Below are 276,829 nucleotides of genomic sequence, written 5' to 3'. Positions count from 1 at the left end.
TTATTATAGATGACACTGATGTGGAGTATTATTATTATTATAGATGATGACACTGATGTGGAGTATTATTATTATAGATGACACTGATGTGGAGTATTATTATTATAGATGACACTGATGTGGAGTATTATTACTATAGATGACACTAATGTGGAGTATTATTACTATAGATGACACTGATGTGGAGTATTATTATTATTATAGATGACACTGATGTGGAGTATTATTATTATTATAGATGATGACACTGATGTGGAGTATTATTATTATAGATGACACTGATGTGGAGTATTATTATTATTATAGATGATGACACTGATGTGGAGTATTATTATTATTATAGATGATGACACTGATGTGGAGTATTATTATTATAGATGACACTGATGTGGAGTATTATTATTATAGATGACACTGATGTGGAGTATTATTACTATAGATGACACTAATGTGGAGTATTATTACTATAGATGACACTGATGTGGAGTATTATTATTATTATAGATGATGACACTGATGCGGAGTATTATTATTATTATAGATGACACTGATGTGGAGTATTATTATTATTATAGATGATGACACTGATGTGGAGTATTATTATTATTATAGATGATGACACTGATGTGGAGTATTATTATTATAGATGACACTGATGTGGAATATTATTATTATTACAGATGACACTGATGTGGAGTATTATTATTATAGATGACACTGATGTGGAGTATTATTATTACTATAGATGACACTGATGTGGAGTATTATTATTATTATAGATGATGACACTGATGTGGAGTATTATTATTATTATAGATGACACTGATGTGGAGTATTATTATTATTATAGATGACACTGATGTGGAGTATTATTATTATTATAGAGGTCACTGATGTGGAGTATTATTATTATTATTACAGATGACACTGATGCGGAGTATTATTATTATTATAGATGACACTGATGTTGAGTATTATTATTATTATAGATGATGACACTGATGTGGAGTATTATTATTATTATAGATGACACTGATGTGGAGTATTATTATTATTATAGAGGTCACTGATGTGGAGTATTATTATTATTATTACAGATGACACTGATGTGGAGTATTATTATTATTATAGATGACACTGATGTGGAGTATTATTATTATTATAGATGACACTGATGTGGAGTATTATTATTATTATAGATGACACTGATGTGGAGTATTATTATAGATGACACTGATGTGGAGTTTTATTATTATTATAGAGGTCACTGATGTGGAGTATTATTATTATTATTACAGATGACACTGATGCGGAGTATTATTATTATTATAGATGACACTGATGCGGAGTATTATTATTATTATAGATGACACTGATGTGGAGTATTATTATAGATGACACTGATGTGGAATATTATTATTATAGATGACACTGATGTGGAGTATTATTATTATTATAGATGACACTGATGTGGAGTATTATTATTATTATAGATGACACTGATGTGGAGTATTATTATTATTATTACAGATGACACTGATGCGGAATATTATTATTATAGATGACACTGATGCGGAGTATTATTATTATTATAGATGACACTGTGTGAGTGTCATTTACTCTTCCTAACATACACTCCTCCATCTCCATATAGCATGTACTGTGGTGCTGGTGATGAGCGGACCGCATCCTACACTCTGGGGGTCTCCACACCAACAAGGGTCTGCTCTGCGCGGCGTCTTCGTTCCCAGGGTGTCGCGGGTGTGCCAAGATGGCGGCTTCCGCGGTCACACGTGGTGCTGCCGGGCGCGCAGCGATGACGTCAGGGGCGGTCACGTGTTCTCTGGTAAGAATGAGCGCGGAGGATCAGCGGGCGGTGCTGCGGCGATCGGTGCGGGAGTTCCCGGACTTCCCCTCCCCCGGGATCTGCTTCAGGTCGGTGTCTCCTGTATCTTCTCCTCGATATCTGCGCCCCTGAGAAGTCTCCTGTGCAAAGTCCGGCCATTAGTCATGTCAAGGATCCGCTGCTGTCATTGTGATCCTAATTATCAGTTAATTTGCATAATACGCATACATTATATTTTAGTATGCAGATAATTGGGATTTATTTTTCTTTCACTGTTGGCTGTTACTGATCTAGGAGTCATTGCTGGTCCTGCAGTGATGATGTCACATCCATCAGTCACCTGACTGCTGCAGCCAATCGCTGGCTCCTGTGCTGATGATGTCATGTCCAGTGCCTGAACACATTGTTCTGTGATTGGCTGCAGCAGTCATGTGATCAGAGTATGTGATATCACTGTGACAACCACCAAAATAGCAGTAGTTACCACTTTTTGCTCACGGGTTACTTTCTTGATATTCCTGATGACACCTTTAACCACTCGCCCCGCACCCCCAAACATTGCCTTTAAGAGAGGGTCCAATTGCTATGAGTGTTTGTTCCGATTCTCACTTTCCAGGGACATCACTCCAGTTCTTAAAGATCCCGCCGCGTTCTCTGCCGCCATCGACCTGTTTGAGAGCTACCTCCGAGAAAACTTTCCAAAGATTGACCTGATCGCTGGTAAGGGAGCACGGGGCGGGTGGGGGATGGTAGGAGGGGCTCTATGACGTCTTTCTGCCGTCACCTTATCCGGAGGTTAAAGGGGTCTTCCAGGCTGTAGACGAATTTCTGCAGTCCAGCTCAGACTCCAGCACTGCGGACGGGGTCCGGCAGCTTCTTCTTGTGTGTAAAGGACATAACTATTATCAGGCGGCCCCTCTTCCAGGTCTGGACGCCCGCGGGTTTCTCTTCGGTCCGGCGCTGGCACAAAGATTTGGAATTGGGTTTGTGTTGATTCGGAAAAAGGGGAAGTTACCGGGTCCGACAGAGTCCGTGTCCTATTCTCTGGAGTACGGAAAGGTGCGTGCGTGGTGAATACGGCCGGCCTGGGGGGCATAAAGTCACTACTCGGACCACCCCTTCTGAATCCCTTTGTTCCCCCCAGTAGTATAAAAAGCTTTACTCTCCTCCAGTGCCAGCGCTGATCAAGTTGTATTGGCGCAGGGACAGCCAGTGCCGATCAGCGCTGCCTCAGTCTCCTCTCCTGAAAAGCAAGATGTCTGGAGGAAGGAAAAGCTGCTGCTGCCCTCAAATACTAATGTTAATTATGTCCATAGGAAGGGAGAGTGAAAGGTGCCCCAAGAGGTGGAAGGGAGCCCTGGGAGAGCGACGGGAGCCCCGGGAGGAGTAAGGGAGAGCAAAAGGAGCCCCGGGAGGTGGAAGGGAGCCCTGGGAGAGGGACGGGAGCCCCGGGAGGAGTAAGGGAGAGCAAAAGGAGCCCCGGGAGGTGGAAGGGAGCCCCAGGAGGAGGAAGGGAGAGCAAAAGGAGTCCCGGGAAGTGGAAGGGAGCCCTGGGAGAAGGAAGGGAGAGCAAAAGGAGCCCCGGGAGGGGGAAGGGAGCCACGGGAGAAGGAAGGGAGAGCAAAAGGAGTCCCGGGAAGTGGAAGGGAGCCCTGGGAGGGGAAGGAAGCCCTGGGAGAGGGAATGAGCCCAGGAAGGGAGAGTGAAAGGTGCCCCAAGAGGTGGAAGGGAGCCCTGGGAGAGCGACGGGAGCCCCGGGAGAAGGAAGTGAAAGCAAAAGGAGCCCTGGGAGGGGGAAGGGAGCCCCGGGAGAAGGAAGGGAGAGCAAAAGGAGCCCTGGGAGAGGGAGGGGAGAGCGAAAGGAGCCCCAAAAGGTGTAAGGGAGCCTTGGGAGGGTAAGGGAGAGCAAAGGGTGCCACGGGATGTGGAAGGGAACCTTGAGAGAGGGAAGGGAAAGTGAAAGGAGCTCTGGGAGGGGACGGGAGCGCGAAGGGAGCCCCGAAAGAAGGAAGAGCGAAAGCATCCCTGGGAGGTGGAAGGGAGCCTTGAGAGAGGAAAGGAAGCCCGAGAGAGGGATGGGAGCCTTGAGAGAGAAAAAGGAGCCCCGGGGAGAGCCAGTGTCGACACCGCTGGAATAGTTCTGGCACGTGAGGCGAGTATAGGGGTTATTATTTTACAAGTGAGAAACGGATTCAGAAGGGGTTCTCGGAATAGTGGGCAACCCCTTTAAAGGCCCACAGCAAAACTAAAAATTAATATATACAATTATTTCATATCCTGGTGGCTAATGGTGTGTTAATATATCTGTATTTTGTGGCTTCTTTAGGCTGAGATAGCAATCCAGACTGATGCGGTGGACCCTGGACAGAAGGTTGTGATAATCGATGATTTATTGGCCACAGGAGGTAAATATCGTATCTTGTGTATATCCCAATGCCTAATTTTTATGAAATTCTTCCAAAAACGGCGCCATACCTGTCTGTGTCCGGTATTGCAGCCAACTGCCATTAAAGGGGTTGCTCACTACTACGTTTTCATAACAGCTAAATTACATAATTAAAACTTTTTTTTTAAAGTACTCGCTCCCAAGATCAGTGCTGTGTGATTCTCAAGACACACAACTGCTGCAGCCTTTCAGTATTCCGTCAGAAAGGAACAGTAAAGGCTGCAGCCGATCAGCTCTGATTGGCTGCAGTGGTCAAGTGGCATTGTAATGTCATATGACCACTGGAAGACTTGGCACCCACCACGAATGTCCAGAAGAGAAGTTAAAAAATGGACAATTTAGTGGAGGTCGGGGTCCGTTATGAAATCAGTCACTTCTCAGTGATTTTGACCTTCGGACTTAAAGACTGACAATGAACATTTTCAGTTTGCTCTTGTTTCTATATCAGTTTTCCTATTACTGCTGCATATAATTAATGCATAAAAGTTTCAGTATTTTGAAACATTATTTGTGAATATACAGAATCAGAATATTTTGCTATGCGGATTTTTTGATATTTAGAGGAAAATTAGCAAAAGTTCAGATGACTAAAACCTATGTAAACACTACTGCGAATTATGAAGTTACATAAATTGCACTACAAAATGTGCTCCTCACTCAGTGACACCTTTTTTTGCTTGTCTCTTGTACATTGAATCATCTCTTAGTGAATGATACTGTTGGACAATTGTGACTCTTTTGCTTGTCTCTTGTGCTCCTGCATTGAATCGTTTCTTACAATTGTCCAACAGTAAGTAATCTGCAAGCATTGATGGATTCCACTTTCCTTTATATCTTAGTGAAATCTCTCACCGTGCTTGTCGCTCACTGGACAGCAGTTTAATGGGAAAAAAAAGTCTAAAAGTGAATGTAAGGAATTACAGCCAAGATCTTTATATGTTTTGAGATTTTCCACCAACTCTTATTAGTTATCTGCTCTCAAGTTTCCCAAAAAATTAGTCACCACTAATGCTGAATGCTACTCATGCAGCTCATTTCCCCAGTCCGCTAGCAGAAACCCCATGGACCAGGGATCGTGCTGCTGAACACCCTCGCTCCCTTTAATGTGGGCGTAACGCTACTCAGACAACACAGGGTGAGGGTAACACAGGGTAGCAATGCTTTATTGAAGCACAAAACAGGCAAATAACACATAGAGCAGTTCCAGCAAAATACCCAAGATGGTGCACATAAGAGACTCTCCCTTCCGCTGACTCGCAGGGATACTTTTTTTTTTTCTATTCTTTTTTGCTAGTAGTTGCACCCAACTTTTTGGATTCTACTTGATTGGTAATCAGCGGGAGCCTCCGACCTACTGGAATCCGCGGCTCTTCTTTTGATTAGCTGGCCTGGAGCAATGATGACATTGGTTACATCAGGCTGAACTCATGAAAAGGAAGAGTTGCCTTTATGATTCCCCAAACACCCTGACCGCAGTAACCCTATGTCTTATTTGCAGGGACGATGGCTGCAGCCTGCGAACTACTGACGAAAAGAAATGCCGACATCCTGATCTGTCTGGTCCTCATCGAGCTGATGGATCTGAAGGGGGCAGAGAAACTCCGGCCTCACCCGGTCCACGCACTGCTGCAGTACGACTGATCGCACAGGATCACTAATGTTTGGTCTACAGGGAACCAGGACTTAAAATAATAAGCACCTGTGCACACTAAGGAGTAAAAAATCCCACCGCCTAAAAAAGGAACCCAGGAATTATCTCTGGTAAGGTTGTGGAGCAGGCGGTGTTACCTGGGGGCCACATTGTCGTAGTGTCCTACCTCAAGGGGACACAAACTGAAGCGCAAATCATAAACTTTAGTAGCGCGATTTTACTTTTTTTGCCATGACAATTATATAATTTGAGTTGCCAGGGTTCAGACTTTATTATTCTTCACAGCTTATTAAATTCAATATGATTGTAATAGGATAAATATATATAAAAATAACTTATCAATGTTCAAAATTCTTGCAATTCATCCACCGGCCTCTAAGTCTGATATTAGGCTCATATGTCCTGTTCTGTACAGATCACTTTCCAGCAGCCAAGTGCACATAGGCTGCAACGGCTCAGATTCATTGACTTCTATCAGAACTGTCTGACTTTATGATCTCAGTTCGGCCTGATTCTCACATTTTGTTTTGCAATCTGTACCTGCAACCATGGACGGACAGCAGATCCATGCATACTGTTCAGCCTCATGAGACTAATGGTAGGAACATGCTGAATCCTGTGTTATCTACTGTATATAGAGGTGTTATCAGTCATTGTACAGGAGGAGGAGGTGAGCTGTGATATCACCTATTGTGAATGGTGGATCCTGTGTTATCTACTGTATATAGAGGTGTTATCAGTTATTATACAGGAGTAGGGGGAGCTGTGACATCACCTATTGTGGATCCTGTGTTACCAGTCTTTTTGTAGGAGGTGAGCCTTGATATAACCTGTTGTGGATCCTGTGATATCTGCTGTGTTAGCCTTCATTAAAATTACTATCTAATGATAGCAAGACTGCCGAGAAGTCTTCTGTACAGAACAGAAATGTGAATGTATTATAAGGTCTACTGGTCCGTGTGGAAGTGCTAAGATGTCATATACATTTGGGATGACATTTTCTTTAAAGGTTGTCAGCAGGAGTGGATACAGTAACCTACAGTATCAGGTCGGTGCCGTTATACTGATTACATCAGGGACACTCTTGCTTGTTTAATGGGAGAAAATCACGCTTCAATTCCCCGTGCACTGCATAGAAATATATGCAGCCGCACACTCAGGTCCCGAGTATTGATGAGAGTTTCTCGCACCACGCGCAAGTGTGACAAATGGCAATTTCTGCCAGGAGCCATTATTATCTGTATAACATTCCGGCAAAGCACTCCCAAACTTTATATCCCCTAAAGGGGGTCTAAACTCTACAGGCAACGCCAGAGAGCCACACTACCATTGTGCTGGAGAGCGGCAGAGACCGCCACCTATCCCGTGCCGGAGAGCCGCCTCCTATACATTGCGCCAGATAGCCCATCACCTCTGCAGAGAAATAACCTTTAGTACTGGCCAGCATGATACCCAGTTGATTGTTAAAAGCGCTGTTCAGTAGAAAATACTGCGTGCACATACTCTATGGGAGAGTTAAAAGGACGGCAGGTCAAGGACTACAACTTATCAGGAAGCTGCTTGAGGACCAGAACAAGTGACAACCACTTACGGCCCTCAAGAGGCCCCCACCCCTGCTCTATAAAACAATTTCTGCATTCAAGACTATGCATATCAAACAGTCAAAGAGTAACACAAGTTCTTTTAATCCAAATTGGGAAATACAGAAATTTGCAGTGTTAATCTAAAACGGATGAAGAGTCAGGTTCACATAGGACAGCGTGGAGCTAAAAGAGAAATTAAAAACCTCTATTAAAAAAAAATAAGTTGCATTAAAGTCAGGCCTGGTTCACACCTCTGAATTACATTCTGCACCATTCTTTGCAGGTTGCTGAAAGGCTCCATCGTGGTAGTCAGATTTACTAATCCATTGTGATGTAAAAACATGACGCAGATCCAGATGCAAAAAAAAAAAAAAAAAAAGGGGATGTGAACAGGGCCTCAAACATTGTAATAACTCCGTCCCATGGAATTATACAAGGGCAGCTCCCAGATGAACACAGAGATAAACGATTGCACCCCTGAAAAAAGTAAAAACCAGGTCCCAAAGTGAGAAAATCAAAAGCCATCTAAAAACAAAGGTTTGACAATTAGTGAGACGACTCTTCCTTCATTTTTTTGTCCAGTCTTTCCAAAATCAGATTCAAGTCCGTTGTCTTGTTGAGTTTGTAGTAAGTATCCTTCCTGATGGGATGAATGGTGAGCCAGCCTGGGAGCAGCTCCACCAGTAACGACAGATGTTTCTCCATTTCTCCTACGGGGGCAAAAAAAAAAAAAAACAAGGGTGACATCAGACCAAATCATCAATGCCATATGCAAGATCTCAGATTGCCATTAGTGAACAAAAACCATGACATATCCCAGAACCATCTGATATAAGGTGCACGATGCTGTATTCTGCACCTTTGTCAGATGGAAAGGGGTTTCCACCCTTTGGATGTTAATGTTCTGGCATCAGTAAGGTGTATCCCCCCCCCCCCCCCCCCCACTGATTTTATAGCCTAAGCCGAACACCATTGATGAATCTTTTCCATACCTGCTGACATTGAAGATCGGTAACTGGAGATTATACGGTCGCACACAACTTCTGCAGTCAGGGCTGGCTTCTTCTCTGCCACAAACACATTACGCAGGATGCGGGCAAGCTCCGGGAGCCTGGACATCATAAGGAGACGTTCTTCTTGCTGGGGTTTACGGGTCATAATGGCTTGAAGCTTCTGCGCCTCTTTAGCACGTATCTAAAAAGCAGAGAGCATTACAGACTGGACACTCCTAGGATAGAATTCTTCAAGACTATGCTGAGCAAAACCCTGGTCCAGCGGTCGTCAGGAGAGTCCCGAGTTCCCACCCATCTGCTGTTATCCGACGAGTAGGCCCGATATGATGTGTGTGCATTACACCGGTGGTAAATAAATTAGAAGAGGCACCAGAGATTCCAGCAGGTAGGAAGCTATTATACAGGACTTCTCTCCAACTGCCAACGTGACCGCTGGACCATTGTTAGGAAAATGCATTCTCTAAACTATACCTACCCTTTCCAGTAAGGACTGGGACACTCCTTTCAGGGCACTGGGTGCAGCAGCAGCAGGTTTAGGCTCTGCTGAAGGTGCAGGCTTTGTGTCTTCAGCATTGGTCTCTGCATTTCTTAAAGCTAAATCTGCCAGGGCCTTTTCCATCTGCAGATAAGAGGTAAAAGTTGTGCACATAATTAAATACAATAAAGAAATATGCACAGAACAAAGGAAATAAATTAGCTCAAGACTCACCTTCGGGGTCATCAATCCTCTAGCTTTAGTCAGCACCTCCTGTGCGGTGCTTAGCTTTTGCACTTGGGGCGGTTGTGGAAGTTCAGCTGCCACGACATCTGGGACTTCATCAACGTTAAATCGGGGGTGCCAGCGGGTCAGCTGATAGTCAGGCACCACCATGGGGGGATTCAATGTCTCCAAGAAAGACTATAGGATGGGACAGGAGAAGATTAGATTCTGGAAGTGTAGTAATATGGCGCAGGCATGTGCACAGCACCCAGCACTTACTCTGTGGTGCTGCTTCACGATATCAGTAAGGCTTCTATGGAAGAACTTCCTGCGCTCCAGGAGGCGACTCGCAGTGAGCTGAAGGCGACCGTCCAATTTATCCTCTACAAGATCAAGATATTAAGAAGTGTCAGAACAGGCAAGAACGAAAAGTCCACATTTTAAAGAGAGTTTGTCACCCCCCAAAATGCACTTTAGTGCCAGTCTATGGATGCCAATTTCTACTCCTGATGCTGCAGACATGAACCAGAGCTCCGGGGGCGACCTCCGCTCAGATTCCACACTACGGGGCACCTACAATGTTAGGGTGCACGTGCAGGACCAGAGATTTGAGTAAAGGCATCTTGCTGTGAGAAAGTGAGCGCTGTCAATCAAGATAAGGTAACGGAAGATGTAATGGTGAACTGAAGCTCCAACATTGGCATATAGATAAAAAAGTAAATGTTTCAGCAAATACAACACTAAAATGTATATTACTGGGGCTAAGTCCCCTATATAAATGTTTAAGTAGCTGAATTTTTCATTTTGGGGGGTAACAGACTCACTTTAAGAAATCGTCAAGTAATGTCAGAAGTCAGACATCCACATTATAAAATTAACAATTCACCTTCCGGAACAATCGGCTCCACAGTGAGATGATAATCCGACTTCTTCTCGCCATTCTTGAAGGTGGGAATATTCTTCTCCTGTCTAAACTTGTAGGCCGTCGGGTAAACGGTTTTAATCTGTCCAACGTTACGTTCCTCAAACTGTCTGCAAGATACAGAAAAAAAAATGGTATTTTTTTATTTTTAAATATGACAGGTCTATAGTTTATGGTTCTAATGTGTGAATAGAAATATAATACTCACTTGCGCATCATGTCCTGGACTCCCTGCTTCACTTTGGAGAAGGTGACGGTCTCAGATCGGTTGCAGAGCATCCCGACAATGGTGTCCATGCTGCGGAACATTTCTGCCAACACTTTGTACCTGAAAGGTAGCGACAGTCCAGGCGGAACATCCTGGGCGAGGGTGTGGAATCGCTCATAGGCCGGAGCCTTCTCACTGCAAGACAGGAGGAATGGTGACCTGCCTGGAAAGACCCTACTATAGGAGGCTGTTATTGAGAAAGATCCAACACTACAAGTCACAGAATCCACAAATCTTCCTGGAACGTCTCACCTTTCCCTGTTTGGCTCCTGTTGATGCTCGACTATCTGCTTCTCGGCTTTCCTCTCCCTGATCTTGGACTCGAGGGCTTGTGCTTGTTTGAGTCTTGTCTTTAAGTCTGTGATTGTAACTTTGCTCTCGAGTGGAGCAGCAGGAACTTTTAGTCTTTGACCGAGCTCCTGTATCTTCTGCAATCGAGATTTTAGATCCAGATTCTCCTTGGATGAAACCTGGATGCAAGAAATAGCATGAAAGGTGCATCAATAAAGCAAGAGAACACATTAAAGGGGTCATCAGGGGCTTAATTATGACCCATGACACTCCCCACTAATCAGGCAGCTGGGTGTACAGAGTGTATGGAGCCAGGACAGCACAGCCCTGCACACGGTGTAGTGACTGTTCTTTAATACTGTAGCTCAGGTCCCATTGAAGTGATAAGGAGCCGAGCTGCATTACCCCAAAACAGCCACTACACAGATACAGCACTTTGTAGGAGTTTCAACGTGCTCTGAGAGGGCCGGATGTTGAAGTCCATGCACTTACTGTTTTAGGAAGACCAATCTATATAGTAATGTGATAAACTATTTTTATTTTGGACATGTTCACATGTTGCAGCAGTGACAACGCAAATCCATTACAGAACTCTGCCAAAAAATACATTTATTGCAAAAAGAAGCGCAAGTCACCAAAAGCTTCAAAGGGGTTGTGCCGATACTCATTTGTCAAGTCTGCTTAACCCCTTTCTCGCTGTATAGATTTGGTCTATGTCCCATTCCTGCCACTTACCTTCGCCTCTGGCACTGCCAGACCGATCTGCAGTGTGCCACTTTGGGGAGACAGAGACACATTGACAAAGTCCTTTATTTTCTTCCCCAAAGATGAAGGTGTCTCATGTTGGACTTCTGTTTTGGAGCAAGGACTCAAACACTGGGGGTGAAGGGAGAGAAGAAAAAAAAAAATCGATTAGATTCTCCTTTTATTTAAAGGGATTTTTAAGACAGGATATACAGTACTAATATCCATCTATAGGATAGGAGCTGTTCCGCAGTATTTAGCAGTGGCCCCTACAGTGCTTGCAGCAGATGATCAGTGGGGCAGCCAAATGTTGCCACCCCCGACCAATCTGATATTAATGACCTATGGAAAAGTCATCAATGTATCCGGACCTGGGATATACTCATGTTTGTAAGTTATATCCTTTCTATATGATGGGAGATAACTTCCTGATCATTGGGGGTACGACCAATGAGACCCCCCACCAATCCTGAGGACTGAGGCTCTGAAGAGTCCCGTGTTAATGGAGAGGAGGTCGATCATGGGCTCCATACAGTAGTATAATAACACCCGATTGTCAGGGTCAATTAGACTCCCAGGTATGGCTTCCAAACTTAACACTACACCTTTAAATATGGCGACTAACTGCTCATGCTGTGCGTCCAGAACTTACTAGGATTTTAATATGGATGGCAGATACATAGGGTGGGCAATCATTACTAGATAAGCAGGGGTCCGACCCACAGAGACCCCCTCACCCCACAGATCAGATGTCTGCAGGGCACTCAGTGAGCGCTGCCACCTCTAACACTGCTCTGTACACTTCTAGAGGCTGTAACTGGGACCCAAAAATTGCAGACCCTCCATTATGATTAGACCCCTAGACATCATATGGCTATTTATTTTTTGAGACAAATAACTTTATTTTTCCTCTGCACCCAATTTTAATCCTAGGCAGAGGTCCCTTAGTTTTCTATGGGGCACGGGGAGGGGTCTGCCCCTATGTGACCACCTGGTGCCCTCACAGGAAGTACACTCAGGCCTTGTGCTGCAAAAAAAAAAAAAACAGGAAGTGCAGAGAACAGCCAATCAGAATGCAGCTTTCATGTGACAAAATGAAAGCTGGAATCTGATTGGCTGCACCGGTGCCCACATTAAACATGGCGGCGTACCTGGGGCTCCTCTTCGGGGAGCTTCAGCTTCTTCCGCGCGGACCTCTTGCCCGTCACCTCCGGGTCTGAGTGCTGCCGGCCCCGCTTCTTGCTGCTGGGAAGGAGGGAGAAGGGAACAGGCGGCTCGGGCTGCTCCGGAGTGCTGGGCGGCCGCAGCAAGTCTTCTAACTTCACCGCCTCCTGCACCTTCCTCCGTTTAGTCCCCGGGTTCCCTCGTGCTGCTGGCCGCTTCCGCTGCCCGAAGTAATCGGTAACTCTCATCTGCTCCATGTCGCCCCCTCACACAGCGAACACCCGCGAAACACTACAGCCTCAGCGCTGAGTGCAGAGAGCCCCGGGGCGTGACGTCACCGACTGCGAGCTCTGCGATTGGTCCACGGTCCTGAATAGAACGCAGCGTGGAAGTCGGATTTCGCGGGAAAATTAGATCATGTGACCGGAATAGTCCAAAGGGAAGGGGGGGGGGTTCTACAAACATACTTGGTATGTCCCACTCCCAATACGTTACGAATACGTGCTGTAGTTGAGGTAACCGATAGTAATGGCGGCGGTGTACAGTGTGCACTGTGCACAGCGCTCTATAGTAGTAACGTTATAAAGAGGCAGGAAGGTTAGTCCTCATAATTACTGGGTTTTGTGAGGTAAAACTGGCAAGTATTGGGCGTAAACACTACGTAGATGGTACTACAGATCCCAGCATCTGTATATGTGGTACTACAAGTTCCAGTTTATGTTATATGGTACAACAGGTCCCAGCTTATGTTATACTAGATGGTGGCCCGATTCTAACGCATCCGGTATTCTAGAATATGCATGTCCACGTAGTATATTGCCCAGCCACGTAGTATATTGCCCAGTCACGTAGTATATTGTCCAGTCACGTAGTATATTGCCCAGTCACGTACTATATTGCCCAGTCACGTAGTATATTGCCCAGCCACGTAGTATATTGCCCAGCCACGTAGTATATTGCCCAGTCACGTAGTATATTGCCCAGTCACGTAGTATATTGCCCAGCCACGTAGTATATTGCCTAGTGACGTAGTATATTGCCCAGTCACGTAGAATATTGCCCAGTCACGTAGTATATTGCCCAGCCACGTAGTATATTGCCCAGTCACGTACTATATTGCCCAGTCACGTAGTATATTGCCCAGCCACGTAGTATATTGCCCAGCCACGTAGTATATTGCCCAGCCACGTAGTATATTGCCCAGTCACGTAGTATATTGCCCAGCCACGTAGTATATTGCCCAGCCACGTAGTATATTGCCTAGTGACGTAGTATATTGCCCAGTCACGTAGTATATTGCCCAGCCACGTAGTATATTGCCCAGCCACGTAGTATATTGCCCAGTCACGTACTATATTGCCCAGTCACGTAGTATATTGCCCAGCCACGTAGTATATTGCCCAGCCACGTAGTATATTGCCCAGCCACGTAGTATATTGCCCAGTCACGTAGTATATTGCCCAGTCACGTAGTATATTGCCCAGTCACGTAGTATATTGCCCAGCCACGTAGTATATTGCCCAGTCACGTAGTATATTGCCCAGTCACGTACTATATTGCCCAGTCACGTAGTATATTGCCTAGCCACGTAGTATATTGCCCAGCCACGTAGTATATTGCCCAGTCACGTAGTATATTGCCCAGCCACGTAGTATATTGCCCAGCCACGTAGTATATTGCCCAGTCACGTAGTATATTGCCCAGTCACGTACTATATTGCCCAGTCACGTAGTATATTGCCCAGCCACGTAGTATATTGCCCAGCCACGTAGTATATTGCCCAGCCACGTAGTATATTGCCCAGCCACGTAGTATATTGCCCAGTCACGTAGTATATTGCCCAGTCACGTAGTATATTGCCCAGTCACGTAGTATATTGCCCAGTCACGTAGTATATTGCCCAGCCACGTAGTATATTGCCCAGTCACGTAGTGTATTGCCCAGTCACGTAGTATATTGCCCAGCCACGTAGTATATTGCCCAGTCACGTAGTATATTGCCCAGCCACGTAGTATATTGCCCAGCCACGTAGTATATTGCCCAGCTATGTAGTATATTGCCCAGTCACGTAGTATATTGCCCAGTCACGTAGTATATTGCCCAGCCACGTAGTATATTGCCCAGTCACGTAGTATATTGCCCAGTCACGTAGTATATTGCCCAGTCACGTAGTATATTGCCCAGCCACGTAGTATATTGCCCAGTCACGTAGTATATTGCCCAGTTACGTAGTATATTGTCCAGTCACGTAGTATATTGCCCAGCCACGTACTATATTGCCCAGTCACGTAGTATATTGCCCAGCCACGTAGTATATTGCCCAGCCACGTAGTATATTGTCCAGTCACGTAGTATACTGCCCAGACACGTAGTATATTGCCCAGCCACGTAGTATATTGCCCAGTCACGTAGTATATTGCCCAGCCACGTAGTATATTGTCCAGTCACGTAGTATATTGCCCAGTCACGTAGTATATTGCCCAGCCACGTAGTATATTGCCCAGCCACGTAGTATATTGCCCAGCTATGTAGTATATTGCCCAGTCACGTAGTATATTGCCCAGTCACGTAGTATATTGCCCAGCCACGTAGTATATTGCCCAGTCACGTAGTTTATTGCCCAGTCACGTAGTATATTGCCCAGCCACGTAGTATATTGTCCAGTCACGTAGTATATTGCCCAGCCACGTACTATATTGCCCAGTCACGTAGTATATTGCCCAGCCACGTAGTATATTGCCCAGCCACGTAGTATATTGTCCAGTCACGTAGTATACTGCCCAGACACGTAGTATATTGCCCAGCCACGTAGTATATTGCCCAGTCACGTAGTATATTGCCCAGCCACGTAGTATATTGCCCAGCCACGTAGTATATTGTCCAGTCACGTAGTATATTGCCCAGTCACGTAGTATATTGCCCAGCCACGTAGTATATTGCCCAACCACGTAGTATATTGCCCAGCCACGTAGTATATTGCCCAGCCACGTAGTATATTGCCCAGCCACGTAGTATATTGCCCAGTCACGTAGTATATTGCCCAGTCACGTACTATATTGCCCAGTCACGTAGTATATTGCCCAGTCACGTAGTATATTGCCCAGCCACGTAGTATATTGCCCAGTCACGTAGTATATTGCCCAGCCACGTAGTATATTGCCCAGTCACGTAGTATATTGCCCAGCCACGTAGTATATTGCCCAGTCACGTAGTATATTGCCCAGTCACGTAGTATATTGCCCAGCCACGTAGTATATTGTCCAGGCACGTAGTATATTGCCCAGCCACGTACTATATTGCCCAGTCACGTAGTATATTGCCCAGCCACGTAGTATATTGCCCAGCCACGTAGTATATTGTCCAGTCACGTAGTATACTGCCCAGACACGTAGTATATTGCCCAGCCACGTAGTATATTGCCCAGTCACGTAGTATATTGCCCAGCCACGTAGTATATTGCCCAGCCACGTAGTATATTGTCCAGTCACGTAGTATATTGCCCAGTCACGTAGTATATTGCCCAGCCACGTAGTATATTGCCCAGCCATGTAGTATATTGCCCAGCTATGTAGTATATTGCCCAGTCACGTAGTATATTGCCCAGTCACGTAGTATATTGCCCAGCCACGTAGTATATTGCCCAGTCACGTAGTATATTGCCCAGTCACGTAGTATATTGCCCAGCCACGTAGTATATTGTCCAGTCACGTAGTATATTGCCCAGCCACGTACTATATTGCCCAGTCACGTAGTATATTGCCCAGCCACGTAGTATATTGCCCAGCCACGTAGTATATTGTCCAGTCACGTAGTATACTGCCCAGACACGTAGTATATTGCCCAGCCACGTAGTATATTGCCCAGTCACGTAGTATATTGCCCAGCCACGTAGTATATTGCCCAGCCACGTAGTATATTGTCCAGTCACGTAGTATATTGCCCAGTCACGTAGTATATTGCCCAGCCACGTAGTATATTGCCCAACCACGTAGTATATTGCCCAGCCACGTAGTATATTGCCCAGCCACGTAGTATATTGCCCAGCCACGTAGTATATTGCCCAGTCACGTACTATATTGCCCAGTCACGTAGTATATTGCCCAGCCACGTAGTATATTGTCCAGTCACGTAGTATATTGTCCAGTCACGTAGTATATTGCCCAGCCACGTACTATATTGCCCAGTCACGTAGTATATTGCCCAACCACGTAGTATATTGCCCAGTCACGTAGTATATTGCCCAGCCACGTAGTATATTGCCCAGCCACGTAGTATATTGCCCAGTCACGTAGTATATTGCCCAGTCACGTACTATATTGCCCAGTCACGTAGTATATTGCCCAGCCACGTAGTATATTGCCCAGCCACGTAGTATATTGCCCAGCCACGTAGTATATTGCCCAGTCACGTAGTATATTGCCCAGTCACGTAGTATATTGCCCAGTCACGTAGTATATTGCCCAGCCACGTAGTATATTGCCCAGTCACGTAGTATATTGCCCAGTCACGTACTATATTGCCCAGTCACGTAGTATATTGCCTAGCCACGTAGTATATTGCCCAGCCACGTAGTATATTGCCCAGTCACGTAGTATATTGCCCAGCCACGTAGTATATTGCCCAGCCACGTAGTATATTGCCCAGTCACGTAGTATATTGCCCAGTCACGTACTATATTGCCCAGTCACGTAGTATATTGCCCAGCCACGTAGTATATTGCCCAGCCACGTAGTATATTGCCCAGCCACGTAGTATATTGCCCAGCCACGTAGTATATTGCCCAGTCACGTAGTATATTGCCCAGTCACGTAGTATATTGCCCAGTCACGTAGTATATTGCCCAGTCACGTAGTATATTGCCCAGCCACGTAGTATATTGCCCAGTCACGTAGTGTATTGCCCAGTCACGTAGTATATTGCCCAGCCACGTAGTATATTGCCCAGTCACGTAGTATATTGCCCAGCCACGTAGTATATTGCCCAGCCACGTAGTATATTGCCCAGCTATGTAGTATATTGCCCAGTCACGTAGTATATTGCCCAGTCACGTAGTATATTGCCCAGCCACGTAGTATATTGCCCAGTCACGTAGTATATTGCCCAGTCACGTAGTATATTGCCCAGTCACGTAGTATATTGCCCAGCCACGTAGTATATTGCCCAGTCACGTAGTATATTGCCCAGTTACGTAGTATATTGTCCAGTCACGTAGTATATTGCCCAGCCACGTACTATATTGCCCAGTCACGTAGTATATTGCCCAGCCACGTAGTATATTGCCCAGCCACGTAGTATATTGTCCAGTCACGTAGTATACTGCCCAGACACGTAGTATATTGCCCAGCCACGTAGTATATTGCCCAGTCACGTAGTATATTGCCCAGCCACGTAGTATATTGTCCAGTCACGTAGTATATTGCCCAGTCACGTAGTATATTGCCCAGCCACGTAGTATATTGCCCAGCCACGTAGTATATTGCCCAGCTATGTAGTATATTGCCCAGTCACGTAGTATATTGCCCAGTCACGTAGTATATTGCCCAGCCACGTAGTATATTGCCCAGTCACGTAGTTTATTGCCCAGTCACGTAGTATATTGCCCAGCCACGTAGTATATTGTCCAGTCACGTAGTATATTGCCCAGCCACGTACTATATTGCCCAGTCACGTAGTATATTGCCCAGCCACGTAGTATATTGCCCAGCCACGTAGTATATTGTCCAGTCACGTAGTATACTGCCCAGACACGTAGTATATTGCCCAGCCACGTAGTATATTGCCCAGTCACGTAGTATATTGCCCAGCCACGTAGTATATTGCCCAGCCACGTAGTATATTGTCCAGTCACGTAGTATATTGCCCAGTCACGTAGTATATTGCCCAGCCACGTAGTATATTGCCCAACCACGTAGTATATTGCCCAGCCACGTAGTATATTGCCCAGCCACGTAGTATATTGCCCAGCCACGTAGTATATTGCCCAGTCACGTAGTATATTGCCCAGTCACGTACTATATTGCCCAGTCACGTAGTATATTGCCCAGTCACGTAGTATATTGCCCAGCCACGTAGTATATTGCCCAGTCACGTAGTATATTGCCCAGCCACGTAGTATATTGCCCAGTCACGTAGTATATTGCCCAGCCACGTAGTATATTGCCCAGTCACGTAGTATATTGCCCAGTCACGTAGTATATTGCCCAGCCACGTAGTATATTGTCCAGGCACGTAGTATATTGCCCAGCCACGTACTATATTGCCCAGTCACGTAGTATATTGCCCAGCCACGTAGTATATTGCCCAGCCACGTAGTATATTGTCCAGTCACGTAGTATACTGCCCAGACACGTAGTATATTGCCCAGCCACGTAGTATATTGCCCAGTCACGTAGTATATTGCCCAGCCACGTAGTATATTGCCCAGCCACGTAGTATATTGTCCAGTCACGTAGTATATTGCCCAGTCACGTAGTATATTGCCCAGCCACGTAGTATATTGCCCAGCCATGTAGTATATTGCCCAGCTATGTAGTATATTGCCCAGTCACGTAGTATATTGCCCAGTCACGTAGTATATTGCCCAGCCACGTAGTATATTGCCCAGTCACGTAGTATATTGCCCAGTCACGTAGTATATTGCCCAGCCACGTAGTATATTGTCCAGTCACGTAGTATATTGCCCAGCCACGTACTATATTGCCCAGTCACGTAGTATATTGCCCAGCCACGTAGTATATTGCCCAGCCACGTAGTATATTGTCCAGTCACGTAGTATACTGCCCAGACACGTAGTATATTGCCCAGCCACGTAGTATATTGCCCAGTCACGTAGTATATTGCCCAGCCACGTAGTATATTGCCCAGCCACGTAGTATATTGTCCAGTCACGTAGTATATTGCCCAGTCACGTAGTATATTGCCCAGCCACGTAGTATATTGCCCAACCACGTAGTATATTGCCCAGCCACGTAGTATATTGCCCAGCCACGTAGTATATTGCCCAGCCACGTAGTATATTGCCCAGTCACGTAGTATATTGCCCAGTCACGTATTATATTGCCCAGTCACGTAGTATATTGCCCAGCCACGTAGTATACTGCCCAGCCACGTAGTATACTGCCCAGTCACGTACTATATCGCCCAGTCACGTAGTATATTGCCCAGCCACGTAGTATATTGCCCAGTCACGTAGTATACTGCCCAGCCACGTAGTATATTGCCCAGTCACGTACTATATTGCCCAGTCACGTAGTATATTGCCCAGCCACGTAGTATATTGCCCAGCCACGTAGTATATTGCCCAGCCACGTAGTATATTGCCCAGTCACGTACTATATTGCCCAGCCACGTAGTATATTGCCCAGTCACGTACTATATTGCCCAGCCACGTAGTATATTGCCCAGTCATGTAGTATATTGCCCAGTCACGTAGTATATTGCCCAGTCACGTTGTATATTGCCCAGTCACGTAGTATATTGCCCAGCCACGTAGTATATTGCCCAGCCACGATATTGCCCAGTCACGTACTATATTGCCCAGTCACGTAGTATATTGCCCAGTCACGTAGTATATTGCCCAGCCACGTAGTATATTGCCCAGTCACGTAGTATATTGCCCAGTCACGTAGTATATTGCCCAGTCACGTAGTATATTGCCCAGTCACGTAGTATATTGCCCAGCCACATAGTATATTGCCCAGTCACGTAGTATATTGCCCAGCCACGTAGTATATTGCCCAGTCACGTAGTATATTGCCCAGTCACGTACTATATTGCCCAGTCACGTAGTATATTGCCCAGCCACGTAGTATACTGCCCAGCCACGTAGTATATTGCCCAGTCACGTACTATATTGCCCAGCCACGTAGTATATTGCCCAGCCACGTAGTATATTGCCCAGTCACGTAGTATATTGCCCAGTCACGTAGTATATTGCCCAGCGACGTAGTATATTGCCCAGCCACGTAGTATATTGCCCAGTCACGTAGTATATTGCCCAGCCACGTAGTATATTGCCCAGTCACGTAGTATATTGCCCAGCCACGTAGTATATTGCCCAGTCACGTAGTATATTGCCCAGTCACGTAGTATATTGCCCAGTCACGTAGTATATTGCCCAGCCACGTAGTATATTGCCCAGCCACGTAGTATACTGCCCAGACACGTAGTATATTGCTCAGTCACGTAGTATACTGCCCAGACACGTAGTATATTGCCCAGCCACGTAGTATACTGCCCAGACACGTAGTATACTGCCCAGTCACGTAGTATACTGCCCAGACACGTAGTATATTGCCCAGTCACGTAGTAACATAGTAACATAGTAAGGCCGAAAAAAGACATTTGTCCATCCAGTTCAGCCTATATTCCATCATAATAAATACCCAGATCTACGTCCTTCTACAGAACCTAATAATTGTATGATACAATATTGTTCTGCTCCAGGAAGACATCCAGGCCTCTCTTGAACCCCTCGACTGAGTTCGCCATCACCACCTCCTCAGGCAAGCAATTCCAGATTCTCACTGCCCTAACAGTAAAGAATCCTCTTCTATGTTGGTGGAAAAACCTTCTCTCCTCCAGACGCAAAGAATGCCCCCTTGTGCCCGTCACCTTCCTTGGTATAAACAGATCCTCAGCGAGATATTTGTATTGTCCCCTTATATACTTATACATGGTTATTAGATCGCCCCTCAGTCGTCTTTTTTCTAGACTAAATAATCCTAATTTCGCTAATCTATCTGGGTATTGTAGTTCTCCCATCCCCTTTATTAATTTTGTTGCCCTCCTTTGTACTCTCTCTAGTTCCATTATATCCTTCCTGAGCACCGGTGCCCAAAACTGGACACAGTACTCCATGTGCGGTCTAACTAGGGATTTGTACAGAGGCAGTATAATGCTCTCATCATGTGTATCCAGACCTCTTTTAATGCACCCCATGATCCTGTTTGCCTTGGCAGCTGCTGCCTGGCACTGGCTGCTCCAGGTAAGTTTATCATTAACTAGGATCCCCAAGTCCTTCTCCCTGTCAGATTTACCCAGTGGTTTCCCGTTCAGTGTGTAATGGTGATATTGATTCCTTCTTCCCATGTGTATAACCTTATTTTTATCATTGTTAAACCTCATCTGCCACCTTTCAGCCCAAGTTTCCAACTTATCCAGATCCATCTGTAGCAGAATACTATCTTCTCTTGTATTAACTGCTTTACATAGTTTTGTATCATCTGCAAATATCGATATTTTACTGTGTAAACCTTCTACCAGATCATTAATGAATATGTTGAAGAGAACAGGTCCCAATACTGACCCCTGCGGTACCCCACTGGTCACAGCGACCCAGTTAGAGACTCTACCATTTATAACCACCCTCTGCTTTCTATCACTAAGCCAGTTACTAACCCATTTACACACATTTTCCCCCAGACCAAGCATTCTCATTTTGTGTACCAACCTCTTGTGCGGCACGGTATCAAACGCTTTGGAAAAATCGAGATATACCACGTCCAATGACTCACCGTGGTCCAGTCTATAGCTTACCTCTTCATAAAAACTGATTAGATTGGTTTGACAGGAGCGATTTCTCTTAAACCCATGCTGATATGGAGTTAAACAGTTATTCTCATTGAGATAATCCAGAATAACATCCCTCAGAAACCCTTCAAATATTTTACCAACAATAGAGGTTAGACTTACTGGCCTATAATTTCCAGGTTCACTTTTAGAGCCCTTTTTGAATATTGGCACCACATTTGCTATGCGCCAATCCTGCGGAACAGACCCTGTCGCTATAGAGTCCCTAAAAATAAGAAAAAATGGTTTATCTATTACATTACTTAGTTCTCTTAGTACTCGTGGGTGTATGCCATCCGGACCCGGAGATTTATCTATTTTAATCTTATTTAGCCGATTTCGCACCTCTTCTTGGGTTAGATTGGTGACCCTTAATATAGGGTTTTCATTGTTTCTTGGGATTTCACCTAGCATTTCATTTTCCACCGTGAATACCGTGGAGAAGAAGGTGTTTAATATGTTAGCTTTTTCCTCGTCATCTACAACCATTCTTTCCTCACTATTTTTTAAGGGGCCTACATTTTCAGTTTTTATTCTTTTACTATTGATATAGTTGAAGAACAGTTTGGGATTAGTTTTACTCTCCTTAGCAATGTGCTTCTCTGTTTCCTTTTTGGCAGCTTTAATTAGTTTTTTAGATAAAGTATTTTTCTCCCTATAGTTTTTTAGAGCTTCAATGGTGCCATCCTGCTTTAGTAGTGCAAATGCTTTCTTTTTACTGTTAATTGCCTGTCTTACTTCTTTGTTTAGCCACATTGGGTTTTTCCTATTTCTAGTCCTTTTATTCCCACAAGGTATAAACCGCTTACACTGCCTATTTAGGATGTTCTTAAACATTTCCCATTTATTATCTGTATTCTTATTTCTGAGGATATTGTCCCAGTCTACCAGATTAAGGGCATCTCTAAGCTGGTCAAACTTTGCCTTCCTAAAGTTCAGTGTTTTTGTGACTCCCTGACAAGTCCCCCTAGTGAAAGACAGGTGAAACTGTACAATATTGTGGTCGCTATTTCCTAGATGCCCAACCACCTGCAGATTTGTTATTCTGTCAGGTCTATTAGATAGTATTAGGTCTAAAAGTGCTGCTCCTCTGGTTGGATTCTGCACCAATTGTGAAAGATAATTTTTCTTGGTTATTAGCAGAAACCTGTTGCCTTTATGGGTTTCACAGGTTTCTGTTTCCCAGTTAATATCCGGGTAGTATATTGCCCAGTCACGTAGTATATTGCCCAGCCACGTAGTATATTGCCCAGTCACGTAGTATATTGCCCAGTCACGTAGTATATTGCCCAGTCACGTAGTATATTGCCCAGCCACGTAGTATATTGCCCAGCCACGTAGTATACTGCCCAGTCACGTAGTATACTGCCCAGACACGTAGTATACTGCCCAGTCACGTAGCATACTGCCCAGCCACGTAGTATATTGCCCAGCCACATAGTATATTGCCCAGTCACGTAGTATACTGCCCAGACACGTAGTATATTGCCCAGCCACGTAGTATATTGCCCAGTCACGTAGTATATTGCCCAGCCACGTAGTATATTACCCAGCCACGTAGTATATTGCCCAGTCACGTAGTATATTGCCCAGCCACGTAGTATATTGCCCAGTCACGTAGTATATTGCCCAGTCACGTAGTATATTGCCCAGCTACGTAGCATATTGCCCAGTCACGTAGTATATTGCCCAGCCACGTAGTATATTGCCCAGTCACGTAGTATATTGCCCAGTCACGTAGTATATTGCCCAGTCACGTAGTATATTGCCCAGTCACGTAGTATATTGCCCAGTCACGTAGTATATTGCCCAGCCACGTAGTATATTGCCCAGCCACGTAGTATATTGCCCAGTAGTATATTGCCCAGTTACGTAGTATACAGCACAGAGCCACGTAGTATATTGCCCAGCCACGTGAGTATATTGCCCAGCCACGTAGTATATTGCCCAGCCACGTAGTATATTGCCCAGCCACGTAGTATATTGCTCAGCCACATAGTATATAGCAGAGCCACATAGTATATAGCAGAGCCACATAGTGTATTGCCCAGCCACGTAGTATATTGCCCAGCCACGTAGTATATTGCCCAGTCACGTAGTATATTGCCCAGCCACGTAGTATATTGCCCAGTTACATAGTATACAGCACAGAGCCACGTAGTATATTGCGCAGCCACGTAGTATATTGGCCAGCCACGTAGTTTATTGCCCAGTAACGTAGTATATTGCCCAGTAACGTAGTATATTGCCCAGTGACGTAGTATACAGCACAGAGCCACGTAGTATATTGGCCAGTCACATATTATATTGCCCAACTACGTAGCATATTGCCCAGCCACGTAGTATATTGCCCAGCTACGTAGTATATTGCTCAGCTACGTAGTATATTGCCCAGCCAGGTTTGTCACAGTTTAAAAAATAAACATATTCTCTCCTTTCCGAGGGCCCTCTGTAGTCCACGGCAGCTTCCGGTTCCAGGGTTGGTATGAGCGCAGGACCTGTGATGACTTCTCGGTCACATGACCGTGACGTCATGGCAGGTCCTTCTCACATACCACTGTTCCTGTTCGCTGCTATTTCATAATTATAATTCACAGTGCGGAAAGGGCAACTTGAAAACACTTTGATATCTTTTTATCTGCTTTGTAGACCTCCACCATTTTCATTTTCAGAGTGCTAGGCAGCTGCTTAGAAGAACACATGGCTTCTGTGGTCCAATAGACTCTGCTGTGCTCCACGTCAGGCTATGCAGATTTCCCGATGTGATCCCATGCGAGCATCCGCCCGTGTTTAAATAAGGGTCACCGAGACTCACCCTTCTGTTTTGATATTGCATTAAGACTTCTGTGTTCCTAAACCTTGGTTTGCTACACACCTTTTTCTGCACGCCACCTGCCTGCGGTCTCCTAATGTCTACTGCCTGTCTGCGGTTTCCTGCACTTCGCACACCTGCCTGCGGTCTCCTGACATCCTCCGCCTGTTTGCGGTATTCTGCACTACATGTGCCTGCCTGCGGTTTCTTGACGTCTTTCTGCCTGAAGTTTCCTGATGTTCCCTGCCTGCCTGTGGTTTCCTGATATCCTCTGCCTGCCTGCAGGCTCCTGTCCCTTGGCGATCCATGTCCCTTGTGTGCCTCTTATCTGCTGTGCTGACACTCGTGAGCGCACCCAGACCTTGTGCTCGGAGGATCCACCTTACCTGGTGTGTCTAACAAAAATATTAAGAGAATCCATGTGCACAAGGTAAAAGGAGGAGTCCAAAGAAGAGTTTGATCGTCCCCTATAGACTCAAAATGGTTCCAGTGAGTCCTCTGGGCACCCTTTAGTTTGCCCACAGGGGATATTGATGGGGGCAGCTCTGTATATTCACGTAGGCAGACTCCTCTTACTGAAGTGAACGGGACTCATGTGTTTGATGTCATCTCACGTCGATAAGAATGCTTAGTTTATTGTAAAGTCAGCGAGACGTCTCTTACACTTCCCTCCACAGCAGGCTGGTGGCGACGATACTGTGTCGTCCAGTTGCACTTAGTAAGAATATCAAACACAACTGTATATACATGGAAATGCGTATAAACCCCATGTGGAAAGAATCTGACATCTGATTGGAAACAAATGTATTTCTCAGTTCCAGATGGCAGACACAAGACACAGCGTCCTTATATGAAGATCCTCTAGTTCTGGAGTTATTATATGACAGCTTCAGCACATACACGGTGTACGTCATACATTAAATCTGCACGTCTACAATGAATCATACCAGCAAGGGAAATGATTTCATCCTTTTTTAGAAAAAAAAAATGCCGTTTTCATCGTCCATGTTCTGCAGCGTTTGTCCTTGTTTTTATTCTACAGTGACAACCCTATAGGCTTTACCTTTTGCAAATATGGGAAGAGTTGTTAAAGTCGTCACCTTCTTAACACAAAGTCGTGTCTTACGGACTGCATGGTCCTGCTTTATTATAGCAAAGAGTGGCAACTATCTATGGTGGTCATATGTGTATTCGATAAAACCTAGGGATTCAGCCGTAATCAATAAACGTACACGACGATTAGCTATGGCAATGCCACCCCTTATTTCACAGCCCTGGAGGAGGGTGACCTAAACCGGCTATCTACCGGGTGACTGTCCAGGTTCCAAATACCCTCGGTTCCTCTTGGTGGTAAGCTATCGAGGTCCACCACCGAACTACTCTTTCCAAGAGAGATCTGTCCTCACTACAGAGGAACCTGACCTCAATCGCGTGCCAAAGCTGTCTACCCTGTCACTATCCAAGAGCCCAACATTTTGGAGACCTACCAATTAACAACTGTACCCACCAGATATCCAAGTTCACCCTGCTTCATAGCTTGTGATAATCTCCCATGGTCCACCGCTAAACCAATCTTATCCATCCAAACACAGTCATTTTCCCATTGACAGGAAAGGCTGAGTAGCTCTTTGCTTTCCAAATTTGTGCTGCCCCCTAAGAATTGCTCTACACTACCCTCATTATTGATCCCAACAATCGTTGCTCTATCCTTTTTCCACCATATGGTCATTGTTTTTTTTTTTTTTTCACAAAAGCTCATCTCTCCCTCCCCCCAGGATCCTCCAACACTTATGGCCACGTACCCCTATGTAAAATTGGGAAAGGATAGTGAAATCCAGCATCGGAACTATAAAAAAAAAAATCAATTCTTTATTGGATCAACATTAAAAACAAGAATAAAATAAGCCAAATAGGACACGTAACACCTTAAGCGTTTAACACAATGATGTCCATACTCATAGGTACCCATACCGAAACGCGTAAGGTGTTTCATGTCCCATTTGGCTTATTTTATTCTTGTTTTTAATGTTGATCCAATAAAGAATTGATTTTTTTTAATAGTTCTGATGCTGGATTCCACTATCCCTTCCCAATTTTGTCAGCTCGGGAATACCGGTCCCGAAGATCTTTGCATTAGAACTATTATGGTTGGTGAGCTGATGGCTTTTCTTCTTTTCGACTACCCTGATATAAAACTTCAAATAGTTTCCCTAACAAACCAGGGTTTCCCCTTCTTCCTCGGGTATAGTTTCCTTCTCGTAACTAATAGTCCATGTTTGGCCAGATCCACACATTTACAGTGCTGTCCACTGAGCACTGCCCCAGGGTTTCCATCAGAATACCCAAAAAATAGGTTTTCCCAAATAAAAACCTTGATGGAGACCAATGGTGTCACTTTGGACACTGTCTGGCCTCCATCCCGGGAATGTATGTTTGGACTGCTAAGTTTTTGGTCATGTCTAAAAAAGACCGATACTGACGGGACGGAGGCCATACTGTGTCCGCAGCAACTCCGTAAATGGCTAAGTTAACAAAAAAGGTGCCGGGAAAGTGCCGAAAAGAGACACAAAAGGTGGCAGGACGGTGTCGAAAAGAGACACAAAGGGTGGCAGGACGGTGCCGAAAAGAGACACAAAAAGTGGCAGGACGATGCCGAAAAGAGACACAAAAAGTGGCAGGACGGTGTCGAAAAGAGAATACGACCCTTGAGGACTGCACGAAAATCCACTCGATGTGTGAACTTGTCCTAAAGAGTATAGGACTATGACGCTATGTGCACACAGGACTTGTCCACTGTGGATTTTCCGCAGTGAGAAATCGTGCAGATTGAGCTGCCAATTTCATCCTCCAGGACTGGTCAATTTTTCACTTTAGATCCTTCTTCGCAGCGCGGGGATGAGATTTTGTAAAACCGCCGGTCCTGTAATAGCAATTAGTTCATAGACATCTGGTAAATCTGTGCAGGACGCTCTTTCACCAGTGCGTGATCTTGTTCTCTCTCCACTCACTGTCATTCATTGTTCTCACGGTTTGATCGAGTGCCAACCTCCCGACAGTCCGAATTCCTCTCATCTGGTTTTTCAGCGCGGAGGGACTGGAAGGGGGCACAGGCACCGGGGGACAAGTATTGTCATTGTGGCATTATGAAGCCTTTTATGCTCTGCGCCCTGAAAACTTGAGCACGCTCTTGTAATAGATACCATGTGCCACTAATAAGATGCCAAGGGTATGATGCAAACGACCATTGTTCTCCCAGAAATGTATTCAGAACATCCTGGACTGTGCCAACAAGGCTTTATTATACAGTCGCTGGATCTTATACCATCTATAATATAACGCTGGGAGCGTCACTCTGACCGAAGCCTCTATAGACTGCGCAAGCGCAAGCGCCGGCGCAGTCTGGGCCTCACAGAGCGACGCTCCCGGGAGATCGCGGTATGCGTAAGCACTGAACGCACACCGCGATCTCCACCGGAGAGTCAGGGACCGCCAGGAGGGAGGGTAAGTATACTCACCTTTCCCGGTTCCAGCGCTGCTTGCGGCTCCGTCTCCCGGCTCCTCTGCTCCCGGCTCCGGAGGGCGTGGACTGCGCAGGCACCGATTCCTGCTGCCGGAATCGGCGCCTGCGCAGTCCGCGCTTTCCGGCGCCATTTTCTTGAAGACACACTCCGGCTCCACTGCAGGTGTGTCTTCAAGAAAATGGCGCCGGAAAGCGCGGACTGCGCAGGCGCCGATTCCTGCTGCCGGAATCGGCGCCTGCGCAGTCCCCGCTTTCCGGCGCCATTTTCTTGAAGACATACCTGCAGTGGAGCCGGACGATAGGTGAGTATGGTATTTTTTTTTTTTTTATATGGCAGCAGCATTCGGGGGCATACACACTGGAGCGGGGGGCATATAATACAATGGTGGCGCAGGATGGGAGCAGCACATGACAGAACGGGCGCAGGATGGCAGCAGCACATGACAGAACGGGCTCAGGATGGCCGCAGCACATGACAGAACGGCCGCAGGATGGCCGCAGCACATGACAGAACGGGCGCAGGATGGCCGCAGCACATGACAGAACGGGCGCAGGATGGCCGCAGCACAAGACAGAACGGGCGCAGGATGGCCGCAGCACATGACAGAACGGGCGCAGGATGGCAGCAGCACATGACAGAACGGGCGCAGGATGGCAGCAGCACATGACAGAACGGGCTCAGGATGGCCGCAGCACATGACAGAACGGCCGCAGGATGGCCGCAGCACATGACAGAACGGGCGCAGGATGGCCGCAGCACATGACAGAACGGGCGCAGGATGGCCGCAGCACAAGACAGAACGGGCGCAGGATGGCCGCAGCACATGACAGAACGGGCGCAGGATGGCAGCAGCACATGACAGAACGGGCGCAGGATGGCAGCAGCACATGACAGAACGGGCGCAGGATGGCCGCAGCACATGACAGAACGGGCGCAGGATGGCCGCAGCACAAGACAGAACGGGCGCAGGATGGCCGCAGCACATGACAGAACGGGCGCAGGATGGCAGCAGCACATGACAGAACGGGCGCAGGATGGCAGCAGCACATGACAGAACGGGCGCAGGATGGCCGCAGCACATGACAGAACGGGCGCAGGATGGCAGCAGCACATGACAGAACGGGCGCAGGATGGCAGCAGCACATGTCAGAACGGGCGCAGGATGGCCGCAGCACATGACAGAACGGGCGCAGGATGGCAGCAGCACATGACAGAACGGGCGCAGGATGGCAGCAGCACATGTCAGAACGGGCGCAGGATGGCCGCAGCACATGACAGAACGGGCGCAGGATGGCAGCAGCACATGACAGAACGGGCGCAGGATGGCCGCAACACATGACAGAACGGGCGCAGGATGGCAGCAGCACATGTCAGAACGGGCGCAGGATGGCCGCAGCACATGACAGAACGGGCGCAGGATGGCAGCAGCACATGACAGAACGGGCGCAGGATGGCCGCAGCACATGACAGAACGGGCGCAGGATGGCCGCAGCACATGACAGAACGGGCGAAGGATGGTAGCAGCACATGACAGAACGGGCGAAGGATGGCAGCAGCACATGACAGAACGGGCGCAGGATGGCAGCAGCACATGACAGAACGGGCGCAGGATGGCAGCAGCACATGACAGAACGGGCGCAGGATGGGAGCAGCACATGACAGAACGGGCGCAGGATGGCAGCAGCACATGACAGAACGGGCGCAGGATGGCAGCAGCACATGACAGAACGGGCGCAGGATGGCAGCAGCACATGACAGAACGGGCGCAGGATGGCAGCAGCACATGACAGAACGGGCGCAGGATGGCAGCAGCACATGACAGAACGGGCGCAGGATGGCAGCAGCACATGACAGAACGGGCGCAGGATGGCAGCAGCACATGACAGAACGGGCGCAGGATGGCAGCAGCAAATGACAGAACGGGGACGCAGGATGGGAGCAGCAAATGACAGAACGGGCGCAGGATGGGAGCAGCAAATGACAGGATGGGAGCAGCAAATGACAGAATGGAGGCGCAGGATGGGAGCAGCACATGACAGAACGGGGGCGCAGGATGGGAGCAGCACATGACAGGATGGGGGCGCAGGATGGAGCAGCACATACCAGGATGGAGACCATATACCAATATAAATGCTCGCCACCCAGGCGTAGAACGGGTTCAATAGCTAGTTTCTTATATCCACCACAGCTTTATCCAGGGAATCAGTAAGGGGCTCATTCTAGTGATTTCTTGGTGGGGGTCCCAACAATCAGATACTTGTCACTTATCCTATGAATAGGTGATAGATGTCTATCTTTGGAGAAACCCTTTACTAGAAATATACACTGCAGCAGATTTAATAACCCAATTGAACCATTTACGTGGTCCAAACTTGGATTTAAAGGGAATATGTCATTGAGATCAGTATTGGGACCTGTTCTCTTCAACATATTCATTAATGATCTGGTAGAAGGTTTACACAGTAAAATATCGATATTTGCAGATGATACAAAACTATGTAAAGCAGTTAATACAAGAGAAGATAGTATTCTGCTACAGATGGATCTGGATAAGTTGGAAACTTGGGCTGAAAGGTGGCAGATGAGGTTTAACAATGATAAATGTAAGGTTATACACATGGGAAGAGGGAATCAATATCACCATTACACACTGAACGGGAAACCACTGGGTAAATCTGACAGGGAGAAGGACTTGGGGATCCTAGTTAATGATAAACTTACCTGGAGCAGCCAGTGCCAGGCAGCAGCTGCCAAGGCAAACAGGATCATGGGGTGCATTAAAAGAGGTCTGGATACACATGATGAGAGCATTATACTGCCTCTGTACAAATCCCTAGTTAGACCGCACATGGAGTACTGTGTCCAGTTTTGGGCACCGGTGCTCAGGAAGGATATAATGGAACTAGAGAGAGTACAAAGGAGGGCAACAAAATTAATAAAGGGGATGGGAGAACTACAATACCCAGATAGATTAGCGAAATTAGGATTATTTAGTCTAGAAAAAAGACGACTGAGGGGCGATCTAATAACCATGTATAAGTATATAAGGGGACAATACAAATATCTCGCTGAGGATCTGTTTATACCAAGGAAGGTGACGGGCACAAGAGGGCATTCTTTGCGTCTGGAGGAGAGAAGGTTTTTCCACCAACATAGAAGAGGATTCTTTACTGTTAGGGCAGTGAGAATCTGGAATTGCTTGCCTGAGGAGGTGGTGATGGCGAACTCAGTCGAGGGGTTCAAGAGAGGCCTGGATGTCTTCCTGGAGCAGAACAATATTGTATCATACAATTATTAGGTTCTGTAGAAGGACGTAGATCTGGGTATTTATTATTATTATTATTATTATTATTTATTATTATAGCGCCATTTATTCCATGGCGCTTTACATGTGAGGAGGGGTATACATAATAAAACAAGTACAATAATCTTGAAAAATACAAGTCACAACTGGTACAGGAGGAGAGAGGACCCTGCCCGCGAGGGCTCACAATCTACAAGGGATGGGTGAGGATACAGTAGGTGAGGGTAGAGCTGGCCGTGCAGCGGTTTGGTCAATCGGTGGTTACTGCAGGTTGTAGGCTTGTCGGAAGAGGTGGGTCTTCAGGTTCTTTTTGAAGGTTTCGATGGTAGGCGAGAGTCTGATATGTTGTGGTAGAGCATTCCAGAGTAGGGGGGATGCACGAGAGAAATCTTGTATGCGATTGTGGGAAGAGGAGATAATAGGGGAGTAGAGAAGGAGATCTTGTGAGGATCGGAGGTTGCGTGCAGGAAAGTACCGGGAGACGAGGTCACAGATGTATGGAGGAGACAGGTTGTGGATGGCTTTATATGTCATGGTTAGGCTTTTGTACTGGAGTCTCTGGGTGATGGGGAGCCAGTGCAGGGATTGACAGAGGGGAGAGGCCGGGGAATAGCGGGGGGACAGGTGGATTAGTCGGGCAGCAGAGTTTAGAATAGATTGGAGGGGTGCAAGAGTGTTAGAGGGGAGGCCACAGAGCAGGAGGTTACAGTAGTCAAGGCGGGAGATGATGAGGGCATGGACTAGGGTTTTTGCAGATTCTTGGTTTAGGAATGTGCGGATCCGTGAAATATTTTTGAGTTGGAGGCGGCAGGAAGTGGAAAGGGTTTGGATATGTGGTTTAAAGGAGAGATCAGTGTCAAGGATTACCCCAAGACAGCGGGCTTGTGGGACTGGGGAGAGTGGGCAGCCGTTTACTGTAATGGATAGGTTCGTTGGGGAGATCGCGTGAGATGGGGGAAAGATGATGAATTCTGTTTTGTCCATGTTAAGTTTTAGAAATCTAGTGGAGAAGAAGGATGAAATAGCAGACAGACATTGAGGGATTCTGGTTAGTAGGGAGGTGATATCTGGTCCAGAGATGTAGATCTGTGTGTCGTCAGCATAGAGATGATACTGAAAGCCGTGAGATTCTATGAGCTGTCCCAGGCCAAAGGTGTAAATGGAGAAGAGCAGGGGCCCTAGCACTGAACCTTGTGGGACTCCGACAGATAGGGGGCGAGGTGAGGAGGTGGTGTGTGAGTGGGAGACACTGAATGTTCGGTCAGTTAGGTATGATGAGATCCAGGATAGGGCCAAGTCTGTGATGCCAAGGGATGAGAGGGTTTGTAGTAATAGGGAATGGTCCACTGTGTCAAAGGCAGAGGACAGGTCCAGGAGGAGGAGGACAGAGTAGTGTCGCTTGCTCTTGGCGGTTAATAGGTTATTATAGGTTAGTAGGTTATTATAATGGAATATAGGCTGAACTGGATGGACAAATGTCTTTTTTCGGCCTTACTAACTATGTTACTATGTTACTATGAGATCAACCCTCCTAAGCTCTTTACATGGTCATTCAGGTCTTTAAAAATTAAATAAAATGATACCTTGATATCTGAAATCCGTTGTCGTCTTCAAGAGAAATCCACGTTTTTCCTAATATGTAAATGAGATGTTAGGATCTCTGGGCCGGACATAGATCTCCCTGAGAATCTGTATCCAGAGCTTATTTTATATGAAAGGGGTCGTTACCAGGGTGAGACAAGTCATGACTGACAGTCTCCTCTTCTGATCTACATATCTGACGCTGGTAATGTCTCCTTTCTTATAAAACAAACTCGGGAGACAGATTCTTGGGAAGATCTATGTCCTGCCCAGAGATCTTAACAGCTCATACATATTAAGAAAAACACAAATTTCTCTGGAATAAAAGATCGGATTTCAGATATCAGGGTATCATTTTATTCAGCTTCATATGACCTACATGACCATATAGACGGCTTAGGATGGCAGATTCCCTTTAACGGTCACAAAATATATCACCTTGTCTTATATTTGATGGGCAATTTGTTGCATTCACTTCGGCCTAACTTTACACCACCTCTTGGTCGGTTTACCTTGTGCCACTCTCTTGATCTTACATTGAGGCCGGGTTCACACGGCTTTACTAAAATTCCGGTATGGAGGACTGGCTGTGGGTGCAGCTCATGGTCCTTAAAACGGGGCGATTTCTTTATTGTCACACAAACCACCAGTTAGTATTAGGTCACTGTGCTGTCCGCTGGCCTATATACTCGTCTGAACAAGCCCTTATTGGGTTTCCACACATTTCTGACCTCTGGGGGTGAACAAACAAGTTACCATTTACTGACTGATAACAGGGAGGTTGTGAAATAGTGAAGACCTTAAGCACAAAGCAAATTAGAAAGTTGCAAAAGTTTCAATTTTGTAATTCTGAATCGTTGACGTGTCTTAAGAGTTAAATACATTACGTATGGACTAGATATTGTTATCACAGCTGAACACCCTGCACAGCACAGCTCTGTGCTATTGCAGCAGGCGTGACATACAAATAGGTGGACACTAGGGGGCGCTGCTTGCAAACTTTTTTTTTATGCTTTTTTGGGGGGCATGAAATGATAGAAAAAAACAAAGTGAAAGAAAAAAAAAAAAACAAGCACAAAACTGCCTAGCTGAAGCCAAGAAGTGCACACAGCCGGTGACGCATGGGGAAAGACTCAGACAGCAGCAGCAGCTGGTAGCAAGGTATCCTGGTGACACTGCATGCCTGGGCATCTGTAGCAGAGTCAGAAAGGAGGAAGACTGGCAAAGCAATGAAGACTGGACTTGGGGAGGCAGAGATGGCTCAGCAGGTGGCACCGAGTGGGGGATGCCATCTGATTGCAGTAGAGCACATGCTGGCAGCACTCTGGTAATTCCATACTGTGTGTGATGACAGCAGCAGAGGGTGGGGAGTGGGGCAGAGCCTGGCACTGGTGGGGGATCCTGCTCACAGGGCAGTGCCCCCCTACACCCCTCACCCTGCAGGGCTGGGACTGTTATTTGGGTGTTGCCAGAGGCTTTATTTGGAAGGAAGTAGGTAGGAAATGCTAAGGGAGGAGACTGGTCCTGTATAAAGGCTGTGAGTGAGTTAGTGAGACCTGTAGAGGGGGAGCCCCCATGCTGAATAACTCAGGGGGAGTGACTAGGACAAGACTCAGAAGTTGCACAACTACTTGGAGGATCCTCATCAGATCTGAAGAAAAGGAGGAGGTGCTGCTGCTGCCCTGGAGGTGTGCTGCTGTGCTGACCTGTCCTCCATGTGCCACACAGGCTGCACTGGGCACCAGCACTTGGATGGGGACTTGGTCCTGAATGACACATGGCCTGACAGGGCCCCCACACCTTCCTGTGCTGATCCTCCACGTGGGACTGGACGTTATTTACTTGCTGAAGTGTGACCATGGAGCTGCAGGTCCTGTGTGGGGCTTTATTCTGGGTCCTACTGCCCCTGGCTCTCCTGGCAGGTAAGGACCACCAAAGCCTCCATTGCTGCTGGCACACTGACAACATACAGTGACCCTGCCATTATAGGATCTCCTGTACTCAGGGGTTGTTTTACTATTTACTGTACAACTCAAAAGTTACTATTTATTGTTTATGTTTAGTATTTGTTACATCCATGCAGTGTCCCCCATAGTCAGGTCCTCCTGTAGGTCTGTACAATGGTCACTGAGGTCTATTGCCCAAGTCAGTGTCCGCTGTCTTCTTCTAGGAATGGCTGATATCATCCAGTATGTGAATGCTTGTCCAAGTATTTGTTGATGGGAGATGCTGGGATATGTAGTTCCACATTAGCTGGAGAGAAAAAAATATGCAGACCCTTTGCAAAATTGTTTACTGGGACTTGTACTTCTAGACTGTCAAAGGGGGAATGGATGCTGGGGGTTGTAGTTTAAGGCTATGTGCACATGTTGCGGATTCTCTGCGGATCCGCAGCATTTTTTGAGGTGCAGAAACTCTGCAGATCCGCAATTGATTTACAGTACAATGTAAATCAATGAGAAAAAAAAATGTGCACACTTTGGGGAAAATCCGCTGCGGAAACGCTGCGGTTTAAAAGAAGTAGCATGTCACTTCTTTTTTGTGAATCTGCAGCGTTTTTGTACCCATTCCATTATAGAAAACCGCATGGGTAAAAACCGCAGCAAAAACGCACAAAAAACTATGCGGAACCGCACAAAAAGCGCTACGGAACTGCAGGTGCGTTTTCTGCCAGGAGAGGCAGAATCCGCACCAGAAATTCTTAATCTGCAACGTGTGCACATAGCCTAACACTGGAAATTTTAACCTGAATTGTGCCTATGTTTACTTGACTGTATTTAGGGGTGGAGGGGGGGAATATGTGATGGAACAACATTGGCCCAAATATTTTTTTTTCACATGTCAGGACTGTTCAGATATTATTATTGTGTTTTAATATTTTTTTGTTCTTGTGAAAAAAAAAAAATCACAGCTTGCACTAGTCGTTCAAATTAGACTTGTCTTTTCTGGGGAAAAAAATCAAATCCTATATGGATCAGTCGTACAGCATCCCATTTTTACAGATACATTGCCATTCTTAACATGGAAACTGTGTTTCGGCTTGTAAATGTATTCATTTTTACACATCAACAAATAATAAATCTGTGGATGAAAAATTATAAATTTTTCCAGATTAATATATATAATATAATATTGCCACGCCACGTAGTATATTGCCCAGTGACGTAATATATTGGCCAGCCACGTAGTATATTGTCCAGTGACGTAATATATTGGCCAGCCACGTAGTATATTGCCCAGTCACGCCATGTAGTATATTGCCCAGTGACGTAATATATTGGCCAGACACGTAGTATATTGCCTAGTGACGTAGTATATTGCCCAGCCACATAGTATATTGCCTAGTGACGTAGTATATTGCCTAGTGACGTAGTATATTGCCCAGCCACATAGTATATTGCCTAGTGACGTAGTATATTGCCTAGTGACGTAGTATATTGCCCAGCCACGTAGTATGTTGCCCAGCCACGTAGTATATTGCCCAGCCACGTAGTATATTGCCCAGCGACGTAGTATATTGCCCAGCCATGTAGTATATTGCCCAGCCACGTAGTATATTGCCCAGCCACGTAGTATATTGCCCAGCCACGTAGTATATTGTCCAGTGACGTAATATATTGGCCAGCCACGTAGTATATTGCCCAGTCACGCCATGTAGTATATTGCCCAGTAACGTAATATATTGGCCAGACACGTAGTATATTGCGCAGCCACGTGGTATATTGCCCAGCCACGTAGTATATTGCACAGCCACGTTGTATATTGCACAGCGAAGTAGTATACAGCACAGAGCCACGTAGTATATTGCACAGAGCCACGTAGTATATTGCCCAGTGACGTAGTATATTGCCCAGTGACGTAGTATACAGCACAGAGCCACGTAGTATATTGGCCAGTCACGTAGTATATTGCCCAGCTACGTAGTATATTGCCCAGCCAGGTTTGTCACAGGTGAAAAAATAAACATATACTGACCTTTCCGAGGGCCCTCTGTAGTCCACAGCAGGTTCCGGTCCCAGGTTTGGTATGAGCGCAGGACCTGTGATGACGTCGCGGTCACATGACCGTGACGTCATGGCAGGTCCTTCTGCCACCGGAACCTGCAACGGAAGATGGCGGCCGGCGCGAGCTGCAACGGAGGGTGAGCATAGCAGGTTTTTTTTATTATTATTATTTTAAACATTACATTTTTTACTATTGATGCCGCATAGGCAGCATCAATAGTAAAAAGTTGGGGACACACAGGGTTAATAGCGGCAGTAACGGAGTGCGTTACCCGCGGCATAACGCAGTCCGTTACCGCCAGCATTAACCCTGTATTAGCGGTGACCGGAGGGGAGCATGCGGGTGACAGGCACTGACTGCGGGGAGTAAGGAGCGGCCATTTTCTTCCAGACTGTGCCCGTCGCTGATTGGTCGCGGCAGCCATGACAGGCAGCTGGCGAGACCAATCAGCGAATGAATAACTGTGACAGACAGAAGGACAGACGGAAGTGACCCTTAGACAATTATATAGTAGATATACACACACACACACACACACACACACACACACACACACACACACACACACACACACACACACACACACACACACACACACACTTACATATATTATTTATTACAGCTCTGGCCTGGCAAGAAATAAGAGACCACTGCAAAATTTTCAGTTTGTTTAATCTTTCTCTCTATAGGTATATTTTTGAGTAAAATATAAATTGTTCTTTTATTTTATAAACTACTGCCAACATGTTTCCGAAGTTCCAAGCAATACATTTTGTATTTATTTTTTGAAAATGAGAAATGGTCAAAATAACAACCGCAAAAAAATACATTGCTTGCAGACCTCAAGTAATGCAAAAAAAAAAGATCATCATCATTTAGAAACAACAATAATGTTTTAACTCAGGAAAAGTTTAGAAATCAATATTTTGCGGAATAACCATGATTTTTAGTCACAGCTTTCATACGTCTTCGCATGCTTTCCACCAGTCTTTCACACTGCGTTTGGGTGACTTTATGTCACTCCTGGTACTAACATTTAAGCAGTTCTTCTTTGTTTGATGGCTTGATTACATTCGAGAGGTTTAGAGTGGGGTCCAGGTCTGGAGACAGGGCCATGACAGGGATTGGATGTGGTGGTCCTTCATCCACACCTTGATTGACCTAGTTATGTGGCATGGTGCATTGTCCTGCTGGAACAACCAGTCCTCAGGTGTTGATCTGGGGATGCTTCAGCAAGGCTGGAATTGGGCAGGTTAATCTTTGCGAAGGACGTATGAATCAAGCCGCATGCAAGGTTATCCTGTATAAACAGTTGATTCTGAGGACTAGTTTTTTCCAGCAGGACAATGCGCCATGCCACACAGCGAGGTCAATCAAGGTGTGGATGAAGGACCAGCACATCAAATCCCTGTCATGGCCCAATCTCCAGACCTGAACCCCACTGAAAACCTCTGGAATGTAATCAAGAGGACGATGGATAGTCACAAGCTATCAAACAAAGAAGAACTGCTTATATGTGTGTACCAGGAGTGGCATAAGGTCACCCAAAAGCAGTGTGAAAGACTGGTGGAAAGCATGCCAAGACGCATGAAAGCTGAGATTAAAAATCATGGTTATTCCACAAAATATTGATTTCTGAACTCTTCCTGAGTTAAAACTTTAGTATTGTTGTTTCTAAATGATTATGAACTTGTTTTTTTGTTTTGTGCATTATTTGAGGTATGCAAGCGATGCATTTTTTTTTTTTTGCTATTTTGACCATTTCTCATTTTCAGAAAATAAATACAAAATGTATTGCTTGGAACTTCAGAGACATGTTGTCAGAAGTGTATAGACTAAGGCTGCCGTCACACTAGCAGTATCCGGTCAGTATTTTACATCAGTATTTGTAAGCCCAAACCAGGAGTGGGTGATAAATGACTCGGCCGTATCTCGCGTATGTGTGATCCCGGCCTAAGGAGCACCGTGGTGGATAATTAATTGGATTCTTACAGTATGCCATTGCTCTCCGGGAAGATTCGGCAGCGTGATGCCAGATAATCGCAATAGTCCTTAAGATTTTCCCAATGGGAGAATACATTTGCATGAGATAATAGATATCCGCAGTGGATGAGGACAGGCAGGGTGCAGGGCATGTCCGCTGTATTTTCGGTGCTGAGGTTTCGGCCTCATACATAGACTGGTGTGTAGGCTCACTACTCAGGAATGTCTGTCCCAGCTGATGCATCACTCTGCAGGCAAAGGCTTGAATTCAACCAGTAATCCATAAAATAACAATAATTGGCCTGGGGGTAATTGAGCTGCTTGTGAAACTGAGCTTCATTATCATGAGGATCATCTGAGAGCTTGACATCACCATTGTCTCACACCTCCACTTTAACTCTTTTTCTTCCTTCGAATAAATTTTGGTGAATTCACACGTGACGGATCTATTGTGAAAAAAAAAAAAAACTTCCTATTCAGCTAAATGGGGATTTGCAAAATTCAAGTTCTCTCTGCAAGAGGGGGAAAAAATTATCCTGAATGAACGGGACTGATTATATCGGTCTACAGTTTGGACTTACCTTAGGCCGAGTTCACACTTGGCGTAATACTAGCAAAGTGGATGGCGAGACATGCAGCCGCGGGGACTAGAACATATTTTTCGAGCACGCCGAAGACACTCGAGCATGCTCGGATAACACTTTTATTTTTCTGTAAGTGGAAATCACAGATGGTAAAGAAAATTGACCCCCAAATAACCCATGCACACTCAGCCCATTTTCTTTGCATAAGTGAAAAACGATGTCTACAGGAATCCTTTTTATGGGATTTGCTGTGGATTTGCAAAAGATGAAATCCAAGATCATGTCTGTAGGAAAAGTTGCCATGCGCCTGGTACATCTGCAGTTCTGGTCAATTTACCCTGCAGATTCTTCTCCCGCACAGTGTCAATGAAATTTTACCAACTGGCCCAAGTTATAGTATGCCTCTCCCAACCCGGCCTAATACAAAGCGTATTTTCCCGCAGATTTCGCCCCGTGTATTTCAAAGGGTAAAATTTTGCAAAAAAAAAAAATTCTGCGGCATTAAACAACTTTCTATAAATGTAAATTCTGCAGCACAAGTTTCTTTTTCAGTATAATGTGGATAACGTTTCTTTAATATTCGGTGGACGCCAGGATTTTTCGGCCCCAAAATCTGTACCGAGAATCCATTGTATCAGTCTCTCGGCCACGTTCACATGTAGCGTAAATACCGCGCTCTTTGTGCAGAAAATCTGGTGCATTTAAGTAACGTGGATGAAACTTTATGAAAATGTTTATATATATATTTGATTGAACTCCAATTATTATTTTATTTTTTTTTGTCTTTAGCTAGTTGCACTTTTAAGTGCAAAATCAAATGTTTTCTGTACTAAAAAAAAAAGTAAAAAATGCACCAAAAAAATTAAATCCGATTATTTTTTACGTATTTTGCGAACAAAAAAAGCAACACATACGGGACAAGTGATTGGGGTCTTCAAAACCCAATCCCACTTGTATCTGATTTTCTTGCAGCCTTTTTTATTATTATTATTATATTAGCGCCATTTATCCCATGGCGTTTTACATGTGAGGCTTCCTATAGAGGCCTCTTGGGGCCATTGTCGCGTGTGTTTGGCCATGTGTAGCTATGCGGCACAGGCTCCTTTGTTAATGCACCTGCAAAAGCTCATGATGTCCCAGATGATTGTGTCATTTATGTTCCTGTGCACGGATCACTGCCACTTCATCACTACAAAGCCGGAGCGCATTCATTGTGGATCAGCCGGAATCTGCACAGAATACAGCAATGAAGCTGGGAATTCACTGCGATTTGAGCTTTGGCTCATTATACAACTCTGGCTCCATTTAGACGTCCGTGTTTCGCCTACTTGTTCTGGGCCCTTCACGGATAGGACACGCACTCGCTATAGTCTAGGGAGCTGTTCACATATTGCAGAAGAACCTAAAGGTGTCCAACTTTAATCCAAGGCTATGGGCCCCTTTAAAATAAATAAATAAATCACATTCCCAGTCCATATTTCATGAACCGTTCAAGAAATTTCCATAAAATATAAATATAATATATATAATTTTTTTTTTTTTTTGCACCAAACGTTAATGGAAAAAAAGTGGACATCTGGATGAGCCCTTACCATTACTCTCTAGATAGTATTTAATCTGATAGATCAGTCAGTAACTTTTAAAGGGAATCTGCTATATATTCAGAGCAGCATAGTATAGGGTACCCGTGTCTGATTCCAGGGATGTTTCACTTATAAGGCTGTGTATTGTGGTTGCAATACTACAATTAGTCTTTTATCAGCAGGAGATTAACAGTAAAGGACTTCATCTCACGTGCAGACTAGTCTGTGTAACTCCGCCCCCACCACTGATTGGCAGTTCACAGTATACGCTGCCAATCAGCAGTGTGGGCGGGGTTATACACAGCCTGGAAGTCATAGCTCTGCCTCTGCTACATCTACATCAGACAAAACAGGGATTCTATCAAAAGTACACCAAGCAGCTCAGTAAGTGACACATCACCAGAATCGGGGTCTCTTGCCCTATATTATGCTGCTCTCAGATTATATAGAAAAATACTGCTCCACAACCCACCTGAAAAAGCTCTGAGAGTGGATCTATGCATTTCTATCTAAAAAAAAAAAATGTGTATTTTTCCTCTGTAGAAAATAATATACCAACAAATGTGGAACAATTGCTGGTCTGCTAGCATTGACATTCATCATCCTACTTCATCCCTGCAGCAGACTTGTACCTTCCATTGATATTATAGGCACAGTCCTGCCCTGCGGTAATTATGTATACACTGCTTTTGTCACGGGTTTGCCATGGGAACGTTTATTTGTCATTGCTTTTTTTTTTTTTGCCCATTGACACCCTCGACACTTTGTATGATCTGCCAAGTTTAGGCAAGAAGGAAAGTGACAAAAGGTCAAAATGTGTTTATGGCTTAGAAATAAGTTGTCAGTTTTCATTTTGGGTATCCTCTGATACTGCCCCCTCCCCACCCGTCATTTTGTTAGCGATCTCAAGTCATATGTGACGGCAGCTCATATGCAACGTGTATGTTTTACTGCCTGTTTAGTGTCACAAATCCTAAATTGTATGTGACATGCAAAAAAAATTGTAGCATGAAAGACCTGCCGCCCCCCACAAAAAAATGGAACTGAATTTTATGCTGCTGTGAAATTCCTTAAAGGGAATCTGTCAGCAGGTTTTTGCTGTGAAATCTAAAAGCAGCATGATGTAGGGACAAAGAGTCTGATTCCAGCGATGTATCACTTATTGGGCTGCTTGCTGTAGTTTTGATAGAATCCCTGTTTTTCTTTGCTGTGGGTGTCACCGTGATCTGATTGCTGAGCTGTGTATAACCACACCCACACCACTGATTGGCTGACTGCACAGAAAGCAGCCAGTCGATGGTGGAGGGCGGGATTACGCAGATTAGCTGGACTGCCTGGCACATGTCACCTAGTCCTCTAGTGATCTCCTACTGATGAAACACTGATTGTATTGAAACTACATCAAGCCGCTGAGCAAGTGACATATCCCTGGAATCAGTGTCTCTTCCCCTACATTATGCTGCTCTCAGATTAAAAGACAAAACCTGCTGACAGTTTCCCTTTAACAGACCCATTTTAGACAAGTTCCATTAACAGTAACTTCCGAACATCGGTCACAATAGTGCTGCTTTGATCTACAGCCTGCACTTTATAAGTAAAACTTTCCAAGAAGTGAAAAGTTAAAGAAATTGCAGTTATGAGCTGAACTTTCTATTAGTGATGTAGTAATTGTTCTCTTCAATCAAACCACAAGAGTTTTTTTTTTTTTTTTACCATGACTCAAAGAATTAATACTGTGTGATCCCAATGCACCAGATGGAGTGGGAAACGACATCCAAAATGCTTCATTGTGAACAGGACATGTACAGTTTTTTGGTTTTTTTGGGTGGGGGGGTTTCGTATGACATGTAGAGTGCGCTCCTGGGTGTTTTTCATTTCTCATGCCAGTTTGGCCACTTTTTGCTCTGGGGAATAAAGCCATGCAGTGCCATATATCACAGTTTACTGCTGCTTTTATGGGATGAAGCTGGCATTACACCTGACTACCGTCAGCCCTAGGAGCGCTTGGTTGTTCCATCCCATCAGCTCCTTACCATGCATGTTGATTTCAGTGGGAAGAGATAATATAAGCCTAACCTCTTTTGGAATAAAGGATGGGTCATATCAAAATCCAACATGCCCAATCCTCCTTCTTTTCCTCCTCCCCAACCTCGATAGCTGCCATTGGGGAGAAATTAGGATCCTATACCAGGCCATAGCCAAGCTTGAAATACACTGCTCAAAAAACAAAGGGAACACTAAAATCCCACATCCTAGATATCACTGAATGAAATATTCTAGTTGTAAATCTTTATTCATTACACTAGATGGTGGCCTGATTCTAACGCATCGGGTATTCTAGAGTATGTATGTAGTTTATTTACGAAGATTTTAGAATATTACAATTTATACAAAGAATTCGGCTGGCCGGGCGCGACCAATTAGCGAAGCGTGGTTTAAATCCCGCGCCTGTCGCTGATTGTTCGCGGCCGGCCACGTAGTGTATAGCACTGCCCACGTAGTATATAGCACTGCCCACGTAGTATATAGCACTGCCCACGCAGTATATAGCAATGTGGGCACCATATCCCTGTTAAAAAAAGAAAAGAATTAAAATAAAAGTTATATACTCACCCTCCGACGGTCCCCGGATCCAGCCCAGGCCTTTCCTGCTCTTCGCACGCCGCTCCGATCCCAAGCGGCAATAACACGTGATGATGTAGCAGTCTCGCAAGACCGCTACGTCATCTCCGGTCATTGCCGCAATGCATTCCGGGGACCGGAGCGGTGTGCGAGGAGCGGGAAAGGCCTGGGCTGGATCCAGGGGCCGTCGGAGTGTGAGTATATAATTTTTTTTATTTTTTTTAACATAATACCATATGTTTTTACTATTGATGCTGCATAGGCAGCATCAATAGTAAAAAGTTGGTCACACAGAGGGTTAATGGTAGCGTTAACGGAGTGCCCTACACCGCGTTATGCCGCAGTGTAAGACAGTCTTTTTAACGCTATGTGGGCACTGACGACAGGGAAGGGAGGGGCCAATTCGCGGCCGGACTGTGCCCGACGCGGGATTTGGGATTTCCGTGACAGGCAGACGGAAGTGACCCTTAGGGTACCGTCACACATAACGATATCGTTGCTTTATGTGACGTAGCAACGATATCGTTAACTAAATCGTTATGTGTGACAGCGACCAACGATCAGGCCCCTGCTGGGAGATTGTTGGTCGCTGGGGAAAGTCCAGCACTTTATTTTTTCGCTGAATTGGCGTGTGTGACGCCGATTCAGCGATGTCGTCACTGGTAACCAGGGTAAACATCGGGTTACTAAGCACAGGGCCGCGCTTACTAACCCGATGTTTACCCTGGTTACGGTTGTAAATGTAAAAAAACAAACACTACATACTTACATTCCCGGTGTCTGGTCATGTCCCTTGCCGTCAGCTTCCCGCACTGACTGGTGAGCGCCGGCCAGCCGTAAATCAAAGCACAGCGGTGACGTCACCGCTGTACTTTACGGCCGGCGCTCAGTCAGTGCTGGAAGCTGAAGGCGAGGGACCTGACCTGACACCGGTAATGTAAGTATGTAGTGTTTGTTTTTTTTATATTTACAACGGTAACCAGGGTAAACATCGGGTTACTAAGCGCGGCCCTGCGCTTAGTAACCCGATGGTTACCCGGGGACTTCGGGATCGTTGGTCGCTGGAGAGCGGTCTGTGTGACAGCTCTCCAGCGACCACACAACGACGCTGCAGCGATCGACATCGTTGTCGGTATCGCTGCAGCGTCGCTTAGTGTGACGGTACCTTTAGACAATGGAATTAGTTGAGAACAATAAAACCTAAAAATTATCAATGTAAATCACAACTAATATCCCATGGAGGTCTGGAGTTGGAATGATGCTCAAAATCAAAGTGGAAAATTAAGTTACAGGCTGATCCAACTTCTGTGGAAATGCCTCAAGAAAAGGAAATGATGCTCAGTAGTGTGTGTGGCCTCCATGTGCCTGTATGACCTCCCTACAACGCCTGGGCATGCTCCTGATGAGGCGGCGGATGGTCTCCTTAGGGTTCTCCTCTCAGACCTGGACTAAAGCATCCGCCAACTCCTGGACAGTCTGTGGTGCAATGTGACGTTGGTGGATGGAGCAAGACATGATGTCCCAGATGTGCTCAATCAGATTCAGGTCTGGGGAATGGACGGGCCAGTCCATAGCTTCAATGCCTTCATCTTGCAGGAACTGCTGACACTCCAGCCACATGAGGTCTGGCATTGTCCTGCATTAGGAGGAACCCAGGGCCAACCGCACCAGCATATGGTCTCACAAGGGGTCTGAGAATCTCATCTCGGTACCTAATGGCAGTCAGGCTACCTCTGGCGAGCACATGGAGGGCTGTGCGGCCCTCCAAAGAAATGCCACCCCACACCATTACTGACCCACTGACAAACCGGTCATACTGAAGGATGTTGCAGGCAGCAGATCGCTCTCCACGGCGTCTACAGACTCTGTCACATGTGCTCAGTGTGAACCTGCTCTCATCTGTGAAGAGCACAGGGTGCCAGTGGTGAATTTGCCTATCCTGGTGTTGTGTGGCAAATGCTGAGCGTCCTGCACAGTGTTGGGCTGTGAGCACAACCCCCATCTGTGGACGTCGGGCACTTAGACCTTCCTCATGGAGTCGGTTTCTAACCGTTTGTGCAGACACATGCACATTTGTGACCTGCTGGAGGTCATCTTGCAGGGCTCTGGCAGTGCTCCTCCTTGCACGAAGGCAGAGGTAGCGATCCTGCTGTTTGGTTGTTGCCCTCCTACGGCCCCCTCCACGTCTCCTGGTGTACTGTCTTGTCTCCTGGTAGCGCCTCTGGACGCTATGCTAACAAACAGCGAACCTTCTTGCCACAGCTCGCATTGATGTGCGATCCTGGATGAGCTGCACTACCTGAGCCACTTGTGTGGGTTGTAGAGTCCGTCTCATGCTACCATGAGTGTGAAAGCACAACCAACATTCAAAAGTGACCAAAACATCAGCCAGAAAGCATTAGTACTGAGATGTGGTCTGTGGTCCCCACCTGCAGAACCAATCCTTTATTGAGGATGTCTTGACAATTGCCAATAATTTCCATCTGTTGTCTATTCCATTTGCGCAACAGCATGTGAAATTGATTGTCAAGCAGTGTTGCTTCCTGAGTGGACAGTTTGATTTTCACAGAAATTTCATTTACTTGGAGTTAGATTCTGTGAAATGTTCCCTTTATAATTTTTTTGAACAGTGTATATCAGGCCATAGCCAAGCTTTTACAAACTTTTCACATGCCAGAAGTTTTGACCAGGATGCTGAAACCCCCCTACTGATCTTTAAAACAGGCGAGCAGAGCTACTCTACAGAAATCTTCTTCATCCTCCAACACATGGCTGCACTTCTTCTGCCCCTTTATTTTAGCAATCAGTGGACCCGGACCCCCAACAGAATCAAAATATCTGACATGTCAGGGTGCAGTTAATGTCTTCAGAAGCTGTGACTATATCCCACGGTTGGTGACAATAACTTTATTTCTTCTGACTCCTTCCCGCCCAGAGCAGCGATGAATCTCGTTCCTTTTGCATTTTGTTTGTTTTATTAATTCGCCTTTTGTGCTTTTACACCAATCTCCTCTTATCCCTGAGCAAACATTATGTGGCTTCTATGTAAAGTGTTTCCAAAATCGCTGCACACAGCCCTGCGGTGCACATTAACGCCAATACATCTCATCTGAATCGCTATACAGATAGACCTTGGGGAATTGCTCGTGTTGCCATTCCCTAACATTTTTCTATTATCGCTCTCTCGAATGTGAGTGATCCTATAGTAGGGAAAGGGGAAAATGGCTTGTAAGCTGCACCCTGTGTTCCACTGACAACCAGTACAGGTATCAGGTAATTGTAATGCGCGGGGAAAAAAAAAATAAATAAATAAATTATATATATATATATATATATATAATTTTCTACATGTAAAGGAATGATTTGAATAATTAAGCCGGTCACAGTCATTACATAGAAGGGGTCTAACTTGGCTCTTGAAATGAGCAGTCGGGCAGCCCCCTTTACTCACAGAATTGGTGACGTGCCCACTCGGGGGAACTCTGTTCTGGGTTGAGCACAAGCTGGTATCAGTGACGACCCCCCCCCCATTGGAGCAAATCTTTTGCAATCTGTTAAAATAGTACATTTCAGGTTTAATGAGATGTACCGGTATGTGTATATAACTTTTGGGAGAGAGGGTATCCCTTTATTCTAAATTCCCACGGTGCAGGTTTTCCATTCAGCTGCGTTTTTACAGTGCTGGTGTTCTTCTAAGAAATCTCATGCACCTGTTGCTTATTTCCTTGCAGACTTGACATTTCAGTGATTTTACAGCATGTTTCACAAGTTTTCAAATAAAATGGGGGGTGGGGAGAAATATGCAAAAAAAAACGCACGTGCTTTGCGGATTGTTTTTTTGCTGTAGAAAAATGCAATTTTTTTTTCTTCACATACCTATAGGCTCCTTTCCCTCTCAGCTAGTTTTCTTTCCAGCAAATCTGCTATGGATTTTTTCCCAAAAATTCCAAGTCCCACGTATTACATTTTGCTGCAGCTTTCATCCACATCACTGCTGCATTACTCTGTGAATTTGCCTCTGGTGTATTCCATGCAGCAGTCCCACGGCCAAAGCTCAGCGTGTCCATGTAATGTTACACAGGACCTGCAGCTATTTTGCCAAATTAATGATATGGGGGAAATATGTATTCTAAAATAATATATTTAGAAGTTATATAATACGGTATATACAAAATATATTATCTATCTGTATGTGTCCTCAATGATGACAGCTAGGAGATCGTATTGTATAAGGGTGATGTGTGAGGACCCCCGGTAGTAGATATCTGACGTATTCTCCCTGACGTGGAGGCGTTACTGAACATGACTTTTCAAGAGTGGCTTATCTCTTCTCACTTGTGCAGTAACCACTGCAACCTTCAAGATGGACACCGAGGTTATCACCAAATTGAAGTGTTGACGTGACTGTGAAAAATGGGTTGATGCCTTGGTTTGGCAAGGAGTCAACTGGGATTATACAGAAAGGTCCATAAATATTATTGTAGGCACTTCATCAACTAGATATAATGAGATTCAAACTAAATAACAGGTCGAATAGAGAAGAGATCCATGATGAAAATATATACTTTTATTTAAACAATTAAAATCCCAGAAGAAGCTGGCGTCGAAACGCGCGTCGGGATGAGGGGGTGCCGAGGTGACCTCCATCAGCAGAGCTTCTATTTGCCTCTACACATTCAGGTAACAAAACGGCACAAAGCACTTTACCACTGATATTAACCTGCCTCCTCCTTCATGAAGGAGTGAAGGTCACTTGTACAGGGAAAAATATCACTTGATCCCCATTGGACCTCATAGCTTGTTAGAAGAAGACAGCAGAACCATCCAACAGGATAAAATCAGGCAGCTTTTCTACATTTCCACCCCCTTCAAAAAAAATAAATAAATAAAACCATGCAAGAGATTTTGGGTGATGCAATGTATTATGGCCACCATAAACAAGAGGGAAAGTGTGTCCTGGTAGTTGTTGGGAAAGAATTTTCGGGCATGTTGAATTTTGATGCCTGATCGTTCAGGGCTTCTGCCGGTATCTGTTTGCTGCAGTGAAAACGCATGTATGCTCAGTCAACGTGAGCGTGTGTATATGGTGGAGAGCAGAGAAGTGGCTGGACAAGTATTCGGTTGATGGTCACCTAAGGTGTATGAGCACCTTAATTTGCAAGTAGTATTGGGTATGGGCACCCTCTTATATAACTTCCGCATTAATACATCTGCTAGATGGTCTGTGGTGACCAGGATGCAGGTGTCTGGAAACTGTTTCTCCTCCATGTAAAATAAGAGGAAATGATACCGCTGGAGAAGTAAGTTTTGTATCAGATTGCGGGAAGATCGAAATCCTTCAGTAAAACACCCCACGAGATGTCGTCTGAGTCAGACCAAGTGAGTCAGAGGGCGCCATGCAGAGAGGAAACCGGGTTATGTTACTCTTCTTAAAGGGAAGCTACACTAGACAATGCGGCGAGGACAGGACTGCTCTGATTTCTGAGTTCTATGGTCATACTTTCTCAATTTCATCCCTGTGTCGTAAACCATTGGGCAGATTCGTCTTCTAAATGAAAATCTAGATCGGATGGAGCAGGGAATATTTATCATGTATTCATGGACCTGCATTGGTGAGTGATCCAACACTCGGATCAATATCGGACAAGTCTCCGTGCTTTTGTGTAGACCACTTGGTGCATGAAGCTAATCGCACATGTGGACTACCCGTAGACTATGAAAGGTACGATTACCTAAAATATGGATAGCACTTGCATGAGAAACTAATACCCAGTTCAGATTATGGGTTGAACAGTGGGCAAATTCCTGTAAAGTGGACAGCTAAAGGGCGAGGTGGAGCAGCATTGGAAGGACTCCACCCAACAGCACCTCATGAGTCCACTTGGAGAGGGTTGTTTTGTTTAGTTAAATAATTTGCATTGAGAAACTCCAAATACAGAATTTCCATTTTTCAAATAACCTAGATAAAGTATCTCAACTTCAATTCCCTAAACCCAACATCCCAGAGGACCATTTTCATTTTCAAAGCAGTTCTAGAATAACTGAGTATACAATTTGTAGAATGGGGGAGAAGAATGGAAACAGAGGCCTAACAATTAAGGGATAGCATGGTAAATATTCTCTCAGTAGAAGATTTGTGGGCAGCCTTGGCGTATCCTACCAAGGACTCCATGTCTTATGACATTTGACGAAAACGTTCTGTTTATGATGGATTCCTCTTTCCAACCAGATTATATTATTTACCCCTCGTTGTAGTTCTCCTATAGATGGAGGTTGTGTGTCTCGCCAATGAAATGCAAGAAGTCTACGTGCCGGGAATAAGATCTGAGAGATACCTATGAATAGGGGCAAGTCGGGATCCACTCCATCTTCATATAATCCAAATATACATATACGGGGATGTGTTAACAATTAAACTTTTAAGGACAGAATTTGTAAATAATTGTTCTATCGACCAATCAGAAAAAAACCCTTTAACTTTGATCCTTCACCCAAATTAGGATTATGCTATAGTGGTGTGAATTTGGCAAATGTGTTTCTCCACGAGGAATCCACGCGAGAAAGCGCCCCATAGAATGAACGTAATGCACAACAATGTCAGAACGCCATTGCTACGTACATGTTCCGTCTTCTGTCTCTTCAGGGTTCGGAAGCCGTCTGCTTTTTATTCTTGACATGATAGAGTAAGCCGCTTCAGGAAAACGACCGGCGGTGTTTTAATGGTGCAGTTCGCCTGGGAAAACTCTGCAGCTGCATCGGCGTCTAAAAGCCGCTGTCTGCACATTGCCTTAGGCTGGGAGTGGAGTTGGGCTACATCTACCATAAAGAGTTCATTGTGTTGTCCATGTGTCACCTTCCAGGAATTTCGACACCATCCTAGTGCATGATCCGAGCTGGTGCCGCACTGCAGCCGGAGATGCCTTCACCCTTTTTTAGAAGTTGTGAAATGCTCATTAGTACATTGATCTCTGGCTGTGTAAAGCTCGGTACATGGCTCTATACCTTTACGCTATCTGTCGGAGGTGTCTTTTTGGCCCTACTGCAGTCACAACCTTCGCTGTGGGTTTCCTCCGGGTACTCCGCTTTCCTCCCCCACTGAATAGACATATTAGTAGGGAATAGGAACACATGGGCTACTTGCACAGTGAACAAGTCTGTATGATCATGTTCACACACCACCAAGAAACCTGAAGACACAAAAGAGAATAGTGAAACCAAAAACACTCAGTTTGAAAAAATGTTGCAGTAATCCGCAAGTGCTAGTAAAAGATGTAAAAAACAGGGTATTTGGTTGATACGTTTTTTGCAAAAAATGTATACTAAGCTGCTCTACCAATCTTCACGGTATACCCTTATCAGAGCAGTCCTAACTAATGTATGCAATCCCTATCTGATGTATTTAAAAACCTGATCATCTGTATATAACCTGCTCTGATAAGGGTATACCGTGAAGATTGGTAGAGCAGCTTAGTATACATTTTTTGCAAAAAACGTATCAACCAAATACCCTGTTTTTTACATCTTTTACTAGCACTTGCGGATTACTGCAACATTTTTTCAAACTGAGTGTTTTTGGTTTCACTATTCTCTTTTGTGTCTTCATATTAGTAGGGAATGTAGATTGAGTACCAATGGGGACAGTGATGATGTCTATAAAGCACTGAGGAATTAATGGTGGTATATAAGAGAATAAAATAAATAAGGCATGCAGACCCTCAAAGGAGTCGGATAACCCCGGATTGCGGTCCATCTTATGCGTATGGCACGGATATATAGAAACCCAGCCTGGGCAGGATGGTTGCTGAGAAGTTGGTCTATAGTGGCCAGTGTGCAGCTGTGTTTCTCTTTTTTTTTCTTTTTTTTTTTTTTTTTTTATCTGAAAATCAGATGCTTTATTAAGATCGGAATATTAGGGCTCATGCACATGGCCATTACTTAGCCTCCAAATTCATACCAGCTTGAACTAGAAGTCCGATCTTGTTCCTTATCTGCAGAGAAACTCTTATCAGAAAGAAAGTTCCAGCAGTTTCCAGCCTGCTGATGTTTATTAATGTGTTAGAAGAATGAGTTCCTGGAGAACTGGATTTCCTGGATTCCAGCTTGTTGATGAATACATTAGGATCCCGGGTTACGTACGGCAGGTCATGGCTGTATACATGACTGTGGAGCTGACGTATAGGTCTGATTGCATGCAATTAACCTTATTCGCGTTGCCGAACATCTAAAACCTAATCTTCTCAAACTGCATTCTCCATTTAAAAAAAAAATTATATATATATATATATATATATATATATATATATATATATATATATATATATATATATATATATATATATATATATAAATATTATTTTTTTTTTTTTTCCTTGAAATTTTTGGTAAGAGCTTGCACTAATCTTAAGACACGGATCGGCAAGCGGATCTGGACTGCCACCATTTAACTTGCACTTACCACCTTAAACATGGGTGCAGCTCTCGATGATTATTCTTCTTCCTTAAGGCCCTCATACACCCTAGACTAAAGTTGGTGGGTTCAATTGACAGTCTAGTGTGTATGGGGGTCCCAGAGAGATGGTCGTAGGGGACATAGGAATTCAGCAAATTCCAAAGACTTCCAAATTCCAAAGAATTCAGCAAAGACCAAAAGTTTCGACACACCTTCTCATTTAAAGATTTTTCTGTATTTTCATGACTGTGAAAATTGTACATTCGCACTGAAGGCATCAAAACTATGAATTAACACATGTGGAATTATATACTTAACAAAAAAGTGTGAAACAACTGAAAATATGTCTTATATTCTAGGTTCTTCAAAGTAGCCGCCTTTTGCTTTGACTGCTTTGCACACTTTTGGCATACTTTTGATGAGGTTCAAGAGGTAGTTACCAGGAATGGTTTTCACTTCACAGGTGTGCCCTGTCAGGTTTAATAAGTGGGATTTCTTGCCTTATAAATGGGGTTAGGACCATCAGTTGTGTTGTGCAGAAGTTTGGTCGATACGATACACTTTATTGATCCCGTGGGAAATTATAGTATCACAGCAGCACAACTTAAATCATAAAAATCATAAAAGAATTACATAGTTGACATGACAGTGGAGTTGACAGAAGAACATTATACATTAGAATAGGACATACACAACGAGTGAACTGAAATGTGGAGAAATACACAGCTGATAGTCCTACTGAATAGACTGTTAGCTGCTTTTTTCTTGCCATAATACAAATTCTAAGTACAGAAAAACGAGTGGCCATGATTACTTTAAGAAATTAAGGTCAGTCAGTCTGAAAAATTGGGAAAACTTTGAAAGTGTCCCCAAGTGCAGAGGCAAACACCATCAAGCACTACAAAGAAACTGGCTCACATGTGGACCGCCCCAGGAAAGGAAGACCAAGAGTCACCTCTGCTTCTGAGGATAAGTTTATCCGAGACACCAGCCTCAGAAATCGCAGGTTAACAGCAGCTCAGAGTAGAGACCAGGTCAATGCCACACAGAGTTCTAGCAGCAGACACATCTCTACAACAACTGTTAAGAGGAGACTTTGTGCAGCAGGCCTTCATTGGTAAAATATCTGCTAGAAAAGCACTGCTAAGGACAGGCAACAAGCAGAAGAGACTTGTTTGGGCTAAAGAACACAAGGAATGAACATTAGACCAGTGGAAACCTGTGCTTTGGTCTGAGGAGTCCAAATTTGAGATCTTTGGTTCCAACCACCGTGTCCTTGTGCGACGTAGAAAAGGTGAACGGATGGACTCTACATGCCTGGTTCCCACCGTGAAGCATGGAGGAGGAGGTGTGATGGTGTGGGGGTGCTTTGCTGGTGACACTGTTGGGTATTTATTCAAAACTGAAGGCATACTGAATCAGCATGGCTACCACAGCATCTTGCAGTGGCATGCTATTCCATCCGGTTTGCGTTTAGTTGCACCATTATTAATTTTTCAACAGGACAATGACCCCAAACACACCTCCAGGCTGTGTAAGGGCTATTTGTCCAAGAAGGAGAGTGATGGGGTGCTACGCCAGATGACCTGGCCTCCACAGTTACCAGACCTGAACCCAATCGAGATGGTTTGGGGTGAGCTGGACCGCAGAGCGAAGGCAAAAGGGCCAACAAGTGCTAAGCATCTCTGGGAACTCCTTCAAGATTGTTGTAAGACCATTCCCGGTGACTACCTCTTGATGCTCATCAAGAGAATGCCAAGAGTGTGCAAAGCAGTCATCAAAGCAAACTTTATTGTTAAGTATATAATTCCACATGTCTTAATTCATAGTTTTGATGCCTTCAGTGTGAATGCACAATTTTCATAGTCCTGAAAATACAGAAAAACTTTTAAATGAGAAGGTGTGTCCAAACTAATATATATATATATATATATATATATATATATATATATATATATATATATATATATAATATATATTATAATTTTTTAATTTTTTTTTTTTTTAGTAAAGTGTATTTGATGGCCAACACTGGAGTATTCAACCGAGAGAACATCCCTAACTATGGGAGACTCTGGTGAGATGGCTGCCATCATCACAGAAAGTGTTATGGGGGGACTCGAAGACTGGGACATAATTACCAATAGTGTGAAATTTGAGGGACAACTCGCTCACACCCAAAAAGCGCACATGTATTTCTACCCTTCATGACGCTTTACCCAAGCCTTAAATACTTTTTAGGTTAGGCATTTCTTATTGTATTGCGTTGTGTAGAATGAAGAAAAGATGGCTGATGCTCTCTTCACATTCGCATCATTTAGTTGATGGACATAAAAATTGTGATCACCCTAGACTTGTCGTTTGTACTCAGGTATGAATTGTATACATTGGCCAGGATGCAGGCCTCAGTTATAAATGGAGTGTAGATGTTGCTAATGGCAACCAATCAGCTTGCTCCTTTCATTTTATAAACTACACTGGAAAAATGAGAGCTTAGATCTTATTGGTTGCTACGGGCACTACTTCTAGTCAGGCTTGGTTTCCACAGACAAGGCCTACTGATGTTGTTGAGGTAAATGTTAGCACATCACAGTGTTACTGTGGGGAAGGGGTAGACCTGTATTTAACAAACTGGGAGGAGAAAATTCTGAGGTAAATTATTGAATTTTATCTCTTATACAGTGAAACAATTGTAATCAATTCCTCTCTAAGCATTGTTGTCTAATGCTACCCTTTTTTTATTTATTTAAAGTCCCGCATACTATGGTGAGGATTTACTTAGGCTGGAGCAGTCTGTGAGGTGGGTTAGATTTGCTCTTTAAAGGGATATTCCAATCTCATACTATTTTTTTTTTTTTTTTTTTTTCAATGACCTTTTCATGGGATATGTTATTTTATGCACATATCCCGCAGGGGCTCTGCTGCCCTATGCTGTGCTCAACGTCAGGTTTCACAAGTTTCCTGGCATGAGTGTTTGACATCATCACCCAAGGCCTTTTTAAGGTCTGTTTTGACACGCAGGTGGTGTAGGAGCATTGAGTCATTGATGTGTTTGACTTCCGTCTCTATAGGAGATTTGTCATCTCCGAACGCTCCTGTAGTTTCTACCACTTTCTTGCACTGCTGCCCAGCCGAGTAACCCATCACTTGCTGTAAGCATCACAAACTGCTTCCTACAGACTATTCACATCAGCTGTGGTTTCTACTACCTTCATCTATTGCTTCACAGACTTGGGGTATGTGCAAACAATCCGGAAATGGCAGCACCTTGGATTCAGAGCGTGTTGGCAGTGCTCTGGGTGCAGCGGTCTATCAAACGCTGGTGAATCCTCATGTGTTCACTGAACCATGCGGATTCACTGCGTCAAATACATTCTATGGGTGAAACTTCTCTTGCGGAGACTAGAAGATGCACAGCATATCCAACCCTGCAGGTGTCTGTGGATGCATAGTGGACATGGGAATTCTGTAAGCCGATTTTTGCTACCAATCTGAGAGCGGCATGAGGTAGGGGCAAATACCCTGATTCCAGTGATGTCACTTACTGAGCTGCTTGCTGTCCTTTTGATTGGCTGCTTTCTGTGTGCATGGACAGAAATGTATCAATCAGTGGTGGGAGTGAAGTTGGACTACATGGCAGCAGGTTTAGTAGTCCTGTATTGATAATCTCCTGCTGATTAAAAGGATTTTATCAAAACTACTGGAAGCAGCCCAGTAAGTGACATATTTTTGGAATCAGGGCCTCTGTATCTACATTGATACACTCAGCTTAGGTAGCAAAAACTTGGGTCAGATATCCTTTTAAGAGGGCCTATGGAAAGAGGTTGCCCAGAATGGAGCTAATTTACATTGGCTAGGATTTCTCCTGGTATTCTTATTTGGCTTTTCCCGCTATTGTGCAGTGTAGCGTTTCTAATCTTTTATTACGGCTGCAGATAATATTTCTTGCCCTTTTTGGGATATTCTTATAATGGGGGAATGTGAGAAATCCAACCTATTTGACATCATTGGAATGCAGATGCTCAATCCTTCCACTAACCGTACTCCCACCTCTGCAATCCCAGCACGTTACCAGATATGCCAGACTACAAGCTAGGAAGCTAACTGTATAGTTGGAGCAAATTTTGGCTGTGATTTTAAGCTGCTCCTTAAAAAATATGTGAGACTGGTGAGCCAAGTGCAGTAATAAGCTCTGCTCCATCTGTTTACTGTCTTTGTAATATAACAAGGATGTTGCCTCTGACACAATATAGAAGAACTTGGCAGCCACGCTGTGTAATATAGGAGCCGGCCGATGGATGCATTATTCCATATTCACCTTTCATTCACTGTATTTCTGCCAATATACAGTGCTGTGCAACAGTTTTAAGCAGCTGTGAGGAGAAAAGTTGCAAGGTAAGAATTCTTTAAAAATAGTTTAAAATATATATATATATATATATATATATATATATATATATATATATATATATAATTATTATTTATTTTTTTTTTAATCAATTAATGAAATGCAGAGTGAATGAAAAAAAAAAAAAAATCAAATCCAGTCAACCGCTTTTTGCATTCATTGGTTCTTCTAGGTACTTGTCACTTGCACATAGTTTTTAAGGAACTTTGCAGTGAGGTTGTTCCAAACATCATGGAGAACTAACCCCAGATCCTCTGTGTATGAGGCTTGTGTAGATCCTTCTGTCACGTGATGTAATCCCAACAGACTTGACAATGTTGAGATCAGAGATCTGTTGGGGCCGGATCATCACTTCCAGGACTCCTTGTTCTTCTTGGTGACATTGGCTGGATGTTTGCGGCCACTGTCCTGTTGCAGAATAAATTTGGAGCCAATCGGATACCCCCTGGATGATATTGCATGTCGGAAGTGTGACACTCGCCTAAAGGAAAGTGCAGCCAGCACAGGTATAGGCATATTACATTTAGAGTAAGTGCGTGGTATATACCATGAAAGCCTTCAACTGAAGGTGCACATTGTGAAGCCTTCGTATACCTCCGATGAGGATCAAACACAATGTATGTAGCACATAATTTTACCAGAAAGCTTTCTATATGCTGACATTAGTTTTGTATAGGCCTTTTAACCTCTTGACTCCAGAGACATAGGCTGCAACTTGCCGTGAATTACAGGACGTGATGCATGTGTGCATCAACCCATAGCTGTGGTATTCCTGATGGGGACATGTTAGGTTTCTCTCACAATGAGCCATTGGTTCATATTGTGCAACAATAATTTTATTGAATCGAAAGGCACTTTTAGGGATTCCTGGCAAGACTCATCTTTCCGGTTTGGACAGTAAAGACGTATTACAATTAGCCAATTAGTATTGCCAAAGACTGATTTATTCAACCCTTTAGTCATTCATTTTATTTATATAGATTAATTTTTTTCCCCGTCTCTTTTCTTATTTTATCAGTGAAGGATGCGCCTATTGCAAACTAAAAAGAAAGCTGGAACTGAAAGTGGTTTCCAGGGCTGGGGACTCCTAAAATATATAATAAATTGGGTACAGAAGTTTAGTGCATGATGTGCTGTAAAGTTTTTCATAAGAATTTGGGAAAGTTATGAAATGTTCTATTCCTGATCTCAGGATTTGGGCTTTTAATTGAGATAAATCTGTTCTGCACTTTATTTACCTGCCCTGTAGTGACCAGGGCTGCGGAGTCAGTCAGGGAAATTGAGGAGTCGGAGGTTTGGCTTACTGACTCCAAAGCCCTGATGGTTTCACAGCCAACGTGTTTTTTTTTTTTTTTTTTTTTTTATTTTGCCGTTAGAGCCAGAAGTGGATTCAAAAAGAATGGCAAATATGAAGATTGCATAATCTTCATTCTTGATGGATCCACTTATGACTTTGGCTCAGAAAACAACCTACACTGTTCCAAGAAAAAAAAAAAATGAAGTGAACACTAACAAGGTCTTCAGAAGCTGTGACTATATCCCACGGTTAGTGAAAATAACTTTATTTCTTCTGACTCCTTCCCGCCCAGAGCAGCGATGAATCTCGTTCCTTTTGCATTTTGTTTGTTTTATTAATTCACCTTTTGTGCTTTTACATCGATCTTGTCTTATCCCCGAGCTTCTATGTAAAGTGTTTCCAAAATCGCTGCACACAGTCCTGTGGAGCACATTAATGTCAATACATCTCATCTGAATCGCAAGAGACTGTTTTCTATACAGATAGACTTTGGGGAATTGCTTGAGTATGCTGTTCAGATAGATATATATATATATATATATATATATATATATATATATATATATATATATATATATATATATATATATATATATATATATATATATATATATATTTTACATTTACAACTGCTTGAGAAAGGTCCATATCTTGGACTGAAACGTCGCACATGGGCCAATAAACTACATTTTACTTTTTCTATTGGAGTGCTGCCTTCATTTTTCTGGCTGGATAATAGCATGAGGTTTGGTACATACCTGGAAGGATTTTTTGCTCCCTTTGTTTTCTTCTGGTGCTGCTTTTGGTTCTCTCTCTCTCTCTCATTGGGGCCCTGTGCTCTTCACAGATAAGAGCAGATTCACACTGAGCACATGTGACAGCCGTGACAGAGTCTGGAGACGCCGTGGAGAGCGATCTGCTGCCTGCAACATGCTCCAGCATAACCGGTTTAGCAGTGGGTCAGTAATGGTGTAGGGAGGCATTTCTTTGGAGGGCCACACAGACCTCCATGCACTAGCAAGAGGTACCCTGACTGCCATTAGATATCAGAATGAGATCCTTGGACCCATTTTGAGACCATATGCTGGTGCAGTGGGCTCTTAGTTCCTTCTGATACATGACAATGCCAAGCCTCATGTGGCTGGAGTGTGTCAGCAGTTCCTGCATGATGAAGCCATTGAATCTATGGACTATAGTCCATAAATAGATAAAAAAAGAAGTGCACTTACCTGTGTAAAGTAGTCACAATTTTATTCGGACATATTACAAAAGGTGCAGGGAGGGATGTGAAAAATCGCGGACAGCGGCCGTTTCGTGCCTGAGCACTTCAACGGGTCCTAACCCGCTCAGGCACGAAACGGCCGTTGTCCGCGATTTTTCACATCCCTCCCTGCACATTTTGTAATATGTCCGAATAAAATTGTGACTACTTTATACGGGTAAGTGCACTTCTTTTTTTATCTATTCATGGACTATAGTGTGATACTATGGAAGCTGCACCCCGTTGATTGCAAAAAGGAATTTGTTGTCGGCTTTCTCTGTCATTAGGGTGTTTGAAAAACAGAGTCTAACTTAAACAGCTGTGCGGAGGTTTTTTGTTTTTTTTTCTCTTTCCTGCATTGAATCTATGGACTGGCCCGCCTGTTCCCCAGACCTGAATCCATTTGAGCACATCTGGTGCATCATCTTTCTTTCCATCCACTAACGCAACGTTACACCACAGACTGTCCAGGAGTTGGCGGATGCTTTAATCCAGATCTGGAAGGAGATCCATCAGGAGACCATCCACCGCCTCATCAGGAGCATGCCCAGATGTTGTAGGGAGGTAATACAGGCACGTGGAGGCCACACACACTACTGAGCATCATTTCCTTGTCTTGAGGCATTTCCACTGAAGTTGGATCAGCCTGTAGTATGATTTTCCACTTATTATTTTATTTGAGCAGTGTATTTTATAAAGGTGCCACTGCAGTTTTTAGTGCAATGTGTGTGCGATACTATTTCTGGCCTTGTGTTCTCTACTGGAAGCGCTGAGTTAGGCTATGTGCACACGTTGCGGAATTGCCTCTGGAATTTTTTGTACGGATTCTGCATCTCTTGGCAGAAAACGCAGGTGCGGATTTGATGTGTTTTTTTGTGCGGATTTGCTGCGAATTTCATGCGTTTTTACCCCTGCGGATTTCTATAATGGAATGGGTACAAAAACGCTGCAGATCCGCACAAAAGAAGTGACGTGCTACTTCTTTTAATCAGCAGCTTTTCCGTGCGGAATTTTCCTCACCATTAGCACAGCATTTTTTTTTTGTTCCATTGATTTAACATTGTACTGTAAATCATTTGCGGATCTGCAGTGTTTCTGCACGGAGAAAAGCGCTGCGGATCTGCAGTAAATCCGCAAGGTGTGCACATAGCCTTAAGGTTTGCTGATCGGCAGTTGTTTAAGATCCTGTTTACATGGGTAGATCGCGTTTGATATGCACACTGAACGATTAAAATAATTAAGTACTCATAGGCTTTTTTTTTTTCTCAGCAGCACAAATCGTGTTTACACTGGATGATGAGCTGCCGAGAACAATTATCTTTTGTGCACTGCAAAATATCATTTAATCTGCTTAGCTCTTTCTTGAGATGATCTACATTTTGTTTAATTTTTTAAGATTATTCTGAAACACTGATTTATGATCTTGTAATGCAAATGGACCTTAACCCCTTCCCGACCTTTGACGCATACGCTGCGTCATGAAAGTCGGTGCCATTCCGACCCATGACGCAGCATATGCGTCATGGAAAGATCGCGTCCCTGCAGGCCGGGTGAAAGGGTTAACTCCCATTTCACCCGATCTGCAGGGACAGGGGGAGTGGTAGTTTAGCCCAGGGGGGGTGGCTTCACCCCCTCGTGGCTACGATCGCTCTGATTGGCTGTTGAAAGTGAAACTGCCAATCAGAGCGATTTGTAATATTTCACCTAAAAAACTGGTGAAATATTACAATCCAGCCATGGCCGATGCTGCAATATCATCGGCCATGGCTGGAAACACTTATGTGCACCCACCCCACCCCTCCGATCGCCCCCCCAGCCCCCCGATCTGTGGTCCGCTCCCCTCCGTCCTGTGCTCCGCTCCCCCGTCCTCCTGTCCGCTTCCCCGTGCACCAATCACACCCCCTGTGCTGCAATCAAACCCCCCCGCACTCCGATCCCCCCCCCCGCACACAGCGACCCCCCCCCCCCGTGCTCCGATCCACCCCCCCCGCACAGCGATCCCTCACCCCGTGCTCCAATCCTTCCCCGTGCTCCAATCCTCCCTCCCGTGTTCCGATCCACCCCCCCCCATGATCCGATCCACCCCCCCGTGCTCCGATGCCCCCCCCGTGCCCTGATCTCCCCCCCCTTATACTTACCTGGCCGCCCGAGGTCCGTCCGTCTTCTTTCCTGGGCGCCGCCATCTTCCAAAATGGCGGGCGCATGTGCAGTGCGCCCGCCGAATCTGCCGGCCGGCAGATTCGTTCCAGAGTGAATTTTGATCACTGAGATATATCCTATCTCAGTGATCAAAATAAAAAAAATAGTAAATGACCCCCCCCTTTGTCACCCCCATAGATAGGGACAATAAAAAAAATAAAGAATTTTTTTTTTTTCCACTAAGGTTGGGGTAAGAACTAGGGTTAGGGTTAGGGGTAGGGTTAGGGGTAGGGTTAGGGGTAGGGTTAGGGGTAGGGGTAGGGTTAGGGGTAGGGGTAGGGTTAGGGCTAGGGTTAGGGTTAGGGGTAGGGCTAGGGTTAGGGTTTCGGTATGTGCACACGTATTCTGGTCCTATGCGGATTTTTCCGCAGCGGATTTGAAAAATCCACAGTGCTAAACCGCTGCCGATTTATCGTGGATTTACCGCGGTTTTTCTGCGCATTTCACTGCGGTTTTACAACTGCGATTTTCTATTGGAGCAGTTCTAAAACCGCTGCGGAATCCGCAGAAAGAAGTGACATGCTGCGGAATGTAAACCGCTGCGTTTCCGTGCAGTTTTTCCGCAGCATGTGCACAGCGATTTTTGGTTCCCATAGGTTCACATTGAACTGTAAACTCATGGGAAACTGCTGCGGATCCGCAGCGTTTTCCGCAGCGTGTGCACGTACCTTTAGAATTAGGCTATGTGCACACGGTGCGGATTGGCCGCTGCGGATCCGCAGCAGTGTTCCATCGGGTTTACAGTACCATGTAAACATATGGAAAACCAAATCCGCTGTGCCCATGGTGCAGAAAATACCGCGCGGGAACGCTGCGTTGTATTTTCCGCAGCATGCCAATTCTTTGTGCGGATTCCGCAGCGTTTTACACCTTTTCCTCAATAGGAATCCACAGGTGAAATCCGCACAAAAAACACTGGAAATCCACGGTAAATCCACAGGTAAAACACAGTGCCTTTTACCCGCGGATTTTTCAAAAATGATGCTGAAAAATCTCATACGAATCCGCAACGTTGGCACATAGCCTTAGAGTTGGGTTGGAATTAGGGTTGTGGTTAGGGTTAGGGGTGTGTTGGGGTTAGGGTTGTGGTTAGGGGTGTGTTGCGGTTAGGGTTGTGATTAGGGTTACGGCTACAGTTGGGATAAGGGTTAGGGGTGTGTTGGAGGTAGAATTGAGGGGTTTCCACTGTTTAGGCACTTCAGGGGGTCTCCAAACGCAACATGGCGCCACCATTGATTCCAGCCAATCTTGTATTCAAAAATTCAAATGGTGCTCCCTCACTTCCGAACCCCGACGTGTGCCCAAACAGTGGTTTACCCCCACATATGGGGTACCAGCATACTCAGGACAAACTGCGCAACAATTACTGGGGTCCAATTTCTCCTGTTACCCTTGAGAAAATAAAAAATTGCTTGCTAAAACATCATTTTTGAGGAAAGAAAAATGATTTTTTATTTTCACGGCTCTGCGTTGTAAACGTCTGTGAAGCACTTGGGGGTTCAAAGTGCTCACCACATATCTAGATAAGTTCCTTGGGGGGGTCTAGTTTCCAAAATGGGGTCACTTGTGGGGGGTTTCTACTGTTTAGGCACACCAGGGGCTCTGCAAACGCAACGTGACGCCCGCAGACCATTCCATCAAAGTCTGCATTTCAAAAGTCACTACTTCCCTTCTGAGCCCCCACGTGTGCCCAAACAGTGGTTTACCCCCACACATGGGGCATCAGCGTACTCAGGAGAAACTGGACAACAACTTTTGTGGTCCAATTTCTCCTGTAACCCTTGGGAAAATAAAAAATTCTGGGCTAAAAAATTATTTTTGAGGAAAGAAAACGTATTTATTATTTTCACGGCTCTGCGTTATAAACTTCTGTAAAGCACTTGGGGTTTGAAAGTGCTCACCACACATCTAGATAAGTTCCTTTGGGGGTCTAGTTTCCAAAATGGGGTCACTTGTGGGGGGTTTCTACTGTTTAGGCACACCAGGGGCTCTGCAAACGCAATGTGACGCCCGCAGACCATTCCATCAAAGTCTGCATTTCAAAAGTCACTACTTCCCTTCTGAGCCCCCACGTGTGCCCAAACAGTGGTTTACCCCCACACATGGGGTATCAGCGTACTCAGGAGAAACTGGACAACAACTTTTGTGGTCCAATTTCTCCTGTAACCCTTGGGAAAATAAAAAATTCTGGGCTAAAAAATTATTTTTGAGGAAAGAAAACGTATTTATTATTTTCACTGCTCTGTGTTATGAACTTCTGTGAAGCACTTGGGGGTTCAAAGTGCTCACCTCACATCTAGATAAGTTCCTTTCGGGGTCTAGTTTTCAAAATGGGGTCACTTGTGGGGGGTTTCTACTGTTTAGCCACATCAGGGGCTCTGCAAACGCAACGTGACGCCCGCAGAGCATTCCATCAAAGTCTGCATTTCAAAACGTCACTACTTCACTTCCGAGCCCCAGCATGTGCCTAAACAGTGGTTTACCCCCACATATGGGGTATCAGCGTACTCAGGAGAAACTGGACAACAACTTTTGGGGTCAAATTTCTCCTGTTACCCTTGGGAAAATAAAAAATTGCGGGCTAAAATTCATTTTTGAGAAAATAAATTTTTTTTTTTATTTTCATGGCTCTGCGTTATAAACTTCTGTGAAGCACTTGAGGGTTCAAAGTGCTCACTACACATCTAGATTAGTTCCTTTGGGGGTCTAGTTTCCAAAATGGGGTAATTTGTGGGGGATCTCCAATGTTTAGGCACACAGGGGCTCTCCAAACGTGACATGGTGTCCGCTAATGATTGGAGATAATTTTCCATTTAAAAAGCCAAATGGCGTGCCTTCCCTTCTGAGCCCTGCCGTGCGCCCAAACAGTGGTTTACCCCCACATATGGGGTATCTGCATACTCAGGACAAACTGGACAACAACATTTGTGGTCCAATTTCTCCTATTACCATTGGCAAAATAGGAAATTCCAGGCTAAAAAATCATTTTTGAGAAAAGAAAAATTATTTTTTATTTTCATGGCTCTGCATTATAAACTTCTGTGAAGCACCTGGGGGTTTAAAGTGCTCAGTATGCATCTAGATAAGTTCCTTGGGGGGTCTAGTTTCCAAAATGGGGTCACTTGTGGGGGAGCTCCATTGCATAGGCACACAGGGGCTCTCCAAATGCGACATGGTGTCCGCTAACAATTGGAGCTAATTTTCCATTCAAAAAGTTAAAAGGCGCGCCTTCCCTTCCGAGCCCTGCCGTGTGCCCAAACAGTGGTTTACCCCCACATATGAGGTATCGGCGTACTCGGGAGAAATTGCTCAACAAATTTTAGGATCCATTTTATCCTATTGCCCATGTGAAAATGAAAAAATTGAGGCGAAAATATATTTTTTGTGAAAAAAAAGTACTTTTTCATTTTTACGGATCAATTTGTGAAGCACCTGAGGGTTTAAAGTGCTCACTAGGCATCTAGATAAGTTCCTTGGGGGGTCCAGTTTCCAAAATGGGGTCACTTGTGGGGGAGCTCCAATGTTTAAGCACACAGGGTCTCTCCAAACGCGACATGGTGTCCGCTATCGATGGAGATAATTTTTCATTCAAAAAGTCAAATGGCGCTCCTTCCCTTCCGAGCCTTACCATGTGCCCAAACAGTGGTTTACCCCCACATGTGAAGTATCAGTGTACTCAGGAGAAATTGCCAAACAAATTTTAGGATCCATTTTATCCTGTTGTCCATGTGAAAATGAAAAAATTGAGGCTAAAAGAATTTTTTTGTGAAAAAAAAGTACTTTTTCATTTTTACGGATCAATTTGTGAAGCACCTGGGGGTTTAAAGGGCTCACTATGCATCTAGATAAGTTCCTTGGGGCGTCTAGTTTCCAAAATGGGGTCACTTGTGGGGGAGCTCCAATTTTTAGGCACACGGGGGCTCTCCAAATGTGACATGGTGTCCGCTAAAGAGTGCAGCCAATTTTTCATTCAAAAAGTCAAATGGCGCTCCTTCCCTTCCAAGCCCTGCCGTGCGCCCAAACAGTGGTTTACCCCCACATATGAGGTATCGGCGTACTCAGGACAAATTGGACAACAACGTACGTGGTTCAGTTTCTCCTTTTACCATTGGGAAAATAAAAAAATTGTTGCTGAAAAATCATTTTTGTGACTAAAAAGTTAAATGTTCATTTTTTCCTTCCATGTTGCTTCTGCTGCTGTGAAGCACCTGAAGGGTTAATAAACTTCTTGAATGTGGTTTTGTGCACCTTGAGGGGTGCAGTTTTTAGAATGGTGTCACTTTTGGGTATTTTCAGCCATATAGACCCCTCAAACTGACTTCAAATGTGAGGTGGTCCCTAAAAAAAATGGTTTTGTAAATTTCGTTGTAAAAATGAGAAATCGCTGGTCAAATTTTAACCCTTATAACTTCCTAGCAAAAAAAAATTTTGTTTCCAAAATTGTGCTGATGTAAAGTAGACGTGTGGGAAATGTTATTTATTAACTATTTTGTGTCACATAACTCTCTGGTTTAACAGAATAAAAATTCAAAATGTGAAAATTGCGAAATTTTCAAAATTTTCGCCAAATTTCCGTTTTTATCACAAATAAACACAGAATTTATTGACCTAAATTTACCACTAACATGAAGCCCAATATGTCACGAAAAAACAATCTCAGAACCGCTAGGATCCATTGAAGCGTTCCTGAGTTATTACCTCATGAAGGGACACTGGTCAGAATTGCAAAAAACGGCAAGGTCTTTAAGGTCAAAATAGGCTGGGTCATGAAGGGGTTAAAGGGGTTGTCCAGGTTTGGACTGAAAGTCTGCAGTTGCTCTATAATACTGCAGGCTTGTGAATCCTCACAGCATACGCTGTCTCCGGTGCCAGCCGAGAGAGCAAGTGGTCATGTGACCGCAAGTATTCACTATGCACACTTGCTTCATTCCAACCAGATGTGTGCGGCCTTGCTTAATTCACTTGCATTGCGTGAGACCACATCTAGTAGGAATGTGTCCTTGAGTAACAATATTGGGTATTTGCAGTCATAAGACCGCCGCTCCCACAACCAGTACTGGAGAATCCTAACATTGTGCGCTGTCACATAGTGACAGGAGCCTTTTAAACTAAACCTGGACAATCCCTTTAAGCCACAGCTAGACTCATCCGGCAGCAGCTTATCTTTCCCAACATAAATTGTCGTGGGCCCCATATACAATTGATAACCAACTGATCATGCCAAAAATGGTTGGTTTGGCTGAACTTTTATCTATTATGTATGGGGGCTTTTAAGGATAGGCTATTAATGTTGGTGCGGTACACCTGTTACCCCCACCGATCTGTTATGACCTCATACAGTATATCACAAAAGTGAATACACCCCTCACATTTTTATATCTTTTCGTGGGATATCACTGAAGATATGGCACTTTGATACAATGTAATGTAAATTTGATGTGCCCTCTAACTCGCTACACTGCCATTTATGTCTAAACCGCTGGCAACAAAAGTGAGTACGCCTCTAAATGAAAACAGCCAAATTGTTCCCAAAGTGAATGTTTTGTGTAGCCACCATTATTTTGAAGCACTGCCTTAACTCTTTTGGGCATGGAGTTCACGAGAGCTTCACGGGAAGACACTGGAATCCTCTTCCACTCCTCCCTAACGTCATCATGGAGCTGGTAGATGTTAGAGACCTCACACTTCTCCACCTTCCGTTTTAGGATGCTCCATAGGGTTTAGGTTCTGGAGACATGCTTGGCCAGTCTAGCGCATTTACCTTCAGTTTCTTTAGAAAGGCAGTGGTCATCTTGGATGTGTGTTTGGGGTTGTTATCATGTTGGAATATTGCATTACGGCCCAGTTTCCAAAGGGAGGGGATCATGTTCCGCTTCAGTATGTCACAGTATGTGTTGGCATTCGTGGTTCCTTCAATGAACGCTCCCCACAGCTGGTAGCCCCAAGCCATAACAGTCCCACCACCATGCTTGACTGTAGGCAAGACACACTTGTATTTATAGTCCTCACCTGGTTGCTGCCACACACGCTTTTCAAAATTTGAACCACATAAGTTTATTTTGGATTACTATAACTATGTCCTGTGGTCTGATGAGACCATGTCCTTGGTGTGCTTGTCTTCAGCAAAGTGTTTGAGGGCTTTCTTGTGCATCTTCTTTAGAAGAGGCTTCCTTCTGGGACGACAGCCATGCAAACCAATTTGATGCAGTGTGTGGCGTATGGTGTGAGTACTGACAGGTGGATTCCCACCACCCCCTGTAACTTCTGCAGCAATGCTGGCAGCACTCATATGTCTATTTTGAAAAGACAACCTCTGGATATGACACTGAACACGTTCACTCAACTTCTTTGGTCAACCATGGCGAGGCCAGTTCTGAGTGGAACCTGTCTTGTCAAACTACTGCATGAGTTGACAATGCAGGAGAACATGTCTGAAAAACACATGATGCAAGGAAATAATGAACAAATGCCCAGCAAATGTAGACAATATAAGGAGACTAGCTGATATGCCATGAAGTCAGACCTCAAATGGATAAAGATTTGTTGTATTACCTGTGTAGAGTGCAGCTCACACCCCGACGCGCATTTCGGAACAAGGGGGTAATCAAGCTTAGGCCATCTTTATCTACAGCAATAATTTTTTTTTTTTCAGATGCTCACTTTGCCATGAGGTGCCATGTTGAACTTCTAGTGACCAGTTTGAGAGAGTGAGAGTGATCACACCAAATTTAACATCCCTGATCCTCATTCACACCAGAGACCTTGTAATACTTATGAGTCACATGCCACTGGGGGTGGAAGGGGGATGGGGGGAGGACTAAAAAAGAGCTAATTGGGCACAATTTGTCCATCTTCACTTTTTGGGTGTACTCTCTTTTTTTGTTTAGACCTTAATGGCTGTGTGTTTGAGTTATTTAGAGGGCAAACCAAATTTACACTGTTATACAAGCTGTACACTGACTACTGTACATTGTATCATAATGGCATATCTTCAGTGTTGTCCCATGAAAAGCTATAATTAAATATTTAGAAAAATTTGAAGGGGTGTATTAACTTTTCTGATATATTATGTAGTGGTATTTATTGGGTACTTCAGCTTGGACCTGATTAATTTCAATGAATTAAGCTTGGAAAGCCTTTGTAATCTGGTTGGATTTTCAAGTACGGTACTCAGTCAGGCATTTGATGTCAAGATTTTGCCCTTACAGGGCCCTTATCAGTCACAATAAAGTGCAGCTATGAAGAGTCTGTTCGCTGCTTGCTCCCTTTCTCTTGCTCACTGCTTGCTCCCTTTTTCTGGCTCCCTGCTGGCTTCCTCTCTCTGGCTCGATACTGGCTTCCTCTCTCTGGCTCGGTACTGGCTCCTTCTCTCTCTGGCTCGGTACTGGCTCCCTCTCTCTCTCTGGCTCGGTACTGGCTCCCTCTCTCTCTGGCTCGGTACTGGCTCCCTCTCTCTCTGGCTCGGTACTGGCTCCCTCTCTCTCTCTGGCTCGGTACTGGCTCCCTCTCTCTCTCTGGCTCGGTACTGGCTCCCTCTCTCTCTGGCTCGGTACTGGCTCCCTCTCTCTCTGGCTCGTCGCTGGCTGTCTCTTTGGCTCGCCGCTGACTCCCTCTCTCTGGCTTGCCGTAGCCTCCCTCTCTCTGGCTCTGTACTGGCTCCCTCTCTTTGGCTCTGTACTGGCTCCCTCTCTCTAGCTTGCCGTAGCCTCCCTCTCTCTGGCTCTGTACTGGCTTCCTCTCTCTGGCTCGCTGCTGGCTTCCTCTCTCTGGCTCGGTACTGGCTCCTTCTCTCTGGCTCGCTGCTGGCTTCCTCTCTCTGGCTCGGTACTGGCTCCTTCTCTCTGGCTCGGTACTGGCTCCCTCTCTCTGGCTCGCTGCTGGCTTCCTCTCTCTGGCTCGGTACTGTCTCCTTCTCTCTGGCTCGGTACTGGCTCCTTCTCTCTGGCTCGGTGCTGGCTCCCTCTCTCTGGCTCGGTGCTGGCTCCCTCTCTCTGGCTCACTGCTGGCTTCCTCTCTGGCTCGCTGCTGGCTTCCTCTCTCTGGCTCGGTACTGGCTCCTTCTCTCTGGCTCGGTACTGGCTCCTTCTCTCTGGCTCGGTGCTGGCTTCCTCTCTGGCTCGCTGCTGGCTTCCTCTCTGGCTCGGTACTGGCTCCTTCTCTCTTGCTCCGTACTGGCTCTCTCTCTCTGGCTCGGTACTGGCTCCCCCTCTCTGGCTCGGTACTGGCTCCCTCTCTCTGGGTCGCCACTCACTCCTTTACATTTATAGAAAATTATCTGTGGCGGTCTGTCATACCCTTTAAATAAATGGCTGATTTAAATACTGACATTTTTTAGTCTCTTGAGCCATTTGCACGTTCGTGTATGACATGGAAAGGTTTGTGGATTGTGATCTTTTGCAATAGTCGGTTCTTCTTCACTGTCTTTTCTTTTCCTGACATTCTCGCATTCGCTGTGTCCACTTGGAACGTTTAGTAAACTCCAAAGGAAGATTCTAGTTCCACCCGTTTCGGAAGCCGATTATCACATCATTGGGATATTGGGCATGTGTGTGCATCTCGAGCAGCTGTTAGTATTTACACACAGTCCGAGCCTGGTGATTTATAAAAGAAAAGCTCTGGACCAATGTACAGTTTTGTGTGCGGATTCACTATTTACATGAGATAAATCTGTCACTACGAGAAGCGGCAATGGATACAGAGAACTAATCACAATACAAGGGTAAGGGCGGCTTTCATCGGTTTGCCGTGCTGCACTGATAAATGCCAGGTGATCGGTGAACTTGAAAACGACCGTCCCGATATTGGTCCATAACACGATCTAAGGAATACTAGTTTGCAAAGAACCTGTCAAGAGTTTTTTTTACAGAAACCAATAATATGGATGAGTCCCAGTACAATAAAAATTTCACGTGTGTTTTTTTGTTTTTTTTATTAGTAATCTTATGTTCATGATCTGAGAAATCAAGCCGAATTCAAAATACCTTAGAAGTACATTGAGGGTGTATAGCCTCGTCCCCAACATACTTCTTTCCTTTCTCCACATCAACACTTCAGTGCTTAGCTTGGAGCAGATTCCGACATAAAGGGCTTTATGGAAAAAAACATATACGGTAAATCATGTTGGATCCTACACAAAATACCCCCAAAAATGTTTTGAAAAATATTTAGGTTTTGGCTTTAGTATTTCATATTCACACATCGATCAACATGGTGTAAAAATGAGTTTGCCGTCTTCCTTCCATTCGGCAGAAGGACTTTTTTTCTTTAGATTTTTGAGAGTGGACCTATGTTGCTGTCTGCTGCTATTTGGTGGAGTACAGGTTAATCCCTATTGTTTAACCTGGTTTGTTTGTTTTTACTAGTGTTATTTGACAGAATAGTTTACAAACCATTCCATTAAGTGAGAGCATTCTTATGTCAACCACAAGTATTTATCTTCATTATGTTAGCAGATTACCTTTCATGGCTGAAGGTGGCCATACACTGTAAATAGCTCGTTCAGCCATACAAGTTCTCAGTAGGAAAAGGGGGGGGGGGGGGGGGGGGGAAGCCAAAACCAGACACTGTTGGCTCCTCTCCCTGGAGAACTAGGGTGAAGCATCTTGAAATCGGCTCTCTGTCCAGTCCTTCTACTCCCATCAGATCTGCCATTGGGGGTAAGTTATCTAATAAATGGGATGGGTCTGAAGTATCAGGTCATGACCACTTTAGTTTTGACGGAGTTGCTGTGTACCTGCATCATCTGAGAACTTCCAGCTGGTGTTGGGTGTTGCACCTCCATCGATCAGATATTGATGGCCAAGTTTGAGAATAGGCCATCCATAAAAAAAAAGTAGTGGCTAGTGTTGAGCGAACATGCTCGGATAAGGTTCTGACCACGCTCAGGTCCTAACAGAGAAGCTTTGGTGTGCTCGAATACTATACTTGAGTCGCCGCGGCAGCCATTTAGTTCGTGAAGGTTTATAGCCGTTCTAGACTCACCCGTTGAAAGTATTTCACACCCTTTAGCCGGTGACTATATGGAAAATGGCCGGGGTCAGTGGAAACTTTTCTTGACCACTGGATTAGTAAATGTTTATTAACTTCCCTTCTACAGAACTTTTATATCCTGATGATGAAATAACCTAATTCTTACTCACTCTTCCTTTCTTGCTGAAACATAGCCCGATCTCTATAATCTTTACTTTTTAGTTAATATCCGCCATGGTATTTTGGTTGTGTTCCAGGCTTTTCATTTCTCTTCTAACCCCCTCCACAATCCATTTTCTTCAGCTTGGTTATCAGGAGGCCGCTCAGAATGTGTTTTGTGATGGTTCCTTTTATATTGTTCCCATTTCCTTTTTAATCAACAATGTGCAGTAATTAATCTTCCACCCTCCTTCCTGTTCGCTTATCTGACCGCACCTATTGGTCTTTTCTTTATCCTTTTACCTGTTTCCCATCCCAAAAATTAGGTGCAGGGTCCATGTGTGCAGTCCGTCATTAGAACCGGGCCAGCGCAATGTCTTATTGCTGCAGATCCACAACTGGCATCCTCCACTTGGCAAGGGAAGCCCTGAGCTGTTAATCCCATTACTGATGCGCGGAGCTGCCAAGAAAATACTTAACACGTTCAGCACTGCGTTTCTCCACATCTGCATAAATGATGAGGTTGTACGAGAGAATAAAAGAAAACATGGCTGCTTTTGTCAAACGATTCCATCCTTGTCCATATGCTGTGTCTAGTATTGTGGTGTGGTCTTACCGACGTGAGTACAGCAACATATAAGAAAAGTATGGTCACTTGGAGATTCGCTTTAATGTTAGACCTGTTAACAAGCCATAATCTCATTCAGCCAGCCAAACTTTTTTTTCTGCATCAGTCTATGTAGTACTACCCCTCATCAGTCTAGAGATGTGGCATATTTGGATCATATCGCTTATGATGCTAGAAACCCAGTAAGCGATACATTGCTGGAATCAGGGTCTCAATCTCTACGTTATGTTTCCCTTAGGTTATGCAGAAAAAACCTGGTGACTAATTCCCTTTAACAGAAGCACTAAAGGAACTGTCTCTACTTAGATGGCATGATCCAACTACTGCAGGCTGATCATGGAGCGAATGTAATAAGATGACAGTGATTCTGGTACTTTGTGACCTTTTGGGTCAACTTCTGTGTGTTGAGATTTGGGATGACCTATAGGAATGTTGCAGACATTTTTTAGTTAAAATGTTCTAGCTTGTTGATCACGTTGTACGTGTAATAACCTTCAGTATCGGTATCGCAAAGTCCGTGAGTTATCCTAAAACCAAGGAACTACCTGTGGCATGTGCTTTCTGCTCCCCACCTGGCATTGTGTATGCGGCCCCATACTATGGTGCAGTGCCATTACCATTGCAGCTCCTGTAAATGTCCACGTTCTGCAGACCTGAGGAACGTTATGTCTCTATATAAAGCTGGATAACCTGCAGTTTCACCACCTTTTAAAGGCAATTGAACAGGATACTCCGAATTTTGTTGTGAATCTGTGTAACACTAGGTCCTTTTTCGTTCTCCAAATCACGCAGCGTGTTATAATGTCTCACTTCACTATGAAGTATGTATAGCTCAGGGCTTGGTATTTATAATGAGCATGTTTTCTAAAGGTATGCTTCTTATACAAAGTAGTCCGCAAATAATCAGGAAGACAAGAATTTCCTTGCAGCGATTATCTGTGAAATACATTTTTTTTTTTATGGTTATTAAAGTTTATAGACCTAAAATATATACCTGGTTACGCAAAGGCGTAGCATAAGGGTAAGACGTTGTCGTAGAAAATCTAGGGCAAATTCTCCACTAATATCGTGGATTTCAATGCAGAAATAGAGTGGACAAGTGGTCTGCAGAGGGTGAAATCCATGGTGAAAATCCACAGCATAAATTGAGATGGTGTGGAGGATACAGCCAAGTCCATATATATTTGGACAGAGACAACATTTTTCTAATTTTGGTTATAGACATTACCACAATGAATTGTAAACAAAACAATTCAGATGCAGTTGAAGTTCAGACTTTCAGCTTTCATTTGAGGGTATCCACATTAAAATTGGGTGAAGGGTTTAGGAGCTTCAGCTCGTTAACATGTGCCACCCTGTTTTTAAAGGGACCAAAATTAATTGGACAGATTAAATAATTTTAAATAAAATGTTAATTTTTAGTACTTGGTTGAAAACCCTTTGTTGGCAATGACTGCCTGAAGTCTTGAACTCATGGACATCACCAGACGCTGTGTTTACTCCTTTTTGATGCTCTGCTAGGCCTTCACTGCAGTGGTTTTCAGTCGCTGTTTGTTTGTGGGCATTTCTGTCTGAAGTTTAGTCTTTAACAAGTGAAATGCTGCTCAATTGGGTTTAGATCAGGTGACTGACTTGGCCATTCAAGAATATTCCACATCTTTGCTTTAATAAACTCCTGGGTTGCTTTGGCTTTATGTTTTGGGTCATTGTACATCTGTAGTATGAAACGACGACCAATCAGTTTGGCTGCATTTGGCTGGATCTGAGCATACAGTATGGCGGCTCTGAAGACCTCAGAATTCATTCGGCTGCTTCTTTCCTGTGTCACATCATCAATAAACACAAGTGACCCAGTGCCAGTGGCAGCCATGCATGCCCAAGCCATCACACTGCCTTCGCCGGGTGTTACAGATGATGTGGTATGCTTTGGATCAAGAGCTGTACCAAGCCTTCGCCATACTCTTCTCTGTCCATCATTCTGGTAGAGGTTGATCTTGGTTTCATCTGTCCATAGAATGTTCTTCCAGAACTGTGCTGGCTTTTTTAGATGTGTTTGAGCCTTTTTCTTGATGCTTATGAGTGGCTTGCACCGTGCAGTGAACCCTCTGTAGTTACTTTCATGCAGTCTTCTCTTTATGGTAGATTTGGATATTGATACGCCGACCTCCTGGACAGTGTTGTTCACTTGGTTGGTTGTTGTGAAGGGGTTTCTCTTCACCATGGAGATTATTCTGCGATCATCCACCACTGTTGTCTTCCGTGGGCACCCAGATCTTTTTGCATTGATGAGTTCACCAGTGCCTTCTTTCTTTCTCAGGATGTACCAAATTGTACATTTTGTCACTCCTAATATTGTAGCAATTTCTCGGATGGGTTTTTTCTGTTTTCGCAGCTTAAGGTTGGCTTGTTTCACCTGCATGGAGAGCTCCTTTGACCGCATGTTTACTTCACAGCAAAACCTTCCAAATGCAAGCACCACACCTCATTAACTCCAGGCCTTTTATCTGCTTAATTGAGAATGGCATAACGAAGGGCTTGCCCACACCTGTCCATGAAATAGCCTTGGAGTCAATTGTCCAATTACTTTTGGTCCCTTTAGAAACAGGGTGGCACATGTTAAGGAGCTGAAACTCCTAAACCCTTCATCCAATTTTAATGTGGATACTCTCAAATGAAAACTGAAAGTCTGATCTTCAACTGCATCTGAATTGTTTTGTTTAAAATTCATTGTGGTAATGTCTATAACCAAAATTAGAAAAATCCTGTCTGTCTAAATATATATGGACTTAACTGTATATGTGACTGTGCAAACGTTGTAGGCATATGTGAAAAAAATGCTGCAAAAGTAAAAGATTTTTATTAACTAAATACAATTATTAAAATTGAGTGAACAAAGAGAAACCTAAATCAAATCCCTATGTGATGTCAAATTTCCGAAAATGAACTATTTGTTTAATTCAGGTTTTGGAACTTTTTTTTCTTTTATGATTGTTTGTTTTTATAATAACAATCTTGCGATATTCCTGGGGCTTTTTATGCTCCTCCTGTATGCTGAACCGCAGCAGATACTTTTTCTCTCAGTGTTTAGCTTGTTATTCTTGCTTTAATCTTTTTAGGGTTTCAGTTGTTTTCATTTACTCATTTGTCTGCCCTATCGCCTTTCCGGTGTGACGTTATACACTTTCCCCCTGCTGATATTTCCTGCAGGTGATGGTCTCATTTGGATATCCAGCCATATTTCTGTTGTGTAGGTCAATCAGTGAAAGACCAGCTAGGGTTTATCTCTCTGCTGTTCATGTTCTTTACCTTGTACCTATCTTCTGTTTATTTTTAGGAAATAGGTGGAATATTCCCTAACAGTGCATGCTTAATCCTTTGTTTTGTGGTTTGTTTTACTCACTCTGGGATCTCTTTCTATCTCGGCACACTTTCACTTCTGTAGGTAATTTGCACTCTGCTCTGCCCTCCACTTCTTTAGGGGGAGTGTGAAGTGCTTGATGGCCTTTCAGGTAGCATAGGTCAAAGTTACTATCATCTAGTTTGTGGTTACGGCTATCTCGGCTCACGCAGGAACCACTAGGGACTGGGACTGCGGGGTCAAGATCTCTAGTCTGTACAGAAACCGGCAGGGTCAGTTGCAGTTTATGGTGTATTATCTATTTTCCTGAGTGAGTTGCTATACTATCATAAAGCCTACTTCTTCTCCTTTCAGGAACAGTTTCTAGCAGGCTCCTTCTCAGTAGAGGCAGGATTACAGTGGCAACTGAAACCTCTATGTACACAGCTGATAACACATTGCCCACCAATCACAAAAGGTGATGTCACATCTACCCCATATGTTTACAGTGACCTTTGCACACGCTCATTAGATGCTTCAGTACAAAATATAGTGTCAATTTGTTCATTGCTGCTAATGTACATGTTCATTTCCTGAAACAGGAAGTTTAGGGTCTTAAAAACCCAAATAGCCAGTGTGATAATTCCAAAGAAAAATACATATATTTTTTAATACAGATTGTGCCACATTGCTTCTGATCTCCTCTGGTGTGGCGTCACTTTGCAGAGCTGGTAGCAAGTCACATCGGTGAGACGAGCTGCAATACCGTAGACAGTCATTCCCAGGAGTGAAGTTGTAGACTTCTATAAATTCATCACCTTTTAACCCTGTAATATATGTTGGATTAATATTTTGTGGCCATTTATGATTAGACAAAGCAGCCTTCAAACCCCACTGTTATTGCCATGGGGCTGACTCTGACCACGTGGCGCAGCATGTGGTTACGCGTCAGAGAGGTTTCGCTCAGCGTCTGCATTTCATGACCACATTGTAACACTACAGTATTATGTGTCAGTCGCCGAAGTGCTGTAATCTGTTCAACATGGTGATCACTGGGCCAGAGTTACATTGTGCATCAGCGTCCAGGGTGTTTGTTTGTTGGGTGGGGTTTACTAATGGCGCGCTGCCCCCCTGACACATAGGACATAGGAATTTTCCATCTTCCTGTCGAACACCAGGAAAATATTCTATAGAACAGAGCGGCCTCTGTGGGGAGGGGGATACTAAATGTTGTGCCGCGTTTCCGCGTGTGAACTGCAGAATATATACTGATGATTATAGATTTGCTTACCTGCAAAGTGTGACAGGTAAGGCATGATTCTTTGCTGGGGTGGGGATGACCTCCTTGATGACCCCTGCAATTGCGGCAGCAGCGAATTAAGCATCCTCCATTACTTTTGCAGCACCAGAAAAAAACAAAATCTAACTTCATTTGGCGTAACGCCTATTCATGAAAGTTCCAAAAAAATGAAATGTTTTGATGATCTAGGGAAATTCCATGGCATCTAAATATCCTGTGCTAATATTCTTTTGGAAACTGCTAGTGGCTGCACAAACATTTTACAGTTGTCCTAGTCAGTGCCTTCCACTGCAGCATCGTGCAAGCCTTTTCAAGGGGTGTTCCATTATTAAAATAATATCAATAAAGCTAAGTTTATTTCTCAGTGGAATCCATTGACTGCTGGTAGTGTCTGCAGAAAAAGGGAGGATATTTTATTCATTTATAAGCAGCAGGATAAATCTGATGCCATTCACATTTTCTGAGTTTTTTTTTTTTATCGGCATTATAGGTGGCGGGTTCTTCCTTTCTCCTTATTTTCCGTTTGCATTGCTCATACCATTGTCCAATGGCTTATCTGCAATAAACTGAAGACCAACTTATCTGCTATGCTTGCAGACAAGAGAACAGGAACAGAGGGGCAAGAAGTTGCCCCCACTTCCTGTAGAGGGAAAAAGCCCCGCCCCCACTTCCTGTAGCATGATGAAGCCCCGCCCCCACTTCCTGTAGCGTGATGAAGCCCCACCCCCCACTTCCTGTGATCCATTGCAATGTTTTCTGCTGCAAATGGATTAGACTTGACAACAGGCAGTGGACCTGGTGGGCTGCTATGTGTTTTGTCTTTTTTTGGCGGGGTGGGGCAGGTGTGAGGGGTATAAGGATGGGTTTGCACATCATTTAAAGGGAACCTGTCACCTGAATTTGGCGGGACAGGTTTTGGGTCATATGGGCGGAGTTTTCGGGTGTTTGATTCACCCTTTCCTTACCCGCTGTCTGCATGCTGGCTGCAATATTGGATTGAAGTTCATTCTCTGTCCTCCGTAGTACATGCCTGCACAAGGCAAGATTGCTTTGCGCAGGCGTGTACTATGGAGGACAGAGAATGAACTTCAATCCAATATTGCAGCCAGCATGCAGCCAGCGGGTAAGGAAAGGGTGAATCAAACACCCGAAAACTCCGCCCATATGACCCAAAACCAGTCCCGCCAAATTCAGGTGACAGAGTCCCTTTAATTCCCACCTTTCTGGCACTTGGTTGATGATTAGCGGTCATTAAATAACCTGTTTAGAGAGAAAGCAAAGAACGATCAGTAATAGATAATTCTGTACATATAGACTGATGACTTTCCCGTCAGCAATTCTCCTGTGTACACATGATGTGCTGAGAACAATTACTTTTAAGCCTGCCGAAAAATAATTTCACCCGACAAACTAGCACTTTGTTCCTTCATTGGGTGATCTGCACGATTGAGAAAAAAGCGTTCCCATTCTCCTGGAAGCGCATCACATGCTGAATAAACCAAAAATAATTCTATATCTTAAAAACGCTCAAACACCCTATGTTTCGGCAGCAAACCTCCCGCACCCCTCCCCCATCTTCCCCTCCAGCCCACGCATATTGTGATTTTAATATATATTTTTTTTAGCTGTCTATATCATTTCCTGGCAGGATGGTCCCAAAATCACTTGGGATTTGTGTTTTGCTGTTTTTTTTTTTTTTTTTTTTTTGTATTTATTTTTTTTTTTTGTATTTATTTAGTCATCCTATCATTGTGCGGCCCCCATGCTGTTACTCCATCTCTTGCCCAGATTGTTGCCGCTGCATCGTGGGTACGAGCAGCAAGCACTAAACTAAACAAAGCATTTACGTCTCTATTTTTTGGGGAAGTTCCGAACGTTATCTGGCAGTATTCACAGCTGTTTTTTACATTTTTTGTTCTCATTTGTAAGGTTTATTTCTTCAGTATATTTAATAATTATAATAAAAAAAAATCTACCTAGGACATAATCCAACGTCTTTTTTTCTACGCTTGCACTCAAGGCTATCATCAACTGGACCCACCATAATGTGTATGGGGCCTCCCAGCTCTTCCCCCAACAGACAATTTGAGAGAAATAAGGATCTGACCAGTCCAATTTTAGAACTGTTTATCCTTTTGTTTTCTGCAAGATAAGCTGTTGGCAAATGATTCTGGCAGAGGCTCTCTCATAGTGAAGCCAGCAGTGCTCTGCAGAACGCGTGCTCCTGTGTATGGAGGAATCAGTAGATTTCTTCCAGCAGACTGATATATCTCCTTTGGGGACTTATTTGATTCCAGAATACAGATTACAAAAAAAACTTTGTATAGTTAGATCCTGCAGTCATACTCTTTTTCTCTGCCCCTATTTCTGCCTAACCTACAAGAAGTAGAAGGAGAAGATGGTAGTGGGAAACCCTGCAGTAATACGCATTCTCTGCCCCCTACTTCTGCCTAACCTACAAGAAGCACCTACAAGAAGAACCTACAAGAACCTACAATATTTCCCGGATCCGTGCTTTCCTTGACCGCAACACTGCAAAAACGCTAGTGCGTGCCCTTATCATCTCCCGCCTCGACTACTGCAACCTCCTACTCTCTGGACTCCCCTCTAGCACTCTGGCACCACTCCAATCCATCCTACACTCTGCTGCCCGACTAATCCACCTGTCCCCCCGCTATTCCCCAGCCTCTCCCCTGTGTCAAGCCCTTCACTGGCTTCCTATCGCCCAGAGACTCCAGTTCAAAACCCTCACACTGACATACAAAGCCATCCACAACCTGTCTCCTCCATACATCTGTGACATGGTCTCCCGATACCTACCTACACGCGACCTCCGATCCTCCCAAGACCTCCTTCTCTACTCCCCTCTCATCTCTTCTTCCCATAACCGCATCCAAGACTTCTCCCGTGCTTCCCCCCATACTCTGGAACTCTCTACCCCAACACATCAGACTTGCGCCTACCATAGAAACCTTCAAAAAGAACCTGAAGACTCATCTCTTCCGACAAGCCTACAGCCTGCAGTGATCCTCAACCTACTGAACAACCGCACAGCCAGCTCTTCCCTCTCCTAGTGTATCCTCACCCACCCCCTGCAGACTGTGAGCCCTCGCGGGCAGGGTCCTCCCTCCTTATGTACTCGTGTGCCTTGTTATCTGCTCATGTTTAATGTAATTGTCTATATTTGCCCCGTATTCACATGTAAAGCGCCATGGAATAAATGGCGCTATAAAAATGTATAATAATAATAATAATAATAAAAAGTAGAAGGAGAAGATGGTAGTGGGACATCCTGCAGTCATACGCATTCTCTGCCCCCTACTTCTGCCTAACCTACAAGAAGCACAAAGCACCAGCCCATTTCCCCTAAAACCAGGATGGGCAACACTCCAAAGATACTAAATACATACTACTAATAGAATAATTAAACTCCACCTAGTCAAGAAGCGTTTTAAATTTAGACAAATAGCTTTATTAACATGTAAAAACCACATACACTTAAAAAATGCCTCACAATCAAAATTAGTGAAAACAAGACAGAGATCAGCTCACGAATCGGCAAAACACATACATCTTATGGTATCTTACATATGTCATATATTGCCTCAAAATTGGTAAGGCCACACAATGTAAATAGATTTAAAATAGCGGTACAGATTACATATATAGGGCACCGTCTGAGAGTGTCAAAAAATGTCAAAGCACACTGTATACTCCTGTCCCCTTACCACAAATGGAGAGATAAAATTACTCCCCCATTTCAAGGGCAATTGCCCAGTGTTAAATATGGCATGGATAGACCTTATATCCGTATTGAAACGCTAATCCAATCACCAGGGATAGCCCATATTACCTTCATGTATCGCCAGTATCAGTATAAGGAAAGTACAGAGCTGCCAAGAAAATTCCCAGACAAACCCCTATTGCACCTCCCGTACGGCCCACACATGAACACAATCGAGATCAGAATCTGATCTCATACATATTACCTCTCGGTGTTTGCCGCAGTCCTAGCCTCGTGGCACGCTGAACCTCCGTCAACCCTGACACGCGTTTCACATCTGCTTCCTCTTGGGGGCGTGTCACAGGTAAGGCGTCACAGAATCTTAAGCGCTAGGGCAGCCAATCAGATTAGCAGAAACCGGGCTTGCCCTAAATGAGTCCCTCCTCACAGAGCCCTCCACCAATCAAATGCTTTGTGTACGGCGTCTCCCGAAATACACCCAGTGCAGCCTAGACATAACGGGGACTTAGACTCACTGCGGTGGGTATAAATAACGCAGGCTTGTCACTCCTCCCCGAACCATGGGGAGCTGTCATGATCCCAATGGCAGGGGATCACTAAAGGACAAGCACAGATACAAACAAGCTCTAGGGCGATGGAACCTGAGCTGACCGCGACCCTGAACCTAACACACAAAAGTAGCCGGGGAACGTGCCTACGATGATCCTAGACGTCTCGCTCCAGCCGAAGATCTAACTTCCCCTATTAGAAGAAACACAGACCTCTCTTGCCTCCAGAGAAATCCCCCACAGAAATAGCAGCCCCCCACATATAATGACGGTGAAATGAGAGGAAAGCACATACGCAGTATGAAAACAGTTTCAGCAAAATGAGGCCCGCTAAAGTTAGATAGCAGAGGATACAAAAGTGAACTGCGCGGTCAGCGAAAAACCCTTCAAAAAACCATCCTGAAATTACTTGAACTCATGTGCCAACTCATGGTACATGAGGAGCAATTTCAGCCCACTAGAGCAACCAGCAGCAAGAATCACATATCTGCAGGCTGGACTAAAAACCAAATAAAGCAAAACACCAAAACAGGAAAATCCAAACTTAGCTTGACCAGAAGGTTCTAGGAGCAGGGAGCAGAGGTAACAAGACACACTGGATACATTGATAACCGGCGAGGAAATGCCAGCAAAGCCAGGTTAAATAGGAAACTCCCATATCCTGATGGAACAGGTGGAACCCAGAGACCCAGGAAAGACAAGTCACCCAGTACCATCAGTAACCACCAGAGGGAGCCCAAAAACAGAACTCACAACAGTACCCCCCCTTGAGGAGGGGTCACCGAACCCTCACGAGAACCACCAGGGCGACCAGGATGAGCCCTATGAAAAGCGCGAACCAAATCATCAGCATGAACATCCGAGGCAACCACCCAAGAATTATCCTCCTGACCATAACCCTTCCACTTGACCAAATACTGGAGTTTCCGTCTGGAAACACGAGAATCCAAGATCTTCTCCACAACATACTCCAATTCTCCCTCCACCAGCACTGGAGCAGGAGGCTCAAGCGAAGGAACAACAGGTACCTCATACTTCCGCAACAACGACCGATGGAACACATTATGAATAGCAAACGATGCCGGGAGATCCAAACGAAACGACACAGGGTTAAGAATTTCCAAGATCCTATAGGGACCGATGAACCGAGGCTTGAACTTAGGAGAAGAGACCTTCATAGGAACAAAACGAGAAGACAACCACACCAAGTCACCAACAAGAAGTCGAGGACCCACGCGGCGACGGCGACTAGCAAACTGCTGAGCCTTCTCCTGGGACAACTTCAAATTGTCCACCACATGACTCCAAATCCGATGCAACCTATCCACCACCATGTCCACTCCAGGACAATCAGAAGGTTCCACCTGACCAGAGGAAAAACGAGGATGAAACCCCGAATTACAAAAGAAAGGAGAAACCAAGGTAGCAGAACTAGCCCGATTATTAAGGGCAAACTCGGCCAGCGGCAAAAAGGTAACCCAGTCATCCTGATCAGCAGAAACAAAACACCTTAAATAAGTTTCCAAGGTCTGATTAGTTCGTTCAGTCTGGCCATTCGTCTGAGGATGGAATGCAGACGAAAAGGACAAATCAATGCCCATCTTAGCACAGAACGTCCGCCAAAATCTAGACACAAACTGGGATCCCCTGTCAGAAACGATGTTCTCAGGAATCCCATGCAAACGAACCACATTCTGAAAAAACAGAGGGACCAACTCAGAGGAGGAAGGCAACTTAGGCAAGGGTACCAGATGAACCATTTTAGAAAAGCGATCACACACAACCCAGATGACGGACATTTTTTGAGAGACAGGGAGATCCGAAATAAAGTCCATGGAAATGTGCGTCCAAGGCCTCTTCGGGATAGGCAAAGGTGACAACAATCCACTGGCCCGAGAACAGCAAGGCTTAGCCCGAGCACAAACCTCACAAGACTGCACAAAAGAACGCACATCCCTCGACAAGGAAGGCCACCAAAAAGACCTGGCCACCAAGTCTCTAGTACCAAATATTCCAGGATGACCTGCCAACGCAGAAGCATGGATCTCGGAGATGACTCTACTGGTCCAATTATCCGGAACAAACAGTCTCTCAGGCGGACAACGATCAGGTTTACCCGCCTGAAACTCCTGCAAAGCACGTCGCAAGTCTGGGGAGACAGCAGACAAAATCACCCCATCCCTAAGGATACCAGAGGGCTCAGAATTTCCAAGGGAGTCAGGCACAAAACTCCTAGAAAGAGCATCCGCCTTCACATTCTTTGAACCTGGCAGGTATGAAACCACAAAATTGAAACGAGAGAAAAACAGTGACCAACGAGCCTGTCTAGGATTCAGACGCCTGGCAGACTCAAGGTAAATCAAATTTTTGTGATCAGTCAAGACCACCACACGATGTCTAGCACCCTCTAGCCAATGACGCCACTCCTCAAATGCCCACTACATGGCCAAAAGTTCCCGATTACCAACATCATAATTCCGCTCAGCCGGCGAAAACTTTCTAGAAAAAAACGCGCATGGCTTCATCACTGAGCCATCGGAGCTTCTCTGTGACAAAACCGCCCCCGCTCCAATCTCGGAAGCATCAACCTCAACCTGAAAAGGGAGCGAAACATCTGGCTGACGCAACACAGGAGCAGAAGAAAACCGGCGCTTAAGTTCCTGAAAGGCCTCCACAGCCGCAGGAGACCAATTAGCAACATCAGCACCCTTCTTAGTCAAATCCGTCAAAGACTTAACAACACTAGAAAAATTAGTTATAAAACGACGATAGAAATTAGCAAAGCCCAAGAACTTCTGTAGACTCTTAAGAGGTGTAGGCTGCGTCCAGTCACAAATAGCCTGAACCTTGACGGGATCCATCTCAATAGTAGAAGGGGAAAAAATATACCCCAAGAAAGAAATCTTCTGGACTCCAAAGAGACACTTTGAGCCTTTTACAAACAAGGAATTGGCCCGCAGGACCTGAAACACCTTCCTGACCTGCTGAACATGAGACTCCCAGTCATCAGAAAAAACCAAAATATCATCCAAATACACAATCATAAATTTATCCAGATATTCACGGAAAATATCGTGCATAAAGGACTGGAAGACTGAAGGAGCATTAGAAAGTCCAAAAGGCATTACCAAATACTCAAAATGGCCCTCAGGCGTATTAAATGCGGTTTTCCACTCATCACCTTGCTTTATTCGTATAAGATTATACGCACCCCGAAGATCAATCTTAGTGAACCATTTAGCCCCCTTAATGCGAGCAAACAAATCAGTCAACAATGGCAAAGGATACTGATATTTTACGGTAATCTTATTCAAAAGACGATAATCTATACAAGGCCTCAAGGAACCATCTTTTTTGGCCACGAAAAAAAAACCTGCTCCCAAAGGGGACAAAGATGGACGGATATGTCCCTTTTCCAAGGACTCCTTAACATAATCCCGCATAGCAGTATGCTCTGGCACTGACAGATTGAACAAACGACCTTTAGGAAATTTACTGCCTGGAATTAAATTTATAGCACAATCGCAATCCCTGTGAGGAGGAAGCGAACTGAGCTTAGGCTCCTCAAAAACATCCCGATAGTCAGACAAAAACACAGGAATCTCAGAAGGAGTAGATGAAGCGATAGAAATCGGAGGTGCATCATCATGAACCCCCTGACAACCCCAGCTTAACACAGACATTGATTTCCAGTCAAGGACTGGATTATGAGTTTGTAACCATGGCAGACCAAGTACTAGAACATCATGCAAATTATTCAGTACCAGGAAGCGAATCACCTCCTGATGAACGGGAGTCATACGCATGGTCACTTGTGTCCAGTACTGAGGTTTATTCATAGCCAAAGGTGTAGAGTCAATTCCTTTCAAAGGAATAGGGACTTCCAGAGGCTCCAGACTAAACCCACAGCGATTGGCAAATGACCAATCCATAAGACTCAGGGCAGCGCCTGAATCCACATAGGCATCGACGGAAATGGATGATAATGAACAAATCAGAGTCACAGACAGAATGAACTTAGACTGTAAAGTACTAATGGCAACAGACTTATCAACCTTTTTTGTGCGTTTAGAGCATGCTGATATAACATGAGCTGAATCACCACAATAAAAGCACAACCCTTTTTTCCGCCTATACTTTTGCCGTTCACTTCTGGACTGAATTCTATCACATTGCATTATCTCAGGTGACGGTTCAGACGACACCGCCAAATGATGCACAGGTTTGCGCTCCCGTAAACGCCGATCAATCTGAACAGCCATAGTCATAGACTCATTCAGACCAGCAGGCGCAGGGAACCCCACCATAACATCTTTAATGGCCTCAGAAAGGCCATCTCTGAACTTTGCAGCCAGAGCGCACTCATTCCACTGAGTAAGCACCGACCACTTCCGAAATTTTTGACAATTTCTGCTTCATCTTGCCCCTGAGAGAGGGCCGACAAAGCTTTTTCAGCCTGAATCTCTTGGTTAGGTTCCTCATAGAGCAAACCCAATGCCAGAAAAAACGCATCCGCATTAAGCAACGCAGGGTCCCCTGGTGCCAATGCAAATGCCCAATCCTGAGGGTCACCCCGCAGGAAAGATATAATTATCTTGACTTGCTGAGCAGGGTCTCCAGAGGAGCGAGATTTCAAAGAAAGAAACAACTTGCAATTGTTCCTAAAATTCAGAAAACGAGATCTATCTCCAGAAAAAAACTCTGGGACAGGAATTCTAGGTTCAGACATAGGAGCATGTACAACAAAATCCTGTATATTTTGAACCTTAGTGGCAAGATTATTCAGGCTGGAAGCCAAACTCTGGACGTCCATGATAAACAGCTGGGATCAGAGCCATTCAAAGATTAAGAGGAGGAGGAAGTAGCCAGGCTGCAATAAGGCTAGGCAGCAAACTCTGAGGGAAAGAGAGAGAAGAAAAAAAAAAAAAAAACTTCCTCAGACTACTTACCCTCCTACTTCAGCCAATACAATTAACACTTTGTGGGCCGGTTATACTGTCATGATCCCAATGGCAGGGGATCACTAAAGGACAAGCACAGATACAAACAAGCTCTAGGGCGATGGAACCTGAGCTGACCGCGACCCTGAACCTAACACACAAATAAAAGTAGCCGGGGAACGTGCCTACGATGATCCTAGACGTCTCGCTCCAGCCGAAGATCTAACTTCCCCTATTAGAAGAAACACAGACCTCTCTTGCCTCCAGAGAAATCCCCCACAGAAATAGCAGCCCCCCACATATGACGGTGAAATGAGAGGAAAGCACATACGCAGTATGAAAACAGTTTCAGCAAAATGAGGCCCGCTAAAGCTAGATAGCAGAGGATACAAAAGTGAACTGCGCGGTCAGCGAAAAACCCTTCAAAAAATCATCCTGAAATTACTTGAACTCATGTGCCAACTCATGGTTTGGGAAAACAAAATAACTCTTCAAACTTGAGGTCCATACCGCCTAACATTGGATACCATATTTTACATGTGCTGGGAATCTGCTTCACGTATCGTTAATTTCCTATGTCTTTTTTCCATGTACAGCTCCAGTTTTGGATTTCACCAATTTAATAATTAATGCATTCTGGTTTTAATTTCGGCTTTCCTGTCAGTTTAATATTTAGTCTAAATTTATTCTACTAACGTTACTGAATTAATTTTTGGCAATGATTCACATATGCATAGATCCAGCTTCAGTGGGAGCCAAAGATTTAAAATTGAATTAAGAAAAGGTTTTTGTTTTTTTTAATGTTGGACAAAACTTCTATCAGAGACATATATATATATATATATATATATATATATATATATATATATATATATATATATATATATATTGACCACTGATCGGGAATGTGCATTGTGCTTAGTTCTCAGCTCGTCTGGAAAAAGCCTTTACACATGGCATCCAGTCCTATAATTTTACCAGTCTTACAACACAGATCTTTTCTCTAAAAATCCATATATTCCCGCTCCTAACGTATAGGATCTTTCCTTCTTATGATTATAGGCGGCTCACAGGATAGGAATGTGCTGTCGTTAATTGCCGGAACGATGTCCAATCTGTAAAGCTTCTTTTTGAACTGATTATTTTAACCATTGTTGGCAAACTAACCATGAGGTGTATGAAAATGTCACCCTTCCTAATAAACCCCCATTGTCTATTAGGCTACATTATATAGCATAGCTGCGCTTGTAACACTGTATGGAAGCTCTAAGCAAAGCATGAATACTCCCCGTACATAATTTCCCACAATGGTCGCGTATGTTAAATTCTAATTCTCAGAATTCCCATCATTTGGAATGTTCTCATTATCGAACAGTGTGGGATTTCTTTATGTGTGTCGTGTACAGAATACAATACGTACCTTATTTATTTATTTTTTTCTACGGAATTTTAAGTTATTACTTAAACTATATCTCTATAAAGATTACCCCCAAGGGGTAGTAATGTGCCGGGGTCCGTCATGATTGGACCAGACGTATTATTTGCACTGGGTATGCATGACATTATTGGAACATTTTTGGAACTGATGAATCCCATACAGTTCTGGGATGCCATGTAGTTCTTCACAGCTCTTTGTGAGTCTAAAAAATCTTGACAGCGGCACATGACGTTGTCCATAGCATTCCATCATGTATACAGTCATGAGAAAAACTAAGTTTACCCCTCTTTGAAGTCTGTGGTTAAGTATCGGGACCTATAAAAAAAAAAAAAAAAAAATCTGGCCCTTTAGAGGGTCCTAAAATTGGGTAAATGCAACCACATAACAAATTACACCATGACTTTATTTAGGAATAACAAGGACAAAAAGGAAGAAACGGTGTGTGAAAAATGATTTATGGTATATCTCTACTGCTTCCATAGGAATAAACATGGTAATCAAAAGCCATTGATTAATTGTTCATCAGCAAATGTGAACATCTCCTATAAAAGCAGAAGTTCGTCTGGTCTTGAGCATTCAATCATGTGCTAAGAATATGCCAAGGAGGAAAGATATCAGTAATTATTTTAGAGAATTGTTTTGTGTTAGTCCTAATGCCCCAAGCTAAAGGGCATCACTGTCACTACCGGGCCCGTCATAATCATCACTCTAGGTGACACAATACCTCACACAGGTTCTAACGGGGGTCCACGATTCTATCTGCAAGGCCGCAAGTCCCAGGTTAACGAGTTACTCATCACACTGTCCGTCTGCGTTCCCTGAAGCGCAGCCCCAGTCACTGAATTGTACCATATGTCTGCACTGGAAGCAAAGATTCACATGTTGTTCCCTCCTCTGCAGCCTAGTCGTCTCTCTTGGTCTTGACTCTGGTCACTTGGCTTGGCTCTCTCTGGTCTTCACTCTGGTCTGGTGTCTCTTGGATCTGATCTCTCGACTCCTCCTCCTCCTTTTACGTATCTGGTGTCTCATTATGGTGGCTATAAGAATCATAGAATCCTAGAATGTCAGTTGGAAGGGACCTCCAGGCTCATAGTGTCCAACCTTCTGCTTAATGCAGGATTCACTAAACCATCGCAGACAGCCAGCTTCTGTTTGAAGATTCCATTGAAGGAGAACTTACCACCGCTCATTAAAGATGAATGAAACTTGGCACTCAATTTTTGAGAAGAAAAGCTTCTTAGTTTATTGATGCATCCAGACAAACAAAACCGCTAAACGTTTTTGGTCCACACCGGACCTTCGTCAGAGCGTTTCTTAGACATTGACTGGATGAGGAAGCTAATGAGCCTGAATGAGCGTCAGCCAGAGCACGGGATATAGGAGCTGCAGTCTGCTGCAGGATCACAAAGGAAGGTGAAGCGCCAGAGGAGAGGCACAAAGCCTGGAGGGAGTAACGGCGCTGGATCCTGAGCGCTAGTAGTGCAGAGCAGAGGAGGGCGACGCAGCAGACTGCAGCTCCTATATCCCGTGCTCTGGCTGACGCTCATTCAGGCTCATTAGCTTCCTCATCCAGTCAATGTCTAAGAAACGCTCTGACGAAGGTCCGGTGTGGACCGAAAACGTTTAGCGGTTTTGTTTGTCTGGTTGCATCAATAAACTAAGAAGCTTTTCTTCTCAAAAATTGAGTGCCAAGTTTCATTCATCTTTAATATACGGGGTGGACACCCTACTTGAGCACCGCCAACCCTCATATCTACTGAGTGCCGTGTTTCCTTACCGTTACCACCGCTCATGGCAGCCTGTTCCACTCATTGATCACCTTCAATGTCAATTTTTTTTTTCTAATATCTAATCTGTATCCTCTCCTTTTCAGTTTCACTCCATTGCTTCTTGTGTTTCCATGTGCAAATGAGAATAAAGATGATCCCACTACACTGTGACAGCCCTTCAGATATTTGTGGACAACTATTAAATCTCCTCTTAGCTTGCTGTAGCACATGTCCATCCTGCTACGGGTTCAAGCACCAAATCCACTTATTCTTAGCCCTACCTGGCCTTTTTATAATTACTAACTGCAATGCAGGTATCACGTGACCTGGTGTCTCCTACAATCTCTTCCCTGAGTAAACATTCACTTCACTCTTGAGTTCCTACTAATGCAATTCTTTCTGCTTTCACTTTCTCTATCGCCTTTGACCAGCAGGTGGCGGTTTTCACTTGTAGCCACTCTGTTACGCATTAACTGTGTGCATCTTCTGACTTGCCTACCTCTTTACATGTTGTTGCCCATCAATCTGAAAAAGTATTTTAAAGCCCTTTCCAAACAAGTTGGAGGCCATAATTCCGTAGTGAGAAAGATTATTTACAACTGGAAATCATTCAAGATGGTTGACAATCTTCCCAGAAATGGAAGTCACCAAAAATTCATCCCCAGACCAGATTGTGTAACACTTTGATAAAACTAAAAAGGAACCTAAGACCTAAAGCTCAGACTTTAAAGGCCTCAGTTAACAAGGTAAACGTGCAAATTTATAACAGTAAAAATTAAAAACAGTCTGAGCGAGTATGGCTTCTTTTGAAGGATGTCAAGGAGAAAGATTCTTCTTTCTAAAAATAACATGGCAGTACGGTTAAAGTTTTCAAAATTGCATCTGCACAAAACCATAAGACTTTTGGAGCAGTGTCCTTTGGTCTCATTTGTTCAATGAGGACCAAAAAGATGTGCAGAAACAAATGCTCACAAACGTCTTACGCTTGAGCGCGCAGTTACAGAATTAAGCTCTTGGGTCTGGCATTGACCTAAATTGGCCTTTGCGTGTGGTCAGAATTATATTGCACCAACCTTCAAACTTCTCGCTAAAGTTGAATGAGAACTTTAATTAGGTGCACGTCCGCCTCGTCTAAAATTAGCTGTAGAATAACAATATATTGTAAACAGCCGGCCTGCCAGCTTCACGGCTTCCCAAAATTTCATCTATTTCATTCGGAATGTGACTGTTTTGTGGTTGCAGACAGTGGTTGATTAAACCATCCTGTATTCTCATCCTTCTTCTGTGTTGGAAAACCACAGAGTAAAGCATCTATCATGCACAGGATACAGCAAATGCTTTTCTATTCATGAGTTTAAGGGTTATTGCCATTTTGCAAAGTGATGATATATAATCTATGATCAGTGGTGGTCCAACCGTTAAAACCCCCTCCGATTCTGAGGCTGAAGGGGCAGCAGCACTTGACTGTTTCCTTACTTGCACTGTTGGGGATCGATATGCTATCACTTTATGGCTTCTGTAGTTTTTAGAAAATATTTCAAGGTGAATATATTTGAGATTGGGCCCCAATATCCATTATTGACGGTGTTTTTTTTTTTTTTTTTTAAATCATTGACTCTTAGCAATGGATTAGTTAAGAACTATTGAAATGTGAATGGAAGAATAAAGTAAAAAGTATGTCTTAATTTTTTTGATTAGTTTTTAACAGATCCCCATAGTCTTTAATGGCTGTGTCTAATGTAAAAAATGTATAAGGATAGGACAAGCTCCAAGTCATATGGACTGGGCACTCTGATCCTTTATTAAAACAGAAGTGCATGTGGATCAATTAAACTATATGGGTCTGTGTGCTGTCCGAGGAAAAATAAAAGGTCACACACATGTGTCATAAGTTCTCTTATGTAATTTGACAGCAGCATGATATATGGACATTAAACCCTGATTCCAGCGATGTAACACTTAAAAACAACTATCGCAATGTCCTCTTTGAAATTTTTTTTTTTTTTTTTTTACTATGATATACTGAAATTGACTTTTTTTTTCCCTCTTTTACCTCCACAGCCTGTCTATTTCGTTACAACGTATTGTCCCTGATCTACCTGCTGTTCCTGCTCCTATTACCATGGTTCTGTGGTCCGACTGCGCACAGCATGAGAGGTATCAATGCTTTATATCAGGGGTCCCCAACTCCAGTCCTCAAGGCCCACCAACAGGTCATGTTTTCAGGATTTCCTTAGTATTGCCCAGGTGATAATTGCATTACCTGTGCAAAACAAAGGAAAACCTGAAAACATGATCTGTTGGTGGGCCTTGAGGACTGGAGTTGGGGAACACTGCTTTATATGACCCGATATTATCACTTTTATTCCAGTTTCAGAAAGTAAACAACATTGTGGTGAAATGAATTGGTATCATCTTTTCCAAAAGACTTTCTAGATTGATTCTTTATGGTGTGTAAAATCTTCTTACTGTCAGTAACTTTGTTTTCTTCTAGTGGGGGGAGATGTCATGTTCATATAATGATCACAGGGGTGGCTCTGGTTGTTCTCTGCCTCTGCTTGCTACAAGACACTGCTCTGACATCCTGTAAAGAGATACATGCCTATGTGTCCATCAAATTTTGGAAAGTCAAGTCCAAGAGAAAGCTTAAAGTCATTATATGTTACACACGTGCAATGTCAGATTTGATGTTGGTTTATTTAACTCTTGCAGTTTGGTCTTGATCTCTCCCCGTTGCCTCTTTGAACAGTAGTAAAACATTTCCAGATAGCGATTGCTCATAATAAACAAATGTGCATTAATAACATCTGTCGGTATAAGACTGCCAAAAGAGGGGAAAAAAAACTTTTAAGCATTTTAACAAATTAACTGTGCGACATAAGATAAAATAAAACACGCTCTCCTATTGAACAGCATCATTCCTCTAGTACCAGTGTTATGTCTTCTGGTGGCTACGAGACCGCTGCAGCCAATCCGCGAAAGACTGCAGCCGATTGGGGGCCGTATATTAATTGCAACAGTTAGATGTCCTAACAATGTCCCCCGATTCTTCCTTATTTTTGTTGTTAAAATTGCCACAGCTTTATTTAAATCACAGTATTAAAACCATCACAGTAGGAGTCGGGTGAAGTGCTAGTACATTTGGGTTCGCAAGTCCTGTGATATCCCCAGCTGTCTGACCTACAGCACCAGGACAGACAGCCATAAAGGGGCGGCACGCACTGGGGGCCATTCAAGCAGAGCCAGTAAACGTTCAAGGCACCAGTGACCCCATGACCCTCACTCCTGTGCTTATCCACCATGCCCTCCTCCGATTGACGTTACCATTGCAGCATCCTTGAAGCTGGCCACCAAAGCCGAGCCTGCTCCCCACCATGAGGTTTTACATCCTCTATTAGTTAAAATGAGTCCACCTTAACTTGTCTGCAGCTTCCATCTGACTCCTAAAACACAAATCTGTGACGGGTTATAAGTTAAAGGTCCACCCTTCCCAAAGTGATGTCCCCTTCTGCTTAGTGCTCCAGGGGTTTCTGATCTTTGGGTGATGTTCCACTTCTAGGTTCCCTATCAGTCACAAAAATGGGCTCTGAAGTACCCCATGTGCATGCCATCATGGCCACCCGTTTGGTTTCACGGGATATGATCTGCACCGATGACAACTGATGGCATATTTTGCCATTGTCATCACTTTGAGGTGGGAATAACGTTTGAGACCACTTAAGGCTAAGTTCACATTTGCGTTGTGCGGTGCAGCGTCGGCGACGCAACGCACAACGCAAATGTGAACGCATGCACAACGCAGCATTTTGTGACGCATGCGTTCATGTTTTTATGATTTTTGGCGCAGAAAAAAATGCATCATGCAGCGTCCTCTGCGCCCTGACACTTGCGCCAAAGTGACGCATGCGTCACAAAACGCAAGAGTAATGCATGTTCATGCGCCCCCCATGTTAAATATAGGGGCGCATGACGCATGCGTCGCTGCGGCTGCCCCCGACGCAACGCTAATGTGAACGTAGCCTAACATGTATGTTCATAGAGTTTTCACGTCTTAATTTTTTTTATGATCTATTTGTGGGTTAAGTAGGGATCTCCCTTCTCGGACTGTTTTCCTTTTTTGAGAACACGAGACAGCGCCAGAAACTGGGAAGAACCTGAATGGAAAGGTGGCTAGATTTGCAATCCGAATACAATGGAATAAATGGTCCCAGTACCTCCTCTCCTCTCGCCGGTGGTCAGATGACTGGATTGGGGACCCAATTCTGGACATAGGTGTGGGCACTCCACTATCAGACATTGTCATATACCCTCGATATACCATAAATGGGTCAGGGCTCCTTCATTCCAAAATAGATGGAGGTTTCAACTCTTGGTCTTCTTGGACCTCAATCTATGATCTATTTATGTCATATCTTATGCTAAGAGCCGCACAAATATAAAATAGTTTTTGTAGTTGCCTCACATGATGGTCAGCCAATTATATCACAAGACTTCTATGTGAAGGCAGAAATACATTACAGCATAAAAGTCTGAAGACAGAAATCCTAGGAGCCCAAAGGTCTTTGGAAACGGTTCCAAGTTCTGAATAAGAAATACAAGCAAGCTCTTGAGGTTTTTTTTTTCTTTTTTGTTCATGGGATTTGCAAAACACTCTCACCACTATATGTGTGAATAATTCTTATAAGAAGAAAAAAAGTTTTTGATACCGTGTTAGCCAGCTGAAAAAAAAAAATGTACTGTAATTGTTCTCAGTGGGAGAAACAAAATATTAATCCACTAGTTATCATAAGTGATGTTAGAAAGCGGGCTTTGGTGACTACTTGGGTCTCCTCATCAGGCATGTTATAACAAAGTATCTAAAAAAAAAAACCTATATATATATATATATATTGTGAGTCCTAAGTGGTTGATACCTTTCAGTGGCCAACCAAAAAGATGGCAACAAAAGGTTTCATAATTAGAAGATTATTTGTTTTGTTTTGCTCACTGAGAACAATCAATCCTATTTATTATCTGACGGCAGGCAAGTCATATGGCATCTGAGGTCACAATCTCATTCTGTAAGGAAGGAGCTGACAAATTGCCTATGTGAAAAACATCTTCTCACTACACTTTATTTTTTTATTTTACTATTTAGTCATTTTTTATTGCCTTTTTTACTTTTTTCATTCTCTTTCAGGGTTCTAAATCACTTTTGTCTGCAATAACTCTATTCCACCTATGTAAATTTTTTTTAACTTTTCTGTTTTCTTTTACTTTGTTTGTTGCGCTCTCTTTCTTTCTCTGTGGCGCTGGCTCTTTCTCTGTGGCGCTGGCTCTTTCTCTGTGGCGCTGGCTCTTTCTCTGTGGCGCTGGCTCTTTCTCTGTGGCGCTTACTTTCTCTGTGGCGCTTACTTTCTCTGTGGCGCTTACTTTCTCTGTGGCGCTTACTTTCTCTGTGGCGCTGGCTCTTTCTCTGTGGCGCTGGCTCTTTCTCTGTGGCGCTGGCTCTTTCTCTGTGGTGCTGGCTCTTTCTCTGTGGTGCTGGCTCTTTCTCTGTGGTGCTGGCTCTTTCTCTGTGGTGCTGGCTCTTTCTCTGTGGTGCTGGCTCTTTCTCTGTGGTGCTGGCTCTTTCTCTGTGGTGCTGGTTCTTTCTCTGTGGTGCTGGCTCTTTCTCTGTGGTGCTTTTTCTTTCTCTGTAGCACTTGCTCTTTCTCTGTGGCACTTGCTCTTTCTCTGTGGCGCTCTTTCTCTGTGACTCTTTCTTTCTCTGTAGCGGTAGCTCTTTCTCTGTGGTGCTGGCTCTTTCTCTGTGGTGCTTGCTCTTTCTCTGTGGTGCCCTTTCTTTCTCTGTAGCACTTGCTCTTTCTCTGTGGCACATGCTCTTTCTCTGTAGCACTTGCTTTCTCTGTGACGCTCTTTCTCTGTGGTGCTTGCTCTTTCTCTGTGGTGCCCTTTCTTTCTCTGTAGCACTTGCTCTTTCTCTGTGGCACTTGCTCTTTCTCTGTAGCACTTGCTCTTTCTCTGTGACGCTCTTTCTCTGTGGTGCTTGCTCTTTCTCTGTGGCTCTCTTTCTTTCTCTGTAGCACTTGCTCTTTCTCTGTGGCACTTGCTCTTTCTCTGTAGCACTTGCTTTCTCTGTGACGCTCTTTCTCTGTGGTGCTTGCTCTTTCTCTGTGGCTCTCTTTCTTTCTCTGTAGCAGTAGCTCTTTCTCTGTGGCGCTCCCCTTCTCTTTTCTACGGGTGGCAGCAGCGTGTACTTAGCATTTTGTTTTCTTAGTTCTCAGTGATGTTTTTATCCTTTCTGGTTTTATCTGACATTCTTTAGTTATTCGCCCCCTGCCATTGTGCCTATTCCCTGTACTGTATCGCAGATCTCTCTCACTCCTCCTCTTCTTCTTCTTCTTTCCGGTCTGCCAAGCTGTTTCTCCTTATAAACCTTCCTTGTTTGAATTCTTCTCGGTTTCCTTCTCCCCTGTCCCGCAGCTTTTATAGTTTATCTTGAGTAAATAGGGGCTGTTTTTCTTTTTCTTTCTTTATTTTGTAGCTATGACCCTGTATGATCTCTCTGCTTCCAGGAGACGCTTCTTTGCTTGGCTCCATACTTGCACTTGGCCTGCTGCTATCCCCCAGAGATCTAACCCAACCTGATGAATAAAGTTGACTCTTTCATTTCTTATGCAGCCATGATTTACATCCCAAATTCATGTTTGTAGATCTGCGGTGAAATTCGAGATCATCTTACTCAGGTTATAATTATATATGGTAATTTTTTTTTTCTTTTTGCCCTTCTATGCTCACTGTATCTGCAATCATACAATCTAGACTGTTGCTTTCAGCCTTTTTTTTATTTAGAATTTATTTTTTAATTTCCCACATTTTTTATTTTTAGAATTTTTCTGCTTTTTCTGAGCAGAAGTTTTTCTGCCATTCTGGATTACTGGGAGAGTAAAGATTTAGACAAAACACTACTCAAAGTGCGTAATGATTAGGTAGTTGCACACCCTACTATCTTACAACTACTACTCCCATCATCACACAATGTTGATATAATTCTTTTTCTTCTTTTTATAAATTTTTATGTAATTTTTAAAGCTGTTGGACAGTTTATATATTGCCATATTGGTTTCTGGAATAAGGTTTTAGTTAGCGCTAGTGTCCATTTGGTTCTTATCGGATGTGCTTCGCGACCGCTCCAAAATCCTTCTCTATTTTTAAGACATCTGCGTGTTCCTGAACATTTATGGGCTGAAAGGGTACATGTCTAAAGACCCCCATATCCATTAGATAGCTGTCGTAAACCATGGCACAGATGTGAACAGAGACTATAGTTTTTATCTCTACTTCTCCCTTTCACCATCCACTTCCAATTTTTGTGCATCGAAAAGCAAAATGTGAACTTGCTCTGTTAAAAGGTTGGGACACAAATTTGTATGGATTCCATCTGAAAGCGTCATACTTTTTTTTGCCATAGGCAAACTTTTGAACTTTTTTTCCCCCCTTGTTTTGTACCAGTTTTGATACCTCTTTTCCCATTGTGTTCAGACCTGACCATTATTTTTCAGCTAAACTGCTGTGACAGTCACTGGTAAAGTGCTGGAGGGGAGAAATGTGTCACTATGCTTAATGGCGTCAGTGATATAGAACCCTAGTTTTATCCTCCAGCACACTAAGTGCCGTGAGGGGATAAACCAATTTACATAATGGGCTGGCTTTTATGTGGACATCCATAGAGCAGGTAGGAGGATGTCCACCTAATCTCCATCCCAGGGTGTGGTCTGGGCTCCAGAGGAAGTCTTTGTTCAGCAGGACTGGAGAGAGGATCTCCAGTGGTTTGTGTCCTGAGGAGGAAAGACTGAACCTGTTGTGCTCCAGAGCGGGCAGCTCCCCTCAAATATATGGACTGTATACAGCATTTTTGCTTTCTTTTGTTGTTTTCATGTTTTTGCCTAAAGAGCTGTGTTTTTTACTTTCCCTTGTCGATTTATGCTGCCATATAATAAACCATCGGAAGATTTAAAGAGACAGTATTCCTGTTTTCTACCTCTGTGTCCCGCTGAGTAAGTTGAACTGCCACGGACATTACCTACATTGATACATTGTAGCAAACTATCAGAACGTTAAAGAAACTTGTGCCTGCTTGCTGAAATGTTTCACTAAGGCTACTTTCACACTAGCGTCGGAATCTTCCCGTCGCAATGCATCGGGCAGAGATTCCGACGCTAGCGTTTAACGCACTGCACAACGGGTGCAGCGGTTGCATTTCTCTGGCGCATCCGCTGCCCCATTGTGAGGTGGAGGCGGAGTTCCGGCCGCGCATGCGCGGTCGGAAAAAGCGGTCCGTCAGGAGCAAAAAACGTTACATGTAGCGTTTTTTGCTCCCGACGGTCCGCCAAAGCACGACGCATCCGTCGCAAGACGGATGCGACGTGTGGCAATCTGTCGCAGTGCGTCGTCAATACAAGTCTATGGGGAAAAAACGCATCCTGCAAGCACTTTTGCAGGATGCGTTTTTTCTGCAAAACGACGCATTGTGACGGATTGCAGTTAATGCTAGTGTGAAAGTAGCCTAAGACGACTTTTGGTTGCGTGCTTTGTGTTGGGGAAGGGGGTGCGTTATTTTTTGTTGTTGTTTCAAGGGGAATGATTTGAGGATGCATAACGGCTGCGGTCGCCATGAAGCTGTAGCCTAAATTATACAAAGAATACACTTCATGAATAGAAGACCCTTTTTAGATGTATCAGATTTATTAACAATATGACCTTATTCATTAGTGATAACTAGTGGCAGCAAATATTAGAGCCTGACATTCTGCGTAAATCCTGTCTGCCTCTGCATAGCAAGTCTAACATAACTGTTTAATAACAACAATTGGTGACAAATGTATATTTATTACATTTTTCTTCGATGTGGTACAATGAGGTCATTCTGACCCTTCCACCATGCCTGATTTTAGGTCGTTTTTTGTAGTCATTGTTTGCTTCATTTCCGGGAATTAGCGGCTTGATGGTTACGCTAATCCTCTGTCTAGGAGAAGTTATTCATGTTCCTCATGCACTTTTTGATGCCATTATTTATATATATTTTTTAATAAAATAAGCTGCAGAGGTTTTCAGAAAGCAACTTTTTGTTATATACAGTTAGCTGGGCACCATTGCCTATCACAGGAATCTTTAAAAAAAAATTCTTCTTGTTTAACCCCTTAGCGACCGCCGATACGCCTTTTAACGGCGGCCGCTAAGGGTACTTAAACCACAGCGCCGTTAATTAACGGCGCTGTGGAAAAAGTGTATAGCGCCCCCCACAGGCCGATTTTCTCCGGGGTCTCGGCTGCCGAGGGTAGCTGAGACCCCAGAGAACATGATTCGGGGGGTTTTTAACCCTCCCCGCATTTGCGATCGCCGGTAATTAACCGTTTACCGGCGATCGCAAAAAAAAAAAAAAAAAAAAAAAAAGCGATCTCTTTTTAATTTCTCTGTCCTCCGATGTGATCGCACATCGGAGGACAGAGAAAAGGGGTCCCAGGTGGCCCCCCAATACTCACCTAGCTCCCCCGATGCTCCTCGTGTCTCCCGGTGGGCGCCGCCATCTTCAAAATGGCGGGCGCATGCGCAGTGCGCCCGCCGGCCGGCACCGGGAGAATCTTTGGGGTCTCGGCTGCCTGGGGTAGCCGAGACCCCAAAGAGCATGATCGGGGGTCGGTTTTAGCGACCCCTGTTTTGCGATCGCCGGTAATTAACTGTTTACCGGCGACCGCAAAAAAAAAAAAAAAAAAAGTAAAGTGTAATTCTCTGTCCTCTGATGTGATCGCACATCAGAGGACAGAGAAATAGGGGGATTCGGGGACCCTAGCATACTCACCTAGGTCCCTGGATCCTCTTGCTGCTCCTCCTGGCCGCCGGCAGAAGAACATGGCGGACGCATGCCCAGTGCGCCCGCCATCTGTCTCCATCTGCCGGCCGGCAGGAGAACAGCAGTTAGGGCTAAAATTAGGGTTAGGGTTAGGGGTAGGGTTAGGGTTAGGGTTAGGGGTAGGGTTAGGGTTAGGTTAGGGGTAGGGTTAGGGGTAGGGTTAGGGGTAGGGTTAGGGGTAGGGTTAGGGTTAGGGGTAGGGTTAGGGTTAGGGTTAGGTTAGGGGTAGGGTTAGGGGTAGGGTTAGGGTTAGGTTAGGGGTAGGGTTAGGGGTAGGGTTAGGGGTAGGGTTAGGGTTAGGGTTAGGTTAGGGGTAGGGTTAGGTTAGGGTTAGGGTTAGGTTAGGGGTAGGGTTAGGGGTAGGGGTAGGGTTAGGGTAGGGTTAGGGCTAGGGTTAGGTTAGGGGTAGGGTTACGGCTAGGGTTAGGTTAGGGGTAGGGTTAGGTTAGGGGTAGGGTTACGGCTAGGGTTAGGTTAGGGGTAGGGGTAGGGTTAGGGGTAGGGTTGGGGCTAAATTTAGGGTTAGGGTTGGGGCTAAATTTAGGGTTAGGGTTGGGGCTAAATTTAGGGTTATGCTTCTTTCACACTTACGTCGGTACGGGGCCGTCGCAATGCGTCGGCCCGACATACCGACGCACGTTGTGAAAATTGTGCACAACGTGGGCAGCAGCTGTAGTTTTTCAACGCATCCGCTGCCCAATCTATGTCCTGGGGAGGAGGGGGCGGAGTTACGGCCACGCATGTGCGGTCAGAAATGGCGGATGCGACGTACAAAAAAACGTTTCATTGAACTTTTTTTGTGCCGACGCTCCGCCAAAACACAACTGATCCAGTGCACGACGGACGCGACGTGTGGCCATCCGTCACGATCCGTCGGCAATACTATGGGCAAAAAACGCATCCTGCGGGCACATTTGCAGGATCCGTTTCTTGTCCAAAACGACGGATTGCGACGGAATGCCAAACAACGCAAGTGTGAAAGTAGCCTTAGGGCTAGGGTTAGGGTTGGGGCTAAAGTTAGGGCTAGGGTTGGGGCTAAAGTTAGGGTTAGAGCTGGGATTAGGTTTAGGGTTTGGATTAGGGTTGGTATTAGGGTTAGGGTTGGCATTAGGGTTACGCTTGGGATTAGGGTTAGGTTTGGGATTAGGGTTAAGGTTAGGGTTGTGATTAGGGGTGTATTGGGATTAGGGTTAGGGTTGAGATTAGGATTAGGGGTGTGTTGGATTTAGGGTTTTGATTAGGGTTATGGTTAGGGTTGACATTAGGGTTGTTTTGGGGTAAGGGTTGTGATTATGGTTAGGGTTAGTGATTAGGATTATGGATCAGGTTGGGATTAGGGTTAGGGGTTGGAGCTAGAATTGGGGGGTTTCCACTGTTTAGGTACATCAGGGGGTCTCCAAACACGACAGCCAATTTTGCGCTCAAAAAGTCAAATGGTGCTCCCTCCCTTCTGAGCTCTGCCGTGCGCCCAAACAGTGGGTTACCCCCACATATGGGGCATCAGCGTACTCGGGATAAATTGGACAACAACTTCTGGGGTCCAATTTCTCTTGTTACCCTTGTGAAAATAAAAACTTGGGGGCTACAAAATCTTTTTTGTGAAAAAAAAAAATATTTTTTATTTTCACGACTCTGCATTCTAAACTTCTGTGAAGCACTTGGGCATTCAAAGTTCTCACCACACATCTAGATAAGTTCCTTGGGGGGTCTAGTTTCCAAAATGGGGTCACTTGTGGGGGGTTACTACAGTTTAGGTATATCAGGGGCTCTGCAATCGCAACATAATGCCCACAGACCATTCTATCAAAGTCTGCATTCCAAAAAGGCGCTCCTTCCCTTCCGAGCTCTGCCGTGCGCCCAAACAGTGGTTTACCCCCACATATGGCACATCAGCGTACTCGGGATAAATTGGACAACAACTATTGCAGTCCAATTTCTCCTGTTACCCTTGTGAAAATAAAAACTTGGGGGCTACAAAATCTTTTTTGTGAAAAAAAAAAATATTTTTTATTTTCACGACTCTGCATTCTAAACTTCTGTGAAGCACTTGGGCATTCAAAGTTCTCACCACACATCTAGATAAGTTCCTTGGGGGGTCTAGTTTCCAAAATGGGGTCACTTGTGGAGGGTTTCTACTGGTTAGGTACATCAGGGGCTCTGCAAATGCAACGTGACGCCCGCAGACCATTCTATCAAAGTCTGCATTCCAAAACGGCGCTCCTTCCTTCCGAGCTCTGCCGTGCGCCCAAACAGTGGTTTACCCCCACATATGGGGTACCAGCATACTCAAGACAAATTGGACAACAACTTTTGGGGTCCAATTTCTCTTGTTACCCTTGTAAAAATAAAAACTTGGGGGCTACAATATCTTTTTTGTGGAAAAAAAAAATATTTTTTATTTTCACGGCTCTGCATTATAAACTTCTGTGAAGCACTTGGGCATTCAAGGTTCTCATCACACATCTAGATAAGTTCCATGGGGGGTCTAGTTTCCAAAATGGGGTCACTTGTGGGGGATTTCTACTGTTTAGGCACATCAGGGGCTCTCCAAACGCGACATGGCGTCCGATCTCAATTCCAGCCAATTCTACATTGAAAAAGTAAAACGGCACTCCTTCTCTTCCAAGCTCTGCGGTGCGCCCTAGCAGTGGTTTACCCCCACATATTGGGTATCAGCGTACTCAGGAGAAATTGCACAACAACTTTTGTGGTCTAATTTCTCCTGTTACCCTTGTGAAAATAAAAATTTGTGGGCAAAAAGATCATTTTTGTAGAAAAAATGCGATTTTTTTTTTTTTTTTTCACGGCTCTACGTTATAAACTTCTGTGAAGCACATGGGGGTTCAAAGTGCTCGCCACACATCTAGATAAGTTCCTTAAGGGGTCTAGTTTCCAAAATGGTGTCACTTGTGGGGGGTTTCCACTGTTTAGGCACATCAGGGGCTCTCCAAACGCGACATGGCGTCCAATCTCAATTCCAGCCAATTCTACATTGAAAAAGTAAAACGGCGCTCCTTCACTTCCAAGCTCTGCGGTGCGCCCAAACAGTGGTTTACCCCCACATATGGGGTATCGACGTATTCAGGAGAAATCGCACAACAACTTTTGTGGTCTAATTTCTCCTGTTACCCTTGTGAAAATAAGAATTTGTGGGCAAAAAGATCATTTTTGTGTAAACAAAAGCGATTTTTTTATTTTCACGGCTCTACGTTATAAACTTCTGTGAAGCACTTGGGGGTTCAAAGTGCTCGCCACACATCTAGATAAGTTCCTTAAGGGGTCTAGTTTCCAAAATGGTGTCACTTGTGGGGGGTTTCCACTGTTTAGGCACATCAGGGGCTCTCTAAACGTGACATGGCGTCCGATCTCAATTCCAGCCAATTCTGCATTGAAAAAGTCAAACGGCGCTCCTTCACTTCTAAGTTCTGCGGTGCGCCCTAACAGTGGTTTACCCCCACATATGGGGTATTGGCGTATTCAGGAGAAATTGCATAACAAAATTTATGGTTACATTTCTGATTTTACACTTGTGAAAATAAAAAAAATGGTTCTGAATTAAGATGTTTGCAAAAAAAAGTTAAATGTTCATTTTTTCCTTCCACATTGTTTCAGTTCCTGTGAAGCACGTAAAGGGTTAATAAACTTCTTGAATGTGGTTTTGAGAACCTTGAGGGGTGTAGTTTTTAGAATGGTGTCACACTTCATTATTTTCTATCATATAGACCCCTCAAAATGACTTCAAATGTGATGTGGTCCCTAAAAAAAAATGGTGTTGTAAAAATGAGAAATTGCTGGTCAACTTTTAACCCTTATAACTCCCTAACAAAAAAAAATTTTGTTTCCAAAATTGTGCTGATGTAAAGTAGACATGTGGGAAATGTTATTTATTAACTATTTTTCGTGACATATCTCTCTGATTTAAGGGCATAAAAATACAAAGTTTGAAAATTGCAAAATTTTAAAAATTTTCGCCATATTTCCGTTTTTTTCATAAATAATCGCAAGTAATATCGAAGAAATGTTACCACTAACATGAAGTACAATATGTCACGAAAAAACAATCTCAGAATCAGCGGGATCCGTTGAAGCGTTCCAGAGTTATAACCTCATAAAGTGACAGTGGTCAGAATTGCAAAAATTGGCTCGGTCATTAAGTACCAAATTGGCTCTGTCACTAAGGGGTTAAATTCATGTATTTTTGGCTTGAAATCATTTGGTTTTGTAATCTGGTTCTATTTACAAACATTGTGTTACATTGTCTACTGCCGGCTGAAGAATGAGTTAACTGAGCGTCCATCAGTGGTCCCATTCTGACAGTCCAGCGAGAGCGTTTCTATTCTTTTTATTTATTTTGTAATTAAAGCTCCTTTCTGGTGATTTATGACCACATCAAAGTTACATGTGCGGGTAAATAAAGAAACTGAAAAAGTCGAACGAGGCAACATTTTTAATAAAACAGATCTTTTTAGCCCCAAGTACATTCATTTTAGGTTACAAAACAACAACTCCTTTTAAAGGTAAGCACCGCCATGGCATATTAGTATTTTTATTACCGTATACAGTACAGACCAAAAGTTTGGACACCTTCTCATTTAAAGATTTTTCTGTATTTTCATGACTATGAAAATTGTACATTCACACTGAAGGCATCAAAACTATGAATTATCACATGTGGAATTATATACTTAACAAAAAAGTGTGAAACAACTGAAATTATGTCTTATATTCTAGGTTCTTCAAAGTAGCCACCTTTTACTTTGACTGCTTTGCACACTCTTGGCATTCTCTTGATGTGCTTCAAGAGGTAGTCACTGGGAATGGTCTTCCAACAATCTTGAAGGAGTTCCCAGAGATGCTTAGCACTTGTTGCCCCTTTTGCCTTCACTCTGCGGTCCAGCCAGGGCCGGCGTCAGCACCTGGGCAAATGCCGGGGCCCTGGGGAGAGAGGGGGGCCCACTCACGCTGTCATAGATACAGCTGGGAGAGCAGAGCAGGAGAACATGCTCTCTCCGCCCACAAAGTCACTGCTGGCTACGTTCTCTTAACCCCAATGTGCCAGCTCTGACACAAGCATCTTCTCACTCAGTCAGTGCAGCCAGGCAGGCACACATAGGGGTTAAGAGAAGGCAGCCAGTGTGACATTGTTTGTGGGCCTAGAGAGCACATTCTCCTGCTCTGATCTCCGCCCCTGGCTTGCTGCTGAAGTTATGAGGCAGATTCAGGAGGAGCTCCTAGTCCTACCAGTGCCTGAGTGAGTGGCGCTGCTATATACTACGTGGGCTGCGCTGCTATATACTACGTGGGCTGCGCTGCTATATACTACGTGGGCTGCGCTGCTATATACTACGTGGGCTGCGCTGCTATATACTATGTGGGCTGCGCTGCTATATACTACGTGGGCTGCTATATACTACGTGGGCTGCGCTGCTATATACTACGTGGGCTGTGCTATGTACTACATGGGCTGCTATATGCTACGTGGGCAGTGTTATATACTACATGGCTGTGTTTATGCGATCATGAATCGGGGTATGTGTTAAAGGGGGGCCCACTGAGACTCTTTCGCCCGGGGCCCTCAAAAACCTGGAGCCGGCCCTGGGTCCAGCTCACCCCAAACCATCTCGATTGGGTTCAGGTCTGGTGACTGTGGAGGCCAGGTCATCTGGTGTAGCACCCCATCACTCTCCTTCTTGGTCAAATAGCTCTTACACAGCCTGGAGGTGTGTTTAGGGTCATTGTCCTGTTGAAAAATAAATGATGGTCCAACTAAGCGCAAACCAGATGGAATAGCATGCTGCTGCAAGATGCTGTGGTAGCCATGCTGGTTCAGTATGCCTTCAATTTTGAATAAATCCCCAACAGTGTCACCAGCAAAGCACCCCCACACCATCACACCTCCTCCTCCATGCTTCACGGTGGGAACCATGCATGTAGAGTCCATCCATTCACCTTTTCTGCGTCGCACAAAGACACGGTGGTTGGAACCAAAGATCTCAAATTTGGACTCATCAGACCAAAGCACAGATTTCCACTGGTCTAATGTCCATTCCTTGTGTTCTTTAGCCCAAACAAGTCTCTTCTGCTTGTTGCCTGTCCTTAGCAGTGGTTTCCTAGCAGCTATTTTACCATGAAGACCTGCTGCACAAAGTCTCCTCTTAGGCTATGTGCACACGTTCAGGATTTCTTGCAGAAATTTCCTAAGCAAAACTGGACTGGATTTTCTGCAAGAAATCCGCATGCGTTTTTTTCGCGTTTTTGTTGCGTTTTTTTTTTTTTGCGGATTTTTCCGGAGGTTCTCAATGCAATAATATAGTGGGAAATCCGCAAAAAATCCACAAAATTAATGAACATGCTGCGTCTTTTACCACGATGCGTTTTTTTTTTTTTCGCAGAGAAAAGCGCATCATGTGCACAAAAATTGCGGAATGCATTCTAAATGATGGGATGCATAATGTATACTTTTTTTCGTGGTTTTATGGTGAAAAAAATAACACAAAACGCGAAAAATCTGCAAAGTGTACACACAGCCTTAACAGTTGTTGTAGAGATGTGTCTGCTGCTAGAACTCTGTGTGACATTGACTTGGTCTCTAATCTGAGCTGCTATTAACCTGCGATTTCTGAGGCTGGTGACTCGGATAAACTTATCCTCAGAAGCAGAGGTGACTCTTGGTCTTCCTTTCCTGGGGCGGTCCTCATGTGAGCCAGTTTCTTTGTAGCGCTTGATGGTTTTTGCCACTGCACTTGGGGACACTTCCAAAGTTTTCCCAATTTTTCGGACTGACTGACCTTCATTTCTTAAAGTAATGATGGCCACTCGTTTTTCTTTACTTAGCTGCTTTTTTCTTGCCATAATACAAATTCTAACAGTCTATTCAGTGGGACTATCAGCTGTGTATCCACCAGACTTCTGCACAACATAACTGATGGCCCCAACCCCATTTGTAAGGCAAGAAATCCCACTTATTAAACCTGACAGGGCACACCTGTGAAGTGAAAACCATTCCCGGTGACTACCTCTTGAGGTTCATCAAGAGAATGCCAAGAGTGTGCAAAGCAGTCATCAAAGCAAAAGGTGGCTACTTTGAAGAACCTAGAATATAAGACATAATTTCAGTTGTTTCACACTTTTTTGTTAAAGGGAACCTGTCACCCCCGTTTTTTGAGATTGAGATATAAATACTGTTAAATAGGGCCTGTGCTGTGCGTTACTATGGTGTATGTAGTGTACCCTGATTCCCCATGTATGCCGAGAAATACATTACCAAAGTCGGCGTTTTCGCCTGTCAATCAGGCTGGTCTGGTCAGGTGGGCGTGTTCACAGCGTTCTTTTCTTCCCCAGGTTTCCGTTGGTGGCGTAGTGGTGTGCGCATGTCCAAGGTCCGGATTCCCTGTGCCCACGTGAAGACACAGCGCGCGATCTGCGCTGTCATTCCTTTCATCGGTGCGGGCGGCCATCTTCCTGGGGCCGCGCGTGCGCAGATGTAGTGCTCTGCTGCACGGGGCTTCAGGAAAATGGCCGCGGGATGCCGCGCGTGCGCAGAAGAGATCGCGGCGGCCATTTTCCCAAAGCCGAGATGCAAACTCGGCTTTGGGAAAATGGCCGCCGCGATCTCTTCTGCGCACGCGCGGCATCCCGCGGCCATTTTCCTGAAGCCCCGTGCAGCAGAGCACTCCATCTGCGCACGCGCGGCCCCAGGAAGATGGCCGCCCGCACCGATGAAAGGAATGACAGCGCAGATCGCGCGCTGTGTCTTCACGTGGGCACAGGGAATCCGGACCTTAGACATGCGCACACCACTACGCCACCAACGGAAACCTGGGGAAGAAAAGAACGCTGTGAACACGCCCACCTGACCAGACCAGCCTGATTGACAGGCGAAAACGCCGACTTTGGTAATGTATTTCTCGGCATACATGGGGAATCAGGGTACACTACATACACCATAGTAACGCACAGCACAGGCCCTATTTAACAGTATTTATATCTCAATCTCAAAAAACGGGGTGACAGGTTCCCTTTAAGTATATAATTCCACATGTGTTAATTCATAGTTTTGATGCCTTCATTGTGAATGTACAATTTTCATAGTCAGGAAAATACAGAAAAATATTTAAATGAGAAAGTGTGTCCAAACTTTTGGTCTGTACTGTATACTCGAGTATAAGTATAATTTTGCCACAAAATACTGGGAAAACTTAATGACTCGAGTATAAGCCTAGGGTGGGAAATGCAGCAGCTACCGGTAAATGTCAAAAGTAAAAATAGATACCAATAAAAGTAAAATTGAGACATCAGTAGGTGAAGTGTTTTTGAATATCCATATTGAATCAGGAGCCCCATATAATGCTCCATAAAGTTTATGATGGCCCCATAAGGTGCTCCATATTAAAATATGCCCCTTATAATCCTGCATAAAGGTTAATAATGGCCCCATAAGATGCTCCATACACACATTTGCCCCATATAGTGCTGCACAAATGTTGATTATGGCCCCATACAGACACTTGCCCCTTATAGTGCTGAATAAACGTTATTGCCCCATAAGGTGCCCCATACAGACACTTGCCCCATTTGCTGTTGCTGCTTTAAAAAAAAAAAAATCACATACTCTCCTCTCCGTCGCTCAGGCCCCCGGCACTTTCAATATTCACCTGCTCCTCGTTCCGGCGCCCCTCCATCTTCAGCGTCTTCTGCACTGACGTGCAGGCAGAGGGCACGCACTAACCACGTCACCGCGCCCTCTGACCTCAGCGTCACTGCTGAAGACGGAGCAGCGCCGTAACGGGGAGCAGGTGCATATCGTGCAGTGCTCCCCTCCCCATTATACTCACCTGCTCCTGGCGCGGTGCACTCCCTGCTTCCCCGGAGCCACAGCTTCCTGTAGTGAGCGGTCACCGTTACCGCTCACTACAGTAATGAATATGCGGCTCTACCCCTATGGGAGGTGGAGCCGCATATTCATTACTCTGAGTGGTACCATGTGACTGCTCAGTACAGGAAGAAGCTGGGGAGGCAGGGAGTGCACCAGGAGCAGGTGAGTATTATTAGACAGCCCCCGCTCTCCCTCCCCTGCTGACCCCTGGGTATGACTCGAGTATAAGCCGAGAGAGGGACTTTCAGCCCCAAAAAATGGGCTGAAAATCTCAGCTTATACTAGACTATATACGGTATTTTTTTTTTCTTTGCTTTCTGAAATGTACGTTGGGTATGTGCAGCAGCAGTAAGTGATTTCTAGTGATCGACCAATGATCGGTGAGAATATAAATTTTTTTTTTATAGATCTATTTATCGGTATCTGATGCCTTGTGGATTTACTTAATTTATCAGACGCATTTTTAAGGAGACGCTTTGTAGGAACTAATCCCATCTCGCCAAGCCCCTCAGGGCATCATCTTGTCTGTTTTCTGGCGTTTGGCATTTTATGTGGTACACTTTGCTCTTTTCAGATCATGGTTTCCTTTTTATTGGGGTGTGGAGGTTGTGTCTGTGAGTGACAGTCCGTGACTCTTTGTAAATTGATTTACATTCAATGTTTGTTTTTTTTTGTGATTTGGTTTCGTTCAGCCTCTGTAGTTTCGCACTCTGCAGAATATAAATGAGGTTATTACAGATGTCCCATTCTTCCGAATATCTTATATTATCAGAACCGCTTTGGAAAGCGAGCTGGATTTAATTGATTCTGCAATATGGGACAGCTTTGATCTGTAGCATCGGGGCACTCTAGATCCAGCGATCCCGCCATCACTGCTAGCAAACTTTATAGCATTGAGCTTGCAAGCACTGCCCTCCTTGCTTAGGAAAACGGCCACTGCTGATAAACTTGCAGAGGTGGCCGGTAACACAAGCAGAGAGCAGTAAACTGTATCCATTAAAAATCCCTACATTTTTGAGACTAGAGAAGAAGGTCACCAGACGCTTCTTTAAAGCATATTTCCTCTGAAATGCCGGACTGTTTCAGGAAAAAGTGCAGTCGTGCAGCCAGGTTCTTATTCATGCCGCCTACGGTTTGGGCACCATTAATAAGGTGACAGGTTCCCCTGTAATCTAGGGCAGGACATTTTTCATAAAGCCATTCTGACACTCCTTTATTAGACCCGATGAGACTGGTGTACTTACTTTGAAAAAATCCATACATATGCAGTTAATAATGTGAAATCTGGTGTCGATTCCAGCCCTTTATTAACGTATGCCCCCTCTAGTGTTAATATGGGTTTCTTCTGAGGCCGTGAAGGCAGCGCTAATCTTATAGTGGTTCTTGTTACTACGTTTTGCAACCCATTGACATGCTAAATGCTTAAGAGGTGTGACATTTGGACGGGTGCTTGAGATCTCCTTCATTTTAATTCCACTTATTCTATCTTGGGTAGCTATGTGATAGGAGTTGCATCACTCCGGTGGGGGTCGGCAGCTGTAATATTCATTATGGAAGCCGCCAGCGCAGTCCTGCCATGGGCCGGAGCATCAATCCTTAAACTCCTAATAAACCTATTGGACGGGGCAGCCGGCGGCCTCGCACACGTGCTGCCATGTGCTATTAGACCTGACATTCACTTGCTTCCTCCCTGCTGGGATTTTGGCCGCAGTCATGTGTAACTTGATGAGCAGTCGGATCAGATCTCCAGGGGCTTTAACTCAGGACCCTTTTCTGCCTCTGCTAAAATAAGGAGGATTTGTGTGTGATGACCGTAGCCGTCCAGCAGTTGCCCAGTGACGCCGATCCCTCCCTTCCGGGCACTTGTACACGCGATCAGGTCTTAATATTATGCTCATGAAATCTGAGGCTGAAAAATATAATTGCCCAAACGCCACTGACATCTGTCAATAACATTAGGAGAATTTGGAAAGGAAAAAAAAAGAAAGGGAGAAATTGCATTTGTGTTTTCTTAGATAAACCTTTATTGAACGTGGCCAAACCCGTAATTTCTTAACACAAAAAGTGTGTGTTTACCTTTAAAAATGGCTCCTGGTCCCATCCAAGGGATGCAAGTTTAGTTCCCCGCACATGCATCTTTACTATTAAGATCTATGGAAAATGCTGAAAATAGGCAAGTAAACCCCCGTCTTGCATTAACTATAGTATCGTATGACTCTTCAGGTCTTCGTATGGCTGAAGATACCAGTACCTCACACCCTCTCCTTCTCAAGTAGGCAGTGTAAAGGGTTATTCCCACCTACATAGATGGATATTGTTGGAGAGCATAATCACTGTTTATTAAAAGTTGCATCCGTTCTTGAGATATTAGCATTAACACTTGTTTTTTCTTCTTTTATTTACAGCTCGTTGCCTAGGAGACCAACCACTGCGGCCATCTAGCTTGTAAGCGCTGCACTGAAGCTGGCCGGGATTAGGAGATGACCTCTCTCCAGCGATCCTGTTCAGCTTCAAAACCTCTTACAAGCTCAATAGAAAAGCTCTTGTGAGCACTGGGCATGTTCTGATGGTCGTGGTCGGTCTCTAAGGCAACGAGCGATAAACAACTCCAAAATAAAAGTGTTAATATCTCAAGAATGGCTGGCTGAGCATGTAAAAATAAATAACTACTGTGTAAGTGTGGATTGTGATATTCTGCACCAGAAATTGACATCCTCAAAAGCATCATTGAGACTGTTGAGTTTGGGTCCGAAGATCCACTTCCAGTCGAGACCTCACTGTCTACATGTAGACCAAATTCAGAAATTTGTGAAACATTGTCTAAGAGGTTTCTGGGCAAGTGAGGGAAGCTTAATCTGGCACGAGTGAACACTGAGGAGGACCCCACACATTGTGGCAACAGTGGGAGCAGTGTAATGCCTCATTTCTCCTGGGGGTGTGCTGTGATGGAATGGAGCACTTGCAAGATTTCCTCATCTGATCTCTTGGGGTTAAAGCATTCAGGCGCCTAGTGATCCTCTTATTTTTGAGGAACACTTTTCACAAAAAGAGGATTAAAGAGAAAGCCCATTTAACTAGTTATACTGGTTATAGTGCCTATCCTTCTGCCAAGAGGCTATGATGTGTGACGGCCCCAGACGTCCTGCATGCTAATACCTGGAATTAAAGTTCAGCGATGAAACCCTATCATCCTGAATTTGCAGTGACGCCTATCTAGGTCGCCTTTCCCTGGCGGAGAGACTTGCTTTTACCCTGAGATAGTAAATACCTTGCTGCCTCCGTGTTTACTGTGACACCGTCCTGCTGTCATCACCCTTTTCCGGAGTATCCCTAAGTACTGACTGGGGTTTTCTGCTTTACGTAAAATATAGATTTATGTGGGCTCAGAAACCCAGCTTTCAATTCCAGCTGACCCCAGGACTCCGCACCTCTGTTGAGGTACATAAGCAGGAGCAACACAGGGGGTCAATCGGGTGTTGTATTCATAGTGTACAGCCATAATTCTAGTAGGACTGGTCATTAATGCTAATAGTTGGTGGCTCTGATGACAAAAATAGTATTTAAAGGGAATGTGTGAGAAAATGCTAAAAACTACATTTTAATAAAAAAACATTTTTTTTTCAATTTTCCAAATCACCATTTACATAAAAAAGAAAAGGCAAAACAGAAATTTTGCAATTTTCACACATGCCTATATGCCTTATATTAGAATCATGACTCCTGTCACATAGAGATCACTTTCCTGCGTTTCATCAGACAGGATTAGTCACCGATGAAAGCGCTATATACAGTAGATAACGGTATCGACCATTCACAGCTCACCTCCTCCTCCTGTACAATGACTGATAACACCTTTATATACAGTAGATAACACAGGAGCCACCATTCACAATAGGTGATATCACAGCTCACCTCCTCCTGTACAATGACTGATAACACCTTTATATACAGTAGATAACACATGATCCACCATTCACAATAGGTGATGTCACAGCTCACCTCCTCCTCCTGTACAATGACTGATATCACCTCTATATACAGTAGATATCACATGATCCACCATTCACAATAGGTGACGTCACAGCTCACCTCCTCCTGTACAATGACTGATAACACCTTTATATACAGTAGATAACACATGATCCACCATTCACAATAGGTGATGTCACAGCTCACCTCCTCCTCCTGTACAATGACTGATATCACCTCTATATACAGTAGATATCACATGATCCACCATTCACAATAGGTGATGTCACAGCTCATCTCCTCCTGTACAATGACTGATAACACCTTTTATATACAGTAGATAACACATGATCCACCATTCACAATAGGTGATGTCACAGCTCACCTCCTCCTCCTGTACAATAACTGATATCACCTCTATATACAGTAGATATCACATGATCCACCATTCACAATAGGTGATGTCACAGCTCATCTCCTCCTGTACAATGACTGATAACACCTTTTATATACAGTAGATAACACATGATCCACCATTCACAATAGGTGATGTCACAGCTCACCTCCTCCTCCTGTACAATGACTGATAACACCTCTATATACAGTAGATAACACAGGATCCACCATTCACAATAGGTGATGTCACAGCTCACCTCCTCCTCCTGTACAATGACTGATATCACCTCTATATACAGTAGATAACACATGATCCACCATCACTGCCTCGGTTTCTGTTACTTGGCTGCAGCGCTGTCAACATGACATCACCATTGCAGCAGCTAATCACTGAGCTGCAATTAACAGTCCCACTATTGTTAGGCCCGTGCATTTATTTATTTTTAAAGCGATTTTCCATTACACATCACTTGATAATATTGCAAACATGCAATTAATGTGCACTACAGTTGTTCTCATTGGGATGTGAACCAGTCTCCCCAATCTCCAGATTGTCTGTCTATATATTTGCATCCTGTGGTTAAATCCCAAGTGCTTGTGTCAATTTCTCACACATTTAGTTGTAAATGTTGCGTTCTGTGAAATGTTTTATGTTTTCACATTAGAGAACTGTTTGTACTGTATAATGAACGCGTTAATGCCTTTCCCTCTGAGTGAATGCACAAGTATGTCTTTGGTATATGTATGCATGTACAGTGTGTGTAAATGTAATGTGTGTGTATAATATATATATATACCGTATGTATGCCTTGAAAAAGTATTCATACCCCATGATCTTTTCCACGTTTTACATTTAGTACATTGCGTCCACCTGGATGTGATTTTCTTCTTCACAGAACATCTGTAGTTATACGGAGGTGTCAGAGGTTTGAGAACTTTAGGGATCAAACAGCATCATGGAAACCAAAGAACACACCAGACAGGTCAGGGATAAAGTTGTGAAGTTATATATAAAGCCCAAGGTCTTAACATCTCATGGAGAACTGTTCAATCCATCATCCAAAAAAAGTATGGCACCTACCAAGACATGGAGGTCCACCTAAATTGACATTGTAAGCAATGAGCGCACTAGTCAGAGAAGCAGCTAAGAGGCCCATGGTCACTCTGGAGGAGCTGCAGAGATCCACAGCGCAAGTGGAAGAATCTGTCCACAGGACAACTATCAGTCGTATACTCTACAAATCTGGCCTTGATGGAAGAATGGCAAGAAGAAAGTTATTATTGAAAGCAAGCCATTAGTCCCATTTGCAAAAAGCCAAGTAAGAGTTACAATGATTATGTGGAAGAAAGTGCTCTGCTCAGACTAGACCAAAGTAGAATGTTTTGTGCTTAATGAAAAATAACATGTGTGGCGCAAAAAGGACACTGTACCTCAGAGCCCTGAAAACACCATCCTCACTGTTGCACATGGTGGAGGCAGCATCATGCTGTGGGGAGGCTTTTCTTCATCAGGAAGGGAAGCTGGTCAGAGTTGATGGGAAGAGTTGGATGAAGCTAAATACAAGGCAATCCTGGAGGAAAACTTGTTAAAAGCTGTAAGACTTGAGACTGGAGCACTGACTCAGGGACGGTGAACACAAATGCACATCACAATTTTCAGATGTATAGTTTTAAAATATTTAGAAAATCCAGTATTAATACCTTTACTTCACATATACCCCTTTCCCATTAAGACATGCCTAACAAATGTGCCGCAAGACATTTTAAATGCATTTTTTTAAGCACTTTCTTGCTGCAGAAAGCTGCTTTGTGTATTGTTTCTACCCCTGATCCATTTTTTTTTTTTAAAAAGCAATGAATAATATTGCTAAACAAAATTGCCAAAGCATCGATTATTGAATTTAATAATATTCCGATCTTCATAGATGGACATTGTAAAGATAGATCTCGAAAATACAAGCAATGTACTGCTTATTAAAATTTTCGGCCGCTCTTAACAAAAGAAAAAAAAAGTGTTAATATCTTAACAGCTCGTTGCTTTTGAGACCGACAACCGCTGCTAGACAGCAAAACATTTTCAGCGCTTACAAATACTTCTCTATTGAGCTTGTAAGTCCTGTTTTTGAAGCTGACCATAATCAACGTAGAGCACCATAACCTCGTAATCCCGGCCAGCTTCAGCGCAGCGTTTACAAGCAGCGGTGGTCGGTTTCCAGGGCAGCCATCTGCAAACTCAGGAAAAGTTTCAATATGTCAATGGCTGGAAAAGAAATTTCAATAGGCAGTAAATTGCAAAATTGCTTGTACTTACAAACACTGTCCGACAACATCCATCTATAAAGATAGGAATAATTTTACATAAATATAAAAAATACATTAAATAAAATAATAAAAAATTATATATATATATATATATGTATGTATATGTGTGTGTATATGTATGTATGTATATATATATATGTGTGTATGTGTATGTGTATATATATATATATATATATATATATATATATATATATATATATATATATATATATATATATATATATATATATATATATATATATATATATATATATATATATATATATATATATATTATATAAATTGTCTAAGGGTTTTTCCGTCTGTCTGTCCTGGAAATCCCACCTCTCTGATTGGTCGAGGCCGCCAGGCCTCGATCAATCAGCGACGGGCACAGCATCGACGTAGAAATCCCGCGTCTCTGATTGGTCGAGGCCGCCAGGCCTTGACCAATCAGCAACGGGCACAACGACGATGATGTCATAAAGGACGTAGAAATCCCACGTTTCTGATTCAGCGACGGGCACAGTATCGACGTAGATGTCATAATGGTTGCCATGGCGGCGATGATGTCATAAAGGTTACCTCGACCAATCAGCGACGGGCACAGTCTGCCGCGTATTCTGGAATCATCATTGTCCATATACTACGGGGACATGCATATTCTAGAATACCCGATGCGTTAGAATCGGGCCACAATCTAGTGTATGTGTATATGTATATATATATATATATATATATCTACATAATTTGGCACTTTTTTGCCTTTTTTTTGAAAACTCTGCATAGCAATACAGATGACCCAGCATTGGTTGTATTTCAGGCTTTGTTACCCGTTTCTTTTCACCTCCAGGTCATACGGGCCGTCTACTGAAATTTCTGCTGTCCATCAGTATCATCTTCCTTTGTTCACACTTCATATTCCTACTCTGCCTCCATACAGTGCCGGGACTGGATGACCTGCTGGGACACAACTGTAAGTACTGCAAAGACTGTGGACAAGGGTGAGAAAGTCATGGGATATAATATATATATATATATATATATATATATATATATATATATATATATATATATATATATATATATATATATATATATATATATATATATATATATATATATACTAGCTGAAGAGCCCGGCGTTGCCTGGGCATAGTAAATATCTGTGGTTAGTTATAGCACCTCACTTCTCTTATTTTCCCATCACGCCTCTCATTTTCCCAATCACATCTTTCATTTTCCCCCTCATATCTCTCATTTTCTCCCTTACACCTCTCATTTTCTCCCTCACTCCTCTCATTCCCCCTAACACTTGTCATTTCGACCTCACATCTGTCATTTTCCGATCACTCCACTATTTTCCCTCACTCCTCTCATTTTGCACTCACCTTTTTCATTTTCACCTCAGTATATACATGTTTGTCATCTCCCTTATATATAGTATACACCTGTATGTCATCTCCTGTATATAGTATATACCTGTATGTCATCTCCCCTGTATATATAATATACCTGCTGTGTCATCTCCCCTGTATATAGTATATACCTGTATGTCATCTCCTCCTATATATAGTATATACCTGTATGTCATCTCCTTCTATATATAGTAAATACCTGTATGTCATCTCCTCCTGTATATAGTATATACCTGTGTCATCTCCCCTGTATATAGTATATATCTGTGTGTCATCTCCTCCTGTATATAGTATATGCCTGTATGTCATCTTCTATATATAGCATATACCTGTATGTCATCTCCTCTTGTATATAGTATATACCTGTAGGTCATCTGCTCCTGTATATAGTATATACCTGTGTGTCATCTCCTCCTGTATATAGTATGTACCTGTATGTCATCTCCTCTATATAGTATATACCTGTGTGTCATCTCTCATGTATATAGTATATATCTGTGTGTCATCTCCCCTGTATATAGTATATACCTGTGTGTCATCTCCTCCTGTATTAGACCTCATTCACACATTATTTGCTCAGTATTTTTACCTCAGTATTTGTAAGCTAAATTGGCAGCCTGATAAATCCCCAGCCAAGAGGAAGCCCTCCCCCTGGCAGTATATATTAGCTCACACATACACATAATAGACAGGTCATGTGACTGACAGCTGCCGTATTTCCTATATGGTACATTTGTTGCTCTTGTAGTTTGTCTGCTTATTAATCTAATTTTTATTTTTGAAGGCTAATACCAGACTTGTGTGTGTTTTAGGGCGAGTTTCGTTTGTCAAGTTGTGTGTGTTGAGTTGCGTGTGGCGACATGCATGTAGCGACTTTTGTGAGATGAGTTTTGTGTGGCAACATGCATGTAGCAACTTTTTGTGTGTCGAGTTGCATGTGACAGGTTAGTGTAGCAAGTTGTGTGCAGCAAGTTTTGCGCATGGCGAGTTTTATGTGTGGTGCCTTTTGAGTATGTGCAAGTTGTGTGTGAGGCAACTTTTGCATGTGCTGCAACTTTTGTACATGTGGCAATTTTTCCGCGTGTGCAAGTTTTGCGTGTGGCGAGTTTTCCATGAGGTGAGTTTTGCACTTGTGACGAGTTTTGCGTGAGCCTAGTTTTTGCATGTGGCGAGTTTTGCGCATGGCGAGTTTTGAGCGGCGACTTTTGTGTTTCGACTTTTATGTGGCGAGGTTGGTGTATGTGTGGTGAAATGTGTGCTGAGGGTGGTATATGTGTTCAAGCACGTGGTAGTGTGTGGCGCATTTTGTGTGTGTCCATATCCCCGTGTGTGGTGAGTATCCCATGTCGGGGCCCCACCTTAGCAACTGTACGGTATATACTCTTTGGCACCATCGCTCTCATTCTTTAAGTTCTTTAAGTCCCCCTTGTTCACATCTGGCAGCTGTCAATTTGCCTCCAACACTTTTCCTTTCACTTTTTCCCCATTATGTAGATAGGGGCAAAATTGTTTGGTGAATTGGAAAGCGCGGGTTTAAAATTTCACCTCACAACATAGCCTATGAGGCTCTCAGGGTCCAGACATGTGACTGTGCAAAATTTTGTGGCTGTAGCTGCGACGCCTCCAACACTTTTCCTTTCACTTTTTCCCCATTATGTAGATGGGGGCAAAATTGTTTGGTGAATTGGAAAGCGCAGGGTTAAAATTTCACCTCACAACATAGCCTATGAGGCTCTCAGGGTACAGACGTGTGACTGTGCAAAATTTTGTGGCTGTAGCTACGACGCCTCCAACACTTTTCCTTTCACTTTTTTCCCCATTATGTAGATAGGGGCAAAATTGTTTGGTGAATTGGAACGCGCGGGGTTAAAATTTCACCTCACAACATAGCCTATGATGCTCTCAGGGTCCAGACGTGTGACTGTGCAAAATTTTGTGGCTGTAGCTGCGACGGTGCAGATGCCAATCCCGGACATACATACATACATACACACACGCACACGCGCGCGCGCACACACACACACACACACACATTCAGCTTTATATAGTAGATAATATATAAATATATTATTTAACCAATTAAGTCATCTATTTAATGAAAAAAATAAAATAAAACACACACACAAAATATATATATATATATATATATATTTATTGTGTGTGTGTTTTATTTTATTTTTTTCATTAAATAGATGACTTAATTGGTTAAATAATATATTTATATATTATCTACTATATAAAGCTGAATGTGTGTGTGTGTGCGCGCGCGCGTGTGCGTGTGTGTATGTATGTATGTATGTCCGGGATTGGCATCTGCACCGTCGCAGCTACAGCCACAAAATTTTGCACAGTCACACGTCTGGACCCTGAGAGCATCATAGGCTATGTTGTGAGGTGAAATTTTAACCCCGCGCGTTCCAATTCACCAAACAATTTTGCACACATGTGTGCCAATTAAGTCATCTATTTAATGAAAAAAATAAAATAAAACACACACACAATAAATATATATATATATATATATATATATATATATATATATATATATATATATATATATATATATATATATATATATATATATATATTGTGTGTGTGTTTTATTTTATTTTTTTCATTAAATAGATGACTTAATTGGTTAAATAATTGGCCTGTGAATGGCATTGCAAGATTTTGAAAAAATGTCTTTGCTGTGAACAATTTCAATACTCCAGAGCATAATGGGGGGAGGCACGGTAATATCACCTTAAGTCCTGACAGCTCTACAAATGCAATATATTATAAGGACTGCGCTAGCACTTCTAAGTGCGAGCGCAGTCTTTAAGAGCGAGTGCAGTCTTTACTGGCTAAACCTTATTTTTGTGTCGACCTTTTTCAGGCAGTGACTGGGAAGTTCTTGCTCGCCATATTGGTGTTACCAGGTACGTGCATCCACAAAACAAAATGCGGGGGTTATCCACTACTTTGATGTTTATGACCTTTCGTTAGGATAGGCCGGCAATAACAGATCGATATGTATCTAATATCTGACAAAACCACATCTTTTGTCCATTATTTTTAAGCTTGTCTAAAATTCTCCGTTTTTGGCAGATATGTACCGCTGACAACATTCTGTTCTATCCGTACAGAACGATCATGTTCATGATTGTTCTGTGCCGCACAGAAGAAGTGTGGTTGGTCTATGGCCGCGGGTTAGCAAGTCTTGTTCTCTCTCAAAGTAGGCAATGAGGTTATCAAGTTCTGGAGTAGGAGCCCTAAAAATTTCCAGCTCTTTGATATATAGAGAAGTCCAATTTTCAGGTCCGGATCTGGTGGAATTTTGTAATCCTGAAGACCTCCATGCACAATGCTTGTCTGTCGTTAAAGGAGTTTCACCAATATATATAGAGAATTGGGGCTTTGAAGAGCTTTGTATGAATGGAGTGGTGGTCAATCACTGACGGCACCACTCCACCCATTCTCTATGGAGCAGAGATATGAATGATCAACCAGAGTCCTGGTTGAGAGTGGTGGTACCAGCAATCAGGAAATTGACCCCTTTCCTGTGGATAGGCGATACATTTTAATCTTGGTTCCGTGTCTCTCACAATCTTTCTTGCTTCCCTCTAGGTTGGATATCTACGACATTCCTAATACAGTGCGGATGGTGGCCCCAGATTTCGGCATGTTCCTAGTGTCTGCGATTTGCCTCGGCTTGTGCAATCGTTTGACCCGACGACCGAAATGTCCGACGCCGCGTGAGAGACTGAGCAGGTCATCAGAGCTTCTAGAGCAGGTGGGATCGGTGGCCAGAATAAGAGCTGGCGGGGCTGTGGCGTTGCTGTGTGTCTATTACGCCCGCGCACTTCCCGTAACCTCACTTCTCCAGGGGTTTTTATACCAGCCTTTTCCATACCATATAATTTTCTACACCCCCATGTCCTGATTTATTAACCGTCCTCTGTTCTCGGCAGCTACAGCTTGTCTACACCAGGATCGGGTTATACGTGGGAGAATGTTGACTTAACTCGTCCCTTTGCTGTTATATTTATTTTCATGTCATATTTCATTTTTCGACTGTTCACTTCTCTCCTATCTAACCCCCTTCTCTGTTTCCTTTCCCCTGCATTTTTCCACTACACCCTCCCTCCGTGCATGTGCCGAGATGTCCGGCACAACTCCCAGCCAGTTTTCTTTTTTCTGTTTGCCCGTTGTGTTTATTTACGTTGATGTTGGCACAACCAGCTGTGCCGACCACGTGACCTCCCCTACTGTCAGTAACCCGTCACCCAGGCTGTTCTGTATGAGCAGATGTTGTAATGGTTTAACTCTACGCTATCTGTAATATACATACGCTCCGTCAATGCTTGCTTTTCCGCCCGAGGGTACAATCTTATGGGGATCCGGTGATTTGGCTCCTTTCACGCTGGGTCAGGACTCGAAGTTCTAAGGAGATGCCAGAGTGGAATTAGACCCGTGACCGGCAGATGTGTATTGTGTGACTAAAGGGTGCTGGAAATTCACTTAGTCCCAGACTATGCCAAGAACTGAGCAGATCGCTCTCCCCGAGACGTTCTCGTCGTCCTTCACTGTGAGAGAAGAATGGAAGCTTCTGTGGTTCAGACTTGTTTCATCCTGACAATGTCATAATGTTGGCGTAGAGCGGCGTGCAGGAATCTGTACGTTTGTGCTGTGATACTGACTTTTCCGCCTATGTATTATTTAATAATTTATTACATAACTTAACCCTATTCCCAATTTTTTTCCCCTTTTTGGGTTCACCATCTTGAGATTTTATTATCCAGGTCACTGAAGAACACTTTTGATCTCTCTGCAAATACTTCAATAGACCGTTCTCCAAGCACAAACACTTTTGTTTTTTAAGGGTATTCTACAAGTTTAGTTTCGATCTATTAGGTTCCCATCTGCAGGAAAATCGACGATCCGCTTATCTACAAGAGTTCGTTCTAACAAAAACCAAAGAGGACAAGCAAAATAGTGACCCGACTAACTCTTTATCCACTTCTTTCCAGGCGATGATGGACTGTCGTTGATCGGCTATCACAATCATTCAAGTGTTACATGTCACCCAACGTTTGATCGTTGTCTGTTTCCATCAATTTTGCAATTGTTGATTATCATTCGTTCCAAGTCTGAAAGAAAAATAAGGCCGTACGTGTCTCATCCCTTTTTTTTTTTTTTCTATTTAGCAGGAGGAAGAGGAACACCAAGCAGTAGTGACTGAAGATGAAGTTCCAGAGGGTAAAAAAGATAATGAGGAAATTCAGATGTCTCTGCAGGATGGCGTGCTGGCCTCACGGCTCAGAGAAGCTGCACACAAACTATTGGAAGCCGTGTGGAAATCGCTGGCTCTTTTGCTGCTGGCTCTGGCAGGTAATGAGGCTACGCTGCTTGTCGTGCTAGGCACAGTATGGTAGTGCCAAGGGAACCTGACCAAAGGTTAATGCTGCTTGAACCACGGGTGTACATATTCATGTATCTGCAGCGTTTAGGAGTAAAACATACACGGCTGCAGAAGTATATAGCCAGTGGTTCAGGCAGCCTTTAATACATAGATCTGACTCAATGTAAAGCATCCATATAGTTAGTATCTGTATACAAGATTAAAGACGCAAACAATATGTATTGAAATGAAGTTGAGCAGGTTACTCTGAAAAATTGGTTGGCCAACTTATTCCTGATGCTAAAATATCCCTTAATTCGGCTGCAAACGCAGCACGTCCTTTATTCTTCTGCATTTTGTTGGTCACCTAAAGGGATATTTATTTCATGCATACATGGCTTATAAGTCTCCTCACTCTGAACTGCCAGGCCTGGCTTGTCACCCTCCACAAGGAGAAACGTTACCCCTTAGACCGCATTTATAAAGCTACATTTTTGTCGTTTTTCCATAATCGTCGTTTATCACCTGTCCACTCTGGTCATGCGGTGAAAAGCAACGGGGTCTTTGGGTTCCCAATTCTAAGGATTAGTGGGGAGCCCCAGCGATCAGACACTTATTACCGATTATGTGGATAGATGATAAATCTCTATTAGGGAAAACCGCTGTAATGGTATCTGCACATGGGGTATTTTTGCTGAGTTTTTGGAGCAGTTATTGAGTACGATTCAGGGTTTCCACTCCGAAAAACTGCTTGAAAAACTCTGTGTGTGATATAGCCTAAGAATGGTGTGAATATGCATCCTGTTTTTCTTGCAGGCATCACCGTGCCTTCTGGTTTTTCGGCAGTCTATTACTTAGCCTTTGTTGGCCTGTGCACCTGGTGGGCTTGCCACCTCCCCATCAGCCACGTGGGATTAAACACCCTCAGTGTCATGGTTGGCTTTTTCACCGGTGGTCACATCATCTGTCTGTACGGTTACCAGTCTCCATTCATTCAGAATTTCTTCCCTCCGCCGGAGCTGTGGGCAAGGTATGTGCCACTTTGTCATATTGTCATATAGCTATAGACAATCGCCTAAGCTCGTTTACACTGGCCGACCAGCCCCGTAAACGACCGTCAATTGTCCATGTAAATGCGGATTGATAGTCACTATTTAGACCGGCTGATCGTTCTTCTGATGTGCACAGAACAATCGCTAATAGATCGTTCTGTGCAAACAGCCAGCATTTTTCTCAGCAGCACAAGTCATATCTGCACAAAGCAAACCTAAAAATCATTTCACCCGACAAACAAGTGTTCTTCTTGTTCGTATGGTGATCGGCTGCCCGTTTACTGTGCTTTGTATTCTGCGTAATCTGTAAATGCGTCCTGATCGGCCGTCGTTCTTCATCTGTAGGGATCGTTTTTTCTCGATCGGTAACAACGAATTATAAATGAGCCCTTCTCCATCATATGCCACGTCTTGGGTCTTGCCTTTTTAAAAAACTTAAACAAAAAGCAGTAACTTTATAATTTTATTGCTTAACTGTGAAGTACGGTGTCCGGCACAGTGTCTCTTTACTTGGCTTTTTTTTACAAGGCTTTTAATGGTTTCCTTTACTAGATATTGTTTATTGTAACTTTGTCCAAGATTGTAAATGCGTATGAATGAAGCTATATGGATACACACCGTGGGAACATTTCTCATTTAGCATGCTTTTACTCCTTTTTATGCAATGCCTTTGGTAGGGGATAGGTAGGCATCCGCATCTAAACTTGAGGGGAAAATAAGACCCCGAGAGGAAACCAATATTTTGCAGCACATCCACCTTTTATATGAACAGGGCTTTGATGTCAATGTCAGTGCAAACTGTATGGGGATAAACGATTCTAGTATATGGGTTTTCTAGACCCTTTTAGGCCCGGCACCTTTCCAGCTTTTATATCCCACTTTGATCGCGGAAATTGGAGGCAGAAGACTGCTACAATGTAATCCTGGTATATACTATAATGTAATTCTATACAATTCATTCCCAGTTCTGATAAATGGCCTTTAATGTCTTCATACTATGGATTACCGCTCTCCCCCAGGGTTTATGTAGGGTCTTCGTGTGTCCTTCACTACATTATGACTAGGAGTCTGTTGACCCATCGTAAAAAGAGGCGATTACGTTGTTGACTCGTTATCAGACGCCTCTTTCCATTAGAAGGCTTTTTCTATACTTTTTGAATAGAAGACCTTCGCAATGTTGACTTTCTGTTGACACTTTGGGCAGCTCATAGTCTGCGAACGACAAGGTCGGCAAACCTGTAGGAGGATATTGTGCTACCAGAAGATGGTGAAGATAGCCGTATTGTCCTACTAAGGGCTTGTTTCATCATTCGTTGGTTTATTATTAATTTATTTGGATCATAAGATGTTCTCTAGTCCAGGGGTCCCCAACTCCAGTCCTCAAGGCCCACCAACATGTCATGTTTTCAGGATTTCCTTAGTCTTGCCCAGGTAATAATTGCATCACCTGTGCAATGCAAAGGAAATCCTGAAAACATGACCTGTTGGTGGGCCTTGAGGACTGGAGTTGGGGACCCCTGCTCTAGTCTGTATATGCCGATCATATGGACTGGACTAAGACCAGGGGCGGGCTATTCCTTACCACATTTACCAGCTCGGCTGATTCAGTTTTAATCCTATATGTTGTCGGACCATTTCCCCATTGTCAGCCCTCATGGGTTTATTGACCGACTAGCAGTGAAGACAAGGGACATTGTACTAAAGAAAGTTCTTAGATATTGTACAGCATACATACGGTCTATATACCGTGCACGATTGAAGCTTCTAGCTTTGGCGAAGGCTTTTATTTCTCATTCCCATTACTGTGCCCAGTGCACAAGGTCCATAAACATGTGATTGGTGGAAGAACCTGGCCGGACCTCAATGTACCTTTTGGATAAACTAGACGTTAAATTGGGACAGGCCGGGCTCACAATCGAGGTCCGACCTCACAAATGCACTAATGAATGAAGGTGCAAAAATTCCCATAGACGCGCTAAAATCTTGCTAATACACATTTATATATAATAATCGGTCCGAGAAACATTCTCAGAATAATCTACTATATAATTGTCTAAGGGTCACTTCCGTCTGTCTGTCTGTCCGTCTGTCTTTCTGTCACGGATATTCATTGGTCGCGGCCTCTGTCTGTCATGGAAATCCAAGTCGCTGATTGGTCGCAGCAAAACAGCCACGACCAATCAGCGACGGGCACAGTCCGGGAGAAAATGGCCGCTCCTTCCTCCCCACAGTCAGTGCCCAGCGCCCGCATACTCCCCTCCAGCCACCGCTCACACAGGGTTAATGCCGTCGGTAACGGAACGCGTTATGCCGTGGTTACCGTTACCGCCGCTATTAACCCTGTGTGTCCCCAACTTTTTACTATTGATGCTGCCTATAAAGCATCAATAGAAAAAAATGTAATGTTAAAAATAATGAAAAACCAAAAATCTGCTATACTCACCCTCCGTAGTCCGCTGAGCCGCTCGCGCCGGCCGCCATCTTCCGTTCCCGTCGATGCATTGCGAAATTACCCAGAAGACTTAGCGGTCTCGCGAGACGGCTAAGTTATCTGGGTAATTTCGCAATGCATCCTGGGAACGGAAGATGGCGGCGGCCGCGCGCGTATCGCCGGAGCTTCGCTGGATCCCAGGGGTGAGTATATAACTATTTTTTATTTTAATTATTTTTTTTTAACAGGGATATGGTACCCACACTGCTGTATACTACGTGGGCTGTGTTATATACCGCGTGGCTGCTATATACTACATAGGCAGTGTTATCTACTATGTGGGCTGTGTTATATACTCCGTGGGCTGTGTGATATACTCCGTGGGCTGTGCTATATACTACATAGGCAGTGTTATATACAGCATGGCTGCAATATACTGCGTGGGCAGTAGTATACGTAATAGTCACGTAGTATATTGCCCAGTGACGTAGTATATTGCCCAGCCACGTAGTATATTGCTCAGCCACGTAGTATATTGCTCAGCCACGTAGTATATTGCACCAGCCACATAGTATATTGCCCAGCCATGTAGTATATTGCCCAATGACGTAGTATATTGCCCAGCCACGTATGTAACAGGTTAAAAAAGACTTAAAATAAACATATACTCCCCTTCCGAGGGCCCTTTGTAGTGCTGTCGCCTGTGTGCGGTGCACGTGGCAGCTTCCGGTCCCAGGGTTCGTATGAGCGCAGGACCTGTGATGACGTCACGGTCACATGACCGTGATGTCATGGCAGGTCCTTCTCGCATAGCATCCTTAGCACCGGAACCTGCCGCTTGCACTGCCGAGGACAGTGCGCCACGTCCGAGGGTGAGAATAACCTTTTTTTTTTTTTTTTTTTGGAACATTAGATCTTTTCACTATTGATGCTGCATATGCAGCATCAATGGTAAAATCTTGGTCACACAGGGTTAATCGCAGCGGTTACGGAGTGCGGTACCCGCGGCCCCCGTTACCGCTGGCATTAACCCTATGTGAGTGGAGGTGAGTATGCGGGCGCCGGGCACTGACTGCAGGGGAGTAGGGAGGGACTAATTGGACTGTGCCCGTCGCAGATTGGTTGCGGCAGCCATGACCGGCAGCTGGCGAGACCAATCAGCGACGCGGGATTTCCGTTACGGAAGTTGCAGACAAAAAGACAGACAGACAGATGGAAGTACCCCTTAGACATATATACAGTTAGGTCCATATATATTTGGACAGAGACAACATTTTTCTAATTTTGGTTATAGACATTACCACAATGAATTTTAAACAAAACAATTCAGATGCAGTTGAAGTTCAGACTTTCAGCTTTCATTTGAGGGTATCCACAGTAAAATTGGATGAAGGGTTTAGGAGTTTCAGCTCCTTAACACGTGCCACCCTGTTTTTAAAGGGACCAAAAGTAATTGGACAATTGACTCCAAGGCTATTTCATTGACAGGTGTGGGCAATCCCTTCATTATGTCACTCTCAATTAAGCAGATAAAAGGCCTGGAGTTGATTTGAGGTGTGGTGCTTGCATTTGGAAGGTTTTGCTGTGAAGTAAACATGCGGTCAACGGAGCTCTCCATGCAGGTGAAACAAGCCATCCTTAAGCTGCGAAAACAGAAAAAACCCATCCGAGAAATTGCTACAATATTAGGAGTGGCAAAATCTACAGTTTGGTACATCCTGAGAAAGAAAGAAAGCACTGGTGAACTCATCAATGTAAAAAGACCTGGGCGCCCACGGAAGACAACAGTGGTGGATGATCGCAGAATAATCTCCATGGTCAAGAGAAACCCCTTCACAACAGCCGACCAAGTGACCAACACTCTCCAGGAGGTCGGCGTATCAATATCCAAATCTACCATAAAGAGAAGACTGCATGAAAGTAACTACAGAGGGTTCACAGCACGGTGCAGCCACTCATAAGCATCAAGAATAAAAAGGCTAGACTGGACTTTGCTAAAAAACATCTAAAAAAGCCAGCACCGTTCTGGAAGAACATTCTTTGGACAGATGAAACCAACATCAACCTCTACCAGAATGATGGAAAGAGAAAAGTATGGCGAAGGTGTGGTACAGCTCATGATCCAAAGCATTCCACATAATCTGTAAAACCCGGCGGAGGCAGTGTGATGGCTTGGGCATGCATGGCTGCCAGTGGCACTGGGTCACTAGTGTTTATTGATGATGTGACACAGGACAGAAGCAGCCGAATGAATTCTGAGGTCTTCAGAGCCGCCATACTGTGTGCTCAGATCCAGCCAAATGCAGCCAAACTGATTGGTCGTCGTTTCATACTACAGATGGACAATGACCCAAAACATAAAGCCAAAGCAACCCAGGAGTTTATTAAAGCAAAGAAGTGGAATATTCTTGAATGGCCAAGTCAGTCACCTGATCTCAACCCAATTGAGCAGCATTTCACTTGTTAAAGACTAAACTTCAGACAGAAAGGCCCACAAACAAACAGCAACTGAAAACCACCGCAGTGAAGGCCTGGCCGAGCATCAAAAAGGAGGAAACACAGCGTCTGGTGATGTTCATGAGTTCAAGACTTCAGGCAGTCATTGCCAACAAATCGTTTTCAACCCAAGTACTAAAAATGAACATTTAATTTAACCCCTTTACCCCCAAGGGTGGTTTGCACGTCAATGACCAGGCCAATTTTTACAATTCTGACCACTGTCCCTTTATGAGGTTATAACTCCGAAACGCTTCAACGGATCCTGGTGATTCTGACATTGTTTTCTCGTGACATATTGTACTTCATGATAGTGGTAAAATTTCTTTGATAGTACCTGCGTTTATTTGTGAAAAAAACGGAAATTTGGCGAAAGTTTTGAAAATTTCGCAATTTTCAAACTTTGAATTTTTATGCAATTAAATCACAGAGATATGTCACACAAAATACTTAATAAGTAACATTTCCCACATGTCTCCTTTACATCAGCATAATTTTGGAACCAATTTTTTTTTTTGTTAGGGAGTTATAAGGGTTAAAAGTTGACCAGCAATTTCTCATTTTTACAACACCATTTTTTTTTAGGGACCACGTCTCATTTGAAGTCATTTTGAGGGGTCTATATGATAGAAAATGCCCAAGTGTGACACCATTCTAAAAACTGCACCCCTCAAGGTGCTCAAAACCACATTCAAGAAGTTTATTAACCCTTCAGGTGTTTAATAGGAATTTTTGGAATGTTTAAATAAAAATGAACATTTAACTTTTTTACACAAAAAATTTACTTCAGCTCCAATTTGTTTTATTTTACCAAGGGTAACAGGAGAAATTGGACCCAAAAAGTTGTTGTCCAATTTGTCCTGAGTACGCTGATACCCCATATGTGGCAGTAAACCACTGTTTGGGCGCATGGGAGAGCTCGGAAGGGAAGGAGCGCTATCTGACTTTTCAATGCAAAATTGACAGGAATTGAGATGGGACGCCATGTTGCGTTTGGAGAGCCACTGATGTGCCTAAACATTGAAACCCCCCACAAGTGACACCATTTTGGAAAGTAGACCCCCTAAGGAACTTATCTGGATGTGTGGTGAGCACTTTGACCCACCAAGTGCTTCACAGAAGTTTATAATGCAGAGCCATAAAAATAAAACAATTTTTTCCCACAAAAATTATTTTTTAGCCCCCAGTTTTGTATTTTCCCTAGGGTAACAGGAGAAATTGGACCCCAAAAGTTGTTGTCCAATTTGTCCTGAGTACGCTGATACCCCATATGTGGGGGGGAACCACCGTTTGGGCGCATGGGAGGGTTCGGAAGGGAAGGAGCGCCATTTGGAATGCAGACTTAGATGGAATGGTCTGCAGGCGTCACATTGCGTTTGCAGAGCCCCTAATGTACCTAAACAGTAGAAACCCCCCACAAGTGACACCATTTTGGAAAGTAGACCCCCTAAGGAACTCATCTTGATGTGTTGTGAGAGCTTTGAACCCCCAAGTATTTCACTACAGTTTATAACGCAGAGCCATGCAAATAAAAAATATTTTTTTTTCCACAAAAATTATATTTTAGCCCCCAGTTTTGTATTTTTCCAAGGTTAGCAGGAGAAATTGGACCCTAAATGTTGTTGTCCAATTTGTCCTGAGTACGCTGATACCCGATATGTGGGGGGGAACCACCGTTTGGGCGCATGGGAGGGCTCGGAAGGGAAGGAGCATCATTTGGAATGCAGACTTAGATGGATTGGTCTGCAGGCGTCACATTGCGTTTGCAGAGCCCCTAATGTACCTAAACAGTAGAAACCCCCCACAAGTGACCCCATATTGGAAACTAGACCCCTCAATGAACTTATCTAGATGTGTTGTGAGAACTTTGAACCCCCAAGTGTTTCACTACAGTTTATAACGCAGAGCGGTGAAAATAAAAAATCTTTTTGTTTTCCCACAAAAATTATTTTTTAGCCCCCAGTTTTGTATTTTCCCAAGGGTAACAGGAGAAATTGGTCCACAAAAGTTGTTGTCCAATTTGTCCTAAGTACGCTGATACCCCATATGTTGGGGTAAACCCCTGTTTGGGCACACAGGAGAGCTCGGAAGGGAAGGAGCACTGTTTTACTTTTTCAACGCAGAATTGGCTGGAATTGAGATCGGACGCCATGTCGTGTTTGGAGAGCCCCTGATGTGCCGAAACAGTGGAAACCCCCCAATTATAACTGAAACCCTAATCTAAACACACCCCTAACCCTAATTCCAATGGTAACCCTAACCACACCTCTAACCCTGACACACCCCTAACCCTAATCCCAACCCTATTCCCAACTGTAAATGTAATCTTAACCCTAACTTTAGCCCCAACCCTAACTGTAGCCCCAACCCTAACCCTAACCCTAGCCCTAACCCTAGCCCTAACCCTAGCCCTAGCCCTAACCCTAGCCCTAACCCTAACCCTAGCCCTAGCCCTAACCCTAGCCCTAACCCTAGCCCTAATGGGAAAATGGAAATAAATACATTTTTTTTTATTTTTCCCTAACTAAGGGGGTGATGAAGGGGGGTTTGATTTACTTTTATAGCGAGTTTTTTAGCGGATTTTTATGATTGGCAGCCGTCACACACTGAAAGACCCTTTTTATTGCAAAAAATATTTTTTGCAATACCACATTTTGAGAGCTATAATTTTTCCATATTTTGGTCCACAGAGTCATGTGAGGTCTTGTTTTTTGCGGGACGAGTTGACGTTTTTATTGAAAACATTTTTGGGCACGTGACATTTTTTGATCGCTTTTTATTCCGATTTTTGTGAGGAAGAATGACCAAAAGCCAGCTATTCATGAATTTCTATTGGGGGAGGCGTTTATACCGTTCCGCGTTTGGTAAAATTGATAAATCAGTTTTATTCTTCGGGTCAGTACGATTACAGCGATACCTCATTTATATCATTTTTTTATGGTTTGGCGCTTTTATACGATAAAAACTATTTTACAGAAAAAATAATTATTTTTGCATCGCTTTATTCTCAGGACTATAACTTTTTTATTTTTTTGCTGATGATGCTGTATGGCGGCTCTTTTTTTGCGGGACAATATGACGCTTTCAGCGGTACTATGGTTATTTATATCTGTCCTTTTGATCGCGTGTTATTCCACTTTTTGTTCGGCGGTATGATAATAAAGCGTTGTTTTTTGCCTCGTTTTTTTTTTTTTTTTCTTACGGTGTTTACTGAAGGGGTTAACTAGTGGGACAGTTTTATAGGTCGGGTCGTTACGGACGCGGCGATACTAAATATGTGTACTTTTATTGGTTTTTTTTTTTTTTATTTAGATGAAGAAATGTATTTATGGGAATAATATTTTTTTTTTTTTTCATTATTTTGGAATATTTTTTTTTATTTTTTTTACACATTTGGAAAATTTTTTTTTTTACTTTTTTACTTTGTCCCAGGGGGGGACATCACAGATCAGTGATCTGACAGTTTGCACAGCACTCTGTCAGATCACTGATCTGACATGCAGCGCTGCAGCCTTCACAGTGCCTGCTCTGAGCAGGCTCTGTGAAGCCACCTCCCTCCCTGCAGGACCCGGATCCGCGGTCATCTTGGATCCGGGGCTGGAGGGAGCAGGGAGGGAGGTGAGACCCTCGCAGCAACGCGATCACATCGCGTTGCTCCGGGGGTCTCAGGGAAGCCCGAAGGGAGCCCCCTCCCTGCGCGGTGCTTCCCTGCACCGCCGGCACATCGCGATCATCTTTGATCGCGGTGTGCCAGGGGTTAATGTGCCGGGGGTGGTCCGTGACCGCTCCTGGCACATAGTGCCGGATGTCAGCTGCGATAAGCAGCTGACACTCGGCCGCGCTCCCCCCGTGAGCGCGGCCGATCGGCTATGACGTACTATCCCGTCCAGGGTCAGATAAGCCCAGGGCACCTCGACGGGATAGTACGTCTAAGGTCACAGAGGGGTTAAAATTATTTAATCTGTCCAATTACTTTTGGTCCCTTTAAAAACAGGGTGGCACATGATAAGGAGCTGAAACTCCTAAACCCTTCATCCAATTTTAATGTGGATACCCTCAAATGAAAGCTGAAAGTCTGAACTTCAACTGCATCTGAATTGTTTTGTTTAAAACTCATTGTGGTAATGGCTATAACCAAAATTAGAAAAATGTTGTCTCTGTCCAAGTATATATGGACCTAACTATATATATATACAGTGGGGCAAAAAAGTATTTAGTCAGTCAGCAATAGTGCAAGTTCCACCACTTAAAAAGATGAGAGGCGTCTGTAATTTACATCATAGGTAGACCTCAACTATGGGAGACAAACTGAGAAAAAAAAATCCAGAAAATCACATTGTCTGTTTTTTTAACATTTTATTTGCATATTATGGTGGAAAATAAGTATTTGGTCAGAAACAAACAATCAAGATTTCTGGCTCTCACAGACCTGTAACTTCTTCTTTAAGAGTCTCCTCTTTCCTCCACTCATTACCTGTAGTAATGGCACCTGTTTAAACTTGTTATCAGTATAAAAAGACACCTGTGCACACCCTCAAACAGTCTGACTCCAAACTCCACTATGGTGAAGACCAAAGAGCTGTCAAAGGACACCAGAAACAAAATTGTAGCCCTGCACCAGGCTGGGAAGACTGAATCTGCAATAGCCAACCAGCTTAGAGTGAAGAAATCAACAGTGGGAGCAATAATTAGAAAATGGAAGACATACAAGACCACTGATAATCTCCCTCGATCTGGGGCTCCACGCAAAATCCCACCCCGTGGGGTCAGAATGATCACAAGAACGGTGAGCAAAAATCCCAGAACCACGCGGGGGACCTAGTGAATGAACTGCAGAGAGCTGGGACCAATGTAACAAGGCCTGCCATAAGTAACACACTACGCCACCATGGACTCAGATCCTGCAGTGCCAGACGTGTCCCACTGATAAAGCCAGTACATGTCCGGGCCCGTCTGAAGTTTGCTAGAGAGCATTTGGATGATCCAGAGGAGTTTTGGGAGAATGTCCTATGGTCTGATGAAACCAAACTGGAACTGTTTGGTAGAAACACAACTTGTCGTGTTTGGAGGAAAAAGAATACTGAGTTGCATCCATCAAACACCATACCTACTGTAAAGCATGGTGGTGGAAACATCATGCTTTGGGGCTGTTTCTCTGCAAAGGGGCCAGGACGACTGATCCGGGTACATGAAAGAATGAATGGGGCCATGTATCGTGAGATTTTGAGTGCAAACCTCCTACCATCAGCAAGGGCATTGAAGAAGAAACGTGGCTGGGTCTTTCAACATGACAATGATCCAAAGCACACCGCCAGGGCAACGAAGGAGTGGCTTCGTAAGAAGCATTTCAAGGTCCTGGAGTGGCCTAGCCAGTCTCCAGATCTCAACCCTATAGAAAACCTTTGGAGGGAGTTGAAAGTCCGTGTTGCCAAGCGAAAAGCCAAAAACATCACTGCTCTAGAGGAGATCTGCATGGAGGAATGGGCCAACATACCAACAACAGTGTGTGGCAACCTTGTGAAGACTTACAGAAAACGTTTGACCCCTGTCATTGCCAACAAAGGATATATTACAAAGTATTGAGATGAAATTTTGTTTCTGACCAAATACTTATTTTCCACCATAATATGCAAATAAAATGTTAAAAAAACAGACAATGTGATTTTCTGGATTTTTTTTTCTCAGTTTGTCTCCCATAGTTGAGGTCTACCTATGATGTAAATTACAGACGCCTCTCATCTTTTTAAGTGGTGGAACTTGCACTATTGCTGACTGACTAAATACTTTTTTGCCCCACTGTGTATATATATATATATATATATATATATATATATATATATATATATATATATATATATATATATATATATATATATATATATATATTCACACAAATCTCCTTCCTTTTCCTGGAACGTAAATAAAATCTAAAAAAAAATCCACGTGATAGGTGAATATGCTGGTAACCACCACAAGGGGGCGACTTGGTACTTTACTGTTTTGCACTGTCTTCATTTAGCTCCCCTTGGTGGTGACCGCAAGCATCTACAATTTCATTAATCTAATTCTGTCTTTGCGAAGAGCAGCAGCCGATTTTTAGAGGTTTGCATGAAAAAGTAAATAGCTCGGGGAAAAGAATCGGCGCAGTCATGTGAAGAGGACGTTGGCCGTTGGCTGAAATATAAATCTTGACTTGTATCAACACTGAGCAATGCAGCCATTAATCTGGTCTCATTCAGCCGCTGATTAAAGGAACCTCATTGCGTATTTTGTAGCTTTGAGGATATCATTTCAGGAAGTTTAATTTTCATGGAACAGAAATGTTAATTTTTACCGCCACCCAAAAAGTAATTCATCAAGTTTTGGTGGTCGAGGATGGAATATCTGATTATTTAATAAGAGAATTTCAGACGTGACGGTTCGTGTATCCGTCCTGTAAGAATTTAGAGTGGAAAAACGGGACTTGTCACACATCGGTGTAATGTCAGCAGGCTGACATAACTCGCTCCTCTTAGCCACCTCGCACTTACGTGCCCGCCATCCACGCCGCGGCCTGCCAACTTCATGTAAACGAGTAATAAAATACAGACCGGCGTATACAATCCCCAGAAATGTGTGGACATGTTTCCATAAAATGATTGAAGCGATTGCTTACAGTATGTCGGGGGGGTTTCATGCAAAGTAATGGCAGCACAGGCCAGAATTCAACATCGATGTATGTAAATGTGTCCGGAGGTTCCCGGCACTGGATATGTATTACAAAAAGTGGCGGCTTCTTACTGGTAATCCCATAAAAAACCGTACAAGATGGCTGAGAACCAGGACCACACACGATTGCATTCAACAGAAAAAAAATGGAAATTATAGGCCAGTACCTAAGGCGGCAATCTCATTACCCGAACCCCTATGCCCTCGGTATACTGTACCAATATCCAGACTGACCAGGAGTCTATGCTGTGATGGACTGTTCAGGCACCACATTGTGTATATTCCTATATTTCCAATAATGCCGATTTCCGGAGGGGTTTAATTACACGACATGTTGTGTAATTGGCGACTATATAGGAGCAAAAGAGTTCCTTACAAAGAAGAAAGTGAGGCTAATGCGAGCCACTATATCTATTAGCCGGGAATGTTTGCTAATTAAAAAAGTTTTATTTTCAGCAGATTATCAGTACAACATGTCTGTGAATATTTCTGCACCGTATAAAGAACAGTCTTTCCTTTTGTGTTCCTTGTGTGTGTTGCGGCCAGCGGAAGTCTCCAGTGCTTTGCTCGGACCTGGGTGCCGTTCTCTGGGTTCATTACTTGGCGTTTGATGGTGAAATTAAGGGAAAACCTGAAAAAACAATAAGCACAGTAGGGTTTTATCCGAGTGACCATGGAGAGGTCAAAGGCTATGGTGTTCACCTGGTATGGTGGTGTGACCACTACCGCTAATAGGCTTAGACTGCTGCAGACCTACAGATCGATATAAGCAAAAAAAAAAAGGGTTAATTCAGTGTCACTAGTGGATCAAGGATGAGAAATAATTAGTATCTGGAAATGTGATTTATTTATTTATTTTATTTTTTTAACGCGTTTCCAAGTTCAACACCTCTTCACGAAGACAAACGATACAAAACTATAAAATGCTAAAATAATGCAGAAAAAATAAAACTGATGGAAGCCATCCATTATATTTTTGTATTTTTATTTTTCCTACATGGTTACTCATATATACATTGCAAACTATTTTTAATGTTTATTGCAACAAAACAAGTCTTTGCTTTCTTTATTATTGCTTTTTCTGAAAAAAAACATTTTTCCGATCATATGACATTTCAAGTCTGGTGACCTAAGCGCCTTTTTTAATGTTCGGTCTATTTATACCTGCATTGTGCCTCTCTCCTGCACATTGGGGTTTGTCCTAATGAAGAAGTTTTAGATTTCGACATTCCACGTTTCTGGAGGCCAAGTACCACCTCATCCTTGATCCACTGGCAGCACAAAATTCACTTTATTGCCATTTTTTTTGTCTATATCAATTTTCACATCGTGTCAGATGGTGTATTTTATTTTTTTTTTGTCCTGATGAAGAAGCGGGTATGCTTTGAAAGCATTCGCATAATAATCCACAAAACCTCTTTGCGTGGACCTGGATCTACTATTTTAACTACCAGCAGCGCAGAACAACCACAACTCTCCTTTCCTGTGTTTTTTTTTTTTTCTATGGTCTGAGGACCGGTGGACCTTTAGCAGCTGGGTCCTTTATCATAAAAAATAGACGTGCAGATCTCTTTTTTGTTTTATAGCTTCATAAAAGCCCTGCGTCGCTGAAAATGAGTTTGTCGTGTGCGGAGGACACATTTCAGCAGCAGCAGCTTTCCTGGACTGTAAACAGGGCTGCGAATGTGTCCGCACAAGTGTATATAGAGCAGTTACATTATATTATTAGCTGGCCTATAGATCACTAGAAGGATAACCCCAATACAGATAAGTGCTGCATTTAAGCTGCCAGAAGACTTAATAAATATGTATAACGTGACGTAACGCTGAAGCCGATGCATAATCCGACTGATGGAGACACGGGAACTCTCAGTAGCTGCTTGTATCTGACATGATAAGATCTGGTACGTTACTTATTGGATATCTTTTTTAGGATGCCAGGAAAGTGACATGGCAAGCGAAACGTTTGGGTTCGGAGTTGACGTCTTTAGTGCTCTCTCCCGGGGGTTCGTCTCGTTGGCTGCCAAATTGTAAACTTTGCACGGAATAGTGCGGGCGAGTGTGCCAACGGATGAAGATACAGCGCAAGATTTATTTTATGGGTAGATCCGGAGGCTCTGGGCTCAGAGATAGTCACTCCTCCAGATAAAAGCCATATACTTAGTGCCAAGGACCGAGATGTCGCTGACCTTCCAGGATGGGATGGATGCAGTCTATGGAGCCTCGGAGCAAGGGAGACGCAACCTGGCGGGTTCATGCAACTCGTACCATCAATGCGTCTCTCACTTGCATGAATATTTATGGAAATTTGTTATGGTTTGTTTTTTTTATACTATGGCGAGGTATTTTTTGTATGTTGCACTACTGATGTGTTGTTTCATGTGTTTCATTGCAGGCTTTTTGGTCTAAAAGACATAATTATCCACACCAATTGCACGGGCAGTGTCGATGAACTCCTCCTCAACCAGAATCATGACTGGCCGGTTTATGTCAATCCTGGGATACTGCTTCTTCTGTACTATGCAGTGATCTCTGTACTGAAGCTGAAGACCCCCAGCACCGAAAGGGTAGGGAACAAAGATTGTATTAATATTGTGTTGATGTATACGGTCACGGATGAGCCACGGGATTGGAAAATCTGCACCAAATCTGCCTAGTATAAAAGTGACCTATTATTGACAATGCCTTGTAATCCATCAGAAGGGGGATGGAGTGGAGACGAAGGCCGCGGACCCCCAGAAATCTGCACAAGAGGACCTGGAAATGGCAGAAGTGGAGTCGTGGAGAAAGGAAAGATACAGTGTGGGCGAGGAGACAAAGGTGAGACGTGGCCTAAAAAATTATACATGCAAATAAAATATTTTGATGCCAATGAGATTTTGCACCCGGAGAACGAAGTTGAATGAATAAGCAGACCCCAAAAATAATTTAAAATGGTTCGTTTACTTTCATCAGCCCATGTTACCGCCGCAGACGAGCGAAGCCGCAGAGATCGATCCGCAGGACTGCACAGTTCACGTCATCCAGCCCGAGTCCAGACACAACCCAGGTACGGATTCTTTACTGCTAAACCCTACGGATCACGGAGAATCTGTCCGCACGGTGTTATGTGAGATTGATAGGTTCTTGTACCCTAAGAAAAATGACACCTTTTCTGTAGAGCATGGATGTGCCAGTCATGAGAAATCTAGGGGAGAAGCACTGAGCAAATTTGAGACAGAATGCACCAGGATGGGCCTACAAGGCACCTAAAGGGAGGTGAATAGGCACCTACAATTAATAATCAAGTCAGGTTTATTGAAAATCCGGCAAAGGTTTTTAGGGCAGTCGCTCCCTGGACATTGATGCCATGAGAAGTCGCAGATTATAGGGCACGTACTACCTGTTATTTAGGATGCTTGTAATGCGCAGGTTTGCCTACTATGTAATCACCAGGTCCCAGAAATGGTGGTCTGACCTTGGGCTTCACAATGACACCTATACTTGTCGTCGTTCACATTGTGCCATTACGGTCCGCTCTGGTATCCTAGTCCGACTGGTTTAGCAAGTTTTATATTGGTCCAATGAGGATATGTGGAATTGTGTTCACAGCAAATATTACACAAAGATCTGCAAACAAAAGTTTTGCTTTGTAGTTTTTTCTTCTTCCCTGCATGTACCTGATTCTTATCTCATGTACATCAACAATTGAAAAATTCAAGGGGTCTTTCTATCTCATTATGTTGTAGGTGTAATAATATTAGGAAATACCTGCAATTAGAAATGATTTATAGTTCTTCTGATTAGCGATGTCGCTATCCCCATGCTGTAGCTAAGGTATCCATAGTTACAGCCACTCATATAGTGACAGCTAATGGCTGTAACCATGGATCCCTTAGCCCTGCACATGGGGTAAGCAACATAGCGAATCAGAAGAACTATACTACATTTCTAATTGGAGGTATTTGTTAATATTATTACACCTATTATTATATAACGGGATAGCATCTTGGAGATGGGAATACCCCTCTAAGTCGTTTTTAAGCTGCATCTACCCCAAAATATGATCATAATTCTCTTTCAGCCCTGGTGTTGGTGGCCATTGTTGCTGTCGTGTTGTGTCTATGGGGAGATGTGTCAGTCGTGGGGGCTTTCGTGGTTCAGGACCCCTTTTTGACCTCCTGTTGTCCTAGATTTACAGGTTTTATTACTGAGCGAATCTTCCTATGGCCGTTGTTTCCTCGCAGTCTGTTTCTTAATGGCATTTTCCACTTTCTAACTCTCTGCACATTGCTGCGACTGCCAGTGCATTTCTGAAGCAGCGAGCATTTGTCACGCTTCAGCTGGCAGAGCTGGCGGCAAATCTTGTTTTATATGGAAGAAACATCTAGTACATGATTAATATGAGTTTTCCTTCCCTACAAAGGACGCCTTTAGTTAGATGTTTCTGGTGATGTAAAGTGCTGCAGAATTTCCACCATGTAGAATGGATGAATAAAGAAAAAATAGAAATCCCATCAATATTCGGTGTGAACTCCCTTTGCCTTCAAAGCCGCATCGATTCTTCTAGGTACACTTGTCCAGGTCTTGAAGGAATTCGGTAAGCAGGTTAAGGTACCGTCACACATAACTATATCGTTAACGATATCGTTGCTTTTTGTGACGTAGCAACGATATCGTTAACGAAATCGTTGTGACAGCGACCAATGATCAGGCCCCTGCTGGGAGATCGTTGGTCGCTGGGGAAAGTCCAGCACTTTATTTTGTCTCTGGATCACCCGCTTCACTGGTAACCAGGGTAAATATCGGGTTACTAAGCGCAGGGCTGCGCTTGGTAACCCGATGTTTACCCTGGTTACCGTTGTAAATGTGAAAAAACAAACACTACATACTTACATTCCCGGTGTCTGGTCAGGTCCCTTGCCGTCAGCTTCCCGCACTGACTGGTGAGCCCGGCCAGCCGTAAAGCACGCTGTGCAGCGGTGACGTCACCGCTGTACTTTACGGCCGGCGCTCAGTCAGTGCGGGAAGCTGAAGGCGAGGGACATGACCAGACACCGGAATGTAAGTATGTAGTGTTTTTTTTTTTTACATTTACAACGGTAACCAGGGTAAAAATCGGGTTACTAAGCGCGGCCCTGCGCTTAGTAACCCGATGTTTACCCTGGTTACCAGGGGACCGGCATCGTTGGTCGCTGGAGAGCTGTCTGTGTGACAGCTCTCCAGCGACCAAACAGCGACGCTGCAGCGATCGACATCGTTGTCGGTATCGCTGTAGCGTCGCTTAGTGTGACGGTACCTTTATTCCGCTGAAGATCTGTGGTTAGTTCTCCAAGATGTTTGGATGTAGGCTTGTTGAGAGACAGCTTTTTTTTTTTTCAATCCAGCAAAGCATTTCGAGTCTAGCTGACTCTTAATCTTTGATATGATTATCTGAAAACCAGACTTCTCCAAACAGTAGATAAGTTGTGTCCCACTGGTTGCTGCCAGTTCTGAACTGATGGCACTGCTGGACAGCTTCAGATTTCAAATGGAAGTAATCATGATGTGTGTTTCATCTTGTACACGAAGTTTCCATGGCAAACTACTGTGTTTACGATACTCAACTTTGCCAATTTCTTGGTGCTCCTTCAAAAGACCTTGAACAACACATCTTGAAATCGCAGTCAGCTTTAAAAATCTTTGCCTGGGAGACACCTTGCTGATGCAGTATAACTACCTTGTATGTTGTTGCTGTACTCAGTCCTGCAATCGTCTATAACCTGTGACATAAAACTGTCTTCCACAACCTTTCTCACCTTTTGGAGTAGAGTTTGGCTGTTCCTCACCCAGTTTTGAACCTGTTACACATCTGTTTCCATGACCTTCAACCTACATCCGGAAATGATGATCATTATCACATATTTAGTTGATCATACACCTGACGGCAGTCTCACATTATACCTGACTTTGTGTAAGAATTGATTCTTTGATGCTGTTAAAAAAGCAAAGGGCGGTCACATTAAATATTTATGAGATTTAGATTTCTCTTTTCTTCATTTACTTTTCTAATTGTTAATAGTTTACTTGTATAATTTTGTCATCATCTTTACATTGTATCTTCTATGTCGGCATGTCATATACTTATGAATGAATATAATGATCTATAAGAAAGAGGAAACCAGTTTGATGTATTGTATTTTTTTTTCCCTCTCACTTTAAGCCGATCGTAAACCAGATGCCTCCAAAGAGCAGTCACCGCTTCTTTTTCTGGGGAACGTCATCCTCAACCAGAGCTATATATGTGCGTTGATTGCCATGATGGTAAGTGATGGTTATAGAAGATTCATATAGCTCAGTCACTACTATCAATCATTCTGTAAGTGCGCAAATAATAAAAGCTGTGGGAAAATGACTTTTACTTGTTAGTGGTTAGCTTTAGTTAATACAATTTCAGTCTGCAATCTTCATTCCATCCATCATTCATTTTTAAGACCCCTGATTTGCACATTGATTCAAGTTTCTGATGTTTAGCTTATGGGAGAGTGTCTCTACCAGTAATATAGGCTGAATGTGAGATCAGTGTGTCTCTCCCAGTAATATAGGCTGGATGTGAGGTCTGTGTGTCTCTCCCTGTAATATAGGCTGGATGTGAGGTCTGTGTGTCTCTCCCAGTTATATAGGCTGGATGTGAGATGTGTTTCTCTCCCAGTAATATAGGCTGGATGTGAGGTCTCTGTGTCTCTACCAGTAATATAGGCTGGATGTGAGATGTGTGTCTCTCCCAGTAATATAGGCTGGATGTGAGGTCTGTGTGTCTCTCCCTGTAATATAGGCTGGATGTGAGGTCTCTGTGTCTCTACCAGTAATATAGGCTGGATGTGAGATCTGTGTGTCTCTACCAGTAATATAGGCTGGATGTGAGGTCTGTGTCTCTCCCAGTAATATAGGCTGGATGTGAGGTCTGTGTGTCTCTACCAGTAGTATAGGCTGGATGTGAGGTCTGTGTCTCTCCCAGTAATATAGGCTGGATGTGAGGTCTGTGTGTCTCTACCAGTAGTATAGGCTGGATGTGAGGTCTGTGTCTCTCCCTGTAATATAGGCTGGATGTGAGATCTGTGTGTCTCTCCCAGTAATATAGGCTGGATGTGAGGTCTGTGTATCTCTCCCAGTAATATAGGCTGGATGTGAGCTCTGTGTGTCTCCCAGTAATATAGGCTGGATGTGACGTCTGTGTGTCTCCCAGTAATATAGGCTGGATGTAAAGTCTGTGTGTCTCTCCCAATAATATAGGCTGGATGTGAGGTCTGTGTCTCTCCCAGTAATATAGGCTGGATGTGAGATCTGTGTTTATCCAGGTGCTGCTGTCTCCATTAGCTCCTATATCAGCACAGCTCGTAACCGGTAGCCTGTTTCTCTGCCTTTACTAACACAATAGATAACTTTTGGGAGTGCAAATCCTTACCCTTCTGTCCTGCTAACTCTAATACTGAGAAAAGGGAGTGTAGAGCTGAAAGTCAGGTTTTTTTGCCTTATAGAGTACATGGTCTGTGTACTCTCAATTGCAGTTGAGCCCCATTTACCTGACACATGGACAGGACAGATGCTGTTTCTTGAAGAAAAATATACGTACCCCTTTGTAATCCTGGACAAGCACCCGTCACCGGGTTTTCCCAATGTAAACCTTTAAGCCATACCAGTAATTTTCATAATTGTCTGACGGGTCATAAGCAGAAGTTGTGATCTCTTGGATCGGGGGCTGAGCGCTATGGTGCCTCAGCTTCGATTGGATCTTCTTGGAAAGCGGAGTAAGTGATGTACATAATTCACAGAAAATCTATGAATCTTTACACTTAGTTCTCCGAGGATTACTTGGCAGAGACGAAAAGAAACAGAGGGGTACAGCTGGGCATTCCCGATCCTTCTTATTTAGCAATTGATCGGAGTTCCAACTCCAGGACTCCGTTGATTAAAACTATTGACACATTACCATAACATATCAAAGGTTTTCTCACTTTTTTGACAATTTTGGCTTAAAGGGACACTGTCACCTGAATTTGGAGGGAACAATCTTCAGCCATGGAGGCGGGGTTTTTGGGTGTTTGATTCACCCTTTCCTTACCCGCTGGCTGCATGCTGTCTGCAATATTGGATTGAAGTTCATTCTCTGTCCTCCGTAGTACATGCCTGCACAAGATAATCTTGCATTGCGCAGGCGTGTACTATGGAAGACCGAGAATGAACTTCAATCCAATATTGCAGCCAGCATGCAGCCAGCGGGTAAGGAAAGGGTGAATCAAACACCTAAAAACCCCGCCTCCATGGCTGAAGATTGTTCCCTCCAAATTCAGGTGACCGTGTCCCTTTAATCCTCTACACCCAAAGCTGCTCTACTAATGCTTGAACTAATGGAATTTCTCTTTTATCTCATAACCTCACTTATAATAATTTTTAAAAATATCTTGCCGCTTTTGTAATCCGGGAAAATGCATGAAATTGTTTTGTTTTTATACCTGGAGGCTTTGGTAATTTTAAGACACATGAGAAATTCAGAAGGGATTTATTGGAGCAGGGAAAGAATTGCTGCAAATACCTTTATGGTGTAACTCTTGCTCCATAAACCGCACACATGGGGCTGCGTACAGTTTACGGGCCAGCAGGGCTGCTTCCCCCACTGTAAAAAGGGCTTTTGCCACATGTATACAGCAGACCTATGACATCTCATACAGCTAGTCATGTGACCAAATTGCCCTTCCGGGTACAAAAATATAATTTTCATTTAAAATTTGTTCTCAGGTAATTGAAGGTGTTAATATTATCCAGTATCATGGGGCAAAATTTGGGATGTCGGCACCAGTTTAGCTTCTTTCCCCCATTGGGTACACTTTTTACAATCACTATGTTGCTCATGAGCTTGTTTTATTATTAACTAGCTGAAGAGCCCGGCGTTGCCTGGGCATAGTAAATATCTGTGGTTAGTTATAGCACCTCACTTCTCTTATTTTCCCATCACGCCTCTCATTTTCCCCATCACATCTTTCATTTTCCCCATCACATCTTTCATTTTCCCCCTCACATCTCTCATTTTCTCCCTCACACCTCTCATTCCCCCTAACACTTGTCATTTCGACCTCACATCTGTCATTTTCCGATCACTCCACTATTTTCCCTCAGCCCTCTCATTTTGCACTCACACCTTTTCATTTTCACCTCACACCTCTCATTTTCACCTCAGTATATACATGTTTGTCATCTCCCTTATATATAGTATACACCTGTATGTCATCTCCTGTATATAGTATATACCTGTATGTCATCTCCCCTGTATATAGTATATACCTGCTGTGTGTTGTCTCCCCTGTATATAGTATATACCTTCTGTGTGTTGTCTCCCCTGTATATAGTATATACCTGTATGTCATCTCCTCCTGTATATAGTATATACCTGTAGGTCATCTGCTCCTGTATATAGTATATACCTGTGTCATCTCCTCTTGTATATAGTATATACCTGTATGTCATCTCCTCCTGTATATAGTATGTACCTGTATGTCATCTCCTCCTCTATATAGTATATACCTGTGTGTTATCTCTCCTGTATATAGTATATACCTGTGTTTTATCTCCACTGTACATAGTATATATCTGTATGTCATCTCCTCCTGTATTAGACCTCGTTCACACGTTATTTCCTCAGTATTTTTACATCAGTATTTGTAAGCTAAATTGGCAGCCTGATAAATCCCCAGCCAACAGGAAGCCCTCCCCCTGGCAGTATATATTAGCTCACACATACACATAATAGACAGGTCATGTGACTGACAGCTGCCGTATTTCCTATATGGTACATTTGTTGCTCTTGTAGTTTGTCTGCTTATTAATCAGATTTTTATTTTTGAAGGATAATACCAGACTTGTGTGTGTTTTAGGGCGAGTTTCGTTTGTCAAGTTGTGTGTGTTGAGTTGCGTGTGGCGACATGCGTGTAGCAACTTTTTGTGTGTCGAGTTGCATGTGACAGGTTAGTGTAGCAAGTTGTGTGCAGCAAGTTTTGTGCATAGCGAGTTTTGCGCATGGCGAGTTTTATGTGTTGTGCCTTTTGAGTATGTGCAAGTTTTGTTTGAGGCAACTTTTGCATGTGTTGCAACTTTTGTGCATGTGGCAATTTTTCCGCGGGTGCAAGTTTTGCGTGAGCCTAGTTTTGCATGTGGCGAGTTTTGCGCGTGGCGAGTTTTGAGCGGCGACTTTTGTGTTTCGACTTTTATGTGGCGAGGTTGGTGTATGTGTGGTGAAATGTGTGCTGAGGGTGGTATATGTGTTCAAGCATGTGGTAGTGTGTGGCGCATTTTGTGTGTGTGTTCTAATCCCTGTGTGTGGTGAGTATCCCATGTCGGGGCCCCACCTTAGCAACTGTACGGTATATACTCTTTGGCACCATCGCTCTCATTCTTTAAGTTCTTTAAGTCCCCCTTGTTCACATCTGGCAGCTGTCAATTTGCCTCCAACACTTTTCCTTTCACTTTTTCCCCATTATGTAGATAGGGGCAAAATTATTTGGTGAATTGGAAAGCGCGGGGTTAAAATTTCACCTCACAACATAGCCTATGACGCTCTCGGGGTCCAGACGTGTGACTGTGCAAAATTTTGTGGCTGTAGCTACGACGGTTCAGATGCCAATCCCGGACATACACACACACATACACACACACATTCAGCTTTATATATTAGATGTCCCCTTCTCATACACATTTGCATACATCAGTCCCCTTAAAGGGTACATGTCGGCATGTTTTTACATATGGAAGTAGTGGTATAGCTGCATAGGTGTGCATCTCCTATTAAAAATGATACCTTTTTAGTAGAGATCCGATGTGCCAGTCATGAGAAACTCGGCCTAGAAGTTTTATGCAGATCAGGCTGGAAGTGCTCTGGGGGTGTGGATGAAGCTGTCTAGGAGGGGCACTCCTTTACACCAATTTGCATAAAGCTTTTATATTAGATTTCTGAAGACTGGCACATCGGATTTCTACAAGTAAGATATCATTTTTATTGGCTGCCAAGCGCCTATACAGCCATACCATTACTTCATGTAAAAAAAAAAATAACATAAATAATGTAAACTTTAAAATGGAGTAAAAAAAAATCTACATAGTCTTAAGTACATAAGAGAATGTGGTGCTGGATTAGAGTTTTTTTTTTTCGGAAAAGACAAGGAGCGGCTTTACGACTTTAGTGTCTCAGAAGCATTTCACTTCTAGGTATTTCTTATAGAGTGATGCCAAATTTCACAGGCAGTAGCCATGGGGTGCCAGGGCTGCGAAGAAAGAGCAGAAGAGCTCTTGACATGGCGTGGTAATGGAAATTATAGTGTAATGTTGGGAGAGGAATATTCTTTGGCTTCCTGGAGCTGGCACCTGGCACAGCGGCTGATGCTTTGTTGATACCTGCTTCTGGGCAAACAAGCGTTGCCATGTAAAGTTCATTATATTCTGCCCCGTGAGGCATCTTCATCTCTCTTCTCTGAGCTATTCCACAATTTGGTGAAGGAACTTTTTTTCTGCTGATTTATGTACATTTCATTAATTAGGTTTTAAATCTTTTTTTCTGCAAAAAGTCCTTACCATGACGGAGCTGCTGTATCATGTATCATGGTTTTTAATAGAATGCTACAAGGGCCCATACATTTCCAGGAGGATTATCGGAGGAACGGTATGAAGCGGAATTCTAAGTCCGATCAGAACATCCAACTTGTCCCCTCTACCCCATTAGGTAGTAATGTCCCCAATCTTTGGCTCCTTCCTGGGCCCATCCTAATATATATATATATATATATATATATATATGTCCCCTGCATCCTGGTATATATGTCTCCTCCATCCTGGTATATATGTCCCCTCCATCCAGGTATATATGTCCCCTCCATCCAGGTATATATGTCCCCTCCATCCTGGTATATATGTCTCCTCCATCCTGGTATATATGTCCCCTCCATCCTGGTATATATGTCCCCTCCATCCTGGTATATATGTCCCCTCCATCCAGGTATATATGTCCCCTCCTTCCTGGTATATATGTCCCCTCTATCCTGGTATATATGTCCCCTCCATCCAGGTATATATGTCCCCTCCTTCCTGGTATATATGTCCCCTCTATCCTGGTATATATGTCCCCTCCATCCTGGTATATATGTCCCCTCCATCCTGGTATATATGTCTCCTCCATCCTGGTATATATGTCTCCTCCATCCTGGTATATATGTCCCCCCACATCCTGGTATATATGTCCCCTCCATCCTGGTATATATGTCCCCTCCATCCTGGTATATATGTCTCCTCCATCCTGGTATATATGTCTCCTCCATCCTGGTATATATGTCCCCTCCATCCTGGTATATATGTCCCCTCCATCCTGGTATATATGTCCCCCCACATCCTGGTATATATGTCCCCTCCATCCTGGTATATATGTCCCCTCCATCCTGGTATATATGTCTCCTCCATCCTGGTATATATGTCCCCTCCATCCTGGTATATATGTCCCCTCCATCCTGGTATATATGTCCCCTCCATCCTGGTATATATGTCCCCTCCATCCTGGTATATATGTCCCCCCACATCCTGGTATATATGTCCTCCATCCTGGTATATATGTCCCCTCCATCCTGGTATATATGTCTCCTCCTTCCTGGTATATATGTCCCCCCACATCCTGGTATATATGTCCCCTCCATCCTGGTATATGTCTCCTCCATCCTGGTATATATGTCTCCTCCATCCTGGTATATATGTCCCCTCCATCCTGGTATATATGTCCCCTCCATCCTGGTATATATGTCCCCTCCATCCTGGTATATATGTCCCCCTCCATCCTGGTATATATGTCCCCCTCCATCCTGGTATATATGTCCCCCTCCATCCTGGTATATATGTCTCCTCCATCCTGGTATATATGTCCCCTCCATCCTGGTATATATGTCCCCTCCATCCTGGTATATATGTCTCCTCTATCCTGGTATATATGTCTCCTCCATCCTGGTGTATATGTCTCCTCCCTCCTGGTATATATGTCCCCTCCATCCTGGTATATATGTCTCCTCCATCCTGGTATATATGTCCCCTCCATCCTGGTATATATGTCTCCTCCATCCTGGTATACCCCCCGGTGGGTCCCTGCACCACAATACACTCCATAATGTTGCATCCTAGGAGAGTGTGCAGTTTTGGGCTTGACGATGCTGTTTGTCCAAACTGTCAATCAAGCAGCCGCCCCGCCCCCTGGAGGCAGAGAGGCAGAGGAGCGGTGCGCTCCTGCAGAACAACCCTTAAAATATGAAAATCGTGAGTCTATGAACTTTTTGCTTACGTGAGAAAACAATTATTTGGGCTGTATGATCTCTGGTAGAGTTTTCCTCCCGGCATCAGTCCTAAAAATAATTTTATTTTACTTTGACCCCATAGATCGTATTTTCTATGTCCCGTCATCTTCTCCTCACTCTCACCACATTTCATGTATTAATAACTTTTATAAGACAAGTCCCATCCATATAAAATGGAATCCAAACCCTCTGATGTTTATCGTAAAGTTTTTACGTGTTCTGTGGATTCTCGGCACCGTATATATATATATATATATATATATATATATATATATATATATATATATATATATATATATATATATATAATTTTTTTTTTTTTTTTTTTTATCAGACCACTTAATTTTTTTTATTTTTTTTTAGGATGGTAAATTAACCTTTAACATGCTATAAATACATTTTGTTTCTGTGGACACCAGTCACCGGAGGGAAGATTTAAAGGCACGACGTTAAATAATGTGCCACACAATAGCAGCTGGCAGATGTGACGCTGGCATTTATTTATTTTTAATAAAATTTGGCAGCAGCCCCAGAAAATTAGTGTCAGCGGAGGACTTTGCACTTGTAGAATTGCCTCTGAGAAACCCCCTGTATAAACTTCAAAGAGGGGTGAAAACCAAACAATCTGCTGACCAATGGGAAGCAGCCGTTGGTGTGACATCACTCGGCGCCTTGGAATGTTGGTGGTGTAGGCGGCGGAGTGTGCGCGGCCCCGACTGCTCTGCACAAGGGCTGCTCTGTCACATCGGCAATGACTGGTGTCTTTTTGGAAAGGTCTGCAGTGTAACTGCTCCCCCCGGCGTTAGAACCTCGTGAACCGGTCGCCTTCAGTTCTCCATTGCTTTGTACTTCCAGCTGACTAATATATTATTTATTTCACATTTTTAATGTTTGTTCCAAATATTAATTGTTTATTCCCATTGTGCCTAATTACAAGCAGACTGATGGCGTGCATATTTTCTGTATAATATACAATTACATATATACCATATATGACTTGGCTTTCTGGAGTGTGACCAGCTTCTTCTCTAGTGCCCTCTCAGTCAGTACATGTAAAGTAGCTATGTACGGTAATTTTATTCTTTTTTTATTTTGTGATTTCTTTGTAACCCCTCCAGGTATGGAGCATCACTTATCACAGCTGGCTGACGTTCGTTCTGCTGCTTTGGGCCTGTCTCATCTGGATGGTGCGCAGCCGGCGGCAGTTTGCCATGTTGTGTTCTCCCTTCATCCTCCTCTACGCGTTGACTCTCTGCAGTTTGCAGTACGTCTGGAGCATGGACCTAGAAAAGGAGCTACCCAAGCAGCTGGGGTTCATGAGACTTTCACAGCTTGGACTTGCTCGGGCTCCTTACCCCTGCCTCAACCTGGGAGCTTTGGTCAGTACCTTTGTTGCAGCGTACAGACTCTTTTATTATCACACGCAGCTTTAACAGAAAAGTATAGCTGGCCAAAACCTTCATGGTTTAACCCCCCCCCCCACCCCATACACTTGCACACTTAACCTGATGGAGCGTTCATGTGTTCTGAATGAGGATAGCATAAACCTTTTCCAGACATCTATTGTGAAAGCAAAGAACTGGGCATGTCGAAAAGCAATATGCCTAATCCTTCTTAAGCTGGACATACACATCAGCCAAATATGAGCTGTCTCTCAATATGAACACTTGGCTCTCCAGTTTTTAACAGAGTGTGGACTGCCAATGGTTTATCAATCCTGAAAACACAAGATCGGGTGTTGAAAATCCCACAGCAGTGAGTTGGGAGACCCCCATAAACATCAGATTCCGTGGCTTTTATCTAATGTGTATGGAGATCTCTACCCCCACATTTGTTGTGAGTGGAGAGCACATATAGATGGTTATCTGACGCCTTAAGAAAAGTGGTAATTGTATGTATAATGAGTGAGCCAGGCAGGTATCACCATTCCATGATGTCCTCCATACTTTTCCCTGCAGCTTCTTTTTACTTTGACTTTCTGGCTCCTACTCCATCAATTTGTCACTGAGCAACTCCTTAAACGAAGGAGGGTGACAGCTGCTCTGGTGGAGGTGACCGTTCCGGAATCCGGTGAGTCGTACGCAGTCCGCTTCCTTCCTTGTATTCCGTCTATCTTTTTTAGCGGAAATTTGGAGCATAATGTCTCTATTCTCACAGGTCAACCCACGGAGAGGAACCTGCTGAAATGTTTTGGGGCGCAGGTGATGAGCTTCTACGCCAAGTACTGGATCTATGTCTGCGGAGGGATGTTCATCATGGTCAGCTTCGCTGGGCGCCTTGTGGTTTATAAAATTGTCTACATGTTCCTCTTCCTTCTCTGCCTGATCATCTTCCAGGTGAGAGCAGAAATGAAGAAACGTGGTCCTGATTATCTGATTTATTGGAGAATTTATTCTCTGGCGCCATCATATCTGCACAAAGTGACTTTGTACATCGGGGCTGGACTGGCCATCTGGCAAATGCCAGTAGGGCCTGTCTGGTCACAGGCTGCCTTGTCTGCTACATTGTTAACAGAATCCGTGTTCTCAAGATACCCATACTGTTAAGAGTTGTGATGGAGCACAAAGTTGCTGACTCCGTCACATACCCCAGCAGGCCACGGGTATCATTAGAAATATTGGTCTTGTAGAAAATCTTCCTTTCCTCCATCCAGGGTAATATCAGTAATACAGTACAGACCAAAAGTTTGGACACACCTTCTCATTTAAAGATTTTTCTGTATTTTCATGACTATGAAAATTGTACATTCACACTGAAGGCATTAAAACTGTGAATTAACACATGTGGAATTATATACTTAACTTCACAGGTGTGCCCTGTCAGATTTAATAAGTGGGATTTCTTGCCTTATTGATGGTGTTGGGACCATCAGTTGTGGTGGATACACAGCTGATAGTCCTACTGAATAGACTGTTAGAATTTGTATTATGGCAAGAAAAAAGCAGCTAAGTAAAGAAAAACGAGTGGCCATCATTACTTGAAGGTCAGTCAGTCCGAAAAATTGGGAAAACTTTGAAAGTGTCCCCAAGTGCAGTTGCAAAAACCATCAAGAGCTACAAAGAAACTGGCTCACATGAGGACCGCCCCAGGAAAGGAAGACCAAGAGTCACCTCTGCTTCTGAGGATAAGTTTATCCGAGTCACCAGCCTCAGAAATCGCAGGTTAACAGCAGCTCAGATTAGAGACCAGGTCAATGCCACACAGAGTTCTAGCAGCAGACACATCTCTACAGCAACTGTTAAGAGGAGACTTTGTGCAGCAGGCCTTCATGGTAAAATAGCTGCTAGGAAACCACTGCTAAGGACAGGCAACAAGCAGGAGAGACTTGTTTGGGCTAAAGAACACAAGGAATGGACATTAGACCAGTGGAAATCTGTGCTTTGGTCGGATGAGTCCAAATTTGAGATCTTTGGTTCCAACCACCGTGTCTTTGTGCGACGCAGAAAAGGTGGACGGATGGACTCTACATGCCTGGTTCCCACCGTGAAGCATGGAGGAGGAGGTGTGATGGTGCTTTGCTGGTGACACTGTTGGGGATTTATTCAAAATTGAAGGCATACTGAACCAGCATGGCTACCACAGCATCTTGCAGCGGCATGCTATTCCATCCGGTTTGCGTTTAGTTGGACCATCATTTAGTTTTCAACAGGACAATGACCCCAAACACACCTCCAGGCTGTGTAAGGGCTATTTGACCAAGAAGGAGAGTGATGGGGTGCTACGCCAGATGACCTGGCCTCCACAGTCACCAGACCTGGACCCAATTAAGATGGTTTGGGGTGAGCTGGACCGAGAGTGAAGGCAAAAGGGCCAACAAGTGCTAAGCATCTCTGGGAACTCCTTCAAGATTGTTGGAAGACCATTCCCGGTGACTACCTCTTGAGGTTCATCAAGAGAATGCAAAGAGTGTACAAAGCAGTCATCAAAGCAAAAGGTGGCTACTTTGAAGAACCTAGAATATAAGACATAATTTCCGTTGTTTCACACTTTTTTGTTAAGTATATAATTCCACATGTGTTAATTCATAGTTTTGATGCCTTCAGTGTGAATGTACAATTTTCATAGTCATGAAAATACAGAAAAATCTTTAAATGAGAAGGTGTGTCCAAACATTTGGTCTGTACTGTATATCCCATCTGGTTCATGGGGATGGGGACAACATGAACCAATAACCCGAGCAATGGAAACCTACAATGCCAACCTGTAGGAATAATGTTTATTATTGCATATATTACAACTACTATGTAATACTGTTTATTGGTGCATAAGTCTCTGTCTCCAACAATAGTGTTATATTGCCAATAACACATTGTCTAAAGAAGAGTACCAGGACGTTCCTGCTCACTGTTCACACTGTGTGTAGCTGGAGCACATTCTGCTTTCACTTTACAAGCTGGCAGACGAGATGCTAAGACCCCGAGCTGTAAGAAATGCCTTTTGTAAGCTGCGTTATCTTTGTTCATGAATAAATCTATCTTCACTGTTGAACAGCTGGACTGTACACAGATTAATCCACTGCCAACATAACCACCCAGCCACCGTGCTGTCCAAGAGCTGTTTACTGGCTAAAGGTACCGTCACACTAAGCGACGCTGCAGCGATACCAACAACAATGACGATTGCTGCAGCGTCGCTGTTTGGTCGCTGGAGAGCTGTCACTCAGACAGCTCTCCAGCGACCAACGATCCCGAAGTCCCCGGGTAACCAGGGCAAACATCGGGTTACTAAGCGCAGGGCCGCGCTTAGTAACCCGATGTTTACCCTGGTTACCATTGTAAATGTAAAAAAACAAACACTACATACTTACATTCCCGATGTCTGGTCATGTCCCCCGCCTTCAGCTTCCCTCACTGACTGAGCGCCGGCCGGAAAGCACAGCGGTGACGTCACCGCTGCACAGCGTGCTTTACGGCCGGCCGGTGCTCAGTCAGTGCGGGAAGCTGACGGCGGGGGACATGACCAGACACCGGGAAGGTAAGTATGTAGTGTTTGTTTTTTTACATTTACACTGGTAACCAGGGTAAATATCGGGTTACTAAGCGCGGCCCTGCGCTTAGTAACCCGATATTTACCCTGGTTACCAGTGAAGACATCGCTGGATTGGTGTCACACACGCCGATTCAGCGATGTCAGCGGGTGATCAGCGACAAAATAAAGTTCTGATCTTTCCCCAGCGAACAACGATCTCCCAGCAGGGGCCTGATCGTTGGTCGCTGTCACACATAACGATTTCTTTAACGATATCGTTGCTACGTCACAAAAAGCAACGATATCGTTAACGATATCGTTATGTGTGACGGTACCTTAAGTCATGAAAATGACTTCCAACACCTATGAGCAGGTTGTGAAAAGAGAAACTAGTTCCCCTTGCAGCCACTCGCTTCAATTTTTAAAGTGTACCTGAGAGGTGGACTCTCAGCGTGCTCTGTCCGAGTTGAACCCATGACTTCCACAACATTACTAACCACTGAGCCACCATGCTGCCCAGGAGATTATTTATAGGTAGGTTATTAATATCACTGACAACAGCAATGGCAAGATTATGAAAGAGAAAGCTAGATGCCCAAGGCATCAAATCAGTTAATTGCTTTTAATTTCTGAAGTGTGCCTGAGAGGTGGAATCTCATTATTGTTGGTCAGACTTGAACCAATCACTCCAGTGCTAACCACTGAGCCACTGTACTAGCTGGCAATAGCCACTGCATTACCCGGCAACTGCCACTGTGCTACACTATAAGCATCACCAAGCCACCATGCATCACTGTAGAAATCAATAACCTCCCACTTTGCTTGACTGTAGACATCCCCGAGCTCGCCATCATGCTTCACTTTAGGCAGGGTGTTCTTTCAGTGTATGCTCCCTCCTCCAAACAGTACATAATGAGACTGACACTTGGGTTATAGTATAATGACACTAACACTTTGGGTACAGGGTAATGACATTGATACCTTGAATAGGGAGTAATGATGCTGACAATTATGGAACAGAATAATTACACACCGATTCTTGGGATATATAATAACTAGCTATTGAACCCGTTCTGTGCCCGGGTGGCGAGCATTTATATTGGTATATGGTCTCCATCCTGGTATGTGTTGCTTCCATCCTGCGCCCTAATCTTGTCATGTGCTGCTACCATCTTGCATCCCCATCCTGTCATGTGCAGCCCCATCCTGTGCCCCCATGCTGTCATGCGCTGCTCCCATCTTGAGCCCCCATTCTGTCATGTACCGCTCCCCTCCTACGCCCCAGTTCTGTCATGTGCTACTCCCATCCTGCGCCCCAATTCTGACATGTGCTGCTCCATTCTGCGCCTCCATTCTGTCATTTGCTGCTCCCATCCTGCGCCCCCATCCTGTCATGTGCTGCTGCCATCCTGCGCCCCCGTTCTGTCATGTGCTGCTGCCATCCTGCACCCCCGTTCTGTCATGTGCTGCTCCCATCCTGCGCCACCGTTCTGTAATTTGCTGCTCCCATCCATATGCCCTATACGCTGCTCCATAAAGGTTGATTGCCCCCATAAGATGCTCCATAGCATATGCCTCATATGCTGCTCCATTATTGTTGATGGCCCCCATAAGAGGCTCCATAGTATATGCCTCATATGCTGCTCCATTATGGTTGATGGCCCCCATAAGGTGCTCCATAGTATTATATGCCCCATATGCTGCTGCGATATATATATATATATATATATATATATATATATATATATATATATATATATATATATATATATATATATATATATATATATATATATATATATATATATATATATATATAAAATAACATACTCGCCTATCGTCGCTGGGGGGCCTGAGCAGGCGGGGACACCGGCGCGATGTGGGGGTCAGATGCTGGAGTCGCCGCTAGCTCAGGCCCCCGACACTTGCTATATTCACCTGTCCCGTTCCAGTGCTGCGTGCCGCTCCGTCTTCCGTGTCCTCTGGCTGTGACTGTTCAGAGGGCGGCGCGCATTAAGCACGTCATCGCGCCCTCTGAACTGAACGTCACAGGCAGAGGACCCGGAAGACGGTGCGGCACGCAGCACTGGAACGGGACAGGTGAATATAGCTTATACTCACCCTCCTGGCGCGTCCCTGCTTCTCCGTTGGAGATCGCGGTGTGCGTTCAGTGCTTACGCATACCGCTATCTCCTGGGAGCGTCACTCTGTGGGGTCTAGACTGTGCCGGCGCTTGCGCAGTCTATAAAGGCTTCGGACAGTGACGCTCCCAGCGTTATATTATAGATGACACTGAAACTTGGGGTTCTCCTAATTCTGGCTGGATGTTCATCTAGTTCTCATCATCCATTAGTGACAATAACCCTGAGTGAAGAATGAAGCTACATTGTATCTCGTTGTTTGTACCTCCTCATAACTGGTTTATGGTGAATCTTCTGATTTTTCTTCTCTGTAGTCTATGATAATCCTGGAGCCGGTCATGCAGATGATGTGATCATCTCCTCTTTGCACAATGATAACAATTATCAACAATCTAAATGTAAACAATTTTTTTTTGAGATGTGATATTTATACGAGGTTGAGATCTATACTGTCCTGGAGTCCAGAAAATTGTCTACTATAACAATATGTAGTATATAACTGCAGCTCACATGTAAAACCTGCACTGGAGAATAAAGATATGGGACCGTCCGGACACAGTGGTGAACCGTCCACTGACCCAGTGCAAGGATAAGGCGGTGTCACGATCCATTTTTGGATTCGTGGCAGTTCTGGTTCCACTTTGATCTAAATGGAGCTTGCTTCCTTTCAGGACCAGTGGGGGTTAATGTCAGCTTCACTTGCTGGAACCCTGCTGCAACTGCAGAGTGGCTAGGTCAGCTGATCTGGGTGGTGACCACTCCCACCATCCTTTAAAGGGAACCTGTCACCCCCAAAATCGAAGGTGAGCTAAGCCCACCAGCATCAGGGGCTTATCTACAGCATTCTGTAATGCTGTAGATAAGCCCCCGATGTATCCTAAAAGATGAGAAAAAAAGGTTACATTCTACTCTCCCAGGGGCGGTCCTGCTGCGGTCCGGTCCGATAGGCGTCGTGGACCGGGGCCTCCCATCTTCTTACGATGACGTCCTCTTCTTGTCTTCACACTCCAGCGCAGGCGTACTTTGTCTGCCCTGTTGAGGGCAGAGCAAAGTACTGTAGTGCGCAGGCACCGGGAAAGGTCAGAGAGGCCCGGCTCCTGCGCACAGCAGTACTTTGCTCTGCCCTCAGCAGAGTAGACAAAGTACGCCTGCGCCGGAGCCGCAGCGTGAGGACGTCATCGTAAGAAGATGGGAGGCCCCGGTCCGGATCGCAACGCCCATCATACCGGGACCTCCCCTGGATGAGTATAATCTAACCTCTTTTTCTCATCTTTTAGGATACATCGGGGTTTATCTACAGCTTAACAGAATGCTGTAGATAAGCCCCTGATGCTGGTGGGCTTAGCTCACCTTTGATTTTGGGGGTGACAGGTTCCCTTTAAATATTCACCTGATGCATCAGCTGACTCTCGGTGATAGAGCATTCTATATTAACCAAGCCTGGAGGAAGGAGCTCTCTGGCTTCTGTGGGGTTTCAGCTGGTTTCATGGTCTGGGAGCTTTTCACCTGCTGTGCAGTGCTTTGCAGCAGAGAAGGCTATTAAGCTAAGTTTGGTGTTTTTGTACTTGTATGTCTTGTGTTTGTCACTGTCCCCTGTGTTCATCTATCTGCAGTGATGAGGCTAGCGGCCTTGCTGGCCATTGCACTAGCCAGGGCAGTGGTGGGTGACAGTGAGGGATGAGGTTCCTGATGGCGGTTGGGGAAGGACCCACTTAGGGCGTTAGGGGAGTGCAGGGTCAGTTTCAGGTTTGAGCAGGAGGTGTCCATCCCTCATTTCCCTACCAGTAGGGCCTTCCTTTACCCATTTCCATCCCAGTGTGTGTGTGTATTTGTGTGTCGTGCCGTCCACTGAGCTACCCCCTGTGGGGTCGCTACATATTGTGACAGGCGGCCGCAGGGCACAGCACTTTGTAAATGGCATCATACATATGTATTTGCAGGACTGGATTGCTTGACATAAATATGGCAAAAATGGTAAACTGGGAAGGAATACCCAATTTAGCATTTAATTATTGTGATATCAAAAGTTCTGTAGCTTTCTCATATAATCTCTACTTCAATCCTATCTATCCATAATGCTTCCATCACCCATCTACATCATCTATCAGTCATCCATTTTCCGGAGCACATTGCGGCTGTAGAGGACCTGACTGTCATCTCTCGGGGCCCGTTTCATCCCTCTTTCTCCCTCATACATTTATACCAGTTTCTCCTTGCTTCTCTTGGCACCGTTGGGCATGAACACGACTAATGGAGATGATCATGTTGAAGCTGCTTCATACCTCTTTCCTATTCATCACATTCGCTGTGTTGTGCACACACTGTAGCTGGCAATAAGAGGGACATGCTGGGACTCTGATTAGCAAAGTGAGGAAATTGGCTATTGCTGCCAAAACCCCTAAAATTGATTCCATCTTGAAGAGACATGCTGGAAAAGGGGCAATTGTAGATCAAGCCTCTCGGTGGGGCAGCACCTATTTAATAATTGAGCAATTGCTTGAGCTGAAACTCTTCCTTGTAGATACTCCCGAACCTCAGTTAACACTACATGAAGGTCAATGGGCACAGGTGGCTGAATTGAAGGAATTGCTTCATCGACCATTTACTGTGACTAAAAAGATACAAGCTGAGGATTTAACTCCTGGCATTTTTATAAAGGAGTGGAAGAACTTGTTGTTTTGCCTGTCCCAAAGAGGTTTAATCGCAGAAGGCATTGCTGCTTCAATGAAACGGAGAGAAACACTGCTATTAGAAAATAAAATTCTTCTGGCAGCTGTTTATGTGGACCCGAGTCATGGTATATTGCTGGATGATCAACAGCTACTAAAGGAAAAGAAGCTCTGATTGAGGTAGCAGTTAGGATGAGTTGGCTACAGGACGGCCAAGAGCAAGAGGGCTCGGGTCCTGCCAGTGATGCTGCTGTTTCTTCATCCAGATGAGGAGTTTGATTTTGACAAGTATTTGGACGACATGAACCAGGCAAAGCGTTGCCGCTGGGAAAAAGATTCCACTCCGATAGAAAACAGATTGATCATATTTCAGCAAAATTTTTCACTTTCTCTCAAAGAAGTATCGTCCATCAAAACTGACTGTGCACGAGGCAATTCCTTTACACCCTGAAATTGTTAGAGATGTCGCCCATGTGGTTACTGCTTTGCCACCAACCCAAGTTAGTGTAGAGAGGTTGTTCTCTAGGCTTAAAATAATTAGGTCAGATGTGAGGTCATCTATGAAGGAGGATCTGATGGAGGCGATGCTATTTCTCAGAACAAATTCATAGACTGCACAAATGTCATTCAGTGCGTCTTTGTTTTTTCCACTTACTGCATAGTGTATAATAAATTGTAAATATGCAAAAGTTTTTTTGTTCTAAAGTTGAATTCCAAAAAATAGAACATAAAATATATCTAAATGGCTTGATTATTGTATCATAATAATGATTAAAAGCCTGATGTTACCATTTTACTACAGTAAATTTGTCACTTAAACATGAGCCATGTATGAGGGAGTCAGAGTCATGGAAATGTTGGAGTCGGAGTTTGGCTTACGGACTGCACAGCCCTGATTTTGTGTGACTGTGTGGGTTTCCTCCCATGTTCTGAAGACTGACCTGTAGAACGATCTCACTTTGCAGACATTATTGACCTGTCAGGAGTCACATCCTATCAGTATGTCGTTAGAAGTTGAGCTGCTCATACTCTGCTCTATTCATTGTTTATGAGACCGTCTGAGAACGCAGGGCTCCATTATTTCCAGACAGTCCCATAAACAATGAATGCAGTGGAGGATAAGCCCGCGCACCTCTGCTCCATTCAAAAATGGGATGGATCTAGGACACTTGTGCACCGAGCTCTGGAGACCGTGTCGTGGAGATTATTACGTGATGTTTTCTAGTACGTGGACGTGTCAGAAATGTCCCACAGTGAACGGCCGCCCACACCGGTCTCTTCTCGGACAACACAGAGACTACAAGCCTTTTGTTCCCATCTCATAGATCGGTGCACAGCCTGCTGTTGCTGGTGGTTAAGCAGCCATGGGGCAGCATGGTAACACTGTTACTCTTTTGTTGTTGCTGTTTTCATTGGTTCAGCTCTGACCAAGAACAATGAGATTCCTCCTCAGACACATCTCAGAAAATGAAATCAGTGACCACAAGGGACCTGCTCTTCCGTTTCATGATCTGTCAGTGGGTACTGATAGGCATATTGATGACCTAGCCATCATGTAATGCTCAGGCAGCACAGTAGCTCAGTGGTTAGCTCTGTTACCTTTCAATGATTGGGTCCTTAGTTCAATTCTACCACTCAGTTGTACTTTAGAAATTGCAAATGGACGTTATCTAGTTTTTCCTGATCTTCCCATTGGTGCTGGTAGTAATATCAATGACTTTCCAAAGGTTATCCTCCAAGGAACATGGTGGTGCAGTGTAGAGAACCGGTGCTTTATAGCATGTAAGTCCTGGGTTCAAATCCCACCATGGGGAATTGCAAATGGACCTGCTTTAGTTTTTCCTGATCTTCCTATATGTGCCGGTAGTAATATCAATGACTTTGCCAAAGGTTGTATTCTGAGTAGCACGGTAGCCCAGTGGAAAGGACTGGTGCTTTGCAGCGTGTGAGTTGAGGGTTCAAGTCCCACCATTGTAAATTACAAATTGATGTGCTTTTTCCTGATCTTCCTGGTGCTGGTAGTAATATCAATGACTTTAGCAAAGGTTAACTTCCAAGCAGCACGGTAGCCCAGTGGAAAGGACTGGTGCTCTGCAGCATGGGAGTCCAGGGTTCTGATCCCCCCATGGACGACATCTGCAAGGAGTTTGTATGTTCTCCCCGTGCTCAGATTGTCGGCCTCCCATTCTTGAAAAACATACATGTAAGGGCGAGTGATGGACGTGCTGTGGCTAATGATGTGTCTCCTGAGCAACATCCAGGAGGGCTGCTTGTTTGTCCCCCCCCTTTTGGGCAAGTATCCTGATTGGATCAATGTTCTGACATAATGAGAAACTAATTGATTTGTTTATAATCAGCTCAGAGCAAACTGAGCTGTGAAAAGGAATTTTTGGACTTAGGTTACATTTTTTTTTTCCTAAGTCCAAAAATTCCTGTTCACAGCTCACCTTGCGCTGAGCTGCTTATATACAGATCAATTTGTTGCTAATTGTGTCAGAACATTGATTCAATCAGGATACTTGCCGTTCACACAGGCCGTTCACACAGGCCGTTCACACAGCTCGTTCACACAGGCCGTTCACACAGCTCGTTCACACAGGCCGTTCACACAGCTCGTTCACACAGGCCGTTCACACAGCTCGTTCACACAGGCCGTTCACACAGGCCGTTCACACAGGCCGTTCACACAGCTCGTTCACACAGCTCGTTCACACAGGCCGTTCACACAGCTCGTTCACACAGGCCGTTCACACAGCTCGTTCACACAGCTCGTTCACACAGCTCGTTCACACAGGCCGTTCACACAGGCCGTTCACACAGCTCGTTCACACAGCTCGTTCACACAGGCCGTTCACACAGCTCGTTCACACAGCTCGTTCACACAGGCCGTTCACACAGCTCGTTCACACAGCTCGTTCACACAGGCCGTTCACACAGGCCGTCCACACAGCTCGTTCACACAGCTCGTTCACACAGGCCGTTCACACAGGCCGTTCACACAGGCCGTTCACACAGCTCGTTCACACAGGCCGTTCACACAGCTCGTTCACACAGGCCGTTCACACAGCTCGTTCACACAGGCCGTTCACACAGCTCGTTCACACAGCTCGTTCACACAGGCCGTTCACACAGGCCGTTCACACAGGCCGTTCACACAGGCCGTTCACACAGCTCGTTCACACAGGCCGTTCACACAGCTCGTTCACACAGCTCGTTCACACAGCTCGTTCACACAGGCCGTTCACACAGCTCGTTCACACAGCTCGTTCACACAGGCCGTTCACACAGGCCGTTCACACAGCTCGTTCACACAGCTCGTTCACACAGGCCGTTCACACAGGCCGTTCACACAGGCCGTTCACACAGCTCGTTCACACAGGCCGTTCACACAGCTCGTTCACACAGCTCGTTCACACAGCTCGTTCACACAGGCCGTTCACACAGGCCGTTCACACAGCTCGTTCACACAGCTCGTTCACACAGGCCGTTCACACAGCTCGTTCACACAGCTCGTTCACACAGGCCGTTCACACAGCTCGTTCACACAGCTCGTTCACACAGGCCGTTCACACAGGCCGTCCACACAGCTCGTTCACACAGCTCGTTCACACAGGCCGTTCACACAGGCCGTTCACACAGGCCGTTCACACAGCTCGTTCACACAGGCCGTTCACACAGCTCGTTCACACAGGCCGTTCACACAGCTCGTTCACACAGGCCGTTCACACAGCTCGTTCACACAGCTCGTTCACACAGGCCGTTCACACAGGCCGTTCACACAGCTCGTTCACACAGCTCGTTCACACAGGCCGTTCACACAGCTCGTTCACACAGGCCGTTCACACAGGCCGTTCACACAGGCCGTTCACACAGCTCGTTCACACAGGCCGTTCACACAGGCCGTTCACACAGCTCGTTCACACAGCTCGTTCACACAGGCCGTTCACACAGGCCGTTCACACAGGCCGTTCACACAGCTCGTTCACACAGCTCGTTCACACAGGCCGTTCACACAGCTCGTTCACACAGGCCGTTCACACAGGCCGTTCACACAGCTCGTTCACACAGGCCGTTCACACAGCTCGTTCACACAGGCCGTTCACACAGCTCGTTCACACAGGCCGTTCACACAGCTCGTTCACACAGGCCGTTCACACAGCTCGTTCACACAGCTCGTTCACACAGGCCGTTCACACAGCTCGTTCACACAGCTCGTTCACACAGCTCGTCCACACAGCTCGTCCACACAGGCCGTTCACACAGCTCGTTCACACAGGCCGTTCACACAGCTCGTCCACACAGCTCGTCCACACAGCTCGTCCACACAGGCCGTTCACACAGGCCGTTCACACAGGCCGTTCACACAGGCCGTTCACACAGCTCGTTCACACAGCTCGTTCACACAGCTCGTTCACACAGGCCGTTCACACAGCTCGTTCACACAGGCCGTTCACACAGCTCGTTCACACAGGCTGTCCACACAGCTCGTTCACACAGGCCGTTCACACAGCTCGTTCACACAGGCCGTTCACACAGCTCGTTCACACAGCTCGTTCACACAGCTCGTTCACACAGGCCGTCCACACAGCTCGTTCACACAGGCCGTTCACACAGCTCGTTCACACAGCTCGTTCACACAGCTCGTTCACACAGCTCGTTCACACAGGCCGTTCACACAGGCCGTTCACACAGCTCGTTCACACAGCTCGTTCACACAGCTCGTTCACACAGCTCGTTCACACAGGCCGTTCACACAGCTCGTTCACACAGGCCGTTCACACAGCTCGTTCACACAGGCCGTTCACACAGCTCGTTCACACAGGCCGTTCACACAGCTCGTTCACACAGCTCGTTCACACAGCTCGTTCACACAGGCCGTTCACACAGGCCGTTCACACAGCTCGTTCACACAGCTCGTTCACACAGGCCGTTCACACAGCTCGTTCACACAGCTCGTTCACACAGGCCGTTCACACAGCTCGTTCACACAGCTCGTTCACACAGGCCGTTCACACAGGCCGTCCACACAGCTCGTTCACACAGCTCGTTCACACAGGCCGTTCACACAGGCCGTTCACACAGGCCGTTCACACAGCTCGTTCACACAGGCCGTTCACACAGCTCGTTCACACAGGCCGTTCACACAGCTCGTTCACACAGGCCGTTCACACAGCTCGTTCACACAGCTCGTTCACACAGCTCGTTCACACAGGCCGTTCACACAGGCCGTTCACACAGCTCGTTCACACAGCTCGTTCACACAGGCCGTTCACACAGCTCGTTCACACAGGCCGTTCACACAGGCCGTTCACACAGGCCGTTCACACAGGCCGTTCACACAGCTCGTTCACACAGGCCGTTCACACAGCTCGTTCACACAGCTCGTTCACACAGGCCGTTCACACAGGCCGTTCACACAGCTCGTTCACACAGCTCGTTCACACAGGCCGTTCACACAGCTCGTTCACACAGCTCGTTCACACAGCTCGTTCACACAGGCCGTTCACACAGGCCGTCCACACAGCTCGTTCACACAGCTCGTTCACACAGGCCGTTCACACAGGCCGTTCACACAGGCCGTTCACACAGCTCGTTCACACAGGCCGTTCACACAGCTCGTTCACACAGCTCGTTCACACAGGCCGTTCACACAGCTCGTTCACACAGCTCGTTCACACAGCTCGTCCACACAGCTCGTCCACACAGGCCGTTCACACAGCTCGTTCACACAGGCCGTTCACACAGCTCGTCCACACAGCTCGTCCACACAGCTCGTCCACACAGGCCGTTCACACAGGCCGTTCACACAGGCCGTTCACACAGCTCGTTCACACAGCTCGTTCACACAGCTCGTTCACACAGGCCGTTCACACAGCTCGTTCACACAGGCCGTTCACACAGCTCGTTCACACAGGCCGTCCACACAGCTCGTTCACACAGGCCGTTCACACAGCTCGTTCACACAGGCCGTTCACACAGCTCGTTCACACAGCTCGTTCACACAGCTCGTTCACACAGGCCGTCCACACAGCTCGTTCACACAGGCCGTTCACACAGCTCGTTCACACAGCTCGTTCACACAGCTCGTTCACACAGGCCGTTCACACAGCTCGTTCACACAGGCCGTTCACACAGGCCGTTCACACAGCTCGTTCACACAGGCCGTTCACACAGCTCGTTCACACAGGCCGTTCACACAGCTCGTTCACACAGGCCGTTCACACAGCTCGTTCACACAGGCCGTTCACACAGCTCGTTCACACAGCTCGTTCACACAGGCCGTTCACACAGCTCGTTCACACAGCTCGTTCACACAGCTCGTCCACACAGCTCGTCCACACAGGCCGTTCACACAGCTCGTTCACACAGGCCGTTCACACAGCTCGTCCACACAGCTCGTCCACACAGCTCGTCCACACAGGCCGTTCACACAGGCCGTTCACACAGGCCGTTCACACAGGCCGTTCACACAGCTCGTTCACACAGCTCGTTCACACAGCTCGTTCACACAGGCCGTTCACACAGCTCGTTCACACAGGCCGTTCACACAGCTCGTTCACACAGGCTGTCCACACAGCTCGTTCACACAGGCCGTTCACACAGCTCGTTCACACAGGCCGTTCACACAGCTCGTTCACACAGCTCGTTCACACAGCTCGTTCACACAGGCCGTCCACACAGCTCGTTCACACAGGCCGTTCACACAGCTCGTTCACACAGCTCGTTCACACAGCTCGTTCACACAGGCCGTTCACACAGGCCGTTCACACAGCTCGTTCACACAGCTCGTTCACACAGGCCGTTCACACAGCTCGTTCACACAGCTCGTTCACACAGGCCGTTCACACAGCTCGTTCACACAGGCCGTTCACACAGCTCGTTCACACAGGCCGTTCACACAGCTCGTTCACACAGGCCGTTCACACAGCTCGTTCACACAGCTCGTTCACACAGCTCGTTCACACAGGCCGTTCACACAGGCCGTTCACACAGCTCGTTCACACAGCTCGTTCACACAGGCCGTTCACACAGCTCGTTCACACAGCTCGTTCACACAGGCCGTTCACACAGCTCGTTCACACAGCTCGTTCACACAGGCCGTTCACACAGGCCGTCCACACAGCTCGTTCACACAGCTCGTTCACACAGCTCGTTCACACAGGCCGTTCACACAGGCCGTTCACACAGGCCGTTCACACAGGCCGTTCACACAGCTCGTTCACACAGGCCGTTCACACAGCTCGTTCACACAGGCCGTTCACACAGCTCGTTCACACAGCTCGTTCACACAGGCCGTTCACACAGGCCGTTCACACAGCTCGTTCACACAGCTCGTTCACACAGGCCGTTCACACAGCTCGTTCACACAGGCCGTTCACACAGGCCGTTCACACAGGCCGTTCACACAGGCCGTTCACACAGCTCGTTCACACAGGCCGTTCACACAGCTCGTTCACACAGCTCGTTCACACAGGCCGTTCACACAGGCCGTTCACACAGCTCGTTCACACAGGCCGTTCACACAGCTCGTTCACACAGCTCGTCCACACAGGCCGTTCACACAGGCCGTTCACACAGGCCGTTCACACAGCTCGTTCACACAGCTCGTTCACACAGCTCGTTCACACAGCTCGTTCACACAGGCCGTTCACACAGCTCGTTCACACAGGCCGTTCACACAGCTCGTTCACACAGGCCGTCCACACAGCTCGTTCACACAGGCCGTTCACACAGCTCGTTCACACAGGCCGTTCACACAGCTCGTTCACACAGCTCGTTCACACAGCTCGTTCACACAGGCCGTCCACACAGCTCGTTCACACAGGCCGTTCACACAGCTCGTTCACACAGCTCGTTCACACAGCTCGTTCACACAGGCCGTTCACACAGCTCGTTCACACAGGCCGTTCACACAGGCCGTTCACACAGCTCGTTCACACAGGCCGTTCACACAGCTCGTTCACACAGGCCGTTCACACAGCTCGTTCACACAGGCCGTTCACACAGCTCGTTCACACAGGCCGTTCACACAGCTCGTTCACACAGCTCGTTCACACAGGCCGTTCACACAGCTCGTTCACACAGCTCGTTCACACAGCTCGTCCACACAGCTCGTCCACACAGGCCGTTCACACAGCTCGTTCACACAGGCCGTTCACACAGCTCGTCCACACAGCTCGTCCACACAGCTCGTCCACACAGGCCGTTCACACAGGCCGTTCACACAGGCCGTTCACACAGGCCGTTCACACAGCTCGTTCACACAGCTCGTTCACACAGCTCGTTCACACAGGCCGTTCACACAGCTCGTTCACACAGGCCGTTCACACAGCTCGTTCACACAGGCTGTCCACACAGCTCGTTCACACAGGCCGTTCACACAGCTCGTTCACACAGGCCGTTCACACAGCTCGTTCACACAGCTCGTTCACACAGCTCGTTCACACAGGCCGTCCACACAGCTCGTTCACACAGGCCGTTCACACAGCTCGTTCACACAGCTCGTTCACACAGCTCGTTCACACAGCCCGTTCACACAGGCCGTTCACACAGCTCGTTCACACAGCTCGTTCACACAGGCCGTTCACACAGCTCGTTCACACAGCTCGTTCACACAGGCCGTTCACACAGCTCGTTCACACAGGCCGTTCACACAGCTCGTTCACACAGGCCGTTCACACAGCTCGTTCACACAGGCCGTTCACACAGCTCGTTCACACAGCTCGTTCACACAGCTCGTTCACACAGGCCGTTCACACAGGCCGTTCACACAGCTCGTTCACACAGCTCGTTCACACAGGCCGTTCACACAGCTCGTTCACACAGCTCGTTCACACAGGCCGTTCACACAGCTCGTTCACACAGCTCGTTCACACAGGCCGTTCACACAGGCCGTCCACACAGCTCGTTCACACAGCTCGTTCACACAGGCCGTTCACACAGGCCGTTCACACAGGCCGTTCACACAGCTCGTTCACACAGGCCGTTCACACAGCTCGTTCACACAGGCCGTTCACACAGCTCGTTCACACAGGCCGTTCACACAGCTCGTTCACACAGCTCGTTCACACAGGCCGTTCACACAGGCCGTTCACACAGCTCGTTCACACAGCTCGTTCACACAGGCCGTTCACACAGCTCGTTCACACAGGCCGTTCACACAGGCCGTTCACACAGGCCGTTCACACAGGCCGTTCACACAGCTCGTTCACACAGGCCGTTCACACAGCTCGTTCACACAGCTCGTTCACACAGGCCGTTCACACAGGCCGTTCACACAGCTCGTTCACACAGCTCGTTCACACAGGCCGTTCACACAGCTCGTTCACACAGCTCGTTCACACAGCTCGTTCACACAGGCCGTTCACACAGGCCGTCCACACAGCTCGTTCACACAGCTCGTTCACACAGGCCGTTCACACAGGCCGTTCACACAGGCCGTTCACACAGGCCGTTCACACAGCTCGTTCACACAGGCCGTTCACACAGCTCGTTCACACAGGCCGTTCACACAGCTCGTTCACACAGGCCGTTCACACAGCTCGTTCACACAGCTCGTTCACACAGGCCGTTCACACAGGCCGTTCACACAGCTCGTTCACACAGCTCGTTCACACAGGCCGTTCACACAGCTCGTTCACACAGGCCGTTCACACAGGCCGTTCACACAGGCCGTTCACACAGGCCGTTCACACAGCTCGTTCACACAGGCCGTTCACACAGCTCGTTCACACAGCTCGTTCACACAGGCCGTTCACACAGGCCGTTCACACAGCTCGTTCACACAGCTCGTTCACACAGGCCGTTCACACAGCTCGTTCACACAGGCCGTTCACACAGGCCGTTCACACAGCTCGTTCACACAGGCCGTTCACACAGCTCGTTCACACAGGCCGTTCACACAGCTCGTTCACACAGGCCGTTCACACAGCTCGTTCACACAGCTCGTTCACACAGGCCGTTCACACAGCTCGTTCACACAGCTCGTTCACACAGCTCGTCCACACAGCTCGTCCACACAGGCCGTTCACACAGCTCGTTCACACAGGCCGTTCACACAGCTCGTCCACACAGCTCGTCCACACAGCTCGTCCACACAGGCCGTTCACACAGGCCGTTCACACAGGCCGTTCACACAGCTCGTTCACACAGCTCGTTCACACAGCTCGTTCACACAGGCCGTTCACACAGCTCGTTCACACAGGCCGTTCACACAGCTCGTTCACACAGGCCGTCCACACAGCTCGTTCACACAGGCCGTTCACACAGCTCGTTCACACAGGCCGTTCACACAGCTCGTTCACACAGCTCGTTCACACAGCTCGTTCACACAGGCCGTCCACACAGCTCGTTCACACAGGCCGTTCACACAGCTCGTTCACACAGCTCGTTCACACAGCTCGTTCACACAGGCCGTTCACACAGGCCGTTCACACAGCTCGTTCACACAGCTCGTTCACACAGGCCGTTCACACAGCTCGTTCACACAGCTCGTTCACACAGGCCGTTCACACAGCTCGTTCACACAGCTCGTTCACCCAGGCCGTTCACACAGGCCGTCCACACAGCTCGTTCACACAGCTCGTTCACACAGCTCGTTCACACAGGCCGTTCACACAGGCCGTTCACACAGGCCGTTCACACAGCTCGTTCACACAGGCCGTTCACACAGCTCGTTCACACAGGCCGTTCACACAGCTCGTTCACACAGGCCGTTCACACAGCTCGTCCACACAGCTCGTCCACACAGCTCGTCCACACAGGCCGTTCACACAGGCCGTTCACACAGGCCGTTCACACAGCTCGTCCACACAGCTCGTCCACACAGCTCGTCCACACAGGCCGTTCACACAGGCCGTTCACACAGGCCGTTCACACAGCTCGTTCACACAGCTCGTTCACACAGCTCGTTCACACAGGCCGTTCACACAGCTCGTTCACACAGGCCGTTCACACAGCTCGTTCACACAGGCCGTCCACACAGCTCGTTCACACAGGCCGTTCACACAGCTCGTTCACACAGGCCGTTCACACAGCTCGTTCACACAGCTCGTTCACACAGCTCGTTCACACAGGCCGTCCACACAGCTCGTTCACACAGGCCGTTCACACAGCTCGTTCACACAGCTCGTTCACACAGCTCGTTCACACAGGCCGTTCACACAGGCCGTTCACACAGCTCGTTCACACAGCTCGTTCACACAGGCCGTTCACACAGCTCGTTCACACAGCTCGTTCACACAGGCCGTTCACACAGCTCGTTCACACAGGCCGTTCACACAGCTCGTTCACACAGGCCGTTCACACAGGCCGTCCACACAGCTCGTTCACACAGCTCGTTCACACAGGCCGTTCACACAGGCCGTTCACACAGCTCGTTCACACAGGCCGTTCACACAGCTCGTTCACACAGGCCGTTCACACAGCTCGTTCACACAGGCCGTTCACACAGCTCGTTCACACAGCTCGTTCACACAGGCCGTTCACACAGGCCGTTCACACAGCTCGTTCACACAGCTCGTTCACACAGGCCGTTCACACAGCTCGTTCACACAGGCCGTTCACACAGGCCGTTCACACAGGCCGTTCACACAGGCCGTTCACACAGCTCGTTCACACAGGCCGTTCACACAGCTCGTTCACACAGCTCGTTCACACAGGCCGTTCACACAGGCCGTTCACACAGCTCGTTCACACAGCTCGTTCACACAGCTCGTTCACACAGGCCGTTCACACAGCTCGTTCACACAGGCCGTTCACACAGGCCGTTCACACAGCTCGTTCACACAGGCCGTTCACACAGCTCGTTCACACAGGCCGTTCACACAGCTCGTTCACACAGGCCGTTCACACAGCTCGTTCACACAGGCCGTTCACACAGCTCGTTCACACAGCTCGTTCACACAGCTCGTCCACACAGCTCGTCCACACAGGCCGTTCACACAGCTCGTTCACACAGGCCGTTCACACAGCTCGTCCACACAGCTCGTCCACACAGCTCGTCCACACAGGCCGTTCACACAGGCCGTTCACACAGGCCGTTCACACAGCTCGTTCACACAGCTCGTTCACACAGCTCGTTCACACAGGCCGTTCACACAGCTCGTTCACACAGGCCGTTCACACAGCTCGTTCACACAGGCCGTCCACACAGCTCGTTCACACAGGCCGTTCACACAGCTCGTTCACACAGGCCGTTCACACAGCTCGTTCACACAGCTCGTTCACACAGCTCGTTCACACAGGCCGTCCACACAGCTCGTTCACACAGGCCGTTCACACAGCTCGTTCACACAGCTCGTTCACACAGCTCGTTCACACAGGCCGTTCACACAGGCCGTTCACACAGCTCGTTCACACAGCTCGTTCACACAGGCCGTTCACACAGCTCGTTCACACAGCTCGTTCACACAGGCCGTTCACACAGCTCGTTCACACAGCTCGTTCACCCAGGCCGTTCACACAGCTCGTTCACACAGGCCGTTCACACAGCTCGTTCACACAGCTCGTTCACACAGGCCGTTCACACAGCTCGTCCACACAGCTCGTCCACACAGGCCGTTCACACAGGCCGTTCACACAGGCCGTTCACACAGCTCGTTCACACAGCTCGTTCACACAGCTCGTTCACACAGCTCGTCCACACAGCTCGTTCACACAGGCCGTTCACACAGCTCGTTCACACAGGCCGTTCACACAGCTCGTTCACACAGCTCGTCCACACAGCTCGTTCACACAGGCCGTTCACACAGCTCGTCCACACAGCTCGTCCACACAGCTCGTCCACACAGGCCGTCCACACAGGCCGTTCACACAGCTCGTTCACACAGGCCGTTCACACAGCTCGTTCACACAGGCCGTTCACACAGCTCGTTCACACAGGCCGTTCACACAGCTCGTTCACACAGGCCGTTCACACAGCTCGTTCACACAGCTCGTTCACACAGGCCGTTCACACAGCTCGTTCACACAGGCCGTTCACACAGCTCGTTCACACAGGCCGTTCACACAGCTCGTTCACACAGGCCGTTCACACAGCTCGTTCACACAGGCCGTTCACACAGCTCGTTCACACAGCTCGTTCACACAGCTCGTTCACACAGCTCGTTCACACAGGCTCGTTCACACAGGCCGTTCACACAGGCCGTTCACACAGCTCGTTCACACAGCTCGTTCACACAGGCCGTTCACACAGCTCGTTCACACAGGCCGTTCACACAGCTCGTTCACACAGGCCGTCCACACAGCTCGTTCACACAGGCCGTTCACACAGCTCGTTCACACAGGCCGTTCACACAGCTCGTTCACACAGCTCGTTCACACAGCTCGTTCACACAGGCCGTCCACACAGCTCGTTCACACAGCTCGTTCACACAGCTCGTTCACACAGCTCGTTCACACAGCTCGTTCACACAGGCCGTTCACACAGGCCGTTCACACAGCTCGTTCACACAGGCCGTTCACACAGCTCGTTCACACAGGCCGTTCACACAGGCCGTTCCAAATTAGAAACAAATTGATTTGTATATAAGCAACTCAGCGCGAGCTGAGCTGTGAATTGGACTTAGGTTTAAAAATAAATTGTCTAAGTCCAATTCACAGATCTGCTCACGCTGAGCTGCTTATATACAAATCAATTTACTAATTGTGTCAGAACATTGATCCAATTAGGACACTTGCCAAAATGGGTGTTTTTACTGATGTTCCTGTTGCTGGTAGTAATATCAATGACTTTTCCAAAAGTTACTTCCTGAGCAGCACGGTAGCCCAGTGGGAAGCGCTGGTGCTTTGCAGCATGGGAATCCAGGGTTCTAATCCCATCCTGAGAGCTTGCAAATGGACCAGCTTTAGTTTTTCCTGTTCTTCCCATTGGTGCTGGTAGTAATATCAATGACTTCCGAAAAGGCTATCTTCTGAGCAGCACAGTAGCCCAGTGGAAAGCACTGGTGCTTTGAAGTGTGGGAGTCCAGGGCTCTAATCCCACCATGGGAAGTTGCAAATGGACCTCTTTTAGCTTTTGCTTATTTTCCAATTGGTGCTGGTAGTAATATCAATGACTTTGCAAACAGTAAACTGAGCAGCATGGTGGCTCAGTGGGAAACACTGATGCTTTGCAGTACTGGAGTCCAGGGTTCAAGTCCTACTATGGGAAGTTGCAGATGGACTTTGGTTTTTCCTGTTCTTCCTATTGGTGCTGGTAGTAATATCAATGACTTCCGAAAAGGTTATCTTCTGAGCAGCACGGTAGCCCAGTGGTAAGCACTGGTGCTTTGCAGTCTGGGATTCCAGGGTTCTAATCCCGGATGACACTGCAAGGAGTTTGTATGTTCTCCCCGTGCTCAGGTGGTCTGCCACCCATGCTCTAAAGACATACAGGTAGGGTCCAGTGATGATGGTGTCACCTGTGCAGCATTCAGGGCTGCTTGCCCCCTTTCCTTGGGCAAGTATCCTGATTGGATGAATGTTCTGGTACAAATAACAAGATATTCACTTGTTAAATTGAGCAGCTCAGTCCTGGCCCGGCTGAGCTGCGCACTCTAATAGAAAAAATATTATTGTTTTAAAGAGTGCAGCTCAGCCGGGCCAGGACTGAGCTGCTCATTTTAACAAGTGAATATCTTGTTATTTGTACCAGAACATTCATCCAATCAGGATACTTGCCCAAGGAAAGGGGGCAAGCAGCCCTGAATGCTGCACAGGTGACACCATCATCACTGGACCCTACCTGTATGTCTTTAGAGCATGGGTGGCCAACCACCTGAGCACGGGGAGAACATACAAACTCCTTGCAGTGTCATCCGGGATTAGAACCCTGGAATCCCAGACTGCAAAGCACCAGTGCTTACCACTGGGCTACCGTGCTGCTCAGAAGATAGCCTTTTCGGAAGTCATTGATATTACTACCAGCACCAATGGGAAGAACAGGAAAAACCAAAGCAGGTCCATTTGCAAGTTCTCAGGATGAGATTAGAACTCTGGAACCCCATGCTGCAAAGCACCAGCACTTCCCACTGGGCTACCGTGCTGCTCAGAAGACATCCTTTGCGGAAGTCATTAATATTACTACCAGCACTAATGGGAAGAACAGGAAAAACTAAAGCAGGTCCATTTGCAAGTTCTCAGGATGGGATTAGAACCCTGGAACCCCATACTGCAAAGCACCAGTGCTTACCACTGGGCTACCATCCTGCTCAGAAAACAACCTTTGGCAAGGTCATTGATATTGCTTCCAGCACCAACGGGAAGATCTAGAAAAACCAGACAAAGTCCATTTGCAACTTCCCATAGTGGGACTTGAACCCTGGACTCCCGTACTGCAAAGTATCAGTGTTTTCCACTGAGCCACCATGCTGCTCAGAAGTTGACTGTTTAGAAAGTCATTGATATTACTACCAGCACCAATTGGAAAATAAGCAAAAGCTAAAAGAGGTCCATTTGCAACTTCCCATGGTGGGATTAGAGCCCTGGACTCCCACACTGCAAAGCACCAGTGCTTTCCACTGGGCTACTGTGCTGCTCAGAAGACATTCTTTGCCAAAGTCATTGATATTAGTACCAGCACCAATGGGAAAAATCAGGAAAAAACCCAGAGATGATCAATTTGCTACTTCCCATGGTGGGAGTTGAACCCTAGACTACAATGCTGTAAAGCATCAGAGCTTTCCACTGAGCTACCGTCCTGCTCAGAAAATAACCTTTGGCAAAGTCATTAATATTACTACCAGCACAAATGCTGCAGAGCACCAGTCCTTTCCACTGGGCTACCGTGCTGCTCGGAAGTTAAACTTTGCCAAAGTCATTGATATTACTATCAGCACCAATTGGAAGATCAAGTCAAGAAAAAGCAAGTCCACTTGCAATTTCACATGGTGGGATTCGAACACTGGACTCCCACGTTACACAAAGGTGTACTTTAGAAATTGCAAATGGACCTGATCTAGTCTTTCCTGATCTTCCCATTTTGCAACGACTAATATCAATGATAATTCCAAACACTATCTTCCGAGTACCACGGTAGCCCAGTGGAAAGGACTGGTGCTCTGCAGCATGGGAGTCCAGGGTTCTGATCCCACCATGGACGACATCTGCAAGGAGTTTGTATGTTTTCCCTGTGCTCAGGTGGTGGCCACCCACACTCTAAAGACATACAGGTAGGGACCAGTGACTGTGGCTAATGATTTGTCACCTGTGCAGCATCCAGGAGGGCTGCTTGCCTGTCCCCTTTTGGGCAAGTATCCTGATTGGATCAGTGTTCTGACACTATTAGAAACTAATTGATTTGTTTATAATCAGCTCAGAGCAAACTGAGCTGTGAAAAGGAATTTTTGGACTTAGGAAAAAAAAAATGTAACCTAAGTCCAAAAATTCCTGTTCACAGCTCACCTTGCGCTGAGCTGCTTATATACAGATCAATTTGTTGCTAATTGTGTCAGAACATTGATCCAATCAGGATACAGGCCGTCCACACAGGCCGTCCACACAGGCCGTTCACACAGCTCGTTCACACAGCTCGTTCACACAGGCCGTTCACACAGGCCGTTCACACAGCTCGTTCACACAGGCCGTTCACACAGGCCGTTCACACAGCTCGTTCACACAGCTCGTTCACACAGGCCGTTCACACAGCTCGTTCACACAGCTCGTTCACACAGCTCGTTCACACAGGCCGTTCACACAGCTCGTTCACACAGGCCGTTCACACAGCTCGTTCACACAGCTCGTTCACACAGGCCGTTCACACAGGCCGTTCACACAGCTCGTTCACACAGGCCGTTCACACAGGCCGTTCACACAGGCCGTTCACACAGCTCGTTCACACAGGCCGTTCACACAGCTCGTTCACACAGGCCGTTCACACAGGCCGTTCACACAGGCCGTTCCAAATTAGAAACAAATTGATTTGTATATAAGCAACTCAGCGCGAGCTGAGCTGTAAATTGGACTTAGACAATTTATTTTTAAACCTAAGTCCAATTCACAGATCTGCTCACGCTGAGCTGCTTATATACAAATCAATTTACTAATTGTGTCAGAACATTGATCCAATTAGGACACTTGCCAAAATGGGTGTTTTTACTGATGTTCCTGTTGCTGGTAGTAATATCAATGACTTTTCCAAAAGTTACTTTCCAAGCAGCACGGTAGCCCAGTGGAAAGGACTGGTGCTCTGCAGCATGGGAGTCCAGGGTTCTGATCCCACCATGGGAATTTGCAAATGGACCTTCTCTACTTTTTCTTGACTTGACCTTCCCATAGGTGCTGGTAGTAATATCAATGACTTTGACAACTATTATCTTCCGAGCAGCATGGTGGCCCAGTGAAAACCTCTGGTGCTATGCAGCATGGGAGTTTGGTGTTCAAATCCCACAAAGGGGAATTGCTTCAGCTTTTCCTGATCTTCCCATTGGTGCTGGTAGTAATATTAATGACTTTGACAAAGATTATCTTTCGAGCAGCACGGTAGCCCAGTGGAAAGGACTGGTGCTCTGCAGCATGGGAGTCCAGGGTTCTGATCCCACCATGGACGACATCTGCAAGGAGTTTGTATGTTCTCCCCGTGCTCAGATTGTCGGCCTCCCATTCTTGAAAGACATACATGTAAGGGCGAGTGATGGACGTACTGTGGCTAATGATGTGTCACCTGTGCAGCATCCAGGAGGGCTGCTTGCCTGCCTCCCCCCTTTGGGCAAGTATCCTGATTGGATTAATGTTCTGACACAATTAGCAATAAATTGATTTGTATATAAGCAGCTCAGCACAAGCTGAGCTGTGAAAAAGTCTTTTTGGGACTTAGGAAAAATCTTCCCCCTTCTATCCATATCATTTCAATAAATTCTTATGTTCCTCCAATCCCCAGAAACACAGGACAGGAGCTGCTTACCCAATAGACACAGGGAACACCACAGCACCTCCATTGTATGTCTTTAGAGCATGGGTGGCCGACAATCTGAGCACGGGGAGAACATACAAACTCCTTGCAGATGTCGTCCATGGTGGGATCAGAACCCTGGACTCCCATGCTGCAGAGCACCAGTTCTTTCCACTGGGCTACCGTGCTGCTCAGAAGGCAATCCTTTGGCAAACTAGTTGACATTGGACAGGTGAGCCAATCGCTCCTTTTTAACATTTTTGATTTGCTAACTTTACACATAATCAGTGTCACAATTGTACAATGAAGCTTTTATTTTGTCCAATGACTTTAATAATAATAATAATAATAATGGTGGTTCACCTCCTTGTCTTCCTGCTCGTAGGTGTATTACATACTATGGAGGAAGCTGCTGAACTGTTTCTGGTGGCTGGTCGTGGCGTACACCATGCTGGTCCTCATCGCCATCTACACTTACCAGTTTGAAGATTTCCCCGTGTACTGGAGGAACCTGACTTCTCTCACAGATGAGCAGTATGTGGTTTGTTTTTTTTCTTGCTTATTCACTTTCTACATTGTCTGTTGGCTTTGTATGGTATTAGAAAACAGCTCTATTTAAGTGACTAGTGTCTAGCTGCAATACCTCATCCCGCCCATGAACAGGAGTGGCGCCGTTTATTTCTTTTCTGATATTCCTGTTCTCTAGGTTGAGTGCTATGGGGCTGGAGCAGTTCAGCGTGTCGGAGCTCTTCACCAGTATCCTTATTCCTGGCTTCTTCCTCCTGGCCTGTATTCTTCAGCTCCACTACTTCCACCGGCGGTTCATGCAGATCACAGATCTCACTGGAGCTTCGTCTCTGGTGAACGCCTCATCTGAGAACAGGTGAGGACGGAGTTTCTATTCTCTGCACAGCGCAGTCCTGCTACTATTAAGATCTCTGCTTGTAGTCATTGACTACAAACCTTCCCGGTTTAACGCCACAAAAATGAAAAACCTGTCCTTGGTCATTTAATGATCACATGTGGTCAACTTGCCCATTGGTTCCTGAGCAATCAGAGGTTTATATACTGAACCATAATGGCTATTAACCCATTGACAGCCTGTAACGCTGATCACGTCATATTTTTTTCAAAGGTCCAAGGAAAACAAATTGACGCGCACTCAACTTTGATCTAATATTCAGACCGCACTCGCTCATGCAAGTCAGCGAGTCTGTGGAAGCAATCGGACTGCACAAATGGAGAAGACGGAGACATTTTTTTCTCCATCTTCTCATTCAAGAGAATTCATCACACTATGATCAGAGTGTGATTAACATATTCTCTACACAGTCATCTGCAACAAGCCATATACACTACCTCTATCCTGCTCTAATGACCAAGATCAGAGGAATCTCTCATCTCTGTAGCTTACCTGCTTGCATGCTGCAATCAAGGCAGATCACGGGGAAATAAATGATTTATACCCAAACCCAAAAAAAGGGCTTGTCTATACTTCTACTGGAGTATCCCTAATAACCGGCGTCCTGAATACAGGATGATGCACTTTCTTGTGTGCAGGAAGGCAAGTGCATATGTAAAATCTGAATGAACCCCATCGCACACACATTCACCATCCCAGCTCTATAACCTGATGATCGCTTACTGGTCTATACCACAATAATAATTCGTATTCTTTCTTTTTCTTTATTCGTTGTATTATCTTGCATGTGTATATACTGTAAATACATATATATTTCCATATTAGACCATGTCCATTACAATGTATTAACATCATAAACCACATTTGTTTCTTCATTCTCAGTCTCGCCCGCTTTGTCCTCGTGGCTCGGGTCTTTGCTAAATATTAAGATGAAATGCTTTGAGATATACTCGATAAGGAAATATTTTTGAGCCATCTCATTACCACGGATCCTGTGATAGTCTACCACTGACAGCAGTTTAAACGGTTGAAAGCAGCCGATGGTATCGGTGCGGTCACCAAAAAGTGCACGTTTTATAGCCAAACGTATGTCGATCGCGGTATTATCAAAAATACAGAAATGCCACTTATCATCGTGGTTTTCCCATTGGACTTCTTTCTATTGGACTCTTTAGCTATTGGGAAACTACTACTCTCAGCAGGCACCATTCATGAGATCCACTACAATGCCAGACACTGCCCATTGGCACGAGGGGCACTGGGGGAAAAAAAACAATATATTTTTTTTTTTTCTAACTCTGTAGAATCATGTTGTATATTGTCAATGAAGTTTAAGTCATCCGTTTTTTTTTTTGATAGTGAAGCAAACCTAGAAGAGGATGGTGCAACCTCGGCCAGTGGAGGTGAAGAGGATGAGTGTCCAGAAGATGACACTAAACCTGAAGGTGAAAAAAGCCAGTATAAGCATCGTACCACCCCATCCCAGTCAATATATTATCAGGGGTTTAGAGACAAAACACAATGCACATATTTATGGCACTACAGTATATCGTGTGGTCTACAAATGCACTAGCACAACGTTGGCCAATGCCGCTGACCTAGACTGATTCTGCTGCCAGTCTAATGCGTATGGGAGGCACCGACCATTTTCTAAGAGATAAGCTGGCACCAGTAGCGCTCGATCGAGAGAACGCTAGGTCCGAGAAGGTAGATATTGCAGTCTTGTTTCTTTTATCGCAATTTTACCTGTCTATAGAGATGAAACATGGCATGGATATCATAATCCATCTGACCATTATTAATTTAAAGAGGTTCTGCAGGCCTTATGGTGATGTGAGTGAATGCATTATGTTCGTCTGTTCGCTATGATGCTGAAAATATACCTCCCATAAATATCGGATCCATGCAAACCCCAGCATTTATCACTGGCTCCAAAAGGTCTGGAAGCCATACTTTGATCAGAGGAAGCTTTATGCCTGGGAAGTGTACTTACCTGCCCATGCGTAAACAAATCTGTCTTGGTGTCTTTTTACCAGAGCCGTGCCTGCTGTAATTACCTGGTCACTGCAGGAAGACCCTCCTTCAATGGAGGTTGAAGTGTTAGCTCCCTCTACTTCCCCAGTTATAATTAGTTTGTCTGTTCCCCAGCTAATATTAATCCCATATGTTTAATGTGATGGTGATATGTCTCCTTTCCAGAGGTTTCTTTATGCATTTTAATTGTCAGATACTGCAATTTGGGTGTTCGTCTGAATTGTGCCATGGACTCAAAATGTCGTCATCAATACGGACTGAAAATACTCTCGTCTAAATAACAGCCTTGGGTATACTGTACCCATCATTGATCAGATGTATCAGCGAGACAATGACTGACCTGTGTGTATGGTTGGCGCAGTGCCCCATAGACTGGGTGTATAATGCCAGTGCTGAATTACCCTCTGTACTATGGAAATAAGTTGACATCAATGTGACAAGGCTAACTGCTCAGTTTTGGCATCTAGATTAAGTCACTTCTGTTGGTTTGGCTAGAATAAAGATTACACAGTATATTTAAAGGGGCTGTCCGTGAGTAACATATACCTACCCATGGGATAGGTCATCAATAACAGATTGGTGGGGGTCAAACACCCAGCACAGCACCTATACTGATCAACTGTCTCCCATGTACAGAGCCAAAATAACGCCCATCTCTGTACATGTTTAATGCTGCTGTTACGCATTTAAATAGTTATTTCCATCTCCAATATCCTATCCCCAATATATAGTAGGTGTAATAATATTAGCAAATACCTCCAATTAGAAATGTAGTATAGTTCTTCTGATTCGCTTTATCACCTACCTCATGTGCAGGGCATTACAGTAGATAAGGTATCCATGGTAACAGCTGTCACATGAGTGGTTGTAACCATGGATACCTAAGCTACTGCAATGCCCTGCAGATGAGGTAAGCGACATAGCGAATCAGAAGAACTATACTACATTTCTAACTGGATGTATTTGCTATTATTATTATTACTACACCTACTACATATTGAGATAGGATCAGTGAGATGGGAGCACCCCTTTTAACGATCCCCTCCTTATTTGTCAGTGACCTTCAGCAAGTGGGATTTGGTCGCCCAGCGTCTCACGGTGCTTTTCTACAAGTTTTCGAAGCTTCTACACCAGGTCCAAGTTTTCCTGTGGCGGCTACTTGAGCTCCATGTGATGAAGCTTGTGGCCCTGTACAGCGTTTGGGTGGCCCTGCAGGAGGTGAGCAGAATTTAATAAGAAAGAATTGTACATCTTTTAATCACTGGTGCTACCGTACAAGTAAACGTCGTCTTTTCACCAGGTAACAGTAATGAATTTCCTCTTTGTGATCCTGTGGGCATTCGCGGTTCCGTTTTCTCGCTTCCATCACATGGCTTCTTGCCTCTGTACCATCTGGACGTCCATAATCATTGTCTGTAAGATGCTGTATCAGCTCACTATAGTGAGCCCCGAGGACTACTCTGTGAACTGCACCCGGGTGAGTGCCGGCTGCTGTACTCCGCTTCTATCTACAGGGGACGATGGCGGCACAGTGGCCCGAAATTCAGCTCAATAGATCGACCAGATCCGTTCCTAGGTCCCCCGTGATTTGAGGTTTAACTCCTCATGCCTGTGGCGATTTGCTTATTGAAGGGAATGCTGAACTGTGCCGGCTAAAAAAAAATGTAGGAGGCATGGTACTCGTCATGGCATGGGAGCCCCTTCAATCATCTGTTCACCAAGATTAGGAGTAAAGACCACAAATCTATATATCGTATGCATCTGTTTAACAAGTATTCTGCACCCCAGAGGTGGAGATGATGTAAAAGTTAATATTTCCATCTCGGAAGTACCAAGACTATGGTGGAATTTTCCTTCAGAAAAAATTAAAGCGGAAAGAGAAGTTTCCTCACTTGTATCGTGTTGGTTTTCCATATTGAAAAGCTGTATATTAATGTTTCTGTAATAAATAAATCCAACATAATTGATTCAGCTCATTTTTAATTTTTTATCTTTTAGCCACTTCCCAACGGCACCAATCTCCTGGAGGAAGAGATCCAAAAGTCCGTATTATACCGTGGACCGGTTGATCCCGCTAATTGGTGTGGGATTCGCAAAGGTTCTCCCAGTTTAGGATACATCCAGGTACCCATCCGTAGTATAACTTAGAATAGAACTTTTTATTTCTCTTAAAATAACATTTTACATAAATATATATCCTAAAGTAGACATTACTTTCCCAATATACTTCCATGACAAAAAATGATCACCTATCCATTATCACGTTTTAACTAGGAGGGCCAGAGGTACAGAAGTGCCCCATTCTGGCGATTCTGCAATATCAGTCTAAAAATTATACCCTAATCAGTGGATAGGTGATAATTTTTGGACACTGAAATAACCCTCCATTACACAGATTGAGGAGCATCTCCGGAGAACCATGCTGAAACATCTGGTCCATATTTCTGTATAACTTTAACTTCTTTATTTTTATAACATATTTTTGTGTTCACAGAATCACTTGCAGGTCCTTGGGTTGCTGACGTTTGAGGCAATCGTGTACCGCCATCAAACCTTTTATCGTAAGCGATATCAGCTGGAGGTGCCGCGCAACCAGACTGTGTTCCCGGACGTGTGGCGAGAACATCTCGATCAGAGTCTACTCAACTGCATCAAATATTTTATTAACTATTTCTTCTATAAATTTGGCCTGGAGGTATGGCTGTGCCTTATCGCAGCTCAGTCTCATGACTACTTTTTTTTCTGTACTTATATCTTTTTTTTTTTTTTTTGCAATCTCAGATCTGTTTCCTCTTAACCGTGAACGTAATCGGTCAGCGTATGAACTTAATGGTTATCTTCCATGGTTGCTGGCTGATTGTAATCTTGACCCGGCGACAGAGAGCGAAGATAGCAAAAGTGTGGCCGAAGTACTGCTTGTTTCTCGTCTTCTTCCTCCTCTGGCAGTACTTGATGTGTCTGGGTATGCCGCCTGTGCTCTGCATAGGTAAGTACGGTTCTGCCATCAGAACGGTTCTGCCATCTGCCAGTACGGCATCATAAAACATCCTGTGGAATACATCAACGTGTCCTTTTTTATTAATTCACTGACAGAATATCCCTGGAGGTGGCATAAATTTGTTCCTGTGAACTCTGCTTTGATAAAATGGATGTATCTTCCGGACTTCTACATTGCTCCCAACGCCACCAACCTGATCAGTAAGTTGTCTCTGAAAGTGTAACCAAAAATGTACTTGTTACTGTCAATGTCCACATCCCACCCGGCTCTGCAAGTGTCGGTAAAGTGTAGACCCACGAGAACACTTATGGTTTGATTCCGGGTCTATCATGTTCTGCGTTGGACCGTGCAGAAGTGGCATTGATATCTTGGACAACTTCACTTCTGCGCTATGACCTATCCAAAAGATGTACCATAAATGGTGGACGTTTTGCTTATTTTCAGAGCAGAGTTGCCACCTAATCTCACATGTCAACATTTTTTGAGGGCACTGGACATATATGTGAAGCACGCTCCATTTACATGTATGCGTGTTCCAAAAACAAAAGTCACTCATGGCACCATCGGAGCAGGGTATCTGAGACCCCTTTTCTATTAGACCACCCTTTCTATCTACTTATACTGATTTTGCTTAAATCCCTTGTCCCTTTCCTCGCATGTTTCATCCGCAATGGAGACATCCTTTACTTAATAAAGAAGCATGTTTCAGTTCTGTTTAAACCACGAGCCGTTGCGGCTTCCACTTTGTTCATTCAGTAGTTCCTTCATCCTTCTCAAATACAGAACATGTCCAGCCTATGTTTATTTAGGAAATCAGCAGGACTCCCCCGCCCCTCTCTTGGTAACCAGTGAGTTTTGACTATTCAGTGTCCAAGCCAATAAAACAGGAGGAGGCCATGGTTCCTTGAAGTTCTGCCAATTTCTGTTGTTCCTTTTATCCTCCAGGCTGTCTTCTCCAACTTTCTTTGTTTTTACATTGTTGACCCATTCTTCTATTTCAGGTGACTTTCTCCTGCTGCTGTGTGTGTCCCAACAGTGGAAAGTATTTGTTAACGAAAAGAAGGAGGAGTGGTACACCGTGGCCGGGGAGAACACCGAGCAGATAGAATTTCCCGGGGACAGACCCAACTTGGCCCCAAACTTCATCAACTGTCGGTGAGATCCTTAACCTGTCATCCAGTAAAGCAAAACTCCCAGTAAATGGGTATTTGGAAATTTTGGCCTGACCGAACAGCATCAGGTCTGTATATAATGCTGTTTGTTCGGGTCAGCTGAGACTTGCGGTAATAATACAGATGACAAAATGCTGCATGTGGATTAGTATTAAAGGACACGTGATTGCGCAAAGTCTGCTCCTTCTCCTATAACACCATCGGTCAAGTGAACCCTAATATTTCTAATTACAGGTCCTATCTGGACATGCTGAAGGTGGTGGTTTTCCGTTACCTCTTCTGGTTTGTCTTGGTGATTGTGTTCATCACCGGAGCCACTCGGATCAGCGTTTTTGGACTTGGTTACCTGATGTCTTGCTTCTACCTCCTCCTCTTCGGCATGGCACTCCTCCAGAAGCCTGTGAAAGCCAGGCTGGTCCCATGGGACTGTCTGATCATCTATAACATTACCGTCATACTGTCCAAGAATCTGTTGTCGGTAAGAATAACCCTTTAGCCAGAAACTTCTAGGTGTGCGGCTTTGTTTTAATAAGCTTGTTAAAAACAATCAGCAAATGTTCAAAAATTATCAAGTTTGGAAAAAAAAAAAACCCTTTCATTTTTACCCAAATTCTAGAAAAACTGTGCAACACCGATGGTAAAAGTGGATGGAAATTGTATATATGCACTGATTAGCTGGCTGTTTGAGTTGCTATTTTGCCTTTTTTTTTTAGTTAATCTCGCTGTTATTCTTTTATCTCATCCACCTCTTCTTTTTTTTCCCAGCTCTTGTCTTGTGTCTTCGTCCAGCAAATGCAGAACAACTTTTGCTGGGTAATACAGCTGTTCAGCCTGGTGTGCACCGTCAAGGACTACTACAATCGTGAGTACTGCCGATTAAGCCTGGAGCGTAGAATTAATCACAGGCCTAAACCGATTGCAATCATAAAGTCAAATTATTAGCCAACTACGTTCTTGAATTAACAACTATTACTGAATTTGGTGCCAGAGAAATGTCTGAATGATAAAATTAACTACAGAACAAAAATGCAACATGAGACATCTCACTTCCATGTCTGCATTCATTGGAGTCTCTAAACCTTTTCCCACATATCATGCTTCAAACATAAAGATACCAAATGTAAATTTCTGGCGAAGAATCAACAAGTGGAACACAATTGTGAAGTTGAACGAAATTTATTGGTTATTTAAAATTTTTGTGAAAAATCAAAAACTGAAAAGTGGGGCGTGCGATATTATTTGGCCCCTTTACTTTCAGTGCAGCAAACTCAGTCCAGAAGTTCATTGTGGATCTCTGAATGATCCAATGTTGTCCTAAATGCCTAATGATGATAAGTATAATGCACCTGTGTGTAATCAAGTCTCCGTATAAATGCCCCTGCTCTGTGATAGTCTCAGGGTTCTGTGTGAAGCACAGAGAGCATCGTGAAGACCAAGGAACACAACAGGCAGGTACGTGATACTGTTGTGGAAAAGTTTAAAGCCGGATTTGGATACAAAATTATTTCCTAAACTTTAAAGATCACAAGGAGCATTGTGCAAGCAATCATATTGAAATGGAAGGAGTATCATACCACTGCAAATCTACCAAGACTCGGCCGTCCCTCTAAACTTTCATCTCAAACAAGGTGAACACTGATCAGAGATGCAGCCAAGAGGCCCATGATCACTCTGGATGAAGTGCAGAGATCTACAGCTGAGGTGGGATAGTCTGTCCATAGGACAACAGTCAGTCGTACACTGCACAAATCTGGCCTTTATGGAAGAGTGGCAAGAAGAAAGCCATTTCTCAAAGATATCCATAAAAAGTGTCGTTTAACGTTTGCAACAAGCCACCTGGGAGAAACACCAAACATGAGCAAGAAGGTGTTCTGGTCAGATGAAACCAAAATCAAACATTTTGACAACAATGCCAAACGATATGTTTGGCGTAAAGGCAACACAGCTCATCACCCTGAACACACCATCCCCACTGTCAAACATGGTGGTGGCAGCATCATTGTTTGGGCCTGCTTTTCTTCAGCAGGGACAGGGAAGATGGTTAAAATTGATAGGAAGATGGATGGAGCCAAATACAGGACCATTCCTGAAGAAAACCTGTTGGAGTCTGCAAAAGACCTGAGACTGGGACGGAGATTTGTCTTCCAACAAGACAATGATCCCAAACATAAAGCAAAATCTACAATGGAATGGTTCACAATTAAACGTATCCAGGTGTTAGAATGGCCAAGTCACAGTCCAGACCTCAATCCAATCGAGAATCTGTGGAAAGAGCTGAAAACTGCTGTTCACAAACGATCTCCATCAAACCTCACTGAGCTCGAGCTGTTTGCCAAGGAAGAATGCGCAAGAATGTCAGTCTCTCGTTGTACAAAACTGATAGAGACAGACCCCAAGCGACTTGCAGCTGTAATCGCAGCAAAAGGTGGCGCAACAAAGTATTAAGTTAAAGGGGCCGAATAATATTGCACGCCCCACTTTTCAGTTTTTGTATTTCCACAAAAATGTAAAATAACCAATAAATATCGTTCAACTTCACAATTGTGTTCCACTTGTTGTTGTTTCTTCACCAAAAATTTACATTTGGTAAATTTTATGTTTGAAGTATGATATGTGGGAAAAGGTTGAAAAGTTCCAGGGAGCCAAATACTTTCACAAGGCACTGTATATATATTTTTTTCACTATATTTTTGGTATCACAGTTGATAATATTTCTTGGAATTAATTAGGAATTAGGTTAATTCGAAGAGGTCAGAGGTAGAGACCAAATCAGAAGGAACATTCTACGGCCATGTATTTGTCAAAATAATGTCTGACTTGTCATTTACTACCTCCCCCATTTCTGTCTCTAGCCCGGGAGATCGACAAAGATCATGACTGCCCACTGCCTGTGGAAGAAGCTGGGATCATATGGGACAGCATTTGCTTTTTCTTTCTTCTTCTGCAGAGAAGAGTCTTCCTCAGCTCCTACTTCTTGCACGTGGTCTCTGACCTCCGCGCTTCCTCCCTGCAGGCCTCCAGGTCCGATATTTTTTTCTCTCCCCTGCATACTATGTAAAACAGATTTAAATCGATTTCCTGATACGAAGTGTATAAAAATATTGCAGAAAGATTGATATTTTACATCTTTTTTATGTAAAAAAAAAAATCTTTTCTTTGTAGAGGATTTGAGCTTTTTATGGCCAGAATAAGGAAAAATATGGATTTCCGCCGAGACACAGAGAAACGATCACTTGGTCAGCTCAAAAAACAGTAAGTGGCCACAATATCGGCACAGATACTGACAATGCAATGGACAACATACATCCTTATTTACCATCTATAGGGTGAGAGCTGTAAAGTTGTCTTTGTCACCCACAGCGTCCAATCATTATTCATGATCACTACACGGATAAAAACTGCTCTGCAATTGATTGCAATGGGCAAAGAAAAAGTGTTTTTTCCTTTTTGCCCATTTATATCCATCTGCCCCAAGGCGTCACTGGATTTTAATGCTTTTCAATAACCACGTGCCCCACTGTCACATTACCCATCCGTGGATTACATCATCAGTCAGTGGCAAATTCTGATAGTGACTACAGCTCATCGTTGGCTGCCATTATAAACTTTTTTTTTTAAGCCCCTCCATGTATTCATTATACGGAGGGGATTAAAAAACAAAACAAAATGAGGTGATTCATTATGGATTCCTTTCTCATTTGGACCAGCGTGACTAATGGACGTCAATTGTTCTCTGCAGAATGGAAAGAATTCGAGCCAAACAGGAGCGTTATCATCAAGGAAGGAAGCAAAGTGAAAAGGAGCAGGAAAAATCAGGTACAGTCCCTAAGGTGGCATTGGATCGACAGGTGAATACGTTTTTGAAATGTTACGCTCCTGCTTGGAGGGAAATTTAGTGTTTTTATATCAAGATGTCCACATCTGGTGACCTGAGGAAACAGACTGATTAAAGTTTCTTTTGTTCATTTCCAGGTGGAGAGGAAGGTGGTAAAAAGGTCTCTTCTAAAAAGAAGATTCACTGGAGCCGTCCATGGTTAGATCATGCTTCAGGTAGTTATAGGGACAACACAAGGTGATACACTAAGAAACTTGCTTTCCTACTAATAGATGAGAATAATAAGAACATATATCATAAATTGCTTGTAAAAGTATACTATGAAGAAAAACATTGCAAAACTGATTTCATATCAATATTTAGTGTGATTGCCCTTTTTCTTTTAAATCCGCAACAAAGATTCAACTCCTCTAGACACACTTGCACAAAGTTTGGGATTTTATAGAATTATAGTCAAGTGTATCAGTAACTAATTATAGCAAACAGGCGATAATGAATGTCGTTTTCATATGTAGGTTGAAACAGTCATTAACTGACAGAGCAACCGCTATGTAGGAGGCTTAAAAGTGGGTGAGGTTATGGAAGAGTCTCACGTCACACCATGCTTACCTCTCTTCCAAATCTGAAGATGTCCAGCAGTGCCATCAGCTCAGAACTGGGACCCAGCTACATCCATCCACTGTTCAGAGAGATCTTGTCAGAAGTAGTAGTCATGGAAGAATTGCCATAGCTTTGACATGGAAACAAGGCCAAACGACTCACCTATGTACAAAAACATAGGAAATGGGGTGCAGAAAAATTTGGCTGTAACAGTAGTTTGTTTGCTGACAGGGGCTGCCCTGCAGTTTCAGGCTCTGTACACACCACTACTAGGTTGCGCTCAGTTGACATTTCTGTGGCTTTAACAGCAAAAATAGTGCAGTGTGTCACACTATTCCCTTTTAAAATGTACAGGTCAGTGAGATATATTAGGATATATTCGGCTTAATTTTATATTGGAAATGTCTCAATTGAAATGGAAGCCAATACAGTGTGCAGAGACTCGGAGGCATAAATAATTTTTTCCCCCCAGTACTTATTGCCTATATACGTTTTCTTTGTGTCCCTGACAGTTCTGCACTCAGGAGATTATTACTTGTTTGAGTCGGACAGTGAGGAAGATGAGGAGTCGGCACTGGAGGAGCAGAGACCACCCAAGCAGAGCGCTTTCCAGGTAAGACCAGGTTCAGAGACAATCCCTGTATATTTGGGTATGTTTCTCATCTGGTGGGCTCTCTGACCTGTATACTCCTCCATCACTTGGATATCGTAGTTGGCATATCAGGCCTGGTTCACCAGCGCTAAGACAGCACTGAAAGAAAGAAAAAGGCACTACAGGCAAAGGATGGAAACAGAGAAGATGAGACAACTGATGACGAAAGGAGCTTCAGTAGAGGAGAAAGGTACCTATTTCATTTGATTTTGCCCTATTTATTTATCTAAAATGGTAGTCACTGACTCCTGGGACCCCACTTAAGGGGCTCGGTGATTAAAGAAGTTATCCTGATGTCCCAATCCTTAGGAAATACATCAATATTACATCAGTGAGAGCTTGACTCACCCTATTCCAAGGCTTTCCAAGCAAAGATCCTTAAAGATTTGTCCTCCTATTACTTTTCTTTCTTTTATTTGCTGGATGCCAGTATATAGAATAGTGCAGCTATAAAACTACAGACACATAGCACCGAACCGAGGGCAAATTGAACTCTGTCAATGAATTTGTTCATCACTTGTGCCAAGTTTCTAAACTCATGAAATAACCCTAAAATGTGTGGACTAAGAGGTTAAACAAACTTGAGTAAAAACATTGACATTACAAGATTGTGTTGAACTGGTAACATGACGAATTGTATTACTAAAAGGGGCTGTAGCAATTTGTGAAGTTTTTCCCAATCCATAGGACAGAAGATAAGTTCCCAAACATTAGGGTTCTGACAACTGGGACCCCCACCAACCCTGAGAACTGGGCTCTGAAGAGCAGAGGTCGGGCATGCGCACCGATACTTCATTATGAATGGGAGCTCTGGAGGGAGCCCGGCGTTTCGCTCTCTGGTCTTCAGGACTCCCATTTAGAATAGAGATGAGTGGAGAGAATCTTGAGAAACTTCCATCAGGTTTTTTTTTTGTATATGAGAAACTGATGAAATTCTGATGGTAGAAATAGACACACTGATTAAAATCTGATCCAGGACACCGATAGAAATCGGTCCATTAATTTTTAATATAGGGGGGGGGGAATAGATGCCTGAATGAGGCCGAAATCTGGCGTTTGGGGCCCATAATGTGCCCTCTATTTACTGTTCTGGTTGTGAACAGTTTTAATAGCGCAACGTTTACAATTCTCTATGAGATCTGTCTCGTTTATGGCTACTTGAGGTCTCATTAGTAACTTTGCTGTTTCGGATCTAAGCAGGAGAATCCACAAGCGAGAACCAGGAGGAACCACTAAGTGCGATGGAAGAGGAAGAGGTTCTGGATGAGGAGCAGGGTGAGCAGGACGTTATATGAGGGCGGTGATGTCTCCGGTATCATATCTCTCAGAACTGGGTTTTAGGACTACATAACCTTAACCAGTCGGTTTCAGAACTGGAGCATTGTGCTCCGGCTAAGCCGCCATTTGCAGGATTTCTGCTTCCGTCTTCCCTTTCCAACTCATTGTATAGCATAAAATTTCCTCAGTCAGTCTATATTCCAAGGAGGTCGGCTGTAGCAGGTATTTAGAAGCCTATAAGGAGTAATCTTCAAATCCACATGTCCTCCTTGCATCTTACAAGTTTCAGTACATAGCCCACCAAATAATACGAGGTAAAGATTCTACTTAGACTTTGCCAAAAACAAAAATTTTTTACCCAAAAGGAATTTACTCCGTCCGATTCGGTCATAAATAACTCGCCCACCACCATGTCAGCTCGTTCTCTACATTGCATGATCCGAAGCCACGAATAACACGTGACCACGACTGCTTAATACCATCTTGAGCCCGTTACTGTTGTCTTTGTCTCTGCACCAAATTCTTAATTTTTAAGACCTGTTCTCCTACCGCGTCTTTGGAGAGAGAGAAGAAATGAGGTCACCGAGCGAGAAGCTTCCATTAACACTTTTTACTGAAATATCACTGAGATTAAACCTGAATTAAGGCCGGATTATAAGGGGGTGAGAGATTTGGTGGGATTAGTTCTTCCCAAACTCTTATTACAGGAATTGCCGGCTTTGTGCCTGAAATGTCGGTTTTACGACTGTTCTAGAAGGTCGTGTTGATTTATTAGGCTTTGTTGTGTTTTGCTCCATATTTTGTGTTTTCTTCTGATTTTGTTTCATCTCTTCCAGGTGGAAGGAACGTGGTACAACGTATACTCGACATATTGAAGTTCCTCTGGGTCCTCTTTCTCGCCATGTTGGATGGTCTCATAGACTGGCTGGGTACTCTGACCAAGCAGTATGTGGACATGTCCACTGTACTGTGGGTAGAGAGATACATTTTAACCCAAAACTTGTCCAAGGTAAAAACATATTTTGTGGTGACATAATTAATAGAATTGTAATCGTTCTATCACCACATCCCTTTACTATATTGCCATAAAAGCAGTGTCTTGAGAATTTATTTGACTCAACGCAGCCACTTTCATCAGCTTAAAGGGTAAGAATGCATCTAAAATGAAGCAAGTACGGTAATAAGAAATCTCTTGCTCAGCTCCCATAAAGAACTAGGTGTCTCCATGGTAACAGACTACAAGCAAACCTTGTGTAGTCATTCCCTGTCCACTCCTTTTTGTTTTCTAACTTAAAAAATGGTTACGATCATGTACAAATCCATTAAAGCGTAAAATGGACTTTCATAGGAGGGTGTTCAGATGCTGAGACCCCCAGTGATCTGTCCTCAAAGACTCAAGACTTTTAGTCTGTAGTCTTTGGCTAACTCGGTCTATCTGAGTAGAGACGATCACAGCTGAAGGTACTCTCTGCACATCTTCCCCTTTGTTTCAGCTATTAGTGGGGGTCTCAGGAGCCGGACCCCCGTGTATCAAAGCTTCTGACATGGCTATGGCATATTAGTATAGTTACTCTTTACTCCATGGAGTGATTATCAATCACGTTGCCTTTTCAGGGTGAGGATGTCACTAGAAAGGATCTCTCCTCCCTTCATGAAAAGGACAAGAAAGGACCTGGCACCTCCTCTCTACCCGCTGGGACTACTTTTGATAAGGGTGTGGATTCACAGACTAGCATGGCTTCAAGGTAAGCGTAGAGTTAGACATTGGGTATAAATGGAAGATATAGGCCTTGTGCTCATAATGACTTCTTCTCCCTAGCGGATGTGAGGAAGAGGAGGGCCTCAGCAGCATGGCCGACTGCACAGACATCATCACTCCGCTCAGTACCGGCTACAACACCCGCACTAACAGTATGGAGCAGATGTCTGCCGCCGCCGGCTGGGAGGAGAGTCAATCAGATAAAGGCTCCCTGGAAATCCATCCAGTAAGACGCACCCGTACTGCCAGCGAACTGCTGGCCTGCAGGTAACCACCGCTATATAATGCAGCCATTCCTGTCACATTCGCAGTGTTGTTCTCTTCCAGTTTTTTTCTAATCTTATGTTCTCAATATTACACGTCTCCACACGACAGGCCGCTCACGTTCCCTGAACTCTCCGACTCGCAGCGTTTCTTCAGGACACAGAGTCGACCATTAAGGTTTTTGTTTGCCCTCTATCACTTGGTGGCGGCTCACTCTGAATTACTCTGCTACTTCATCATCATCCTAAACAACATGGTGAGCGCTTCGCTCATCTCGCTCTTCCTCCCCATCCTGGTCTTCTTGTGGGCCATGCTGGCCATACACCGGCCAAGCAAGCGATTTTGGATGACTGCTATAATTTATACAGAGGTACGCCGGACATCAGTTTGGTATTAATGTATCACTGGCGTTATCCCATCAAATACCTTGAACCTTTGCCTTGCTCTTCATCCTGCAGATTATGGTGGTGATTAAATACCTTGGTCAGTTTGGTTTCTTCCCATGGAATAGTGATACCGTTCTCGTTCGCTACGATGGGAAACCATTTTTCCCTCCTCGCATCCTCGGCCTGGAGAAGAGCGACTCCTACATCAAATACGATCTGATCCAACTTCTGACACTTTTCTTCCATCGATCGCTGCTCATGGTAAGGAGGTTGTCACAAGTGTTTCATAAACTCCTCACATACATCAGTATGTCATTACTTATTTTTTTTATACCCAGAGTTATGGATTATGGGATCGTAAGGATTTGGAATCTGTAGAGAAACCTCAGAAGGAAAAACAAAGTGAGACAGAAATCCAGTTGTCTGAAGAGTCAGATCCCAAGGGAAGCACCAGCTCTTTGCGTCGACGGAAAAGAGAGTCACAGACAAGCGAGCTGGACAAAGGTGGGTATGGGTGGGACGCTCTCCGTGCCAATGAGATCAGGGTTTTGTGCTAGTTACTTATGGGTGGGCTGTTAAGTGTTGGTTCCTATGGGTTTGTGAAGGACCAGTTTGTATATACACTGCTCAAAAAATAAAGGGAACACTAAAATACCACACCCTAGATATCACTCTTGATAACAATAAAACATGCTGCACCACTTGAGCAACTTCTGTTGGTTGTAGACACTGCCTCATGCTAAGTACCTCTTTTGGGGTGAGAGCAATGACAAAATGCAAAAGTGACCAAAACAGCCAAAAAGGATGAGAACAGAGAAATGGTCTGTGGTCACCCCCTGCAGAACCGCTCCTTTATAGGGGTTGTCTTGCTAATTGCCGATCATTTCTACCTGTTGTCTGTTCCATTTGCACAACAGCAGGATAAATTGATTCACTATCAGCGCTGCTTCATAACTGGACAGGTTGATTTCACATAAGTGTGATTGACTTGGAGTTACATTGTGTTGATTTTAAATGTTCCCTTTATTTTTTGAGCAGTGTATTTTATGTTCTAATGCTCAGACCCTTCAGACCATGGCTTTCCATGGCTGTTTCTGCTCCCATGGTCATACACGTAGAGCTATAAATTATTATTTTTTTCCATAATATCTAATCAAGTCGAATGTAATGTATCAGTTCTGGTAATAATTATGTAGGGTTCTGAAGCAATATTCAATTTTCTCCTAGACACAACAAAGGGAAAGCCGCAAGATTCAGGAAAGAAGAAAAAGAAGCCAGCGGCCGTGAGAATGAAGATGGTCGGAATGAAGGTTGAGAATTTTTTCATCCGGCTGTAAGTGGTTTGCGGGTACTTGGCTGAATATCCCACTTACACCTGAATGTTCACGATAGAAATTAATGAACCGAGAATCTAGCAATAGCCTTATTTAAAATTGCTTTGGCATGTTCACATGTAGCAGATTTTTTGTTGAGGATTTGATGCAGATTTACCCTCTGCATTGCAGCATGTGAAATGCACAAAGAATTGATATGCTATAAAGTTTGGGATTTTTTTTTAGAAGTTTTCGGCAACGTGTTAATGGTATTTGATGGAGTCTCGTCTGCTGAGCTGGTGCTGTTACTGTATCAATCTGAAGATTTTCTGCATGCGAGTTCCTGCAGGAAAATCCAGAGCAGCTATACAATGTGTGAACATACAGCATAGTCATCTATGTGCGCCATACCGTTACAGTAAGGTCTTGGGATGCTGGCAGAGGAGAGGCATCTATTTAAAATGTTATTATTCACTTGACCCGTTCCATAGTCTATGATGGTGGTCTGTGACCATGTGAAATGCCTCTTAAATCCCGGTATCCACAGCTCTGCTCTTTGATGTCACATGTGCGCCAAGTAAGGGTTAAGTCTCATGGCTCCCATCCAGGTGTGGTAGACCACCGTCCTGGGCGTCAGACCAGGTCCTGCTTATCGATTCTACAATGTGACGTTGGCTCATAACCCCATTTCCTGTTGTAGGGTGCAGGGAGTGTACAAACCAGTGAAGGCTTTCTTCCACGACATCCTTCACACACAGTATCGAGCGGCCACCGATGTCTATGCTCTTATGTTCCTCGCTGACGTGGTGGACTTTGTCATCATCGTGTTTGGCTTCTGGGCATTTGGGGTAAGTGGCTGCGAAGTTAAAGTTACCAAATCGCCATTTGCGACCACATTACCATTACATTGAGCTGAATCTCTTCTTCCTTCCAGAAACACTCGGCCGCTGCTGATATAACCTCGTCGCTGTCAGACGACCAGGTCCCTGAGGCTTTCCTCGTGATGCTTCTGATCCAGTTCTCAACTATGGTGATCGATCGCGCTCTGTACCTTCGGAAGACCGTTCTTGGGAAGCTGATCTTCCAGGTGATACTGGTCATTGGCATCCATGTCTGGATGTTCTTCATCCTACCAGCAGTTACTGAAAGGTAAGAACTCCAGCGTAAAGCCCAAGTCGTGAGGGGTCTATACACCTTGGTCTTGCTGTAACCTGATGACATTATTATTTCTCTATTCTCCAGGATGTTCAGCCAGAACACGGTGGCGCAGTTGTGGTATTTTGTAAAGTGCATCTACTTTGCCCTGTCTGCCTATCAAATCCGCTGTGGATACCCAACCCGCATTCTAGGCAATTTCCTGACCAAGAAGTACAACCACGTTAACCTTTTCCTCTTCCAGGGGTAAGCCATCCTTAAAGTGTAAGATCTTCTAACTACTGATATACAAGTTGGTTCCTAGGACTCTGGTCATTACGCCATAGGCGCTAGTCTGGATCCCTGTGAATCTCCTCCAACCTGCCGACATCCCCTTTGATTAGCCGGCAGACACGACACGAAGCCGGCTAATCAAGAGGAACCGGAGACGTTGGAAGGTAGGAGGAGGGTCGCTGAATACTGACCAGGGTCCTGCACATTCATTTGCTCCTCTCTATCTGCCGCCTATAACATCCCGCCCTCTTGCAGCTTCCGTCTGGTCCCCTTCTTGGTGGAGCTGCGGGCCGTCATGGACTGGGTCTGGACCGACACTACCCTCTCTTTGTCCAACTGGATGTGCGTGGAGGACATTTATGCCAATATCTTTATAATCAAGTGCAGTCGTGAAACTGAAAAGGTAAGAATGAAAATTCATGTCAACGAACGATTTCATCACAGAAGGGATCCCCCTAAACCCTGATCCCTAACAAACATGGCTTCTAGGTGTCCTCCTTTTTATAATTCAGCCTTGGTTATATCACAGCTCATCATTATCTGTGCAGGGAATATTAATACTACGCACTGATCAGACAATCCTCATTTTTTCCTCTACTTTAGCTGAACACCTTACTAAGAAAAAAGTATATATATATTCTGGGCCGGCATCCATTGCATTACTCAGAAGGGCTGAAATTATTTCCTAAATTCCTGTAACGCGGCTCCAGAACGCAGACTGAGGTGTGACCCCGCTGCCGACAATCACTGAATATTTATGGCGCTGGCTCACAGAATAATGTCACCGTATCTAGAGGAATTTGGAACGACGGCCAGGGCTGCCGGCTTTCTGTCATAGCAAGAATTTTTTTTTTTTCTCATGAGGAAGAGAAGAAAAAAAAAAAAAAAAAAGAAATTCGGAAAATGGCTTTTCTTTTTACAGACACACCCTTCTTTATAGCAGCAGAAAATCCATTTAATTGTTACAGTGACGTCTGAATCATGATTTTCCGTTTTACAAGAAACCTGCCAGCTGGTATCTGATCTTCACTGCACTGGAATATACAAATGCTTCTCGGAAAATTAGAATATCATCAAACAGTTCATTTAAGTTCTTCAATAGAAAAAGTGAAACTCATATATTATATAGAGTCATTACAGACAGTGATCTATTTCTTGTGTTTATTTCTGTTCATGTTGATGATTATGGCTTACAGCCAATGAAAACCCAAAAGTCATTATCTCAGTAAATTAGAATAATTAACAAAAAACACCTGCAAAGGCTTCCTAAGCATTTACAAAGGTCCCTTAGTCTGTTTTAGTAGGCTCCACAATCATGGGGAAGACTGCTGACTTGACAGATGTCCAGAAGGCAGTCATTGATACACTCCACAAGGAGGGTATGCCACAAAAGGTCATTGCTAAAGAAGCGGCTGTTCACAGAATGCTGTATCCAAGCATATTAATGGCAAGATAGGTGGAAGGAAAACGTGTGGTAGAACAAGGTGCACAAGCAAGCGGGGTAACCGCAGCCTTGAAAGGATTGTTAAGAAAAGGGCGTGCAAACATTTTGGGGAGATTCACAAGGAGTGGGCTGCTGCTGGAGTTATTGCTTCAAGAGCCACCACACACAGATGTATCCAGGACATGGGCTACAAGTGTCACATTCCTTGTGTCAGCCACTCATAACCAATAGACAACGCCAGAAGCATCTTACCTGGGCTAAGGAGATAAAGAACTAATCTGTCGCACAGTGGTCCGAGGTGTTGTTTTCAGATGAAAGTAAATGTTGCATTTCATTTGGAAATCCAGGTCCCAGAGTCTGAAGAGGCCACAATCCGAGCTGCTTGAGGTCTAGTGTGAGGTCTCCACAATCAGTGATGGTTTGGGGAGCCATGTCATCTGCTGGTGTAGGTCCACTTTGTTTTATCGAGACCAAAGTCAGCGCAGCCGTCTACCAGGACATTTTAGAGCGCTTCATGCTTCCCTCTGCCGACAAGCTTTTTGGAGATGGAAATGTCATTCTCCAGCAGGACAATGGCCCCTGTCCACAAAGCCAAAAGTACCAATACCTGGCTTACAAACAACAGTATCACTGTGCTTGATTGACAGCAAACTCGCCTGACCTAAACCCCATAGAGAATTTATGGGGTATTGTCAAGAGGTAGATGAGACACCAGACCCAACAATGCAGACGAGCTGAAGGCTGCTATCAAAGCAACCTGGGCTTCCATAACCCCTCAGCAGTGCCACAGGCTGATCACCCCCATGTCACGCCGCATTGATGCAAAAGGAGCCCAGACCAAGTATTAAGTGCATTTACTAAACATACATTTCAGCAGGCCAACATTTCAGATTTTAAAATCATTTTTCAAGCTGGTGTTATAAAGTATTCTAATTTACTGAGATAATGACTTTTGGGTTTTCATTGGCTGTAAGCTGTAATCATCAACATTAGCAGAAATAAACACGTGAAATAGATCAGTCTGTAATGACTCTATATAATGAGTTTCACTTTTTGAAGAACTGAAATAAATTAACTTTTTGATGATATTCTAGCTTTGTGAGGCGCCCCTGTATATTACATTATACATTAAATCCGTGACAAATGAAAACTTGACACCCCAAATTTCTCTAACTGTCCTAACGGAAAAGCAAAATGAAGAAATTAGAATTGTTTTGACTGTTTTTCTTTAATCGATTCTATTTGCACATTTGCTTAATTTTGTTTTTCCTTTTCGTCCCTTTGAGAAATTCTCATTACATTGTGAGTGTTCAGTAAACTTTTGCAATCGATTTCTAGTTACTGTAAAGTTTATCATCTTCAGAAATACCCGCAGCCTAAAGGACAGAAGAAAAAGAAGATGGTGAAGTACGGCATGGGCGGTCTCATCATCGTGTTCCTCATCTGTATCATTTGGTTTCCTCTGCTCTTTATGTCTCTGGTGCGCTCAGTTGTGGGAGTCGTCAACCATCCGATTGATGTAACTCTGACCTTCAAATTGGGAGGATATGAGGTATGCAAACCGGGCAAAAAAAACATCATGGGGTTTGGGTGTCTGTGCAGGGACAGGACTATAAGGGTATGTTCACATGTTGCGGGTCAGCCTACAAGAATGTCACCATTTGAATAAGTGAAAAATGTAGAAAAAATTGACACGATGCGGTTTTGTGTGCAAGGAAAAAATACGAGATTTCTGAAGTCTCGTTCACTTTGCAAAAAACGCAGCATGTGAACAAGTCCTAAGGGTAACGGAACTAGAGACAGATTACGGTGTATTTTTTCCCCACACTTTTCTCTTCCATTCTCTGCCTTCTTCCCTAGTACACGTGAATGTATTTTTTTATTTTTTTTTATTACTAATGCGTTTTTTTTTTCCACTTTCTCCGTCCAGCCGCTGTTCACGATGAGCGCTCAGCAACAATCCATCCAGCCCTTCACTCCCCAGGAATACGAGAAGCTCACCAGTGAATTTGCTCGGCAGCCGGTGAGCGCTCACGGTTTGGTCAGAATATATTCCAGGTCTTTATGCCGCGGAACAATGTACAAGTCGCCTTCTATCTTGTTTCAGACGGCCATGCAGTTCATCACACTGTACAGCTACGAGGACATAGTGACCGCACAAATCGAGGGGAACTCCGGCTCCGTATGGGGGATCAGTCCTCCGAGCAGAGAGCAGATGAGGAAGGAGCTTAAGAACGGATCTTCGGCCATTACACTTAGATTTACATGGGACTTCCAGAGGTAAGACCTTCCATGGACTCAGTACAGTAATGACAGCCACATTGCATCATTTTCTGTATAAAATCCTGCAAAGGGGAATATACATCAAACCTGGGAAATTGGTTCTATATTGAAGAATTACAAATTAATTGTGCAACGCCTCCAGTAGGCATGTATGGCTGAAAACAGATGGGCTCCGTCTGCATCGTTAGGCAATGCACCCCATCGGCAAATATGGCCAAATCCTGCTTTGTGGGGGATCAAATGCAAACCCCGACGGTGACATTGAACGTAGGGTAAACCTCAATATGAACTTTGCCTCAGAGGCGTACCCCTCTCAATGAATCGGACCCCTCATCAAGACCAACATGAACAAACCCAGGTTTCATGAATTGGGACCACTGGATTACTAATCAATGATAAATAAAAAAATGGCAAAATCTGTCCCTTGCTGTAATTAAAAGCCTGATAAATGTATGGCAAATTCTGGCTATTCCAGGGATCTGGCTAAAGGGGGCACTGTGGAGCACACATCAGAGAAGCACACGAAGGACCTGGAGCCGGGGAGTGAGGTGCGCATGCAGCTGGCCGACCTCTTAGAAGGCACCCGAGACACCCCCGTGTAAGTGCTCAGATACTCGGAGCTTTGTGCACCCGACTACTGATCGAAAGGGAATGAAAAATGTTCAATTATTCACCTAACCCCTCTCTCCACAGATGTGTCCCTTACTTGTTTCCACAGTATATCCGAGCCCCTAATGGACCAGAGGCAAATCCTGTGAAACAGCTGCAGCCCGGTAAGAGAATTCAGTCTACACACACCTCTTCATTATTTTGTCGCATAAAAAAGGAGATTCCAACAGCTAAGTGCCATATTTTTCAGTACAGAAGACACATTTTTTTTATCAAGAAAAACTCTTATTAAAAACTGTGTGCTTCTTATAGTCCAGAGGCAGATTCCTGTGATGGAGGAGAAAGCTGACACCGCTTCCTTCCCGATCACAGAGAGCTGCTGCCATACACTGATCTATGTGATCAGAGCAGGAGCGGAAGCTGCTGGGACTGAACGGAGGCTGCAGGACCTTCTGCAACAGTAATTCCAGGACCTTTCAGGTCATGTGACTGATCACATGACTTGAAAGCTGCTTAAGTTAATCAAGTGGAAGGCCTTACAAATGCTCTGCTGCTGCAGCCTCCACACATATCCCGATAAAGAACTGCAGGATGTAGTAATGTATAGGGCAGGTGTGTGTGTGTAGCAGAGCTGCCTGTGCGCATGAGTGAGTGTATTAGCTGCTTGTTCCTATACATGGAGCAGAGCTGTCCAAACATGTAGCAGAGCTACGTATGCCTGTAGCAGTTGTGTGTGCATGTAGCAGAGTTGTGCGTCTGTATGTGTGCGTGTAGCAGACCTGTGTCTATATATGTGCAGGTAGCAGAGCTGTGTGCATGTAGCAGAGCTGTGTGTCTGTATGTTTGTGTGTAGCAGAGCTGTGAGTGTAGCAGAGCTGTGTCTGTGTGCGTGTAGCAGAGTTGTCTGTGTGCATGGAGCAGAGCTGTGTCTGTATGTGTGCGTGTAGCAGAGCTACATGTGTTTGTATGTGTGCATGTAGCAGAGTTGTTTGCATGTAGCAGAGCTGTCTGTGTGCATGTAGCAAAGCTGTCTGTATGTGTGTATATAGCAGAGCTGTGTGTTTGTACGTGTAGCAGAGCTGTGTCTGTATATATGTGTGTGGCAGAGCTGTGTGTCTGTATATGTGCGTGTAGCAGAGCTATCTATGTGGGCGTGTAGCAGAGTTGTCTGTGCAGCAGAGCTGTGTGTGCATGTAGCAGAGCTGCGCGTGTCTGTATGTGTGCATGTAGCAGAACTGTGTCTGTACATGTGCGTGTAGCAGAGCTGTGTCACTATGCGTGCGTGTAGCAGAACTGTCTGTAGGTGTGCATATAGCAGATCTGTCTGTGTGCATGTAGCAGAGCTGTCTGTGCGTGTAGCAGAGCCGTGTGTACATGTGCGTGTAGCAGAGCAGTGTCTGTATTTTTGCATGTAGCAGAACTCTGTGTGTATATATGCGTGCAGAGCTACGTGTGTCTGTATGTGTGCGTGTAGCTGTGTGTGCATGTAACAGCTATGCCTGTGTGTGCATGTAGCAGAGTTGTGCGTCTGTGTACGTGTAGCAACTGTATGTCTGCACATGTGCGTGTAGCAGAACTGTGTGTACATGTGCATGTAGCAGAGCTGTGTGTTTATGTGAGGGTAGCAGAGCTGTGTGTTTGCATGTAGCAGAGCTGTCTCTGTATGTGTAGCAGTTGTGTGTGTGTGTGTGTGTGTGTGTGTGTGTGTAGCAGAGCTGCATGTGTTTGTATGTGTGCATGTAGCAGTTGTTTGCATGCAGCAGAGCTGTGTCTGTATGTGTGTGTAGCAGAGCTGTTTGCGTGTAGCCGAGCTGGGTCTGTGTGTGTAGCAGAGCTGTGTGTCTGTACGTGTGCGTGTAGCAGAGCAGTCTGTATATATGTGTGTAGCAGAGCTGTGTCTACATGTGCGTGTAGCAGAGCTGTCAGTATGTGTGCGTATAGCAGCGTTCTGTGTGTGTAGCAGAGCTGTTTGCATGTAGCAGAACTTTGTGTATGTGTGCGTGTAGCAGTGCTGTGTCTGTATGTGTGCGTGTAGCAGAGCTGTGTGTGTAGCAGTGCTGTGTGTACGTTTGCGTGTAGCAGAGCTGTGTGCATGTAGCAGAATTCTGCGTCTGTGTACGTGTGGCAACTGTGTCTGTACATGTGCGCGTAGCAGAGCTGTGTGTGTGTATAGCAGAGCTATCTGTATATGTGTGCATGTAGCAGAGCTGTGTCTGTGTTTGCATGTAGAATAGCTGTCTGTACCTGTGCGTCTAGCAGAGCTGTGTGTCTGTGTGTGCATGTAGCAGAGCTGTGTGTCTGTATATGTGCGTGTAGCAGAGCTGTGTCTGTACCTGTGCATCTAGCAGAGCTGTGTCTGTGTGTGCATGCAGCAGAGCTGTGTCTGTATATGTGAATGTCTGTATATGTGCATGTAGCAGATCTGTGTGTCTGTATATGTGCATGTAGCAGAGCTGTGCATCTGTATATATATATATTTTGCTGTGTAAACCTGGGGTGCGTCACATGGGCCATACGATATGGTAGATGACTTGGAGGCCGCCCTGATGATACCCCCCGCAGCGTGTAACCAGCTGCATTTATTCCAAGGTAATTTTCAACAAGGAAAGGTGACTATTTCTTCTAAAAGTGGATGAAATGTTGTTGCCGTTTTATGTCTCTGCCAGCTCCACAATATCGTGGTGCCCGGCCGCTGACGGCCATCTCCTCCGTGCTGGTGTACGGCCTCCAACACTCCAGTCAATGCCGTTCTCCTCTTTTGCGCAGATGAGGAGGGAAGTTACCTGAATGTCACCGTGCACCTGAACCGGCAGAGGATCAGCGAGGGCAACGCCAGCAGCAGCTTCGTGGAGTGGTGGGTGATCAACCTGGAAGACTGCAAGCGAGACTGCAACATCCTCCCAATGGTGATCTTCAACGACAAGGTCAGCCCCCCGAGCCTGGGCTTCCTGGCTGGATACGGGTAAGAGCGGCCTCGTTCACACACACGCTCTTCCCTCATGGTTAGGATGACGGTTGCTACAGACTTCCACCAAATCCTGCAGCTTTAGATTGCTGGAAGCTCTCAGATTTGTCCACACTGTTTACCATTTTGCCTTTTTTGTCTTCCGCAGAATTATGGGTCTGTACGTTTCGATCGTCCTGGTCATCGGCAAGTTTGTGCGCGGATTCTTCAGCGAGATCTCGCACTCCATCATGTTTGAGGAGCTGCCTTGTGTGGATAAGATCCTGAAACTTTGTCAGGACATCTACGTGGTGCGGGAGCGCGGAGAGCTGGAGCTGGAAGAAGAGTTGTACGCCAAGCTTATCTTCCTATACCGCTCGCCGGAGACCATGATCAAGTGGACGGTAGACAAGGACTAAGTATGGCGACGCTGAGCCGCGAAAGATGTGACATGAAGTAGGAGGAGCGCCATCCGCTCTCCGGAAGGAAAACTATTTGTGACTGAGCGCAGAAAGTCGACACTACCTGTCCAGAGCGAGACGCCAAGGTCAACATTTCTTCTAAAACCCAGAACCTCAGACACTGCTGCAGTCTCTTCCTGCCACCACAGGAGGGCAGCAACGCTCCGCCATGAAGATCTCCGACCAGCCCTAGAGTCATCACTAGGCCCATACTGCTGCTTAATGTTCGGAGATCCGCTGCCGCACACGGAGGATCGTGCTGGGGGAGAAGTTTTTTCTTAAGACTTCTGTGTAATGTTTATCAATTGGGACTTCTGACCAAAGTTCTGGAATGACTTGTGATAAAGAGCTATTTATATACTGTAAAAAGTTATTTTATTTACTGGGTGCAACGCCGCACACTACCTGACCGCCTGGAGGGGACCGGCCTGTGCCTCGCATCAATACTGTACACCAAAGAGGACCCTCCGATGTGCAATATCGCAGGGCAGGACCCCACCCGGGACCCCGGGTAGTGCTCTGCCCTCGGAACAAAACCAAAAATCAAGTAAAGTTTTCAGAGTTACTTGTGTTTTTCTACTATTAAACATGGCATCTGTGAAATAAACTGGATTGTGTTCTCAATCAGCCCAACAGGGACGAAGCCGTGAGCCGTCACTCAGAATGAATGGTCAGATTACAATTCTTAATTTATGGCTTTTGCCTTTTTTATGTAAATTATTTGAGCTTTTTTTCTGGTACATAAAAATATTTATCTGCCCAGAAGTTAACACCGTGCAATCTTATCTTTCGTGAGAAATAAGAGTCTTAACTTTTCTCTAATACTGAGATTCCCCACACGTTTAAATCTGCACTTCCTGCTTCTTCCACTAGGTGGCGATATCATAGAAGGCTATAGTGTAGTTCTATAATAGAGCTCTGGGGCAATCAGATCAGCGCCACCTAGTGGTGATAAATGTAAAGGCTCCCAGGTCCCTTAGGTCCACACTGGACGGCCAAATGCAACTCCGATGCACTCCCCTCTTCAGCATACGAGATTATTAGACTGTCTGAGTCCATACAACCTTCTGTGCAGCACTCTGAGTGACTGGTGGGGGTCTCACAAACTGGAGCCCCCACAGATCTGCAACACATTTAATCACTGAGCAATTCAGTAACTAACACTTTGCAAGCAGAGATCTTACACGTAATGTGGAATTAAAACAGTCAGCGGCTGTGTTAAACCTTCTTGCTACATTGAGAGTCTGAGAAATCGCTGCAGCTGCGCGAGCTCACCACAATGCTCTGCGAGCTCTCCACAATGCTCTGCGAGCTCTCCACAATGCTCTGCGAGCTCTCCCCAATGCTCTGCGAGCTCTCTCCACAATGCGAGCTCTCCCCAATGCTCTGCGAGCTCTCCACAATGCGAGCTCTCCCCAATGCTCTGCGAGCTCTCCACAATGCGAGCTCTCCCCAATGCTCTGCGAGCTCTCCACAATGCGAGCTCTCCCCAATGCTCTGCGAGCTCTCCACAATGCGAGCTCTTCCCAATGCTCTGCGAGCTCTCCACAATGCTCCGTGAGCTCTCTCCACAATGTGAGCTCTCCCCAATGCTCTGCGAGCTCTCCACAATGCGAGCTCTACCCAATGCTCTGCGAGCTCTCTCCACAATGCGAGCTCTACCCAATGCTCTGCGAGCTCTCCACAATGCGAGCTCTCCCCAATGCTCTGCGAGCTCTCCACAATGAGAGCTCTCCCCAATGCTGTGCGAGCTCTCCCCAATGCGAGCTCTCCACAATGTGCGAGCTCTCCCCAATGCTCTGCGAGCTCTCCACAATATGCGAGCTCTCCCCAATGCTCTGTGAGCTCTCTCCACAATGATGGCTCTCTACAATACTCTGCGAGCTCTCCACAATGCTCTGCGAGCTCACCACAATGCGAGCTCTCCACAATGCGAGCTCTCCCCAATGCTCTTCGAGCTCTCTCCACAATGCTAGCTCTCCACAATGCGAGCTCTCCCTAATGCTCTACGAGCTCTCTCCACAATGCGAGCTCTCCCCATTGCTCTGCGAGCTCGCCCCACAATGCGAGCTCTCCCCAATGCGAGCTCTCCACAATGCTCCGTGAGCTCTCTCCACAATGCGAGCTCTCCCCAATGCTCTGCGAGCTCTCTCCACAATGCTAGCTCTCCCCAATGCTCTGCGAGCTCTCCACAATGCTAGCTCTCCCCAATGCTCTGCGAGCTCTCCACAATGCAAGCTCTCCACAATGCAAGCTCTCCCCATTGCTCTGCGAGCTCGCCCCACAATGTGAGCTCTCCCCAATGCTCCGCGAGCTCTCCAGAATGCTCCGCGAGCTCTCCACAATGCGCCGTGAGCAAGGAGAGATCTCACAGATCTGTCAGCATCCTTCAGCACATGCCTTGTAGGGGATATAGTCCCCATAAAAATTACACCTTCAATCTCTGCAGAACAGAGGCAGTGATCAGAACACTAAGAGCTCGTAGCCCCCATAAAAATAGCGCTAAGTTTTAGTTTGTGATGACAGAATCGCCTTTATGTGTGAGAATTGTGCAGATTTTCAACCTCCTGGATTTGTTAAAAACGACCTTTCAGAATCTTTCTTACTTTAGACTGTAGATCTGTAGTCAGTTGTAATTACTAGTGTCAGCCTCCAGATGGCAGCCGCACACACCCCATGGTTTCCTGTGTCCCCCAATAAAGCAAGAGAGAACGTTTGTTTTTTTTTTGTTTTTTTTTGTTTTTTTTTCTGTTTCATTGCAGGTGAGGAGACGCTCTGGATCTAGCACAGGTATTGCAGCATTGTCCCCCGATACCTGGGACACATCCAGAGCATCTTATGTGACACCCTGCATCTGTCCCAGTAAGTGACAGGAGTGAAGAATTCTCGGTATGTACCGATTGTCAGACGCTCTGTGCGATTTTTGCAATGTTTATCCTTTTATTTCCTGTATGACATTGCCCAAACAAAAAGAATCCTATAACATCCCTTGGTTATAGTGGAAATTTGCCTTTAGACCTTGAGAGCCCACATCTCTGCAATCCTGTGGGTGGGAATTTAATAATAGCCCCCTTTTAACTGATGTAACTAGAACCCATCACAATATGTTGTTTTAAAGGGTTATTCCCAAAATTGAGCAGGTGATAACTTACTGATCACTGGGGGTCCCCCGGCAGTCTCTAGAGCTGCTCTCTGGGACATGGGAATGCCTGACTGACGCTATACATAGTCTATGGGACGGACACTGGCCCATCTCTCTCTGTACGACAGATTTTTCCATAACACTTTATTTTATATTTTCCCAGAACATGATAAAAGGGTAAAGTTTACTAATAAATTAGCATCTACTTAAAAATAAAAGTTGTTAAAAATACGGGTGTTGTGCCGGCCTGTGCTGCCTCCTGGAGAGGGTCCGGTCCCGATCCGCTCACGTGTCTCCGCAGCCTTCATCCAGCAGGAATTCCTGTATCTCTGTCCTCATCGCTAACCTAAACCACAGACACAGAAGAGAGAAAACAGGATTTTTGGTTGCTTACCGTAAAATCTGTTTCTTGAAGCCTCCATTGGGGGACACAGGAACCATGGGTGTATGCTGCTGCCACTAGGAGGCTGACACTATGCAAATAAAAAAGTTAGCTCCTCCTCTGCAGTGTACACCCCACCGACTGGCATTATACTCTTCAGTTAGTGAGAAAGCAGTAGGAGATAATGAAACAAGGTTGAAAAACCATAACCACAAACTTGAGAACTGTAACGTGAGAACAGTCATAGAACAGATAACAACAGAAAACATTGGGAGGGAGCTGTGTCCCCCAATGGAGGCTTCAAGAAACAGATTTTACGGTAAGCAACCAAAAATCCTGTTTTCTTTATCGCCTCTCATTGGGGGACACAGGAACCATGGGACGTCCCAAAGCAGTCCCAAGGGCGGGAAAAACAGACTTCCATCAGGTCAGAGGACTCACCACTGCCGCCTGCAGGATCCTTCTGCCTAGGCTGGCGTCCGCCGATGCGTAGGTATGGACCTTGTAAAATTTGGCGAACGTGTGGATGGAAGACCAAGTTGCCGCTTTGCAAAGCTGTAGGGCGGAAGCCCTGTGGTGCACCGCCCAGGAGGCGCCGACTGCCCGGGTAGAGTGAGCCTTAATCCCAGGAGGGGGCACTCTGTTCTTGACCCGGTAAGCCTCCAAAATTGCCATTCTGATCCATCGAGCAATAGTTGCTTTAGAAGCCGGCTGGCCTCTGCGCGTGCCATCAGGAATGACGAAAAAGGAATCAGTCTTCCGGAAAGAGGATGTTCTATCCAGATAAATCCTCACTGCCCTGACGAGGTCTAGCTTGTTCAACGATCGCTCCAGAGGATGAGTCGGAGCTGGACAAAAGGAAGGTAGAACGATGTCCTCGTTGAGGTGGAAGGTGGAAACCACCTTAGGAAGAAAAGAAGGTGGGGGTCGGAAGACCACCTTGTCCTGGTGAATGACCAAAAACGGAGGGCGGCAAGACAGTGCCGCCAGCTCGGAAACGCGGCGAATGGACGTGATGGCCACAAGAAAAGCCACCTTCCAAGATAAAACTGATAGAGGAATCTCCCTAAGAGGTTCAAAGGGAGAAACCTTTAAAACGTCCAGTACCAGGTTTAGGTCCCATGCCTCCACAGGGGCCCTGTACGGCGGGACGGCGTGGGCTACCCCCTGAAAGAAGGTCTTAACCTGTGGCCGAGAGGCCAAGGTCTTCTGAAAGAGGATGGAAAGCGCCGAGACCTGACCCGTCAGGGAACTAAGAGCCAGGCCCGAATCCAGCCCTGCCTGAAGGAAGGCCAAAAGAGAAGGCAGGGAAAAAACCATAGGCGGAACGCGGTTGGACTCGCACCAACGGAAGTAGGCCTTCCAGGTGCGGTAGTAGATCCTGGAAGAAGAAGGCTTCCGAGCCTGAATCATGGTGTGAATCACCCGGTCCGAAAGGCCGGACGCTCTTAGAACCGCGGTCTCAACAGCCACGCCGTTAAACTGAGCGACCGAGAATTCGGGTGGCAGATCGGACCCTGGGACAGCAGATCGGGCCTGTCTGGAAGGCGCCAGGGAGCGTCCGCGAGAAGGTTGACGAGCTCCGCGAACCAAGCTCTCCTGGGCCAATCCGGGGCGATCAGAATGACCGGCACCCCTTCCGCTTTGATCTTCTTCAAAAGTTTGGGAAGTAATGGAAGGGGTGGGAACAGGTAGGGCAGCTCGAACTGTGACCAAGGAATGGCCAGAGCATCGACGCCCACTGCGAGAGGATCGCGGGACCTGGAGACGAACTGCGGAACCTTCCTGTTGATTCGAGACGCCGTGAGATCCACATCCGGAGTTCCCCATCGAAGACAAATCTGATGGAAGACCTCCGGATGCAAGGACCATTCCCCTGCCGCGAGACCCTCGCGGCTGAGGAAGTCGGCGGCCCAGTTTTCCACGCCGGGGATATGCACCGCGGATATCACCGGAACCATTGCCTCTGCCCAAAGGAGGATCTTGGATACCTCGGCAAGGGCCAAGGAGCTCCGAGTCCCCCCCTGATGGTTGACATATGCCACAGCCGTGGCGTTGTCCGTCTGGACCCGGACTGGAAGGCCCCTGAGGATCCTTTCCCAATGGCGGAGTGACAGAAAGATGGCCCGAATTTCGAGGACGTTGATCGGCAGAGAAGACTCCTGCGGCGACCAACGGCCCTGAACCGTCAGGTGGCGAAAAACCGCACCCCAGCCGATCAGGCTGGCGTCCGTTGTCACCACCTGCCAGTGAACCGGAAGGAAGGACCTGCCCTGGGAGATGAGAGGTGACGTCAGCCACCAGTTGAGAGACCGCTTGACCCGAAAGGAGAGTCTGATCGGCCGATCCAGGGAGAAGACCGACCTGTCCCACTGAGACAGAATGGCTTGCTGAAGGGGTCGAGAATGGAATTGTGCGAAGGGAATCGCTTCCAAGGTAGCTACCATCCTCCCCAGAACCTTCATGGCCGATCGGAGGGAGGGAGGCCGAGGACCCTGGAGCAAGCGTATGTCCCGACAAAGGGTGGATCTCTTGTCCTAGGGAAGGAAGACTCTGGACTGATGAGTGTCGAAAAGCATGCCCAGAAAGATGATGCGCTGAGAAGGAATAAGGCAGGACTTTTTCCGGTTGACCAGCCACCCGAAACGGGATAACGTGTCGAGAACAATGGACAGGCTTTCGTGGGCCTGAGCAAAGGACGGAGCCTTGAGGAGGATGTCGTCGAGGTATGGAAACAGAACCAAGCCTCTGACTCTTAAGATGGCCATCAGCGCCGCCATGATTTTCGTGAACACCCTTGGCGCGGTTGCGAGGCCGAACGGCAGGGCGACGAACTGAAAATGATCTTGTTGCACTGCGAAGCGCAGGAAACGGTGATGTCCGGGAAATATCGGAACATGTAGGTAGGCGTCCTGGATATCTATAGAGCATAGAAATTCCTGAGCCTCCATGGAAGCAATTACTGAACGAAGGGATTCCATCCTGAAGTGTCTCAGGTGAACCCTCCTGTTCAGCAATTTGAGGTCCAGAATGGGACGAACCTTGCCGTCTTTTTTCGGTACCACAAAGAGGTTCGAGTAGAAGCCTGTGTACCGTTCCTTTTCTGGGACGGGAACGATTACCCCGGATTTGAGCAGAGAAGCGATGGCTGCGAAGAAGCCCGGAACCAGAGCGGGATCTTTTGGAGGACGGGATTGGAAGAAACGATCCCTGGGTCGGGAGGCGAACTCTATTTTGTATCCCGAGGATACAACTTCCCTGACCCATGCATCCTCTACTGCGGAAATCCAGACGTCCCTGAAACGGAGAAGACGGCCCCCCAACTTGGGAGTTGGGCTGGAGTCTTGCCAAGAGTCATGCGGAGGTGGATCTTCCAGTCCTGGGCCTGGACGATCTACCCTGGGAAAAGCGAGGACGCCAGGACGGAGTGGGCCTGAAGGACACCGCCTTCCTCTCTTGACGTGCCTGTGGCCTCTGTTGCTGCTGGGAAAAGGAGTTCGACGCATCGAAGCGCCGAAAAGAGCGAAACTGCCGTCTAGGAGGAGGGCGACGAGGTTTAGCCTGGGGGAGAAGAGAACTTGTACCCCCGGTGGCGTCCTTAATGATTTGGTCCAGCTGGGAACCAAAGAGACGAAAGCCCTGGAAGGGCAGACTAGTGAGGGACTTTTTGGAGGACAAGTCCGCCTGCCAGGCCTTGAGCCAAACGGTCCGGCGGATGGCAACGGCATTGCTGGAAGCCTGAGCCGCACAAGACGCGACATCCAGGGAGGCGGAAACCAGGTATTCACCAGCGTGGGAAATCTGGTTGGCAAGTTCCGCCAATTGCGCGGGAGGTGCCCCCGTCAAGGATACCTCGCCGTAGATCCTTGGCCCATTTTGAGATGGATTTTGAAGCCCAGGTGGAAGCAAAGGCTGGGCATAGCGCTGCTGAAGCCGCTTCAAAGGCAGATTTCGCGAAGGATTCTATAACTCTGTCGTTAGAATCCTTCAGAGACGCTCCGCCGGACAGTGGAAGCACCGTGTTGGTGGACAGCCTGGAAACAGGGGGATCCACCGAGGGAGAGACCGTCCAATTGGCGGTAAGTTCTGGTGAAAACGGATATAACACCCCCAGGCGTTTTCCCCTCTGAAACCGTCTGGTTGGATTCTCTCTCTCTGGCCAGGATTTCCTCAAATTCAGGATGAGGAGCGAAAAATTTTGAAGGTGGTTTGGCCCGTCTAAACGAAACCGCCTGATCTGCGGGTTCCGTAGCGGGATCCTGAATGCCACAGGTTTGGTTTATAGCCCGAATGAGGTTCTGGACAGTCTCACTCATGGTGGCGATCTGGTTAGGATCCAGCTCCGAAATATCCTCTGAGGGCGCATCAGATAATGCCTCGCCTGACTCAGGGGAGGAGGATCGGTGGGACACCAACCGCGGGGGAGGGCCGTGCGGCGAGATGGAACGCGAAGAGGACTCAGACCGACGTTCCTGTCTGGACCTTTTGTAGCTTAGCAAGGAGGTCTCGGGCGGCGGTTCCTGCGACCCGCTGGCCATGGCAGGGGTCTGCAGGGGTAACCGATCCAGCGCGGACACCAGGGTTTGAGATACCCGTGTTAAATCGGCCACCGATTGGGACAGAGAGGCGGCCCAGCCTGTGATGGGGGGATCACTCTCGGGTGGACCAGCCGGAGGATCCTGGGCGGTGGGAACAATTGGGTTGCTGCAGGACTGACACAGCGGGGAGGACTGACCTGAGGGAAGTTTGCTGTTGCAGGACGAACATGCAAAGTACGTGACTAAGGCAGAAGATGAAGAAGTAGGGGGACGAGAGCGGCCCCCTTTAGAAGACATTTTGAGAGATCCCTGATGATGCCAGTGGGTTAGGGGACAGTGGGGCAGAGAAGGGTGTCAGTCTGCAGTGCAGCTACTCACGGACCCGGTCCTGGAAGATGTCCCACTTGTCCTCGGCAGAGGACTTCCCTGAGGTGCTGATTCTGCGATGCTGAGCCACAGAAGATGCGAGTGAAGGAGCGTGGCGCGCTGTGTGAGGCACTGTGAGGGCTGCTGCTGCTGCTGCTGAGAGAAGCGGTGCACACCGGCCGAGAGATCCACGAGGAAGGGGGTGGAGCCAGATGCAGAGGCGCCGGTGGGCAGGGCGCAGAATGTCGGGCGGGAAAAAGCCCGCCTGCAGGGGCGGAAATGGAGAGGCCGACAAACCGGAAGTAGGCCCCGGCCGAAGCCGGGGCCTAAATTAGGCACCGGCGGCCGAGAAAAGAAGCCGCGGCGCCGAAATAGCGCACCGGAACGATGCGGCGAGAGGAAGGCTGAGCCGCAGGCGCCGCGGCCTGCTAGGCTGCGCCGCTGAAGGGCGCCGCAGAAAACACCCTCCTGCGGCGCCAGAGCGATGCGCCGCAGGGGAAAGCGGCGCGAGCGCCTGCAGAGCTGCGCCGCAGAAGGGGCCGCAGATAACAACCCCCTGCGGCGCCAGAACAATGCGCGACTGCAGGGCTGCTGCGCTGAGGATGTGTCCCCGCCGGTCTAAGGATCCGGCCACAGGGGATAAGAGCGCGGTGGCCTAAAAGGGGCCCCGCGCTGAGACAGAAGACCCCTGTCAGAAAGGGAGGAGAAAGAATACCGGCCGTCACTGGAAGATACAGTCAATGACCGGGTAAGAAAACGACAGGGAGCCTCTAACAAGAACCCCCCTAACAAAGATCTGAGATGGGAAAGGAGAGAATACTCACCTAAAAACATCCCACGCCGGTACTAACCTTAAAAGGGGGTGAGACGTCCAGGGGCTAATGGACGTCCTCGTCTCCGCCGACCGACAGGCTCTGGTGGGCGAGTGGGTGGGGGACGGAACCAGGACCGGACTTCTGAGCACGCTTCTGTGCTAGGATCTTGGTCCTGGAGAGGGATCTATGAGGATACGGGGTGGCAGTACACGCCGTACTCATAGTCCGTTTTGTGGGACTACAGGTGTGACTGCTCACCCTGTATCCCTCCGGGAAACCTGTAAAGGAAACGACGCACATTGAGGTAGATAAGGGTCTAATGAAAGACCCGTGTCCACCTCCTACTGACACTAAGCTAAACAGAAGAGTATAATGCCAGTCGGTGGGGTGTACACTGCAGAGGAGGAGCTAACTTTTTTATTTGCATAGTGTCAGCCTCCTAGTGGCAGCAGCATACACCCATGGTTCCTGTGTCCCCCAATGAGAGGCGATAAAGAAATTAAATCGATATTTATACTATTAACCCACAGGGTGGGATTAGCCCTTTAGGGGGGTCTCCACCTGTGTAAGAGGAAAGATCCCGCTCATTGTATTCAGCCTCATTCATTTCAGGTACAAGAAAAACTGACCGAGTTTCATTAGAATTTGATCCGATTTTTTTTCCGTTTTTTTTCATATGTCGAAAAAAAAAAATTTTCTCCACCTTCTATTGAGGCGGACAGCATCTGACTTTTTTTTTTTTTCACTGATCCATAGACAGATTAATATCGGACACGTCTCTGCAATTTTGCACGGACCACTTTGCACAGCTCTGGATAAGCGGCTTACCTGCGGCTCCGGTGCTCGGCCTCCTGCAGGATGTATGGAGGGAAGGCGCTTACTGACGTCTGGAAGAAATAAGAAATATGTCACAATATGAAAGTGGCAGAGACTAAATCGTGAAGGGATGAAACCAATTCTGCGGATTGTCTTCTATTAGATAGGAGGTTCATGGCTGGGGCATTCCTCCCAATCAGTCGGCCATGATACTGGCTCGTTAAGTCCTGCCTCTGGGTTTAACCCCTTCACCCCAAAGCCTGTTTTCACCTAAGTGACAGGGCCAATTTTTACAATTCTGACCACTGTCACTTTATGAGGTTATAACTCTGAAACGCTTCAACGGATCCTGGTGATTCTGACACTGTTTTCTCGTGACATATTGTACTTCATGATAGTGGTAAAACTTCTTCGATATGACTTGCATTTATTTGTGAAAAAAACAAAAATTTGTCGGAAATTATGAAAATTTAGCAATTTTCAAACTCTTAGTTTTTATGCCCTTAAATTAGAGAGTTATATCACATAATATAGTTAATAAACAACATTTCCCACATGTCTGCTTTACATCAGCACAATTTTGGAAACATAATTTTTTTTTGTTAGGACGTTATAAGGGTTAAAAGTTGACCAGCGATTTCTCATTTTTGCAACAAAATTTGCAAAACCATTTTTTTTACGGACCACCTCACACTTGAAGTGACTTTGAGGGGTCTATATGACAGAAAATGCCCAAAAGTGACACCATTCTAAAAACTGCACCCCTCAAGGTACTCAAAACCACATTCAAAAAGTTTATTAACCCTTCAGGTGCTTCACAGGAATTTTTTGAATGTTTAAAAAAATTGAACATTTAACTTTTTTTTCACAAAATTTTTACTTCAGGTCCAATTTGTTTCATTTTACCAAGGGTAACAGGAGAAATTGGACCACAAAAGTCGTTGTACAATTTGTCCTGAGTACGCCGATACCCCATATGTGGGGGTAAACCACTGTTTGGGCACATGGCAGAGCTCGGAAGGGAAGGAGCGCTATTTGACTTTTCAATGCAAGATTTGCTGGAATTGAGATCGGAGCCCATGTCGCATTTGGAGAGCCCCTGACGTGCCTTAACAGTGGAAACCCCCCACAAGTGACCCCATTTTGGAAAGAAGACCCCCTAAGGAACTTATCTAGATGTGTGGTGAGCACTTTTAACCCCCAATTGTTTCACTAAAGTTTAGAATGTAGCATTGTGAAAATTAAAAAATCATTTTTTCTTTCCACAAAATGTTTTAGCCCGCAATTTTTTTTCCCCAAGGGTAACAGGAGAAATTGGACCACAAATGTTATTGTCCAATTTGTCCTGAGTACGCTGATACCCCACATGTTGGGGGGAACCACCGTTTGAGTGCATGGCAGAGCTCGGAAGGGAAGGAGCACCGTTTGAAATGCAGACTTAGATGGAATGGACTGCAGGTGTCATGTTGCATTTGCAGAGCCCCTGATGTACCTAAACAGTAGAAACCCCCCACAAGTGACCCCATATTGGAAACTAGACCCCCCCAAGGAACTTATCTAGATGTGTTGTGAGAGCTTTGAACCAACAAGTGTTTCACTACAGTTTATAACGCAGAGCCGTGAAAATAAAAAATATTTTTTTTTCCACGAAAATGATATTTTATCCCCTATGTTTTTATTTTCCCAAGGGTAACAGGACAAATTGGACCCCAAAAGTTGTTGTCCAACTTGTCCTGAGAACGCTGATACCCCATATGTTGGGGGGAACCACTGTTTGGGTGCACGGCAGAGCTCGAAAGGGAAGGAGCGCCATTTGAAATGCAGACTTAGATGGATTGGTCTGCAGGCGTCATGTTGCATTTCTGATGTACCTAAACAGTAGAAACCCCCCACAAGTGACCCCATATTGGAAACTAGACCCCCAAAGGAACTTATCTAGATGTGTTGTGAGAGCTTTGAACCAACAAGTGTTTCACTACAGTTTATAACGCAGAGCCGTGAAAATAAAAAATATTTTTTTTTTCCACGAAAATGATATTTTATCCCCTATGTTTTTATTTTCCCAAGGGTAACAGGACAAATTGGACCCTAAAAGTTGTTGTCCAACTTGTCCTGAGAACGCTGATACCCCATATGTTGGGGGGAACCACTGTTTGGGCACACAGGAGAACTCAGAAGGGAAGGAGCCCTGTTTTACTTTTTCAAAGCAGAATTGGCTGGAATTGAGATCGGACGCCATGTCGCGTTTGGAGAGCCCCTGATGTGCCTAAACAGTGGAAACCCCCAATTATAACTGAAACCCTAACCCTAGCCCTAACCCTAGCCCTAACCCTAGCACTAATGGGAAAATGGAAATACATTTTTTTACATTTTATTATTTTTCCCTAACTAAGGGGGTGATGAAGGGGGGTTTGATTTACTTTTATAGCGTTTTTTTGGCGGATTTTTATGATTGGCAGCCGTCACACACTAAAAGACGCTTTTTATTGCAAAAAATAGTTTTTGCATCACCACATTTTGAGAGCTATAATTTATCCATATTTTGGCCCACAGAGTCATATGAGGTCTTGTTTTTTGCGGGACGAGTTGACGTTTTTATTGGTAACATTTTCGGGCAGATGACATTTTTTGATCGCTTTTTATTCCGATTTTTGGGAGGCGGAATGAACAAAAACCAGCTATTCATGAATTTCTTTTGGGGGAGGCGTTTATACCGTTCCACGTGTGGTAAAATGGATAAAGCAGTTTTATTCTTCGGGTCAGTACGATTACAGCGATACCTCATTTATGTAATTTTTTTATGTTTTGGCGCTTTTACACAATAAAAACTATTTTATATAAAAAAATAATTGTTTTTGCATCGCATTATTCTGAGAGCTATAACTTTTTTATTTTTCTGCTGATGATGCTGTATGGCGGCTTTTTTTTTGCGGGACAAGATGACGTTTTCAGCGGTACCATGGTTATTTATATCCGTCGTTTTGATCGCGTGTTATTCCACTTTTTGTTCGCCTGTATGATAATAAAGCGTTGTTTTTTGCCTTGTTTTTTTTTTTTTTTTTTTGCGGTGTTCACTGAAGGGGTTAACTAGTGGGATAGTTTTATAGAGCGGGTCGTTAAGGACGCGGCGATACAAAATATGTGTACATTTATTTATTTTTTTTTTTTTTTTACATAAATAAATGGATTTATTGGGAAATGTTTTTTGTTTTTTTATTTGGGGATTTTTTTTTATTTTTTTTTTACACATTCTATTTTTATTTTTTTTACTTTCTAACATTGTCCCAGGGTGGGACATCTCTGTATTAGATCAGATCGTTGATCTGACACTGTGCATAGCACACTGTCAGATCAACGATCTGACAGGCAGCTTACCTGGCTTTCCAGCGCCTGCTCTCAGCAGGCGCCGGCTAGCCAGGTCACTTCATGACCCGGAAGGAGTCCGGCGGCCATCTTGGATCCGGGGACTCCTTCCGGGTCACCGGAGCAACGCGATCTCATTGCGTTGCTCCGGTGGGAGAGCGCAGGGAGCCCCCGTCCCTGCGCGATCCCCCTCTATGCCGCTGTCACTACTGACAGCGGCATCAGAGGGGTTAAATGCCCGCGATCGGCGATAGCGCCGATCGTGGGCATTGCTGCGGGGTGTCAGCTGTCATATACAGCTGACACCCGCACCCGATCACCGCGGCGCTCAGCGCGAGACCGCGGTGATCGGTGCGCCGTACTAGTACTGCTGCTGGCACTAATGCAGTGCCGGCAGCGCAGTACTAGTACGGCGCGTGTCGCGAAGGGGTTAATGACTTGAACGTAAAAATATAGCACATGCTAATTCTACCAGGAATATGGAAAGATTAACGGTATTCACTGCCGTAGATAATCGGACATGCCGTCCATTTATGATTAGTGGAGAAGTCTCCGCCGATCATGTAAATGGAGGCGGCGGAGATTTTATGACACTTTTTTTGCCTAATAGCCCCTGAGATGTCACCTACCACATCCTTCATCGTCACTCGGCAGCTGTAGCATAAGAAGGATGTGAAGTCTTGTGTCCTGGGAGATCTGGAGGCGGCAGACATTGATTGTAAGTGAGGAAAAGACATCTATATACCCTGCCGTGTGACTGATGGCAGCACTCACCCGCTACAAGAGGTGGATAGGTCACAGCTCTGCCCGCTGCTGCAGCATTGCTTCTCAGGGTCTCCTGTGGGTTTTGCGTTGCTTTTTGGCTTCTTTTGGGAGAGATTCTGAGATATTTGTGTGGCGGAGAAGGCCGAGGCGTCACCTGATGCAAGAAAAGCAAGGAATGATAAGACATCCATACAAGGCACTACACTATTATTACCACAAGGTGGCACTAACGTCATTACCATGAGAGCGGGTGAGGGGAATGTCATTTTTTTAAAATTAATGACTATTTGCTACATAATCAATTTTTAATGCAAAATTAAATGTGTTTTATGTATATACTAGATGGTGGCATCGGGTATTCTAGAATATGCATGTCCACATAGTATATTGCACAGCCCACATAGTATATTGCCCAGCCACGTAGTATATTGCCCAGTCACGTAGTATACAGCACAGAGCCACGTAGTATATTGCCCAGTGACGTAGTATATAGCACAGAGCCATGTAGTATATTGCCCAGCCACGTAGTATATTACACAGTGACGTAGTATATAGCACAGAGCCACGTAGTATATTGGCCAGTCACATACTATATTGCCCAGCCACAGGGCAATACAGGTCACAGGTTAAAAAATAAACATATACTCACCTTCCGAGGGAGCCCTTGTAGTCATGTCACTTGTGTGCGGTGCACTCGGCAGCTTCCAGTCCCAGGATGGTAGCGCAGGACCCGTGATGACGTCGCAGTCACATGACCGTGACGTCATGGCAGGTCCTTCTCCCATACCATCTTTGCCACTGGAACCTGCCGCTTGCATGGAGCGGTTACCGAAGCGTAGCGAGGAGCGGGAAAGGCGGCGGAAGGTGAGTATATAATGATGTTTTATTTTTTTATTATTTTTAACATTAGATCCTTTTACTATTGACGCCGCATAGGCAGCATCAACAGTAAAAACTTGGTCACACAGGGTTAATAGCGGCGGTAACGGAATGAGTTACCCGCGGCATAACGTGGTCCGTTACCGCTGGCATTAACCCTGTGTGAGCGGTGACTGCGGGGAGTATGGAGCGGCCATGTTGCCGCCGGACTGCGCCCGTCGCTGATTGGTCATGGCAATGGTCGTGGGCGTTTTGCCACGACCAATCAGCGACTTGGATTCCATGACAGACAGAGGCCGCGACCAATGAATATCCGTGACAGACAGAAGGACAGACACAAGTGACCCTTAGACAATTATATAGTAGATATATATACCGATGCGCTAGAATCGGGCCACCATCTAGTATATATATATATATATATATATATAATATACTTTTTCGGCCATTTTTCTATACTGGTGTATAAGTGTCTGAGCACGACTCACACACCACAAATACGGCAGCTCCTGATCATAGAAGACTGTGGTCGGTGTCCGATCTCGTCCCCTACAATGAGGCTGCCTCCCGCTGGGAACTTTAATTATATTTAATATTTTATACCATTAACCCCTTAAAGACCCTGCCCGGTTTCGTTTTTGCGTTTCTGTTTTTCGCTCCCCTCCTTCTCAGAGCCATAACTTTTTTATTTTTCCATCAATATGGCCATGTGAGGGCTTGTTTTTTGTGGGACGAGTTGTACTTTTGAATGACACCATTGGTTTTACCATTGGTGATTTTTTAATTGTTTCATTTTGAATGGGGGAAAGGGAAGTGATTTAAACTTTTATATTTAATTATTTTTACCATTTTTAAAAACATTTTCTCATGCCAACACACCGGTTACCCGTGATCACGTGACGTTGGTCATAGGGTGGGCAGATTTCTGGCCCGATGGGCGGATTACCGGCCCAATGGCCGGAAGCGCGTGTTAAATGCCGCTGTCAGAGCTTGACAGTGGCATTTAACGAGTTAATAGCCGCAGGGGGATCGCAAATCCACCCACGGCTATTGCGGGCACATGTCACAGTTCAAAAAAGCTGCCATGTGCTGGGAAAGGTGTGTGCTCACCACCGTAGCCCACATCAAAGGGAGGAAAGCAACCTGTGCTGTACTAGTAAGGCGGGGGCCGCAAAAGGGTTAAAGGAATTATTTAAAAAAAAAAAAACAATACAATTGTTGAAAAAAATGTTTTGATAGCACATTCCCTTTGAGAAATGGGGCAGAAGATGATCTGAGCCACAGTCCTCACCAACACGTGTGTCCAAACTGCACATGCACATCAGACATCTTTCCTGCTCGACATTCTCAGCGGCAGCTTCGGCCCTGGAGATATTCAGCTTCTCACTTGTCCTGAAATAAAAAAACGACAGAAACCCTTCTTATATCACATCAGAATAATGGAGAATTAATTGTCTCTGCAGTCATCGCTGTCCATCATAAAGAGGATGCCCCCCCTCTTCCTAGGACCCCCTCCCAAAGCGACACCCTACCAAAAAGATCCCCCCTTCCAAAGGGACCCTCCCTTCCGAAAGGACCCACTCTTTAAAGGTACCCGCCATCGAAGGGACCCCCCGAGGGGACCCCCTCCACCAAAGGGACCCTCCCATTGAAGCCCCCCCTTCCCAAAGGGACCCCCCCTTCCAAGGAGACCCCCTCCGAGGGGACACCTCCACTTTCGAGGGAACCCCCACCCGAAAGGACCCTTCCACCGAAGGGAACCCCCCACCAAAAGGGACCTCTCACCGAAGGGACCCCTCCACCAAAGGGACCCCCTCATCCGAAAAGATTCCTACACAGAAGGGACCCCCCCACCGAAAGGATCCCTCCACTGAAGGGACCCCCCCTTCCGAGGGGAACCCCCCCACCAAAGAAATCCTCCCATCGAAGGCCCCTCTTCCGAACGGGACCCCCCACAAAAATACTCCCCCACCGAGGGAACTCCCCACCGAAAGGACCCCCACTTTCAAAGGGACCACCCACCAGAAAAGACCCCTCCAAAGGGACCCCCACCAAAAGGGACTCCCCTACGAGGGGACCCCGCCACCGAAGGGACCTGCCCTCCGAGGGGACTCCCCCACCAGAAAGGATCCCCCCACAGAAGGGACCCACCCTTTCGAGGGACCACCCCTTCCGAGGGAACCCCCCACCTAGGGTATCTCCCCACCGAGTGGAACCCCCACCAAGGGTACCCAACCACCAGAAAGGACTCCTCCACCGAAGGGACCCCCTTTTGAGGGGACCCTCCCATCAAAGGGCCCGCCCCTTCCGAAAGGGTCCCCCCCCTTCTGAGGGGATCCTCCCACTGAAGGAACCCCCCTCCGAGGGGACCCCTCCCTTTCCGGGGGGCCCACCCACCGAAGGGATCCCCCCTTTTGGAGGGACTCCCAACCGAAGGGATCCCTCCACCAAATGGATTCCCCTCCGAGGGGACCCATTCCACCGAAAGGATCACCCCTTTCGAGGGGACCCCCCACCGAAGGGAAGCTCCCATCAAAGGGTCCCCCTTCCGAAAGGGACCCCCCCAGCGAAGGGAACCCACCCTTCCGAGGGAACCCCACCTACAGTACTCCCCCTTCCGAGGGGACCCCCCAAAGCAGGGACCCCCCTCCGAGGGGACCCCCCATCCAAAAGACCCGCACAGAAGGGACTCCCCATTCCGAAGGGACCCCTTCGGAAGGTGGGGGTCCGCTCGGGGGGGGGGGGTCCCTTCAGTGGGGGGCTTCCCTCGGAAGGGTCAACTTGGAAGGGGTCCCCTCGGAGGCTGTGCCCGCTCGATAGGGGAGGTTCCATCGGTGGGGGGTCCCCTCGGAATGGGGGTCCCTTCCATACGGGGGTCCCCTCGGAAAAAGGGGGTCCCTTCAGTAGATGGGTCCCCTTGGTGGGGGGTCCCCTCGGAAGGGGGGTTCCTTCGGTAGGGGAGTCCGCTCGGAAGGGGGGTTCATTGGACCCCCGTCCCATCGGTGGAGGATCCCCACAGAAAGGGGTCACTTCGGACAGATGGTCCCATCGGGTTGGTCCCCTCGGAAAGGGGAATTCGCTCAGAAGGGGGGTCCCTTTAGAGGGGGTGTCCCCCTCGGTGGGGGGTCCCTTCGGAAGGAGGGGTCCACTCGGAAGGGGGGTCCCTTGGGTAGAGGGGTCCCTTCAATGGGGGGGTCCCCTCAGAGGGGGGGTCCCTTCGGAATAAGGGGTCCTTTTGGAAGGGGGGTGTCTCTTCGGAAGAAGGATCCCTTTGGTAGGGGGGTCCCATTGGATTGGGGTTCCCGTCGGTGAGGGACCCCTCAGTGGGGGTCCCCTTGGAAAGCAGGGTCCCTTCGGATTGGGGTTCCCGTCGGTGAAGGGGGGTCCCTTCAGAAAAGGGGTCCCTTCAGTGGAGGTCCCTTCGATGGGGGTCCCATCGTAAGGCTGTCCCTTCGGAAAGGGGTGTCCCCTCGGAGGGGGGTGTCCCATTGGTAGGAGGGGTCTATTTGGACAGGGGGTCCCTTCGATGGGGGGTCCCTATAGTGGGTGGGGGTCCCCTTGGATGGGAGTTCCCTTCGGAAGGGGGGGGGGGATCTCCTCAGTGGGGTGTCCTCTCGGACAGGGGTCCCTTCGGTGGGGAGGCCCTTCGGAAGGGGGATCCTTTTGGTGGGGGAGGTCACTACGGAAAGGGGGTCCTTTTGGTAGGGGGTCCCCTCAGAAAGAGGGGTCCACTCGGATGGTGGTCCCTCCAGTGTGGAGGTCACTACAAAAGAGGGGTCGCTTCGGTGGAGGGTCCCTTCGGAAGAGGGGTCCCTTCTGTAGGGTGTCCCCTTAGTGGGAGGGTCCACTCGGTAGGGGTCCCCTCATGAAGGGTTTCCCTTCGGAAGGAAGGGTTCACTTGGAAGGGGGTCCCCGAGGTGGGGGGCTCCCTTCGGTGGGAGAGTCCGTTTGGAAGGGGGATCCCTGAGGTAATGGGGGGGCCCTTTGGTGGGGTGTCTCTTCTGTAGGGGGGTCCCCATGCTGGGGGATCCCCTTGGAAGGGGGGTCCCTTTGGAAGAAGGGGTCCCCTCGAAAGGGGGGGTCACTTAGGAAGGGGGGCACCCTTCGGTGGAGAGGTCCCCTTGGAGGGGGTCCCTTCGGTGGGGGTCACCTCGGTGTAGGGGTCCCTACGGAAGAAGGGGTTCCCTCGAAAGGGGGGGGGCACTTAAAAAGGGGGGCACCCTTTGGTGGAGAGGTCCCCTTGGAGGGGGTCCCTTCGGTGGGGGGGTCACCTCAGTGTAGGGGGTCCCCTCAATGTGGGGGTCCCCTCAGAAGGGGGGTCCCTTCGGTGGGGGGGTCCCCTCGGAGTAGTCCCTTTGGAAGGGAGGTTCCTTCGGTAGGGGGTCCCCTCAGAAGGGGAGGGTCCCTTTGGAAGGGGGGTCCTTTCAGTAGGGGATCCCGTCTGAAGGGGGGGTCCCTTTGGTGGGGGGTCCTCGGAGGTGCGGTGTCCTCTGGGTGTGGGGGGTCCCCTCGGAGGGGGGAGCTCCTTTGGGGGGGCCCTCCAAGGCCCCCCTTACCTGCCCCCCTGATTGGAAGAAGCTGATTTGTCTCTGATGGAGACTGGAGATGAAGAGAAAGGAAAGTTGTGGGAATATTCACCTGTACACGGTGCTCACTGTGGAGGGAAATTCAGCCTGCAGCTTGGTGATAAAACACTCGGAGAGGTGCTGGAGGCTGCTGTTCTCAGGAGCCTGGGATAGACACAAACAGATTTATGCTCATTAAACCTGAAAAACGCTGCAAGATTTATACAAACATTTTTAGAGAAGCCGCACCACAACCTGAGCTCCCCTCTATCCAGGAGAGGTCACACCACAACCTGAGCCCCCCCTCTATCCAGGAGAGGCCACACCACAACCTGAGTCCCCCCTCTATCCAGGAGAGGCCACACCACAACCTGAGCCCCTCCTCTATCCAGGAGAGGCCACAACACAACCTGAGCCCCCCTCTATCCAGGAGAGGCCACACCACAACCTGAGCCCCCCTCTATCCAGGAGAGGCCACACCACAACCTGAGCCCCTCCTCTATCCAGGAGAGGCCACAACACAACCTGAGCCCCCCTCTATCCAGAAGAGGTCACACCACAACCTGAGCCCCCCATCCAGAAGAGGTCACACCACAACCTGAGCCCCCCATCCAGAAGATGTCACACCACAACCTGAGCTCCCCTCTATCCAGAAGATGTCACACCACAACCTAAGCCCCCCATCCATAAGAGGCCACACCACAACCTGAGCCCCCCATCCAGAAGAGGTCACACCACAACCTGAGCCCCCCCATCCATAAGAGGCCACACCACAACCTAAGCCCCCCATCTAGAAGAGGTCACACCACAACCTGAGCCCCCGATCCAGAAGAGGTCTCACCACAACCTGAGCCCCCCCATCCATAAGAGGCCACACCACAACCTAAGCCCCCCATCCAGAAGAGGTCACACCACAACCTGAGCCCCCCATCCAGAAGAGGTCACACCACAACCTGAGCCCCCCATCCAGAAGATGTCACACCACAACCTGAGCCCCCCATCCAGAAGAGGCCACACCACAACCTGAGCCCCCCATCCAGAAGAGGCCACACCACAACCTGAGCCCCCCATCCAGAAGAGGTCACACCACAACCTGAGCCCCCCATCCAGAAGATGTCACACCACAACCTGAGCCCCCATTCAGAAGCCCCCACACTGCACCCTGCCCACCTACTTAGACAAGTCACACTTGCACCAGTTTATTTCTGGGCACCTTGGTCTCCATAGTGGGGATGAAGACGGACGGCACCTGGAACAGCCGGTTGTAGAAGGAGATTTCTTTCAGTGAATATTCCCGCATGGGCCGGACAATAACGACATTTCCAGAGCGATCATCAGAGAAACCCTACAAAAAATAACAATCCTCCTGTAACGCTGTGTTGTGCGCCGCTGCCAGCCGCCGTGTAGGACGCACAGCCCGGAACTCTCCACATGGTGCTCAAAGTATATTCACCGTGTCCAAAGCGAGGAAGGCGCCTCGTCCTAAGGATATGTTAGCGAGCAGACGAGCGGCCAGACGGGTGCAGCTCTCACCGCTCATCACCTTGGGGTAAGCACATGTACGAGCCACGTGGAGGAGGAGGTGATTCCTGCAGACATGGGAGAACCTCCATTACTAAACATGGTGCCGGGTGCACAGGTATTAGACATGCGGCATAAGCACCGGGTGCACAGGTATTAGGCGGGCGGCATAAGCACCGGGTGCACAGGTATTAGACATGCGGCATAAGCACCGGGTGCACAGGTATTAGACATGTGGCATAAGCACCGGGTGCACAGGTATTAGACGTGCGGCATAAGCACCGGGTGCACAGGTATTAGACGTGCGGCATAAGCACTGGGTGCACAGGTATTAGATGTGCGGCATAAGTACTGGGTGCACAGGTATTAGATGTGCGGCATAAGCACCGGGTGCACAGGTATTAGACGTGCGGCATAAGTACTGGGTGCACAGGTATTAGATGTGCGGCATAAGCACCGGGTGCACAGGTATTAGATGTGCGGCATAAGCACCAGGTGCACAGGTATTAGATGTGCGGCATAAGCACCGGGTGCACAGGTATTAGACGTGCGGCATAAGCACCGGGTGCACAGGTATTAGGTGTGCGGCATAGGCACTGGGTGCACAGGTATTAGATGTGCGGCATAAGCACCGGGTGCACAGGTATTAGATGTGCGGCATAAGTACTGGGTGCACAGGTATTAGATGTGCGGCATAAGCACCAGGTGCACAGGTATTAGATGTGCGGCATAAGCACCGGGTGCACAGGTATTAGACGTGCGGCATAAGCACTGGGTGCACAGGTATTATGTGTGCGGCATAGGCACTGGGTGCACAGGTATTAGATGTGCGGCATAAGCACTGGGTGCACAGGTATTAGACGTGCGGCATAAGCACCAGGTGCACAGGTATGAGATGTGCGGCATAAGCACCGGGTGCACAGGTATTAGACGTGCGGCATAAGCATCGGGTACACTGGTATTAGATGTGCGGAATAAGCACCAGGTGCACAGGTATTAGATGTGCGGCATAAGCACTGGTGCACAGGTATTAGGCATACAGCATAAGCACCAGGTGCATAGTTATTAGAAATGCATCTTACCGGAGAGACTGCAGCAGCTCCACCTTGGCCGTCAGAGTCTTGGCAGAGTTGAAGATGTCCGTCAGTGCAGCGGTGGTCTCCGGGGGAGGACGGCTGTATGTGTTGCTGCATTCATCCCCTGTAACACGTAACTCCGCCAGCTCATCAGTGGTGCCCGATAGCTCCTCCACCCCATGGGCCCTCCGCTGCCCTAAGAAGCTGTTCACCGCCTGCTTGTAATTCTCCGCAGGTGCCAGGTTCCCTGGAAGAACCGACTGCAGAACTGACTGCGGTAGAGAGAAGATCTGGGGACAAAACAAAAATCGTCTTCCTATGACATTGGCGCAGCCCATCATCCTCCTGGGAGGCAGACAACCACCCGGACAACATCATCTGCTTTATATCTAGGATCTCTGATTACCGTCAGTACAGGGGAATGCTCCAAAGGCTGAAAATCCCTCCTGGACTTAATACTTCTCACAGCTGAAGGGTTGCTACAATTGCATCCAGATGAGAAAACTCCTCTGTGATCTGAGCACATCAGCAGCACCAATCTCTCCGCTGCTCTAAGGCCGAGTTCACACGATTCGATTGTGCTGCATTTTCATTTTCCAAAAGCAATATTAATAAAGCAGCATTTTTACTACGCAGCGCCATCGCACGCCAGAACTGTACAGAACAAAGGTAACGTCATGGCGGCTGTAGAGGAGCCGCGGATATTATCCACAACGTTAGTGAAGTCTCACCTGCTCCAGGGGCACAATATGGAAGGGAAAGGTGGTCTTCTGTAAAATCCGCTGGATTTCGGATACACTCTGTGCCCTCTGCTCCCAGCTCTGTCCGCACACCGCACCTTCTGTAACACAAGAAGGACCCGACCATCAGGGCACAAGGAATAGGAACATGAGAGACATCAGCGAGAAGCCCGACACAGACGCGGGGCCGACGCGGCTCATCCTCACATCCACCAGCGGCAGAGCGGTGTGCGGCGCTCCTCCTCCGTCTCACTCACCATCGATGAACAGGACGCCAGGAACGAAGCGCAGCTTTTTAGGAGCGTCACGACCCAAACCCTGGAAAACACAAAATGACAGGCAATGAGTGACCACGTGACATACGGCCAGTAAGTTAGAAGCCGTCACTAAGCCTCGAGGAAGCAGGGGCGGCCCCCTCCTCAGAATACGGACCACCCGCTTTTCAGGAACCTCCAGGAGTCAGACCCCCACCAATAATAATGTTACGATACGTCCTAGCAAAATGCTATCGACCCTTTACCCCATCTTCTTTTTTTCCCTCCCCTTCTTCCAAAAATTATAACTTCTTTTTTCTTTTACTTTTCCGTCCATATAGCTTGTTCTTTGCGGGACGAGTTGTACTTTTTGAATGCCTATGTTCATTTTATCAAATGATGTACTGAAAAGCAGGAAAAATAAGTAAGTGCCTCGAAATTGCAAAAAAAATGCAATTTCAAATTATTATTATTTTTTTTTTATTTATTTACTATGTTCACTATATGGTAAAGCTGACCTGGTAATATGATTCTCCAGGTCCGTACAAGTACGCAGACACCAAACACGTATATATTTTTTTTATTTAAGTGCTAAAAAAAATAAAAAATAAAAAATTTGTAAAAAAAATAAAACAAACTTTCTTGTGTCACCATATCCAGAGACAGTTTTCATTTTTTGTGGATTTGGGGCTGGGTGGGGGCTTTTTAGTTTTCTGCCCTAGGCTGCCATTTTTTACCAATACCACTTTGGGGTAGGTACGAGGTTTTGGTCCGCTCTCCTTAAAAAAAAAAAAAACTGTAATTCTGGCGTTTCAATTTTCTTGTTCATTATGCCATTTACCGATCAGAATAATTTATTTTAGAGTTTGGTCGATGGGACTTTTGCGCACACACCGATACCAAATATGTACATTTTTTTAATTTTTTCAATTGTTGGCAACTTGAACTTTTTTTTTGTAATATTTTTAAAAACTTTTTTTTTTTTTACTCTATTTATTAGTCCCTTTAAGGGACTTGAAGCTGCAATCGTCTGGTCGCTTGTGCTCTACATACGGTAGTAGGACATCAGCACTGCTATGTATAGCGAAAAGCACAACGCCGGGTTTCACAGGGGGAACGTAATGACAGGCACAGGGGGGGGGGGCATTAGCGGCGCATTTAACTGGCTAACAGCCGCGGTCTGCGGTCCGCTTCCCCCTTGACTGTTAGAGGTACATGAAAAATAAAATAAATCCTACCGCTGCCAGGGTCCCACGCTGTTCTCCTCCGCTTCCGAGCCAGACAATCATTGTCTACAGCATTGACCGACATGCCACCGCTGCAACCAATGATTGCTTGAAGCGGTCACGTCTGTGCAGGATGTACAGAGATATGCGGAGGGGACTCGGGAAGCATTGGAAGGGGTTAAATAAGATATGGATTTTTTTCCCCTAATTTTTCAACAAAAAAATCATTGATGGACAACCCTTTTAAATTAAATGTTATCTAACGGTAGTGACGCAGATCTGACCTCCTGGACTTGCTGGATCAGGGCACTTGAGGACGGTCCACCCGAATAAGCCAGGAGAACCTGAAACAGAAGGACACATTGTGATTATTGGTTGGCAGAACAGAAATTTTTCATTTCCCACGTGCTTCAAAACCTCTTGTGCCGATCCTGGTCAGCGATCGGCCGTCTCTCCTGGACAGCGATCGGCCGGTTCCCCTGCTCAGCGATCGGCCGGCTCCCCTGCTCAGCGATCGGCCGGTTCCCCTGCTCAGCGATCGGCCGGCTCCCCTGGACAGCCATCGGCCGGCTCCCCTGCTCAGCGATCGGCCGGCTCCCCTGGACAGCCATCGGCCGGCTCCCCTGCTCAGCGATCGGCCGGCTCCCCTGGACAGCCATCGGCCGGCTCCCCTGGACAGCCATCGGCCGGCTCCCCTGGACAGCCATCGGCCGGCTCCCCTGGACAGCCATCGGCCGGCTCCCCTGGACAGCCATCGGCCGGCTCCCCTGGACAGCCATCGGCCGGCTCCCCTGGACAGCCATCGGCCGGCTCCCCTGGACAGCCATCGGCCGGCTCCCCTGCACAGCCATCGGCCGGCTCCCCTGCACAGCGATCTCCCGGCTCCCCTGCTCAGCGATCGGCCGGCTCCCCTGCTCAGCGATCGGCCGGCTCCCCTGCTCAGCGATCGGCCGGCTCCCCTGCTCAGCGATCGGCCGGCTCCCCTGCTCAGCGACCGGCCGGCTCCCCTGCTCAGCGACCGGCCGGCTCCCCTGCTCAGCGACCGGCCGGCTCCCCTGCTCAGCGACCGGCCGGCTCCCCTGCTCAGCGACCGGCCGGCTCCCCTGCTCAGCGACCGGCCGGCTCTCCTGCTCAGCGATCGGCCGGCTCTCCTGCTCAGCGATCGGCCGGCTCTCCTGCTCAGCGATCGGCCGGCTCTCCTGCTCAGCGATCGGCCGGCTCCCCTGCTCAGCGATCGGCCGGCTCCCCTGCTCAGCGACCGGCCGGCTCCCCTGCTCAGCGACCGGCCGGCTCCCCTGCTCAGCGACCGGCCGGCTCCCCTGCTCAGCGATCGGCCGGCTCTCCTGCTCAGCGATCGGCCGGCTCTCCTGCTCAGCGATCGGCCGGCTCTCCTGCTCAGCGATCGGCCGGCTCTCCTGCTCAGCGATCGGCCGGCTCTCCTGCTCAGCGATCGGCCGGCTCTCCTGCTCAGCGATCGGCCGGCTCTCCTGCTCAGCGATCGGCCGGCTCTCCTGCTCAGCGATCGGCCGGCTCTCCTGCTCAGCGATCGGTCGGCTCTCCTGCTCAGCGATCGGCCGGCTCTCCTGCTCAGCGATCGGCCGGCTCTCCTGCTCAGCGATCGGCCGGCTCTCCTGCTCAGCGATCGGCCGGCTCTCCTGCTCAGCGATCGGCCGGCTCTCCTGCTCAGCGATCGGCCGGCTCTCCTGCTCAGCGATCGGCCGGCTCTCCTGCTCAGCGATCGGTCGGCTCTCCTGCTCAGCGATCGGCCGGCTCTCCTGCTCAGCGATCGGCCATCTCCCCTTGTCAGTGATTGGCCATCTCTGGAGCCACATCATCTCCAGTACTGCTCTATTGGGAAATGGCTGAATCACTCACTTAGATGCCTTTTCTTTTAGGTATCGTTGGTCTCAGTAATGACTATTGTTCTATCCTCCACATGCTTTATACTGCAACTCTACATGACAGTGTGTATCCTATGGGGAGATCAGCATGAAATAACTTCAAGGACAAAACCATAAAGACAATGATGACTAGAGCCCACAGTCTTTATGGGATAATCTGTGTGTATATGGCCGCACGAACATTATAGGGGGCACGCTGTGATACAATCCATGGACAGGCCACCATATGAATGATCGTCGTGGAATGATACAATAATTGGCTGCTGTGGTCACATGCACAGTACGGGACCCCCAACACCAGTAACAGGCTACCCCACAGTACAGGGGATTGGACACGGAGGGGGGTTGACCACTAGGACCTGCATTGTCTATGGACTTTGGGGGTCACAAAGCTCGAAACTTGATGAATCCACAAGTTGTCACCTATCGTTTCAATACTTGATAACTTAGGAGTGATTTTTTAAAGTAGAATTATCATTGTGTACAAATTTTAACATATCATTGGTATTCTTGCTGATCGGAGGGGGTTAGAAACAAATCTCTGAAGTGCACATTTCCTGCACAGAGCAGTGTGCGGACCCCCACAGCGCTCTGAGCGGTGTTTAGACTGATCGGTGACGGTCTCAGGACCCAGTTACACAATGGTGGTTGCACTTTAAGCAACTATGGGACTTCACCTTCTCTCCCGGGTACACGACTCGGTTTTTCCCCAGCATGGCGCGGAACTTGTGTACAAAATATTCTTTGAAACAAGATCTACAGCGAGAAAAAAAAAAAGGAAAGAGTTCAGGACAGTTCACACTACAACATCTACAGCCGACGTAAGGGAGAAGCCGCAAGCCGTCATGTGCGGAGGAATGAAGACAATATGGCGGATACACGAGAAGGACAATGTCAATGGCCAGAATGTGCACCAAGAGTTAGTGTGGATGGAGTCGCAGGAGCGGTCACTGGATGGGACCCCAAGATACATGACGCCATCCACAGCTCAATTCAGTGTGATGTCATCATTGCGGTGTGACATCATCGCCTGGCCGGCTAATCAGAAGAGGAGCTGTTGATGCGTCAGGACTCCGCCCCAGCGGCCGGAGAGACCCCGCAACATGCACCACTTGGTTCTTACTTGCAGAAGGCGTCTCCCACCCGTATGATGAGGACGGCAGAGCTTTCCTTGCACTTCATACATGTCTGCCCCGACCTGAGGGTAGAACATAAGTCACGTGAGCCTGAAGACCAGAAAACCATCCCCTCCGCCAATATGTCCTAGGAACAGCAGCGCCTCCTCCAGACTCGGGTCACATCAGGGACGGAGGCAGATTCTGCCCAACGTAAGAGAAAACTCGTACAGCTGGCGACTATCGTAGACCAACGGACCCCATAAGGCTCAGCAGGGTCTGATTAACGGTCAGGACCGGCACTCGTTCTTTTCATTTATGATGCATGAGTGAAAATATCTGCAGAAAAGCTGAGTGACTGCCTGTAGGGAGCACCATGGATACTGCCATTTACTACCTCTACCGCAGATGTGCAGCCACTGACTACCTCTGAGTGCACTACGGGGATGACTGTTAACTACCTTTGGCACTGTGGAGGTGACCATTGACTTCCTCTAGGGGGCACTGCAGAGGCGACCATTGACTTCTTCTAGGGGGCACTGTGGAGGTGACCACTGACTACCTCTAGGTGGCACTGCGGAGGTTACCATTGACTACCTCTAGGTGGCACTGCGGAGGTGACCATTGACTACCTCTAGGTGGCACTGCGGAAGTGACCATGGACTTCCTCTAGGGGGCACTGCGGAGGCGACCATTGACTTCCTCTAGGGGCACTGTGGAGGTGACCATTGACTACCTCTAGGGGGCACTGTGGAGGTGATCATTGACTTCCTCTAGGGGGCACTGTGGAGGTGATCATTGACTTCCTCTAGGGCGCACTGTGGAGGTGACCACTGACTACCTCTAGGGGGCACTGCGGAGGTGATGATTGACTACCTCTCGGTGGCACTGTGGAGGTGACCACTGACTACCTCTAGCGGCACTGTGGAGGTGACCACTGACTACCTCTAGGGGGCACTGCGGAGGTGATGATTGACTACCTCTCGGTGGCACTGCGGAGGTGACCATTGACTTCCTCTAGGGGCACTGTGGAGGTGACCACTGACTACCTCTAGGGGGCACTGTGGAGGTGATCATTGACTACCTCTAGGGGGCACTGTGGAGGTGACCACTGACTACCTCTAGGGGCACTGTGGAGGTGACCACTGACTACCTCTAGGGGGCACTGTGGAGGTGACCATTGACTTCAAGGTGGCACTGTGGAGGTGACCACTGACTACCTCTAGGTGGCACTGTGGAGGTGACCACTGACTACCTCTAGGGGCACTGTGTCGGTGGCCACTGACTACCTCTAGGGGGCACTGTGGAGGTTACCATTGACTTCCTCAAGGGGGCACTGTGGAGGTGACCACTGACTACCTCTAGGGGCACTGTGTCGGTGGCCACTGACTACCTCTAGGGGGCACTGTGGAGGTGACCATTGACTTCTAGGTGGCACTGTGGAGGTGACCACTGACTACCTCTAGGGGCACTGTGGAGGTGACCATTGACTTCCTCTAGGGAGCACTGCGGAGGTGACCACTGACTACCTCTAGGTGGCACTGTGGCGGTGACCATTGACTACCTCTAGGTGGCACTGTGGCGGTGACCATTGACTACCTCTAGGGGGCACTGTGGCGGTGACCACTGACTACCTCTAGGAAGCAATGTGGCGGTGACCACTGACTACCTCTAAGGGCACTGCGGAGGTGACCACTGACTATCTATAGGTGGCGGTGACCACTGACTTCCTCTAGGGGGCACTGCGGAGGTGACCATTGACTACCTCTAGGGGGCACTGCGGAGGTGACCACTGACTACCTCTAGGGGGCACTGTGGAGGTGATCATTGACTTCCTCTAGGGCGCACTGTGGAGGTGACCACTGACTACCTCTAGGGGGCACTGCGGAGGTGATGATTGACTACCTCTCGGTGGCACTGTGGAGGTGACCACTGACTACCTCTAGGGGCACTGTGGAGGTGACCACTGACTACCTCTAGGGGGCACTGCGGAGGTGATGATTGACTACCTCTCGGTGGCACTGCGGAGGTGACCATTGACTTCCTCTAGGGGCACTGTGGAGGTGACCACTGACTACCTCTAGGGGGCACTGTGGAGGTGATCATTGACTACCTCTAGGGGGCACTGTGGAGGTGATCATTGACTACCTCTAGGGGGCACTGTGGAGGTGACCACTGACTACCTCTAGGGGCACTGTGGAGGTGACCACTGACTACCTCTAGGGGGCACTGTGGAGGTGACCATTGACTTCAAGGTGGCACTGTGGAGGTGACCACTGACTACCTCTAGGTGGCACTGTGGAGGTGACCACTGACTACCTCTAGGGGCACTGTGTCGGTGGCCACTGACTACCTCTAGGGGGCACTGTGGAGGTTACCATTGACTTCCTCAAGGGGGCACTGTGGAGGTGACCACTGACTACCTCTAGGGGCACTGTGTCGGTGGCCACTGACTACCTCTAGGGGGCACTGTGGAGGTGACCATTGACTTCTAGGTGGCACTGTGGAGGTGACCACTGACTACCTCTAGGGGCACTGCGGAGACCATGCTGGTTGTCACTCAGCTTTCCTGGCCTCCTGAGTGACAATGTTGCCCCTTCTCACCTGTCACTCTTCTCCTCTCTCCCCCAATCTAATTGCTCCTCTTCCAGGACTTCACACATAGCTGCAGCGTGCACTCCCCGCAACCTCCGTCGCTGGCTGATGACGTCACTAACACCGGGTGACGCCCAAACTCAGCGCCGGGGGTTATACACCGGGCTTTCCTAACACTAGATATTAAATAATTGCTCCGTGACGTTTACATCATTAACAGTAACGGTTCCTCACACTTCCAGAGAATAACCGGACTCATCGTTTGTATCTCTGCCTTAACCACCTGTCCTGCCCTCACTTAACATGGCGCCCTAGCCCTCAGGAGAAGCCGGCGTCCTCTTATTTCCCCCTTTGGATGCATTATTTTGCTCCCTTGCATTACACGGCCGCGGGCTTCACGCTTCTGGCGGGCACCGCGCATAAATAAGGGGGTTGTAATGTTTCCAGGGCCCTGCGGGGTCTCCATGGTGACGCGGGTCGCGCCGGTGACGTCACACGGCGGCGCCCAGGGATGACGCGCCGTGTTTATGTCCTGCTGAAGCCGCGGAGGTGACGGTGCTTGTGTCGCGGTCATGGCAATGTTCCGTAGTCTGGTGTCCTCGTCCTCCCAGCACCGGCAGCAGCACCACCACACCCACCAGAGCCAGTCCTCGCCGTCGTCCGACAGCTTGGAGACGCAGTATGGCTGCCCCATCTGCCTGGAGGTGTATTACAAGCCTGTGGCCATCGGGAGCTGCGGTCACACGTGAGTAATGGAGGACAAGGGGTGGGGGAGGGGCAGCCTACCACCGGGGGCGCCTTATATACAGCGGCAGAGACCCCCATATTATTACACACCCCAAGGATGGAAACTTAAAGGGGATGTCCACTTTATCAGATCCCATGGACAAGCTCCTCCATGTTTTGGGGAGCCCCTTTATATACAGCAGCCCTCCCTTTACAAGGAGGAGAGGACGCCTTTGGCCCCTTGTCCCGCCCGCCCATCCTCTGCAGCGGGGCATTGATTTTTGCAAACGCCTTTACGATGAATGGGACAGTGGCAGAAAATTGTGCAGGCGGGCTCTGACCCAGGCAATGCAGCTGAATGGGGAGTTCAGCTCTGGAGGTTATTAGAATTGATGACTTCTGTAAATAATTTAGTGCTATCAATATGTGAGCTGCTATGTTTTATATAGCCTGATCCAGCATGGTGTCAGCGCAGTGTGTTCTTGCTTTATATCTTCGCCTCTGGTATCTTTAGTCTACGATCTCAGAGGAGCTGCCAGTCCCATTTCTTGTCTACAGTTTCCCCATAACTTATAAATCTGCAGCCATGTGACATACAAGCTCCCTATGTACAGCAACAAGTGTCCTTAGCCTAAGTTCACATTAGCGTTGCGCAGCTGTTGCGTCGGCGACGCAGCGGCGACGCGCCCCTATGTTTAACATAGGGGACGCGTGCGTCTTTTTGTTTGCGTTATTCGCCGTGTGCGTCGTTTCCAACGCTGGCGTCGGACGCACGAAAACGCTACAAGTTGCATTTTCTGTGCGTCCGATTTTGGTCAAAAACGACGCACGCGTCGCAAAACGCGCGCGTTTTTCGATGCGTCGCGTCGCCGACGCAGGGCGGCGCAACGCTAGTGTGAGCGTACCCTTATTCCACTGATGGTATATGGTCCTTGTTATAATGGAAAACTGTATCTTTACAAATGCATTACTGATCCGGAGTTACATCCTGTATTATACCCCAGAGCTGCACTCACTATTCTGCTGGTGCAGTCACTGTGTACATACATTACATTACTGATCCGGAGTTACATCCTGTATTATACCCCAGAGCTGCACTCACTATTCTGCTGGTGCAGTCACTGTGTACATACATTACATTACTGATGCTGAGTTACATCCTGTATTATACTCCAGAGCTGCACTCACTATTCTGCTGGTGCAGTCACTGTGTACATACATTACTGATCCTGAGTTACCTCCTGTATTATACCCCAGAGCTGCACTCACTATTCTGCTGGTGCAGTCACTGTGTACATACATTACATTACTGATCCTGAGTTACATGCTGTATTATACCCCAGAGCTGCACTCACTACACTGCTGGTGCAGTCACTGTGTACATACATTACATTACTGATCCTGAATTACATCCTGTATTATACCCCAGAGCTGCACTCACTATTCTGCTGGTGCAGTCACTGTGTACATACATTACATTACTGATCCTGAGTTACATCCTGTATTATACCCCAGAGCTGCACTCACTATTCTGCTGGTGCAGTCACTGTGTACATACATTACATTACTGATCCTGAGTTACATCCTGTGTTATACCCCAGAACTGCACTCACTATTCTGCTGGTGGAGTCACTGTGTACATATATTACATTACTGATCCTGAGTTACATCCTGTATTATACTCCAGAGCTGCACTCACTATTCTGCTGGTGCAGTCACTGTGTACATACATTACTGATCCTGAGTTACATCCTGTATTATACGCCAGAACTGCACTCACTATTCTGCTGGTGCAGTCACTGTGTACATATATTACATTCCTGATCCTGAGTTACATCCTGTATTATACTCCAGAGCTGCACTCACTATTCTGCTGGTGCAGTCACTGTGTACATACATTACTGATCCTGAGTTACATCCTGTATTATACTGCAGAGCTGCACTCACTATTCTGCTGGTGCAGTCACTGTGTACATACATTACTGATCCTGAGTTACATCCTGTATTATACTGCAGAGTTGCACTCACTATTCTGCTGGTGCAGTCACTGTGTACATACATTATATTACTGATCCTGAGTTACCTCCTGTATTATACTCCAGAGCTGCACTCACTATTCTGCTGGTGCAGTCACTGTGTACATACATTATATTACTGATCCTGAGTTACCTCCTGTATTATACTCCAGAGCTGCACTCACTATTCTGCTGGTGCAGTCACTGTGTACATACATTACATTACTGATCCTGAGTTACATCCTGTATTATACTGCAGAGCTGCACTCACTATTCTGCTGGTGCAGTCACTGTGTACATACATTATATTACTGATCCTGAGTTACATCCTGTATTATACTCCAGAGCTGCACTCACTATTCTGCTGGTGCAGTCACTGTGTACATACATTATATTACTGATCCTGAGTTACATCCTGTATTATACCCCAGAGCTGCACTCACTGTTCTGCTGGTGCAGTCACTGTGTACATACATTACATTACTGATCCTGAGTTACATCATGTATTATACTCCAGAGCTGCACTCACTATTCTGCTGGTGCAGTCACTGTGTACATACATTACATTACTGATCCTGAGTTACAGCCTGTGTTAGGCTATATGCACACCTTGCGGATTAGAATGTGGAATTTTCAGTGCGGATTCTGCATTTCTTGGTAGAAAACGCAGGTCCAAATCTGCGCTTTTTTTGCGGATTTGCTGTGGATTTTGTGAGGATTTCTATTATGGAATGGGTTCAGAAACGCTGCAGATCCGCAAAAAGAATTGACATGGTCCTTTTTTAAATCTGCGTTTTCCATGCGGATTTTTCCGCACCATTAGCACAGCAGTTTTTTCCTATTGACTTACATTGTATTGTAAATCAGTTCATTGTATTGTAAATCAGCGTTTGTGCATGGGAAAAAAACGCAGGAAATCCTCAACGTGTGCACATACCCTTATAGACCCTAACGAGCGCATCTCTAGAATGTGCACACATTGTGGATTTTTCTGCGCAGAAATGCTGCAGATCCTCAAGTGATTTAAAGTACAATGTAAATCAATGGGGAAAAAATGCTGTGCTGATGGTGCGGAAAATTCTGCACCGAAAATGCAGCAGATGTAAAAAAGGACCATGTCAATTCTGTTTGCGGATCTGCTGCGTTTCTGCACCCATTCCATAATAAAAATCCTCAGGGGTAAAAAAAAAAAGCGTATGAAATCCGCACTGAATCCGCAGCAAATCCACACAAAAAACGCACAAAATTCGCAAGAAGAAAAGGCGCAGATTCTGACCTGCGTTTTCTGCCAAGAAATGCAGAATCTGCACAGTAAATTCCACAGTCTAATCCGCAACGTGTGCACATAGCCGTATTGTTTGTGACAGTCATACCCAGCAGTTTGGTTTGTCTTTCCTACATTAGCTGATTGTACCTTTTCCAAGGACCAGAATTGCAAGAGCTTTGTTCAGAAACTCAAAAAGCGGGGATTGCTGCTAGGTTTTATCCTTGCTACCTGCAGAATTGAGAATTCAGCACTGGAGCACAACACAATGTATAACTCAGAGTCGTAGGTTTGAGATCCGTTTCCTGCATTGTTCCATATCACCCCGAATATCAATTGTTTGTACAATATATTGGGATCATTGCCTAAAAAAAAACCCTTTCATGCTTTTTTGGAGGGTCCCTTTAGCTTTGCCCGGCTTGTCTCCGTTGTGTGCAGTCACTGGTGAGAATAACGCACTTTCTATCCATATATGTCATCATCTGTAATCTAATTTCCACCAGTAACCAGATGCCTCCCGCACTGCACAGTTCTGGGTCTCTGCATCCTGATCTCTGCTTCATAAACACAATGGCACAGTTGTCCTATATAGATATGTTCCTTATCCACAGGATAGGTGACGAGAAGATTGCTGGGGGTCCGATTGTTGGTGACACCCGCCGATGATGAGCGGCTACTGCTGTCTAGATTGGGGGTGGTTGCACATGTGCATTATTACCACTCCATTCGTACAGGTCCCTTTTGGGACTTCGGTGGGAGCATCAGCATTAAAGTCCCCCGTTATCATTCATTTATCAAGTGTACTGTGGCTAGGGAATAAGTGGGGTTTATAAGACATCGCTTTTTAGGCTGGGACTGTACCTGTGCAGGAGGAATGGGGGCATGTCATTTTGCATAACTATGTAGATCTACACTATACAGAGAGAAGATTAATCGTTTCATTCTCCCAGTGTATAACCTGACCCCTGGTGTATAACTTCCGGTCATTTGTCTTCTACCAAGGATATAAACTCCAGCTCCTCAAAGTGGAGACCCCATAACATTACAGAGCGAGGAGCCGAGTGCTGAGGAGCAGAGGGCAGAAAGGTCACCAAAATTTTGATGACCCCATAACTGCAGACCTCCTGTGGTATAACATCAGTACAAACACTGCGCCCCCACCAGGAGCTTCATGGCAGAGTAGTCGCATGTAGCCGTACATCACCAAGCACAATGGAGAGCGTCGGATGGAGTGGTGTAATGACACCACCACTGGACTCTGGAGGAGACGTGTTCTGTGCAGTGACGGATCACACTTCTCTGTCTGCGTTTGATGCTTCTAGGAGACGTTACCCCCTGACTGCATTGTGCCCCCTGTACAGATGGTGAAGGAGGGATAATACTATGGGCTTGTTATCAGGGTCAGCCTCGGCCAGTTCCCTCTATGCTTCAGCACAAGAGATTGTGGACAATTAAAGCTTCCACCTTAAGGGAACAGTTTGGAGTTCGCCCTTTTCTGTTCCCCATGGCTGTGCCCAGGACACAAGGTCCTTACAGACATGGAGGAGAACATGACGTCCACACAGAGTAACCCCAACAACTAGACTGGACACTGTGAGCCCGATCGCTGAAGATCGCAGCCGGTCTTCCAAAAATTGCAGGCTAGACTAGATTCATTGACATGCAGGGAATTGCTAGAGCAGCGGCTGGCTGTCCGGGCATTCTGGCAGTAGTAGTTTCACAACAGCTACCGATTTCAGGGCATGGTTATAAACACCCTACTGGATGTGCACAGGTTTAGGAATCACAGGCAGGTTCTGGTCTATCTTGTCTGGATAGGAGGTCGCCCCTCTACTTCTATGCCCCTGATGATACGTCGGTGCAGACCGCGGAGAGTTAGGAGTGTTGTATTACATCTCTGCAGAGGCGATGCTAATATAATTGCTTTATACCCGCCCGGTGATGAATGCCGTCTTCCCCAGTTACATTTCTGCCGAGCGTAAAGTCTGCATTTCTGAGAATTTAAAGCGAGACGAACAATATTACAGTCCTCAATCATACACAGTGAGCGCCGGAGGCACAGACATGATGAATCGAGACACTCTACGAGACAGTAATGCTCTGTGTAACTTCTCGGTGCGCAGTGCAAGAGTTAACGAACACCCACACGCCTGCATTTTTTATTTTCTCATTTATTCCATTTTGCTGGTAGCGTTCCGCTATCTTCAAACTGCAACAAAAAAAAAAGCACCCTGTCTTCTTCCAGGTTTTGCGGCGAGTGCCTGCAGCCATGTCTCCAGGTCCCCTCTCCTCTGTGCCCACTGTGTCGTATGCCGTTTGACCCAAAGAAGGTGGAGAAGGCCTCCCATGTAGACAAACAGCTCTCCTCCTACAAGGCCCCCTGCAGAGGCTGCAGTAAGAAGGTAAGTCATAAAGGGTCCTTGTGTCTGTAGCAAATTATTGTCACCCCCTGCCTGAGGGTATGTGCACGCGATGCAGATTTAGTGCAGATCTGCAGCAGATTTTTCTCCTGCAGATCTGATCTGTGATTTACAGTACAATGTAAATCAATGTGAGAAAAAAAAAAAGCTGTGCAGAAAAATCCACGCAGAAACGCTGCAGATTTCAAAGAAGTGCATGTCACTTCTTTTGTGCGTTTCTGCACCCCTCCATTAATAGAAATCCGCAGTGGTAAAAACTGCATAAAAACCGCATCAAAAACGCACCTGTGGATTCTGCCAGGAGATGCAGATTTAGTGCAGAAAATTCTGCACCACATTTCCTACGTGTGCACTTAGCTCTGATCCTGGCCGTTAGGCTAACTCCATTTACAGCCATATAACCCCTCAGATGGCACGATTAATGTTGAGTGCAGCAGCTAAACGGTTAGAGGAAGAGAGCACGCCATGACCCCTAACCACCTCGGGGGTCTGTCATGTATGATCGTATATTAGAGTCTACAGTGACCGGCGTAAAACAGGAATATTGCAGTGAATTATATGAGAATATGGCATGTCCAAGTCTTCTACTGGGGCCTAGGGAAAATGTTTAAAAAAAATTACGACTTTTTTCCCCTGATAAACTAATAACTAAAAAATACATTTAATAGGAATCACCACTTGTATCCCACAGAGTAAACCTCATAAAAAGTGATAAGTCTTATGACTAGAAATCAGTCATTTATGACGCACGATAAATCCATTAAAAATGAAAAACAATAGCATAATTAGGCTATGTTGACACGTTGCATTTTTGCAGGGTTTTTCTTTTTCTTTTTTCCCCCAGTTCATCATCCATTGAAAGAAATAGGTATTGCAAAAAAACACGGAAAAAAATGCAGTTATCGGTTTTTGCTACGTTTTTGGTGCCAAAACCTGATAAAGTTGAATTAGGTTTTTTTTTTTATGCACTAATCTTCATCAGCATGCACAAAAGACAGATGTACCCTGACAAAAACCCATAAAAAACGCAGCAAAACCTACTTTTGGTAAAAATTTTAAACACTTTTTAAAATTTGCACTAATAAAAGCTGCAAAAACGCAACATATGAACATAGCCTTACTGTGTTTTTTATACTTCCACCATCACCGAAAAAAATCTAATAAATGTTATATAACATTAATATATGGGCGCCATTTAAAAAAAAATATATAAAAATACAAAAATGGCTGTGATACTTTTACGTCAATGGAAAAAAAAAAATTTACGGCTTTTTAAATGTGGAATAAAAAAAAGTTAAGACGTGTGTTGTTTTTTTTGTTTTTTTTTCCTTACAGGTGACCCTCGCAAAGATGCGATCTCACATTTCTTCATGTGCCAAAGTCCAAGAACAGATGGCCAACTGTCCAAAGTTTGTTCCTGTAGTCCCAACATCTCAGCCTATTCCCAGGTAATCCCTCCCATCGTTTTCTGGCCGGCTTTATCACGCCGTCTGGGTAACTGATTATTAGGAATATATCCACGTACTGTATTTTAAAAGATGGACAAGGGGTCTGGCTTTGGTAATGGATTGAGTTGGGCATCCAGCTACCTTGCAAACAAGTCACCATTTTCAGACCATAAAAAGTTTCAGGCAGCTGGATATCGACAATTATGTCTTCTTTTTATCTGGAGAGTAACGCAGCACCCGCTGTAACTTTTTTCTTTTCTTAGTAATATTCCAAACCGTTCCACGTTCGTGTGTCCATATTGTGGAGCCCGAAACCTGGACCAACAAGAACTTGTGAAACACTGCATGGAGAACCATAGAAGTGACCCCAACAAAGTGGTAAGTCGGAGACGACGGGAAATATTAGGTTAAAAGTTACAAGGTGCCCTTATGGTTAGAAACAGAGCGTACCAGTACTTTATTCTGCATGTATCTGCAGAATCTCATGTATTTGCGCCACTTTGCAACCTAAGGCCCATGTTTTCCCATCTCTCAGACACTTCTGCTTTTGCTCAGACACGTCCTGTGTGATGCAGATCAAAGTGCACACAAAAATAAAGACGTTTTGTAATCCGGCTCCAAGACCACTGATATAACCCAACTTCAAGACAAATAAACCATCAGCGGTTGCCTAATTTTCTTCATCTGGTTCCCTCTGCTCATAGATATGCACCTCCTCATCCTGCAAGAAAGTGAAGCTGTAAATGCGTCGGCCATGCTTCTTTCTCAAGCAAATTGCAAAATCTATTGATTTAAAAATTAATAATTAGATCCCTCTTAAAAGAATTGCCCCCATTCAGGACCCTCCTTTGTTAGCCAAGGAGGTGCTATAAAGAACATCTCTGGCTCTGGAGGACATGGTGTTTGTATAGGGCAAGTCTGTGGATGCCGGTGGGCACGGAGCAATGCTTCATATTACTGCAACTAGTCACCGAGGGTCCCAGCATCACACACCCTTAGAGCAACTGATCGTTGGGGGGTGGGGATTTTTTTCTTTTATGTGATCTTGTGTTTTAAGTATTCCCAATGATTGGATAAAAACTGGAGCGTCTTATTATAATTGCCTGTTTAATTATTCAGAACATAAAACTGTATGTGATTCAGTACATTGGATTTAACATGATTACAGCTCTGTTTATGACTGCTGCAGTAACTGCACTTTTTATTTTTATGCCTTTAGGTTTGCCCTATTTGTTCAGCAATGCCATGGGGGGATCCCAGCTATAAGAGTGCCAATTTTCTTCAGCACCTCCTTCACCGGCATAAATTCTCGTACGACACATTTGTGGTATGTATGCTCACGAGCAAGGAGAACAAGTTACTGGCTTTTCCCTTGCAGACCCGTGTCTCCCAGTAATATAGGCTGGATGTGAGGTCTGTGTCTCTCCCAGTAATATAGGCTGGATGTGAGGTCTGTGTGTCTCTCCCAGTAATATAGGCTGGATGTGAGATCTGTGTGTCTCTCCCAGTAATATAGGCTGGATGTGATGTAGGTCTGTCTCTCCCAGTAATATAGGCTGGATGTGAGATCTGTGTGTCTCTCCCAGTAATATAGGCTGGATGTGAGCTCTGTGTCTCTCCTAGTAATATAGGCTGGATGTGAGCTCAGTGTCTCTCCCAGTAATATAGGCTGGATGTGACGTCTGTGTGTCTCTCCCAGTAATACAGGCTGGAAGTGAGCTTTGTGTCAAGATGAAATGATATGGGAGGAAATTTTAATTAACATTATTTAGTAAGGTGTAAGGATTTAATATTGTCTTAATGCCCCCCTCTCTGGTCTCACCTATATTTTCGGGTCTCTGTTTTCCAGGATTACAGCATCGATGAAGAAGCAGCGTTACAAGCGGCCCTCGCTCTGTCGCTGTCCGAGAACTAAAGGTTTCCCTTCTCGGTGTTGTCGCCCACGACCGAGGCTTGTACATTCCTTCCAAAACTAGCTAATCACATTTTCCTTTCCCCCATGCCTTTCTCTATTAGTGTTTTTATTAGTAAGGTGGAATCTTTTAGGAATTGCTAAGTTCAATTGTTAGGCCGGATTTGTGTCTCAGTGCAATCTGATAGGGAAGCGGGCGCGCCAGGTGCTGACCAAATACCCCCTTATAGCTTTTCTTTTTTTTTTTTTTTCCCTTTTGATCCATCGTCCATGTACTGAATATATACTGTGAAAACACTTCTAGGAAGAATACCCAAAATTGTAGTATTTAACAAAATCAGACGGGATGGGCGCTAGGCCTCCGCAGCGAATGGCTGCCATTTAGGCTTTGCCTGTGTTTCCCAAGCCGCAAGAAATGTTTTCCCGCTGACCGGCTATCGACATTGACGGGGCGTAGTAGGCAGTAGCCATGATTAAGGCATTGCAGGGGATGGGACATCGGAGATGTACAAGATGTCAGTATTACCAGTTCTTAGTATTTTATCCAGCGGGATCAAGAAAAAAACAAAATTAACCTGTAGAAACAGAATAAATCCGTAGTTATTTAGGTCATTTGTGATTTTTGTTTTTTCCAAGTTTACATATTTATTGTATAAATAGGGGTATAAGTGATTAGACTTCATAGGAGGTCCTGCTGCTTACAGAGTATGTACACGTTTGCAAGGCTTTGTATTGCTCCGATGCTTCTAGACGGCAGTAATGAGTAGGAGATACATCGGCTTGCGTATCTGCTGTTTGTGGAAAGTCGCTTTTTCTTTTAGATGCATCGGAGCAATAAAGTTCATTAATCCAGGTACAAACTAAAAAAGTGCGCTGGGAGAAAAAAATAAACCTGAGAGCATTTTTTTTTTTTTTTTTTTTCAAGTATACGTGCAAACACTGCAGCTTGTCAATCACCGCCCTGTGGATCGCGCCCCTCATGTATAACTCGGACCACCAGGGCGACTACTAGTAGCCAATTGGCATAGCTTTTTGTGCTGTTTTGAGTCTGGGCCTGTAGCCGTGTAATAAAGCAACAGACTCGCCTGTCGGGTCTGATTAAACAATACAATTAAATGAGTCGGAGAAGGGGCTTGTAATTCTTTCCAAAATTTTGTTTCTGATTGGATTCTGGCAGGGAATACAATTAGCAAATTCTGTGAAGCTTCCACCTTGATGCAGCTGCCGTACCATTGTGTCTGGGCTTAATCGGTGATCCTGGACCGAATCCTATAAATAATATTAAGTGTCACTCCGCTCACTGCTAGGATCACATGGGTACAAGGTTAAAGATGGTGGCGGGTTCCTAGATAAGATTTTCCCTGTCGTACACTAAGGTGTGATTTTCAGCCAGCAGCAGAGTTACCCTTTATGTTTGGGATATAGCAGCTGCCACCTTTTCTCTCTGGGTGATCTACTCATGGTTCGGGGTGAAATGTGGGAAACTCGCTAGAGCTCTGCAGGAATCATTCTTTCCAGAAACACTGCCACCCATAGGATTAGTGTGGTATTACAGCCCCTGGACTATTGCGGGATGTAGCTGCAATACCAGTCACAGCCTATAGACAAAAGTGGCACGGCTTTTTGGAAGGAGGAAGCGGCCATGTTTATTTATTCTCCTAAAATTTAAGGGAAAGAATAACAGGAGGGAGTCACGTACTGGTGCCTTACAAAAGTGATAATATAAGCGAATAGTAAGGCATTCGGGGGGGAATAATAAAGTAAAATCTATACAGAGAAATCTTTTCAATTACTACGTGCAGAAATATATCCCTCTGATGCCCCGACGTTGGGGACGTAACTCCTGCAGCGCTTTAGCACACGGTTACACAGAGAATAAAGGGTGAACACATTTTATTTTTTACTGGCTTTTAAAAAAAAAAAAGAAAAAAGCGCCTTTTTTTGGCATTTTTAATGCATTCATGTGAAGCTGTGCTATTTTCTAGTGTATAATATAAAAGTAAGGAAATCCCTTTACTCTTCATGGCGTCCGTGTTTGGATTAGTAATAGTATTTTTCTGGAACCGAAGATCTCTGATTTTATTTCTTCGGTCAGCTTTAGCATAGGTAGGGTTGAATCTGGTACTATAAGGAGCCCTGGATTACCATGTGTCTGTTTTTTTGTTTCTTTATGGTATGTATAAGTTTTTTTTTTTTTTATATTATATAGGACCGTTTTACTATAGTATTGCCCCCCTCTTTCATGGTAGATCCAACTGGTTTAAATAAGCCGGAATCTTGCAAAAATATATTTTAGGGTGCAGTCAGATGGCCCCATAAATCTGGCAGCAATACAATGACTGGCCGGCGGCCTATTTCTAGGCAGCTGTAAGGCTCGGCAGAGCCACCGGCCAGTCGGTGTACTGTGGGCAGATTTCGATGAGATTTATACGGCCATCTGCACCCTTAGCAGAGATGAGTGAATCGCAAGGACCTGATTCAACATCTGTCAGATCTGATCCTTGCAAACCCCCAAACTTTGATTTGTAGGCCCATCATTGATACGCCATGACGCTGCCACGAGTCTACTAATCAGAAAGCAGGTAGGAGGCCCTCTACATGGCTCCCATCATGAACATGTCATAAGTGTCTGATAGGTCTGATCTCCAAAATGTAGGACCCTCCATCCCCGATCTACCTGCCTGTAACTCCCATAGAAGTGAATACAGAGAGCTGTGCACATGTATGACCATTCGTCTATTCCTGCCCCGCAGTGAGACCCCTATTCTGTGCTGACCCTCTCGGCGAGACCAGTCTTAAGGTGGTAATTCTCCTTTAAACCCATCCCATTTTCATCACCAGCTCAAAGGGAGGATGCTGATTTAAGGACCAGTTAGTCATTTCAGGAGCAGAGACCCCTGCGCTATGCTTCTTTCCATTGATGTTAATGGGTCAGCTATGGATGACTAGACATGGATTGGACGCTTCGTTTATGTCTGAGACTTCTTGCAGCCCATTCATTACTAGACTATGTAATAAAGAAAAAAAAACTAAACAATTAACTCCAGATATCCTCCATGGTGAGACGGTTATATGAGAGCGTGTGGAAATCTCTTTAATTCCCATCGATTTCTATGGACATCAGGTTATCCTATAGTCCAAGGACTGGAAGGGGGTCACCATCTAACATCCCAAAAAGTTTTGCTTTCTTTCTAACCTCGTTTTCCAGTCTTGACAAAGTGTCACTCGTCATTCGCAATCATTTTAGAAAATGTCATGGAACTCAAACCAGATGTATAAGAAGATTACATGTGATCCCCTTTTACAAGCACGGCTGAAGCCTCCTTTTTTCTGTCTGTTTTTTTTTTTATTAGACCTGTGGCTTTAGCAGAATGTTCACTTTCTTTTATATTTTATTCCAGGATTATTGAGATATTGATGTTTGCACGTTTCTTACGTCGCTGTCTTTTCATAGAGAAGCACGTTGGGGTTTTTTTCACACCGGGATAGAGGATTGATCGCGCTTCTCCATAGGTCATTACATTTCTAGGACTATTGGTATTTGGAAGAAATGCACGTTGCGGCCTCATTCGCCTGCAACGGCATAGAGCAATCTATGTAGCCCAAGAGAAAAGTCAGCAATTCGTTACCACCCGCCGTCCATCTAAGGCCGGCGTCACACACAGCGTAAAACAATACGGTCCGTATATTACGGCCGTAATACGCTGAAAAGTCCCGAAAAAAGTGGTCCGTAGCTCCTCCGTAGGCAGGGTGTGTCAGCGTTTTTTGCGCATGGCATCCTCCGTATGTAATCCGTATGGCATCCGTACTGCGTGGTTTTCTCGCAGGCTAGCAAAACCAGAGAGAAAAGCCGGTAATTCAGTGCGGTGTACAGTAAAATCACACTGACAGCTTACAGTAGAATAGGTAGAATAAATGTGTACACATAGAATAGGTATATATATATATATATATATATATATATATATATATATATATATATATATATATATATATATATATATTTTGTCAGTGAGACACATATATGTATATATATTAATATTTATTCCAGCGCTATACAGCTTGGAAGCCGGTAATTCAATTACTGGCTTTTTCTTTCTCCTTCCTAAAACCCGACATGATTTGAGACATGGTTTACATACAGTAAACCATGTCTTCTCTCCATTTTTTTTGCAGATTCCACACTACTAATGTCAGTAGTGTGTATCTGCAAAATTTGGCCGTTCTAGCTCTTAAAATAAAGGGTTAAATGGCGGAAAAAATTGGCGTGGGCTCCCGCGCAATTTTCTCCGCCAGAGTAGTAAAGCCAGTGACTGAGGGCAGATATTAATAGCCTGGAGAGGGTCCACGGTTATTGGCCCCCCCCTGGCTAAAAATATCTGCCCCCAGCCACCCCAGAAAAGGCACATCTGGAAGATGCGCCTATTCTGGCACTTGGCCACTCTCTTCCCATTCCCGTGTAGCGGTGGGATATGGGGTAATGAAGGGTTAATGCCACCTTGCTATTGTAAGGTGACATTAAGCCTAATTAATAATGGAGAGGCGTCAATTATGACACCTATCCATTATTAATCCAATTGTAGTGAAGGGTTAAATAAAACACAAACACATTATTTAAAATTATTTAAATGAAATAAAAACAATGGGTGTTGCAGTATTTTATTCAACGCCCAATCCAGTCACTGAAGACCCTCGTTCTGTGAGTAAAAAAAATATAATAAACCAACAATATACTTACCCTCCGCAGATCTGTAACGTCCAACGATGTAAATCCTTCTGAAGGGGTTAAAACATTTTGCAGCAAGGAGCTGTGCTAATGCAGGCTGCTCCTCGCTGCAAAACCCCAGGGAATGAGGCTAAAAATAGATCAATGATCTATATTTAGCTTCATTTGCGGTGAGGCGCCCTCTGCTGGCTGTTTATAGATCGTGGGAAATTACCTAGAAAGCCAGGGAGCTTTCTAGGTAATTTCCCACGATCTATGAACAGCCAGCAGAGGGCGCCTCACCGCAAATGAAGCTAAATATAGATCATTGATCTATTTTTAGCCTCATTCCCTGGGGTTTTGCAGCGAGGAGCAGCCTGCATTAGCACAGCTCCTTGCTGCAAAATGTTTTAACCCATTCAGAAGGATTTACATCGTTGGACGTTACAGATCTGCGGAGGGTAAGTATATTGTTGGTTTATTATGTTTTTTTACTCACAGAACGAGGGTCTTCAGTGACTGGATTGGGCGTTGAATAAAATACTGCAACACCCATTGTTTTTATTTCATTTAAATAATTTTAAATAATGTGTTTGTGTTTTATTTAACCCTTCACTACAATTGGATTAATAATGGATAGGTGTCATAATTGACGCCTCTCCATTATTAATTAGGCTTAATGTCACCTTACAATAGCAAGGTGGCATTAACCCTTCATTACCCCATATCCCACCGCTACACGGGAATGGGAAGAGAGTGGCCAAGTGCCAGAATAGGCGCATCTTCCAGATGTGCCTTTTCTGGGGTGGCTGGGGGCAGATATTTTTAGCCAGTGGGGGGCCAATAACCGTGGACCCTCTCCAGGCTATTAATATCTGCCCTCAGTCACTGGCTTTACTACTCTGGCGGAGAAAATTGCGCGGGAGCCCACGCCAATTTTTTCCGCCATTTAACCCTTTATTTTAAGAGCTAGAACGGCCAAATTTTGCAGATACACACTACTGACATTAGTAGTGTGGAATCTGCAAAAAAAATGGAGAGAAGACATGGTTTACTGTATGTAAACCATGTCTCAAATCATGTCGGGTTTTAGGAAGGAGAAAGAAAAAGCCGGTAATTGAATTACCGGCTTTCAAGCTGTATAGCGCTGGAATAAATATTAATATATATACATATATGTGTCTCACTGACACATATATATATATATATATATATATATATATATATATATATATATATATATATATATATATATATATATATACCTATTCTATGTGTACACATTTATTCTACCTATTGGACTGTAAGCTGTCAGTGTGATTTTACTGTACACCGCACTGAATTACCGGCTTTTCTCTCTAACACCGCTGCGTATTTCTCGCAAGTCACACTGCTTGTCCGTGTGTAATCCGTATTTTTCACGCTTCCATAGACTTTCATTGGCGTATTTCTTGCGCAGTACGGTGACAAACGCAGCATGCTGCGATTTTGTACGGCCGTAGAAAGCCGTATAATACTGATCAGTAAAATACGGCAAATAGGAGCAGGGGCATAGAGAATAATTGTGCCGTATTTTTTGCGAGTTTTACGGACGTAGATTCTGCGCTCTTACGTCCGTAAAACTCGCAAGTGTGACGCCGGCCTAATGTGTACGATGGCCTCCTGGGCAGCGATACACAGATGTACGTGCATGCTCAGCGCAGGTGAGCGTGCATGGAATAGCTGCCATCTGAATGATGCAAATCAATTTGCAGGACCACTGCTGCATGCACAGCTCTTCTTTTGGATTAGCTGGTCTGATGTATCACACCTCAACCACCGAATCGGCTTGCACTAACCCTAATAAGCACCTTTGGACCTAAATAAATAAAAAAAAAAAAAAAAAAACATTTCAAATCCTTACTAGATAACGAAAGTAAACAGATGGGGTTGTGTAAGTTGAGGCAGAGTTCTGCTTTGGTTCCTCTCTGTCCTGTGCTCCATCCCAACCTTCATATTTGCACTAACATCTCTCCATGTAGTACCCTTCGCCGTCCATAGAGGGCAGCGGAGCTAGCATGGAAAAGTTTTATCACCTTTTTACCCTATTTCCATTTATTGTTTACAGGTACGCAGGGGTTAATTTTGTTTCCCTCCCACAAAAAACTTTGCGTAAATGTCTTATCTGTAGTAGTATTATACAGCCTTCTTTTTTTTATGGGTGTTAACTTCACTTTTGCAAAAGGTAAGAGGCCAATTTTTCGGCCTTCCTACACCCGAGAGAACGGTACAGTCCGGGCACAGAAACAATCTCTTACCTCAACAGAACAATGCAAATACGTATTATCACCATCGCCGTGGGTCCTCTGCTGTTCTCGATCTGTCCGTGGTCATTTCTTTTACTAAAGGGGGGGGGGGGGAATAAATAATACATTATCGGGCAGGGACTTGATTTAATTTGCTGGTTAGCCAAAGGTTGTAAGGGACCACTCGTTCTGAATCTGGGCACATTCACAAACGGCGGCCACTTCAGGCGCGTACAATCGGGGAAAAAAGACAATTCTTTTCCCCATTAAAAAAAAATAATAATAATATATTATAAGCTTTGCTGTTATTATCGATTTTGGTCTCCCCTTAGGACCCCCAAGAATATAGGGATTCGGTGCCACAACCCCAGTGTGAATTATCGCTGCACAGCATCGCCGCCTAGCTTGCAAGTGCACGCTCTTTACCTAGGAAACCGACCCCCTCTGCAGAGGAGGCCGTCAACCTAGCCCAGTAGGGATAAAAAGCCCTCCGTTTTTCGATTTAGGATTAAAAAACACTTTTAAAGGGGGGGACGGGGGGGTGGAGGAACTTATAGGGTAGATGCCGATCCGACACGGATTGGTGACTTAAGTGACAGTTTCCAAATTCTGTGTATGTGAATGTAACCAGACGACTTATTGTTATTATTTTTTTAACCCTTTCATTACCGCCAGTAGATTTGATCGGTCAGCGACCAAGTGTAAATCCAAATCTTTCCCTCTCGCTCTGCGGAGCAGTATCTGGAGGCCGGTGGTGGTAATTCAGATAAGTCACTTTAATGCACCCGATCTTTACAGGTTATGGTGCTGGGGGTGGGAGTGGGGGTAGGGGTGGGTGGTGGGAGTGTCTGTATTTAAAGGGGAGGGTGTAGGGGGGGGGGGGGGGGCATATTGCAAGAAATTCTTCTTTTCGGAGCCCTGTATCCTCCAGATTGTGTGGATGTACGGAGGACTTGCACATGTGAATATATTGTCTGTCTGTGTGTAGTTCTTACACTGTGTCTCTGTTACCTGTTTTATTTTGCAGAACATGCTGAATACTAGAAGTTTTGATGAGAAAATAACTGTTTTTTGGAAGTTACAACAATTTATTATGTATTTGTAGCAAAACCATTTTTCTCAGTAAAATGCAGTTTCATTCCAACAGTGTTTGTTTTGTCTTTCATTTTTATTATGATGGGGATTTTCCTAGCATTCTATTGCATCCTCTATTAAAGGAAATGTCATCAAAGTTATTAAATCCAGGTATTTTTTGTGAAAAAACTAAAAGAAAAAAATGTACAATTGGTATAAAAAAAAAAAGTAACTTTCACACTGGATACTAGGTCTCGTACTGTACAGATGACTTTTCAGCAGTCTCGTTATCTGACAGGTAACAGGATCTGGGTCTCATAATGTACAGATGACTTTTCAGCAGTCTCATTATCATCTGACATGTTAACAATGACCGGTAACACAGGATCTAGGTCTCATACTGTACATATGGCTTTTCAGCAGTCTCGTTATCATCTGACAGGTTAACAGTGACAGGTAACACAGGATCTACCAATCACAGTAGGTGATATATCACAGCTCACCTCCTCCCCTCACAATGATCCTGCCCTGACGAGGGCATAAGTTATTACTTCTAGTGCCCAGTGTCATTCTTGCTATTTAATATATTTATATCAATTATGGTACTTGTTTTTATTATGTATACCCCTCCTTACATGTAAAGCGCCATGGAATAAATGGCGCTATAACAATAAATAATATGAAAAATATAAATAAATGTATTTTTAATAAATGTATTATAAATACCAGATTTAACCAAACTGTCATTTTCTGACAAACTGCTCTTAAAGGGGATGTCTGGAACTGACACGTTGATGACGTAAAAACTCAAAAGTGCAGCGGACACTGAGCGCTATGCTTACATATTTGCAATCAAGTGCAAAAATGAGTGCGGGACCAGACTACACATTGGTTTATTTGTACTCTGTCACCATGGCAACACATAGATCTGCAAAGGAGCTGTATGTGCAAAATGGTACTTACGATTATGATTTTAAAAAATACACTTGCAAGGTTCTTTTATCGATGTGAATACTTTTCTGCCCAACGATGACAGAAGTATTCTGGGAGTGATACCTTTATTGGCTAACCAGAAAATAATATGTTTGCAAGCTTTCAGAGCACAGAGGCTCCTTCTTCAGGCAAGATTACAGAAGTTCTGTAGATCTGTAATCTTGCCTGAAGAAGGAGCCTCTGTGCTCTGAAAGCTTGCAAACATATTCTTTTCTGGTTAGCAAATAAAGGTATCACTCCCAGAATACTTCTGTCATCATTGGGCAGAAAAGTATTCACGTCGATTTTTCTGGCTAACACGGTACCACAATACAATTTGTTATTGTACATCAAGGTTCTTTTAAAATGTTTGATGCATTAATGATCTCACTGCTTGATTTGGAGATATCCCGCCATAACGACATAGTTATGGGGGATTCACATCATTCAAAGCAAAGATATGCCAAGCTGACATCATCTTATGCCAGCGTTACATTGCGCGTCCCTGATTTTCATTTCCCACCCCCCCAGCCGATGCAATGGGGGCACCTGTTAATATTTACATGGAGTGAGTAAGGTGAAGGCAAACACTGCAGATACTCTGAATGGCTGGGGGAATAGTCAGACGTGGAGCTGATAATGACATGGACCTGTCTGCATTCCTCGCCCTGTGCTTAGGTATCTGGCGGTCCTGTGACAATCTCACCTAGGTGCAGCCTTAAGAGTTGGGTAAACTTTCCATATCTTCAAGTGTTACCCGCAGCACACAGAGGAGAGAAATGACCCAGTGTGGCCATCCCCAGGGACCTTGTGCACCGGCTTATTAAACACTTGAGTATGATCAAAGCCTCCTCAAACAGCCGCAGCCCACCTTCACAATATGTCTGCGCTGCCAAGGCCGTGCTTTAAATCCCAATACTTACACAACAATGGGGATGGATTGCTGTGCAAAAAAAAATGGTTCTTGGAGATCTTGGTATGTTCATTGTATTCCTCTTATAAGGATCAGCATCCAGATAGTGAGAAATGTTGATTAGGGACAATCCCTTTTAAATAACACAATATTAGAAAACTGCATAAATAGCAATTCCATAAGGTAATTGAAGCTAAAGATCATCACCAAACTGTGTCTCTAACAGTGGGATCCCACCAATCTAATGATCCGCTGCATAAGTGTTCGAGGCTAGAATACCCTCATAAATCTAGAAAAGCAATACAATTTATAACTAATCGTTCAAGGTATAAATTGCAAAACCTCTACAGAGCATAAAAAAACCCACTACTAAAACAGAAAATCTGCAAGAAAAGGGGCAGTAATGGTAAATGAGCAGGATTTGGAGTCTTACTGTCTACAGTCCAGATCTGCACTAATGCATTCATTTCACCTGACATTTAATAAAAAAAAATATATATTAAATATAATGTAAACAAACATTTTATAAATATATATTTTACATAAATATAAGTATATATGTATACATTTGATATATAGTATATATCAAATGTATACATATATATTTTAAAAGAATTTTATAACTAAAAAATATAAATATATATTTTAATTTATATATATTTTAGTGTGTAAAATATTTTTTATACACTTTTTTTAATGTGTATAATATATATCTTACACTAAAATATAAATACAAAAATTATGTAAATTAAACATTTATATATTTTTTTAATGTGTATTTACAGGAAATATATTTATTATACATTAAAAAAATATAATAAAAAATTATATATATAAAAAATATGGCGCCACATTATATGTTATAAAATCCATTACTAGTGTACAACGCAGCCCCCTGCGGAGGCTCGGCACGCGCCCCCGACCCTCTCAGCTGCTCTCTGCCGGGATATTCTCTATAAGCACCTGCTGCAGCTGGAAGCAAAGGACGGACCCTCCTTCCACCTCGCCCCCTTGCACTTGTCTCCGCTCTCTATTGGCCGTGCTGGAGGCCGCATGGTAATGTACCCAGAGAATGTCTCCCCAGATTGTGACTATCCTGGACTAGGGGAACGTGGCAGAGGATGCCCAGGTCTTTCCTGGTAAAGAAGCCCTGCAGCCACAGGATCCCCAACTATGGACAACTGCTGGAGGCGCAAGCAGGTAAGGGGCGCACACCCCGGAATATGTATGTCTTCCATATCTCTCATGGAGTGTGTGAGACCGTCAGCTGGAAATACTATACCGGAAAAGTTACTTTATATTAGTAAATATCTGTAAACATAAAGTATCTCTATTGCATCTATGTAAATATATGTATCGTTACTTTAGATTTATCCCATTGAATTCTTGCCATTCCTACATCGCTACGTACAGATTATTATAGTTTTATGGATATTACTCCCTAATAAAGGCGCTAACCCCCCGCCAATTAATAGTGATTTATTGTCATTCGCTTTCTCCTATTATTATAAGTAAAATCAATCGCTCCTAAATAGAAATCTGGTCAATAAAAATATAATCTATATATTGTTAATTTTTCTTGATGTTCGCAGATATTTGAGAAAAATGTATCGGGCAATGGGGGAAATTTGCAACATTTCTGACACTTGCCCCCAATTTTTCATCATTTGGAATAGATTGCTAAGCTCTTCTCCCTTATTCCACCCTGCCTACGTATTTGCCACTTTTTCAGGTTTCTATTCATCATGCCCTCTGGACACTTATAGGTATTTTCTGTGATTTTTACAACATTTTTCCACGAGTCTAGAATTGTTATAAAATTCCAGCGATCACGCGCAGCCTCAGATGTGACGTTAGCACGTGCGCCATGTGACCGCAGTAATTGGTTAGGTAATTCATGGACCGGACGACTGCTATCCAACCCTAAAAGTCATTTATTTATTTTATAATATTTCCTACCATTGGTTAAAGTTTTGTACAATATTTCGAATACATTTTTTTCAATTAAAAAAAAAAAAAAAAAGATTTTGGCCTATTTTCTAGTTTCCATGTTAAAGGACCGTCCATTTTTGCTGCTTCCCCTTTCCAATAATATAATTTGTCAAATCGAAGCAAATCTTTTACATCTTTGTTCCCAGAACCAGATCACTTTACAATCTTTTTTTTTTTGCAATATTTTACATTTCCCCGTACAGTATGGAGAAAATACATTCACAAAAAAAGGTCTATAAAAAAAATGGAAATTTTCAGTGAAAGCCACAAAATTCCAAGGGTAGATAATGACGCCGTGGACCAGGGTTGGGGACATCTGGTGTCCACGCTAAAGAGGACAGTAACCGCCGGATAACTAGAATACTTTATCTTGTTAGTGGGCGACCCCTGCGAATTCTCGCCCATCAGAAATGCTTTTGTGCTGGGATTTCTTGCTGGAACTAATTCCTATTTCTGGGAGCGGAGGAGCAGGTGCAGCCGGAGAGACGTGTGACTGCACCGTGACCAGATACCACACGCACCTGCAGCTCTCTCCTCCCGTCTCCGAATAGTGAACCCCTCCAACTCCTCTATGACGCGGGTGGGATTTATCCATATACAAAAGACTGGTTATTCTCTTTGCAGTCTCTTAATATACAACACTAAGATGTTCCGCAGCAGCTCAGGCACTTATACAATTATAGGAAAGCTTCTTATTTATTTATTTTTTTCCCCCCTTATTTTGAGTCGGGCTTGTCAGATTGACACCATGATGTCTCTATAACATCGGATTAGTCACATTTTTTCCCCCTTTTTGGCATAGATCCCCAAAAAAGAGGGCAAAGAACAGCTTTATTCTAGGGTGTGAAAAGCTTATTCCCGTCTCGGTAAATTAAATCTGCACACCAATATAATCACGCTATCTACATTCAAGAAAATGTCAGTTTTGGTCACTCGTTAAGAGCAGCATTTTGTGCTCCAGAGCTGTCCTTCCTCTTAGGAAATGATCATTAATTACCATTTTGCAGTTATTAGTGCAGAGTCTTCTGGTATATACCGACTCTATCCTTCTCTGTACCGAGGATTACCACTCCAGCTATTGTGAAATAACAAGTCCCAGCATGCCCTGACAGCCGCCTAAGCAAAATGCCGGTAGCAGGGACTGCTGGGAGTTGTAGTTAGCTCCAAAACCAACATGATCTGCCTTCTTCCCAAAAGAAAAAGTCTACAGATTCCGCCCCGTACTGCAGCTCAGCTCAATGAGAGTGAACAATGCCAAGCTGCAATACTACACCCAACCTGTCGATCAAGGTGGCACTGTTTTTGTAAGGAGGGAGCCATGTCATTTGACTCCTGGACAACCCCTTTATCATGGTTTAAATAGTTGGATTGGATAAGAGTAAAATAAAATTACCCTTTTTTTTTTATTTTTTAAAGGCGCACTCCAGGAAATTCTGCGTTATGCCTCCCGTGAGGGTTTGATGGTCGTGCATTCCCCACTGCGAGTTCAGCACTGGTTATAACGCTTTTTCTGGAGTGTTTCTTTAAATATATTCCTTCTCTTGGATCAGATATGCAGTTCAGGGGTTTGTTCACACAACACACCCATCCAGTTTTTAAAACCATGCATTACACACTCTCCACAGGTCCAGTGGCACTGCTTCCACTGTCTGTCACTGTCTGTAACGCTGATACCGCTGCAGCCAATCAGTAAGCTCTGCAACTGCCCAAGTTGATGGCATAAGCCACTGGGTGCTGTATTTAGCCACAGTGCTGTCTAATGCTGCAGACAATGACAGACACAGGGAGCAGCGGAGACTCAGGTATGGACCTGGGGAGGGTGGGTAAAAAACATTCATATTTTTTTTTCAAAAAACTGCAGCCAGGGTGATGGGAGGAGGAGAGGATGACCCAATTATCTGTCATTTCTAGGAAGTTTTACTGGAGCTGGCACTGCTCAGCAGGGACACCAAGTGGAAAGGATGGTGTATTGCAGATGACTCCTAATGGAGAGTGATTCTCAAAAAATTGGCCAACAGACCCCATGCCCTTGTAATAGTAAAATGCTAGCGGCTCATACTATGCTGGGACTACACGGCATCCTTTGGTCACGTGGCTACAGGCTCGTATATGTGGTCGCACTGCAACCTGCAAGGTATCATAACAAGCAAGTCGCAAATAATCCAGCTTATACAACTTGCTTTTTGCCCATATCGTGGCTAATATTGCCGTGTAGCCCAAGCCTTATCCGTGGTGTTACCATGTTGTGTGCTTTTGGTGCAGGACCGGTGCCGTCACTATATGAGAACCCGGACACCTCTTCCCCGACACAAGATATCGCAGACCAGCGGCAAACACGAGACGCTACATCGCAGATCCAAGTGGAAAGAGGACAAGGGGATCACTTTAATAAAACATTGCTTAACCCGCTGGAAATTAGAAGGAGCGACGCTTTGCTAATTTTGCCAAATGGATTACCTCTCAAAGACAATATGAACAACCAGAACGTGCCTCTCAGGGGCAGAACATCGGACGGAGGATGCGCAGCACCCGGGAATAAAGCCGCATGCAACTCCAGCTCTCAGGAAGAATCGCCGTACGGGCCAGATTCTGTGGGGCGCTTAGACTTTCCAAAACCAGATGGATTATTCCCCGGGAACAAAATAAGGAACTGTCGGTATTTTAGTTGCCCCCATTGTCCCAAATCTTACAGTAGCCTGGGGGCCCTAAAGATGCACATCCGCACTCATACGCTGCCCTGTGCATGCCGGATATGTGGCAAAGCCTTCTCCAGACCTTGGCTTCTACAAGGACATATTAGGACACATACAGGTAAGAGGGCAGGCAGAATGCTATTTTAGAGGGGTTTTTCCCAAAATCCCTAAATTATAACCTATCCATAGGTCAAGCAGGCACTCCTCTGTGCTAATCAAGACAGACCCGTTCTTGGGACAACTGGGGGTCCCAGCGATCGTACCCTCAGCTGTCAACAAGTTAACCGTTATCTTATGGATGGGGAATAATTTGCAATTCTGGAAAAACCCTGTTGGGGCTCACAGGTTCTTATGTGACCATGAAATGTATCTATATATATATAATTGTCTAAGGGTCACTTCCGTCTTTCTGTCCTCAACTTCCATAACGGAAATCCCACGTCACCGATTGGTCTCGGCAGCTGCCTGTCATGGCTGCCGCGACCAATCAGCGACGGGCACAATCTGATTAGTCCCTCCCCTACAGTCACAGTGCCCACCGCCCGCTCCATATTCCCCGCAGTCAGTGTCCCCGGCGCTCCGCTCCATACTCCCCGCAGTCAGTGTCCCCGGCGCTCCGCTCCATACTCCCCGCAGTCAGTGTCCCCGGCGCTCCGCTCCATACTCCCCGCAGTCAGTGTCCCCGGCGCTCCGCTCCATACTCCCCGCAGTCAGTGTCCCCGGCGCTCCGCTACATGCTCCCCACAGTCAGTGTCCCCAGCGCTCCGCTCCATGCTCCCCGCAGTCAGTGTCCCCGGCGCTCCGCTCCATGCTCCCCGCAGTCAGTGTCCCCGACGCTCTGCTCCATGCTCTCCGCAGTCAGTGTCCCCGGCGCTCCGCTCCATGCTCCCCGCAGTCAGTGTCCCCGACGCTCTGCTCCATGCTCCCCGCAGTCAGTGTCCCCGGCGCCAGCTGCATACTCCCCGCAGTCAGTGTCCCCGGCGCTCCGCTCCATGCTCCCGGCTGTCAGTGTCCCCAGCGCTCCGCTCCATGCTCCCCGCAGTCAGTGTCCCCGGCGCTCCGCTCCATGCTCCCCGCAGTCAGTGTCCCCGGCGCTCTGCTCTGTTATGATAAGGTAATTCAGTACCACAATGGACATAGAAGTCAGAGCACATACAGTGACCTGACAGTAACCCAAAAACATAGAACGAGCTCTGAGACGTGGGAACTCTGCTGACCGCAATCCCTAATCCTCTCCAACCACACTAGAAGCAGCCGTGGATTGCGCCTAACGCTCCCTATGCAACTCGGCACAGCCTGAGAAACTAGCTAGCCTGAAGATTGAAAATAAGCCTACCTTGCCTCAGAGAAATTCCCCAAAGGAAAAGGCAGCCCCCCACATATAATGACTGTGAGTAAGATGAAAAGACAAACGTAGAGATGAAATAGATTTAGCAAAGTGAGGCCCGACTTTCTGAACAGAGCGAGGATAGGAAAGGTAACTTTGCGGTCAACACAAAACCCTACAAATAACCACGCAAAGGGGGCAAAAAGACCCTCCGTACCGACTAACGGCACGGAGGTACACCCTCTGCGTCCCAGAGCTACCAGCAAGCAAGAAAAAACCAAACAAGCAAGCTGGACAGAAAAAACAGCAAACAAAAATAACAAAAGCGGAACTTAGCTATGCAGAGCAGCAGGCCACAGGAACGATCCAGGAGGAAGCAAGTCCTATACTAGAACATTGACTGGAGGCCAGGATCAAAGCACTAGGTGGAGTTAAATAGAGCAGCACCTAACGACTTCACCACATCACCTGAGGAAGGAAACTCAGAAGCCGCAGTACCACTCTCCTCCACCAACGGAAGCTCAGAGAGAATCAGCCGAAGTACCACTTGTGACCACAGGAGGAAGCTCTGCCACAGAATTCACAACACTGCTCCATGCAGTCAGTGTCCCCTGCGCTCCGCTCCATGCTCCCCGCAGTCAGTGTCCCCAGCGCTCCGCTCCATACTCCCCGCAGTCAGTGTCCCCGGCGCTCCGCTCCATGCTCCCCGCAGTCAGTGTCCCCGGCTTTCCGCTCCATGCTCCCCGCAGTCAGTGTTCCCCGGCGCTCCGCTCCATGCTCCCCGCAGTCAGTGTCCCCGACGCTCTGCTCCATGCTCCCCGCAGTCAGTGTCCCCGGCGCCAGCTGCATACTCCCCGCAGTCAGTGTCCCGGGCGCTCAGCTCCATGCTGCCCGATGTCAGTGTCCCCGGCGCTCCGCTCCATGCTCCCCGCAGTCAGTGTCCCCGGCGCTAGCTGCATACTCCCCGCAGTCAGTGTCCCCGGCGCCAGCTCCATACTCCCCGCAGTCAGTGTCACCGGCGCCCGCTCCACACTCCCCGCAGTCAGTGTCCCCGGCGCTCCACTCCATGCTCCCTGCAGTCAGTGTCCCCGGCGCCCGCTCCATACTCCCCGCAGTCAGAGCCCGCTCCATAATCCCCTCCAGTCACCGCTCACACAGGGTTAATACCAGCGGTAATGGACCGCGTTATGCCACGGGTAACGCACTCCATATCCGCTGCTATTAACCCTGTGTGACCAAGTTTTTACTATTGATGCTGCCTTGCACCGGCCGCCATCTTCCGTTCCCAGAGATGCATTGCGAACTTACCCAGAAGACTTGGCGGTCTCGCGAGACCATTAAGTCATCTGAGTAATTTTGCAATGCATCCTGGGAACGGAAGATGGCGGCCGCATCGCACAGTTTGCTGGATCCCAGGGGTGAGTATATAACTATTTTTTATTTTAATTATTTTTTTTTAACAGGGATATGGTGCACACACTGCTAAATACTGTGTGGCCTGTGTTATATACCTACGTGACTGGGCAATATTCTATGAGACTGGGCAATATACTACGTGGCTCTATGCTGTATACTACGTCACTGGGCAATATACTACGTGACTGGGCAATATACTACGTGACTGGGCAATATACTACGTGACTGGGCAATATACTACGTGACTGGGCAATATACTTTGTGGCTGGGCAATATACTACGTGACTGGGCAATATACTACGTGACTGGGCAATATACTACGTGACTGGGCAATATACTACGTGGCTGGGCAATATACTACGTGGCTGGGCAATATACTACGTTACTGGGCAATATACTACGTTACTGGGCAATATACTACGTGACTGGGCAATATACTACGTGACTGGGCAATATACTACGTAGCTGGGCAATATACTACGTTACTGGGCAATATACTACGTAACTGGGCAATGTACTACATGACTGGGCAATATACTACGTGGCTGGGCAATATACTACGTGGCTGGGCAATATACTACGTGACTGGGCAATATACTACATGACTGGGCAATATACTACGTGACTGGGCAATATACTACGTGACTGGGCAATATACTACGTGACTGGGCAATATACTACGTTACTGGGCAATATACTACGTAACTGGGCAATGTACTACATGACTGGGCAATGTACTACATGACTGGGCAATATACTACGTGGCTGGGCAATATACTACGTGACTGGGCAATATACTACGTGACTGGGCAATATACTACGTGACTGGGCAATATACTACGTTACTGGGCAATATACTACGTTACTGGGCAATATACTATGTGACTGGGCAATATACTACGTGACTGGGCAATATACTATGTAGCTGGGCAATATACTACGTGACTGGGCAATATACTACGTGACTGGGCAATATAGTACGTGACTGGGCAATATAGTACGTGACTGGGCAATATACTACGTGACTGGGCAATATACTACGTGACTGGGCAATATACTACGTGACTGGGCAATATACTACGTGACTGGGCAATATACTACGTGACTGGGCAATATACTACGTGACTGGGCAATATACTACGTGACTGGGCAATATACTACGTGACTGGGCAATATACTACGTGACTGGGCAATATACTACGTGACTGGGCAATATACTACGTTACTGGGCAATATACTATGTGACTGGGCAATATACTACGTGACTGGGCAATATACTATGTAGCTGGGCAATATACTACGTGACTGGTCAATATACTACGTGACTGGGCAATATAGTACGTGACTGGGCAATATACTACGCAGCTGGGCAATGTATTATGTGACTGGGCAATATACTTTGTGACTGGGCAATATACTACGTGGACATGCATATTCTAGAATACCCAATATGTTAGAATCGGGCCACCATCTAGTCTATACATAAAGGTAATATTCTTTCTGCTGTCACCACTAGAGGGAGCTCTGGGACTGACTGTGTACTGATTATACCTTGCATTCAATGGGTGGTGAGCTCCCTCTAGTGGTGGCTGCAGGAAAGCACAAAGTTGTCCTAGGAAAAATTTCAAGAAGGAACACATTAATATTTTTATACTTTTGAGAGTGCCTAAGTTAGAAAAATGTATCCTAAAAAGTCCATTCTGTTAAAGCAGTCCTTTTCATCGGTTATTGATAGGTCGAATGGTTCCTCATTCTGATGCATGGTTTTGCTTATAGTGGGGCCAATCAGTCCCTGGAGAAGTCCTCTTATGCAATGTATCACCAATATGGCTGTCATCACGCAGAGAGATATCAGTCAGCTCCATCTGCCGAACAATCCAGGTTTGTAAATGGATCATTTATCCCTGCCGTCATGCCCTCCAGGGTTTGGTTATACTGCCGTCCGGGGCTCCCGTTTCTGTGAGTTTTACGGTATAGGCACAGAAGTCCTTGCCAAACGTTTTTACATCCGTTTCTCTGATAAAGCATGTGTAGTTTCCTGGGTATGCGGTCACATATTTGAGAGACCCATCAAAAACGGATTAAATCTATCAAGGGAAAAGGACTGCTTGAATGTTATGGACTTTTTTGGGATACATTTTGTGCAAACAGAAGGGAAATGTTAAAAAAATAATCAAGAGTTAAATAATGTTTAGAGTTTTGTGCTTATCAAATATTTGTTTTTGGGCTAGAGATAGAATGAGATACAGGACTTGTATCATCTGAGTAGTCCTTTATTCTTGCGGCGAGTGGACGAGGCATTGGTCATAAGCAATGTCTGACCTTGATACTCTTAGAATTCCGCAGAGTCCCTCAGATATACTTGTCTATTTCTTATTGATTAATATCTATTTGCGGAATGAATTACTTGGAATGTTAGTTACTATACACAAGATACTTGAAGAGACCACGCTGTCTTGAACTGTGTCCCCCGAATACGCCTGCTTATCTAACCCACAGGTGATGATAAGTCCTGTATCAATCCATGGTCACAGTCTCATTCTATCTCTATCCCAGAAACAAGTGTTTGATAAACTACAAACTTTCTTTTATCCCCTCCATGAGAACATCTCTTGGAGATGCATTGTGCTATAACCTTTAACTGTTGATTAAACCACGGCTCCGAATGACATTGTGTCAATTGTTGGGGGTCTCAGATGTTACATTTTCCCTAGATTAGTAGTTATTAGCTATTCAGTGAGCCTATCCCTCTTGGAATAGCCCTTTAACTCTGTAATGAAAAGTGTATTTTTTTTTTACAAATTATGGGGAGAATTTATTCTGGTCTTTATGGCGTAAAAAGGTCCGAACATTCTATGCACAACAGTTCTATGCACAAATTTGTATCTTTTTACCCCTCCTGCCACTTTCCATATTCTTGGACAAAAATTATAGATGTATATTATTTTATTTTTAATTTCTTTACTGTCATGTGTTTTATGTTCTGCATCTCCTACTTTACGCAGGTGAGAAACCATTTTCGTGCTATCACTGTGGCCGCGGTTTTGCCGATCGCTCCAACTTGCGGGCTCACCTGCAGACCCATTCAGAAGTGAAGCGGTACAGGTGCCCAGGTTGCGGGAAAACCTTCTCCCGTATCTCCCTCCTCACCAAACACCGCGATGGCTGCTGCTGCCCGGTATCCTGACTGTCGCCATCCATCCTACTGCCGTGGGAGAAGCCGACGCAACCGCCTCCATCATTACGAGACACGTCGCTTGTTTAAAAATACGAGGAGACCCCCTGCCCGCAATCTCGGACTGTGTTACAGGGACACGTGGCCACTGGTTGGCACAGTTCATATCTTCTCCTATAAAGCATCTGTGCCCGTGTTCTACTGCTTTATCACTCTATACAATTATTCACAACTGGAACAGAATTAATTCATGAAAATATTCTGCAAATATTCCATTGTAGTTCACAATAATGCGTCCACTAGGTGGGGATGTTTTGTGGGCGAATCCAGGCAATGTGGCAGCTATATGGGTCGTGATGCAGCCTGCGCCATTATCTACCTGGTATACATTTGTAATAAAGCTTATGTTTCCTGTGTCCTACATAATATAATACTTTCTGTGAAGCTCGGGTGTCACTCCGCGATGGAGATTAGCAGCCCTTTTTTAAGGGCGATGCCATTATGGTTTACATAATAGGTAGTTTCGAGGAATTTGTTAGCACATTTCCAGGAGGTGCAGTAGAGGAACAGCACCATGCAGAGTTCCACACTTCTAGAAGAGCGGACGAGCCCTCTTTAAATCAAGGGATGCCTTACTTGCCGACATATTCGGGTTATCCCTAGGACTATCCCAGGCATACCCCCCCCACCAAGACACTTGTTTAGTAACAGAATGCAGAGTATGAACACGGCAGTATGGAGGACCCTTCTCCACCCCCCGTCCTGCCCCAGATCCAACTTCATTCTCATACTATGTGACCCATCATTGTTACCCAGCTTCTATTTCCAGCGTCAACATCTAAATGTGTCGCTGCACCTGTCTCCGGAGGGAAAGTATTTTTGCAGGTCTAAAATAAGAGAAGATGTTTTCCCTCCTGGAAAAAAAAAAAGTTGGTGTAATGTCCGCTGCTTGTTGGCAGGTGGAGGGCTGTGCGACACTGCGGGGTCAATGAGATTTTCCATGTGTCCTGTACACCACATATCACACCTCTCCTCTACCTTCCTGCAGACCTTTGACATTTTTCGCTGTTGCTTGGTAATAGAGGAGAAGAAGAAATATTTATTTCCATGGCTGGAATTGAGTTTTTTTTATTTTTTTATTTCAATCTTTACTTAAAATTAAAAAAAAACCTTGCAATTCTTACACAATCTCATATTTCCTGTAGTTTCAGCAAACAACACATGTACATTAACAGCCATGATTAGACTCCTCCCCTATCTTTTGCATTTAAGCATCTAATGAGCGTGTGCAAAGGTCATTCTGAAGGAAGGAGAAGGAGGTGAGCTTTGACATCTCCTACTGTGATTGGAGAATCCTGTCTAATTATCTGTGTATAATGTTACCTGACATTGCAATCCTGCCTCTGATGATAATGAGACTGCTGAAAACACAAAGTCTAAAAAAATACCTCAGCGCAAATTTATTTTTATTAATACAGATAGTGATATGAAAAAAAAACATTGCCAATTAAAAATAAAATGTTAGACAAAACACGGATTTTAAATCTTCTGATAATCGCTTCCCTTTAACCCCTTTCTGACATCCGAAGCCCTATCCCATCCATGGGGGATGGGCCCATCTGAGCATGGACGGGATAGTAAGTCATAGCCGATCGGCCACGCACAGACCAGACCGCTCCTGGCACATTAACCCCCGAAACACTGCGATCAAACATGATCGCAGCATTCCGGAGCCGGCAAAGCTGTCTATAGAAGCAATCAGCCTGCACAAAATGAGTGTCCCACAGTGGCACACAGTGAAAAAGTAAGAATGAAAGAAAAAATAATTTTTAAAACAACTGTAAAAATATTTTTAAAAAAATAGTTAAAAAAAATCAATATTTATTCTATTAATAAATAAATATTTAAATGAAAAAAAAAAAATCTAAACAATAAAAGTACACATATTTGGTATCCCCACGTCCGTAACAACCAACCCTATAAAAATAGAGCAAAAAAGGGGAGAAGCCAGCGCAGCCTAAGGTTAAAAACGTAGTGTAGGACTGCCCCAATATGAGATTGCCGTGAAGAGGCGGGGTGGCTCAAAGAATTGATCAATTGTTTGCTAAATGTCTCATTTTGATAATACAGTTAGAAATTAATATGTGCATTTGCACGTTATGTATTGCGTCTTAACCTTAGGCTGCGCTGGCTTCTCCCCTTTTTTTACCCTATAAAAATGTCCCACTAGTTAACCCCTTTAGGGAACACTATAAAAAAAAAAGCAAAAAACAATGCTTTACCATCATACCGTCGATCAAAAAGACGGATATAAATAACCATGGTACCGATGAAAACGTCATCTTGTCTCGCAAAAAAACAAGCCGCAATACAGCGTCATCACCGGAAAAATAAAAATGTTATAGCCCTCAGAATAAAGGGATACAAAAATAATTATTTTTTCTATAAAATAGTTTTATTGTATAAAAGCACCAAAACATAAAATGATATGAATGAGGTATCGCTGTAATCATACTGACCCGAAGAATAAAACTGCTTTATCAATTTGGCCACACGGGGAACGGTATAAACGCCCTTCCCCCTCCCCAAAAGAAATTCATGACTTGCTAATTTTTGTTCATTTTGCTTCCCACAAATCATAATAAAAAGCGATCAAAAAATGTGATGTGCCCGAAAATGGTTCCAATAAAAACGTCAACTCGTCCCGCAAAGAACACGACCTCACATGACTCTGTGGGCCAAAATATGGAAAAATCATAGCTCTCAATATGTGGTGATGCAAAAACTATTTTTTGCAATAAAAAGCGTGTTTTAGTGTGTGACAGCCGCCAATCATAAAAACCTGCTATAAATAGTAAATCAAACCCCCCTTTATCACCCCCTTAGTTAGGGAAAAATAATAAAATTAAAAAAATGTACTTATTTCAATTTTCCCATTAGGGTTAGGGTTGGGGCTAAAGTTAGGGTTGGGGTTAGGGTAAGGGTTGGGATTAGGGTTAGGGGTGTCTTAGGGTTAGGGTTGTGGTTATGGTTAGGGTTGGAATTAGGGTTAGGGGTGTGTTCGGGTTAGGGTTGGAGTTAGAATTGGGGGTTTCCACTGTTTAGGCACATCAGGGGTCTCCAAACGTGACATGGCGTCTGATCTCAATTCCAGCCAATTCTGCGTTGAAAAAGTCAAACAGTGCTTCTTCCCTTCCGAGCTCTCCCGTGTGCCCAAACAGGGGTTTACCCCAACATATGGGGTATCAGCGTACTCAGGACAAATTGCACAACAACTTTCGGTGTCCAATATCTCCTGTTACCCTTGGGAAAATAAAAAATTGGGGGTAAAAAGATCATTTTTGTGAAAAAAATATGATTTTGTAATTTTACGGCTCTACATTATAAACTGTTGTGAAGCCCTTGGGGATTTAAAGTTCTCACTGCACATCTAGATAAGTTCCTTGGGGGGTCTAGTTTCCAAAATGGTGTCAATTGTGGGGGGTTTCCACTGTTTAGGCACATCAGGGGCTCTCCAAACGCAATGTGACGTTCGATCTCAATTCCAGCCAATTTTGCATTGAAAAAGTCAAACGGCGCTCCTTCCCTTCTGAGCTCTACTGTGCACCCAAACAGTGGTTTCCCCCCACATATCAGGTATTGGCGTACTAAGGAAAAATTGCACAACAACTTTTGGGGTCCAATTGTTCCTGTTACCATTGGAAAAATAAAAATTTTGGGATCTGAAGTAATTTTTTTGTAAAAAAAAGTTAAATGTTCATTTTTTTTAACCCCTTTCTGACATCGGACGTACTATCCCGTCCATGTGGGGTGGGCCCCTATGACCATGGACGGGATAGTACGTCCAGCGAGATCGGCGGCGCTCACGGGGGGAGCGCCGCCGATCGCGGCCGGGTGTCAGCTGCCTATCACAGCTGACATCCGGCACTATGTGCCAGGAGCGGTCACGGACCGCCCCCGGCACATTAACCCCTGGCACACCGCGATCAAAGATGATCGCGATGTGCCGGCGGTGCAGGGAAGCACCGCGCAGGGAGGGGGCTCCCTGCGGGCTTCCCTGAGCCCCCCGCAGCAACGCGATGTGATCGCGTTGCTGCGAGGGTCTTACCTCCCTCCCTCCCTGCTCGAGCCCCGGATCCAAGATGGCCGCGGATCCGGGTCCTGCAGGGAGGGAGGTGGCTTCACAGAGCCTGCTCAGAGCAGGCACTGTGAAGGCTGCAGCGCTGCATGTCAGATCAGTGATCTGACAGAGTGCTGTGCAAACTGTCAGATCACTGATCTGTGATGTCCCCCCCCTGGGACAAAGTAAAAAAGTAAAAAAAAAAATTTTCAAATGTGTAAAAAAAAATAAAAAAAAATATTCCAAAATAATGAAAAAAAAATATATATTATTCCCATAAATACATTTCTTTATCTAAATAAAAAAAAAACAAAACAATAAAAGTACACATATTTAGTATCGCCGCGTCCGTAACAGCCCGACCTATAAAACTGGCCCACTAGTTAACCCCTTCAGTAAACACCGTAAGAAAAAAAAAAAAAAAACGAGGCAAAAAACAACGCTTTATTATCATACCGCCGAATAAAAAGTGGAATAACACGCGATCAAAAAGACAGATATAAATAACCATGGTACCGCTGAAAACGTCATCTTGTCCCGCAAAAAATAAGCCGCCATACAGCATTATCAGCAAAAAAATAAAAAAGTTATAGTCCTGAGAATAAAGCGATGCAAAAAACATTATTTTTTCTATAAAATAGTTTTTATCGTATAAAAGCGCCAAAACATAAAAAAATGATATAAATGAGGTGTCGCTGTAATCGTACTGACCCGAAGAATAAAACTGCTTTATCAATTTTACCAAACGCGGAACGGTATAAACGCCTCCCCCAAAAGAAATTCATGAATAGCTGGTTTTTGGTCATTCTGCCTCACAAAAATCGGAATAAAAAGCGATCAAAAAATGTCACGTGCCCGAAAATGTTACCAATAAAAACGTCAACTCGTCCCGCAAAAAACAAGACCTCACATGACTCTGTGGACCAAAATATAGAAAAATTATAGCTCTCAAAATGTGGTAACGCAAAAAATATTTTTTGCAATAAAAAGCGTCTTTCAGTGTGTGACGGCTGCCAATCATAAAAATCCGCTAAAAAACCCGCTATAAAAGAAAATCAAACCCCCCTTCATCACCCCCTTAGTTAGGGAAAAATTAAAAAAATGTATTTATTTCCATTTTCCCATTAGGGCTAGGGTTAGAGTTAGGGCTAGGGTTAGGGCTAGGGTTAGGGCTAGGGTTAGGGCTAGGGTTAGGGCTAGGGTTAGGGCTAGGGCTAGGGTTAGGGTTAGGGCTAGGGTTAGGGCTAGGGTTAGGGTTAGGGCTAGGGTTAGGGTTAGGGTTAGGGTTGGGGCTACAGTTTGGGTTGGGGCTAAAGTTACAGTTAGGGTTTAGATTACATTTACGGTTGGGAATAGGGTTGGGATTAGGGTTAGGGGTGTGTCTGGGTTAGAGGTGTGGTTAGGGTTACTGTTGGGATTAGGGTTAGGGATGTGTTTGGATTAGGGTTTCAGTTATAATTGTGGGGTTTCCACTGTTTAGGCACATCAGGGGCTCTCCAAACGCGACATGGCGTCCGATCTCAATTCCAGCCAATTCTGCGTTGAAAAAGTAAAACAGTGCTTCTTCCCTTCCGAGCTCTCCCGTGTGCCCAAACAGGGGTTTACCCCAACATATGGGGTATCAGCGTACTCAGGACAAATAGGACAACAACTTTTGGGGTCCAATTTCTCCTGTTACCCTTGGGAAAATACAAAACTCGGGGCTAAAACATATTTTATGTGCGAAAAAAAAGGATTTTTTATTTTCACGGCTCTGCGTTATAAACTGTAGTGAAACACTTGGGGGTTCAAAGTTCTCACAACACATCTAGATTAGTTCCCTGGGGGGTCTAGTTTCCAATATGGGGTCACTTGTGGGGGGTTTCTACTGTTTAGGTACATTAGGGGTTCTGCAAACGCAATGTGACGTCTGCAGACCATTCCATCTAAGTCTGCATTCCAAATGGCGCTCCTTCCCTTCCGAGCCCTCCCATGCGCTCAAACGGTGGTTTCCCCCAACATACGGGGTATCACCGTACTCAGGACAAATTGGACAACAACTTTTGGGGTCGAATTTCTCCTCTTACCCTCGGGAAAATACAAAACTGGGGGCTAAAAAATAATTTTGGGGGGAAAGATTTTTTTTTACATTTTCACGGCTCTGCGTTACAAACTGTAGTGAAACACTTGGGGGTTCAAAGCTATCACAACACATCTAGATGAGTTCCTTAGGGGGTCTAGTTTCCAAAATGGTGTCACTTGTGGGAGGTTTCTACTGTTTAGGTACATTAGGGGCTCTGCAAATGCAATGTGACACCTGCAGACCATTCCATCTAAGTCCTCATTCCAAATGGAGCTCCTTCCCTTCCGAGCCCTCCCATGCGCCCAAACAGTGGTTCCCCCCCCACATATGGGGTATCAGCGCACTCAGGACAAATTGGACAACAAATTGTGGGGTCGAATTTCTCCTGTTACCCTCGGGAAAATACAAAACTGGGGGCTAAAAAATAATTTTTGTGGGAAAAAATTTTTGTTTTATTTTTACGGCTCTCCATTATAAACTTCTGTGAAGCCCTTGGTGAGTCAAAGCGCTCAGCACACATCTAGATAAGTTCCTAAGGGGGTCTACTTTCCAAAATGGTGTCACTGGTGGGGGGTTTCTACTGTTTAGGTACATTAGGGGCTCTGCAAACGCAATGTGACACCTGCAGACCATTCCATCTAAGTCTGCATTCAAATGGCACTCCTTCCCTTCTGAGCCCTCCCATGTGCCCAAACAGTGGTTCCCCCCACATATGGTGTATCATCGCACTCAGGACAAATTGGGCAACAAATTTTGGGGTCCAATTTCTCCTGTTACCCTCAGGAAAATACAAAACTGGGGGCTAAAAAAATAATTTTTGTGGGAAAAAAATTTTGTTTTATTTTTACGGCTCTGCATTATAAACTTCTGTGAAGCACTTGGTGGGTCAAAGTGCTCACCACACCTCTAGATAAGTTCCTTAGGGGGTCTACTTTCCAAAATGGTATCACTTGTGGGGGGTTTCAATGTTTAGGCACATCAGTGGCTCTTCAAACGCAACATGGCGTCCCATCTCAATTCCTGTCAATTTTGCATTGAAAAGTCAAACGGCGCTCCTTCCCTTCCGAGCTCTCCCATCCGCCCAAACAGTGGTTTACCCCCACATATGGGGTATCAGCGTACTCAGGACAAATTGTACAACAACTTTTGGGGTCCAATTTCTTCTCTTACCCTTGGGAAAATAAAAAATTGGGGGCGAAAAGATAATTTTTGTGAAAAAATATGATTTTTTATTTTTACGGTTCTACATTATAAACTTCTGTGAAGCACTTGGTGGGTCAAAGTGCTCACCACACCTCTAGATAAGTTCCTTAGGGGGTCTACTTTCAAAAATAGTGTCAATTGTGGGGGGTTTCAATGTTTAGCCACATCAGGGGCTCTCCAAACGAAATATGGCGTCCCATCTCAATTCCAGTCAATTTTGCATTGAAAAGTCAAATGGCACTCCTTCGCTTCCGAGCTCTGCCATGCGCCCAAACAGTGGTTTACCCCCACATGTGGGGTATTGGCATACTCAGGACAAATTGTACAACAATGTTTGGGGTCCATTTTCTCCTGTTACCCTTGGTAAAATAAAACAAATTGGAGCTGAATTAAATTTTTTGTGAAAAAAAGTTAAATGTTCATTTTTATTTAAACATTCAAAAAATTCCTGTGAAGCACCAGAAGGGTTAATAAACTTCTTGAATATGGTTTTGAGCACCTTGAGGGGTGTAGTTTTTAGAATGGTGTCACACTTGGGTATTTTCTATCATATAGACCCCTCAAAATGACTTCAAATGAGATGTGGTCCCTAAAATAAAATGGTGTTGTAGAAATGAGAAATTGCTGGTCAACTTTTAACCCTTATAACTCCCTAACAAAAAAAAATTTTGGTTCCAAAATTGTGCTGATGTAAAGTAGACATGTGGGAAATGTTACTTATTAAGTATTTTGTGTGACATATCTCTGTGATTTAATTGCATAAAAATTCAAAGTTGGAAAATTGCAAAATTTTCATAATTTTCGCCAAATTTCCGTTTTTTTCACAAATAAACGCAGGTACTATCAAAGAATTTTTACCATTGTCATGAAGTACAATATGTCACGAGAAAACAATGTCAGAATCACCAGGATCCATTAAAGCGTTCCAGAGTTATAACCTCATAAAGGGACAGTGGTCAGAATTGTAAAAATTGGCCCGGTCATTAACGTGCAAACCACCCTTGGGGGTAAAGGGGTTAAACATTCCAAAAAATCCTGTGAAGTACCAGAATGGTTAATAAACTTCTTGAATGTGGTTTTGAGCACCTTGAGGGGTGCAGTTTTTAGAATGGGGTCAATTTTTGGGTATTTTCTATCATATAGACCCCTCAAAGTGACTTCAAATGTGAGGTGATCCGTAAAAATAAAAATGGTGTTGTAAAAATGAGAAATCGCTGGTCAACTTTTAACCCTTATAACTCCCTAACAACAAAAAAATTGGTTCCAAAATTGTGCTGATGTAAAGTAGACATGTGGGAAATGTTACTTGTTAAGTATTTTTTGTGACATATCTCTGTGATTTAGGGGCATGAAAATACAAAGTTGGAAAATTGTGAAGTTTTCAAAATTTTCACCAAATTTCTGTTTTTTTTCACAAATAAACGCAAGTCATATCGAGGAAATTTTACCACTATCATGAAGTACAATATGTCACGAGAAGAGAAAACAATGTCAGAATCACTGGGATCCGTTGAAGCGTTCCAGAGTTATAACCTCATAAACGAACAGTGGTCAGAATTGTAGAAATTGGCCCGGTCATTAACGTACAAACCACCCTTAGGGTTAAAGGGGGTAAGGAGCTTGTCTATTCCAGGACTGAATGCCCAAGTCTCCTGCTGGAGTATTTTGATGATTAACATTGACCTAATATGAGGGCAGATTTATACAAATGAATGCTGCTTATTGGAAAAAGATGTTCCCTTCTTGTGCTAATACACCCTCTTCAGACAGAAATAACCCTCTCTACAAATAAATTAATCCACCGCCTCTAAGTGGTGCCAGGTGCCCTCTACCACCTCCACGTGACTGGGCAGACCCAGCTCAGACCTCTAATGTTTAGTGTGACCAATGAATGGCCCTTAAAGGGATAGTTAATCCTAAATGCTAGTTCTGAAGCCACCACTAGGGGGAGCTATGGAACCTACTTCAATGTATAAACGGTTTACAGTAAACTCCCCCTAGTGGTGGCTGCAGGTAGATGGAGTTTTGACACTTCGCTCCATGTCTCTGCAGGGGAATTGTAGCAGATTGGCAAAGCACTTACTACTATACAGATATTTAGTAGGTGGGTGTGAGGGCTGCTTTACCATTAGGACCCCACTAATCCAAAAGTCCCCAGTGTGAATATATGGGTAGAGCACAGGAGTGGCCACTACTCCATTCTCCTCTTGGGTTTTATGGGAGTTGCACGTCTTTGGCTCCCATAGATGTAAATGGAGCAGGTGCGCTACCGTCACTGCCCTTTGATGCCCGTGTCATGGCGTATGCCCACCTCATAGAGCTGTGACATGTAAGGTGTTGTCACAGAAATACAGCCCACTATAAATATCCCAGCGCCAGCTCTGGGAAGGGGATTTCTCTGGGGTGGTATGTCGCATAAAGTGCTAAAAAAAGCCTCCATGTTACTATGTATACCCCCTCTAAGTGGCACTCCCCCAGTTCCTTGGCATAAGCTCTGTGTCTCTTTGGATTTTTCCCTGGCATTACCCCAACCTCGAGACTTTCCTATGCTCCCTCGCCAAGGCCGGACATGCCAAATTCTCATGCTATAAGAGCCACCTGTGGACATTGAAGCTCTGCGGCAGATTAACCCCCGTTATCAGCAGTATTGAATAAAAAAAAGGCTTCAAGACCTAATCCTGAGTTACATCCTTTATTACACTCCAGAGCTGCACTCACTATTCTGCTGGTGCAGTCACTGTGTACATACATTACATTACTGATCCTGAGTTACATCCTGTATTATACCCCAGAGCTGCACTCACTATTCTGCTGGTGCAGTCACTGTGTACATACATTACATTACTGATCCTGAGTTACATCCTGTATTATACTCCAGAGCTGCACTCACTATTCTGCTGGTGCAGTCACTGTGTACATATATTACATTACTGATCCTGAGTTACATCCTGTATTATACCCCAGAGCTGCGCTCACTATTCTGCTGGTGCAGTCACTGTGTACATACATTACATTACTGATCCTGAGTTACCTCCTGTATTATACTCCAGAGCTGCACTCACTATTCTGCTGGTGCAGTCACTGTGTACATACATTACATTACTGATCCTGAGTTACCTCCTGTATTATACTCCAGAGCTGCACTCACTATTCTGCTGGTGCAGTCACTGTGTACATACATTATATTACTTATCCTGAGTTACATCCTGTATTATACTCCAGAGCTGCACTCACTATTCTGCTGGTGCAGTCACTGTGTACATACATTACATTACTGATCCTGAGTTACCTCCTGTATTATACTCCAGAGCTGCACTCACTATTCTGCTGGTGCAGTCACTGTGTACATACATTACATTACTGATCCTGAGTTACATCCTGTATTATACTCCAGAGCTGCACTCACCATTCTGCTGGTGCAGTCACTGTGTATATGCACGTGGTCAAAATTGTTGGTACCCCTCGTTTAAGAACAGAAAAACTTACAATGGTCACAGAAATAACTTAAATCCGACAAAAGTAATAATAAATAAAAAATGTATGAAAATGAACAAATAGAAGTCAGACATTGCTTTTCAACCATGCTTCCACAGAATTTAAAAAAAAAATAAAACTCATGAAATCGGCCTGGACAGAAATGATGGTACCCCTGAAAATGATGTGACAAAACGGACATGTTAAATCACGGTGTGTCCACTAACTAGAATCACAGGTGTCTACAATCCTGGAATCAGTGATAAGGCTACGTTCACACTAGCGTTGTGCGCCGCTGCGTCGGCGATGCAACACACGCAAAAACGCTCGCAAAAACGCTGCGTTTTGCAACGCATGCGTCGTTTTTTGCCGAAAATCGGACGCAAGAAAAATGCAACTTGTTGCGTTTTCTTGGTCCGACGCTTGCGGCAAAAAAGACGCATGCGTCGCACAACGCAACAAACAAAAACGCATGCGTCCCCCTTGTTGAATATAGGGGCGCATGATGCGTGCGTCGCCGCTGCGTCGCCCGACGCTAACCCGACGCACACTAGCATAACGCTAGTGTGAACGTAGCCTAACTGATAATATCTTGCTCAGTGATCGTACTCAGTGGTGGTAAATGGTTGCACATCCAACTGGAAGAGTGTTTCAAGTGGGGAATCACAAGGCTCTGTCCTGGCCCCAATATTTTCAACATTTTTATAAATGATCTAGATAATCGAATTGGTAAATTAAATTAATCAAATTTGCAGACGATGCAAAGCTAAGAGCGATAGCTAACACTAGAGATGACAGAGAAAGGATTCAGAAGGTTCTACATAAGCTGGAACAATGGCCAGCGACTAATAGAATGGCATTTAACAGAGAGAGAAGATTCTACATGTGGGCAAGAAAAACAAAAATTACATATATAGAATGGGTGGAATAGAACTAAGCAACAGCACGGGTGATAAAGACTTGGGTATACTCATAGTTTATAAACTGCACAGGAGTCAACAGTGTGATGCAGCAGCAGAAAAGGCAAACAGTTCTAGGCTGTATTTAGAGAAGCATAGAATCTAGATCATGTGAAGTAGTTATCCCCCTCTACTCCTTCTTGGTCAGGCCTCATCTGGAATACTGTGTCCAGTTCTGGGCAACACTTTAAAAGACATTAGAAAAACTGGAGCAAGTTCAGAGAAGAGCTACCAGGATAGTGAACGGACTGCAAAGTATGTCCTACGAGGGGTGCTTAAAGGATCTGGGAATGTTTAGGTTGAAAAAAAGAAGGCTAAGAGGAAACTTAATAGCTGTCTACAAATATCTGAAAGGATATCAGTGTAGAGGGATCATCATTATTGTTATTTGCCCATGGAAACACGATGACCCTGGAGGTCGAACCTTACAACTGTAGCATTCTATGATCAGTACAGGATCAGTAATGTAATGTATGTACACAGTGACTGCACCAGCAGAATAGTGAGTGCAGCTCTGGGGTATAATACAGGATGTAACTCAGGATCAGTAATGTAATATATGTACACAGTGACTGCACCAGCAGAATAGTGAGTGCAGCTCTGGGGTATAATACAGGCTATAACTCAGGATCAGTAATGTAATGTATGAACACAGTGAGTGCACCAACAGAATAGTGAGTGCAGCTCTGGAGTATAATACAGGATGTAACTCAGGATCAGTAATGTAATATATGTACACAGTGACTGCACCAGCAGAACAGTGAGTGCAGCTCTGGAGTATAATACAGGATATAACTCAGGATCAGTAATGTAATGTATGTACACAGTGACTGCACCAGCAGAATAGTGAGTGCAACTCTGGGGTATAATACAGGATGTAACTCAGGATCAGTAATGTAATGTATCTACACGGTGACTGCACCAGCAGAATAGTGAGTGCAGCTTTGGAGTATAATACAGGATGTAACTCAGGATCAGTAATGTAATATATGTACACACTGACTGCACCAGCAGAATAGTGAGTGCAGCTCTGGAGTATAATACAGGATGTAACTCAGGATCAGTACAGGATCAGTAATGTAATCTACTGACAATTATCTAATGTTGGAAAATGACTCCGTTAATGTTTTTGACCTCTGACAGCTGCAGTCCTATGTGACAAGCGAGTAGCAATAGTGATCTACCGGTGGACCCCCAACACCAACTCCTGTGACCCCTCGGCAGGTCAGCAGCCAGGCAGTTAATATCCGAGTCTGCATCCCACGTGCTAAGAAGAGGGTTCAGGCCGTGACACATTTATTCCTGGCCGCGGTATGAATACGTGTGTGTTTACACTCCCTGGAGTCCTCGCATGTGTGGAATACTTTCCACGTGAAGTGGCTGCCGCAGGAGGCTTGCACTTGTTAGCAAATTTCTCAGAGCGGAAACTTGGACCTTACAGCACAAGATCGGAGACACCCGGTCCGTATACCCGGCTTGGAGTCTGGACACCTCGGCATCGGGCGCAGCTGATAGTGCAAGATGCATTCACCAAATAATCAGTACATAAAATAACTGTTGAGGATTATAAAAGTGTTCCAACTATAGCAAGATATGTTCCCTATAGCCGTGCTGCTTCTCCTGGATCACACCCCTCCTATAGCTCATTAAGTTTATTAAAATCATTGCAGAAGTTACATGCGGCGGACAATGACCATCTTGTGGCCCCCTAGACATCTGATTCCTCTACGTTCAGTAACTCTCATACAAATTATTATTATTATAATCAGCCCGATACTGGAAACATCCAGGAATGAAGCTTTCTAATCACAATCACGTAGATTCGAACAACAAATATCCAGGGATTTATTCCGATCGCCATATTTGGGGTCAAGAAGGATTTTTTTTCCCCCCCGATATGAGGATATTCCAACAACAAGTCCTCGGGGATATTTTTCGCCTTCTTATACATAAACATAGTAAGAAATTAAATGCCGAAATTGAAGGACTTTTTTCAGCCATACTCGCTATGTCACCATCTTGATGACTCATCTACAACATGGTGGCAAGGAGAAGACTACCGGATATGGACAGACAGAAGGCAGAAGAGAGCACACTATGTATATAAGGGACAGCATTATACATAACAAGAGAGGACACTGTAATAAAGGACAGATCTATAGATAACGAGAGAGGACAATACATAATAAGGGATAGCACTATACAAAACAAGAGGGGACACTATGTAATAAGGGACAGCTCTGTACAAAATAGAGGATACTATGTAATAAAGGATAGCACTGCACGTAACAAGAGGGGACACTATGTAATAAGGGACAGTTCTATACATAAAAGTATGTAGTAAAGGATAGCACTACACATAACAAGAAAGGATATAATGTAATTAGGACTGTACTATGGAGAACAAGAGAGGACACCATTTAGTAATGGATGGCACTTTACATGATAAGGGAGGACACTATGCACTAAAGGATGGCATCATACTTAAAAAGCGTTAAACAAAAGCCTGCACACCTGTAGTATTAAAGTAATATGCATTTGCACATATATGTTGTGGTTATGTGGAAACAAATGAAAACATGAAAAAAGCACTATGAGTACGAACAATGCGATAGTTGCAAAAAATACCACTATTCCTAAAGTATAAAAAACGTAGGGTACTTAGGTAACTTTTTTTTTTAATTCAAAAACAGT

At 45.4% G+C, this 276,829-nt stretch overlaps 6 protein-coding genes across 8 annotated transcripts; 4 read left to right on the top strand and 2 right to left on the bottom strand.

The window, feature by feature from the left end:
• Positions 1–1,665: 1,665 nt before the first annotated feature.
• Positions 1,666–6,294, top strand: APRT (adenine phosphoribosyltransferase). Its single transcript, XM_069738936.1, has 5 exons — positions 1,666–1,935; positions 2,463–2,566; positions 2,772–2,905; positions 4,173–4,251; positions 5,791–6,294. Exons 1-5 carry the CDS (start codon positions 1,772–1,774, stop codon positions 5,931–5,933), a joined length of 624 nt encoding a protein of 207 aa, XP_069595037.1. The 5' UTR covers positions 1,666–1,771; the 3' UTR covers positions 5,934–6,294.
• Positions 6,295–7,612: 1,318 nt separating this feature from the next.
• CDT1 (chromatin licensing and DNA replication factor 1) lies at positions 7,613–12,957 on the bottom strand. Its single transcript, XM_069738933.1, has 10 exons — positions 12,616–12,957; positions 11,456–11,596; positions 10,682–10,899; positions 10,370–10,564; positions 10,126–10,271; positions 9,519–9,622; positions 9,249–9,437; positions 9,015–9,158; positions 8,519–8,720; positions 7,613–8,236 (listed from the first exon to the last, which is right to left on the bottom strand). Exons 1-10 carry the CDS (start codon positions 12,883–12,885, stop codon positions 8,073–8,075), a joined length of 1,773 nt encoding a protein of 590 aa, XP_069595034.1. The 5' UTR covers positions 12,886–12,957; the 3' UTR covers positions 7,613–8,072.
• Positions 12,958–34,532: 21,575 nt separating this feature from the next.
• On the top strand, positions 34,533–202,528 carry PIEZO1 (piezo type mechanosensitive ion channel component 1 (Er blood group)). Of its 3 annotated transcripts, none has more exons than XM_069738930.1 (51): positions 34,533–35,338; positions 91,702–91,797; positions 115,927–116,049; positions 119,370–119,412; positions 120,101–120,266; positions 121,681–121,864; positions 122,691–122,904; positions 136,957–137,128; positions 137,262–137,381; positions 137,517–137,610; positions 140,743–140,843; positions 149,011–149,271; positions 149,851–149,962; positions 150,050–150,228; positions 175,925–176,073; positions 176,246–176,422; positions 177,821–177,906; positions 179,553–179,713; positions 179,796–179,972; positions 180,494–180,619; positions 180,990–181,190; positions 181,277–181,481; positions 181,589–181,693; positions 182,495–182,648; positions 182,900–183,143; positions 183,431–183,527; positions 185,518–185,686; positions 185,828–185,917; positions 186,405–186,481; positions 186,638–186,715; positions 187,613–187,713; positions 187,813–187,942; positions 188,950–189,027; positions 189,867–190,039; positions 190,645–190,775; positions 190,850–191,056; positions 191,165–191,423; positions 191,512–191,700; positions 191,778–191,943; positions 192,667–192,772; positions 193,453–193,600; positions 193,687–193,901; positions 193,995–194,153; positions 194,436–194,583; positions 196,988–197,176; positions 197,555–197,647; positions 197,732–197,904; positions 198,383–198,505; positions 198,601–198,680; positions 201,283–201,478; positions 201,630–202,528. In XM_069738930.1, the coding sequence occupies exons 1-51, from the start codon at positions 35,275–35,277 to the stop codon at positions 201,877–201,879; spliced, it is 7,539 nt and encodes a 2,512-aa protein (XP_069595031.1). In that variant the 5' UTR covers positions 34,533–35,274; the 3' UTR covers positions 201,880–202,528. The 3 variants fall into 3 exon arrangements, with proteins under 3 accessions (XP_069595031.1, XP_069595032.1, XP_069595033.1); XM_069738931.1 differs by having other exon boundaries at positions 35,126–35,338; positions 121,684–121,864; XM_069738932.1 differs by having other exon boundaries at positions 35,126–35,338; positions 188,953–189,027.
• Positions 202,529–205,177: 2,649 nt separating this feature from the next.
• On the bottom strand, positions 205,178–232,089 carry CTU2 (cytosolic thiouridylase subunit 2). The gene is made up of 15 exons (XM_069738919.1): positions 231,990–232,089; positions 229,394–229,468; positions 228,948–229,026; positions 226,654–226,713; positions 225,147–225,207; positions 224,881–224,990; positions 224,156–224,439; positions 223,006–223,141; positions 222,766–222,897; positions 221,626–221,717; positions 218,279–218,379; positions 216,118–216,262; positions 215,973–216,039; positions 211,993–212,051; positions 205,178–205,409 (listed from the first exon to the last, which is right to left on the bottom strand). Exons 1-15 carry the CDS (start codon positions 232,046–232,048, stop codon positions 205,349–205,351), a joined length of 1,521 nt encoding a protein of 506 aa, XP_069595020.1. The 5' UTR covers positions 232,049–232,089; the 3' UTR covers positions 205,178–205,348.
• A 378-nt stretch (positions 232,090–232,467) lies between these two features.
• On the top strand, positions 232,468–245,026 carry RNF166 (ring finger protein 166). Its single transcript, XM_069738918.1, has 6 exons — positions 232,468–232,725; positions 238,231–238,387; positions 239,741–239,853; positions 240,117–240,231; positions 241,073–241,180; positions 241,703–245,026. Exons 1-6 carry the CDS (start codon positions 232,553–232,555, stop codon positions 241,766–241,768), a joined length of 732 nt encoding a protein of 243 aa, XP_069595019.1. The 5' UTR covers positions 232,468–232,552; the 3' UTR covers positions 241,769–245,026.
• Positions 245,027–252,809: 7,783 nt separating this feature from the next.
• On the top strand, positions 252,810–262,737 carry SNAI3 (snail family transcriptional repressor 3). The gene is made up of 3 exons (XM_069740231.1): positions 252,810–252,914; positions 255,969–256,517; positions 262,148–262,737. Exons 1-3 carry the CDS (start codon positions 252,836–252,838, stop codon positions 262,327–262,329), a joined length of 810 nt encoding a protein of 269 aa, XP_069596332.1. The 5' UTR covers positions 252,810–252,835; the 3' UTR covers positions 262,330–262,737.
• The last annotated feature ends 14,092 nt before the right edge of the window (positions 262,738–276,829 follow it).

The sequence above is a fragment of the Ranitomeya imitator genome, chromosome 9, assembly GCF_032444005.1.
Source record: "Ranitomeya imitator isolate aRanImi1 chromosome 9, aRanImi1.pri, whole genome shotgun sequence".
Lineage (NCBI taxonomy): Eukaryota > Metazoa > Chordata > Amphibia > Anura > Dendrobatidae > Ranitomeya > Ranitomeya imitator.
The sequence above is the reverse complement of the archived record's forward strand: the minus strand, read 5'-3'. Positions and strand labels throughout refer to the sequence as shown.

What these genes read in the sequence shown, in the direction of transcription:
- APRT (XM_069738936.1), top strand. Translation starts at nt 1,772, where the DNA reads ATGGCGGCTTCCGCGGTCACACGTGGTGCTGCCGGGCGCGCAGCGATG. An exon ending in TCCCCCGGGATCTGCTTCAG is followed by an intron (nt 1,936 to 2,462) that starts GTCGGTGTCTCC and finishes CTCACTTTCCAG; the next exon opens with GGACATCACTCCAGTTCTTA. An exon ending in AAAGATTGACCTGATCGCTG is followed by an intron (nt 2,567 to 2,771) that starts GTAAGGGAGCAC and finishes CCCCTCTTCCAG; the next exon opens with GTCTGGACGCCCGCGGGTTT.
- CDT1 (XM_069738933.1), bottom strand. Translation starts at nt 12,885, where the DNA reads ATGGAGCAGATGAGAGTTACCGATTACTTCGGGCAGCGGAAGCGGCCA. An exon ending in GGAGCCGATTGTTCCGGAAG is followed by an intron (nt 9,623 to 10,125) that starts GTGAATTGTTAA and finishes TTGATCTTGTAG; the next exon opens with AGGATAAATTGGACGGTCGC. An exon ending in TCGTGAAGCAGCACCACAGA is followed by an intron (nt 9,438 to 9,518) that starts GTAAGTGCTGGG and finishes CCCATCCTATAG; the next exon opens with TCTTTCTTGGAGACATTGAA.
- PIEZO1 (XM_069738930.1), top strand. Translation starts at nt 35,275, where the DNA reads ATGGAGCTGCAGGTCCTGTGTGGGGCTTTATTCTGGGTCCTACTGCCC. An exon ending in ATGGTTAGATCATGCTTCAG is followed by an intron (nt 186,716 to 187,612) that starts GTAGTTATAGGG and finishes TGTCCCTGACAG; the next exon opens with TTCTGCACTCAGGAGATTAT. An exon ending in TAACCCAAAACTTGTCCAAG is followed by an intron (nt 190,040 to 190,644) that starts GTAAAAACATAT and finishes TTGCCTTTTCAG; the next exon opens with GGTGAGGATGTCACTAGAAA.
- CTU2 (XM_069738919.1), bottom strand. Translation starts at nt 232,048, where the DNA reads ATGTGTGAAGTCCTGGAAGAGGAGCAATTAGATTGGGGGAGAGAGGAG. An exon ending in TGATCCAGCAAGTCCAGGAG is followed by an intron (nt 225,208 to 226,653) that starts GTCAGATCTGCG and finishes TGTGTTTTCCAG; the next exon opens with GGTTTGGGTCGTGACGCTCC. An exon ending in GAGTGACGATGAAGGATGTG is followed by an intron (nt 212,052 to 215,972) that starts GTAGGTGACATC and finishes TATTTCTTCCAG; the next exon opens with ACGTCAGTAAGCGCCTTCCC.
- RNF166 (XM_069738918.1), top strand. Translation starts at nt 232,553, where the DNA reads ATGGCAATGTTCCGTAGTCTGGTGTCCTCGTCCTCCCAGCACCGGCAG. An exon ending in ATCGGGAGCTGCGGTCACAC is followed by an intron (nt 232,726 to 238,230) that starts GTGAGTAATGGA and finishes GTCTTCTTCCAG; the next exon opens with GTTTTGCGGCGAGTGCCTGC. An exon ending in TCTCGTACGACACATTTGTG is followed by an intron (nt 241,181 to 241,702) that starts GTATGTATGCTC and finishes TCTGTTTTCCAG; the next exon opens with GATTACAGCATCGATGAAGA.
- SNAI3 (XM_069740231.1), top strand. Translation starts at nt 252,836, where the DNA reads ATGCCCAGGTCTTTCCTGGTAAAGAAGCCCTGCAGCCACAGGATCCCC. An exon ending in ACTGCTGGAGGCGCAAGCAG is followed by an intron (nt 252,915 to 255,968) that starts GTAAGGGGCGCA and finishes CTTTTGGTGCAG; the next exon opens with GACCGGTGCCGTCACTATAT. An exon ending in ACATATTAGGACACATACAG is followed by an intron (nt 256,518 to 262,147) that starts GTAAGAGGGCAG and finishes TACTTTACGCAG; the next exon opens with GTGAGAAACCATTTTCGTGC.